The following is a 243,793-nucleotide window of genomic DNA, read 5'->3' on the forward strand; positions in this document are numbered from 1 at the left end:
AAGTCAGTGCGGCTGCTGATGCATAGTGTTGTGACATCTAGTTTAGTGATGATGGCACAATGGGATGTAATTTGTGCAGGTGTTGTAGGGGTAGTGGTGAGTGGGGGAAGATCTGGGAGTGGAAGATAAGGAAGTGAAAATGTGACGAGTGGTGAAGATGTCACCAGGGAGGGGAGGGTAGGTGGCTTATGTGACTGTGGATGGGGAAGAAAGTGTGGGAAGGTTGGGTGGGAAGGGGGATGCACTATGGTGGTGGGCCAGAAGAAGCACTCCATGTAGTGATAGTGGGAGCAGGAGATAGGGTGATGAAATGATGGGAGTGGTTGGGGTGTCCATAGTGGATTGACATGTCGGGTATATGGGTTGATGTGTATCGGCGATGGTGTGACACTGAGATAGAAGAGGATGGCCACTACGATGCCTGAGATGATGCAATGACGTCAGATGAGGAGTGATGGTGATGGAGATGAAAACGAATCTTGTGAGGCAGTGCGGTCTCAGTCTCTGACTCTGCACCTAGCTTAATGTAAGGCAACGAGCAGCAAGCTAGGACGTATGCAGAAGGGATGTAGACTGAGACTAGTGTTCCGCTCACCCCAAGATAAGAGTTATGCTGCTCCCTGTTAAAGACACCATTGCGCTTGGTGTGCTCCATGTGTGTCGAGTCCCTTGCGAATTTCACGGTCTTTGCCAGTTACGTCTTCCAGCTTGATAACAGATACACCGTCTGTCTCAAAATTATCCTTACCACTCTCGGATGAAAGTCGCAGAAGAAGCACAAAGCCAGATTGTCGTCAACAAGCCCGGCGAGCCCCTGAATAGCTCACACCAGTTACGGTAGATAGGTAACGCAATCATTTTTTTCAAACAACTACTTACACATTTAGGGCAAGGCGTTGTATGCAATAAAATGACAACTCTGAAACTTCAAACTTCCCTCTATGCAGTGATAATGAATTTCATTTATTTATGGTCAGTTTTGATTATCATACAGCTTAAGAAAATATCTAATAATTTAATGGCTCTGCATTTGGATGCTGAAATTACATTGAAATAAACATGTTGATTATGTAATCAAATTAATGATAAGACACAGTACATCCTGTTTTCTTTCATTTATTATTTAGTGTGAGGTGATTATTCTAGAGAGTATGTTGTCTGATTATATTCGAATTGGAATATAATAGCTAATTTAATTTAATGCAGTGATTGTTTCAATTCAACGTTGTTAATTTAATACACTGTAATTCATCATCATCAGTTTTCTGCTATATTAGCAATTCCTTTGCACCTCCATTTCCTGGGATCCATTGCTTCGTTCTAAATGTTGCTGTAGGTGCTGCCGTTCACCACGTCATCTACCATGTAAAACCTTGTCCTCCCTCACCTCCTCTTTCCTCCTGGGTATTCTTCAAAGACTTATATACATATATATATATGCCCACACCGGCATGATGGCCAACACAAAAGGTCTACTGCCATCTCTGCATAAGGGTTAGTATTCACTAAAGTGAGGTGTCGCAGGATGTGGGTACTGCGATGTTTGCGTACGTCTGGTTAGAGTTAACCATTAATACGCGCTCATCTGGAGACAGATTGGTCGAAATCGAACAAAGGTTAGCGGTTTGAAGGGCAGAGGGGAAAAAGTGCCAAGGCAAGAGCCAAGGGAAAAAAACCTCTGCGATAGTTAGGTCGGGTGGTAAGAGCAGTAGCGGTTGTCTTGCTGCCTGCGATAGGTCGTGCAAGGATAGGCTTTTTTAGTAGTGGGGTATCATGCATGTCGATACCTTGACGTTGTGCGTTTGTGCTGCTCGGCGGCTGGCGCTGGGTGCTGGTACAGAATCCTCGTTCAGCGTCAACAACCTGCAACAGTTAGGTTTATTATCGATCTTGTGTCCGATAGGTCATATACCGGAAGCACAGTGTGAGGGAATGTTGGCAGATTGTTTGTGCGTCTGTGGGCAAGCTCGTCGGTGTCCCTGCTGTGGCTTGTTGGTCGGCTCTAATAGCAGTTGGTAGTTACCAGTCAGTGTTGCTGATATGCAGGGGCTTGCCGACGTTTGTCGCTTGTTTGCGTATGTTAGTTTACCATAGATGGCTATGCCCTAGCTAGCAGTGTCTTTGCCCGCTTGTGTTTCCAGCTGTGGTTGTGATCGTAGTTTCCCAGAGTTTTTCCTAAGCCCCTCCTTTCTTAATGTATGCTCACTCCAGTTTCGTTTTCTCCTTTCTGTTGCATCTAGTCATTGCCTTTGCTCTCCCATTCTTCTCAGCACCTCTTCACTTGGATCCTATCCATCATATGTATTATTTTCATTCTTCACCATGTCCACATTTCGAAAGGCTGCAGCTTTGCTCTATCTTTCTTCCTCAGTGTCCACGTTTCAGCACCATACAAGAGGAGACTCCATACAAAACATTTTACTAGCCTGTTCTTCAAATCTTTATTCACATCGCTGCAGATAATTCTCTGTTTCTTATAAATTGCCTCCTTTGCCGTTCTGCTTTTAATTTCTGTGCTACTCTTCCAATCAGCTTCTGTCCTGCTTCCGAGGTATTTAAAGCTTTGCACATATAATTCTCCTGTCAGCATTACCTTTAACTTTTTATTTCCTCCTAGTGCTATTACTTTTGGTTTCTTTGTAGTAATTTTCTTTTCATATATCTTTCATATAGTTTCAATGGTATCCACCATACCCTGTAATTCTTTTTCGCCTGTTACTAGGAGGACCATGTCGTCCTCAAACCTCAAACAACATATTCTTCCTCCTCCATTGTTAATCCCATGTCATCTAATGGGCAGTGGTCAATCATATTTTCTAAGTGTCAATTGAAAAGGAGACAGACAGCAGCTTCATGATATTTCTTTTCCTAGATCTATCCAGTTGGTACTTTGCCCTCTCAACTTCACTGACGCTTTTTGATTTAACTATAGTGAGTTTATAAAACCTTAGGTTTTCCAATCCATTCTATTTCCCTCGTTATAGGTGCAAGCTTATCCCAAGCCACATTATCAAAGGCCTTTTCCAGGTCTATAAAACCCATACATAGGACCCTTCCCTTTCCAACAAACCTCTTTCTCAAAATTCTCAAGACCTCTACTGCATCTTTTGTGTGTGCATTCCATCTAAAACCAAATTGCTCCTCGTCCAGATTCTCGTCAGTTACCTTTTCCAGTCTCCTTAACATAACTTTGGCTGGGTGAGAATTTAGGCTACCGTAATAATACGTTTTTTTATTTAGGTCTATAGCAACATTTTACGCTTTGTTGCTCTGCACACCAATGGACTTGGAGCATCACAAAGAAACAGAAAGGAAAATTGAGAAGAAAAATTGATAATAAAGATATTGGAGCCGTCAAGGTAAAGAATTTTTGGAGTGTATGTAAGGTATAAAACGTAATGCAAGCAGACACGTTGGACGTAACTTATAGTAGGCGACTGTCAATTGCGTAGGCCAGATAGCAGAAGTGTACGCGAAGGGAGAAAACCAGGGGAATAACAGAAACGATACCAGGTGGTTAAGCTTTGTCAATCGATAAAGACTATGCATGTTAACTGAAACAGAATAAGATTGGAGACCGTGACGTGGAGCGAAGCAGCATAACACAGAATAACAAAAGCTGCTGGTAGAGAGCTCGAAGCGTGATCGGCAAGGAGTCTGCAGTCAGAAAGTGAGAGAGCGCGTCTTTTAATAATATCTCATTTATTCAAGCCAGGAATGCCATCACGCTGAAGTACACTGTCATGAAGTAGTTGTCTGGTTCACAGAGACTTGTTTCTCTTCTCGCAATAATGAACTGGCAATGTGGTATAAATAGTGTTTAATACTGCATAGTCGCTTGGGGTGCTTTTCTAGCACCAATTGAGAACAATTTCTTGATCGAAGTGTACTTCTGATGGCCCAATATATTCGCCGTTCGTGGCCGTTGCCATCAAATTTGGTGACATGGTGGTCCTCGTCACGTATGGAGTCGGCTTGAATCTTTCGTTAAAGACGAAGCGCTGCAGAGCTACGCGACTGCAGCCATTGCTGTAGTGGTAAATATACACCTATGCTTTTGTTTTAATATAATCTGTCTTACCACTTTCATGTCCACGTGAAGCGATGCCACCCATGTGCATCGTCTATGCAGGTTGAGTAAATCGGCTTTTGTGTATGTGTATACATCAGAATAATACCTTTGCAACAGCTGTTTACTAGTCGCATGCCCAGAGTAAATGTTGTATGACTATAACGCGTGTGATGTGATGTGTGCGATAAGACGTGAAACTTATGTAGTTCTTAAAATTATGACGTACTCTCGTACTAATGGAGTTTCTATTTTTATGACAGATACGACATCTGTCCTCATACGCATAATTACGAAGGACCGTATTTCAATACATACAGTAGCAGAGACTTGTGTGGCATAATGTGTCATCAATGAATTTTATTTATAATGTGAATTACATTTTTCCTAGCATATCTTCAGAAATGACCTTGAGTGACTGCTACTACATTGAACGTATGATGATTCCGTTTTATAGATAGTTGATAATGGTCTCAGACCGAAATTGTACGATCGTACAGCCAATAAAGCAAAAGTAACCGCTGCAGGATGCACTAAATCATTTAAACAATTAATTGCAGCTGCGGATTCAGTCTTACTGAAGATCATTGAATCTTTGAGCCATAATTTCTTGTATCTTATCTTTGTGGACCTTACGCGGGATGTATGTTGGCAGAAGTGTGAATCGTTCGGCAGTCAGCTTCAATTTTCTCAATAGTGATTCTCGAAAAGAATGTCGCTTTCCCTTCAGGAATTCTCATTTGAGTTCCCGAAGCATCTCCGTATCACTTACGTGTTGCTTGAACCTCGCCTCTGAAGTGCCTCCGATGTCTTCCTTCAATCCGACCTGGTTCGGATCCCAAACATTCGAACTGTACTCAAGAACAGGTCCCACCAACGTCCTATATGCGGTCTCCTTTACGGGTGAACAACTCTTTCCTAAAATTCTCCCAATAAACTGAAGTCGACCATTCGCCTTCCCTACCATAGTTCTCACATGCTCGTTCCACCTCTTATACCAGTAATGCTGTGTCCGAACGTTATAGGTTCAATCTTTCTACTCATCCAAATTAACTTACATTTTTCCTTTTAGGGGAATTGCTCCGTTCCCGCATTACAATGGCTGCACTGTTTCCCGTATCCCCCTGGCACGTTTTATATACTCCTCCACTGCTAGTGCTGCCGCCCGTCTTCTGTGAGTGGTTGTTGTACTCTGACGTCGAACGTAGGCGATGGTCACATGAATGTGACTGTAACATGTATACCAAATACAGGGTGGTCCATTGATCGTGACCGGGTCAAATATTTCACGAAATAAGCGTCAAACGAAAAAACTCCAAAGAACGAAACTTGTCTACCTTGAAGGTGGAAACCATATGGCGCTATGGTTGGCCGCTAGATGGCGCTGCCATAGGTCAAATGGAAATCAACAGCATTTTTTAAAAATAGGAACCCCCAGTTTTTATTACATATTCCTGTAGTACGTAAAGAAATATGAATGTTTTAGTTGGACCACTTTTTTCGCTTTGTGACAGATGGCGCTGTAATAGTCACAAACATATGGTTCAAATGGCTCTGAGCACTATGGGACTTAACTTCTGAGGTTATCAGTCCCCTATAACTTAGAACTACTTAAACCTAACTAACCTAAGGACATCACAAACATCCATGCCCGAGGCAGGATTCGAACCTGCGACCGTAGCGGTCGCGCGGTTCCAGACTGTAGCGCCTAGAACCGCTCGGCCACCCCGGCCGGTCACAAACATATGGCTCACAATTTTAGACGAACAGTTGGTAACAGGTAGGTTCTTTAAATTAAAATACAGAACGTAGGTACGTTTGAACATTTTATTTCGGTTGTTCCAATGTGATACACGTACCTTTGTGAACTTATCATTTCTGAGAACGAATGCTGTTACAGCGTGATTACCTGTAAATACCACATTAATGCAATAAATGCTCAAAATGATATCCGTCAATCTCAATGCATTTGGTAATAATTGTAACGACATTCCTCTCAACAGCGAGTAGTTCTTCTGTAATGTTCGCACATGCATTGACAATGCGCTGACGCATATTGTCAGGCGTTGTCGGTGGATCACGATAGCAAATATCCTTCAAATTTCCCCACAGAAAGAAATACGGGGACGTCAGATCCGGTGAACGTGCGGGCCATGGAACGGTGCTTCGACGACCAATCCAACTGTCATTAAATATGCTATTCAATTCCGCTTCAACGGCACGCGAACTCTGTGCCGGACATCTATCATGTTGGAAGTACGTCTGTCATGCAGTGAAACATCTTGTAGTAACATTGGTAGAACATTACGTAGGAAATCAGCATACGTTGCACCATTTAGATTGCCATCGATAAAAAGGGGCCAGTTATCCTTCCTCCCATAATGCCGCACCATACATTAACCCGCCAAGGTCGCTGATGCTCCACTTGTCGCAGCCATCGTGGATTTTCCGTTGCCCAATAGTGCATATTACGCCGGTTTACGTTACCGCTGTTGGTGAATGACGCTTCGTCGCTAAATAGAACGCGTGCAAAAAATCTTTCATGGTCCCGTAATTTCTCTTGTGCCCAGTGGCAGAACTGTACACGACGTTCAAAGTCGTCGCCATGCAATTCCTGGTGCATAGAAATATGGTACGGATGCAGTCGATGTTGATGTAGGATTCTCAACACCGACGTTTTTGAGATTCCCGATTCTCGCGCAATTTGTCTGCTACTGATGTGCGGATTAGCCGCGACAGCAGCTAAAACACCGCCGGCCGCGGTGGTCTAGCGGTTCTACGCGACTGCTACGGTCGCAGGTTCGAATCCTGCCTCGGGCATGGATGTGTGTGATGTCCTTAGGTTAGTTAGGTTTAAGTAGTTCTAAGTTCTAGGGGACTGATGACCACAGATGTTAAGTCCCATAGTGCTTAGAGCCATTTTTTTGAGCTAAAACACCTACTTGGGCATCATCATTTGTTGCAGGTCGTGGTTGACGTTTCACATGTGGTTGAACACTTCCTGTTTCCTTAAATAACGTAACTATCCGGCGAACGGTCCGGACACTTGGATGATGTCGTCCAGGATACCGAGCAGCATACATAGCACACACCCGTTGGGCATTTTGATCACAATAGCCATACATCAACACGATATCGACCTTTTCCGCAATTGGTGAACGGTCCATTTTAAAACGGGTGATGTATCACGAAGCAAATACCGTCCGCACTGGCGGAATGTTACGTGATACCACGTACTTATACGTTTGTGACTATTAGAGCGCCATCTATCACAAAGCGAAAAAAGTGGTCGAACTAAAACATTCATATTTCTTTACGTACTGCACTAATATGTAATAGAAATGGGGGTTCCTATTTTAAAAAGAACGCAGCTGATATCCGTTTGACCTATGGCAGTGCCATCTAGAGGGCCAACCATAGCGCCACCTGGTTTCCCCCTTCAATCTAGACGAGTTTTGTTCTTTGAAGTTTTTTCGTTTGATGCTTATTTCGTGAGATATTTGCCCGGTCACTATCAATGGACCACCCTGCATATTGCTGGACTTTGCAGGAATTGCTAGTAAAGTCGGCGCTGACGCGGGCAGAGCGTGTTTGCCGCCCCTGTGGAGGTGGTCGTACTATCTGTGCTGACTGCGGTGTGCCACTCCGTGCGCCAGGAGGGCTTAAGCGGCTTAAGCAGCGGCTATGAGAGTTGGCTCTTGCAAACTTGGCCACTCTCCACCCTGGCCTGTCACCGCGCCATTTCCTTTCCTCCTTCCCCCGCCTCCCCCTCGTCTTTCTTCTTAGCGGATATGAGGACAGTTTTCCCACTTGATTCAACTTCGACGGTTTTTCCGTCCCCTTCAAATATTCAGTAGTAAAGTATCTGGAACGTAAGCCAGCAGTACCGCACTGCATCGCTCAAAGTTCGTAGTCAAGCTTACGAATGCAAGCAATTTGCTTTTAGTTGTGAACTGCTTACAAATAACAACTGAATTTCACTAAGCTGAACAAAGTAGATGTGGCCACTATGCGAGCTTCAGCGAGTGATTAATTTTAGGCAGGCGCAAACACGACAGATGTACGAGGCTTGTGGGAACCAGGCCAAGAGTGATTCACTGATTCGTAGACGAGACGATTCTTCAATTGATAGGGGAAATTTCTTAATGAAAAGCGAAGCGAACGATAGTCAAACGTGACTAAGAATCAGTGAAAAGAGTTATTGCAGCGATTACAGAGAAGAGACATTTAATGAGGAGACAATATTACGGAATCAGTCTGTGATCTATCTGGTAAAACTAGCTATTTTTCTTCTTAAGGTTGCTCATTTTATGTGATAAAATTTTACTGCTTGTTGAGCAGATGCGTCACTGTGAGTTATATGACCTCGAGAAATACAGCAACCAATCACTTTTGGATGTTCTTTTATTTATATCAATACGAATTTCAGGTTTTTGTCCCTCTTCAATTAGCGTAACACACATTTCAATTTCAAACTGCCACATCGTTAAAAACATCGACTGCAATTTGGATGCTGTAGTTGCCCTGTGCAAAATAACATTTTTTGCCTAATTTATTTCTTTAGTTGTATTTTGCAACATTACTACTTACGAGATGCACTTGCTTCCTATTCTGTTCCTTTTTTTTTCGCTCCATTTTCCGCATTTATAGGCGTGCCACAAACAATTTTTCTTTGTATGCTGGACGAGAACAGCGCAACATCACTTTTTGTGCCCTTGTTTGATTTCAAACAAATATGTTTTGGAAACGGGTTCTGTCTTTAGTAAACACAATTTTCTTTTCACCCAATCATGTTTGAGTGATGTTTCACCTTAGATCAGAGGGTTTCTTTTAGTTTCTTAATAGCATATACTGTTATTCATGTAGCAGTCTGTCGTCTCCAGTACAGTCTCCCATTTGCAATTTTTTAGTTTCTACATTGCCATCACTCTGTGGAACTATTCGTAGACAGACGTTGTATTGAATGTTTTGCAAACAGTGATACAATGTGTGTTTGTGTGTACAATTTCATAGCGCCACGAAAACGTGGAAATTGCAGGAGGAAAACTGCACCAAACTATCAGCTGTACTGTAGACAGCAGACAGCTATACGATCAGCTGTAGATGCTGTTACGAAAGTGAAGGTAAACTGATGATTATGGTGAAAATTTACTGAGTCCTGTATGGGCGAAAAGAGAAGAAAATTGTTTGCTCAAGGCAGAATCCTTTCCCAAAAGGTACTCATTACTTATTAACACATTTTTATTAGGTCACTTTCTTGTCTCTATGTTCGGTAAAAATTTTGCAATTGATTTTAAACTAACTTCTCAAGGAACTAGAGATGTGAAATTTTAAAGGTAGCTCGGAACTGGGTGGCAATGCAGTATTAAGTCTCTTCTTTTGTCAGTCTATTCAGTAGGGCTGGGGTTAAGAAGGTTGGTAATACCTAATATCTAGGCCACTCTGCATGACTGTGTTCTTGTGCAGCTAGTACTGGAATGTGATTTAGGGGTTATACTTACAGGTGGGCTCAGCTGAGCAGAGAGAGGAGGAGGATGAGATAAACAGAGACAGGGGATGGAGGAGGTGGACAGGTATGAGGGGGAGATGGTCAGAGAGAGAGGGGAGGACATGATGGACAGAGAGTAGGGGAGAAGCAGATGGACAGAGAGCAGGGAAAAGGAGATGCACAGAGAGAGGGGGGTTGAGGAGATGGACAGAAAGAGAGGAAGAATGAGATGTGTCCAGTGTATGTCACTTACTGGTACAGGGGCGAAATCATGAATATAAAGCTATTACTGCAATAAAATCATATAAAAACATGTAAAATTAATTTTGCTAGCTTATTTATTATATTTTTGGTATATTAATAATTCAATGATGATATATTATTAGTCGATAGGTATAACACTATACTAGTCAGATATGACCAAGTGGAAAGACAACGAAATTAACCTGAAATTTCACACATCTCTCTTATAATCTCATCAAAATGTTTAAAATGCGTTCAATAATTTCACACATACAACCCAAAGAAATAGGGAATAATTATTTAAATAAAAAAAAATTTTTGGTATAACATGTCTGTAAATTGGACTGAAACGTATAAAATAATTTCTCCTATCTGCATAAATGTTCCTAACGTCATACAGATGATTCTGAAAATGTGTGGTTGCTACTTTTTTAATAGTTTTGAAAATATGTGTAAGATTTGTAATGAAAAACATGGTTACATGCAATACATAATATTGCAGAAATTCAGTTTACAAATTTTCAGAACGAACTGTATGGGCTTAGATATCGGTAGGGGCGAGGGGAAAAATTATTTTATACTTTTTAGTTCATTTAAAAAAAACGTTTGCATAAAAATTTATTTATTTATTTTAAATAGTTATTTTAAGTCTCATTTCAGTGCTCTATGATGGGTTCTATTTAGAGATACTGTATGTACAAAGTTGTCTTTCTCGAACTGCATAGCTTCGGGCAAAAGGCGATAAGGTGGTCATATCAGGACAGCAAGAGCAAGTAGGCTGGCTTTTGTGACCTATATCAGATAGTACATGACTGCAGTAAGTCTTTACTATTTATGGTGACAGCCCATAAAGAAGAGAATCTATAGATGTTCCATTTGTTGTCGTTCTACTGGAGTTATCCAATTTAAAAAGAAGGAATGTGTGCCCTTGGTACATATCATAAAAGTCATACGAGGCCGACTTTGTATGATTGTATGATTGATGAAACGTAACCTCAGGTCTCAGTGTGGATGTCATGAAAGTGTCACTTCCTCTTTTTATTTTACAAATAGCACTTAATGAAGCAATTTTTATGGAGTTTGGTTAGTTGTGTTGAGATGTATTTACGTGGTGTTAGGAATATAAGTGCAGATATTTTTATTGATGATGACAGTATGCAGAACATTACATCAGTTCAAAAATGGCTGTGAGTACTATGCGACTTAACATCTGAGGTCATCAGTCCCCTAGAACTTAGAACTACTTAAACCTAACTAACCTAAGGACATCACACACATCCATGCCCGAGGCTTGCCGGCTGGTGTGGCCGAGCGGTTCTAGGCGCTTGAGTCTGGAACCGCGCGACCGCTACGGTCGCAGGTTCGAATCCTGTTTCGGGCATAGATGTTTGTGATGTCCTTAGGTTAGTTAGGTTTAAGTAGTTCTAAGTTCTAGGGGACTGATGACCTCAGATGTTGAGTCCCATAGTGCTCAGAGCCATTTGAACCATTTGAACCATGCCCGAGGCAGGATTAGAACCCACGACCGTAGCAGACACGCAGTTTCGGACTAAAGCGCCTAGAACCGCTCGGCCACCGAGGCCAGCCATTACATCAGTATTTACTTCTTTTGCAGACTAATAATTGTAGATATAACTAGTAGTACGTTTTTAGGCAGGTTAATACCTTCAAGTAAGTATGCACAAGTTAGCCATTAATGTTCATTTTTCCTATGTTTACTTTCCCTTAGCCACTATGTCAGATACTGAAGTGTTGACACGTGGATACAAAATTGTCAGTCTATTCTGATAGGCGTATTCCGCTTTGCGGCACGGTTACGACTGTGCAGAACAAATTGTATGGTGTGTTTGCAGGAAGTTTGTTAGACGCAGAGAGAAAACAACTGATACAGCGAAGTGGATATATATTAAGATACGAATGACCACAATATGTGTAACTATACCCCTAAAACCATGTCCATGTGTGTTTATGAAACCAGGACGTCTCAATGAACGTCAAATAAAAGCCAGTTATTAATACAACTGCAGCACACTCTCTCTATCTCCACAGAAAAAGTGTTCCCGTCATACGAAGGGAAGGAGACTCAATAGAGCATGGCGCTGATTGAAGTAAATTCTTAAGAGATGTACAGGTGCCTAAATCCGATCGTCATTTACGCATTTGCACAGCAGCAACTTCGAATCGTAATCATGCCGTGGAATAGACAGCTGTTCAGACGGGAGACTGCTGGTCTTTGTCAGACGTAGCCAACATCTACGACGCAGCTATATGAATATTGGGCTCAAACTAAGTTTAGTGCGTCAACAATTAAAAAAAAATGTTGTGGAAGCTACATCCAGTAAAATATCCGAGGAACACGATATAGACATCATTTTGGTTGCTTTTGTTTGTCTTAAAAATTTTAGTCCGAGAGTGCTTTGCTAAAAATGCACATATTTCGAAATTGAAGGACGTGCGACAGTGGTTAACATTAACTCGCGTTCGAGGTGAGGAGAATTCAAATTTCATTGCCGCCATCGTATTGTAGGTTTTCCCTTGCTTGCGATATCCCTTATAGGGAATGCTGGGATGGTTTCCTTGAAAAGGGCGCAGCCGATTTCCATACCCATGCTTCTCCAAACCGATCTTGTGCTTCGTCTTTTAGGACCACGTCATCAGGAGGATCTATAGCTGTATCTATACTCTGCGAACTACCATGAAGTGCGTGGCAGAGGGTATATGCTTTGTACTAGTTATTAGCGTTGCTTCCCGTTCCAATTTACGTACGGAGCGTGGGAATAATGATTATTTGAATGCCTGTGTGTTCTCACGACTCCTATATGACCGATAAGTAGAGGGCTGTTGTACATGCCTGGGGTCAACGTTAACGCCGGTTCTGGAAATTTTTAGCAGACTTTCTCGGGATTGCTTACACCTTCAGAGGCTGCCAGTTCAGTTTCTTCAGCATCACTGGAACACTCTCCCACGCGTCAGTCAATCATGTGACCATTCGTGTTGCCCTCCTCTTATACGTTCTATATCCCTTGTCAGCCGTATGTGCGGGTCCCACACACTTAAGCAATATTCTAAAACCAGACGCACGAGTGATTTGTAAGCAGTCTCTGTTGCGGACTTACCGCACATCCCCAGTATTGTCCAATAAACCGAAGGCTAGCACTTGCTTTAGCCACGACTCAGCCTAAGTGATCACTGCATTTCATATCTCTACAAAGTGTTTCCCCATAGGTATTTGTATGAGTTGCTCGATTCCAGCTGTGACTCATTGATCTTATAGTCATAGGATACTACCTTTTTTCCGTTTTTGAAGTGCATAGTTTTACATTTCTGAACATTTAAAGCAAGTTGCCAAACTTTGCACCGCTTTGATATCATATCAAGATCTGACTGAACATTTACGCAGCTTCTTTCAAATAGTATTTCATTATAGATAACTGCATCATCTGCAAAAAGTCTGAGAATACAGTGTGATTCAAAAAGAATACCACAACTTTAAAAATGTGTATTTAATGAAAGAAACATAATATAACCTTCTGTTATACATCATTACAAAGAGTATTTAAAAAGGTTTTTTTTTCACTCAAAAACAAGTTCAGAGATGTTCAATATGGCCCCCTCCAGACACTCGAGCAATATCAACCCGATACTCCAACTCGTTCCACACTCTCTGTAGCATATCAGGCGTAACAGTTTGGATAGCTGCTGTTATTTCTCGTTTCAAATCATCAATGGTGGCTGGGAGAGGTGGCCGAAACACCATATCCTTAACATACCCCCATAAGAAAAAATCGCAGGGGGTAAGATCAGGGCTTCTTGGAGGCCAGTGATGAAGTGCTCTGTCACGGGCTGCCTGGCGGCCGATCCATCGCCTCGGGTAGTTGACGTTCAGGTAGTTACGGACAGATAAGTGCCAATGTGGTGGCGCTCCATCCTGCTGAAATATGAATTGTTGTGCTTCTTGTTCGAGCTGAGGGAACAGCGAATTCTCTAACATCTCCAGATACTGTAGTCCAGCGGTCGCCATCTTAGCATCAACTGACGCTGACGCCTAATCAACAGCGCCTCGAGCGAACAAATGTACAACTAAATGAAACTTTATAGCTCCCTTAATTTGCCGACAGATAGTGCTTAGCTCTGCCTTTTGTCGTTGCAGAGTTTTAAATTCCTAAAGTTGTGGTATTCTTTTTGAATCACCCTGTACAATTAATATTGTCTGCAAGGCTATTATTATACAACATGAACAGCAAGGGTCCCAACACACTTCCCTGGGGTGCTACAGAAGTTACTTCTACATCCGAAGATAACTGTCCGTCCAAGATAACATGATGCGCCCTCGCTACCAAAACGTCGTCATTACAGGCACAAATTTCATTTAACACCCCAAACGATCGTACTTTCTACAATAAGCTTAGATGTGGTACTGAGTCAAATGCTTTTCGCAAATCAAGAAATACTGCATCTACCTGACTGCCTTGATCCAAATCTTTCAGTATGTTATGTGAGAAAATAGCAAGTTGGGTTTTTCATGATGGATGTTTTTGGAATCCTTGCTGGTTGGCATGAGGGAGCCCTTCTGTTCAAGACACCTCATTATGTTTGAGCTCAGAATATGTCCTTATATTCTACAACTAATCGATATCAAGGGTATTTGAAGGTAGTTTTGTGCGTCATTTCTACTGCCCTTCTTGTAGACTGGTGTGACCTGTGCTTTTTTCCGAGAAGTGGGTGCGGTTTTTTGGTTGAGGGATCTACGACAGATTATAGTTAGAAGAAGGGCTAACTCAGCCGCAGATTCAGTACAGAGCCTGACAGGAATTCCATCGGACCCTGAGCTTTCTTAAGTTTTAATGATTTCAGCTGTTTCTCAACACCACTGACGCCAGTACTTATTACATTAATCTTCTTAGTGGTACGAAGATAAAACTAGGGCAATTATCCTGGGTTTTCATTTGTAAAGCAACATTTGGAAACGAAGCCAAACATTTCAGCTATTGCTTTGCTACTCTCAATTTCAGTTCCTGTCTCATTCGCTAGGGACGGACACTAACTTTGGTGCCTTCACATACGACCAAAATTTCTTTGTGTTTTGCGAAGTATCAGTTGATAATATTCTGCTACGGTCGTCATTCAAGGCATCATGCACTACTCACTTGACAGCCAAACGCGTTTCATTCAGCATCTCTGTATCTACAGCCCTACGCTTCGTTTTGCACCTATAATGCAGTAATCTCTGTTTCTTTAGAATTTTCTTTACAGTGGCTGTATGTTATGGACGTTTCCTCCCATTACGATCTGTTGTACTGCGTATGTATCTGTCCAGTGCATAGTCAAGTATTCTTTTAAACTGGAGCCAGAGTTCCTCCACATGCTCCTGCCTTGTGCTGAAAGTTTCAAGTTCCTTTTCGAACTGCTTTCAACAAACTGATGGTATTGCAGCACGCTATACTAATACATTACGTCTTATTATTGCACTTCCCTTCAATAGTCAAGAAAACAGCAAAGGAGAAACTGACCTTTGAAGTGAATATAGCGCAACAGACTACTTCTAAGCTGTGACTGATAGCAGAGAACGGCGTAAAGTGTTTGAATTATCGCTTTGTTTGATTTTATGGGTATTTTTACAGCTTTTGACTCACGAGCGCTAGAGAAACAAGGCACTGATTCAACCTGTTAGTATACAGAGGAACACAACCTCAGTGCAACAGCTTTTATTGGACTTCATCAGGACTTTATTCGCAACTAAAAGATGAACGAGGGAGTGAAATGACACTCATAAACTGGATGATCGATTTTCAGTAAAACACCTGAACACTCTTTATTCACTATACTTTGTACACCTAGTTGTTCTCATAATTAAATGCAATGAACTTAGAATTATGAAATTCCCTAAGAGTAGACTTCAAAAAATAAATGTCTCTACAATAGAAGACTCAAAACGAGACTGAATACAATTTTACAATCATAAATCATGTTCAACAGATTCTTCATATTATGACGTAACAATAACCGCAGCGGTGTCACTTTGGCTTCTTCATACGCATTCGGGAGGACCACGGTTCAAATCCGCGTCCGACCATGTCAGATTTAGATTTTCCATGATTTCCCTAAATCGCTGCAGCCAGATGGTTCCTTTGAATGGGCACGGCCGATTTGCTTCCACATGCTTTGGTAGTCCGAGCTTGAGCTCCGTTTCTAATTACTGCGATGTTAAAGGGACTTTAAACTCTGATCTTCCTTCCGTTTTCTTTCCGTCATTACTGTCGAAGAGCTATCATTTGTATCCACATAGTTTAGCTATCCGCTCTCCTCAGATCTCCACCAGCATATGTGAAATAAGGGACACAAGCAAATGACACGACTACATTTATTGGCGATACGCCTGAGGCCCCATATCATTTACACAGTGAGTATTACATCACCTACGCTTTAAAAATGAATGTCCATTGTTATCCATATGTGTTTCTATGAGTGACTTAGTGACACAGTTATGTGTGTAACAGTTGATATGTTCAGAAATTCGGGAGTAGAAGGCTACGTGGTAGTGATAAGTTCTGTGGGACCAAACTGCTGAGGTCATCGGTCCCTAAGCTTACACATTACTTAATCTAACTTAAACTAACTTACCCTAGGGACAACACACACACCCATGCCCGAGGAAGGACCGTGACAAGGCGCCTCAAACCGCGCGGCTACCCCGCGCGGCTAGAAGGCTACGTCTGTCTGCCTGTGTAGTAATTAGAACAAGGTTTATATGTAACTACCTGACAAATCCGACATTGCCCGCGTATTCATTCTAACAAGTGTCTGTTAGAAACGAAAACCAAAAATGAACTATGTTTGCAGCGTAAACCGAAAATTTCATTTCCATGTATTCGTGAAAACACCTCTGAAATTATGAAACACTCGCACAAAGAAATGTGCATAATGTCCAGATATATAAGTATAGTCTCCAAATTAAGAAAGATAGTACGCAAAATACAAATTCAATGTTTATTTAAGTCAGAACCTGATTATAAACAATATCATATCCAGGAGCTACGATGAATAAATTCTTTGGTGAGCCCATCCTTGAACAAGTGACGTAAAGTTGTCCATGAGAAAAATGAGGAGATGTCAAATCCACTCAACGGTATATAATAGACTGACCCCGTGGCTCGTTAATGTAATGACAAATGCAAATCTCATCCGTCGGAATAAGGGGTATCTCTTCCACTATGTGTCGTACGATTGTATATTTGCGTGGGTTCATTCAGCGGCCTATGTGGATACTGTCTGCAAAATATATTTCGAATAGACTTACTAACAAGGAAGAAATAAGTTTAAACGTTATGCACAATGTGGCAGTTTTTCACGCATCTCATTGTTTATGGTATATTTTCTACACTATGGTTGTTAGGTGTTTCTTACCCCCTCCCCCCCCCCCCCCCCCACACACACACACACACACAGCGACTGTAACTTGACGGTAAGGAATATGTGTACCAGGTTTGGTTGAAATCGGTGCAATGGTTCAGGAAGAGAGGTGGAACATACACACATGCTTAGATACATTTTTATAATATCCATGAATGACATGTAATTTCCTGGCAGATTAAAACTCAAGGTTCACAGAAGAGCTTCTGTGAAGTTTAGAAGGTAGGAGACGAGGTACTGGCAAAATTGAAGGTGTGAGGACGAGTCGTGAGTTGTGCGTGGGTAGCTGAGTCGGTAGAGCACTAGCCCGCGAAGGGCAAACGTCCCGAGTTCGAGTCTCGGTCCGGCACACAGTTTTAACCTGCAAGGAAGTTTCATATCAGCGTACGCTCCGCTCATTACGAATCACATGTATTGCTGAATCCAAGAATGGATATGACTTTTTTCATAAATTATGAGTCAGTTTATAATGAAGTTTTTTGTTTGTAAGGAATGTTAGTTTTCCTCCATCATTCATGATGAAGTTTGGTATGGGTAGAAAAAATGGAATCAACAAATACGTTTCTGGTTTTACATATGTATGTGACAACACATTGAGGTACGCTCCTAAGAGCAAATCAAACATAATGTCAGCTTCTTGATCAATGTGAAATGACTGAACTGTCTGTGATCCATCTGGGTATCAACGAAGTATACATGTGAAGTCTCACCTATTTTTGGACGACGTATCAATCTGAGATAATAGACCCTGGTCCGGAAACGATCGAGTCGAAAGTTATAAGCAAGAATCCTTATTATTTTCCTCATTTTAGCAGCAAGTAGTATGAACAGAAGAAAAAAAATTTGTCAAGACAACATTCACTCCAAAATGCAAACATGAAAGCTGTGAGCAATTGTTCATCTTCGCTGATGTGAAAGACAGTTCTTCTACTGAACAAGTGCTCGTAGCTCTTAAGGTATGCATTTTACAGCGTATGTTTACTACACATTTTTTTCTTGTTTTGGTCCATACTACCTCTTCCTAAAATATGGAAAGGAAAGAGCTTTTAGTAGAAGAGGTCAATTGTCAGAGGTATCAGAACGATTTTCGCTTATAACTTTCGACTCGGTTCTTTACGGATTAGAGTCCCTTACCTCAAATTAATACATTTACTCTTCTCTATCATCCCTGAAAGGCTGTGTTATCATCATGGAATCACCCTGTATATAGCTCAGATGTGAGGAGTAGCCCTCTGGGAGGAACTTAGTGAGAACAAAGCTTGTGGAACGCAGACAAGAAGCTCTCCTTTAAACGCCTCTAGCCTGTTTAGGCGATATGCGATAAAATCTTGGCATTTTACAAGAATGCACGCTTGCTTCATCTCACATGTTACAGGAGGCGGCGAGTCTTGTGGCCGAAGGCCGACTACTCAGACAATTCCTTCTGGGATGCTTACAATTCGACAATAAGTAAGAAACTAACGTTGAATGTAGAGAAAACAAACAGCATGAGTTTCAGTTTGAGGAAGGAAAATAACACTGCCACGTAAAGTGAAGGTCATAATTCCATAGGCTGCTTAAAAAAACACAGAACTTTTTGTGGCCGAAGCGTGAAGCGAAGTTTAAACGTAATGAGCACAAAATGATAGTAGCTGAGAGAATTCCATTAGCGTATAATGTTACCAGTTAGTGATAGCAAGTGCCTCGCAGCTGCGTACTGTTGTTACGCACACTTGCAGCTATGGTTTCATTGTAATGTACGAAATATGACCACAATATTTAAACTTCACGAAAGGATCTTAAGAATAATAACTGAAACAAAAATCGGTTTGATTTTAAAAATATATTTAAAGTGTTGGAGACCCTAACTACGCCATCTGAATATGTCTATCAATCCATTGTGACCATTATGTAAAACTTTAGTACTTAGTACACTGACAGTTCTATTCATGATAGCGGAACAAAAGCCAGACTTATGTGTACTGAGAAAGTTAAATAAAAAAACTTAAAACAGTTTTTTTTTCACGGAATCAAAATGCACAATAAATTTACTAAGGACATGAAAGGGAGAAATAAAGGCAGCATATTTAAAGATGCAGTTAAAGGATTCGTCTTAAGTATCACATATTATAAGGTGAAGTATTATGTAAATAACAGAAAATAGGAGCTGGCAATAAGCTATTCGAGTTTATAAAAGTAATAAAAAGCAGATTTTGCCATTCCACAGTATACATTGAGATTGATGGACAAACTGGAAAATGGACGAATTTTGGTATTGCTCATGATATTTTCACGTTCATGGGGAGCATTCTGAACCTCAAACACTGCTGTCGAAGGAGAGGACGTGGTCGACCACGTCAACTACAGCAGCAGATGACAGCTACAGTGTGCAACAGGTAAGAAGGGACCCACTTCAAACAGCGGGTGCAGTTGTAACCGTAATTAACAAAACCGCAAGGCGCGAAATGTCACGCTCCACAGTGACACGGCTACTGCTTGGGGGTGGTCCCTTTGACCGACGACCAGTACGTTGTGTTCCGTTTACAGCTGAATATCGGCGGAACCGTTTGCGCTGATACCAAGAGCATAGCCATTGGATCAGCGATGAGGGAGTCGCGTGCTTTCATGGGATGAGAGAAGGTCCAGTCTGAGTCGTGATTCTGGACGTGACCTCATTGGCTGTAAGGCTAGCAGGGGCTGTGTGGCGTGGACTGGGCGATTTTTTAGATTAAAGGGCCTCGGGAAAACACAAAAAGGGCATCAGCCACAAAGGGTGCAGGCCGAACACAGGAAGAACGTAGATACAGAAACTATCGGTATAACAGTTGCAAATTGTCGTAGCTGTGTTGGGAAAGTACGAGAGCTCCAAGCGATAATAGAAAGCACTAATGCTCAAATCGTTATAGACACTGACAGCTGGATAAAACCGGAGATAAGTTCAGCCGAAATGTTTGAGAAGAACGTAACCTTGTTCCGAAGGGATAGGCTAAACACGATTGGCGGTGGCGTGATTGTTGCTGTCAGAAGTAGTTTATCTTGTCGCGAAATTGAAATAGACAGTTCGTGTGAGTTAGTATGGCTAGTGGCATTGTTGGAAACCGGAATAAAATCACAATTGCATCCTTTTACCGACTTCCCAATTCAGATCATACAGTTGCTGAAAGGTTGAAATAAAACTTGACTTTGATTTCAAACACGTGCCTGACTCATACGATAATAGTTGGTAGTGATTTTAATTTACCCTCGATATGTTGTCGAAAATATATGTTTAACTCCGGAGGTACGCATAAAATATCATCTGAAATTGTGCTAAACGTATTCTATGAAAATTATTTCAAGTAGTTAATTCGTGAGCCCACGCGAATAGTAAACGGTTGTGAAAACACACTTGACCTCTTAGCAACAAATAATCCTGAGTTAATAACGAGCATCAAAACCGGTACAGAGATTAGTGAACACAGGGTTGTCGTAGCGAGATTAAATATTGTAAACCCCAAATCCTAGAAAAATAAGCAAAAAATATGCTTATTCAAAAAAGCTGATAAAAATTCACTTGACGCCTTCCTGAGAGACAATCTCCACTCAAAAAAATGTTCAAATGTGTGTGAAATCTTATGGGACTTAGCTGCTAAGGTCATTAGTCCCTAAGCTTACACATTACTTAACCTAAATTATCCTAAGGACAAACACACACACCCATGCCCAAGGGAGGACTCGAACTTCCGCTGGGACCAGCCGCACAGAATCTCCACTCATTCCAAATTAATAATATAAGTGTAGACCAGATGTGGCTTAAATTCAAAGAAATAGTATCGGCAGCAATTGAGAGAGTTATACCAACTAATTTAACAAACGACGGAGCTGATCCTCCTTGATATACAAAACGGGTCAGAACACTGTTGCAGAAACAACGAAACAAACGTGCTGAATTTAAACTGACGCAAAATCCCCAAGGTTGGCGATCTTTTACAGAAGCTCGAAATGTAGCACGGAGTTCAATGCGAGATGCTTATAATAGTTTCCACAACGAAACTTTGTCTGGAAACCTGTCAGAAAATCCAAAGAGATTCTGGTCGTATGTGAAGTATGCTAGCGGCAAGACAGAATCAATGCCTTCTCTGGGCGACAGCAAGGGAGACACTATCGAAAACAGTGCTGCCAAAGCAGAGTTATTAAACATAGCCTTTCGAAATGCATTCACAAAAGAAGACGAAATAAATATTCCAGAATTCGAATCAAGAACAGCTGCCAACATGAGTTACGTAGAAGTAAATATTCTCAGAGTGATGGTGCAACTTAAATCACTTAATAAAAGCAAGTCTTCTGGTCCAGACTGTATACTTATTAGGTACCTTTCAGAGTTTGCTGATGCAATAGCTGCATACGTAACAGTCATATCACGAATCCAGTCACATAACTGAGACGATATTCCATAAGCACGCAATTTCACTACAAGTCGCTTGTGTGGTACAGTGTCAAAAGCCTTCCGGAAACCCAGAAATACGGAATCAATCTGATATCCTTTGTCAGTAGCACTCAACACTTCATGCCAGTAAAGAGCTAGTTGTGTTTCACAAGAACGATGTTTTCTAGATCCATATTGACTCTGTGTCAATAAACAGTTTCCTTCGAGGTAATTCATAATGTTCGAACACTATATATGTTCCAGAATCCTGCTGCATATCGACGTTAGTGATATAGGCCTGTAATTTAATGGATTACTCCTACTAAATTTCTTGGATACTGGTGTGACCTGTGCAACTTTCCAATCTCTAGCTACGGATCTTTAGTCAAGCGAACGGTTGCGTGCTTGTGGAATATCGTTTCAGTTATGTGACTCGATTTGTGATTTTTCTGTCAGAGAGGTCGCAGCGTAGTAACAAACAGAAAGTCATTGAGCAAAACAGAAGTGATTTCTGGCGTTCCCCAAGGTACTGTTGTAAGCCCTTTGCTGTTCCTTATCTATATAAACGATTTGGGAGACAATCTAAGCAGCCGTCTTCTGTAGTTTGCAGATGACTGTCGTTTATCGACTAATAAAGTCATCAGAAGATCGAAACAAATTGCAAAACGATTTAGAAAAGATATTTGTATGGTTCGAAAATTGGCAATTGACCCTAAATAACGAAAAATGTGAGGTCATTCACATGAGTGCTAAAAGGAATCCGGTAAAATTCGGTTACACAATAAATCAGTCAAATCTAAAGGCCGCAAATTCAGCTAAATACCTAGGAATTACAATTACGAACAACTTAAATTGGAAGGTTCAAATGGCTCTGAGCACTATGGGACTTAACTTCTGAGGTCATCAGTCCCCTAGAACTTAGAACTACTTAAACCTAACTAACCTAAGGACGTCACACACATCCATGCCCGAGGCAGGATTCGAACCTGCGACCGTAGCGGTCGCGCGGTTCCAGACTGTAGCGCCTAAATTGGTAGGAACTCATAGAAAATGTTGTCGGGAAGGCTAAGCAAACACTGCGTTTGCGTTTTATTGGCAGGACACTACGCTTGTCCGTTCTCTTCTAGAATACTGCTGTGCGGTGTGGGATCCTTACCAGGTAGGATTGACGGAGTTCATCGAAAAAGTTCAAAGAAGGACAGCACGTTTTGTATTATCGCGAAATGGGGGAGAGAGTGTCACAGAAATGATACAGGATTTGGGCTGGAAATCATTAAAAGAAACGAGTTTTTCGTTGCGACGGAATCTTCTCACGAAATTCCAATCACCGACTTTCACCTCGGAATGCGAAAATATTTTGTTGGCACCGACCTACATAGGGGGAAACGATCACCATGATAAAATAGGGGAAATCAGAGCTCGTACGGAAAGATGTAGGTGTTCGTTCTTTCCGTGCGCTATTCGAGATTGGAATAATAGAGAATTATTGTGATGGTGGTTCGATGAACCCTCTGCCAGGCACTTAAATGTGATTTGCAGAGTATCCATGTAGATTTAGGTATGGCGAGAGGTGGGAACACGTAGTACACCCAAGAACATTGTTGAACATTGATCGTTACGATGGTCCGTGTGTTATGGTGAGGGGAGGCATGATGTTTCATGGGCTTACTGATCTCCAATTCTTTGAACATGGAAGACTCAGTAGTCAATGTTTTGTGACACTTTTCAGTGGTGCATTCGGTCCTGCCTTCGTTTTTATGGATGCCGCCCGGATAGCCACGCGGGTTAGCACGCCTATTCCGGGATTCGGGGAAACGAGCCGGTTCCGGATGGAATCCGCCCGTCAGATTAACGACGAGGGCCTGGATGTGATTTTAGGCGGTTTTCTACATCCTACTTAGTTAAAATATAGCTGGTTCCCACGTCTCGCCTCAGTTATACGATTCGCCAACATGTAGAAAACGCACGCGCGCTCTCACACGGGATGAAACTAGACGCACACTGCTGGGGTTAATTCCGTCTCGAGAAGAAGACTGAAGGAGATGGAGGGTTGACAGGAAGGGAATCCGGCCACCAGCTATCACTAACATTGCCAAGCCTAATAAATAACGCGCTGACGCCGTGAAAATAAGGGATAAAGGACAGCAAAATGAAAGGACGGGGCTCCAACAATAAAAGAAAAGGCCATAAACGTGACAGAACTACTGTTGACTAATGAAGTTGGCTAGATCACAAAGCGCCCATGGCGTTCACGCCACAAAAGAAGTGTCGCTAACGCGTAGTACGCGAAGTTTAAGAAAATATATTGTCTAAGCCTCAAAGATAAAAGTATTCGCATTAAACACTGTCTGAAACTTCTCACTGCCACAATTGTCGCCATGTTGAAGTCTGCGGAGAACTTTTCTTAATAAAGTAACAGCTATACAGAATAACAAAAACTGAATGTATAGCTCATTTCGTGTGTTTATGGAGGTTCACATTTTTTTCAACTTATTTTTTGAAAGAAGAAAAGACATCTGCTATAGACTCACAGGTCCTAACTAGTTAAGAAGAAACCGAAGTGGCGGTGGCTACTTTCACCTGGTATTTATTACTGTCAGTGCGCCAAGCACTTGAAACAGTGGCTGTAGGAATGGTAAACGGGATAGAACTTCTATTGGACTGCCGTATACTTTTCTCAAAAACTGTGGTCTGTCACGTATGCTTTATTTTGTGAAGACGTTTACAGCAGCGTATTGAAGCAAATATTTCTTTTCCTTCACTAAGTTTTTAAAAATTAGTAGAGACGATCTTAAATTTTTACCATTTTCAAAATTGGAAATGTATGTTAAACAACAGGTGTATACCATTCAACATGTGCACCGTTAAATATTAACACTGATTCAGATGAGATGGGTAATATATTTTCCGTCCCTCTCCATTCCCGAGCGCGTTGAAAGTGGTTTACTGGTCTCTTTAATTTTCTTAATTTTGAGACGAAATTAGTTAACGTTCAGCAAGCACATTAGAGGAACCTCTTTTTTTCTGTGAAAAAATTATTGCCTGCTACTGCTTGTCATTTTGTTACGGTGCACTAACATGTCATTTTGTGCCGGCCGAAGTGGCCGTGCGGCTAAAGGCGCTGCAGTCTGGAACCGCAAGGCCGCTACGGTCGCAGGTTCGAATCCTGCCTCGGGCATGGATGTTTGTGATGTCCTTAGGTTAGTTAGGTTTAACTAGTTCTAAGTTCTAGGGGACTAATGACCTCAGCAGCTGAGTCCCATAGTGCTCAGAGCCATTTGAACCATTTGTCATTTTGTACGCGTTATGAGCATGTGTACATACGAATGTCTCAGAAAGCACAGGTTATTATCCTGGGTTCATATTTTACTTCTACGGCAAGATGAAAAGTTGGCGGGGTGGCACAAAGATAGCTTTGATTCACTGATTTTTTAAACAATTTATACGGTTTGATCAATAACGTATGTCAAGCAGCAACTAGTTCTGCTAAATAATTTTATTTGTACAGCTTCTTGAAGTAAATGAACTGAGTATGTTTCATTCGAAATGCAGAAACTGTAATGCCATGTCGTTATGAACCATTCTGGATGAATTATATTTGGGGGTGCGCATCATCCAAAACAATGTTTCGCTATGTTTATATGGGGTGTTGCTGCTGCTTCTGCTGTTGTCGTTGTTGTTGTGGTGTTCAGTCCGAAGACTGGTTTAAAGCAGCTCTCAATGTTAGTCTATCCTGTGCAAGGCTGTTTATCTCTGCTTAACTACCACAATCTACGTCCATTCCACCCTGCTTACTGCATTCATCCATTGGTCTCCCTCTACAATTTTCAGCACCGACACTCCGCTGCATTAGCAAACTGACGATACCTTGAAGTCTCAGGATTTGCCCTATCAACCAGTCTCTCCTTTTAGTCAAGTTGTGCCATAATTTTCTTTCCCGATTCGATTCCTTATCTCCTAATTAGTTACTCGATCTATCTATTTATTATGTTGCACCAACTTTCAAAAGATATCCTCTTCCTGTCTGAATTGCTTACCGCACGTTTCTCATCCATACAAGGCTACACTCCAGACAAATACCTTCAGGAAAGACTAACACCTTAAGTTATATTGTGTATTAACAAGTTCCTCCTTCTCAGAAATGCTTTCCTCGCTATAGCTAGTCTTCATTTTACGCCGTGTCATCTTCGGCCATCATCAAATATTTTGCTCTCAAATAGCAAAACTCATGTTTTAGTGACACTTTACCTAATTTCCCTGATTTTATTCGACTGCATTACTCTTGCTTTCCTTTCGATGATGTTCGTCTCATATGGAGTGCGCTTCTAAATTTCCAAGAACTTTTTACCTCGTCGTGGTATATGACGCTTCTGATTCCACTGTTCAGTTTTCTAAACTAATGTATCGTTTGTTATTTCGATAATTTGCTAGGTTCAAATGGTTCAAATGGCTCTGAGCACTATGGGACTTAACATCTGTGGTCATCAGTCCCCTAGAACTTAGAACTAATTAAACTTAACTAACCTAAGGACATCACACACATCCATGCCCGAGGCAGGATTCGAACCTGCGACCGTGGCAGTCGCGCGGCTCCGAACTGAGCGCCTAGAACCGCGAGACCACCGCGGCCGGCTAATTTGCTAGGCTTCGTACATTTGTTGACCAAACATGTGTACAGAGTAACGCTCAGTAGAAACGACCAATGTCCCCACGGCCTGGATGTGGCAGTTGGCACTGGAATCATCTAACCAACGGGGATCGTTTCAGCCGGGACGAAGCTCGCTGAATCTCGCGTGCACTAACATTTGACCAACTGTATACAGCACGGAGCACTACCCGAAATTGAGGGCCAAAATTACTTTTCTTTCTACTTGATTACTTTTTGTGTGTAAATGTAGGATAACATGTACTCACATGACAGTCGTTGAATACTGTGCATTGTGTTTAATAAATGTTTCGTAATACCTTGTACAACAATTATCAGACAAAGAGATATTACACCGGCATATGCCAAGTCTGGCCAAATGTGGTACGATGTGTCAACTGTATGTTTTTTTTTTTTTTTTTTTTTTGCACTGAAGTCAATCAAGCCAAGCGTCTCAAAGAAGCCTTTCCTCCGTGAAGGTATGGTTCCTGTGAGGACAGTAATTCATTGAAAAAATAGAAGAAGGGATAAGATTATAGGACATGCAATCAGACATCACGGTTTAGCTTCCATCGCCCTAGAGGGACCATAGAGGGTAAAAACCGTGGGGGAAGACAAAGATTAGACTATATAAAACAAACAACAGAGCCTCTTGGCATAGGTGGCACCCTTAGTGAAGAGACTGGAACAAGAATGGGAGGAAATAGAAGAGGAAACCGTTCGTGTCCTTTTCAAAAGAACTCTCGTGTATTTCCCTTAAGCCATTTGAATAACCCACGGCAAACCTCAGTCTGAGCGACCGGACGGGGATTTGAACGAATGGAGTCCATTGCGCCATCTCGCTTGGTAGCACAATTGTTGAACTGGAGGCCTGGTAACTTTGTTAAACAACAGTGTCAGGTTGCTTTTATGATTGCGTCGATTTATAAGTACAATGACTGAATGACGAAACGACAGTACATACGTCATTAAGATGTAAATTTGACTTGAAGACTGTCGAGAAAGCACGCTGAGTCAAACAAGAGTTTACTTGGTTACTGTATAGTTTAGTCTCCAAGTACAACTTCCTACTGTCATCTGTGTTACCGTGTTGTTGTTGGTTTCTAGTGAAGCATAGTCCGCAGCCGTTAGTTTGCACTGAGCGGATCGTGTCGCGATTCGTGTTGGTGGTTGCTTTTCTTCGACTTCCTCATTCCTCTATCTAATTGTTATTTCCCTTCCCTCCTGGTCAGCTGTCATGCAAGTTCCAGCCGAACTTGTCAGTTAGATACATCAGCTATCGGCTCGTTACACATCTGTCTTTCCTATTTTTGAGTTTCTCCTTTTATTGTTCACTTTCGATGAAGCCATTTCATTCTTCTAATGGTGCTCTGTCCGCAGTTCGTGGTCCAGTGGCTAGCGTCGCTGCCTCTGCATCACGGTGTCCCGGGCTCGATTCCCGAGCGGGTTGGGGATTTTCTCTACGCGGAGACTGGGTGTTTGTGTTGTCCTCATCATTTCATTATCATTCGTGAACGTGGCGAGATCGGACTGTGTAAAGATTGTGACTTTGTACAGGGGCTGATAACCGCGCAGTTGAGCGCCCCACAAACCGAACATCATCATCATCTAATGGTGTTATTTTTTGTATTACACAATAGGACGTGATGGAGTCAGCATTCTCTAGTGTTCCATTTCCGTTTTCCATTACTAGCAACCGTTAACTGGGTGAGCAATAAAGCTTCTCAAACGTCCTTCATGTCGGCTGGCCAACACTGACTGACGATTTGCGGGTCTCATCAGTGTCCTTTCTGTGAAGACGTAATAAACAGGCCACACATTATCTGCCATCCAGTGGTCGCTTGTGCTCTCGTGAAGTATGGAATCCACTTGAGCGATCCCCAATACCGCAGTTTCCGAGGAAAACATTTTACTTGTCAAAACTTGTGGTAACTTTCTTTTCAAAGAATAAAATATTAAAAAAAAACAAATTCTGCTTGAATATATAAACAGCAATATGAACTTAAATGTACGAACATGACGCATTCATCAAGAAAAATAAGTTGTGCTTACTATTATAGGTAACTGTAGTTGTTCAAAACGAATATATTGTGGCCAGGTGAAACTACTTTCGTATGTCCACAACGGTGGGTTCTTTTATTGCTCTGGGCGAAGGTTCATCACTCTAGAACACATGAAATATTAGTTCACTTTATTACACAAATGAATAAAAGAAATTACTTAACTTTGACTCAGATCTTTGCCACATGATTGCTTGATAAGTTACAACTGTTATTGACTGTTAAAGCGTCACTTGATACCCAGAGTAACGAACTTTTCTCTTGCAGTACAGTGTTCCACATTTGAATCAACAGGTCCATCAGAAACTGTATCTATTACGTTCTTCCTATACTATGATGTTGACTCCTTCAGATGAGGTCGTGAACTGGGCAGAGCTCTTGCTGGCTCGACACTATATTGACCTCAGCGTGAGGGCGCTGCTGTGCAAACATGGGGAGTGTGATCTTCAGGAGCGCCTCCCATACATCATTGCGGACAGCACCGAGCCCTTGATAATATCTGTGGTACTGATTTGGGTTGCCAACTTTGGCGTGGCAACGCGATCTTCTTACGATATACCAGAAATAGTTCAGTGTTTTAAATCAACCACAAATGTAGTAGTTGGGCATTCATTTATTTAAAACAGGTGGGTTCAATTACCACACAGTTTAACTTTGATCGTACGAAATTGAAACATCCTTATCTGGCCAGGTGCAGTTTTTTTTTCCTTTTCACCAAGGTGGACATACGAATCTCGCTGTCATCGGGTTGCACAATCTACCCAGTGTCCTGACGGACATGGCACTTCATCAAAAAAAAAGTCATTTAACAAATTCACGGTGATCAGGAGGGCCGTGAAATTGTGTGATGTATGTTGTTTCGTCTTGTTCGATGTGACCTGTTGTTATAGCTATGCCAAGTGACCTTACATCCAATTATGCCAACTAGCCCCAAACGGATGCCAACACCAAAAAGGATACCATACAGTTTCAAACATCAGGAGGAAAATATTATGATGCATACATGCAACCACAGTAAACCACTCTTTCGAAAACATCCATCATCAACGCCTCAAGTCGATCTACAGATTCACTAGACAAAAGAATTTACGATCAAAAAATGTACTCACCAGTCAGAAAAACGATGAAACAGTGGTCCTTCCTTCGGGACGTTTCCAAGCAGATTGATGTTAAGATGAATGATACACTTTCAAATTCTCTCCCTCCATCGTGGCAGGGATTAGAAGCTTTGTGCCAACTGGCTCCTTACACCAACTAACACCGGTCTCTCATATTAATTATTCCTAGTCCTCGAAAAAGTACTTTTTATGAATGAAACAGTTTTGAAGAATATTATGTGGAGGACCAGCAGCCTCTGGGTGCCAAAAGCCGTTAATGATAAATATCGGTCGAGAATCTGTTGAACTACGTTTGTATCTTGACCTCTGATGCACTAACCATGTATTTTGCAATGTATCATCGTTAACTTCCATCTTTGTTCTTCGTTGTTCACAGGCATAACAAAATTAAGTTTCCCATTGTAAATGACGTATAAACTGATTACATTAATTCTTGACAATGGAAACTATCAATTACTTTACTGAATAAAGCATTATACAACAAAAGAATATGGGTTATTTTGATAGATAACCAACTAACGATTTACGTTAAGAGCTAAAATGGAATAATGGAGATTGTCAAAGAATGACAACTAGTGCTGCGATAAGCACATCAAAGGGAATTACCACTGATGACAAAGAAAAACTTATTGTTCTGATGCTAGATGTATATCTACTACAACTGTTAAGTGATAGCGCATAGAAAATTGGTTAAATAATTTTCAGAAGCTGATAAATCTTAAAAATGGTCGCGTCTTAAGCACAACTGGACAAACTATTATTCACCACATTAAAAGAGCGCATTAGTAGCTATGGAATGCTGTAGATGGAGTAGAATAGGGACGAGGCGGTTATGTGACCCTCCAAACTGACTTAAGATATGAGGCTAAAGTGATAAGTATGCGCCAATCACTTGTGTGGAATCAACACAGTAAGGTGGATCGACGTGGAAACGTGACACTACGCTAGAAACGATATATAACATTGCGACATAACCATTAGCACTCCTTAAATGAAGTTACACAATTTGTTTGGATATAAACGCCCAACGTCCAACGGTTGTCCGAAGGATGGTGTACCACACGCAGCAATGTAAAACGCTGTAAGATCAGTGATCATAAAAAGATCCTAACCAACAGGGACTGGAGACAAGTGTCATGCCTTGTCAAAAATCAGTTCCAAACCATACAGGAATTACTGCTGTCAGTGAATACAAGTCCATATGACCAATTTCCGAGAGGACATTGCGAAGGGAACTGCGTGCAATGGAAATCTGGAGTCGGGATCTTTGCAAAAGATCATTGCTCACAGCGGCAAGTGTATCGACAGCGCAGCAGGAGGGCAATGGGCCTTCTGAGCAGAAAATTGCTGATGCTGTCACTTTTCAGGTTGTAACGCGCCGACTGGCGGTACCCAAGATCGAACTTACAACGACAGTGGATCGTTCTGTACCAATGTCGCTATGCCGTTAATGTATGGCTTTCTGCCGCCCAAAATACACTCCTGGAAATGGAAAAAAGAACACATTGACACCGGTGTGTCAGACCCACCATACTTGCTCCGGACACTGCGAGAGGGCTGTACAAGCAATGATCACACGCACGGCACAGCGGACACACCAGGAACCGCGGTGTTGGCCGTCGAATGGCGCTAGCTGCGCAGCATTTGTGCACCGCCGCCGTCAGTGTCAGCCAGTTTGCCGTGGCATACGGAGCTCCATCGCAGTCGTTAACACTGGTAGCATGCCGCGACAGCGTGGACGTGAACCGTATGTGCAGTTGACGGACTTTGAGCGAGGGCGTATAGTGGGCATGCGGGAGGCCGGGTGGACGTACCGCCGAATTTCTCAACACGTGGGGCGTGAGGTCTCCACAGTACATCGATGTTGTCGCCAGTGGTCGGCGGAAGGTGCACGTGCCCGTCGACCTGGGACCGGACCGCAGCGACGCACGGATGCACGCCAAGACCGTAGGATCCTACGCAGTGCCGTAGGGGACCGCACCGCCACTTCCCAGCAAATTAGGGACACTGTTGCTCCTGGGGTATCGGCGAGGACCATTCGCAACCGTCTCCATGAAACTGGGCTACGGTCCCGCACACCGTTAGGCCGTCTTCCGCTCACGCCCCAACATCGTGCAGCCCGCCTCCAGTGGTGTCGCGACAGGCGTGAATGGAGGGACGAATGGAGACGTGTCGTCTTCAGCGATGAGAGTCGCTTCTGCCTTGGTGCCAATGATGGTCGTATGCGTGTTTGGCGCCGTGCAGGTGAGCGCCACAATCAGGACTGCATACGACCGAGGCACACAGGGCCAACACCCGGCATCATGGTGTGGGGAGCGATCTCCTACACTGGCCGTACACCACTGGTGATCGTCGAGGGGACACTGAATAGTGCACGGTACATCCAAACCGTCATCGAACCCATCGTTCTACCATTCCTAGACCGGCAAGGGAACTTGCTGTTCCAACAGGACAATGCACGTCCGCATGTATCCCGTGCCACCCAACGTGCTCTAGAAGGTGTAAGTCAACTACCCTGGCCAGCAAGATCTCCGGATCTGTCCCCCATTGAGCATGTTTGGGACTGGATGAAGCGTCGTCTCACGCGGTCTGCACGTCCGGCACGAACGCTGGTCCAACTGAGGCGCCAGGTGGAAATGTCATGGCAAGCCGTTCCACAGGACTACATCCAGCATCTCTACGATCGTCTCCATGGGAGAATAGCAGCCTGCATTGCTGCGAAAGGTGGATATACACTGTACTAGTGCCGACATTGTGCATGCTCTGTTGCCTGTGTCTATGTGCCTGTGGTTCTGTCAGTGTGATCATGTGATGTATCTGACCCCAGGAATGTGTCAATAAAGTTTCCTCTTCCTGGGACAATGAATTCACGGTGTTCTTATTTCAATTTCCAGGAGTGCACTTGGGCGAACCAATCGACCTTAACAGCTTAAATTAGGTATAGTTTTTAATTTCGCAGTCGATGTTATGACTGCGGATAACTATCTGATTTTAGAAGATTCCAGTCGTAGTGGAGCGCCTGGCGACTACTCGAAGTGTAGCTCGTACCGTAATCGTACTCTCTAGGGACAAATTGAAGACAGATCACCCTTAATATAATTACTACTGCGGCAACCACTGACTATGCAAAAATGCTTCAAATGGCTCTGAGCACTACGGGACTTAACTTCTGAGGTCATCAGTACCCTAGAACTTGGAACTACTTAAACCTAATCAACCTAAGGACATGGCATACATCCATGCCCGAGGCAGGATTCGAACCTGCGACCGTAGCGGTCGCGCGGCTCCAGCCTGTAGCGCCGAGAACCACTCGGCCACCCCGGCCGGAACTGACTATGCAGCCGGCTCGAATATCGAATAATGAAAGACAGCACCCTTACTAAACACAACGTCGAGACTGAACAATGACACGGTTGCACTACGAATAGACACATCCAAACATTGTAATGATAATGATCACCGATATCAAGCAGTAATTACGAGATAGGCCAATTTAGATAACAACTCTCGTTATTTAAGCTACTGGTGGAATCCAAGCATCAGTTCTCTTTAAATACAGTACCTGTTTATATTATGTCGAGATAAATGCCCCATCTAGCATGCAATTGTTCTCCCACACAACGAAATTCTCACAACGCAGTACATTATCTCGAGAAAAGACTCGTAAGTTTTTAATTACTTACAAAATTCCTATTCCGTATACCGTCGTGTTATGATCAGTTTGTATTAAGACGCTTCCACCAATATCGATAAGAACTGAAATAATTTATGCTAACACTAAATCTCACGAACTTCACAGATTTACTAATCATTGTCCTTGGTGTAATCGTTGACCTTTCCGTAATAAATTACGACAACTTCAATTCTACTTGCATTTACTTAGACTCTCTTACCATTAATGAAATCGTTTTAACTTTTTAGAATATCTACCCTCTGTAGGTTTATCGTGGTTCCACTTAATCAATGAACTTTTGATTAGGAAAAATTACAGATACGAGCGTATACTTGTGTCCTGCAACGCGGTATTAAGATCTCTGGAATTCACCCTTTTCTTTTCTCGTAAAATATATATACACACACCAGATACTAATTAAATACACGTAAGGTTTATGTTAACCCAAGAAAACTTGAATTTATTTTCTTTAGGTATTTCAATACAATTTCATTCACGTAATTGAGTGAGTGCCATCAAAGACTACAGCCCACAACACGGAAATCCAGTAATAAAAAAAAAAAAAATTAAACAAAAACCCTAAGTGCCACCGCCACTTTAAATCTAACCTTAAGTGACAATTTAAAACAATTCTGAACCTCACCTGGCGTTGACAATAAGCGACCCGCTAAGTTCCCTACTTGAATTCGGCCACTTGTCATTTTGACTAATCAAGTTTTTGTTTAGCTGCTTGCTGGACCCAGCGAAAGCGAGTTGTTGCATCGCTGAAGTCGCGCGCGCTCACCACACGTTTTTTCGTCGACGTTCGCGGCTCATCTACAACATATTTTTTTTCTTAATATATCGTACACGTGTATTTACAGTAACCACCAGGTGTTATTATTTAGTTATCGTGTAGGATGCTCAGTAAGGGCGAACGTAACCCGTGCGTTTTGACACAGCACAAGGTGTCAGCGTTCCAGGAACCGCAATTCTGGTGTCAGACTGCAGTTTAACCAGTTGTTCTTATCATGTTCAAGATCACTGACCTCCATTACTCTCCCATCCTCTTTCCCTCCTCTTCACTCCACCTCTCCTTCCCCGCCCATCCCTCCTCCGTTTTCCTCGCAGTTGACAACACAATACACTCAACCAATCGCCAGTGGGGACCTACTGATCTCAGGCAGGAGGCAATCACAACATAGCCCCATCTGCGCTGTACTCAAAAGTATCTGAACAGTCCAAATTATTTATCAACCAATAGCTACAAAACCCCAATGCTCTTGGGCAATTCGCTCTCCATACTAGTTCTCCACTCTGTTGTGATAGGATCAGGGTGTATGTATTTTTATAAATAATAATAATAAATTAATTTTATTATTACTCCAACTATGAAAGCTTTGTCTTTCGAAGTCTGTACACTGAAGTTAAAAGAGAATCAGTAGCAGAGTTTTCTGACTTAAAAGAAAAAAATCTGCAAATATTATCATAATTTGTGAGACAAGGTGCTTTGATATTACAGAGGGTATAAATTAATGATATCATACCATATTCTGCAAAATGGCGGTAAATATTAATGTAAGTTACTTTGGCAACACAGTGTGTGTATAATTTATTGATGTCTGCTTCAAGTCTTGCATCTTAATTAACACATTTAGCAGCCACGTATTGCGCATTTTCTGTCATGCACTATAACTAAAGCTGATTTTTTTTTTACACAAATACTCACTCTAAGTACGAGACTGTGCAACACGTCCCTCGAAATCTTACACTGCCTCTGCTCATCCCTCTGTGCACATTTACGTTAAATATTCAGTTAACGGCCACCAGGACACAGGTATTCACCAACGCATATAATCTGGCTGCCACTGGATGAAAAGTGTTAGCGTAGAGAACAGTAGCTTTAATGTAGTAATAGAAGAGAGGCCAACAAATATATCTCAGAGAAATATCACCAGGCCAAGTAGCCGATGATGTGAAGGCATTGACGTTCGTGCTGCGAGTGCCACCATTAATGCCACCTGCTTGGTGGTGCGTGATGTAAATATCGTTGTGGTTTCAAGCTAGTTTATTGCAAGGGTAGTGGAAGTGCAGTTTTGTCAGTTATTTACATCTGACTCAATATGGACATGTTGACAATCAGACTGATATCCACATAAAGTAATCAATTTTTATAATAAGTGGACACATCTGCATTGTACTCATGGAAGAAATGTGTGTTAAATATGATCACACTTAATGTCAGATATACGAATACACTTAGCACTAATCTGCACCTGAGCTGGTAGCATTAGTGGTGGCAGTGGCAGGGGGAGCATCTGTGCCCACACATATTGGCTGTCTGGCCCAGTGATATCACTCTAAGGTATGTATGACTCTGGCTATGACTTCTCCTGTTTATCTTTTCTACTCAGCTCACAGCGTATCTCCCGTGTGTGTGTGTGTGTGTGTGTGTGTGTGTGTGTGTGTGTGTGTGTGTGTGTTCCAAGTCTCCTCTTAACCACTGGTCTGATTTCAACTAAACTTTGTACACACATCAGTTACCGTCTGTAAAGAATCACTGGGGCTGGGGGAGTGGTAAGAACCCCACTAACCAAAGGGGTACGGATGCCAGTGAAAAGGTGGTATAGCCCATACACACAATTGCCCATACTTAAGTCATTTGAGAGTGAGAGTACTTAGAGACTAGCAGCAAACCTTACACATTATTTCAAATCTTTGCAAAACTATTTCTCGCTAACGACCCCCACAAAGCAATGAAAGGAAGAAAGTTTATCGCTTACTACATTCTTGCTGTTCATGCAGTAAAACTACTTCATGAAGCATGGCTTCTTAATTTACTACTTCTTTTCTATTAATTATATTCGCAACAAATTTTGTAGAGAATATTCACATATAGAACTGAGTGTACCACAAAAACAGCATCATTGTACGATACATAGTTCAGGAGGTATGACGTCAAATACTGACATGAGTGAAAAACTGTGGCATCATGTATGGCGTTTCAGTTTATTACTTCTGTACTACTACCTCTACTCACAACATATTTCGCAGACAATAGCCACATGTAACACTGGATGGGTATGCGAATCTAAATCCCCTATTCAGTCACTCGTTGACCACGATGGCACCGAAACAGAGGACGACCGAAGAAAGGCAGAAATACTGAATTCAGTGTTCCGAAACTGTTTCACTGCGGAAAATCGTAACACGGTCCCTGACTTCAGCCGTCGCACGGACGCCAAAATGGAAAATATTGAAATAAACGATATCGGAATTGAAAAACAACTGCTATCACTTAGTAGCGGAAAAGCATCTGGACCAGACGAGATACCCTTAAGATTCTACAGTGATTATGCTAAAGAACTTGCCCCCTTTCTATCAGCAATTTATCGTAGATCGCTGGAAGAACGTAAAGTACCTAGCGACTGGAAGAAAGCGCAGGTCGTTCCCATTTTCAAGAAGGGTCATAAATCAGATGCGAATAATTATAGGCCTATTTCGCTTACGTCAATCTGTTGTAGAATAATGGAACATGTTTTGTGTTCTCGTATTATGACGTTCTTAGATAATACAAATCTCCTTCATCATAACCAACATGGATTCCGCAAACAGAGATCATGTGAAACTCAGCTCGCCCTATTTGCCCAAGAAATTCACAGTGCCGTAGACACTGGCGAGCAGATTGATGCCGTATTCCTGGACTTCAGGAAGGCATTTGATACGGTTCCGCACTTACGTTTAGTGAAAAAAATACGAGCTTACGGAATATCGGACCAGGTTTGTGATTGGATTCAGGATTTCCTAGAAGAAAGAACACAACATGTCATTCTTAACGGTTCAAAATCTGCAGATGTAGAGGTAATTTCGGGAGTACCGCAAGGAAGCGCGATAGGACCTTTATTGTTTACAATATACATAAATGACTTAGTTGACAACATCGGTAGCTCCGTGAGGCTATTTGCAGATGACACGGTTGTCTACAAGAAAGTAGCAACATCAGAAGACTCGTACGTACTCCAGGAAGACCTGCAGAGGATTAATGCATGGTGCGACAGCTGGCAGCTTTCCCTAAACGTAGATAAATGTAATATAATGCGCATACATAGGGGCAGAAATCCATTCCAGTACGATTATGCCATAGGTGGTAAATCATTGGAAGCGGTAACGACCGTAAAATACTTAGGAGTTAGTATCCGGAGCGATCTGAAGTGGAATGATCACATAAAACAAATAGTGGGAAAAGCAGGCGCCAGGTTGAGATTCATAGGAAGAATTCTAAGAAAATGTGACTCATCGACGAAAGAAGTAGCTTACAAAACGCTTGTTCGTCCGATTCTTGAGTATTGCTCATCAGTATGGGACCCTTACCAGGTTGGATTAATAGAAGAGATAGACATGATCCAGCGAAAGGCAGCGCGATTCGTCATGGGGACATTTAGTCAGCGCGAGAGCGTTACGGAGATGCTGGACAAGCTCCAGTGGCGGACACTTCAAGAAAGGCGTTACGCAATACGGAGAGGTTTATTATCGAAATTACGAGAGAGCACATTCCGGGAAGAGATGGGCAACATATTACTACCGCCCACATATATCTCGCGTAATGATCACAACGAAAAGATCCGAGAAATTAGAGCAAATACGGAGACTTACAAGCAGTCGTTCTTCCCACGCACAATTCGTGAATGGAACAGGGAAGGGGGGATCAGATAGTGGTACAATAAGTACCCTCCGCCACACACCGTAAGGTGGCTCGCGGAGTATAGATGTAGATGTAGATGTATATCATTGTGCAAAACATAGTTCAGGAGATATGAAGTCGTAAACAGTGAGCTGCATGAAAATGAAATTGCAGGGCGAAATCCGGAGACATACGGGTGAAGTACATGTACAAATACGCATAAGATATGTGAAATATTTGTGAAATATATTTCACATTTGCGTCTGCATGCAAAGCCACGTGTAAAACGCTCATCCTAAACCTGTCAAACGATTTCAGTCAAATTTGGTATAGTTATAGTAAATAGTATATTAGTTACAATCTCTTTTCCTTTTCAGAAGGTGGAGGAGTCTTGTAATGAGCTGCAACCTGGAACTTTTAGCTGGCTAACGAAAGCTAAGACTAATGAGGGAGTCGCATGGGCCGTAAAAACGTTTCTGTTGAGAGCCAATAACATGAAGAGAGAAGTGAGGAGGAGGTGGACAGGCAGCAAGACGGAAGGAGGAGACAGGCACAGACTGAAAAATGGTTAAAATGGCTCTGAGCACTATGGGACTTAACATCTGAGGTCATCAGTCCCCTACACTTAGAACTACTTAAACCTAACTAACCTAAGGACATCACACACATCCATGCACGGGGCAGGATTCGAACCTGCGACCGTAGCGGTCGCGCGGATCCAGACTGTAGCGCCTAGAACCGCTCAGCACAGCGGCCGGCCACAGATTGAAGGAGGATGAGATGGACAGAGAGAGGGGTTGGGGAAACTGACAAAAAGAGAGGAAAGGAGGAGATGGACAGTGAAAGGAAAAATTAGGAGATGCCAGAAACAGGGGGAGGAAGAGACCAACAAACATTGGGCGGAGAAGGAGATGAACAGACAGAGAGGAGGAAGTGGACACAGGAAGGAAAGGCGAGGAGAGGAGATGGACATGGAGAAGAAGATTGACAAAGCGAGTGGCGAGGAGATAGAATTAAAGGGATAAGGAGGAGATGGAGAGAGGGGGAAGGAGTAACGGGTAGAGGGGGTAGGAGCAGATTGATAGATGGATGGGTAGATTGATTGAGAAATGGGGAGGAACAGACTGACAGTGAGAGGGAGTGGAGTAGATGGACAGAAGGAAGGGTGGAGGAAATGGGCACAGAGGAGATAAGGAGGAGATGGACAGTGAAAGGGGGAAGGAGGATATGGATCAATAGAAGAATGGAATAAATACATGCCCAGGCAACATCAGGTACTTAGCAAGTAGTTAAATAAAATCATGAAAGATAAGAATGTGGGCTAAATCAGATTGTTCTCAAGTAGATTTAGATATTTCTTTCATATATGCACAACATATGTGAACTGTGGCCTCACACACTTGAAACTGATGGATAATTGAGCGATATCTGAATCAGCAGTGGAAAATTTACAATCACTTCATTCAGGAAGCGCATTTACAAACAACAGCTTGCACTAAATAGATAGACATACTTGCTCATTAATTCTCAAAAACCTTAACAATTTCTTAACGTTCAACAGCATGAATTCTCACTATTATTCATAGCAAATCTAAATTTCATAACTATCAACGCTGTTCCGACTAATTTTGTCCAAGTCCATCACACAATTCAAATCACTTAAACAGCGAATCCTTACAAGTTCACCACTACAAAAATGAACAAAAAGCAAGTAATGTTCATACATACAAAATCTAGACATTCACTGAAATGACTCGGTGAATTCTAACTCCTGACGGAAAACAGAGTCTAGGAATTTACAAGTTATCACCTGCGACCTTGAAATAATTCTACTATGTCCCATGCTCACAGAACAAAACATGTGGCATCTTACCACATTGTAGAATACTGATGAAGGACCTCGCCAGAAGACTGAAGATGAAAGACTCTGTATTCTTCTGTGCATGCTTATTTGAAGACTGTCTCATGACAACTTCTTGACTCAATGTAGTCACTTTCATCATGGCCGCCATTCAGAATTTATACAGTAATTTCACATAAATACGTATAATAAAACATTCAATAAATCTTTGCAGTCAGTTTACAATATGTTAATGAAACACTTACACCTGATTTAAATGATTTCAAATCTCTCTTAAGCACGTATTTCGCCACACCTAGCGCTCTAGTCAAAACACGTATTTTATAAACATTATAATCCTTGAATATGAACAAAATGTACATCGGAAATTGTCGGAATATGAAAATGTTGATGACATCACTTGTATATATGTGGCGGATTTTGTAGTTACGCCACCATTTACGTAAAATTGACTAAATTGCTTGCAACGTTTTGTATATTGGTTTAATTAGAAAAGTGATATATTCATATGACTGCTGGCATCATCGCTTTCATTTGGTGTATAAAAAGTTTAAATTGTGTAGTAGTTTCAGTTGTTACAGTTTTATAAATAATAATACTAGTAAAGATTAATAACATTTTACCCATTGAAGTTACAAAGATGGTTTAATTTTCGATGAGCTTGTCGCACTGCTCCTGTTCCAAAGTTGTCGTTAGTTTATTCCTAGCTTGTCTGTAAGACGTTTTACATATTTTCAGCAATACTAAACTTACGGTCAATATTTAAAATAACATGCCTCATCCATCTCAGTTTTCCTACAACCACAGAAGCTCACATACACCTCTCTGCACCTGGGAAAAACCCTGATAACCACTGCTTCTCATTGCATGCCTATGATCCCTATACCTGCACGTGGCCTTCCGTGAGTCTCGGCTTAATTGTTTGCAGTCCGCAGAACAGCTGGCCGCCCTAGGAAACATTCACGTCGGTCCACAGTCATCTTGTCAGATTCAGACTGCCCTACGGCAAACAAGTCAACTGCTTGTAATCTCGCAAGCCTCTCTTCTGTTACTACAGCAAAGTTGCCGTCGGGTGTTAGGCCCACATCACACTCTTATTTCCACTAGCAGCCATATTCCATGTACAGGTGAATAGCAGGTTCTCAAGTCTAAAGCTAGGCAAGAGTATAGGCCGTGATAACTTACCAGCAGAAATCATCAAACTTGACTGCGTTTTGTCTATATTGTATCCAATCCTACCGAAGTGCTGGGAAGAAGGCACAGTTCCTCAAGACATGCGAGATGCAAATATAGTAACAATCTATAAGGGGAAAGGCGACAGAGGTAATTGTAACAACTATAGAGGAATATCTCTCTTGAGCGTTGCTGGAAAGGCGTATGCAAGGATAATCGTGAAGAGACTGGAAACCTTGGCTGCTCGGATCTACCCTGAGTCACAGTGTGGATTTCGAACTGGCAGATCCACAAGTGACATGATATTCACCTTGCGCCAACTACAAGAGAAGTGCCGCGAACACATAGTGCCATTATATGTGGCTTTTGTTGACCTCAACAAAGCCTTTGACACCGTCAGTTGGGAGGGACTCTACAGCATATTGGAAAAAATTGAATGTCCCCCAACTTTGCTGTCTTTAATAAGATCTTTTCACGACAATATGCGTAGTTCTGTAATCTTCTATGGCAGTTCATCTGAACCATTCAGTATGAACTGTGACGTAGGACAAGGCTGTGTGTTGGCACCTACACTTTTTGGAATTTTCCTCTCGGGTCTGCTCCAAGTGGCTTTTGAGAATTGCGATGTTGGAGTACATCTGCATACTAGGAAAGATGGAAGGCTTTTCAATGTCAGGTTTCTGAAGAGTAAGACAAAGCGCTACGAAATAGTCGCTCGTGAACTCCTGTATGCTGATGATGCTGCAATTGTTGCGAACTCCGCAGAAGAGCTGCAAGAGATCAAGATGCCACCTATTCTCGATGAGTGTAAACAGCAGTAAGACCGTAATTATGGTTCAGCGTGCTAACACAAAGCCGAATATCACATTCGATGGCACTACTCTGCAAGTCGTAGATAACTCTTGCTATCTTGGATCTACTATAGAATCAAACATGTCTGTTGACAAGGAAATTGATGCTCGCATTGGAAGAGCTGCGACAACTTTTGGCAAACTCTCTACACGTGTTTGGAAAAACAACAAACTCTCTTTGACCACCAAAATTCTTGTATATCAAACTTGCGTCCTCAGCATCCTTTTGTATGCATCGGAAACATGGACTACTTACGCCAAACAAGAACGTCGCCTTAATGCTTTTCACGTGCTGTGCCTGAGATCCATCTTCGGAGTAACGTGGAAGGACCGAGTGACCAACGAAGCAGTGCTATCTAAAACTAACTGCAACAGTATTTCAGCAGTCTTGAAGCAGAGACGACTCCGCTGGCTGGGACACGTCCACCGTATGGGTCCTGACAGATTACCACGTGAGGTGATGCTTGGAGAGATCTCTATAGCCAAAAGACCTGTAGGACGTCCTGTATTGATGTTCAAGGACTCCTGTAAACGAGATATGGAGAGCTTTGGAATCGACACAAACAGATGAGAGGCACGGGCTAGCATGAGACCAGGGAGGCGTGATGATATATCATCTAGAATGTCGAAGCATGATGAAGGCTTGTTAGACAGAGTAAGGCAGAAAAAGCTTCGCAATGCTACCACTGCTCCTGCCTCAGCAGCCAGATACACTTGTGACAACTGCGGCAAGGGATGCCGTGCTGTCATTGGCTTGACAAGTCATATGAAAAAATGCAACCCATAAAGACACCGACACTGCAACAATCATCTACCAAGATGTCGTGGCCAATATATATACATGGCACTTAAGTAAAATTCAGAGTGCAATGGCATTGACGTTCACATCATTTATTGGTTTACCCCTGGCATCCGATTTCACCATTAGATGGCTCTCATATTAATGTCCACCTAAAATTTCATATTTCACTGTCTCCACAAGTCCTGACAAGTTGGGGCTTGTAAAACTACTTTGCAGTGAGTCAATACTTTTGCAATCTCCCACATATCACTGTCTCTGCAGAAAAGGATGTGTGCTTTTCTCAGGACAGGCTGTGGCTTGCAAAGACGTTTAGTCTGCAATTTCAGGCTTCCTGTTACCAAATGGACATGTGTGTCATGTTACGCCTAACAAATACTGTGCAATGTTATAGTATGAACATCTAATGTATGGTCACCAGTGTTTCAGTCTATCTGTAACAGTCACTAATTTATAGTACAGGTCACGTATATTCCCAGCACTAGAATATTTAATGTAAATGTGCATAAAAGAATGAGCAGAGATATTGTAAGAGACATGGGATGCCTTTCCTCATAGCAATGCACAGTCTCATACTTCGAGTTGATATTTGTATTAAAAAAATCAGATAGAGTTACAAATCATTACAGAAAATGTCCAGTACTTGGCTGTTAACTGTGTTGATTAAGATATAGAACTTGAAAGTAGCCATTTTCGACCATTAATTATGGTAATATAAGCTAGCATTCTTAGATGGGATAGCACACTGTCCCACACATAATTCAAGTACCGGAGTGGTGGATGGAGTAATATTGTTTCCATAATTTTGCTGAATTTACCAAGAGGTCATTACACTAAGCACATGGATTAATATTTACTGCAGTTTTGCAGAATGTTATATGGTGTCATTAATTACAAGATCCAGTCACATTAAAATGACCACCTGTGAAAAGTCTGAATAACCACCTTTTGCAAGACAGACCACTGCGAGACATGGAGGAAGAGAGTCAATGAAGTTCTGAAAGGTACTGACAGGGATGTTTAGCCCTGCTGACTCCAGTGCTGTGGACAGCTGTACTATGTTTCTCTGTTGAGATCGATGGAGCAAGCAGCTCAATGAAGGTGGCCCTAAAGATTCTCGATTGTGTTTAAATCCGGCTAGTTTGGTGACCAGCTCTTCGAACTGTGTGATACATTGTATTTTCCAGCTGGTAGGTCACTGAGAAGAGCCCCTTGGTTCACATGGGCAGTCAGTTGCTCAACTGTTGCATGTCTATTTGCCCATACACCTCTGTGCAGCCCTCACTCACCCCTTTCAGTGGCCTGTTGTGCAACAGTCCTGCTTCAGCGCCTGTTCACAGTATACTTGTGGAAGCATGTGAACAGCTTACAAACTTTGCCATTTCGAAAATTCTTCTACTCTTGGCATGAAATCCAATAATCATGCTCTTTTGGATGTTGGATAAACAGCTGTGTTTCTGCATTGCTATAATGACTCCACTGTCTTCCACATTCCCTGATACGCTTTTGTACCCTCCACTGCTAGTACGCCACCTGCCGTTTGTGGGTGGTTATTGCACATTGACATAGAACATAAGCGGTGTTTGCATTAATGTGACTGGACCGTGTATACACATTGAAATGTCAAAGTACCTTACCTCATAAGTAATGGTAATATTTGCAGACTTTTCTTAAGTCAGAAAACACTGCGCTGCTGATCTTGTCACTACAGTATACAGACCTCGAATGACAAAACTCATACAGTTGGAATAACAATAAAATTAATTTATTAATGTTATTTATAAAAAAATACCTACACCCTGATTCACTCACTACTGGGTGCAGAACTAGAATGGAGAGCAAACTGCCAAGGAGCATTGGGGTTTCGTGGCTATTGTGTGACAATGAGAGCAAAAGCACATGATTGATAATAATTCAGAATGTACAGATACTATTGAGCATAGTCCAGACGGGGCTACATTGTGATTGGCTCCTGCCCAAGAGCAGTGGTTCCCCACCAGAGATTGGCTAAGAGCGTCATGATGTCAGGTGAGAACAGAATGGGGAAGGGGTTGGACAGAGGAGGAGGAATGGAATGTAGGGGAGGGAAGTTGGAGTACAGTGAGGGGTACTTGCTGTCAGTGATCTTGAATATCACAAGAACAACTGGTTCATCTGTAACCCGACACCTGAAGTGCAGTTCCTGGAATTCTGATACCAGAAAAAGTGCTGACATCACCGATTTTTCGCCCAGAATACCCAGTGCTCTTCTACTCAGCACAAGGAAGCGTTTCACTCATAGTATATGGGGGTTGTAGTTCAGAGATGGTTCCAGGAAGGTTTCCGTGTCATAACTCGGGCCCATCTATTCAGGTTACCATGAACCTGAACGTTTATTTCAATAGCCTCGGTGACTTAAGTGTTGCCATTTCTTCTGGATCTTTATGATAAATATGCTGTGGACATTTTTGTCTTTCATGATGACGACAGATACGTTTTCACAGCTGCACTTATTTGTCCTTGGTTTTCTGAACACTCCCATACTGTACCGCATCTCAACTGGCTCTCTAAATAAGGCGGTCTTAATTCCATAGAAAAAGTATGGAACTACTTAGAACAATACAATACATGGTGAGGTATGCCTTACTCAAGAGACATCACCTATACAGAAAATAAGATACCTACCAGCAGTCTATCTTGGTAGAATCTTCAACAGAGTTAATGCACTGTCTAAAGCCGAAAATATTCAACTAGCCTTTCTAACCAATAAAATTAGGTTCCGCCATCACTAGAACTTCGAAATATCATAACCCAGGCATATATATAGTAACATGTGGCAGCTCTAATAGCTTTTACATTGGCTAAACAGGAAGAAATTTTAACGTCAGATATAAGGAACGCATTAGAGAGAGCGAAAATAATCAGTCGAGCTTCTTTCTACATTTGAAAAATCAAAACCACACTTCTTGTATGATCGAACATTCACTCCAGATTCTGCACAGCATGCTAAAAAGTTTTGCAGTGAACATTCTTGAATTGGAAATCTATATACACGCGAGAAAATACCCACAAGAAATATTAAACGAGCATACAGAAGTCCGACACGAGTACTACCTCAAAAACTTCATTGAACTTTTAGAAAACGAAAATGGATAAATTGGAAGTAACATTTGCAATAACCAAAGATAATCGCAACAAATTGTAGTTAATAAAATAATATCGTCGTTTATGTGCGTAATCTTTGTAAACATATAATGTCATAAGATTGGAACTGTCAAGCTACTGTCACACGCTAATTAACGTTTTATTTTATTTCATTTATCACGATTTATGTCATTTATCGTCTTATTAAAACAGTGACAGTTATAAGACAGTTCACTTGCGACGTAACATGGACATCTCATCGTTCTAGACGTGAGTACAATACAGTCAATATAAATGATACTGACATTGTAAGGGTTATCACCGAAACTGTATTCGCAGGTACTTGACAATGGCGATAAATGCCGAAACAGTCTACCGTGAATAAAGATTAGTTATTGTAAGCAGCTATTTTGGTTCATCTTGCTAATAATCATGTCGTTATCAAACATATATTATGCTGCTGGCCCTAAAGAAGAAAATAAAGTGCCAGTATTACTTACGTTACTGTAGCCGCACTGTCTACATGTGAACATATCTCGATGTGAAATACAGTTCCTCATTCTGTCAGCAGTCATCTCTTGAAGTTTGTCCACTCGTTTGACATTCACTCTGCATAGACAAGCAAATGAATAAGCAAAAAGCGAATACAGACGTCTCAAAAATGAAACTGATGGGAAGTGCAAAATGACTAAGGAGGAACAGCTAGAGCAGAATTGCAAGGCCCTGGAAGCATTCATAATTACAGGAAAGATAGATGCCGGGTATAATAAAATTACAGAAACATTTGGAGACAAGAGAAACAGCCATATAAATATGAAGAGGTTAGGTGGAAAGCCAGTACTAACCAAAGAAGAGAAAGCTGAAAGATGGAGGTAATATACAAAAGCGCTACAAGAGGGAAGTTAACTTGCAGACAGTATTATAGACAGAGAAGAGGAAGTAAATGAAGATGAGATGGGAGATATGGTATTACCGGAAGAATTTGACTGAGCACTGAAAGACCTACGTGGACACAACGCCCAAGGAGTAGAATACATTCCCTCAAAATTATGGAGATCCTTGAAAGAGGCAACCATAAAAAAAAACTTTTGTACCTGGTGTGCAAGATGTATGAGACAGGCGAAAGCCCTCAGATTTCTAGAAGAATGTAACAATTCCGATCCTAACAAAGGCAAGTGCTTACAGTAATGAATATTACCGAACTGTCAGCTTAATAAATCATTCATGAACCGAACTCAGATAACATCAGTTTGGGTTATCGAGAAATGTCGGGGCATGGGAGGCAATACCGACGCTTCAACTTATCTTAAACGTAGGTTAAAGGAAATGCAGTAGCTGAACGAGGCAGGGTTGCAAACTATCCCCGGCATTATTCAATCCGTACGGGCAGCACGATGTGAAGGAAACCTAGGAGAAATTTGAAATGTGATTCAAAGTTCAGGAAGAAGAAATTAAAAGTTTGAGGTTTGCTGATGACATCGTATTTCTGTCAGACACAGCAAGTGGCTTGGAAAAGCAGTTGAACGGTATGGACAGGGTCTTGAAAGGAGAACATAAGATGAACATCAATAAAAGGTAGTCGACTTAAATCAGTCGTTGATGAAAGAATTAGATTAGGAAAGGAGATATTAAAAGTAGAAATAAGTTTTGCCATTTGGACAGGAAAATAATTAATGATGGTCGTAGCAGAGAGGATATAAAAATGCAGACTGGCAATAGCAAGAGAATCTTTTCCGAAAACATCCAATACAGTTTTCTACGAGGCTTTGTGTCTGCTGTTTAGCCTTGTACGGAAGTCATATGTGGACGAAAAACAATTCAGACAAGAAGAGATTAGAACCTTTAGAAATGTTGTGCTATAGAGGAGTGCCGAAGGTTATATGAGTAAGGCGGATAATTAATGAGGAGGTACTGACTTGAATCGAGAAAAAATAAGTTTATGACCCAACCTGACTAAACGAAGCGATCGGCTGATGGGACATTTTCTGATACGTCAAGGGATCACCAATTCGCTGTCGGAGAGAAGTGTGGGGGGTAAAAATTGCAGAGGGAGACCAAGAGATGAATACAGTAAGCACATTCAGAAGGATGTAGGTTGCAACAGTTATTCAGAGATGAAGAGGCTTGCACGAGATAGAGTAGTATGGAGAGCTGCATCAAGCCAGCCTTCGTACTGGAAACCATAACAACAACAACTAAAACAAAGCTATCCACATGTTGAGTTGAGACTGGACGCATTACAGAGTATTAATTTCTTCTATGTTGCAAAAGTTGTTGAAATTGGCCGCTATGAGCTGCACGCTTATCATCACGGATTCCCTCACTTTTCGATTGTTCTGTGCTGTAGCGACTCGCGCTAAAGGTGCCGCAGACACGCTGTTCAAGGGTCTGCACATTAGTAACTGGTCCCGCATATAGAATCCTTCCCTGATTTCCGGACAAGTAAAAATAAAAGGGATTTGAATACTTTAATCGAGGGTGCCAGGGCCAAGGGCCTCATCGTCTTCTACATCTCCAGGGGAAGATGATTTTTGATTTGTTGACAGAAGTGAGCTGGTAGTTCTTCAAGCATGTCACATTGCCTGTCGTACTGCTCTCCATTTATCACCGGTTCTGCAAGAATTTACATGCGTGCGCCCATTAAGTCATCGTGGCAAACAAAATTATCAAAGTAGGCGTTCGCCAATAAACTCTGCCAGACGCTGAAGCCAAACAGTTTTTGATACGATAGTTCAACCATGCCCCGACGATTTCGTGTAGATTACAGATGGTAATTCTGTAAGCTTATGATGTCACCTGTACCAAGGGCCGCTTCATCAGTGAACAAGTCGCATTATCATGGCGGTCCATTGCAACAGTCAGAGATAAATCCTTGCTTGCAGAGGAAGATACGCCGCCGGTAATTCCTGCAGACATTGCAGGTGGTAGGTATAGAATGCATGGAGCTCGGTGTTCTCAGTACTGTGTAGAACCTATTGTTCCAGAGCTGGTGTACGAAGATCCTGCGATCTCCCAGATTTTTCATCTCTGTGTAAGGACCCACGGTTAGAGAAACGCCGAAAAAATGACTGCAATGATTTTTGTGTTGCGTGGTGATGTCTGTGGCGCCCTCTAACTTTGTGTGGCCGCTCGACCATTCTCACGTGCTTGACCATTATGCTTCGGCTTAGTTCAATTCATACAGCCAGTAACAAAGAGGATAACGTTGTTCATCAGTCCTATCTACGTTGTCAAATATCAGTTAATTAAATAATAAATTAATGTAACGTAATGGGCATCACATTCGTAAAATGGAAGCGGGATATTAACTACCCAAAAGTGTCCACAAGAAGAAATCAACATCAACTAATGCCAAGATACAATATTACAGTCCCAGTAATACGACCATAGACACTATCTGCCGTAGCATGCCTTGCTATGAATAGAGGAGGTCTGGCTGATAGATTAGAAATTACAGACAGATATCAGGAAAATTAAAGAAAATGGTGAATTATGGGAACGATACAAATGTGACTTCCATACACAATACACAAGCAGAAATGATCACAGACGCCATTCCAAGGAGGGGGATTGTTTCTATGGCCACATTACCCTTATGTGTCTTACAAAGTTGAGTAGTCGGATCATCCGTTAATTTTTCACAAGAAAACTAAGGATGCATGGTTTACCGAGGTAGAGAACGACCTGCAAGAAGTGCAGATAACACTGGAGGAGATCCACAAACGTATTTCGATCAAGGAGAAGCTCCAGAGGCGCCTTGGTTTCCACGAAAACTTAAAACTAAAAAGTGGCAAAACGTGGACTGAAGCGAGGAAGGAACAGCATAGGAAATGAATGCGGTGATTCGTTCAAGCCGAATAGCCAAAATATCATGTCGTCACGAATTCCTATTATTTCGGAATGTCTATTGCCAACAGCACTACGTCTAAACTTGGTGTAAGTTTGTATGGCATCTGTATCTCTCTTTTCGACAGTCAAGAAATAGGAGCAGTGTGATTTCATACGTGTAACACGTCTCTTCAAAGTGATTCCAGGGAAGAACATCTCAGATCTGCAGCAGTTGATGAAAACAACGGAAAAGTGCAAAACACGGAACTGATCGATCGGTGGTTTGAGTATTATGCTACAGTCGACATCAGAAGTTTTAGATGAAACAGCTATGAGGAAGTTTTGCACAAGATAAGTGGTACATTTGTTAAATGCTGACCAAAAGAAAACTCTAAAACTAATTTCTCAGCAGTATAAGGAACACATTGAAAATTTTGAAACTGCCTTTCATACTGCGTGGGGGGAGATGATTCCGGCACTTCACGAGTTAGAAATGAAACAATCACAAAACCTTCGCTGCAAGCTGATGGACCAGCTCCAAAAATGCAATACTGCATTTATTCTGCCAGAAAGGTTGCGCCCCGTGTGCTGGGACACAGAAGAGGTTTTCTGAGAAATCACCTTTTAATTATTAAAATATTACCTCTGGAGTACTGCAACATCCTTTCTCTGTCCCTAGACGTTCGTGAGACGAGGCATAAATTGCCAACGTAGAGAATAATCTTCCTCCAAGTAAAAGCATCTGCCGTCGGAGGAGAATTGGCAGTGACAAAATTGAAGAATCTGAAGTAATAACCGTTAGATCATCTACCTTATTCGTTAGATTTGGTACCTTCAGACTTCCATCTATTTCGACACCTATGTAATATTGTGACAGGAAAAATCCAGTGAAAAGGGTTCGTCAACCGAAGACGGGTGCTTCGCACACTAACCAGGATGGTACTTCAGGAATGGAATACGCTCAACAGAAAAGTTTCAAACGCAACCCATTTACCTAAAAGGAACTGCGTCCAAATGTAAATTGATTTTGTACGTAGAAGACAAAGTACAGAAATTTCAATATTGTTCTCGCATCCTACATACATCATTATGAGTTATATTTTGTGTACATAATTAAAATCTGTCCTTGTGTTCGTCACATTACAGTTAATATTATATCCTAAGTCTAGTGTATACCACTAAGCGTGTGTTGAAAGCGGAAGCGTTTTAGCGTGCAGCAGTGGCTATACAAATAATAACAAATGATTACAGTGTTGGTGTTACTGTGTACCCAGCATAAATAAACATGACTCAGACGTAGAAACACAGGAGCTTAAAATTATCTCTGAATCCAGCAAAATCAACTGTTTGTTTTATGTTAAGTAATATAACAGCCAGGCAGTTTCTTATTTATTTTTGTGTATGCCAACATGTGTTCCGGACTTTCATGCATCTACAAATGGCGTAATAAATATTTAATCTTTAGGAAGCACATCGTTATAAATTTCGACTGCAATATGGATGCTGAAGTTGCCTTTCCATCCTGCTTATTGTTTTCCCAATTTCCGCATTTATAATCGAATTCGTAGCGGGTCGAATCAAACCAGTCAGAAGAGCGATGACACAAAAATAAACCGAACATTTTCTAAACACTTAACAATAATTTACTGTTAAAAGCAAACACTATACACTACTGGCCATTAAAATAGCTACACCACGACGATGACGTGCTAAGAAGCGAAATTTATCCGACAGGAAGAAGATGGTGTGATATGCAAATGATTAGCTTTTCAGAGCATTCACACAAGGTTGGCGCCGGTGGAGACACCTACAACTTGCTGACATTAGGAAAGTTTCCAACCGATTTCTCATACACAAACAGCAGTTGACCGGCGTTGCCTGCTGAAACGTTGTTGTGATGCCTCGTGTAAGGAGGAGAAATGCGTACCATCACGTTTCCGACTTTGATAAAGGTCGGATTATAGCCTACCGCGATTGCGGTTTATCGTACCGCGACATTGCTGCTCGCGTTGGTCGAGATCCAATGACTGTTAGCAGAACATGGAATCGGTGGGTTCAGGAGGGTAATACGGAACACCGTGCTGGATCCCAACGGCCTCGTATCCCTAGCAGTCGAGATTACAGGCATCCTATCAGCATGGCTGTAACGGATAGTGCAGCCGCGTCTCTATCCCTGAGTCAACAGATGGGGACGTTTGCAAAACAACAACCATCTGCACGAACAGTTCGATGACATTTGCAGCAGCATGGTCTATCAGCTCGGAGACCATGGCTGCAGCTACCCTTGACGCTGCATCACAGACAGGAGCGCCTGCGATGGTGTACTCAACGACGAACCTGGGTGCACGAATGGCAGAACGTCATTTTTTCGGATGAATCCAGGTTCTGTTTACAGCATCATGATGGTCGCATCCACGTTTGGCGACATCGCGGTGAACGCACAATGGAAGCGTGTATTCGTCATCGCCATACTGGCGTATCACCCAGCGTGATGGTACGGGGTGCCATAGGTTGCACGTCTCGGTCACCTCTTGTTCGCATTGACGGCACTTTGAACAGTGGACGTTGCATTTCAGATGTGTGGCTCTACCCTTCATTCGATTCCTGCGAAACCCTACATTTCAGCAGGATAATGCACGACCGCATGTTGCAGGTCCTGTACGGGCATTTCTGGATACTGAAAATGTTAGACTGCTGCCCTGGTCAGCACATTCTCCAGATCTCTCACCAATTGAAAACGTCTGGTCAATGGTGGCCGAGCAACTGGCTCGTCACAATACGCCAGTCACTACTCTTGATGAACTGTGGTATCGTGTTGAAGCTGCATGGGCAGCTGTACCTGTACACGCCATCCAAGCTCTGTTTGACTCAATGCCCAGGCGTATCAAGGCCGTTTTTACGGCCAGAGGTGGTTGTTCTGGGTACTGATTTCTCAGCATCTATGCACCCCAATTGCGTGAAAATGTAATCACATGTCAGTTCTAGTATAATATATTTGTCCAATGAATACCCGTTTATCATCTGCTTTTCTTCTTGATGTAGCAATTTTAATGGCCAGTAGTGTATTTGCTCTTAACTGTTTTCCATCTTACGTGTTCGTCATTAGATAAAGAGGAAAGGATCATCACACACTGACGAAAAAGAATCTTAACTTAAAATAAACAATGCAGAGTAATGAAATTTTGGGAATAAATTTTTCTAGGTGATATATTTAAGTGGTTAATACTGGAAGATCAATGGTTAATGTAAACATGGGATAAGGTATTGCAAATGTGAATTGCTGTTACATTAATAACCGGTATAACCGCCAGAATGTTGAATGCAAGCGTGCAAACGTGGAGGCATCGTGTTTTACAGGTGCCGGATATCAGTTTGTGGGATGGTTCTCCAAGCCTGTTGCGCTTGGTCGGTCGATACAGGGACAGTTAATGCTATTTGTGGATGAGGCTGGAGTTATCCTTTATGATGTCCTGTATGCGCTTGATAGGAGACAGATCTGGTGATCGAGCAGGACAAAGCAACATGTCAACACTCTTTAGAACATGTTCGCTTATAACAGCGGTATGTGGACGAGGGTTATCGTGTTGGAAAACACCCTCCTGAAATGCTGTCAATGAATGGCAGAACGACAGGTCAATTGACGTACATGTTTGCAGTCACGGTGGATGGGATGAGCACGCGAGTGCTCCTGCTGCCATACGAAACCACACCGCAGACCAGAACCTGAGCTGTAGGGCCAGCGTGTCTGTCAAGCAAGCCGGTCGATTGCAGGACCTCAACTGGCCTCATTCTAATCAACACACAGCTGTCACCGCCACCGAGGAAAACCAACTTCCATCAGAAAACACGATAGACCTCCACCCTGCCCTCCAGTGGGCTCTCTCTTGTCACCACTGAAGTCGCAAATGGCGGTAGTTTGGAGGTCAGTGGGATGCACACTACGTGGCGTCTGGCTTGGTTCAAAATGGCTGAGCACTATAAGACTTAACATCTGAGGTTGGTTGGTTGGTTGGTGGTTGGTTGGTTGTTTGTTTGGGGAAGGAGACCAGACAGCGTGGTCATCGGTTTCATCGGATTAGGGAAGGATGGGGAAGGAAGTCGGCCGTGCCCTTTCAGAGGAACCATCCCGGCATTTGCCTGGAGTGATTTAGGGAAATCACGGAAAACCTAAATCAGGATGGCCGGACGCGGGATTGAACCGTCGTCCTCCCGAATGCGAGTCCAGTGTCTAAACATCTGAGGTCATCAGTTCAAATGGCCCTGAGAACTATGGGGCTTAACTTCTGAGGTCATCAGTCCCCTAGAACTCAGAACTACTTAAACCTAACTAGCCTAAGGATATCACACACATCCATGCCCGAGGCAGGATTCGAACCTGCGACCGTAGCAGGCTCGCGGTTCGGGACTCAAGCGCTTAGAACCGCTCAGCTACCGCGGTCGGACGTCTGGCTTGAAGCTGTCCTTCAAGTAACCAGTTTGTAACAGATGTGTCACTGTGGTGGGAACGGGTGCTCAAATTGCTGATACAGATGTGCTTCGATGCGCGAGAACCATTCGCCGAACACGATGGTCTTTCCTCTCTGTAATGCCACGTGGCCGTCCGGAGCCCGGTCTTCTTGCGACCGTACATTCTCGTGCCTGCCGCTCCTAACAGTCATGTACAGCGGCTACATTCCTGCCAAGTCTTTCTGCAGTTTCGCAGAAGGAACACCTGGCTTCTCGTACCCATATTACATGATCTCGTTGAAACTCAGTGAGGTGTTGATAATGGTGTCTTTGTCACATTAAAGGCATTCTTGCCTAACATCAACACACCACACCTAATCTCAAAGGCGACCAACACTCACGACCGTTATAACGTTTATTTAAAGCAAACCTGATCTGCATCCTCATAGTAGGACTATTAGCGCGACTGACGCGAAACTGGAATAGATGTCTTCTTTCAGATGTAGAAACACGCATACCAACTTTCGATTATGTCGCACAGCTCGTTCTTGGTTTTGTAGTTTTTTCCGTCGGTGAAATTAGGCACAAATTTCACCCTAGACCTACCTTTACGAGAAAAAAATTATATATATACCACACCATAACACACACACACACAGCACAAAAAAATTATATCACACCAAAACACACACACACACACAAATGAATACACGAACAGATCACAGATACTCCAATAATTACACTCGAAAGTTTGGCAATTACATTCGATCTTTGGCAAAAACATTTGACAGTCCGCAACATTGCATTGAAACAAGCGTTCAGTTCATAGTGCTGTGGAATGTGGGGAAAAACCCGCAAATTGGCATTCATAAGAAGAAGAACAATACCAAAAGTGCAACAGGAGCGTAATATGTTAGAAATTGTCCACCCAACCTGTAAGTACAGTTCAAAACATTACTACTTGATAGGAAATACCAACAACTAGAACTGTTTATAACTTGTAGGTACAGTGACAAAATGGTTCAAATGGCTCTGAGCACTATGGGACTTAACTTCTATGGTCATCAGTCCCCTAGAACTCAGAACTACTTAAACCTAACTAACCTAAGGACGTCACACACATCCATGCCCGAGGCAGGATTCGAACCTGTGACCGTAGCAGCAGTGCTGTTCCAGACTGTAGCGCCTTTAACCGCTGGGTCACTCCGGCCGGCGGTACAGTGACAAAAATGTAAATTAAATAGCAAACATATGTACATTTTCCAGGCCACTGATGATGCCTTGCAGAAATAGAGGCGAAACGCGTATGGCACTAAAATTGTGTTTTATTCAGTTGCTGTCAGACGGTCCATAAGTAAAAATTATCAATATGCCGTAAAATGCAGTACTCCTTCAGCACTTTATATTTTACAGATTATTGTAGATTTGTATCTGTTAAACGAGGCGTTCAGTTTGTCATCCTTACATAGATTGAGGTACTGACAGAGGCACACAGTTACTCTTGTTTCCTTTACAAATGAGCTTAACAGGATATTATCGACCGCCGTACACTCTACAGCACTCCCATAGTTATGACAGAGGAAATAGGAGACTTACAGCAGTCTGTGAATGACCAAAAAACGGTTCTCTTTCTCTACCGGCTTGAGTGAGTTTATAGGGGTGCATAGTATCAAAGTCCGCTGCGCATGGCCCGGCATTCGCTTCGTGAGAGAGGGGATACAGGTGCGGAGGCACGGGGCGAGGCCGATAGTGCGGGCGCGCATCTGCGTCACGGGAAACAAGGGGCGGCAGCGGCACACCGCCAGCGCGTATTGATTCAGGACTCCTGCTTCCGGGCGCCATCTTGCTGAAACCCGCCTAGTTTGCATGTTGCGTCGCCATACTGCACTCAATGTGCCCATCTGCGTCACGAACATAGCGACAGTACATAAAGAAGGCGTTTGCGGTTCCACGGGGCAATCATAAAGCTTTCAGACCACGCAGAAACAAACGTAACGTGCGACGCGCTACGCGTCTATTAAGGCCCCGCATTCTTTCTTTCCTTTACTGTAACTTCCAACAATTACACCACGTTTCAGAACGTTGTTTCGAATATGCCTGCCCTTTCCGTAAAATGACTTACTCAGTTTCTCCAGATTTCTATACTGTTTGCAAAACAACCAACAGTCTATCATTAATACTGTAGACGGAGGCTGCGCTACCTAAGGAAGATGCTGAGATACAAGCTACGTCAAGCAGCTTTGTATTGTATTGTTACATTACCCAGGTGAAGCCGTGCCTCCTGTTTGAGGTACATAGTTTGCGCCTGATACCTTACTTTCTCGGAACTATTTCTCCTCTAAGGTAAACCACATCAGAATCAGACCAGCACAACCCAAAGAGGTGCACTTTAATTCTAACAGTTGGTTGATACTAAAAAGAGCGCAGTTCAGATCCCTGTCAAGTAATCCTGAAGTAGCTTTTAGGTCATTTATTAGAATCATTTAAGCTGGCCGAATACTTTCACGGTCGTTGTGAACTATCAGTGTGTCTCTGGGTCACTGCACTATCATAAAAAAATAATAGGTAATTTGCAACCCAGACACACTTACAGCACGAATGTCAATATTTTATTCAATGTACAAAAGTTAAAGAAAGCTTTGCCTTTGTGTAGAAATGTAAGGAGAATGGGGAAAACATACATTTGAGAAATATCTGATCTGATGAATCAGATTTTTTTGTTGAACGAGATTCAGTGTCTCAGTACTTAATTTTTAAAATTTTAGTTACTAGAACGCACCTCTTCAACCATACAACCACAGCCCCTCCCCTCCCCCAGTCATAAAAGTCACAACTTTCTATTTCTGAAATCTTGAGATAAAAATTACAATTATAAATTATTTCTTACAAAATACTGTCCTGAAATTCAGGTTTTTATAACATAATTCGTTCAAAACAACAAAACCACAAGATTTAATACAAACAACAGGTGTTATTGTCTGTGCCCGTACCAGTGTCACTAGTACTTCACGGTACGTATGGGCACAAGTTTGTAGTATTCGTGACTATGAGGCCATGTTTCAAACTGCTACCAGCGGCCACGTTCAAACAATTGCATTGTAGCAGATCGGTGAACGTGTGTCCAGTATTAATTAATAAAGCATTTAGTGACGAATGGCGATGAAGATATTCCTGGCCCATCGGAATTACAGACAATTTCGAGTTCCTGAAGAGTTGGGAAAAACAAATCACGATTTGACATGAGACTTGGAGTCAAATGTTTAATAAATGCTTCGAAAGTCGTTTGTCTTCTGCTCGTGAGTTGTATTTCAAATGGTCTGAATTAAGTTCATATTTATTACTACAAGTTCAAATGGCTCTGCACACTATGGGACTTAACTTCTGAGTTCATCAGTCCCCTAGAACGTACAACTACTTAAACCTAGCTAACCTAAGGACATCACACACATCCATGCCCGAGGCAGGATTCGAACCTGCGACCGTAGCGGTCACGCGGTTCCAGACTGTAGCGCCTAGAACCGCATGGCCACCCCGACCGGCTTACTACAAGTAAGCAACACTTGTGAACACGAATATCAGTATAAAACGTATTCACGAAACGTTAATTCCGTGTCCCACGTGTACCAGAGCAGGTGATCGGTGCGTGGCGCTCGAGTTGCCACCAATGCAAGATGAAGAGAAAAACTTTCCCCTTTCTCCCCTCCTCACCCCTCTTCTCCTGTCGGCCTCGTGTGACACTTCTATGCGCACAGAGTGTACGTAATTTTCTTCAGTCAGATTTTGTCGTTTGTAACTTTCACAGTAGCGAGTTACGTTGCGATTTGATACACGTGTACTATTTTAGATCACCCATGCCGGCTTGTTCCAGTGAGATCAAAATAATTCCCTGGTAGGTGCCGGAACACCGTTCTGGCGCGTTCCGGCCGAAATTAAGCCCTGCAGTACCCAGAAATAGAAGCCAGTAATTACTTTAGGAACAACTGGATCACAGGCATGCTCTAGCAGGGATGTGACGTGGGTAGTATCGACGAGTATAGCGAGGGCGGATTGTCGACAAGGAGCAGGCTGCGCGGCGTGACTGCTTGCGTCCGATTTTGAAATTCGCTTTCTTATTTGTGGTTGATGTACTCTCGTTGGCGTGAATCACGTGATGTCGTCGATTTCCGTAATAGCCTGTCTTGCAGTTTAAACGCAATATAGCTATTAGACAGAACCATCTCTACGGATTACAAGCAGCTTCAAACAGTTTGAAGCATAAGTCTCCTTGCATGTAGCGAGTGCATAAAGCGACGCCGCTTCGGAAAATAAATCTTAAATACTGAACAGCGAAAAACGAAATTTTTCTCAGTCCTTATAGTCCATGATTTATGCACTATTTTTGTTACCACTATACACTACAAGTTTGAGTAGCCCTTCCGGAGCGAGGTGCTTCGAGGTATTTCTTGATCTTCGCTGATGGTCGCGCTGAGGTAGTCTCATACGCTTGCTCTTCATTGCTTGCCAATTCTTCTCAGTTTGGCATGATTTTCCAAGCGATATGGGGAGAGGAGGCGACTGAAGGTAAAACGTGAAGAAGGGAGGCGAGTGGGCTTCGTAGCAAGTTAATACAACTATGTTCCCATAATAACGGACCATACGTACTCTTCATCTCAAAATCTTGAAAAGCAGTGTAGTAACAGAGCTGAGTAGTAAATTGATTCAAACAAACGATTTCTTTTGGATAATTTTCCGCTGTTGATTTTGCAGTTATAGTGTCTGGAAGCAATCCAATAGTATGACTTACTGCAAGAGGATAGTGCTATGAGACATCGAACCAGCCATATGAGGAACACTTGCGCCTATCGAGCAACGTAGCGCAGTGGTTAGCACACTCGACTCGCCATCGAGAGGACGACGCTTCAGAGCTGTGTCCGGCCATCTTGATTTAGGTTTCCCGTGATTTCCCTAAATCGCTTCAGGTAAATGCTGGGATGGTTCCATTGAAAGGGCACGGCCGACATCCATCCATATACTTCCCTAATCCGATGGGACTGATCACCTCGCTGTTTGCCCCCACTCCACCAAACCAAGCAACCACCTGTGTACGTGATGGTCAAGACACGAGATCTTAGAACATTTATTCATGGCCAGAGTGTTTAAAGATGGAGAGGCACTGCGATTTTCTTTATTTCAAATAAGGATTCCTGTTGGACGTAATTTTTTAACTGGTACTATGACCAAGCCGTCTACGCTGCTATGCTCAAGCTTCAGATGTTTCCCACTCTACGATGTGTCTGCTGTGTCAGGTGACATAGTGGACGGTTACAGGCGCCTTTTCTTGGCGGGAGTATAGGTCGAGATGCATTCTGGTGGTTCCTGTGTTGCACGACACGTACTGAAAACTGAATATTTTACTCGCACATTAAGGTCCATGTAGGCGCATTTCCTCATGAGAGTGCTTGAGAAACCTCATAACAATAAAAAATAATTAAAATATTTAATTATCGTCATTAGATAATTATTATTTTAAAACATGAGAAACTATAGGTGTTACGATGTTGCTTGAAGTTGCAAGATTTCTAACGATAGCAGCAGTAGGGCTGACAAGTTGTATTATTTAGTTCGTCTACTGTCGGAAATGAATTTTCGGCTTCAGCCACCATCTCTCATCGTAAGTAAGACTAATGGGGAGAGTTTTTGTTAAATTCGGGGTAAAGTGCAAATACATTACTGGCCATTAAAATTGCTACACCAAGAAGAAATGCAGATGATAAATGGATATTCACTGGAAAAATGTATTATACTAGAACTGACATGTGATTACATTTTCACGCAATTTGGGTGCATAGATCCTGAGAAATCAGTACCCAGAACAACCACCTCTGGCCGTAATAACGGCCTTGATACGCCTGGGCATTGGGTCAAACAGAGCTGGGATGGCGTGTACAGGTACAGCTGCCCATACAGCTTCAACACGATACCACAGTTCATCAAGAGTAGTGACTGGCGTATTGCGACGAGCCAGTTGCTCGGCCACCATTGACCAGACATTTTCAATTGGTGAGAGATCTGGAAAACGTGCTGGCCAGGGCAGCAGTCGAACATTTTCTGTATCCAGAAAGGCTCGTACAGGACCTGCAACATGCAGTCGTGCATTATCCTACTGAAAGGTAGGGTTTCCCAAGGATCTAATGAAGGGTAGAGCCACGAGTCTAACATATCTGAAATATAACGTCCACTGTTCAAAGTGCCGTCAGTGCGAACAAGAGGTGTCCGAGACGTGTAACCAATTGCACCCCGTACCATCACGCCGGATGATTCGCCAGTATGGCGATGACGAATACACGCTTCCAATGTGCGTTCACCGCGATGTCGCCAAACACATGCTCTAAACAGAACCTGGATTCATCCGAAAAAATGGCGTTTTCCATTCGTGCACACAGGTTCGTCGTTGAGTACACCATCGCTGGCGCTCCTGTCTGTGATCAAGCGTCAAGTGTAACCACAGCCATCGTCTCCGAGCGGATATGCTGCTGCAAACGTCGTCGAACTGTTCGTGCAGATGGTTGTTGTCTTGCAAACGTCCCCATCAGTTGACTCAGGGATCGAGACATGGCTGCACGATCCGTTACAGCCATGCGGATAAGATGCCTGTCATCTCGACTGCTAGTGACACGAGGGCGTTGGGATCCAGCACGGCGTTCCGTATTACCCTTCTGAACCCACCGATTCCATATTCTGCTAACAGTCATTGGATCTCGGCCAACGAGAGCAGCAATGTCGCGATACGATAAACTGCAATCGCGGTAGGCTACAATCCGACCTTTATCAAAGTCATCAAAGTCGGAAACGTGATGGTACGCACTTCTCCTCCTTACACGAGGCGTCACAACAACGTTTCACCAGGCAACGCCGGCCAACTGCTGTTTGTGTATGAGAAATCGGTCGGAAACTTTCGTCATGTCAGCACGTTGTAGGTGTCGCCACCGGCGCCAACCTTGTGTGAATGCTCTGAAAAGCTAATCATTTGCATATCACAGCATCTTCTTCCTGTCAGTTAAATTTCGCGTCTGCAGCACGTCATCTTCGTGGTGTAGCAGTTTTAATGGCCAGTAGTCTATTAGGTGGCTATCCCTGTCCGGGAAACTAATTTTTGTTTTAAACATTTTTGGAAGGTGACTGTCAGCAGCCGTTAAGTAGTGTACAAAATGCATATTTGAACCATCAGCTGCTTTTATTTTAAACCCAATTATCAATCTGTTTCACTCTTGGATCGTCTTCACGGATAAGGTATAAAATGGTTTAAGCCACCATAAGTCATTACTTAAAATGTGCAGTGCATGCCATGAATGTCAATATACGACTGAGGACTTTTCGAAGGAAACATACGTGTTCTAAGTGTACGCAGACCAGTACTGAAGATATCAGTCACAGGACTTCTACAAGCAAATATACGTATACTAAATGTACACAGAGCAATGCTGAAGAGATCAGTCTTGATCTTCTCTTAAGTGCTGCCCTGTGTACATTTAGTATTCGTATGTTTTCTTCTAAAAATACTGTGTCGTATATTGATATTCATGGCGTGCACTGCACAGTTTAGGTAATGACTAATGCACTATGGTGGCTTAAACGATTTCAACCCTTATCCGTGATGATGGTCCAATAATGAAATCGGTTGATATTTGGGTCTAAAATAAAAGCAGCTGATGGTTCAAATATGTGTTTTATAGATAATATTTTTTCGTACAGAAGTCTTCCTGTTTCATCCTGGCACTACAGTATTACGAGAGTGTGATCACCGAGCGGTGTGTCGAAGCGGCTCAGTAGGTGGCCGCTGTTGGTAACCGCGAAAGATGCGTAAGTCACTATTCATTGTAGCGGTATCACTGTAAATCCTTGACCAATACGTAGTGGCCGTTAAATTGGCGTAGAGAGTCCACCTTGGTAGCTGCATGGTCATCGCGGTAAACTGCTAACCAAAGAGGCCAGGGTTTGATTGCCGGCCGTGTCGGAGATTTGCTCCTCTCGGGAAAGGGGTGTTATGTTGTCCTTACGTTCGTATCGTGATAACTAACATTACATTATTTAGATGGCTGTATGGACACGTCCCGAAGGCAATAAATTAAAATGATAAAAAATAAAAAAAATGTAGAGATTCGGGAAACGAATGGAAAACCAAATTGGTAACTAAGATGAGGCCAAAATCGCCATGAGCCGAAATTTGTAATACTACTTCACAAGCGCAGGAGAGTAAATGAAAACAGGAAGAGAGCTTCAGGTCGTTGTAAGGGTGCTAGGATGTCGCGTTACTGGAGGCTTCATTCCGTACACTACAGTGAGTGTCGATGAACCGCACTTGTTGATTTATCGGCTATTTGTGAGAGGGTGTAACCGTCTAGCTCGCCCAGCGTGCCTCGCGCGGACGTGATTCAAAGGCGGTGACTCTCATAGCGCTAATATCTCCACCTCGCCGTTTCAGTCGACGACGGAGTCGCACGATAGTAAATCCCTCGTCCTGTAATCGGCACATAAGACTGGAAGTGGCCTCGGCGGTGGCAGAATCGGTCGGATGGGAGCAGGAAAAATGTCGTCCTCTTAGTCGTTGCCTCCATTTCGTAATCGGACCCAGCCGTTTGTTGTGAAACTGAACGTCACGGGACTGGTTGGACTATGTGTTACGAGTCGCTGCCAGGGCACACTTTCGCTGAGTTGGGTGTTGGACGTGGGTCCGAACGGGTTCTGTTTCCATTGACACGCACGTCTTCTCTGCGACGATCTTTCATCGTCGATGTTGCTCAGGCGGAGTCGCAGATCGTAGGGCAGACCTGGGGTAGGCCTGATCCACCTGGCAGGATTCAGTATCCTCTGGTCGCCGGTGTGTCCTGCTTGGCTGGGAGCGCATCTGAGCTGGCTGACGTGGCTGAAGTTGGTTTTATCAGCAAATCAGCTGATTCTGTCCAGACACGACTTCACTCTTGTGACCGGCCAAGAGGCGCACCGGAGTCCCGGCCGCAGCCACGACGTAACAATATTTGCACATATAGGGGCGCTGGGCTAACTGTATTAGGCACAGAATGTCAAGCAATGTACGGGGTCATGTCCTTGAATGACTTTGGTTGCTCTAGATTAATGAAAGTGTAGCAGTACGTATAGATGGAGATTCCGTTTCCTCGGATGAAGTCAACATCTTAGTTATCTGCATTTGGACTATATATGTCCTAATCTACCGATCCTCTTCGGAATTAAATGCAGTGCGGAATTGGCCAGCTGTAATGTGTTGCCTGTCGTTACGTTAACAGAGCATTTTAACTGCAGAAGTGACAAATTGAAGTCTGTTATCGGTCACAGTAGTGTGAAGAATAACATCAGTTGCGAAAAATTAAAGTGTAAGGGCACATCCGCCACTAATAGCCACATATATCCGTGGCATGGACCTTCAAAATCAGTGTGCACCCGCTCCCAAGGATGCTCTGGTTTTGCTAGAGAAAAAAAAAATACTGTGTCGTAGTTAATACATTTTGAATGCAGAAGCCGTTACGGCCAGAAAATGCATTTGATCACTAAGTCGACTACTTAAATGTGACGAAACTTTTCATTATGCCGGGTGATCAAAAAGTCAGTATAAATTTGAAAACTCAATAAATCACGGAATAATGTAGATAGAGAGGTACAAATTGACACACATGCTTGGAATGACATGGGGTTTTATTACAACAACAAAAAAATACAAAAGTTCAAAAAATGTCCAACAGATGGCGCTTCATCTGATCAGAATAGCAATAATTAGCATAACAAAGTAAGACAAAGCAAAGATGATTATCTTTACAGGAAATGCTCAATATGTCCACAATCATTCCTCAACAATAGCTGTAGTCGAGGACTAATGTTGTGAACAGCACTGTATAGCATGTCCGGAGTTATGGTGAGGCATTGGCGTCGTTTGTTGTCTTTCAGCATCCCTAGAGATATCGGTCGATTACGATACACTTGAGACTTCAGGAAACCCCAAAGCCAATAATCGCACGGACTGAGGTCTGGGGACCTGGAACGCCAAGCATGACGAATGTGGTGGCTGAGCACACGATCACCACCAAAAGACGCGCGCAAGACATCTTTCACGCGTCTAGCAATACTTTGTTTTATTTTTGGTTCTAATAAAACCCCATGTCATTCCGAGCATGTGTGTCAATTTTTACCTCTCTATCTACATTATTCCGTGGTTTATTAAGTTTTCAAATTTATACTGACTTTTTGATCACCCGGTATTACGTGAGTCATATTTCACAGTTCCCGCTGAGAAGAGTTTTAGGAATGCAGAAAAAGTTCAAATAAATACGTTTATTTTTATGCTTTATATAAGCGGTACTGTCAAATATATTGTAATTTCACATTACAGTTAAGAATATCTGTGAAGGAGCTCTTAAACCAAGAAGGACATAACAATATTTAATCCCTTTTACAGTCCAATCTCTCTTCCGCAAAAAACCTAACCCCTCTCTTGGGGTTCCGAGCCCTGCCTATGCAGTCAGAATGACTGTAACGGCTGGAAGTACTGAGTTGTGATGGACAATGCGAGCCTACCGCAGCATATTCTAGCAGTGAATGCAGGTTTCCACTACAAATGTCCTGATGGCTGCCTTCCGAGTAAAATATTGCAAAGGTAAAATAGTTCTCCTTCCCGATCTCCAGTCAAGGACTACTCCAGAGGAGGAGCTACCTAACAAAAAGGGAATGCTAAGTAGGTTGTGCAATTGAAGCTGTTAGAAAAGGGATATATAGAATGAACATACGAAGAAATGGAGCACATAAGCAACAGACGTTGCACTCATGCTGTATATGTGCCAACCACTAATGGTGATGATAATGAAACTGAAGACTTATACAATAACGGCAATGAAAATACGTCAAAGGGAAATACACTTTAAGACTGGAATATAGTCCTTGGTGAAGGCGGGGAGCAAAAAAATATGAGTTTCGTCTCGGCACTCAAAATGAGACAGGAGACAGATTAGTGAAAGTGGTAGAAAAGAATTGGAAAGGTTAAAGAGGGAGAAGGGTGACGAGAATTGGGAAGTGATAGCTGGGAACAGGGGTCACAGAAAGACAACGGTATCAGACAGCTTTTTCACTGGCATAGAAAACAATTTTGTCCTGCTACCTTATTTTAGATAAGGAAGAGTCTTCAGTAGATTTAGGCGTAACTAAGGACAAGCAGTCTTTCAACAGGAAATCAGTGGTTTCAAAAAATTTAGGATAAAGAAGGGTAGTCCTGCTGTTAGATTATAGTCTTGGAAGAGGTGGAGGCCAGTTGCTACAGGAAGAAACAGTAAATTAAAAAAATCAAGAAAAGTGAAAATAAAAGAATAAGAAATAAATAAATAAAAAAGTTTCTAGCGAAGTACATGTCTTAGGCAACTGAGACAGAGTATGGGTTCTTTGTGAAATATTTTGTAAAGGAGGATCTTGGTGTAACAATGAGTGCAGCAGGAAACTGTACACACGGGTACCATGGCTGCAATATCAAGAGCGCCATTGGGCAGCCTCAGGTCGTACACGTAATGAGTTTGCTCGCATTTTGAGGCACTATGGTAGGTCCCAGTTGAACATCTCGGTGAGTCAGGTCAACATGGAGCTATAACATCGGCTTCTGTCAGGTGCTGGGTTTTGGTCGATGTTACAGACATGTTTGGTTACACAAGGCACGACCTACTTCTCAACAGGAACAGGGATGGAAATTGGCTGGTTTGATAGCAGAATCTTGAAGGGGGACATTGACACTTAGGGGCGTATCCCTGTGGCAGCTGGTGTGATGGCTGCACTTTTTTAAGGTCAGATTTCAGGCTATCAATATGAAAAGAAGTGAACATAACTGAAAACTTTGAGCCCAGAATGCGTCAGCATAAAAGGAGGTTCAAATAAACATATTGGGTCAAAATATTAGAGGATTACAAAATAAAGTCAATGAACTTCTGATTTCTTTACATGAATTGCAGCTTGCAAATCATGTAAATATAATGTCCGTTTCTGAACACCATTTGAAAACAGACATAGAAATGCCGAATGTGGATGGGTATATCTTAACATATAGACATTTCAGGGCTGGTGTGGAGAAACGACGAGTTGCCACGTTCATTAGGAAGCTATCATAAACATTGATACTCATAGATTTTGCAGTGATCAGCATTTGAAGCTTGTACTGCAGAAGCTGAAGTTTATTAAAAGTCGCCGGCCGGAGTGGCCGAGCGGTTCTAGGCGCTATAGTCTGTAACCGCGCAACCGCCACAGTCGCAGGTTCGAATCCTGCCTCGGGCATGGATGTGTGTGATATCCTTAGGTTAGTTAGGTTTAAGTAGTTGTAAGTTATAGGGGACTGATGACCTCAAAAGTTATGTCCCATAGTGCTCAGAGCCATTTGAACAATTTTTTTATTAAAAGTCAACAATAGTAGTCACAATATGCAGGTCTTCATGTGGAAATTTTGTATTATTTATGAATCAACTGGATGCATTATTAAACATCCTAACTTCCAAGTAGAATGAGGTAATATTAATTGGGGATTTTAATTTAAATGTTTTGTAGCATACCTATTCTAGCGTTATACGTGTGTCTTTTACCGTTTCATACAATCTAGCACCCTTCATACAAATTTGCAACAAGAGTTATGGGAACTGCTGCTGGCAACATTTTTGCAGATGCATCGAGACTGCGAAGCCATGACGTAATTCCCATAGCTAATGGCCTTTAAGACTATGATGGTCAACTGCTTACGTTCAGTATCGTGGTGCACAATATAAATAAACGTAGTTGTAAAACCATAACGGTAATAAATGAGAAAGGCATTGAGGACTTCATCAAGAATTTGCGAAATATAGATTGGAAAAATGTACACAGCATCCTTGGTGTAAATGAAAAATATAATTTATTCCTTAACATACTTATAAGCTATATCGACAGCTGTTTCATAAGAAGTTAACTGATTGAAGCAGCTGAAATGCACCTACACACTGGATTACAAATAAGATCAGAAAATCATGCTGAAATAAAAGAAGACCATTTGACATCATGGGACACAGAGTATGGCAGGTTTACACTACAGACAGTACTTTAAATTCTAAGCAGAGTCAAATGGTTCAAATGGCTCTGAACACTATGGGACTTAACTTCTAAGGTCATCAGGCCCCTAGAACTTAGAACTACTTAAACCAAACTAACCTAAGGACATCACAAACATCCATGCCCGAGGCAGGATTCGAACATGCGACCGTAGCGGTCGCGCGGTTCCAGACTGTAGCGCCTAGAACCGCTAGGCCACCCAGGCCGGCTAAGCAGAGTCATCAGAGCACCAAAGTGTGTATAGTTTCAAGAAAAGATAACTTCCTCCAGCAACGAGATGAAATCTGTTTAGAACACATTAAAAAAGTAAAATAGGTAAGAAAATTAAGGAAATGAAATTTCTTTTAAGCGTAGATAACGAACTGATCAAAGATAAACCTAAAATGTTAGTAACTTACATTAATTTTTTCTCTCTGACGCACATAATTTAGGTCTCAATTCTTCCATCCATAACAAATTTGACAAAATTCAACCACACACAACATCCCCAAAAAAAGTTTTCAGTGCTATCACATCTCTTAAAAATAAATGTTCAAGTGGTTATAATAAAATAAGTAATAACACAATGATATTTTTTAGCTGAACTAAGTAATATATTTAATTACTTTTGTAATTAATCTTTCTTAGCAGTATTTTCTCAGAGAGACTTAAACATGCTTTAGTCAAGTCACTTCACAAAAAAAAGGAGACAGATGTTAATAAAGAATAACTGATATATCTTACTATAATTGTTAGTATTTTCTAGAAAATAATGTACAGTACACTTTATACACACTCAGTACAAAAAACACTCTCAGTAACGAATATTTATATTTAGAAAGAGCTGTCAAGTGAACAGGTAAATTTTAGTTTGGCAGATGATATACCAAAAAAAGTAAATCAGAAATGACAATCACTGGAAATATTTTGTGTCTTGCCAAAGTAAGCATAGCAGGTTCATGGATTGTATCTTACCTGAATGACAAAGTAAAGTGTATCAGTTCCATGTTAATCGCAGATTCAAAGCAATCAAATATGGTGTGTCACAAGACTTGATTTTGAGTCCTCTGTTGTTTCTGATATACGTAAATTATCTTCCACTTATAGTTTCAGAGCACACGAATTTTTATGCCTTTTTCATATTATACAGGTATCATAGAACTAAACTAGCTAAAAATTGTTTCTTAATCAATGAAATACAAGACGTAGTAAGCGTTAAGTCTCTGAGACTACTGATAGAACTCAACCCCACTGCCTAGAATTTATAAAGCACCCTGGGCTCAGATATGTTTGCAGTATACATGATTATTGCTATAGGCAATTTAAAAAATGAAGAAACTTGTTATTTCTGCATATTTCCATTAACTAAACAACTATGAAATTATTTTCTGAGGAATTAAATTTACATGAATAGTATTTTGAGAATACATAGGCATGTTACAAGAATTTTATCTACAGAAACCTCTTCAAAAAATTGGGTATTTTGACAAATACTTCACAAATATATTCGTTAATGTACTTGACAAGCATGAATATAGCACTAGGACCGAAAATAAGCTCTACAAAGACTTCAGGGAGTTCAGATTAGTAGAGAAAGAAGTACGATGCATGGGTGCACATGTATTCAACAACCTACTACAGTACGTTAGCCGGCCAGAGTGGCCAAGCGGTTCTAGGCGCTACAATCTGGAACCGAGCGACCGCTACGGTCGCAGGTTCGAATCCTACCTCGGGCATGGATGTGTGTGATGTCCTTAGGTTAGTTAGGTTTAAATAGTTCTAAGTTCTAGGGGACTGATGACCTCAGAAGTTAAGTCCCATAGTGCTCAGAGCCATTTTTACGTTAAATGTCACGTACATAATGTAGCAGAGTTTAAGACTGGATTGAAGAACTCTCCATTGGGCAACTCCTCTTACTCCACTGCAGAGCGACTTCATAGAAACACTTAAATTTAACGTTTCAGATTAATTTATAATTTGAGTTAGCACTGTAGTACATTAATGGAATTCATTTCATTGTATTGCAATTAAATCAAATTAAATGAACGTCTTTGACTTGTTTCTACTTGCCAGAATACGACCACTCCGTGGGATACGACTAATGTGACACAAATGTAATGCAGTAAAATGCTGTGCTAGGCACTAGTTAGTCATTTCGAAAGATTTTTCGTAATTTTCCTAAATAATTTACGACAAATACCATAATAATTCTTTTGTAAGGAACTTGTCCAACTACCATCCCTAAAGCAAACTTCCGTCCTAATGACCTCGTTGTCAAAGAGACACGAAATCCTAATTTTCTGTGTATATAGAGTGAAGCGGCGAGTGGAAATTTGTACCAATGCCGGGAATCGAACACGTGTCTCCTGCTTATTAGGCAGGTGCGCTAGCCACTAAGCCAGCTTCGCACAGCGGCTCATACAACCACACGAATTACTCTGGCACGCCCCCCTCCCCAGTCCAAATACTCACTCCCGCCACAATCTACTTTAAATTCCCCCTTACACACGAACAGAATTTTCACTCACCACTTCAGACTGTCTGCTAAAAATCATATATGAATGAGCCCAATAAAGTCTCTGAAACTGTGTCATTTCGTTTCTATAAGGAAAACTCGAAAATCTGACAAGGGAAATGCAAAGGCTCAATCTGGATATGCACTACTGGCCATTAAAATTACTTCACCACGAAGATGACGTGCTACAGACGCGAAATTTAACCAACAGGAAGAAGATGCTGTGATATGCAAATGATTAGCTTTTCAGAGCATTCACACAAGGTTGGCGCCGGTGGCGACACCTACAAGGTGCTGACATGAGGAAAGTTTCCGACCGATTTCTCATACACAAATAGCAGTTGACCGGCGTTGCCTGGTGAAATATTGTTGTGATGCCTCGTGTAAGGAGGAGAAATGCGTAACATCACGTTTCCGACTTTAATAAAGGTCGGGTTGTAACCTATTGCCATTGCGGTTTATCGTATCGAGACATTGCTCCTCGCGTTGGTCGATATCCAATGACTGTTAGCAGAATATGGAATCGGTGGGTTCAGGAGGATAATACAGAACGCCGTACTCGATCCCAACGGCCTCGTATCACTAGCAGTCGAGATGACAGGCATCTCATCCGCATGGCTGTAACGGATCGTGCAGCCACGTCTCGATCCCTGAGTCAACAGATGGGGACGTTTGCAAGAAAACAACCATCTACACGAACAGTTCGACGACATTTGCAGCAGCATGCACTATCAGCTCGGAGATCATGGCTGCGGTTACCCTTGACGCTGCATCACAGACTGGAGCGCCTGCGATGGTGTACTCAACAACGAACCTGGGTGCACGAATGGCAAAACTTCATTTTTTCGGATGAAGCCAGATTTTGTTTACAGCATCGTGATGGTCGCATCCGTGTTTGGCGACATCGCAGTGAACCAATGACGGACGGAGCAAGGAGGACATCAAAAGCAGACTAGCACTGGCAAAAGCGGTATTCCTGGCCAAGAGAAGTCTACTAGTATCATTAATTAAATATGAGTCAACCTTTAACAAGTTAAAGAGAAAAAAGAAGAATTGTTTGTACCTGGACGAGTTGAAGGAATCAAAAACACAGGATGTCTTGGAAAAACATTTGGCAAAAGAAAAAACAACTCGATGAATTACGAATATGAAAAATCTATGTTAAACAAAGTGTAAAAGTCATCACTGATGGAATGGTACCAAATTTTTGCTCAGTGCAGTCAATAATATTTAATTTGTGTATTGAAGAGGCAACGAAGAGAATAAAAGTCTGTCACAGCGTGGGAGTTATTTGTCACGGACAGAAAACTTGCGTTACATAGATCGCTGACGACATAGCGTTCGTCATCGAAAGTGAACAGGAACTGAGTCGATTCGTTGATGAAATAGATCATGTGGCAGCTGATGATTACATCTTCTATATTAATAACAAAGGAAACTCAGGTACTTGCGTGCGCAGAAAGCTGCCCTGCTCGACGGTTGAATTTTTAATTTGGGCGAGAGACTCTTGAAGAGCTGGAACGAATTTTGTTATTTCGTACGCTGAATATTCAGAAAAAGGGAAGATGTAAGCAAGACACAGTAAGCACGAGAGCGTTGCTGAGACGCTCAGCAAACGCCAGCGGCAGGCACAAGAAGAGTGAAGTTATGTACCACAGAGAGGTTTACTGTTGAAATTTCGAGGGCGCATATTCGAAGATGAGTTGGACAACATACTATTTCTTTTCAAATACATTAGCGAAATGACCACGACTAGGAAATCAGATAGGTTAGTGCTCGTCCAAAGGTTTATCAACAGACGTTATTCCCACGCACTATTCGCAAATGGAACACGGAAAAGGAGGTGGGTAGGGGGGGGGGGAGGGTAGCGTGAAATGATAGTGGTACTTGAAGTGCCCTATGTCACACACTATAAGGTGGTGTGAGGAATATACACGTGGATGTAGAACTGCATAAAACATGAGTGTTTCTCTAAAAATTATTGTTATTTAATTCAATGTATCATCATTAATTTAATCATTAATTTATCATCATTCCCATAGTGAGTGTTCTTTCTTTACACTCGAACATTTGATATGTATTTCAAGGTCCTCTGCATGTGGTGCACTGACAATACTCGATTGAGGTGTTAACATTCCTTGGTTGAGCATATTTGGTGATGTATTACGTGGAATACAGGAATTATGAAGGATTGTTGGAAAGTGCCCATTGCTATGTTCGGGTTTGTGTAGTTAGTACAACAACAACAACAACTGATTATAGATACCTGACGGTTTCAGTTAAACTGGTGGTGTTCTGACTGCTCCAGTGTGGGCTGCATACGTTGCAGGACGCTGACACATTGTACGTATGTTCGTTAACCGGTGTGCTCGCAGTGCTGAAAAATAATAGTTCCACTTTCTGCCACCAGGTGAAAATACGGCGCTGTAAACAGTCAGAACGTGGTATGGGTACAGGAAAAAAGGAGGAACGGTCTAACACACGATAACTGTGGTTCTGGCACGTTTATTAGGATACGGTCAGAAGTTACAACATGAGCTTAATACAGTCTCCCAACTGAGCAACACGCTGTGTCCATAACATGGAATGGTCGAGAGTGGCTAGCAGCATCAGAGTGATCTGTAATCGTATGCTATCCTTTAGATCAGGAAGAGTGTGTATGCATCCCTGATAGATATTACACAACCAGAACTCACTTAGATATAAGTCGGGGGATCTAGAGAGCCACCCATCTTGAAATTACCTAGCAATGATGCGGTCGTTACCGAAGGTTTCTCGGGGTATATCTTTCACCTGGCAAGTGACATGTGGTGTCACCCCAACTTGCATGAAAATGGTGGTGTGGACACAGTTGTGTTCTTGCGAAGCTGGAATGACGTGTAGCAAAAGGAGGTCTTTACAACCTGCAGATGTCACTGTGAAACTAACAGATCTGCGATGTGTCGTCTCCTTGAAGAAAAACGGACCGAGAATGAAGGAGCTTGTGAGACCACACCACACAGTCAAGTAAGCTGTTCTACACAACATGTGGCGGAGAAGAGCCCCATATACGACAGTTCTGTGCATCCACATCACCGTGCAGAGTAAAACGTGTCTCGTCGGTCCAAAGAATATTTCCCGGCCACTTGCCATCCATTTCCATGCGTACCAAAAAAACGAAGGGCAAAGTCAGTGTGTTGTAACCTATCTTGGCGCTTAATCTGGTGCACATTCTGGATCCTGTAGCGATACCAGTGTAAAATGCGCCGCAAAATCGTATGAACTGTTGACCAGGGTAGAGGCACTTCCCGTGACACGGCTGGAACACTGGCTGCAGAACGTGAGGCATGCCGCACGGCCGGCTATAGCTACAGCAACTTCATCAACTGCCGTGGGATTGGGCCGCCTCCTTCTCCCTGCTGCACCACCTAATTTAATTGTTTTTTCAGATTTCTTGATCATATTCTTTAGCCCATTTATTGACATGGAGCCTCTTCGCAGCTGTTTCAGTCGACTATATTTCCGCTATGCAGCGCTGCTATTGTTGCCGTTCTGATAAGGCAAATGTGCCAGCAGTGCACGGTCTTTCTTCTCAACAGCCATTGTGTTTCGTACGGAAAATTTCAAACTTCTTAACCCTTTACACGAACAGTCACATCACAAAACTAATCGACACACATTACCAAGTAACAAACAGGATACTGACGTCAAAACAGGAAACATTTCACATTTTGACTGGTTACAACGCGATATTTTCTCCTGGTGGCAGAAAGTGGAACTATTGTTTTTTCAGCGTATTCCGCGAGCGCACCGATTGATGAACATACCTGCACTGTTTCAGAGTCCTGCGTGTGTACAGCGTGCTGTGTAGCACTCGGAAAACCGTTAGTTTCATTATAACCACCCACTATATTAGAGCCATGAAAAATTTTTATGCAATTCTGACAAATCCATTTTGTCGTTGTGACATTTAAATAGCTTTCTTTGATCTAGTTCGCGAACTACAACACCTTCTAAACTTTTATGCTAATCAGTGCCATAAATGCATGGTGCTTTCCGAATGCACTTCTTACCAAAAAGTGATTCTGGTAGCTGGAGTCAGAGGTTTATTTTAATCCTGTCTTTGATTTCTTGTGATGATATTTCCATATAAACTTTCATCCCCTAACACATATTTTTTTTGTTTCTAACCGAGAAGTCAAATACAATTTTTCATAAATTTAGCTTTAAAAAGTTTTAATATAACGATATATTTCCAAGAAACGTTTCATCTCCAATTTCACCTCCTTAGGGACGAAATTACGAAAAAGCCCTTCCATTTCGATGCCTACAGTATAAGACCAACACCGTTTCTAAATTTCAAGTTTTCATCCTTACCGGTTTGGGCAATCGTCAGTCAGCGAATCAGGACATTTCCTTTTATACACTACTGGCCATTAAAATTGCTACACCACGAAGATGACGTGCTACAGACGCGAAATTTAAGCGACAGGAAGAAGATGCTGTGATATGCAAATGATTAGCTTTTCAGAGCATTCACACAAGGTTGGCGCCGGTGGCGACACCTACAAGGTGCTGACATGAGGAAAGTTTCCAACCAATTTCTCATACACAAACAGCAGTTGACCGGCGTTGCCTGGTGAAACGTTGTTGTGATGCCCGTGTAAGGAGGAGAAATGCGTACCATCACGTTTCCGACTTTGATAAAGGTCGGATTGTAGCCATCGCGATTGCGGTTTATCGTATCGCGACATTGCTGCTCGCGTTAGTCGAGATCCTATGACTGTTAGCAGAACATGGAATCGGTGGGTTCAGGAGGGTAATACGGAACGCCGTGCTGGATCCCAACACCCTCATATCACTAGCAGTCGAGATGACAGGCATCTTATTCGCATGGCTGTAATGGATCGTGCAGCCACGGCTCGATCCCTGAATCAACAGATGGGAACGTTTGCAAGACAACAACCATCTGCACGAACAGTTCGATGACGTTTGCAGCCCATGGCTGCGGCTACCCTTGACGCTGCATCACAGACAGGAGCGCCTGCGATGGTGTACTCAACGACGAACCTGGGTGCACGAATGGCAAAACGTCATTTTTTCGGATGAATCCAGGTTCTGTTTACAGCATCATGATGGTCGCATCCGTGTTTGGCGACATCGCGGTGAACGCACATTGGAAGCGTGTATTCGTTCGTCGCCATACTGGCGTATCACCCAGCGTGATGGCATGGGGTGCTATTGGTTACACGTCTCGGTCACCTCTTGTTCGCATTGACGGCACTTTGAACTGTGGACGTTACATTTAAGATGTGTTTCGACCCGTGGCTCTATCCTTCATTCGATCCCTGCGAAACCCTACATTTCAGCAGGATAATGCACGACTGCATGTTGCAGGTCCTGTACGAGCCTTTCTGGATACAGAAAATGTTCTACTGCTCCCCTGGCCAGCACATTCTCCAGACCTCTCACCAACTGAAAACGTCTGGTCAATCGTGGCCGAGCAACTGGCTCGTCACAATACGCCAGTCACTACTCTTGATGAACTGTGGTATCGTGTTAAAGCTGTATGGGCAGCTGTACCTGTACACGCCATCCTAGCTCTGTTTGACTCAATGCTCAGGCGTATCAAGGCCGTTATTACGGCCAGAGGTGGTTGTTGTGGGTACTGATTTCTCAGGATATATGCACCCAAATTGCGTGAAAATGTAATCACATGTCAGTTCTAGTATAATATATTTGTCCAATGAATACCCATTTATCATCTGCATTTCTTCTTGGTGTAGCAATTTTAATGGCCAGTAGTGTATAAGATCAACACCATGCGCAAAATTCAGGTTTCTGTCTGTAGCGTTTTGGGCTTGGCGATACCGAATACGTCAGTCAGGACATTTCCTATTACGGGTATGGTGATTAATCATGTAATATCAAACTTAACATTTCTTTTACTTGTTTTAACAGATTTGAAGACCTTGAAGATTTGAACGAAACTGGCAATCGTTATGAAGGCAAATGCTATAATAGATGGTAGTAAAAAATATTAGAATTATAAATCAGTTGCTCGAGTGTATCTTCACTTAACATCACGTCAAGCTTTCATAAACCATAAGTTTCGTTTGATGCAATTCTCCATTCCAGTCGCCTGTCATACGCAAAAAGGAATAAACTTATTCACGCAGTTTAGCGTTGACATTTGAAACAAAAGAGGGAGGTATCGTCAGTAATGATGTCGTTGCCCGCAGGATGTCAGATCCTAACAAAAAGCTACTCTGAAATGCTATCCTTTCTTTGAAAGGCGAGGCAGTGCCTGAATCTTTACTTCAATGATCTCAGTTACACGTAAATGAAGAGAAACATGAAATAGCATCAGATGCCAGAAGCTGGCCGTGCCGGCAACAGGAAAGCCTCGACTCCCGGCCGCAGCGCGGCGCTGGCAGCCGCCTTTAATTTGGCGCCGGAAGCTCGTTTCTGGCCTCCCCTGTGCCGCTGCTTTGGCGCCCGCTGTGACGTCACTTCGCTAATGACGCCCCACTTGTGTCGTCGCGGCCTCTCGCCTTTTGGCCGTTGCTCCACTTCCGACTCTCTTGTACCCGTCTGATGTTTGAGTCACAGACGATTTTCCATTCTACCCCGCAAGCATTACTTATTCTCGTCAGATCATTTGTTTCTAGTTTGCTCAATTACTGTTGCCGGTGAATTTTGTTAAAAGTAGTTTTTTTATTTACTTTGTTTGTAATAAAGACTAGTAGCTGCTATATCAAACCGCAGCGAGTGAAACATTTCAAACAAAGTGCCTCTCGAGGAATGGAGAGAGAGTTCAGTGCAGTTAAGTCCTTGTTATTTTTGCTTTTTAATTAGAGTTCCGTGTCCCGTCCACGGTGAGTTCATTAGAGATTAAGCTCAAATTCACTTTTTACGGGCTCAGAGAAAATAATTTGCCGCTCTTTGTTAAAGACTGTGCCTGTGATTCCAGCGCTGTAGCGCAGCGCCAGCTTGCGTTACGCTTCAGACTAGGAATATTAGCCATGCAAATCTCTAATTAAAAGCAAACAGCGAGGTAGACCCACAACATACCTACTAGTTCTTGCAAAATAAGATAGCATACTGTGTACCTCACAATAAACATGGTTACATTTATTAGAAAAAACAGAAAAATATAAAAACATTGTTGAAACGGAAAAACTAGCTACTTAACACGGAAGTTGGGTAAATTTTTACTGCAGTAGTGTTACACAAAACCCTTGTAAGGAAACCAGTCTTGCAAACTATCTGGATCATCTACACACACACACCAGACAACTTCATGCTGACAGTAGGGTGGTAATTGACTATGTGACATAAGGCAACTGGAAACATAATCCTGTCTGATGGAGTCTAGTATCATTTACCAGTCAAGTCCTCCCTTGGGTAAAAATTTGCCGGCACGGTAGCTCAGCGTGTTCGGTCAGAGGGTTAGCTGCCCTCTGTAACAAAAAAACTGAGTGAATGTATCAACAAAGAACCTAAACGGGTGTCATCGGACATCCGCCCCGAACAAATTCAACGAACAATATAGAACAAAATGAGAGAAAAAAAAAAAACCAGACGACCTGTGTTGGATTACAGTTGGCAGACTGGAGATTGTTAGAACTGGAAAAGTAACGATTAGATGGCTAAATGCCGTTTCTTCTGCTATTAATAAAACATGGTAATAATACTTAAGTACACTAGTAGCCATTAAAATTGCAACATCAGAAAGTCTCAGTGCAATAAACGTAAAATTGGCGTAATGTCTACTATGTGCTTTGATATGCAAATTGTTAGCTTTTCAGCACACTCGCAGGAACATTGTACATTGTATGCTGTTTATTTTTGGAACAGAACCAACGACCAGCTTAGAGACAGAAGTGATGACACTTTCTGCAGGCTCCGACCATCATTTTGCAACACAATGCTTGAGCACGTACAGTGCAGGCTGTTACTGATTTGTTTGACTGATGGGGCTGGTAAGTACTAAATGGTTCAAATGGCTCTGAGCACATCTGAGGTCATCAGTCCCCTAGAACTTAGAACTACTTAAACCTAAATAACCTAAGGACATCACACACATCCATGCCCGAGGCAGGATTCGAACCTGCGACCGTAGCGGTCACGCGGTTCCAGACTGTAGCGCCTAGAACCGCTCGGCCACACAGGCCGGCCAACTGACACCAACAATGTATTGAGGACACTGCACAGGACCCGTTCGTTGTCAAATACAAACGCGCAATTTGCAGGCTTAGCTAGAATCTGCGTTTGTATTTAAGTTTGCGCTTCTTGCGGTGTTACCATATTTCGTCCAACCGCTGTATGTGTAAATGATCTGGTGCATAAACACTGGAGGTGGCATTAGGCTGTTCTACGATGTCTCTTTGGTAAATAGGAAAGTCAGCGGACTGTAGAGAAGTGAATTCTTGTAGAGAATCCACGCTTGGTGCAGATGCTGGCAGTTGACTGTCCATAGGTGGAAGATCGTTGACTGTTCGATTACACTATTGACGATGAATCACTAGAAACACTAACAGCTATTATGATGATGATGATGTCCCATACTCCGAGGAGGGTAGGGAACGATGGTTTGCCATTGCCTTCCTCCGACTGTAATGGGAATCAATGATGATGATGAAGACGACGCAACAACACCCAGTCATCTCGAGGCAGGGAAAATCCCTGACCCCGCCGGGAATCGAACCTGGGACCCCGTGCGCGGGAAGCGAGAACGCTACCGCAAGACCACGAGCTGCGTACAACAGCTATTAAATACACAAAAAATTAAGCGGCTTGGCGTTGCGTCTCCCCAGGGAGCACTATCGGCCAATTTTATGAATTGAATGCATGTACGTTTGCCACGTCACAAACAGTATCCGTACTGAGCACCAGTCCACTGATAAGTGTCTGTTTTCTGTATCTCTTGTAGTTTTTGCGCAGTCCTCTTATGAATGAGCATGTACTACTAGGTCTCAAATTCGTCTCACGAAACGACCATGTTAGAAAAATGGAAGCAATTGATGCTCACAGAGTCTTACCGACGGTTGTTCTATCTGCATACTATTCGCGAATGCAACAGGGAAGGTGGGGGATGATAGCGATATCTGGAATACCCTCCGTCAAACTCTGGAAGATGATTTACGAAGTGTAGATATAAATGTTCTGATTTTTGTGGAGGACAGAACCTGTTACCATTTGTCTTACTTGTGTAATTGGACTGCCTCCGAATGAGCCCTACAGAGATGATATCTTTGATACGTGACTAAGTTGGTGTGCAGGTACAAGCGAACAAAACGGATCGCATATCCTCTGCGATTATCTTTGACAACAAAAAACAGTTGCTCTTGGACAGGTATCAGTCAGATGCTGTCTGGAAGCGTGGTTCTACTTGCAGCCATCCTCCTTTGCCATTTTGCAAGAAGTATCGTTATCATTTTCTATGGTATCACTAGATGTCTTCATGAAAAGGATCGCGGCCGTATGCTATGCTTTCCTGCATTGCTGTTACAAGACCTGTACCAGACTAACACAAATCATTTTGTTCATCTTAGATAAGCAGCCCGGAAAAATTATCCATCCCCAGGAGACAGTACACTAATACCGCGCAACATCGCATCTAGCCTTGATAACAGCCTCCATTCGGCGAGGAGAAGAGTCCACTAGTTTCTCCATGTATGCTATATCGAGTTGAAGTCAGTCATTAATGATTCGACCCCAGATACCTGCCAAATTGGGAGTGTATTGATTACTACCTTTCACCTGCTCGTGCAAATAGTCGAAGACACTTTCTGTGGGATTAAGATCGGTTGGTTTAGCGGAACAGTCGATGTGCGATAGGGTGCTTGAGTTTCGCCAGTCCATGAATGTTTGCTTGCAGCCCAGTCAACATGGCCGCTGGCAGCGTGGAAGATGGAAGAGTCCACAACGTACTCATCATGAAGATACAGAAAAAAGGGCGACACTAGGTCACCGATAATGTTCGAATAAACATCCTTATTCATGTTCACGGTAAAGTGAATCACTGGACCCAAGTCGTGGTACGAACACCCCAAAAACGTCACAGAACCTCCTCCGGCCTAAACTATACCCTACATATGGTGCGGGTTAGAAGCCTCATTGGGCCGTCGGTTCACTCGGCGACTTGTAGCCTGTGGGAAGAGACAAAATCGTAATCGCGACCATTTGAAAAGAGACCATGTCGCACCTTGTCGGACCATCCTACACGCCAAAAGCTAGCTGTTGTCCAATTTCTGTGTTGTTTGGACAACTGACGATGCGCAATTTTAAGTACCACTGTGAGAAATGGCCTCTTGCGAATCAACCAATTCCAAATACCCATTGCGAGCACATCCCTGTCGAGTTTGACACCGACTGTCGTCGACAAAGAGTGACACTCGTCTCTGAGCCCTGTCGGTTAGCGTCATCTTACGACCACCGTGGTCACGGCGTATTGCACTGCTGTGACGGTACGCGATTCCTTGTAGATAATTTGGACACTCTGCATTCATACCCGTAAACCAAAAAAAAATCCGGTAACTTCATTCACGGTATGGTCATTGGCACGTCCAAACACAATATCTCCATTCTATCATTCTGTGACATTTCAACGCCACTTGCTGTACTGACCACGTACAACCGACTAGCACAAACACACCTGTGCAAAGAGTTGTCACCTGTGGAGGTTCGCATGATCGTCTGATGCCACTTCTACACAAGCGCTCTAAAGCGATCAGTGTGCTGTTTGAAGAATGTATCTAATGTTTTTTTCCGGGAGTATATGTAATAAAGTCGAACATACATTTACCTTACGGAACTATTGTTCTGTTACATTTTTATTTGTCCTAAACTGTTTTCATGACTTTTATTGATAACGGAAGGCAGAATACTTCAGACTTACTATTTTTCCTTTAAAAGATACATCTAAATCCAGTAAACTGCCTCTCCGCCTTTGAATTTAAATAAATTTTGTCGTTCCTGCGTCTTTTCTATATACATAAGACGAAGTGTCCCAGAGCACTGACTAAGGCATCGAAGTCGCATACGGAAGGATAGGTGTTCAAATTCTGGAGTTTTTCCTTCGAAATGCGGATTTCCTTCCTCTTCTTTGTAGTATCCGAGCTTTAGTGACCTTGCTTTCCCCCTTTATCATTCATTTGTGTGACTCGGTGGCAGCCAACGAATGCTTATTTCACCTCTGGCAGTAAATTATTAATGCGAAAAATGCCAACGTGCATCGGTTATCTTATGTATTTACCGAAGAAAGTGTATTTCAGAGCATACTAAGTTCATTTCTTGGATTCGTCTCTTCCTTAACGCATCAGTCACATGGTAGCAGACCGACTGAGGCACATTCCGTCCGCGCGTTAGGCGCCTTATTGATTGATACACACATGTTCATCTGAGAGAAGCACACCATCACGTGTACTTCCCCAGCAGAAACATTTATTTTCTGCTGTGCATGACTAGACGATGCAGATACCTTCTATTTTTCGTTAGCTCGTTTAGTGGAATTATTTCAGATTTGTAAAACATACGTCGTGGTTTTCTCACATGACGCCTTGAAAGTTATAAGTCAAGAAAACCCCCTAGATGCAGTATTTCTTCATTTGCAAAGCATTTGACTTAGTGCCATACCAACACTATTATCTAAAGCCTACAAAGGAGATTGGTTACAGAAATACTTGTGCGTTGAACCCATCCTCGGATATTGTTCAAGTGCGTGGGACCCATGCCAAATACGATTAACTAGGAACACTGAAGGCAAAAAAAAGATGGGCAGCACGAATGGTCACAAGTTTGATTTAACCCAGGGACATTTTCATGAAAATGCTGAAAAAATTGAACTGTCAAACGCTTGAAGACTGACACGAACTATCCCACCAACTTCCAAGAAAAAGTTTTTAGTGGTAGATCCAGGAATACACTACAGCCCAAATGCACAGATCCCGTAGAGACCACGACGACAAAATTAGACTAATTACATGGTGCACAGGGCCGATTAAACAGTTGTTCTAACCGCCCTCTACAAGCGACTGTAACGAGAAGAAACCCTAATATGTATTACAATGGTATGTACCCTCTGCCATACATTTTACAGTAGTTTGTGGCAGATTTCTAAGGCATCAGTACGGATGACGATACTGATAAAACTAGAAACTATAACTGCAACAATTTCAGAAAGTAATTTTTTATATTTATTTTGCTGTCAAGAGTTTCACATCTTTTAGTGTGTCTGTAAAAGTTTTAATTGTAACCAAGTACCAAGCACCAATCGCCAACGGTGTCGTCACTATCTGCACTCATCTTGCCTGTTTACGTTCCTAAAAGTTCGAGCTGTATATCGATGTGGATCGGAACAATTCTCTTTCGTAAATGAAGTTTCCCACAATTAGACAAATAAATAGTGTTCTATCAAATTTCAGAAAAACTGCCGAATGTCTGCAGCTTCCTGGTTCGGTATTTCGGCTTAGAGTCTTCAGGCCAACACTGACGAGCAATGCACTAAGTTCCCCTATTTAAGATCACGCTGTAATAGGCGTGGTGTTCCGTGTTACCAATGCGCATGCGATGCTTGAGCGTATACGCTTTTGCTATGAGTCTGTGTTCTGTGTGACCTCAGTGGTGAAAGCTCGCCTCTTCGATACCAAAACAATTGTCTTCGCACGGTAAGATCGCTGGTTGACTCCGGTTACGCACAGTACGAAGCTTTTCTGTAATTGGGTCTCATGCAGAATTTAGCTGGAAACCGCCGTCTCGCTTCATAAGGGATTCAGGCAGTCGTATTTCCTCTGATTCATTGATAAGTGAGCTCCAGAAGTTTGTGATGTGGGCCACAATTTTTGTTTTGTTATATTTCATCGAATGTTCAGTGGATGGCTCTGAGCACTATGGGACTTAACATCTGAGGTCATCAGTCCCCTAGAACTTAGAACTACTTAAACCTAACTGACCTAAGGACAGCACACACATCCATGCCCGAGGCAGGATTCGAACCTGCGACCGTAGCAGTCGCGCGGTTCCGAACTGAAGCGCCTAGAACCGCTTGGCCACCTCGGCCGGCGTCCAGTGGAAATACAGGGCTCAGTGATAGCAGACTTATTTGCCAGGAGAAGGGGAACTTCCTGTATTGCTAGTCAGTATTCACCTGAAGATGGCCACAAGACTCTGCGCCAAAATGTCGTACCAACAAGTTATAGACATCCGGCAGAGAGCCAGAAATTTTACAGAATGATTTGTCAAATGTTTTTTATTCCAGTCTTTGATCACAATATCAATTCTTTTGACGATGACCGGTTTCAGTCAGTAATAACCATCCTCAGATCTTTTCTACACCTTGTCCTAAAGTGATAAGGCCGTAATGGCATCGTCAAAACATATAAATATACTCAGCGCAGCATCGTCACGTAGATCTAAAATAAGGTGTAGAATAGGCCACATCGTCCACACAGTCATTTTTGCAACTGGCTAGCCCCTTATTGCCTTTTGCTGTATTTGGAATGTGTTCCTATTTTCCTTGAACACGGCTTTTTCATCTGAAAAATGTTACGCTCTGCAGGTCTGTTACTTCTTGAAAATGCTTTGCTTTTGTAAGACCCGTACTGAATTTTATGCCTGAGCTTTCAGTTCCCACTATCGCTTTTATGTTTCAGGAAGCAATCCATCGTTGCTGTTCCAAATCATCATTGACATCAAATTTAATGTTCTTTAGTAATGAGCGGTTGACATGATTTTGTTCACCTAATCTTGAACACTTTTAGGCGATTCCGAAGTGATGGATAATAAGGTCCTTGAGTAATGCCACTCGTTTAGTTAAACCACCGTCATAGAAAACTTGCTCCAGTTTCTCCCAGACCTCGTTAGTTGCAGCTGCATCTTGTATGTGCACATAATTGTCTGGATCAGATAATAAAATAAGCTTCGGTCTTACGTTGACTTCTTTCTTTGGAATGGTATTGGTACAGCACTCACAGTGTCAAAGGTCATCATATTCTAAATAAGCTTGTGCTGAGAACTTCCAACTCGCACAGGTATCACGGCCGGTGAGTTTCTCAACATGGAATTAATTTTGATTGCAATTTGGCAGCTTTTTGTGTTAAATGCGGGGAAAAACAGAGAGTACTGGTCCGCTTATACGATAGCTGAAGTAACGTTGTTTGCGTTAACTTAGAAAACAACACATCAGAGGCTTTTCACTGAGGTTTTAATTACTTATTGTAAAGGTAGTATCAAAACACTCGCAACCACACCTAAAGTGAAGGAATTTTCTTTAACCTAGAAACGCACGACAGAAATAATGTAACTTTACTTACTCCAGAGATTATACATAGCACAGAACGCAATCTGGCATTCAGTGAATATTTATACACTCTCGGGAAAAAATTAGTACATCCTTTTATAGGTTTCGCTTCGCTCACGATAAAAATGAAATGAGCTTATGGCTTCGTTGGTCGGGAGGCCCCTATTCGGGGAAGTTCGGCCGCCAATTACAAGTCTTAATTCATTCGACGCACATTGGGCGACTTGCGCGCCGGTGATGAGGACAACACAACACCCAGTACCCGAGCGGATAGAATCTCCAACCCGGCCGGGAATCGAACCCGGGCCCGCTTGCATGGGAGGCGAGCACGTTACCACCCAGCTAAGCAGGCGGACTTCACTCACGATTTATTGTTGCAACGGTGCATACAAAGTACATGAAATGATTACATTAACAGATAAATAGCACAAGCGGTTCTGAAGTACCAAGTATCAGCTTATGCTGAAACACGCATATTAGTTGATGCTGAAGCCTCCACAGACAGCAATGGAGGCACTGTCTCTGGCATCGAGTCGATCGTATAGATGGGGAATGCTGTCCTGGGATGTGCTATACCACGCCTGCTCCTCTTTACATCGGTCTGTAAAAGTTGTTGGTTGACGAATCAGATTAGTCAGTACTCGCCCCATCATATCCCACACATGCTCGACTAGTGACAAGCCGGGAGATATGGTCGCTAAAGAAGTTGCTGCATTTCTTGCAGAGCACATCGAGTTTCATGGATAGTGTGTGGGCGAGCATTATCCTGTTGGAACAACACAGTACCCTCCTGTTACAAGAACGGCAAATGAACATATTTGACAACAGTCGCCACGTACTGAGCACCGCTTGGTGTCCCCTCCAGAAGCACCAAGGGTGAGCGAAAGTAAAAAGTATCATACCGCACCCAGACCATAAGGCCTGGATTGGGCCATTGTGTCTTGGACGAATATACTCTACGTCACAGCCCTCACCACGCCTACATTGTATGCGCAAACGACGATCACTTGCTTACAGGCAGAATCTGCCTTAATCGCTGAAGACCATGGCACACCATTCCATCTTCCAAGTGCACCAGTCGCGTTGTGCTCGTCCGTGCTGTGGCGCGAATGGAAGGTGGGCTAGTGGTGTGCCCCTAGTCCCACTGCTGTTACCCTATTCGCAACAGTTCGTGTTAACACGTTTGGGCTCACAAGTGCTTGTGGTAGCTGTACGATCTGCCACTTCCGCCCTTAGAATACGACGATCTTGGTGTGCGTCTGTGCTGCGTGGACGTCCAAAATGGAAGTGGAAATGAGCGTACGGCGTCAGTGGCCGGGAGTTCCCAGACGGGAAGTTCGGCCGCCAAATGCAGGCCTTATTGAGTGCGACGCCACATTGGGCGACCTGTGCGTCGACAATGGGGATGAAATAATGATGAGGACAGCACAACACCCAGTCCCTGAAACCTCCCGCCCCAGCCGGGAATCGAACCCGGGCCCCCATGCATGGCAACCCAACGTGCTGACGATTCAGCTAATGGGGCGGTGGACGTCCAGAACCTCATCTACCGGAGTGAGAATGTACACGTGACGACTGATATCAGCCTCGTTGCACAGTGGACGCAGCACATCCAACTTAAATGGTTCAAATGGCTCTGAGCACTATGGGACTCAACTGCTGTGGTCATAAGTCCCCTAGAACTTAGAACTAATTAAACCTAACTAACCTAAGGACATCACACACATCCATGCCCGAGGCAGGATTCGAACCTGCGACCGTAGCGGTCGTGCGGTTCCAGACTGTAGCGCCTTTAACCGCTCGGCCACTCCGGCCGGCTCATCCAACTTACGTAGCAATTCTCGGAAAGTCGCACGGTTGGCTGTAGGAATCACGAGTGCTTCTCCTAGACATGATTACCTCCTTGCTTCACACGTTTGCACCACACTGAGCATTCTTGCTGTGAGAATTCTCTATTAAAGGACAGACACAGATGGCAGTCTGGCAGCTATGACACTACGCCATCTGTTGACTGACGACGCTGAAACCATTATCAGTACACCTACTATCCTCCAGGTGGCATGTGCCCTCATCGGATCAAAATCGAAATCGTCTTTCCAGGTGTTCTAATTCTTTTCCGGCAGTTTATATAGTCCGTAATTCTGAAAGACTGTGTGAGTATATATTGAGTTGAATTTTAATATCTTCCATGCAGAAATCACATTCAACCATAGTAAGTAACGCTGCCTTCGACCAGAAAGTGACCACCAGATTGCTTTGCTAGTACCGTTGGAGGTGGTCTGACCTGTAGTCGAGGTCGCTAACGCATGACTGTCTGGCGGCGCTCGACCCAGAAGGTCACTGATTCGAATCCTAGTTCACGGAAAATGGAACAGAAGTGGTGGTGTAAAATACCTTTATCACCAGATTTTATGAAAATGACCTTTAATAGATACCAAAATATTCATAGTGTCTCAAGAGCTAAGGGAACGTGACACAGTAGACGGTGATCCGAGCACTGAAAGGGAACGTTAAGCCCTGTGATCTCCTTCGTGCCATTCGAGACGAGTGGGCAGTCTGCCGCCACCAGATTTCACCCTCTCGCTTGTGTCATCATCATAAAATAAAATATGACACCACACTATATATATACACCAATTACAATCATCTACACTCAACAGATACAGTTACGACCTAACACTTACATACCACGGGAAAAATGACTCTTCCGGCTAGACGACTGAATAATCCCTCTGTGCCTCCCAGACTACAATTCACACATATCCTTCTTTCCTTTATTGGAAATGGTATGCGTTTCTTTTCCTCCGACCTTTGCACTGCCCTATGCAGCCAGTTATAGGGAGACTAGCAGTTTAATTCCGAATACAGAGCAGCATGCCATTTTTCACATTAACCATCGTATCCAGAAGAGTAAAAAACGTAGTGTGATAGAAAAAAATCCTATGAACGAGCTGGAATCAAGTCCCAGGCCTGCGAAATTATAGGCACTTTGAGACTGCAACCACCGAGCTCCCATTTTAACTATTTTGTTGTTAAATAGGTTTTCCTGGTTTGTTACCCCATTTTTTTTAAATGTATCTTCGCTTTCAGAACTTTTCGTTTATAAATTTTTGATGTTACTGCATATCAAATGAATTGTGTTTCAGTTCTGCCTTCTTCAGTTGCTCTTTCAACATGCTACTGAGGAAACATACATGCTTTACTTTCGGTCACTATGATAATGTAAACGAGTATTGGTTTGAAACGTAGGCAGGTTCCGGATGGGCTGACGGAGGTAAACCTAAAGCCAGCACATTACATTCTGTACCATTTTAAAATCCGAAGAGTACAAAAAAACTACGAAAAACCGAAAATTCGGTGCCGTAACGAGAATAAAAAGATAATTCATAGTTATATCATCTTATGTTTAACGTACTTATTTGGTGCAAAGTTATATATGAGCATATCATTCGCTCTGATGACGTGCTTAATATTTCATAAATCTTTAAGTAGCCATTTCTTGTCTTAAGCCTATTAAAAATTCCGTAATCATTGTACACTAAGTGAGTACACGTCAGTATCAATTTCATGATGCAGAAAAGAACAGTAAGCCTTTTCTCATGCACTAAAATATTACAGATTTGCACCGAAAAACTCTATTGCAGTTCTTTACAGTACGTTTTTCGGCAGTCATGTGAATGCATATCGTAGTTTAATTCTCCGGCTACTGCGAGTTCATTACGGAGAGTGCCTGACCCTAATTGTTTTTTGGATGTGTTACAAGCTGATTCCATCGATGCCTATTAGCAGAATTGCTTATAATTTGTACATATTTTAAGAGAACGGTTCAAAAATGAATTCTCATTCGCCAGTGCGGGGGCAGAACTCATTTTCAACAGATGCCTTCGATGACATCAGATTTCATATTATCTGTAGCACAACGCTGGAAGGTAAGCACTTCTTAATAAGGAATAAGCACTATTTACTTTTAAACGAAGGCTCGAGGCGTGCAGTATGGTGACTATATTTTGTGTCTGATTAACTGCATCTTCACTTCCATCACTATGAGAGCTTGAAACTAGCTGACAATGTATAAAATATTGCTTAAAAAGCTGTTTCATTTCTATCAACTGTTTCCAAGATACTTTGCAAAATGATGATCGAATACTTCATAACTATGATTTATTTAATTTTTATATTTTAGTTTGAAAATGGTTTAAAATGTACTTTTTTGTTAGTTTTCATAAAGAAAATGGATAACAGTAAAATCTATGGTCATATTTGGCCATTTGAATGACAATAAGAGTAGTGTTGCAGCGGAGGTTCTACAAGGCCTTGACCTTGAGATAAGATCATCCTGCCCCCACCATGACACATTGTGAATTCACTGAACACCGTGCAGGTAGAAAGTGACTGTGATCTTCCAGAAACCCCATCCCCTCCCCATGCCTGACATTTGACAAGGTCACTGCACCACTGTAGCAATATGAGACAAGATAATGAGGTCACCTCTTGGGCCTATAGTAATCTAGTTCTACTTCCCCTCCCCCCTCTTAATACAAATCCAATTGTATGAGTTTCTTCATTCGAAGTCTGTACTCCATAGTGAAACAATCACCATGAAACGCTTGCAGCAGCAGAGATCAGGTAATAATAAGAAGAGTAAGTAATTAGCCAACCATTGTGTTGTGTATTTAAACCGGGGACCTAGAAACGACAGAGAGGCTTTGTCCTGCCACAGCCCTCAGTGGTTCACAAACCCACAACAGGTCACAGCAGTCCACCCACCCCACCACTGCCTCACACCGAACCCAGGGTTATTGTGCAGCCCACATTCGCCGAGGTAGATGGAAAACCCCATTAAAAACCATCCACAGGCTGGCCGGCACACCAGACCCCGACATTAATCTGCCGGGTGGATCTGTGCTGGTGACTGGCACGCCTTCCCACTGGGGAATCCAACCATTACTCTATATGATTTTAAAGTAATATTCCATGCGTTTAGTTCTTTATGCTGTTTCCCCCAACAGCGACTTACTAATGTCTGCACCATCATAGGTGACCTTCTGGATTTATCTGAGGATCCTACACTGACACAGCAACCCACCAAGCTTCAATTAAACGGTTCTAGAATACACTGAGGTGACAAGAGTCATGGGATACCTCCCAATATCGTATCAGACCTCCTTTTGCCTGGCATAATGCAGCATCTTGACGTGGCATCGAATCAAGAAGTTGTAAAAAATCCCCTGCAGAAATAATGAGCCATGTTGTCTCTGTAGCAGTTCATAATTGCGGAAGTGTTCCTGGTGCAGGACTTTGTGTTGGAACTGACTGTCGATTAAGTCCCATAAATGTTCAATGGAGTTCATGTCAATGATATGGGTACACATATCATTTCCACGTGCTGGCCAGAATGTCCTTTAAACCAGTCGCAAACAGTTGTGGTCTGGTGACATGTTTGGGAACATGAAGTCCATGAAGGGCTGCAAATGGTCTCTAACCAGCTGAACAGAACCATTTCCAGTTAGAGATTGGTTCATTTGAACCAGAATACCCAGTTCATTCCATGTAGATGCAGTCCACACCGTTGTGGAATGACTACCAGCTTGCACAGTCCTTTGTTGAAAACTCAGGTTCATGCCTTTTTGGGGTCTGCACTGTACACAAACCCTACCAACAGCTCTTACCAACTGAAACTGGGACTCATCTGTACAGGCCACTGTCCACTGTCTTCCAGCCATATTGGGTCAGACTGATGTGGTCATAAGCCAAAGAGAGCCACTACAGGTCATGTCTGAGTAGTAGGGCAAAGTGTGCATGACACCACTTTGCATTGTTACCTACTTTATTCAAGATGGTCGATCCAAGCTGGTGGCTATAGATGTGGCAACATTGCAGTGTCAGCATGGCGGAATTTCAAAGTTTGGTGGAAAAATAGGTCAAGTGGGCTACCTACACTAACCTAACCCCCTCCCCTCCACCCTCTCATCCACCACTCCTCTCCCCATCTGCAAATGGCAGGAAAAGGGCTCAGTCTGTGCCGGGCTGCTGGATAGGATGGACGAAAGTCTTTATTTTGTATGAATTGCTCCCCTGCCTTCCTCATCCCCCCACCAGTTAATTGGTGGAAAAAGACTCAGTCAGTGCTGGGCTGCCAGATAGGATGGACGCAAGTCTTTATTTTGTGTGCATTGTTTATTTAAACAATTTGAGTTGTCATAGACAGTAGCTCCATCCAATGCATTCACCATGAGGTCCAGAGCCCAACTGACCTATTTCAAACACCGCTGCCAGATGGCGCAGCTGGTCCTCCCCCTCTCCCCTCCCATGACATAATCCAAGATGGCGGTCTGGGTAAAAAATGGCGGGTAAAGAACTCAGTCTGTGTCCAGCTGCTGGACTGGCAGGATGGACATAATTGTTTAACGTGTTCAGTGGATGGATGTCTGTGTTACAGGAGGAGGAGTTTGATGGATACATTAGCTGTAACCATTCATCTGGGGACTGTATCGACAGCAATGTTATTTGTTGAAGACAAATACACGTTATCAAATAATGAAGATGAAGCAGGGTGGGCCTAAGTTACAGATCACAACTCATGCTGATAAATGCTTGTGCTATAATGATAGTTCAGTCAGTCTTCCAAAGTGTAAGAGATAAGACGTTCACCCACTCCAGTGCAAGCATTCATATGTTCAATTGAGGAAATGCTGGTAATGAACAGGAATGAATTTAATAATAGTACTACATGTAAGCGCACAGCTGAGGACTGTATACATAGCCTCCTACACAATGAATGGAAAGAAAAGATAATGGATGAGTATGTGGTGAAAACATTTCGAAAAATAACAGCAATGCAGTGGGGTGGCGTGAAGATGCCTTTCAGTACGCACGCAGATAGATGCTTGTACTGGAACTGCCTAACACCCAACGTCAACTTAGCCCTTTTCCACAATGAACCATTGAGGTTTGGAGACCAACTATCCTAGTTCACAACACCACCATAGTAGGTGCACTCAGCCCTGCCCCATACCCTCCCATGACGTTTTCCACGAAGGTGGTCGAGAAAAAAAGGGCGGGAACCAATAGGAACCCTGAAACCGGTCACATGATAGGCTTTGGCGAATAAGATGGTATTATCTGATGACGTCTTAGGAGGGGATATAGAGCAGGATGAAAAACTCCATGGCCTCAGTCAGCCATGGCAGCAGCACCAGAAGAAGAAGAACCATGAAGCATCAGCAGCAGTCGAGATCCAGCACAACCCTGCAGAACAGGAAGAAATGGAAAAGTAAATATCTCATATCACATATTTATCTGTAGTTCGCATTGTTATTATTATTATTATTATTATTATTATTATTGGTCGTTTTCATGCCTTGGTCTGTATGTAATGTTTCCTCCTCCTCTTTGTTCAGCAATAGCCTTCAACATCTAGAAGCCTGCAGGGATGAGCACCAGCATGTCTACCTTGGCAGCAACTGGACCTGCAACCACCTCAGCTGCCTTCTGGTCGAGACCTGCATCAACCTCTGGCCCTGTGGCAACAACAACGTGTCCAAACCTGTCGCAACCATGTGGGATCTTGTAGCGCACATAGCCTACTTGCTGGAGATGGACAAGAAGCTGTTATTGTCTATCCCACTCATCGATTTGGGTGATCAGGATGCCCAGTCTGTTCCTAACGATCTGGATGCTGCTGGTGGTCCTAAACAATAGCAAGATGGAAGTTAGTACTGCTGACTGACATATGACCCATACCATCAGAACATCTCTGTGGTAATGCAGTAAAAGAGTGCAGATGCTGTGGATAGGAAGGTTCCACACATTGCCCACTTGCTGGAGCAGGACACAGAGCTCTTCCTGTCAGTTCTACTCAATGATTTGTGTGATGATGACGCATGCTCTGCTGCCAACACCTCGAATGCTGATGGTGGTCCCAAACATCAGAAATATGGAGTCTAGTACTGGTCACTGACGTACGACCCATCCTGGCAAAACATTTATGTGCTAGTGCAGGGACAGATGCAGATGCAGATGCTTTGGCTAAGAAGGTATCAAGTGTGCCAAAGTTTTTCAGTTCTACATGCAATTTAACTCCTTGTGGGACGATACGTGTAAATGTGAGTATAGAAGAACATCATGACTGGGGCTTGCATGTGAGGATAGAAATTTAAAATGCATTGAATGGCGTTAAAATGCCTATTTCTGAATTCGACTGGGATGAAGTATGTTGTGCAGAGCGCCGCATCAATCAGCAGATGACCATAGAGTAATATCCAACTCATACCCCGCAGGACATTCACCTTAATGGTGTGACTCCATCTATTACAACAGTGTACGATGACTACGTGTGAAATCAGGTGACAAGTGTGTTTATTTATGGCACGCCTCAGTTACAAAGTTTTACTATAGCTCCATCACTTAACCAACTGAGCTATATTGGCTACACCTACTATCACCATCCTTACAAGTGTATCTTTCTATATATGTGCACTACTTGTCAATACCTGACATAGTATCAGCGGGGAATGGATGAAGCATCCTCGCTGCAAGGACTTTGTTGATGGTGGCTGGTCCTGTGAAAATGCAAAAGAAGATGAGAAGAGGAAGAAGAAGAATGGAATACTCCTTCTTGATAATATACGAGCAATTATTGTGGGTCAATACAATTGTGGCAAGACTAATGTCCTCGTGACGCTGCTAAAACATGTAAATGGAGTCCGATTTGAACATGTTTGTTATTTTCAAAAACACAGTTACAGCCCAAGTATCAGCTATTAAAGGAGATATTGTGCGGTGTAAATGGTGTTAGATGCACGACATTCAGTGAAAGTAGTGATATCCCCCCCCCCACCTACCTGAAAAGTAAACCCAAAAACTGTGTTCATATTTTACGATGTTGCCGTGGAAAACTAAGACCAAATCTGAAAATATTTCTGTTTTGTTAGTCATATGGGTGTTGATGTTTTTTTATCTAAGCCAAAGATATTCCAGAATCCCGAAACAGTCGGTTAGGGATATTGCAAACCTCATTATAGCTTTCACAGAAGACAATCTGAATTTAAAACACATTTACCAAGCATGTGTAGGAAGTGACATGTCGTTCAATGATTTTGTAAAGGTATGTGCCGATTGATGGAATGATTCACAGTATGGGTTTCTCGTTATTGATAAAACAAGAAAACTGAATGAGGTACAGGCGAAACTTACAAGAGAGGTGAATGCATTCGTATACGCTGCACCAGGAGCAAATTCGGGGGCATGTGGCAGTTAGGACAATGTAAAAATGCCTATATTCATTCAGTGCCAAAGTCTTCAACAGATGGCCCCGTAAGTAGAGCAGTTGTAGAAAAAGAATTGACAGATGGAATAGGCTTGTATGTTGTGGCTCCTACAGGATTTAAAATCTTTCAGGCTGAATTTAAGGCCATAGAAACCAATTATTTGGAAAATATTGCAGGAGATAATGACCGAAAAAGAACTGCAACAATGTATATCCTATGTAAATGGAAGAATTGTAACTAATGATTGCTGCAGCATCCAGTACTCCACCTGCAGAGCAGGTGGAGCACACACAATGAGATTCATGCTTATGCTTAGCTGGATAAAATTTTACAATCCATTAATTTAAAAGATGATGATAATGTGAGGTTCGAATGAGCCACTCACACTAATGTGGATGTTGGTGCAGAGCTGAAAAGCATATTAAAATCCAATACTTTGTTCAGTGGGGATGATGACGAATAGCTCAAATCTCTATGGGGCTACACCAACAAGAATGGTTTTTCTCATGTTTTAAGAATTCTTATTATTACTCTTGACATCTCCATATGTCTCTTCCATACATACGTAACACTTATAATTGTCACTTCTTCCGTATGCAGTAGTACAGGAACCTTCTAGCTTGCAGCAACAATGTCGATTATACGGTCATCACCATCACTGAGTGTGAGACTGTCGATGATTTATTCACCATGCCCATCAATGCCTCAGCCCAGTACATCGATTCCGTGCCATCAACATCTCAGCTTGGTCTCCCATCATCCCGCTATGGATAGGCAACACTAGCATGTATCCCATGCCAGCATAAGTGAACCATTCAACAGCATCATTCAGATGTGCAATGACAACACTGGAATTTTTGGCAGTGTCTGGGCCTTCGCAGCCACTCTCCCAATGGCCTTGACCATCTCGCCGTTGTCACCCTGGACCTAGCAGCAGACCACTAGCCAGCCCTGTTGATGATAACTAGCTAAACATGCGCCCAGACTGGAGTGTTACTTGCCTCAATACACGCCCATTTGCGTTAGGAAGTGAGCTCTCCAGAATCGTCAACGACTCACGTTCTCCAGCGTTTAAAATCGGGGAAAAACTAATATGATATCGTGGCCCTGACTCAACTGCATATTGGTTTGGAACTTCTACCGAGAATGTCATACTCTGTCACTTTCCCAAAATGCAAGAAAGGGGATCCTGTAAGGCAGGTACAAGGAGACCACACACCAACTGGATTTTAGAACTTTTTTAACATTTAAGGTGCATGAAGGTCCGAACACAAATATCAGTCTCTCAAGTGAGACAATGCAAGTCTCACAAATCCTTGAGAAAATCTACTTTGAGGTTTTCCAAGTGCCTTTAATACCCATAATCAAGATTGTTTACAGGAGGGCGATGTGGTAAAATGCTTGCCTGCTATGTCAGTGACACTGGTTCGATATCTGGCTGTGGTAAATTTTTAAACAAAGCTACATGTTGTAAGGACATTTCCGGGAAGCATAAAATACGTAAATAAGAAAAAAATATTTTTATAATTTTTGTTAAATTCAACGATTTTTATTAACAGTCTTGTATAAAAGATCTGTTATTAAGAATTTATATTTGCAATACCCCCACTCCCCCCATGAACCATGGACCTTGCCGTTGGTGGGGAGGCTTGCGTACCTCAGTGATACAAATAGCTGTACCGTAGGTGCAACCACAACGGTGGGGTATCTGTTGAGAGGCCAGACAAACGTGTGGTTCCTGAAGAGGGGCAGCGGCCTTTTCAGTAGTTGCAGGAGCAACAGTCTGGATGATTGACTGATGTGGCCTTGTAACACTAACCAAATCGACCTTGCTGTGCTGGTACTGCGAATGGCTGAAAGCAAGGGGAAACTAGAGCCGTAATTTTTCCCGAGGGCATGCAGCTTCACAGTATGGTTAAATGATGATGGCGTCCTCTTGGGTAAAATATTCCGGAGGTAAAATAGTCCCCTATTCCGATCTCCGGGAGGGGACTACTCAGGAGAACGTTGTTATCAAGATAAAGAAAACTGGCGTTCTACGGATCGGAGCGTGGAATGTCAGATCCCTTAATCGGGCAGGTAGGTTAGAAATTTAAAAAGTGAAATGGATAGGTTAAAACTAGATACAGTTGGAATCAGTGAAGTTCAGTGCCAGGAGGAACAAGACTTCTGGTCAGGTGAATACAAGGCTAGAAGTACAAAATCAAATAGGGCAATGCAGGAGTAGGTTTAATAATGAATAAAAAAATAGGAATGCGGGTAAGGTACTACAAACAGCATAGTGAACGCATTATTGTGGCCAAGATAGATACGAAGCCCACGGCAACCACAGTAGTACAAGTTTATATGCCACTACCTCCGCAGATGACGAAGAGATTGATGAAATGTACGATGAGATCAAAGAAATTATTCAGATAGTGAAGGGAGACGAAAATTTAATAGTCATGGGTGACTGGAATTCTATAGTAGGAAAAGGAAGAGAAGAAAACGTAGTAGGTGAATATGGAATGGGAGTAAGGTAGAATTTTGCACAGAGTATAACTTAATCATAGGTGACACTTGGTTCAAAAATCGTAAAAGCGGGTTGTATACATGGAAGAAGCCTGGAGAAACTGTTAGGTCTCAGATAGATTATATACTGTTAAGACAGAGATTCAGGAACCAGGTTTTAAATTGTAAGACATTTCCAGGGGCAGATGTGGACACTGACCACAATCTATTAGATATGAACAGTAGATAAAAACTGAAGAAACCGCAAAAATGTGGGAATTTGTGGAGATGGGACCTGGATAAATTGAAAGAACCAGAGGTTGTAGTGAGCTTCAGGGAGAGCATTAGGGAACGATTGACAAGAATGGGGGAATGAAATACAGTAGAAGAAGAATGGGTAGCTTTGAGAGATGAAATAGTGGAGGTAGCAGAGGATCAAGTAGGTAAAAAGACGAGGGCTAGTAAAAATCCTTGGGTAACAGAAGAGATATTGAATTTAACTGATTAAAGGAGAAAATATAAAAATGCAGTAAATGAAGCAGGCAAAAAGGAATACAGACGTCTCAAAAATGAGATCGACGGGAAGTGCAAAACTGCTAAGTAGGGGTAGCTAGAGGACAAATGTAAGGATGTAGAGGCGCATATCACTAGGGGTAAGATAGATACTGCCTACAGGAAAATTGAAGAGACCTTTGCAGAAAAGAGAACCACTTGTATGAATATCAAGAGCTCAGATGGAAACCCAGATCTAGGCAAAGAAGGGAAAACAGAAAGGTGAAAGGAGTATATAGAAGGTCTATACAAGGGCAATGTTCTTGAGGACAATATTATGGAAATGGAAGAGGATGTAGATGAAGATAAAATAGGAGATGTGATACTGCGTGAAGAGTTTGACAGAGCACTGAAAGACCTAAGTCGAAACAAAGCCCCGGGATTAGACAACATTCGATTAGAACTACTAACAGCCTTGAGAGAGCCAGGCCTAACAGTCGGCCGAGGTGGCCGAGCGGTTCTAGGCGCTCAGTCTGGAACCGCGCGACCGCTACGGTCGCAGGTTCGACTCCTGCCTCGGGCATGGATGTGTGTTATGTCCTTAGGTTAGTTAGGCTTAAGTAGTTCTAAGTTCTTGGGGACTGATGACCTCAGATGTTAAGTCCTATAGTGCTCAGAGCCAATTGAACCAGTCCTAAAAAAACTCTACCATCTAGTGAGCAAGATGTATGAGACAGGCGAAATCCCCTCAAACTTCAAGAAGAATATAATAGTTCCAATCCCAAAGAAAGCAGGTGTTGACAGATGTGAAAATTACCGAACTATCAGTGTAATAAGTCACGGCTGCAAAATACTAACACAAATTCTTTACAGACGAATGGAAAAACTGGTAGAAGCCGACCTCGGGGATGATTAATTTGGATTCCGTAGAAATGTTGGAACGCGTGAGGCAATACTGACCCTACGATTTATCTTAGAAGAAAGGTTAAGAAAAGGCAAACCTACGTTTCAAGCGTTTGTAGACTTAGAGAAAGTTTGACAATGTTGACTGGAATACTCTTTCAAATTCTGAAGGAGGCAGGGGTAAAATACAGGGAGCGAAAGGCTATTTACAATTTGTACAGAAACCAGATGGCAGTTATAAGAGTCGAGGGACATGAAATGGAAGCAGTGGTTGGGAAGGGAGTGAGACAGGGTTGTAGCCTCTCCCCTATGTTATTAAATCTGTATATTGAGCAAGCAGTAAAGGAAACAAAAGAAAAATTGGGAGTAGGAATTAAAATCCGTGGAGAAGTAATAAAGACTTCGAGGTTCGCCGATGACATTGTAATTCTGTCAGAGACAGCAAAGGACCTAGAAGAGCAACTGAACGGAATGGACAATTTCTTGAAAGGAGGATATAAGATGAACATCCAGAAAAGCAAAACGAGGATAATGGAATGTAGTGGAGTTAATCGGGTGATGCTGAGGGAATTAGATTAAGAAATGAGACGCTTGAAGTAGTAAATGAGGTTTTCTATTTGGAGAGTAAAATAACTGATGATGATCAAAGTAGAGATGATGTAAAATGTAGACTGGCAATGGCAAGGAAAGCGTTTCTGAAGAAGAGAAATTTGTTAACATCGATTACAAATTTAAGTGTCAGGAAGTCGTTTCTGAAAGTATTTGTGTGGAGTGTAGCCATGTATGGAAGTGAAACGTGTACGATAAATAGTTTACGCAAGAAGAGACTAGAAGCTTTCGAAATGTGGTGCTACTGACTACAAAAGAATGCTGAAGTTTAGATGGATAGATCACATAAATAATGAAGAGGTATTGAATAGAATTGGAGAGAAGAGAAATTTGTGGCACAATTTGAATAGAAGAAGGGATCGATTGGTAGGGCATAATCTGAGGCATCAAGGGATCACCAATTTAGTATTGGAGGGCAGAGTGGAGGGTAAAAATCGTAGAAGGAGACCAAGAGATGGATACACTAAACAGATTCGGAAGGTTGTAAGTTTCCGTAGCAATTCGGAGATGAAGAAGCTTGCACAGGATAGAGTAGCAAACCAGTCTCTGGACTGAAGACCACAACAATAACAACATTTGCAATAATATCCGGATTTTTGTGTGGAATATGCGTTTCGAAATAAGAAGACACGCTTTTTTCATAAAAGTGACAGATATGTGTCAGTTAACATATATGTGATGAATTTTCATATTTAAATAATGCAAGTGTTTAAAATGAAAGGAAACGATGAGAATAATAGTGACCAAAATGAGACTCGAACAGTGATATAGTGATTGCTGTTCTCGAGCGCTACCGATTTTCGTCCATCTTAATGTATTTTACACTTCACGGAAATGCTCGCAGAACAAGTACCTTCGTTTAAAAAGATGCATCGATCAGGAATCTAAGGCTACCCACCGACTTGACAGGAAAGCATTCTACCACTGGGCCACGCGACTCAGCGAAAAAAGGAGCTTCGTTTAGGATATTAAAATCGCTCGAAAAACTTCAAAGTTGATTTTTTCGATATGTCGGAAGTGTTGCATCAAACTGCTTTGAATTACTGATTTTTGGGGTGTGAACTTCACATGTCACGATTAAAAAAAATAACAAAAATCAGACTGGCCTGTGGTCTCCGTGTCAGTCTTGTACATTACCTCGATGTTTACTCGCATGTCTTCGTCCCGTAATTGGGAGATCGAGTTTTACCCCTCTTGAAAAAGTTGCTGCCGTTAAAAAAGCATGTATTAATGTCTAAAATACTGAGAAGTGGAACGAATTTTGCTTTGCATGGACGTTTCTTGTGATAAGATATCACAAGAATAATGCAGCGCTTACGGGTATGTGCAAAAATCTAATGTCAGCGAGCGTTAGAACTTCACTGGCATCTCATTCCCTGTTCAATTCCAGGACCTACCAAAATGTGAGGGGCAGAATTTGGATTGTTCGGTTCATGTTTATGGCCTGCTCATAGATAAAAAGAGCAAGTCAGAAGAAGACAAAGAGCATACTGTGCAGTACATGTGAGATGTAAAACAAAAAGTAGTTGGAACCCCTCCCCCCTCCTTTTTCAAAAGAAGCCATTCAACGCCCCAATCACGTTGATTAGTTGCTATTCTCAGAAGATGAGATCAAAAACGTTTTCCACACAAATCTGTGCAAAAAAAAGTGTAAGACATGTTTGTCATAGATGTCTAAACTCGTTCACTAAGAGCGACTATCTGGAAACGCATGTAACTGATTGCTCTAACCGGAAACTGGTACATGTGGAAATGCCTACTGAGGTAGACAAGTTCTTTCAGTTTAAGAATATTGAAGAACAAGAGTACTGCCCCTTGTTTTTCATTTATGTCGATTTCGACTGCATGCTAGCTTCCGTGGAGGACTGTGAAGGTGACCCCCCCCCCTTTCTTCTCACACTATCTTCACGGAACGGCACATATCTTATGCGACAGTGTATCAAGCAGTATGGTCATACGATTTTATACGATTTTAGTCTTAACAAATATGAATCCTACACCGAGGATAATCCTGAAAGGTGATTGCTAGCTGATTTCGAAAAATTTGCAAGGTATGGTGATGAAATATATCGCAATAAAATCCCCATGACCAAGTTGTGGGAGAATGATGTCTTGTACAAGCAGGCAGTTGATTGCCGTATTTGAGGGCTGCCGTTGTATAGAAAATCAGAAACACCCTGTAGGTACCATTGTTATCAGATGGGGACATTCATCGGCACAGCACACAGTGCAAAAAACTTAAAATACCAACTGCCACGACACGTAACCGTTTTCTTTCACAACTTGTAGAGCACCTGAATGATTACGGTTTCGAGAGATGATAAGGTTTGTGTCATGCCTTATACCTCAAAAAATACATTCCATTCTCCAAATGAATCACACCCAAAATAACGCTTCGTTTCCTGGATACCCTGCGTTTTATGCATCCCTCTCTTCAGAATCTTGCTGAGACAATGCATTAGGAGGAGATGCACATACCTATAGCTGCACATTCCAATGATGCAATGTTTCAACTTGTTATAAAAAAAGGGGGGGTGCGCTTTCTTCACCAACACGTGTATTAAAGGGAACAACTCAACGAAACTACATTGCCCAGCTTATCTGCATTCACCTGTAAACGTAACGGATGTGGAGTAAGGGAATGAGGTGCAAATACATACATTGATAAGGAGTATAATGTCACAATACTCAACAGTGAGTGTGCCAAACAAGGTAGGTACGCCCATGCAACTTTATCATGCTCGACAGTACTGTACGTACTCTCATATGGCGAGAGGTTGGAACAGGCAAGGCATCCAGGAACATTGGCCCGTTCACGATTGCAGACACCGCGCGTTTTAGTGAGCTGCACTGAGAATGCAGATTTGTTTTTACCTATATTACTCAGGCTGCGGTACGTAGCAATTTCTTGTGGTCAAAAGAGGACTCAGGAAGACGTTTCCAATTATTAAAAAAATGCAACTGTGCTAGTTATCAAAATGGTGTAAAACCTTTTTTTTGGTCAATAACTCGAAAATAGCTTCAAACGAAATCGTAGTTAATATGAAAGGCAGGGTACCGCTGACAAAATCATGCCAAGTCAGGGTTCGATCTTACTACAACTGTGACAAACCTTCATGCTGACAGAATAACAGCTCAGCTTATATTTATCATTCTCGAAATTTTTGTGCATCTAATTTCGTGGAAGAGCGATATAGTTAAATTTAGTCTACCGTGAACTATTTCCTGACTGCATGCGAAACAGACAGTAAAACTCCCGCATCCATCCGTTACCAGGAATGCTTTACGTGCAGCTACAGTTTCTTTCTTCGTAGCGGCCTTATGTAAACCTCTGTTCCTAGAAACAATGGTACTTCGACGCCTGACAAACAAGCACACGGATCTCGCATTCAGGTGGAGCGGGGTTCAAATCACTGTCCGTCACCCTAAATCAGGGTTCCGTGGCTTCCCTGAATACATCAAGTCGAGTACACAGATGATTCCTTCGGAAAGGGCGTTACTAATCTCCTTTCTCATTCTGGCCCTCACCGAAGTTGTGCTCCATCTCTAATGACCTCGTCACCGACGAAACATTAAAATGTGATCTTCCTTCCCTCCCTCCTTACAAATGACCTTTGCTAGTAGCATCTAGCGAATCTTCACCAGGTGAAGCTTTTCCTCGTGTGTCTTTGTCGCTGTCGAATATGTACTGCTTTGTACCACTGACGGCTTTATGGTGCTTTTTTACATTGACTTTGCTTCTAATGTAAAATTTCATCCCACGCAAAAATTCACTGAATAAACTATGTGATCAAAAGTACCCGACCACCCCCAAAAACATACGTTTTTTTTATTAGGTGCATTGTGCTGCCACCTACTGCCAGGTTCTCCATATCAGCGACCTCAATAGTCATTAGCAACGTGTGAGGGCAGAATGGGGCGCTCCGTGGAATTCACCGACTTCGAATGTGGTCAGCTGATTGGATGTCACTTGTGTCATACGTCTGTATGCGAGATTTCCACACTCCTAATCATCCCTAGCTCCACTGTTTCCAATGTGATAGTGAAGTGGAAACGTGAAGAGACACGTACAGCACAAAAGCGCACTGGCCGACCTCGTCTGTTGACTGACAGAGACCGCCGACTGTTGAAGAGGGTCGTTATGTGTAATAGGCAGACATATATACAGATTATCAGACAGGAATTCCAGACTGCATCAGTATCCACTGCAAGTACTATGACAGTTACGTGGGAGGTGAGAAAACTTGGATGTCATGCTCGAGCGGCTGCTCATATGCCACACATCTCGCCGGTAAATGCCAAACGACGCCTCGCTTGGTGTAAGGAGTGTAAACATTGGACGATTGAACAGTGGAAAAACGTTGTGTGGAGTGACAAATCACGGTGCACAATGTGACGATACGACGGCACGGTGTCGGTATGGCGAATGCCCGGTGAACGTCATCTGCGTGCGTGTGTAGTGCCAACAATAAAATTTGGAGGGGGAGGTGTTATGGTGTGGTCGTGCTTTTCATGGAAGGGGCTTGCAACCCTTGTTGTTTTGCTTGGCACTATCACAGTACAGGCAAGAATTGACGTTTTAAGCACTTTCTTGCTTCCCACTGTTGAAGAACAAGTTGGGGATGGCGACTGCAACTTTCAACTCGATCGAGCACCTGTTCATAATGCACGGCCTGTGGCAGAGTGGTTACACCACAATACCATTCCTGTAATGGACTGGCCCGCACAGAGACGTGACCTGAACCCTATAGAACACCTTTGGGATGTTTTGGAACGACTTCGTACCAGGCCTCTCCGACCGACATCGATACCTCTCCTCAGTGCAACACTCCTTGAAGAATGGATTGCCATTTCCCAAGAAGCCTTCGAGCTCCTGATTAAACGTATGCTGCGAGAGTGGAAGCTGTCATCAAGGCTAACGGTGGGCCAACACCATATTGAATTCCAGCATTACCGATGGAGAACGCCACGAACTTGTGAGTCATTTTCAGCCAGGTGTCCGGATACTTTTGATCACATAGTGTATATGTCATTGTTTCCATGATGCAATTGTCCAGAGGATGACACGTTAGTTTAGAGATCCATTTTCTGTTTTGGCCCAATTATTCAATGAAATAAAATAAGTGGAAAACCTACGAGCCATGACCTAGATGAAGGAACAATACTGGTAGTCATTCGATGGGGTGTAGCGGATCCACGGGAACCTTAAATTGGAGTGGACATGTGAGAGACATATGGAGTAGCACAGAACGCGAGAACTGGCTGAGCTCACATTCGTGAGAAGCGGAGCTCTAGTACATTTCCGACCATCCACTTCATTCTGCAGTGCAGACGAATCCGAAAGGCTACGGTTTAGGTTAGCTGAGACCGCTTATGCACTGCTTCCTGGACTTGGGTAGGCGCGCTGGCCCTGGATTGAATGCATGCGGCGTACTGCCGACGAGGGCCGGTGTGCCGGACAGCCTGGAAGTGGTTTTTAGGCGGTTTTCCACATCCCACTAGGTGAATACTGAGCTGGTCCCATGTCCCGTCTCAGACATTTGAAAACGTTTGCACTCTTTCATGGCTTACACTAGATGCAGACAGATGGGGTACCCTCTGACACTAACATCGCCAAATCCAAAGTAATAAGGCGACGCCGCGTTGAAGTGGGACAAAGGCCCTAGGAAATGATGATGAATAAGGCTACAGTTGATTTCCTTGTAGAGCATCGACAATTTCACTTAGTGTTCTCTCTTTCTAAAGATCTTGATGTAGTTGGTACGATAAATTTCAACTTTCCTGCTTGTGTGCTGGAACTGTGACAGAACTCTACAGAAAACTGAGTTCATTGTCTTGATTACTACATTCCTTCTTTCCATAACGATTGAATTACACCACCTCTTCGGTCAGGACACATACATATCTTCTCCATTTAATGGTATTAGGAAATCTTATTCCGAGATATCTGAGGGAGAGAAAACATCATACTTGTTATTTGATGAAAAGGAAAAGGCTCCGTGCTTACATTAACCGCAAGACTTCAAATGATAAGACAATTTCTTTCAGAAGCAGTTTCATCTCGGAAGAAATTTTGAATATACTAAGCAACACCATCAACCATTGAACATCTGAAACTATTGCCCGAAGCGCTTTTCAGGAGGAGTCGGACAACATATTACTTCCTACACATACATTTCGCTTATTGACCACGAGGAGAAAATTCGAGAAATTAGAGCCAATATAGAGGCTTAAAGACAATCATTCTACCCACGCACTATTCGCGAGTGGAACAGGGTTGGAGGGATCAGATAGTGGCACCGAAAGTACCCTCTGCCATACACCATTAGGAGGCTTGCGGAGTATGATGTAGATGCAGATGAAGTGAACTGAACGGTCTTCAAGAACAGTGGCCTGTAGGTAAATATACTTCAGGGATTCTTCAAAAAATGGCTCTGATCAGTATCGGACTTAATTTCTAAGGTCATCAGTCCCCTAGAACTTAGAACTACTTAAGCCTAACTAACCTAAGGACATCACACACAGCCGCGCGGGATTAGGCGAGCGGTCCAGGGCGCTGCAGTCATGGTCTGTGCGGGTGATCCCGGCGGAGGTTCGAGTCCTCCCTCGGGCATGGGTGTGTGTGTTTGTCCTTAGGATAATTTAGGTTAAGTAGTGTGTAAGCTTAGGGACTGATGTCCTTAGCAGTTAAATCCCATAAGATTTCACACACATTTGAACATTTGACATGACACACATCCATGCCTGAGGCAGGATTCGAACCTGCGACCGTAGCGGTCGCGCGGTTCCAGACTGTAGCGCCTAGAACCGCTCGGCCACCGATGGTCGGACCACGGATTCTTCGCTTGGTAGGATGAAGGTAATACTTTAAAATATAGTAGTAGGAATTGGCAGTTAACTGATTTCATTTTGCACCTGTGACTGTAGCCGAAACTGACTGTTAGTCTTGTGTCAACATGCCCACTAATATCAGTCCTGGAAGACATCCCATGTTCAGTACGGCGCCAATATGAAACTTGTGTTAGTTCCGCGTTCAAGATCTTCAACAGTCTTAACCGCAGTGCGATTTTGTCTCTATTATACTGTCTATTTGCTGATGGTAGATAGAGACGAGTAGACGACAACAATCCTTATAAATACGAGGGCAGTTCAATAAGTAATGCAACACATTTTTTTTCTGAAACAGGGGTTGTTTTATTCAGCATTGAAATACACCAGGTTATTCCCCAATCTTTTAGCTACACAACACTATTTTTCAGCGTAATCTCCATTCAATGCTACGGCCTTACGCCACCTTGAAATTAGGGCCTGTATGCCTGCACGGTACCATTCCACTGGTCGATGTCGGAGCCAACGTCGTACTGCATCAATAACTTCTTCATCATCCGCGTAGTGCCTCCCACGGATTGCGTCCTTCATTGGGCCAAACATGGAAATCCGACGATGTGAGATCGGGGCTGTAGGGTGCATGAGGAAGAACAGTCCACTGAAGTTTTGTGAGCTCCTCTCGGGTGCGAAGACTTGTGTGAGGTCTTGCGTTGTCATGAAGAAGGAGGAGTTCGTTCAGATTTTTGTGCCTACGAACACGCTGAAGTCGTTTCTTCAATTTCTGAAGAGTAGCACAATACACTTCAGAGTTGATCGTTTGACCATGGGGAAGGACATCGAACAGAATAACCCCTTCAGCGTCCCAGAAGACTGTAACCATGACTTTACCGGCTGAGGGTATGGCTTTAAACTTTTTCTTGGTAGGGGAGTGGGTGTGGCGCCACTCCATTGATTGCCGTTTTGTTTCAGGTTCGAAGTGATGAACCCATGTTTCATCGCCTGTAACAATCTTTGACAAGAAATTGTCACCCTCAGCCACATGACGAGCAAGCAGTTCCGCACAGATGTTCTCCTTTGCTCTTTATGGTGTTCGGTTAGACAACGAGGGACCCAGCGGGAACAAACCTTTGAATATCCCAACTGGTGAACAATTGTGACAGCACTACCAACAGAGATGTCAAGTTGAGCACTGAGTTGTTTGATGGTGATCCGTCGATCATCTTGAACGAGTGTGTTCGCAAGCTCCGCCATTGCAGGAGTCACAGCTGTGCACGGCCGGCCCGCACGCGGGAGATCAGACAGTCTTGCTTGACCTTGTGGCGATGATGACACACGCTTTGCCCAACGACTCACCGTGCTTTTGTCCACTGCCAGATCACCGTAGACATTCTGCAAGCGCCTATGAATATCTGAGATGCCCTGGTTTTCCGCCAAAAGGAACTCGATCACTGGCCGTTGTTTGCAACGCACATCCGTTACAGACGCCATTTTAACAGCTCCGTACAGCGCTGCCATCCTGTTGGAAGTCAATGAAACTATACGAGACGAAACGGGAATGTTTGAAAATATTCCACAAGAAATTTCCGGTTTTTTCAACCAAAATTGGCCGAGAAAAAAAATGTGTTGCATTACTTATTGAACTGCCCTCGTATATGTCCGGGAACCTATGGTTTCCCGCATACGGCGTAAGTAGAAGAACAGGCATGCTAATGTTTCAACGCTATTAATGTCAAAGTCTACGTTTATTTCGAAACACCAGAAAGGAGGCGTGAATTACAGAAGCGATAAACTGCTCTCTGAATCTGTTGGATTTTTTTTTTTTTTTTTTTTTTGCGAGAATTATTTAAAAGCTTTTCTGTATTCCAGCCTTGTTTGATAGTATCGATGAACTGCAGGATCGCATTGTGGGTGGTTGCCGGTGCATTCGGAATAGCTTGGCAGTTTTTAACTTAAAAACGGGCATCTATGAGAAGTGCTGAAGCCTCCCTTCACATGAGTGGTGGCCATATGGGGCGCTTATTGTATTGTGTTTGTCGTCAAGTGCACATCTGCAATTTGTAGCCTCAGGGACTCTGTCGTTCAGCTACAGTCTGTTCGTGTACTCGGACGTAATACTGCTCGCCCCTGTAATGGGATGGAGGTTATAATCAACGCCCTACGTATAGCAATTGCAGAATACAGCGAACAGGGACTGATTATATGTATTCTATTTTCATTCATATTTGTTGCTATCAACTGATTTAACACAACTGGAATATTACGTGAATTTTGCATTACCATTTTATTCTCCCCGTCGCGAACCGCGCAATCAAAAGTCTGCAATGCGCATTTCGGGCAGCGCTACTTGGCCACTACCATCATTACAGAACCGCGTCAGGTTTTTCTTTCGTTTGTCAGATGTGGGCTAGTGTAAAGAGCGTTACGTTTGATCGACGGTGAGCTCATTATCGGCGGATTACCTCAGCCGTAGCTAACGAACACAAGTATTAGCCGTTTCCATCAGATAGTAAAACACATGGGTTTGTTCAGCTACAGTCTGTTTTGTTAGTGGATGCTCCGTTAGCAGTAACGTGTTTTCTCATTGCAAGTAGCTCGCGGATTTATGGTCTGCATTTATTTGGACGTGTACACCGAATTCCCAATCCACTTCATTGGAAGATAGTGACAGTGATGAGGAAAGGTGACCTCGGAATTTGTGTGCTGAAAAGGAATGCCTCCGAATTTTTTACGTGAGAACTGTTAAGCTTTTTAAATAAACCAAACTTTATTAACATTCTGTGTCTTTATTCTCCATGTCTACATATTTATTTCTCAACATAGTCACCCTGGTGACGAACACCTTTCTCCAAACGAGAGACCAGTTTGTTGACACCGTCAGTGTAGAATGTTTGACTTTGTTGACGGAACCACAACCTCACCTCTCCTTGCAGCGCTTCATTGCCGTCCAAGTGAATTCCTCCAAGAAGTTCTTTAAGTTTTAGAAACAGATGAAAATCGGGTAAGGCCAAGTCGGTACTGTATGAACCCAAGACGTCGGACTGTTGCAGATGTCGCAACGCTTGTGTGTGGTTGGCCAATGTCGTGCTGAAGGAGAGGGTGCTCCATTTGTGGAAGAACTCTTCGAATTTGTGCTATCAGTTTTCTGATTGCCTCGCTGTACCTTGCAGGGTTTACGGTGGTGACTTTAGGCACGGTGTTAGGCATGATTTTTGGCGTCGATGATCCTTTGTGGCGGAACTCCACTGAATTACTCTTGTTATCGGGGTCAAAATTGTGCTCACCGTTCACCAAGTGTCACACTGTTGTTAAGAAACCTGTCACTCTCACACTCCATACGCGAAAGAAATTGACAGATTTCCAGTATTCTCTGTTTCTGTCAGGACTGAGCAATCGAGGCACCCACAGTGGACACAGCTTTCTGTATCGCAGTTCTGCAATGACGGCCTGCACAAGCTCCCGTGATATGCCACACTTACCTAAGAGCTGTGTCTGTATTATTCGAAGATTTCCCCTGATGAGTTCATCAACCCGAATCCGACGAGTCTCGTCGGTTGCTCTACGCGGTCGTCCACTCCGAGCTCTGTCACTCAAGTTGAGGTCAGCACCACCTCTTCCTTCCTTACGAGCACGAATAAAGCAACGTCGCACATTACTGATGTCAATACAATCATCACCGTACATAGCTTTTATTCCCCTGTGGATTTCAATTAGAGGCACTTTTTCTGCGGCTAGAAACTCGATTACAGAGCGTAGTTTTTCACGCAACCGACATAGTTACATTACACACCGCAATGTTACACGCCTCAATTCAGAGCCCTCTAGCAGCAGATGGTTGAAACAGCGAAGCGGGGAAGTCGACCGAGTAATCTGCGTTGCTTTTAATATCTCAACCGATATAGAGAACGAAATAAAAAATTTGGGAGCATCACTTTTTCATAGTATGAATTTGAGCCTCACTACCCTAGCAGAAGTAATGTCCATCATAAAATCTTTAAAATCAAAAACATCTAGTGGGTATGATGAAATATCAACAAAATTAAAGAATGTAATTCTGAGTTAAGTAACATATTAAGCTAACTGTGTAACCAGTCATTTATCAGTGGAATATTTCCTGAATGGTTGAAATATGCTGAAGTTAAGCCACTGTTTAAGAAGGGAGATACAGAAATAGCATCAAATTTTCGTCCAATTTCACTTTTTCCAGCATCCTCAAAAATTTTAGAAAAGGTAATGGACAATCGGCTTTATAACTATCTAATCACAAATAACATACTGTCGAAGTCGCAGTTCGGATTTCTAAAGGGTTCTGATATTGAGAAGGCTATCTACACTTACAGTGAAAATGTACTTAATTCATTAGATAAACAATTGCAGGCAACTGGTATATTTTGTGATCTGTCAAAGGTATTTGACTGTGTAAATCACAATATCCTTTTAAGTAAATTAGAATATTATGATGTAACAGGAAATGCTGCAAAATGGTTCAAATCTTATATCTCTGGAAGGAAACAAAGGGTGTTATTAGGAAAGAGACATGTATTAAGCTATCAGGCATCATCCAACTGAGAACTAATTACATGTGGGGTCCCACAAGGTTGCATCTTAGGGCCCTTACTTTTTCTTGGGTATATCAATGATCTTTCATCAGTAACATTATCAGATGCCAAATTTGTTTTGTTTGCCGATGATACAAACATTGAAATAAATAGCAAATCAAGTGTAGCCTTAGACAAATCGGCTAATAAAATATTTGTGGCCATTAATCACTGGTTCCTAGCAAATTCTTTGCCACTAAACTTTGAACAAACACACTACATGCAGTTCAGAACTTGCAAGGGGTGTCTGACGAGTATATATTTAACATACGATGACAAGCAGATATTGGTGGCCAACTCCTACGCCATTGATGAATTTCTCAGTAGAACCAACTGAGTTGTATATATACAAATACAATCTAACTTCTGCATCATTTCAGTGCAGTAATGTGTTCATTGTAAATAAGTATTGTAGTAGTTCTATTGTATGTTTATTACCTTATAAATAAAAAACTTTTTTTAAATTTTAAATTCAGTGCATTAATGTGATCTCAGTAAATGGGTGTTTGTAAATTGATTCTTTCATACGATTTTCATTTAAAAAAAATGACGATCATTCCACTTGGAACCTGTGGAAAGTACATAAGCTTATTTGTTTCAGTTGTAGATATTTGTCATGTATTATTGTTTTTCTGACATGTTCTACATCCTGGAGGAGCTCATCACTACAGATCAATTGGAATGAAAGTAAATCTAATCTAATCCAATCTGTGCCCTCGTACATCCTGTTTGCAACGAGCAACAAGCTGTCATGGGCCGAATGCACCTTCCAGTAAACCTCAGTCTCGACGAAATCGTGAAATGCTTTGAAAAACGATCGGCTTCAATTTTACAGTCATGTTTGGAAATCTTTCTTCAACGTCAGTTTAGATTTTAAAATTTACGTAATAATTTTTAACTCTTGCTGTATTGTTTATGTTCATTGGGGAACAGGAAGAAACAGGCACTTCGAAATACAAAAAGTCAAGGGAGGTGACGCAGAGTCACAGGACTCATTTGGCAGGAACGGAATGTAAAACGCTCTGATTTTTGTCTTCCTTTGTCTCCCTTTACTGCTGGAGCAAATACTGGGATAATTCCTAAAGCAAAGCCACATCAGTTATTCTTTTCCACCCACACCCCCTTCGAACTTATGTTTATTAATAACACTGCGAATGTTATGTCTTTCGTGCAATGACCAGCCTTTTCCCCCCACTGTAAAAAGAAATACTTGGTCTCAGCTGTACTGTGAATTGCCAATCTGAATCTAATTGCTTCTCGTCCGTTTCTTATTGGCAAATCCAGTGATAAACAGTCGAAGCTAAGACAGCATATACTGGCTTCGTAGCAGATCAGTGTTTTATCAATTTATAGACCAAAATGTCAAAGAAAATATGTTAAGCATCTTCCCATGTCAAAGACGCCAAGGTAGATCAATAATATGTCTGTTTTTTTTTCTCTTGTTGCTATTTGATATTAACGTGAAAACGTTGATTTTATGTCGTTTTACCAATGAAAACTCGAGTAAATAATTCCGTTTAGTGCAGTAATTTATTTACTAGTGTAGTTATTTAGAACTTGCAATTTCCAACTTAAGCAAATACTGGTAGGAGCCCTTCAAAAGTCTCCGGCAGATTTTTCCTACCCTGGTCCAGCACAAATATGTATTAACGACCGCGATATCAAGTGGACGTTAAAGTCGACCTTCCCATACTTAACAATAATTAATTCCAATTAATGGCGTTTAAAATCTTCAAACAATTACGATCCTTAATAATTTCAAGTAAAAGAAAAGGTGAAGCCTTATCACAGTTTTTACTTGCAACAGATTACCATACGAGACTGGCGAGCGCGTGGTACAATTTTTTTTTTTTTTATCGCAGATGCCAGAATGCAATAATTCCAGTTTCCAAAAGGGCAGTCATAAGTTATGTTCGGAAAATACTAATTATTTATAGAAATGTAAAAACTGGTAGAAACCGACCTCGGGGAAGATTAGTTTGGGTTCTGGAGAAAAGAAGTAACATGCGAAGTAATACTGGCCCTATCATTCGTACATTTAGACAAAGCTTTTGACAATATTGACTGAAAGACACTCTTTGAAACCCTGAAAATACCAGGGATAAAATATAGCGAGCGAAGGATTATCTGTCGCTTGTACTGAAAGGGGACTGCAGTTATAAGATTTAAAGGATGTGAAAGAGAGGCATTAATTGAAAAGGCAATGAGACAATTTTGTAGCCTACACCCGATACTATTCAATCTGTGCTTTAAACAAACTGTGAAGGAATTCGTGGAAAAATTTAGAAAGGGAATTAAGGTTGAAGGAAAATAATATTGCTAATGAGACAGTAATTCTGTAAGAGAAGGTAAAGAATTTGGAAAAGCAAGAATGTGGTCGGATTAAACCAGGAGATTCTGAGGGAATTTGGTTAGGAATTGAGACACTAAGGTCTGTAGAAGAGTTTACCTGGTTGGACAGGAAAGTAACTGGTGATGGCAGAAATAAAGAACATAAAAAGCGCACACTGGTAATGGCAAGAAAAGAATTCTGAAAATGAGAAATTTGTCAACAGCAAATATGAACTTAAAAGTTTAGAAGCCCTTTTGGAAGGTAATTGCGCTCAGTGTAGCCTTGGACGGAAGTGAAAAGTGGACGATAAGCAGGACAGACAAGAAAGCAAAAACTTTTGAAATGTGGTACTACAGGAGGATGCTGAAGATTGGACGGATAAATGGTTCAAATCGCTCTGAGCAGTATGGAACTTAACTTCTGAGGTCATCAGTCCCCTAGAACTTAGAACTACTTAAACCTAACTAACCTAAAGACATCACACACACCCATGCCCGAGGCAGGTTCAAATGGCTCTGAGCACTATGCGACTTAACTTCTCAGGTCATCAGTCGCCTAGAACTTAGAACTAATTAAACCAACTAACCTACGGACATCACACACATCCATGCCCGAGGCAGGATTCGAACCTGCGACCGCAGCGGTCGCTCGGTTCCAGACTGTAGCGCCCAGAACCGCACGGCCACTCCGGCCGGCTGCCCTAGGCAGGATTCCAACCTGCGACCGTAGCGGTCGCGCGGTTCCAGACTGTAGCGCCTAGAACCGCTCGGCCACCCCGGCCGGCTGGACGGATAAATAGAATAAATAATGAAGAGGTACTGAATGGTATTGGAGAAAACTATGCCTTAACTTGACTAAAAAATAATCGGTTGACAGGGCACGGCAATACGCATGAAGGAATCATCAATTTGGTAGTTGATTGAAGCGTGGGAAGTAAAACTTGTAGAAGGAGACCAAGGCTTTAGTGCAGTAATCAGGTTCAAATGGATATGGTCTGCACTAGTTATGCAGAGACGAAGAGGTTGCGAAGGAAAGCCTGGCGTGAAGTAGTGTCCCAAAGTCTTCGAATTTAAGATAACTAAAGGAGAGATGGTGAAACTTTGCACGTCTGTGGTGCACTGTCAAAGCAACGGGCAATTTTAACAGTTCCGATCACTGTATCGCAAGCCCCCTCCCCTCACATGAGATTAGGGAGTCTGAGATTGAATCCACAGCTTTGGCACACTGTTTGATGAAGGAATCTGGAAGCTGCCTCCTTCATCTCCCTCAGTTCTCAATTTCCTAAGATGAGTATTTTGTTTTACCGCCAGGATTGTAATTGCTCACAGCAGGATCAAGCGTAATCACTTGACCGCGTTTTACCAATCTCAGCCACAACAACGGAACTTTTCAGATTAGCTTTCATGTTTCCTCAACAGTATGTCTTGTCGGTGGCAGCTGCGAGCGACTTTAAAACGAAGTTTAAAACTTTGATGTAGTTCTCGGTCAAACTGGATAAACCTACATCATTGCTAACAACATTTTCTAAACTTTTTGCGAAGTTCAAGAGCGCATTTCTACTTGGATGGTAAAAATATACTTACTAAAACATAACTTCAATTCAAAATAACTTCTCTACTTATTTTGTTCATGCCCTCTTTCAGTAAATTTTAAAAGCATTTAGTATCAAAATAGAATTATTTGATATATTTTGTGACGGTTTAAAACATAACATTTTACTAGAAAATTGAAGTTCTTGGAAGTTAACGGTCTAGCTAACAAATAGTTCACGTCATACAAGATTTCAGGATGGATGCTGCGTAATATAGATATGGGAGTTACTATGGCTGGGAAGAAATGTTAGTCGTTCACGGCAGGGTTCAGTAACTGTATTTATAAAGTTAACAGAGAAATTGGAAATAATTACAGTTACAATGTAGCCAGCTCTGAAAATCTGCTGCAGTAATAATACATGGACACTACTTAACAACAACGCAGGCACTTCAAAATCTTTCAATCATGATACAAAACGTCTGACTGAAGAAATACAGCAACCATCCGAGATGTGTATAACCAAGACGCGTTTCGGACTTTTATCCATCTTCCTTTGCCATAATACTTTTATACCTCGTTTGTATGATGTTTTTATAGAGACATAAGTAAAGTGATGTAACTCACGTACCGAGTTTATTTATTTTTCTCATTTCTTTAACTATCATGGTTGCCCAAAAGCCCAGCTATTTAATTACTCACTGTTCGAAGGAACTAGAAGCAGCTGCAAAGAAAAATCTGAAAGACTGATTTGTCACATTTTTCATACAAATTACCCTTGGTTTCCAAGAATTGAATACAGATACCAAACCAAATGCAACGCAAGTACTTGACTGACAAATGAAGGTCACTATATGTTGTCGCGGAAATTATATTCATACACAGTGCAGCTAATAGAGCAACAAAATGTAGACACACCATAAAAATTGTAGCTGCTATGGACTATCGGAACAGGAGGTATCAGTTACGATGAGAATACTGTAAGTATCAATCATTTTTCACACAAATGGATTGTTTGAGACAAATAGACAATAATATGACATGAAGCACTCTATAACAGAGTCTAGTTACTTGATTACACTATCGGAGACAAAAAAATGCAACACACCAACTACAACACAAACAGTTCTCGCATTGTACACATTTGATGAAAGTAGATCGGTCGTAGTTCTCACCGAAACACGTCTTCCGTCAATCCTTCTTCGAAGCAGTACTCCAGGGGTGTCTGAAATACACTAGGAAAGTTTTTGATGTAGCCGCAGTAAAAAATGCAAATTTGATTATGTTAGAGAATCGTGTCGCCGAGAACTGGAAGTATACAAACGACTGAAGGCATGAAAAGTGGTCTCTCCGCTATATGTTAATGTCATTATCAGAAGATATCATAATTGTATCAGTGATAAATTTTCGAAAATTTTGTGTGGACGGAAGAAGAAGAAAACGTCGGCAGGTTGCGTGATGCCAAAGCACTTTGCTGGAATCAGCTTCTTGATGAATTCAACGCCTTCAGGAACGCAGAGTTGTGTAGTTCGTCAGCTCTACAGGCTGTCCAGGAGTCAGTCGAAAGAAAGGCTTTAGTTTTTTCTTGTATATCTAGCCACATTACTTGTTCTAGGAAGATTTTCCAATCCATCTTCGTCATATTAGCAGATTTTCTAGCAAACACCTTGATGTTCGGTAAATTTATATTCATATCTACAGGAAAATGGCCGTTGGGCTCCGATACAAGGATACACAAGTGGGATCCACACCAAAGATATGCTTGCTTCCCTTCATTGTGAGAGCGCATCCAGATAGTAATTATCAAATCTTGATTGGTCGGCGTTAATTATTTGATACGGTGATAGACGTTTTTCCTCAATGAGAGATATGATTTCTCTCGCGAATTGACAAGCTTCTTGTTGAACATCGACATCTCCTTCAATCAAACGCTTGCTAACTTCGTGGGCTATTTTGCGACAGTTATTTTCAACTAAGCAGCTGATGGAGAGAAGGAAGTGAAACTTGATGACGGCTTAAAATATTTTGCTCGATCGGGACTCTTAAATTGATGCTTTGAGATCGACTGTGATGTGTGCTGAGATGGTTCAGTTGGTATCAAGGATACGCGCCAAACACAAAGTTCCGTCTTCGAATCATGTGTTTGGCTCAGATTTTTGTCCTGCGAGGCGGTTACATTACAGCTAGTACTCCGCTGCAGAGTGGAATCACTCTAATGAAACTGTCATAGTTGCATACGAACGAGGAGGACGATGCCATATTGAGCAAATATTGAAGTTTTTTGTGCTGTTCCTTGTCCACTTTTTCTTCAGTGTGTTTTGTGTTACTTTGTCGTCTCTAAATATAAATTATTGTCTGAACAAATTGTATTAAAAATTATTTTGAGAGGGATGTACACCATTTTACTTACTTTGTGCAACTATAATTAATTTTAGTTTGCCTGCTTACTGGGATTTAGATGTAAAGAGTTTCACACTCTCCTCTTCGCGTAAAAGCGAGACTTTTTTCGAACACTCCTAAGTTGTAAGATTTTATTTTTATATTTTTGACACAATCACTTTTTTACGATGCAATCATACCCGGTTTCGGCCTTCAAAGGCCATCTTCAGATGCTACGAGCGGCATTTGATGAGTAAGTGTTCATGCTTTGTCAACTCGCATGCATGAACACCTGTTCATCAAATGCCGCCGATAGCATCTGAAGATGGCCTGTGAAGACACAGTTTACATGGTATTAAATTAATTCGTGTTTTATTATGGAACATACAGATCGTTACAGATGAGTTTATTTAATTATTAAAAATTTTGGGTTTAAGAGTAAGATTAAATATGCAATTCTCTTGCCCTACACTGTATACGTACTACTAAATAAAAATTCATCTTCAGAAATCATGACGTTGTTTACAAGAAAGTTATTCAACTTAAAATTAATTTGCCTATGTCGATGGTGGTTACAGTCCGTAGCTGTTGACAGCCAGCCATTTTGCGTTTATTTTTATTCATTCGGATATTAAGTAGCACAGTTAAAGTCGACACAGTATTTTTCATTTTGATCATTTGTGGTATGAATCAGAGCTATGTACTTTAATATCCCGGACCATCACTCAAAACAATCATTGAAACCCTTTATCTTGTCTTACGAGTGACTGGATGTTAATTGTTCTACGGAATTGATGGCAACAGAAAATTCTCCAAAATTCATTTAATAACTTAATAGTATCTGAATAAAATATATTACACACCAAAATGATTTATTCTTCCTCCTGGGACTCGTATATACTTGAATTATACATACAGAAATGACGGATTTTGCAAATTGGGCTTACATCCTTCAGCGTTACGTCCACGCTGTTTCTCAGTTAGAACTGAAATAAATCATTTCTTGTTTCTCCGCATTTTCGCCTTCCATGATATTTTACGGCCTGTGATACGAATTAGCTTCCCAGATAAAACTCAACAGATCGTATTGTTGTTGTTGTTGTTGTTGTTGTTGTTGTTGTTGTGGTCTTCATCTCGAAAACTGGTTTGACGAAAGTCTCCACGCTTTCCTGGACAAACCTCTTCATCGGTGCATAACAGCTGCAAAATACAACTATTTGGACCTGTTTAGTATTTTCATTCCTTGTTCTCTCCCTAATCTTTTCACCACCTCCCACTTGTGTCCTACCAACCGCTGCCTTCATTTAGTCAAATTGTGCCATAACTCCCCCCCACCTCCCCCCTCCTCTCCGAATCCGATTACTGCCTCCTCACTAGGCACTCGAGTTAACTATCTAATCTTCAGGATTCTTCTGTAGCACCACGTTTCTAAAGCTTCTATTCTCATCCTGTCTGAACTGTTTATCGCCCAAGTCTCGCTTCCATACAAGGCTAACTCCAAGCTAGTAACTTTAGAAAAGACTTCCTAATACTAAAACCTATGTTAGATGTCAACAAAGTACTCTTTTTCAGAATCGCTTTTCTTGCTATAGCCAGTCTGTATTTATATCCTCTCCACCCCCGCCATTATCTGTTTTGTGGCTCAAACAGCGAAACTCATCTAGTAGGCCTACTTAATAGCGTCTCACTTCCTAATCTAATTCCCTCGATATCACCTGATTTCATTTGGCATTTCCTTCGTTTTACGTTTGTTGACGTTCATTTTACAAACTTTTCTCAAGACACCATCCATTCCGTTCGGCTGCTCCTCCAAGTCCTTTGGCGTCTCTGAATTACAATGTTATAGGCAAGCGTAAAAGCATTTATTTCCTCTCCGTGATCACCAGTTCCCTTTCCAAATCTCTCATTGGTTTCCTCTCATGCTTGCTCCGTGTGCAGACTGAAAAACAGTGTGGTAGACTACAGTCCTGTGTCACTCCCTTCTTAACAATATCTTCCATTTCATTCCGTTGAGGTCTGACAACTGCTTTCTGTACAAGTTGCCAACAACCTTTCGCTCCTTGTATTTTACCTAATCTAAAGTGCAAAATTTCACAGAGTGAATTGCAGTTGATGTTGTCGAAAGATTTATATAAATCTACAAATGTTATGAACATGGGTTTATCCTTCTTCAACCTATTTTCTAAGGCAAGTCGTAGAATCAGTTTGGACTTTCATATCCCTATATTTCTCCGGTATCCAAACTGGCGTCCACCGAGGGCGACTTATACCAACATTTCCATTTTTCTGTAAATAATTCGTGTCAGTATTTTGCAGCCGTGACTTATTAATCTGCTAGTTTAAATATCAGAGAAGTGCCCATCCGTTATTGACGCGAAGCATACTGACTGGGCTACGTCCCATGAGGGATGGTGAGGTCACACTACTACGACGAATTTCGTCAGGTCTGTGCAGTCGCCTTCTGCTACAGAGTGAGGACATACTACCGCTTCCCATCATTCGGCAGCACGTTCCTTCGCAGAATTCGTTTATTCTGGCAGGCTACGCAGTTTATTTTTGCAGAAGAGGTAAGTGAAACAATGAGCTAGTTCTTTTCAGAGAAAACACGGCTTTTCGAACATTAAAAAAGAAAAAAAGATTCCTGAGAGATCACTCGACACTGCGTTAAAGAGGCAGCGTGATTCCTGGGACGCCAGCAGGTACACACGAGACCTGCGCGACGACAGACGGAGAACAAGGCAAGCAGCCGGCAGGACGCGGTAGCTCGCGGCCAGCCGTCGTTAACGTGTCCGCAGGCTTTGCCGCGAGAGCTTCCGGAGTGGTCGCCTAACAACGTTTGAAGCCACTATGCTGATAGCTAACAGGCGAGGCGCTAAATATAGAGTCCGACGCTCCCAACGGAACTCACTAAAATGTGCACATCGCATCCATTCTAGAGCTAACATCGTAAATATTTGCCACGCTCCCTGAAGTGGCCTCTTCTTTTTTATGAGAGGGCCCTTCTCTCTGTTTCAGATTAACGACTGGACGCCGGAGTGCTACAACAAGGCCAGTAAACTCCCTGCGGAAATGCCGGACCACCTTAAGGAATATATAGCCAATGAAGCAGACTCTAAGGTAAGAAGTTCTGTGAGGTTGTCTGCCGATGACGCTCTTGTAACATTGAACTCATAACGCCTGAAAAAGTATATCGGAATACTGATGGATCTGTAGAAGATCGACTCTTCGCACGGAGCCTTGGAGTTGGTCCTCAATGCAAATAAGCTTGTAACGTATCATATTTCTGGGCACGCATGTGTGCTAGATCTGTTCGCTATTGTAGTCGTCTCAGCTAGTTTCCGGTTCGTCCTGAAAATATCGGGCCTGTCTTTCCCCAATCCTTCTAAATGCCTGGCGGTCGTAGCCGATTAAGCTGATTTTAAGAGCGAGTAATGTCCTCATGATGACCCATCTGTTTAAACATCCGTGGCAGAGGAACTCCTGCCAGGAAGTAGCACCTAACAGAAGCTTTATGAGTGAGAGCAGGGATTGGTCAATGAAAATTTCTCCATTCTGCACCTGATTCTGATTGGCTGGACGCCTAAATGTGAAATAATAGGTTCCTTCAAGCTACGACAAGAGAATATCCGATAAAATTTGCGAACTGACTTTGTTGCGATGAAGAGTTTCCAACTAGTGATTGTTCTTTCATTGCTCGAACGCATATCCTCTATGTTTCTTTGTTTGATCACCTGTAACGCTAGCTGCGAACGCAAAACTTCCTTCAAGTCCTTCGTTCCGAAGCTAAAGTTTCGTGTTTGACAGTATATGTATTGTAATTTGTATACTAATAAAATGCTGTGCTTAATGCCCTGATGCATAAATGGTCTATCAAAATCACGTTGTTTTTGGTGCAACATGACGTAGTAAAAGTCGCGAAATATCACGTCAATATATAAATGTATTACCTTCAATCTGCCTATGTTTATGGTTTCAAATTAACCTACTTTTAAAGTTTTAAGGTACCAATCCTATACGTACACGTATATAATAGTCATATACAATAGTTATTTATAGAAAGCACATAGAACTAGATGACAATTTAAAAGGTCGCGACAAGGTTCAGAAAAGTATTTTCTCCTTGTTGATATTTCTCATTTGGTTCTTCCATTCATTTTCCGAAAATGTATGCACATCTTGTTTTACACAATAAGTCCATTATGGCATGACACATTGCATCACAAATGAGAATGACTTAGTGTGATAAAAATTCATATATACATTAATAAACAAGACCTGAAATAACTGCGTAAAGAGCAACAATTAGTTATTGCAATTTCACATTCCCTCTCTCTTCCCGCCTCCCCCCCCCCCCCTTTCCCCCACAAGAATAGCAAATGAAATCGTTAGCACCGTTAGAGATCATGTACACAAAAAATATTAAGTCTTGCATGATTGTTTATCTCTTTTATGCTGGAATTTTTCTAATGACATATTTTTTGATTCGATGTGCAATGGAAAAATACATTTTGAAAACAGTTATCAAGGAATAAGCTGTCAACATTCTCACTGAACAAGGAAAAAATAATTTCTTTTATTTAGGCTGACAAGTTCGACATCTGAATTCATAGCTGAAAAAGGCTGTTTTTATAAAAGTAAAGATTTCTGGTATATGAACATAGAGATTAATTTTATACTTTTTTATTATATGCATTCAATTTACTGGTAGATTTCCAACAGGCTTAGATGTTCTCAATATGTAAACACTGCCAAGTGCCAAATGTGTGAATTCTGGAAGAGAGGTCTCCTACATGTATCTATTGCTTTGTACTAATTATGTCTCTCATGGTTTGTTTCTAAGTGAGAACTATGTCTTAACAAGATGGGGAGATTAACCAGAACATGTATTACACTACTACGAAAGAGATAGAACAGTGTGAACAAACTCTGAGATTGTTATGCTTTAATGTGTCACATTCCAAGTTGCAATTTAATAATGTGTTTTTGTCGTATTATATTAATTTGAATCCGTAAGTCTAAACAGCTAGTTTCCAACACTAGATGTATATCAGAATTACTAGTTTTCGAGTAACTCTCATTTCTTTCTTGTTTTTTAGATATTTAAATTCAGGAAGATGGTAATCCAGTTCAAATTATTATGCTACGTCATTAAATTATCGAGATTCATGTAGGATGTCAGTTAATTTTGTAGTGCAGGAACTGTAGCAAAAAACTCTTAGAATGTGTGATCTGATGTTTTTGCGTTCTTTAATCAATGCGTATTAATGAAAACAAGCTAAACGTGGACTGGATAATGGTTATTAACAACTGCTTTCAAAATATACTCACAAATTATGCTACCAGTCTTCAATTTACCAGAGAAGCATATTCTGTAAATTTAAGACGAAACGACTCTAATTAAAAAAATAACGTACCTAGAGAAGGTAACACACAGGTGCTGAAGTATGTCTTGTGCGCGATATGTTTTACTTCGCACTACTAACCAGTTTCAACTGGTCAGTGACCTTCAGGTACACGTGTACTAATGTTCATACACATAGCAGTACAGTATGTCATACAGGAAACAAAACACGAGAGAATACAGCAAGAACGTCGGATTTTCGTAAACCACATCACAAAACATACTGGTACTCCAGCTTGGTGTGCGGATACACTGCCGAAGTTCGTGATGAAGCAGACCTATCTCGTATTACTTTGATTGTGGCGTTTTTGGTTGCTAATTCTGCCGGAGTATTCCCTCATGATTCGTTATTTATTGTGGAATCGTATATAAATTGTTAATGAAGTGTTTCCGATGAATTGACAGCCTCAGAGAAAAATATTGGCCATTTCAGTTGATCAGTGAATCCTAACATGGGGTAAAAAATCAGACGCGTGAAAGCAAAATTTATTTAGTAAACCGACAAAAATAACTTTAATATTCTGCTAGGCGACTAATGCTTGCTTTGCTGATAATGTCAAAATCAAATCAGAGAATTAAAACAACTCACTAAAACAAATAACATTACTTTAGCCTAACATGATGTAGAAATATTTAAATTCACCTGCCAGTTCCCAGTTATATAAGTCTGAATTTTGTTTCATTTGACGGGAGTGCTTCCTCACTGTATACATTTAGCTTTGTGGCCTTTGCACTTTGGAGATGCCGGAAGAACTTCCTCTGACAGGTTCTAAGAGTTGGAAATCGCCATTGGCCGTAACTGGTACAGCTTTAGGCCATTCAGAATCGACTGGAACCGACAAAATTCTCTGCGGGAACGCAGCTTCACCTCTGCGCATGTTCGTGACTAGTCTCACCACTGCTCGGACTGATCTAATTTCGTGGAGCACTTTGGAAGGTCGCGAAATCTGGGAGTCGATCAGTAGCTCTCCGGCATGTTGGATTGTATACTCTCTGGAACGGAGATACTGATTCGAGAGGAGTACTTATTTCTGTGGTGTTTGGAGACTTAGTCATCCTCGAAGTATTTCTACCACATGAGAGACATAGCAAGAGTTTTACCTGTGCGTGAGTGTGAAGTGGTATTCTCAGCGATTCGGAAGGTAACACATCGCAAATGTTGCAAAACAATTGACAAAAGAAAATAAGAACTCTGAAAGAATAATTACCAAAAATGATCCTATTAAAACGCCTCGCAAATGTACTGACCAAAAATAGACTAAGTGAAATTCCGAATATTGAATGACACACACGCGAACATGTAGCACAGCACTGTAAGAGTAAGAATGTCTGACAAAAGAAATGATATCTGAACGAAACTTTAACTGAACTGACTTTCATGATAATTTGTAACGCAATGGTTGACTGTAGATAATCTTACTGTGTTCTAACAGTGATGTTAAACTGGTCCTAACAAACTTTCGTGTCTTATCTTGCGGCAGTGGAAACTCGGTACTGCTCGGAAGTGGTGAATGTTAGAATGCAGCGCAGCAGAAAACCAGCTAAAGAAAACCTTGCCCAAGTGCAATGAAAGCAAAAACAGCTCTGCTAAGCATATCATACTTTAAGCTTTAAGTAACTATTGGTCCGCTAAGTGCAATGTGAATGCGGTGTCACACAGTTACAAAATAAAACTTTAGTAATGTGACGGTGAAAGAAACTGAACTTAGTGAATGATATGGAAGTGACTAGCACCTAAAAACTGTATAATGAATCTGGTTTTTTAACGACTACAATAATCTTTACAAAATTCACTTTCTATCAAAAAAAGTAACTCTGCTACGTAACTCGTTAATAAACTGCTAAACGAGTGATGAATCTATGACTGTGAGCCGAAGCCATGTGAGCAGGTAATTGTATTTAATGTAGTCTCAACAGTCATACTAAATGTTCCGAATCAACAAAGAGAAATCAAAGGAAAAGGTTGTCTTTCTCAAACTCGTCGTAAATTACGCACGTGCAAGTTATGCATCTCCAACATTACCTCAATATCTTCACACTTCTAAAATCAGTCTTTATGAAACCATATTTCCACAAAACCAGCATCGTCTGCATCTACATCTCTGTGTTCTGTTACGTATTTTCCCCAACCGGTCAGCAGCATGACTGACACTAGATTGCCACTTAACACACGCGAAAGCTACTCTAGCAATGACAAACTACTGACAGGCAAACATCACATTGCTTGTACTCAGAACCTGCGTGGCGTCACATAGCGACAATTAAAGACAATTGTCAGAAAATATACAGTGTACAAGGATGACGTACGTCTCATCGAATAAAAAGAGGACTCATATCACTTTCATCGACAACCAAAAATAAGCTGGAGACCTTCCATCACCTTACAAATAATTATGGTATTGCTTGTGTTGTTAAGAAGAACGACGCACTGCAGCGACTACAGTCGTGAAAGAAATGCAATGTATTCGCAGCTGCGAATGGGAACAACTATCAGTTGTATGATGGAATGATGAGGAGGTAAATTTGTGCTGTATAGGGGTTGAACCCGGATTTCCCGCTTTACGTGAGCGGTCGCCTTTACCACTTTGGCTACCCCCTGGCAACTGACGACCGGACCCAAACTTCCATATGTCTTCGTTCCTGCATCACAGTCTGTACTCGCACACCCATTATGTAATTCACGTACAGGGGGAGAACATTTTAATTCTAAATCGCAGCCTGGTGTCGGCGGATCAATACGATATTGTAGTGCCTGTTTTGTTAAGAAGAACGGTGCAAGGTTTCTTCGGACATAGATACACGATCGTTGTTCGTATTCGCAACTGCGAATACACTTCATGTGACTGTTAAGGAAGTTCTCTTAAAGCGCGATCTGTCGTTTGATATTAGAAAAAGGAAGCTGCGAGTAAAGTAAGGACATAATGTCAACAGAGAAATTAAGAAGTAGCCGCTGGAAATGAGTTCGGAAAGTATACATGTAGGGGAAGTATACGACAGCGTTGTCTACGCTAGCCTGTTTTGTCTTATTCAAAGCTCTTTTATGAAGCAAACATCTGTTGCATTAAAGCACCGATACGTAACAATATGTTATAGCTCTAATTGCACTTTGTCAGTAGACAGCGGGAGCGGTGTTCCTGAAACAAAGAGCTGGCTCTCAGTGCGCGGGGTTCTGGCGATCGATAAGCTGATTGGACAGGTGCGGCATGTGCTAAATCTGCCCAAGCCGTGGGAATAGACACAAGTAGTGTGGTGGAATGAGTCCCTGCTCTTTCTTCAAGGCCCGATACGTTGCCAGACATCTGCAGCCTACTCGATAGTGATGTCTTTGTACATCGCCATTCGGAAATGGTCTTTTGTTGAAACATGAAACCAACACCTGAAAATTACAGTGCGAGACATTATTGCCTCTGGCGACCCTTTGCACTTTGAAGTTTAAGGTATAGGAACACGTACTTTCCAGGGTGTCTCGTCCTGTGGCCGAGACACGGTAAATTTCTTTCTTGGTATTGTTTGCGAATTCTAGGACTTTTCCCATCCTCCACCATATTTAGAAGTTCGGTCAGTCCTGTAGGCCCACATTTCACTGATTAGGTGACGCCTATTTAGAACGGAACTGAGATGTATAAACTATCTGAGTACAACTTTTAAATTCAGTTGAACTGCCCCAGTCTTAAATGAAGGTGATATTCATGTATACTGTCTTGTCAATACTCAGACTTTCAACTCTGGTAATACGTTAGCCCATATCGCTATTCTTCTTGCTTACAACTATAAATTTTGTGTTTCTCGCGTTGAGGCACGAACCTCAATATTTTCCATCTTGTGTTACTCTGTTCAACAGATCTCGAACCTCATCTAACCGACCAACAAATGCAAGAGTGTCGTTAGCATTCCTGAAGTTGTTTTGACATTCATCGCTGAAAAGAGCCTCGTCATCAGTGTATCTGATAGCTTCTCGGAGAGATTAATACACAAGTGCCTGAAGAGTCAAGAGAACAATAGAGTGTTAGACGAGTTTGCTGCTTATCTGATACTTAACAGAAATATGTACTGTGTATGAGATCAGCAGTAAAGTATGTACCTTCTCGCAACAGATGAAAGAACTCTTCACATTGCGACCTTCATTTCATAATGATAGAGCACACCACATTGAGTAAACGAAACAAAGCAGATTTTGAACCACTATGAAATAGTACCCAATCAATCGTTCAGTCACGATGACACTCGCTTTCCGGAGAGTATCTACAAGAATACACTACAGTGTGTCTTTGTTCGTCGATTAATTTGTTGGCACTTAGGTGTTGGACGTGAAAATCTTCCTTCCTTCTTAAAAACCTTTCAACTTTTTACATCAGTATGGATTTTTTTACGCTATCCATTTCCTCCTGCCCCCTCCCCCCCCCCCCTCTCTTTTCATCGCTTGATAGCTTTGGTATTGTACTTCTACTGTTTTCTGGTCCCCCGTTACTACTTTCAGCCAGTATTGACCTCAGGAAATGTTTTTATATGCCTCACTATACGTTCAACGACCTTTATTTTTCATTTTTCTGCTTTCTCGAAGAACTTTCTTTCTTCTGTTCTTTCCTGCAGGGCATCTGTTTTTCCTCTGAGGCTATTTCATTTTGAAAACTCCCCTAAACATGCTCATATTCATCGCTAATACTTGTTCTTTACATTCCGCACTCTTTGTACAGCTCTTCCTTCCAAAGAGCAGCACACTCCAAGCAAAAGAATTAACAAAACCATTCCTCATTTTGATGATTATTGATTTTCTTGTTTAGAGGCTTTTCTTGTCCTTGAACTAACTTTAGTAAGCACTACCCGCTTTTCAGTAACATATATGCAACTATTTTCTTGAAAAATGATGCTTCATCAATAGCAAAATTTTTTACGTTTTCTGTTTTATATGTTCCGAGTGTCAAGTTTATTGTGATTTGTTGGACACTCTTGTCTACTACTACCGCTTTTATTTCGTTACTGATCGCCCTTTATTTATACACTTTAAGCGTGGCTGCAATTACATTCATTCTACTCATATCCTTTCCTGAATCCATACCTAAAATATTGTAATCAATAAATCATGTGCAAGTGATTGCTTCCCTTTTGCTCTCGTTGATATTTTAACTGCTTCTTCAATAAACATGTTGAACAAGTACACTAGTGTCCAGAAGTTAAGCATTATCACGAAAACACGAAAATGAAAAGACAGTCTCCATAAATGTTTATCTGAACCGCACTTGTTCGCTTTGTAGAGGAAACGAATACTCCATGCTGTGAATATCGGCATAATCAAAAGGTACTCTAAAACACTGCATGGGACCGCTCACGTCTCAGTCTTGCGTGCTCGTTCATTGTGAGTAAGCTATAGTATCTTTGTGAAATTGACAACGTAATGCCACAAAGACGTCATCTGGATCCGCTTTGCAGGGCGGAATAATCGGTTGCCTGGAAGAAGACCAAACACGGACCGAAGTCACAGTATCCTTGGATGTGCCACAAACTAACTATGAGGCGTTGTAATGATTTCGAGACACAAGAGATGTCCTCCCCACAGCAGGACCAATTTATGGCCGCAACTTTGCGACGAAATCGGAGTACGCTGCAAGACAATTGGCTGCAGAGCTTGCAACTTCCTCAGGAGTTTCTGTTTCCCGACAAACTGTGTAACGGAGGGTCAGAATAGCAGGGCTGTCTGACTCCGTCAGTGTGCATCCCGCTCACTCCTGCGCAGAGACGGACCCGTGTGTTGTGGAGTCCGAATTAGACCATAAACGGTGGAATGTGCTCTTTACAGATGAATCTCGCTTCACTTTGCAAAATGATTCTAATCACACATTACTCTGGCGAGGAACTGGTAGCGGATACAACCCAGGAAGATCGTGGAAAGAGACCGGTTTGGTGGTGATGGCGTCATGGTGTGGGGAGGCATCGCATTGGGTGGCCATACGAAGCCGCACATCTTCCTTGGTTGTCGGACAAGTGCTGTAAACGCTCAGAGGTACAGAGATGAGGTACTGCTGCAACACATTCGCCTTTTTAGAGGTGCAGTTGGGTCAGACTTCCTCCTTGTAGACGATAACATCCGCCCCCATTGTGCAGCTCTGGTGGATGAATTTCAAGAAGGTGAACATATCAGTCACATGGACTGGCCAGCGAGGTCCCCGGGTGTGAATCCTATAACAAATGCCTGGATGCAGTAGGGAGGCGCATTACTTCCTGTCAGCCTCCATCGAGGACCTTCAAATCTCCTCATTGTTCTTACTGAAAAACGGCAACCACTGCCAAGAGAGCTCTTGAAACATCTCGTAGAGAGCGTACCATGTCGCTGTGCAGCATGTGTAGCTGTTAGGGGTAACCATATCCCCTATTAACAGCTTCTTTTGTTGTTGTAGAGATTTCCCAGTTGTGTTATTTCCGTACAAATGAGTATCTTAGCTATCAGAATTTTTCTAGCGTTATGTTTCGGGCACTGTTGTATGCCAAATGTCTTGTGATTGAGCTGCAGCTTGTCCAGTAATTCTTCCGATTTGATGATAAGGCAATCTGACCTCTTTTCGTGATTATGCTTAACTGTTAGACACTAGTGTATGACGGTGCACTTCTCACTGCGAGTCTTCTGTCAAGTATCACACACACTCTTAAAATGGCTTTCTTCGGTCATCTTACAGGTATGAAACTGAAATGATCTTCCTCTCTGTATGTTCTTTCGTCTACAATGTCAAACAAAAATAAATAAATAAGTAAATAAATGAAATAAAATAAAGAAAAAAAACCGGAATGACCCAGTGAGGAAGAAGAAAACGAAATGGAACTTCAAGAGTCTCATGTTACTTCAGTGATTTCAAAATAGAGTAAAATTTAGAAAGAACTTGACAGTAAGAAGGCCATTTATAAACATGACGTTGCACCCCCTCTGGCTAGCATGAATTCACTAAGTGATTTGGGAAGGGGGTCATAAAACCTAAGGCAGACTGGTTCACAACTGTTGTAACTGGTTCTAGATATCCTGAATTTTGGCACTGAGACGTATTTGACGTCCATGTTGGCACAATGTATGCTGTATCGAGAGCGGATCTGGGAATCTTGACGGCCACCAAAGAACCTAATCAAGCAGACAGTTCATAGAGAAACGTGCCATAAGAAAAAGAAGCATTGTCCTGTTGAAAAATGACACCATGATACTGTCGCATAGGAGGTAAACTTGAGGACGCAGAATGTCCGAGACGTGCCGTTGTGCCTTCAAAGCTCCCTCAGTCACCAGAAATTATAGCCCACGGCTCCCCGCTCTATGACGTCAGAAGTAACACTGCTGTGCCTCTCCAAAACAGTGGAAGGATCGGACGTCTCCCTGGGTCGCCACTATACTCGCCGATGATGGTCATCCGTCGTAGTGCAGAAGTGCGATTCATCGCTGAAGACAGTACGACGCCATTCGTCGACAGTTCATGCTTTCTGGTCACCGCATCAGTTCAAATGCATCTGTTTGTGTTGTGATAATAAAAGCAATTTACGCACGGCATAGTAACTCCCTAGTCCAGCTGCTACTAGTCCCGACCAATAGTGTGAAATGACGCATATCGTTGCAGGGAAAGGAATCCATTACTTGTTTCAGGATGGTAGTCGCAGATGTGAAAGGTTACCGTTTACTTGACGCACAGTACGGCGATCGTCCTCTATGGTGGCTGACGTGGTTGACCAGGGCCTTGGCGACGACTCTGGCTGCCCTCACGTGCCTATCCAGTCCATCACCACGCCACTATCACATCCGAATGTTCCAGAAACGTAGACACTGCACGATTCGACCAGCCGGCCAAATAGTGTTCTTCAATGAGGCCTGTCTGGTGCTGATAACACTGTCTGACACGAGTGCGCAACAGCTTAGTGTTCTTCAGTCATAATTCAACATCTCGCGCTGTTCTGGCACCTTGTATACCCTACCAGTCCTGGAACAACAACCGCAAGCAGTATGCACGTACTCTGGTAACCGTCACGGAGATATTCAACTCTGATCATTTATATATCCACCGATGTCCTGCATGAAGTTTCACTGACATCCAACCATGTCTTCTGGGTACTTCCCTTTCTGTCAGGTAGTGTATCTTCGTTGCCCTGTAGTACTAATACATGATACTTGTTTTGTATTTTCCGCAAACATTACTGCAATGACGGGATTTTTGAGCTGACGTACTAGTTACACGTAAAAGGTACAGCATATACGGACAGTTGTCACTCGGAGACTTTATGTTGAAACGTTGTACAGTGATTACACGAGGAGTCAAACGCGACATGACTCTTATATCCATCATCAAAATACAGGGTTATTAGAAACAATCTGGAAAGCTTCTAAGGGTGCTGCAGGTTAGATTATACTGAGCAATAATTGGCAAGAAAAAATTCGAAACGTTGCGCCGTTTCCGAGTTAATTAACATTGAAGCTAGCCTATCAGGCCATTGCGCGCGCAAATTCAAGCTGCCCGCCATAGACGGTGTGGCCTAAAGCCGAGCAAGACAGCGATAAGCCGGCCGGAGTGGCCGAGCGGTTCTAGGCGCTTCAGTCTGGAACCACGCAACCGCTACGGTCGCAGGTTCGAATCCTGCCTCGGGCATGGATGTGTGTGATGTCCTTAGGTTAGTTAGGTTTAAGTAGTTCTAAGTTCTAGGGAACTGATGACCTTAGAAGTTAAGTCCCATAGTGCTCAGAGCCATTTGAACCATTTGACAGCGATACAAATACAAAAGCGGACATGGGATCGAAGAATCGAACCCGAGTCAAAGGCTATGCTGTCTCGTGCGCTATCATCTAAGCTGTGAGAACAACTGACACTCGTATCTGTCGGGTCGCTTCAATTTGCGCTCGCAGCGGCTTGATTGGCTAACTTCAATGCTCATTAACTCGGAAACGGCACAACGTATCGATTTCTTTTCTTAGCAATTACTTCTCAGCACAACCTACGCTGCAGCATCCTAACAAGCTTTTCGGACTGTACCTGAGCACCCTGCACAATAGTCGTATTAAGCTAACATCACTTAACGAAGTTTATACGGTTTGATATTACTCCGTTTTTTCTTTTTTTTATCTGCAGCATTCGACTACTACATCTCTGTTTCACTCGTAATATGTGTCAACCGATGTCTGATGTCGCAAGCAAACGCTGTTGCACGTTTGTCCTACAGTTACTCTCTGTGCTACATTTTCATGTTCAAACTCCATGTTGAAACACACTAAACCGAGCAAGGTGGGGTATTGCTTAAGATGCTGGATTTGTTTTTCGGAGGAAAGTGATTCAAATCCTCATCCGGCCATCAAAATGAAGTTTTTAGTTGTTTTCCCTAAAGGCCGGTGTGGTTAATTTGGAATGGAGAAAATTCATTTCCTTCCCCATCCTCATATTATCCGAACTTGTGATCTAACTATAATGATCTCGTCATCGACGGGACGTATAATCCTAATCTTTCTTCCTTGAAATATATTTTGAGATGCCGTATTTCGTTCTTGATGCACGAATGTTCCCTGATTTTACCTTTTAACTGAAAATTTCAGTGACTGTCCCACTATAATCAGCTAAGACCATAGGGGTTCATACATATATATGAATCCTCCAACAAATTTGGAGCACGTTCATGATACATACATTTACTACGAATACATATTACCTTCAGTACCACTTCTAATGTCTGTCATTGTTTTCTATTACTGCGGCCGGCCTTTGTGAGCGAGCGGTTCTAGGCGCTTCATTCTGGAACCGCATGACCGCTACGGTCGCAGGTTCGAATCCTACCTCGGGCATGGATGTGTGTGATGCCCTTAGGTTAGTTAGGTTTAAGTAGTTCTAAGTTCTAAGTTCTAGGGGACTGATGACCACAGATGTTAAGTCCCATAGTGCTCAGAGCCATTTGAACCATTTTTCTATTACTGCAAAGCGCCATGTAACAGGTTATCAGGAGTGCCTCACTGAAATATACTGCACTCTCATGAAGGATTGCCTCCAATTTAAAAATAGTTTGTTTTTTTTTTTACTGTAAGGTTCAAATGGTTCAAATGGCTCTAAGCACTATGGGACTTACATCTGAGGTCATCAGCCCCTAGACTTAGAATTACTTAAGCCTAACTAACCTAAGGACATCACACGCATCCATGCCCCAGACAGGATTCTAACCTGCGACCGTAGTAGCAGCGCGGTTCCGGACTGAAGCGCCTAGAACCGCTCGGCCACAGCGGCCGGCTCACTTTAAGGCATCAGCAGTGGAATCTATAATGTCACCGTTATGACATACTTTTGTTTTGATATGTATTATTCATGGAATATAAAACACACGCACACGCACATATAAACATAATAGAAAGGTATAGACGTTAGTTTTCAGCATATACTTCGTTAGGTTGGAAACATGTACGTGTACGTAAACAAACCAAACCGGATGAGATACACAATGAACGCAAAGCAGTTATTTCTATATCAGTGTTATGTTTGCATTAGTGAAAGAAGACTGACAGTGCATCAAAACAACAAGTGCAAACAAAATGAAAAGTGGGAAGAAAAAGGTTCGAAACACAAAAAATATGGTTATGTTTCGTAAATAGAGCGGTAGTTCGACCTCCATGTGACGAGATGAGAGAACACACCGATGCCAACTAAAAACAGGAAGAATCGTAAGTAATGCTATACAAATTAATATATATAAGCTAAAATTGCGTTCAATGTTATGTAATGATATACATTTATTTTCTCGACTGATTTCGGTTGAAAAATTGCGGAATTTGTTGTGGGACCACTGCAGCCCCTACAGTTTAATGAAGTTCCGGTAGTTGGTGTATATACATATATATAGCTAATGTTCGTCCGAACGTTTATTAGATCACCATGTAAATATCTGAAGTAAGTCGGTCAATAACTTTTCGAGATTTTCGATAACAACGTAAAAAACAACGGCTTATCTTTGTACGGTAGTAAATACACAAGGAGCGTCCAATATGCATTTATTTTCTCGGCCGATTTCGGTTGAAAAATCGCAGAACTTGTTTCGGGACATCATGGAATGTCTCCACTTCAGCCCCTACAGTTTGACCAAGTTCCGATAGGTGGTGGTGCTATACGTATCCTCCAAAATGGCATCTTTAACGGAGATGGTCTCCAAACAGAGAGCTGACATTAAATTTCTTTTGGCGGAAAACCAGAACATCACAGATATTTGCAGGCACTTGCGTAATGTCTGCGGAGACCTGACGGTGAACAAAAGCACGGTGAGTCGTTGGGCGAGGCGTCTGTAATCATCGCAACGAGGTCGCGCAGACCTGTCGTAACTCCCGCGTGCCGGCCGGTCGCACGCAGCTGTGATCACTGCAATGTTGGAACGTGCGCACACTTTCACTCGAGCTGACTGACGGATCACAATCAAACACCACGCTGTTCAACTGGACGTGTCTGCTGATTGTGCTGACACACTCGTCCACCAGTTGGGGAACTCAAACATTTGCGCCCACTGGGTTCCTTCGCTACCTACTGTAATAGAAGACTATGAAGAGCAACGAAGGACCATCTGTACGGAATTGCTGGTGCATTATGGGGCTGATCGTGATAATTTTTCGTCGAACATAATCACAAGCGATGAAACGTGGATTCACCACTGGAAAAGAAAACGGCAGTCCGTGGAGTGACACCACAAAACCTCTCCCCCCGAAAAAAAGTTCAAAGCTGCGACCTCAGTCGGTAAAGCCATGGCGACAGTCTCTTGACTCTGAAGAGATTATTGTGTTGTCCTCCCTTATGGTGTAACGATCATCTCTGAAAAGCATTGTGCTACCCTCAGAAACCGGAAGAAGAAACGACTTCATCATGTTCATTGTCACAAAAATGCAAACGAACTTCTCCTTCTCCATGACAATGCAAGGCCTAACTCAAGTCTGTGTACCCGAGAGGAGCCCACAAAATTTGATTGGGCTGTTCATCCTCATTCACACTACAGTCCGATCTCGCACCTTTCAGCTTCCTTCTCTTTCGCCCAGTGAAGGATGCACCGCAGGACGCAGTACGTGGATGAAGGTGAGGTTATTGATGCAGCAAGACGTATCATGCAGACATACCGGCCTTCTCAATAAGACGACGCAAGGCCGTCGCATTAAACGGAGACTGTTTATAAAAATGGGCTCTGTAGCCAAAAGAGTGAGGAACATAAGATGTACTGGAAACATAAATAAAACCAACTTGTTTTTAGAAAAAAAAGAGTGTTGCAGTACTTATGGAACGCCTGTCGTACATTCTCTCTTGGTAATTTGCCGGTGATACGTTTCGAAACAATAACGATATCTCATGTGTAATGTTTAAGGGCAGTGTTTTAGAGAGCTGTCCAAAATTTTGCACGCCGATTCAATTCGAAGTATGATATTGTTATTTAGACATCCAGTCTGAAGACTGGTTTGACATATTTCCCCACGCTAGTCTATCATTTGTAGGTGTCTCTATCTTTGCATAACTACTGCAAGCTGCCTGCTTTTGAACATACTTACTGCAGTCAAGTCAATGTCTTCCTCTAACTGTTTTGCCTCTCACTATTCCGCATATTCCAAACTGACGATTCGATAATGCCTCATGATGTATCCTACCAATCGATCAGTTCTTTTAGGTGATGTATGCCATACATTTCATTTTTCCCCTGTTCTATTCAGTATGTCCTAATTAGTTGTCCGATTTATCCATCTAGTCTTCACAATTCTCCTGTAGCACCACATTTCTTCTTGAATGAACAATTTATTTCCCACGTTTCACCTTGGTACATGGTCACACTCCAGACAAATACCTTCAAAGAAGTCATCCTAATACTTAAATTTTTATTCAACTTAACAAATCTCTCTTTTTCGGGGAATGTTTTTCCTGAAATTTCCATTCTTCATTTTACGTTCTGTATTTCTGCCATCAGCAGCTATATTGCTGCACAAATAGCGAACTCACCGACCACTTTCACTGTCTCATGTCTTGATTTAATTCCCTCAGCATCGCCTGGTTTAATTAGGCTACGTTCCATTACCATTATTTTACTTTTGTTGATATTCATCATAGAACGTCACTCTAAGGCACTCTCCAATGCCATCAATTTATTGACCAAGTCCTTTGCTGACGGAATTACAACGTCATAACCAAACTTTAAAGTTTTTGTGTCTTCTCCCTGAACTTTGATTTGCTTTCCAAATTTTTCACTGGTTTTTGTTACTCCTTACTCAACATACAGACTGAATAACTTCGGGGCTAAGCTGTAGCCGGCCGTAGTGGCCGAGCGGGTCTAGGCGCTACAGTCTGGAACCGCGCGATCGCTACGGTCGCAGGTTCGAATCCTGCCTCGGGCATGGATGTGTGTGTTGTCCTTAGGTTAGTTAGGTTTAACTAGTTCTAAGTTCTACGAGACTGATGACCTCAGCAGTTAAGTCCCATAGTGCTCAGAGCCATTTGAACCATTTTTGTTAAGCTATATATCAGTTTCACTCCTATCTCAACTATTGATTCTATTTCACATCCTTTGACTCTTATAACTACACTCTCGTTTCTGCACATGTTGCTAATAAACTTCCGCTCACTGTATTTTATCTCTGCTACATTTAGTATTTCAAGGGCAGTAACATTTTTACGGACAGATTTGGTGATGAGAGTGTTCTTCCTCTCAGGTGCTCACTGGGGAAGTGGTTTCGATACGGTCAGTTATGTTTGTGTGGGGCTGAAATATTTGACCAGATGTTACTGGAAAACTCTGGAATAGAGCAGAATCATCCAGTTATCGTGTCGATAGGACGAGGGCGGCTAGCCCGACGCTCGTACGGCGTCGTTCGATCTGCACGCAACACACACAAGATACAGTACACATCGTCGCTTGTTCCTGTAATTTGTAGGTTATACGTTGCCAAACACTAGTGATGTCTCGTGTGTACTATTAAAGGAGCAGTGGTTTCAGGAGCTATCCAAAATTTTGCATGCCGATTCAATTCGAAAATTAAAACACATTGTTTTTAGTACCATGTTATATCTGAGGAAATCAAGGACAGCATTATTGCAATTTTCTTATCAAAAATACAGTAGTACTCGTTCTCGGACATCCTCGTTCTGACAAGGAATGGAATGAAACTCATATCTAACCATACGTTTACCAGTTCCACTAAACGCTAGAAATCAGGCTGATGTAAGCTATGTATGCTTTATTTTGCTTTGTCCATAACTGCTTGAAGCTATAAAATGGCGTTAATAACCGTTTAGTGACCTGCTAGGGTAGCGTAACACGCTAGCTCTCGATACGGAGTATTCGACTGGTACCAGCCTGAGTGTCGTTTTCCGCGCTTCTTTAAACAAGTGGGGAGCTGATCCTCAATTTCTGCTTCAGAAAACAAAATACGCAAACTGTTAGAACACGACGCCACACACATCAAAGTTTACACGATTCACAGACAGATGGCGTACACTATTTTCCCTCCTCATTATTTTCCCTGCTTTGTTAAGTGACGACTGTGCGACGGGAAGGTCGTCCGAACACAAACTTAAATAAAACAATTACACAGGGATCACGAAAATAGCGGACCCCGTAGACTGGATTTGCTGATGACGTTGTAATCCTGTCGGGGACGGCAAAGGAAATGGAAGAGCACTTTAAAGGAATGGGAAGCGTTTTAAATGGAGGATATAAGATGAACACTAACAAAAGCAGAAGATGGATCATGGAAAGGAGTCAAATTAAATTAGGTGATACCGAGATAATTAGATTGGGAAATAAGTGATTAAAAGTTGTGGATGAATTTAGCTATTTGATCAGTAAAATAACTGATGATGGCCGAAGTAGAGAGTGTATAAAATATAGACTGGCAATGCGAAGAAAAGCGTTTCCGAAGAAGAGAAATTTGTTAACATCAAAAATGGATTTAAATGTTAGGAAAACTTCTTTGAAGGTCTTGTTTGGAATGTAGTTGTGCATGGAAGTGAAACATGGACGATAACCAATTTACAGAAGAAGAGAATAGAAACTTTTGAAATGTAGTGCTATAGAAGAATACCGAAGATTGGAGGGTAGATCGCGTAACTAATTAGGAGGTACAGAATAGGACTGGAGAGACGAGAAATTTGTAGCACAACTTGACTGAAACATGGGATCTGTTGATAAGACACATAGTAAGACATTAAGGCATCATCAGTTTAGTATCGGAGGGAAATATCTCTCTCTCTCTCTCTCTCTCTCTCTGTCTGTCTGTCTGTCTGTCTGTGTGTGTGTGTGTGTGTGTGTGTGTGTGGCCGAGGTGGGGGGATTGTCGAGGAAGACCGAGAGATGAGTACAATAATCAGGTTCAAATTGATGTAAGGTGCAGTAGTTATGCTGAGATGAAGGGAATTGCACAGGATGGCGTGAAGCTGTACCAAACCAGACTGAAGACATGACAACACACATGAACGTACATTACGTTACGTACTGTTAAACACTTTTCTCATAATTTTTTATCGAGAGCATTCTCGAGTAGTATGTGTAGCCCTCTAAGACAGGAATTTTCTCAGTATTTTGTTCAAAATTGAAATTGTAAACAGCCTCGTATTTACCCAGCAACGTGAGCGAAATGCTGCTTACGGATCTCAGAAAACTGAAGAAACGCAGAAAATCTGGTAGTGTTCAGACTTCTCACTTACTTACGAGTATTTATATCCAAAAGAAGTAGCTATATAACCTATTTCATTAAATAATGATTGAGGAACTAGCGTAAATAAATGCATCTGAAAGTAACATGAACTGTGTCCAGCTCTCTAATGTGACCAGAGAGAAAATACGGTGGTGGTAACCCTTACCTCACGACGACACTTTAGCGCCTGTGCAAATCTTTTCTTCCGCGCGAGAGGACCTCTCTTGCGTCATACTGCCAGTTGCTAGCTCAGTGCAAAACGGAAAGATAAATAAAGGGCCAGTCATCCGCCTGTCGTGGAGTTACGTTGTGAGTGACGCAAGTGTATGTCGGGAAATGACGCTTGCTCCTGGTTGCTGCATTGTACACAGTGTTCATAAATCATGGATATTACAGCAACTAAGAGTTGTGGACGTCGGTAGAGGGAACGATTTTACGGGTAATCTTACCTGTTTGCTTTCTTTCCATGGTGATACTTCTCTTAATTAAATAGGAAGCCTTTCGCTTTATTAATTGTAGCAGTCTCATATGAGATACCTGTCACCAGAATAACCGTGTTCTTGAGAGGAAAATAATAAAAGACTGGGAAGAAAAAAAGGAAAAATCTATGCAATAGCAGTACCTAAGGTAAGTAGATAGTATGATGATTTCCTGTGTGTGACAACGTTTAACTACTCGAAAGCAACAGGTAATTGGTGCATTCAGTAATGTTATTCTGGAAATATCGTAAGAAAATGGCTGACACTCTGAGTGGCCTAAAAGACGGTGACTGTTTCGTAAGCTGAAACTGTAGCTACCGATAAACGTGACCGTGATGTTTTTGGAAACATCCATCTGTTTCACGAAGGCTGCTGTATACGCTGATTATTCTTGACAGTTACTGTGATTCCCTTTACATTTAATAGTGAATCGTCCGTGTCGTGTACTTCATCTCCTCGGACAGTCTCACCTTTCCACATTTCTCGTTTTCTCATCTATTCAGATATCACTATCTAGAAAAAGTATTTTGTTTGTCAGTTTAGAAAAATTATGTTTGTTACTTTACGTCCGCCTACGAATGCAGTGCTACTAATCTCTCCGTAAGACACGAGTGAATTTCGCGAGAAATTACTCTGTGTCACCCGTACTGCACATTCCATTTTGTGTGCTTCAGATTACACCTAAACAGCTCTGTTGGCAGTGTAATATAGAAGAAGACGATGAGACATTCCAAGCATAGCCCAGGTTATTTATGTGACTGCAGCGTGCTGCATATTACGTCCGTTGGAATTTTCATTTTTTCGCGAGCTTTGCCTTAAGCTGTTGAGCATTCTTCAGTATTATGCTTGCAAGAAGCACAGAGAACGTTGCGATACGTTCGTAAATTACTTCGCTATGGTAGATAACGTTTTGTGCATAACTTCTGGTGGAGTGTCTCGTCAAATTATGATCTGAATAAATTGGAATGTAAACGTAGATTGCCTCTGTGAATCCTAAATGCCTGAAAATATGCTTGAACCACTAATACAGTATGGAAATATCTGAGAGACAAAGAACAGTTTGCACCTCCAACTGGATGTGAACGAAGCTGTTTGGTAATAAAGAACGTGTCAAAACTTCCGGCAGTGCTGTCCCCACAAGGTAAGCGGGAGAACGTCTGTAAAATTTGGAAGGTAGGAGACGAGGTATCGACTTAAGTAAAGGCGAAGGTCGCAGGTTCGAGTTCCGGTCCGATACAAAGATTTAATTCACCAGGAAATTTTAAATCAGCGCACACTCTGGTGCAGAGTCAAGGTACAACGTGGGGAAAAAAGGACATGTAGATGAGGAACACGGCTATAAGATCAAATAAGGAACTTCTGTACTAGCTACTAGCAGCTGCACTGATGTAATGTTTAAGCAAATTTATTGTGTTGCAACTACCTGTTGCTAACTGTGGTAATTGATTTAAGTACCCTACCGTTTGTGGAAATTGTAACACCAAGAAGGAAACGCGTAAATTCATTTAATTTAATACCACAGGTACATGGCAAGTAACAAATGATTACTTTTTCAATTCTGTACATGTCCTTTGAGCCCTACTACTCAATATGTCGTGTGGCCACCACGCGCTGCAATTAGAGCTGCTATAAGCCGTGGCATTGAATCAGTAAGGTTCTGAATGCGTTCCTGAGGGATTTCCCTCCACGCAGTTTGTATCCGAGCCCAAATCCGTGACACCAGTTATTGGAGGACCGTGACGCACTAGGTGCCGACCAAGCATATCCCAGACATGTTCAATGGGCGATTTGTCTGGCGAACGTGCAGACCAGGGAAGAAGTTGTACCCGTCGCTCATCGAAGGCGGCCTGTGCATTCCTCGCAATATGTGGCCGGGCGTTGTCCTGCTGAAATGTGGCCTGTGGAGATGCCTGAAGGAGGGAGAGTACCTCAGGCTCCACAACCTCCGTTAGGTACCGGTTGCTGTTCAAAGTGCCCCCAATACGTACGAGACGAGATCGGTTGTTGTAACCAGTGGCGCCCCAAACAATCACAGCTCGTGTTTGTCCGCTATTCCCCTCCACAATTTAGGCCTCCAAGTTGCGCTCACCCCGTTACCGCCGGACACGTATGCGGCGATCACTGTAGGACACGTTGAAGCGGGACTCATCCGAAAAGATTACATGTTGCCACTCAGCATCCCAGTGACGGTGGTTTCTGGACAATGGAAGCCGACGTAATGGCGTGAGTGCAACCAGTCCAACCTGCAGCAGACGGCGACGAACCGTCGATGCAGACATGACGGTTATCCTTTGCTGTGGTCATGTTCCGTGGTCCAGTTCCCGCTCGTCGCTGCGTACGACTTTCCTCTATCCACTGCTTCCACACACGCATCACTGTCGTAGCAGCATGCCCTGTGCGAGCCGAAATGTCACGGTATGACAACCACGTTTCCCGGAGATCGATCATTCTGCCCCGTTCTAACTTGTTCATATGCCGATATGGCTCCCTTTGACTTCGACGAGGCATACTGGCACGCACTGTATTGTTTCCACCTTGTGTGACAGCTCTGCACCGACTACACTAGGCGCAACACCGACCCTGTCGGACCGATACAGGAGGGCCTTGCTCGGCCTACGTGTACCCCATCTCACTGCAAAACGTATCACGTATTGCTTGCACACCCGTCGCCACTTCCACCAAGTGTGGCGCTATTCGGTTAATTCCTTCTCGTTGTTGCACTTTTCAAAAACGGCAGTGTATGTCTACAGTATATACGTAACAACACTGAAATCAAATAATCAAGTAGATCAAGCCAACAGTGCATTTCCTGCAGCATTCTTCATGTTAGGAGCATCTGAAAGGTTCTTCCAGGCCGAGATTCGAAGCAATATCTCACACTTATCAGGAGTTTATGTTTCCCTCGTATCTCTCCATAACAGTATTACCAGAGTTTCTCTGAATGGGTATGTGGAAGCAGCAAAGCTATGTGAACGTATTTGATGGAGACACTGGGCTGTATCACAGTTACTAATATTCGCGGAAGCAGTGAATATAAATAAACCGGAAAAATCAAATAGCTAACACGGTCACTGGCTGTAATCCCGAGAAGAAGTGGGAAGGAATATTCGTGTTTAGCATGCCGACTCCAATGCGGTGAATAGACACGGAGCACGAGGTCTGATTAAAGAAGCCTGGAAAATCTATGGAAACAACGGGAAACCTGAATTTTTGTGTCTGGACGTGGATTTGGACCACCATACTCCCGAATGCAAGTCCACGTTAACTTAGACAACTGCACTACTTCGCACGGTACGAAACTCTCGGATGACTGACTTCGTAGCCATAAAATAAGATCGCAAATAACGATCCGCTCCGCACATTTGATTCTAGAGGTTCAGTTTTTGGGCGCAATTACTTTAACTCCAGCTGCATAGACTCTTCATATCACGGATATCTGCTTATCTAGTTTCCGCAAGATGAACAACGTGCAGTAGAGCTATATCTCGAGGGTGATGAACCAATCACTGCTTTATAACTCAGCCCAGCTGTTGGTTGTCTGTGTAACAGAGTCACAGGTACACCGAGTAGCTGAAGGCGTTAGATCGTTCTGCTGAGTCGATTAACACGACCACTCGGCCGCCGTGAAACATAACCCAGCCGCCAAGGTGAGGCGGCTTACGGGCTGCCCGCGGAGGCTGTAGGGTTTGCAGCCGGCCGAGAAGTCCATTTTATGAGGAGCGTATGTACATGTACACGGATACTCTACAAATCACATTTAAGTTCCTGTCAGAGGGTTCTTCGAACCACCTTCACAATTCTCTATTATTCTAATCTCTTATAGCGCGTGGAAAGAAAAAACACCTATATCTTTCGTACGAGCTCTGATTTCCCTTATTTTAGGTAGGGCGGTGTCAACAAACTATTTTCGCCGACCAGGGTGGCCGAGCGGTTCTAGGTGCTACAGTCTAGAACCGCGCGACCGCTGCGGTCGCAGGTTCGAATCCTGCCTCGGGCATGGATATGTGTGATGTCCTTAGGTTAGTTAGGTTTAAGTAGTTCTAAGTTCTAGGGGACTGATGACTTCGGAAGTTAAGTCCCATAGTGCTCAGAGCCATTTGAACCATTTTGAACAAAATATTTTCGCATTCGGAGGAGAAAGTTGGGATTGGAATTTCGTGAGAAGATTCCGTAGCAACGAAAAACACCTTTCTTTTGATGATGTCCAGCCTAAATCCTGTATCATTTCAGTGACACTATCTCCCATATTTCACGATAATACAAAACGTGCTGCCCTTCTTTGAACGTTTTCGATGTACTCCGTTTATCTGCTAAGGATCCCACACTGCGCAGCAGTATTCTAAAAGGGGACGGACAAGGCTAGTCTAGCAGTCTCCTTAGCACATCTGTTACATTTTCTAAGTGACCTGCCAATAAAGCGCAGCCTTTGGTTAGCCTTCTCCACAACATTTTCTGTGTGTTCCTTCCAATTTAAGTTGTTCGTAATTGTAATACCTAGGTATTTAGTTGAATTTACGGCTTTTAGATTAGACTGATTTATCGTGTAACCGAAGTTTAACGGATTCATTTTAGCACTCAAGTGGATAACCTCACACTTTTCGTTATTTAGGGTCAACTGCCACTTTTCGCACCATTCAGATATATTTTTAAATCGTTTTGCAGTTTGTTTTGATCTTCTGATGACTTTATTAGTCGATAAACGACAGCGTCATCTGCAAAAAACCTAAGACGGCTGCTCAGGTTGTCTCTCAAATCGTTTACATAGATAAGGAACAGCAAAGGGCCTATAACACTGTCTTGGGGAACGCCAGAAATCACTTCTGCTTTACTCGATGACTTTCCGTCAATTACTACGAACTGTGACCTCTCTGACAGGAAATCACGAATCCAATCACATAACTGAGACGGTATTCCATAAGCAGGCAACTTCACAACAAGCCGCTTGTGTGGTACAGTGTCAAAAGCCTTCCGGAAATCCAGATATACGGAATCAATCTGAAATCCCTTGTCAATAGCACTCAGCACTTCATGTGAGTAAAGAGCTAGTTGTGTTTCACAAGAACGATGTTTCCTAAATCCAAGTTAACTCTGTGTCAATAGACCGTTATCTTTGAGGTAATTCAAAATGTTCGAACAAGGAGTGTCCAGTATTCAGCTGGCAACTGAATCTGGGAGAAGCGTAGAAGAAAGTAAGATGTAACATCGCTTTCAAGTACTGTAGCTTATTATGCAGAGTAAAACATTTGCAGACATCATATCCAACACTAATATAGACATAAGCTCCATAGCACTTGTAAAGGGAAAGCCACTACCCCTACATATTAAAAAAATCGATAGCATAGTGACTGAGTACCCAAGTGCAAGCAGAAATGACCGAAAGAAACATTTACACCATCACACAGCCATAGTCTGCAGACCAGTGTTAACGATTGTAGTGCTATGTGAATTACGTAATGGTGAATGCACACTGCAATTTTGTATTGAGTAGATTTGGATATTGTAAAAGTTGTCAAGATTTGTTGCTATTACAATTCTTAAATCAATTACATGACACATTTATTTTACACATGTGTGTATTACAGGCGACCAGGAGGGAAGTGATCGTGATCCGTGATGAATAATTTGCGTAGTCTTCAATTTGCTGAACTGGTCGGAGGTGAAAGGAATTGTAATGCAGAGAAAAATAGAAACCAGTTCCTTCATTTATTAATCCATTTTATGCGTTTCGGCGTTAGCTATCATCTGAATCTGTATATAAAAAATGGAGACATATGTAATACAAATGTATGGAGGCACCTAGGGCTAGCATATAGCGTACAGAAGGTACGTCGAATAATTACACATGAGAAACATGTTGCAAAATGGATCCATATTGTATATGAAGACTAAAAACATTCGTTTATTTTTCGAAAGAATACCTACCCTGGTTCAGATAAAAAAAGAGATTACACAGTTACATGCTTGACTTGCAGCGAACATGAGAACATTGATAAAATTCACATTGTGAGTACAGAGCGATACAACGGCATGGTCACTAGGTGGTATCTCAGTACATTCTTGCTGCAACCAGCGCCACCCAAGTAGAACAAGAGCAACACAATTAACTAATACAACAATAAAATAAATCGTCAACGACACTGGATAATCTGTATAGATAATAAATTATTTTAATATATGGTACATAGTTGCCCAACATCTAAAACAATTGTACGAAGAGAAACACAGAGACTTCTTTATTACTACACGGCACATGCACAGTGAATAATCTAGAAACGTCAACTGTCAAATTACGACAACGTTACTCATTAAAGGGAGAAAAGGATAAATATAATAAAGAGCATATTAAGAGAAACATAGGTACTTCATATACAACCGTATGTAAAAACTGCCCTCCTCCTCGGGCATTTCCAAACAAGTGATCAGTGCGCTCATGTATATTTCACATTTTGCCGTTATGTTGTTACCTCTCACTTTGTTGTTATTTTTTTTTACTATTTCATTATACATTTGTAATTTAAATGGCATTATTAGTTTTTACATCTGGTTGTAGATAAAGTACCTATGTTTTTCGTAATATGCCCTCTATTACATTTATCCTTTCACTTCCTTCATAATTATTATCGTTATCATAATTGACAATTGACATTTCTATGGCTATTCACTGTTTTAATCTGAATCAGGGTAGGTATCCTTTTGTAAAATTATGGGTATTTCTAGGGTTCGTGTACAGTGTCTTACGTGTAATTATCTATCATTCTGTTTGCTCTATGTTAGTCATAGGTGCCTCCATTCGTTTGTATTACATATGCGTCCATGTTTTATACTCAGATTCTGATGATGGCTAACGCCGAAATGCGTAAAAATGGATTAATACTCGTAAATGAAGGAATGCTGGCTTCTCTTTTTCTCTGCATTACGCTTCCTTGATCTGTGACCAATTCAGCAAATTGCAGACTATGCAAAATATTTATTTTTCAAATTTTCGGACGAATGCGTTTCAAATGCTGTAGTCTCTTAATTGCAATTTCTTTAAAGTTATGCGAAAATAATTTACTAAGCACTGACATTATGTTTAAAACAATTGCAGGGCACATATACTTCTCAAATATGTGAACGAATGTTTTTCGATGCTATATTTCACTGGATTGCAATTACTTGGAAGTTATGTTAAACCAATATGCTAAGCACTGTTTTAAACAGATTCACGCCTGTTTTCCTTGCGTGCATGAACCCTGGAAAACTTAATGAGCAGAGCAGTTCCACTGCCAGACGGACAAGTGTGTTCTGGGAAAGCGTCATAAGGGAAACAATATTCAGTAAAAGTTCACTAATTATAACTAAATGTGGCCAGTCTTAGTACGGTTTAATGGAAATCTGAATTATAGAAATATTTTCTAAAACAGTTTTCTGAAGCTATAGTTAGAAGTATGTCACACCGTGTATGTAGTGATTAACCAAAAATAGATGAAGTATGAAATTATGTAAAATTCTGTACTATAATTTAAAAGCAACTAATGTAATGATGTCACAGTAACGAACAAAGCGATAAAATAAATTAAAGTCTTAGTACATATTAAAGAATTACATTACACACTTGACATAAATTACTATAACCATTCAAAAATGAAAGTATGCACTGTACTGCAAATTTGTGTGTTCAATTTATTGTGCAATGGTACGTACTTTACAGGTATTTACAGTTGTCATCAGGATCTATAATGAAACAGTCCACAACAACCAAAGAGACGCTATTACCTGATACTTTTGCGATAACGATTCCATAATAGTTTAAAGAAAGAACGTATTTGTGGTTGACAGTCTTTTGTGCGCTGTTTCTATTATCACTGCATCTCTTTTAGTATAATATAATACCTTTAGCAATCCGTATTAATCTGAATAAAATCGTTTACGTGTCCGAAGACAAATTTCACTCTTCCAGAATAGTGTTCAATTCTTTACGAAATACGTCTCCACGTAAACTTTCCCCACATATTTTTCTGTTAGAGATGTCGTGCCGATCACTGAACAGCCATCCAGTATTAGCTCCGAAACCTGTTTGGCCTAATTAATCAGAAAATATTTTCGCTGCAGCCTGTAGATAGACTCCTTGTAACAGGAACTGCAACAGAGCGTTGTTGTTTGTGCTCGGCGTACGCAGCATCAGCAATGGTGGTCAGTTTTGGTCCAGTTGGTTGTTTACGTTTTTCAGTTAGTTCTCCTCGTCTTAGCACGAAATATTAAGTTTTATTACAATTTACCTTAATTTCGTAAAAAGTTGACTTAGCAAAGTCAAACTTTAGCATAAGACTCAGAGCTGAAGCACCGGCTTTGATTTTATCAAGCACACTCATTTTTAGCATTTAAACTTAAGAATTTGTATTCACTTCTAACTCTTTATTATTGCAGTGGACTGTACACTTAAAGCCGGCCGCTGTGGACGAGCGGTTCTAGGCAGTCCGGAACCGCACTGCTGCTACAGTCGCAGGTTCGAATCCTGCCTCGGGCATGGGTGCGTGTGATGTCCTTAGGTTAGTTAGGTTTAGGTAGTTTCTAATTCTAGGGAACTGACGACCTCAGATGTTAAGTTCCATAGTGTTTAGAGCCATTTGAACCATTTTGTACACTTTAATAGAAGTTTATGCGATCACAAAGACAGGATTTAACACATCTAGTCGTGTGGGCTTCAGTAAGTGAACTGAGCGGGCTTTGACTCTGTTGTCTACATCTACATCTACATGGATACCCTGCAAACCACATTTAAGTGCCTGGCAGAGAGTTCATCGAACCACCTTCGCAATTCTCTATTATTCCAATTTCGTATAGCGCGCGGAAAGAACGAACACCCACATCTTTCCGTACGAGCTCTGATTTCGCTTGTTTTATCGTTGTGATCGTTTCTCCCTACGTAAGTCGGTGACAACAAAATATTTTCGCATTCGGAGGAGTAAGTTGGTGATTGGAATTCTTGAAGATTCCGTCGCAACGAAAAACTCCTTTCTTTTAATGATGCCCACCCCAAATTCTGTATCATATCAGTGACACTCTCTCCCATATGTCGCGATAATACAAAACGTGCTGCTGTTGTGTTCTCATGAACCTGATATGTGACAGTCTATTGTTGAACTGACACGTCCCATGTTTCATTTCCATATTTTATGTAAATTCATTTGGTTTGAGACTGATCGTAGTAAGTTAATGAACGCTCATATTTATAGGTACTCAGAGATTACGCAGATTAGGGACGTCTCTCCACATATACTGGTGGAAGTTGCATGAATTCCTTCCATAATTTTCTTGGAGTTGGTGAACCACAGACGGGAACTCTGCCTGTGAACAACGAGGCCGAAATCCCGTTAGGACCGCGGGGTGAACACCCTCTTATAATGGGAGCCAGGAGGTGCGGCTAAGCCAGGTTAGCCGTGGCACTGTCTGAACCTAGCGCCCATTCTGCTGGGGCCGCATAGCGGTTCACTATGTACACTTCACGCTGTGTGTGGTCCACTCGCCTTCTTGAGAAAATCAGATAACACAGCAGGCGAGCACTTGAACCTGGGCCGAAGCTGGGATAGCCGACCGTAACTGTTGACAAAAGAACTTTGTTTTCGCAACGAATGGTCTTTCCAGAAGAGAGTGGAGTGGGACCTTGCGCTGCCATGGAAACGAGGAAGCCCTGTTCCTCCACCGGGGTGCAACCAGGTCACTTGTTGAAGATTTGCAACAGAAGTACTTATGGATTAACAGAAGGCAGGAGCCGAACACTGGTCTTCCGAAAATCCAAACGTGGAGCTCTGCACATTCGCTGGTGACAATACTCACATGCAGAGAAGGGACTTCAGACAGAGTTGTTAACAAATGCGTCCTTCTGTAGGTTAATACTACAAATCTGTAGCTAACTCGGCAAATTGTTTGTTTATTTACTACTGTACCATTGGTCAAAATATTGTAAAGTAGTGTCATTGGCGTACTGAATGTAGTGAAGGATAGGAAGCTCACTTAGAGTAGCCTGGAGAGCTAACCGAAATCACTTCTTCTTCTTCTTCTTCTTCTTCTTCGGCGATGGCCAGCGAGTAGAGACATCTCCGTCATTGGGCAATTAGTAAAGACTTCTTGTTCTCCGGCGGGCAGCGCGGATGGACTTTCTCTCCGGCAGCAGAAATCAGTGACAGTCATGGCACACGCAGTCTTCTGCTTGAAAACTTACAGAATTTTGTGAAATTATGCCAGCTCAAGCAAACGGGTGACGAGACTTGTGGGCGTGATGATAGGAGTGAGTAACTGTTGCACATCTTGTAATTTCAGGAATAGTTTGAGAGCTCATTCACAATTTATCGTTTAGCGTAATATGCATGTTTTAGTTAACCATTCAGTCAGTGTAATAACGCAATCACTGAGAGGGCACTGCGAATTTGAACTTACGCGGCTGATTTATTAGATGACAATCTAACATATTCCCATTACCTTCCGAACATTGCCAAGACTTTGTGTTACCAGCATATCTGAAGTTCAGTTAGATCTGGTAACTGAATTTTTATTCACTTATTTAAGCAGCAGAACTACTGCAATAAATTGGTTTGACTTAGAATTCTATTTCATTTCGCAGTGAGATGATACCCTGTTTCAGTTATATGTTGCTATGTGGTTGACCCATGACACATGTTTTATAAGGGCCATCACTTTGTAATTAATTTAATCCTTTGCGCACAGTTTTAATTAAAGTACCTCAGCTTATGGAAGTAAACAAATGTTTAACTCATTACAGGCCTGTGGGTGATCAATAAGCTTGGTGCGAATGACGTTCGGTACAATAAAACGCCGTTTCATTTCGCATTGAAGCAGCCAGCCAGCATTATTTCAAATAGCAGCATCAGTTAGGACTGTTGGTTTCAGCTGAGTACAGTGTGAAACCCAGACATAGTGAGGTTGAAACCTGCACAGCAGGTCGAAGGCTGCACAGCAAATACAGATGAAACAGTCTATTACATTAGAACAGCACCTGTGACGTTACGACCAGGAGTACGTACTTACACGGAAATTATGCTCATACAGCCGAGAGTGCACCGTGCTAGATTGTGGGATATGTGCAGTAGGTGAGCCAGTCCCAGTTCGAAAACCGCCTGGCGGATTACCGACAGTCGGCCTGTTGCCCGGCCAGGCTTGAGTATAGGTTTTAGGTGGTTTCCTACACTCGTTTAGACAAATGCTGGACACTGATCGCCAGTCTCCACCTCAGAAATAACGATACGCAAACACTTAAAATATGATAAAACGCAGAACAGAACAAAGTTCAGGCGATTCACAGATGGTGGGCGCACACGACTCTCCCCTGTAGATTAACTGGTCATTCTGGTGAGAGGAAGGCTATACGGCCACAAAGTTGAAGCGAAAATAAAATTGTCAAAACATGAAAAACAGTGGGGCCTGTACGACGGGATGAACGAGACACGAGAGAAGCTCTCAATTGCACGAGGTCTGCTCCCCCCCCCCCCCCCCCCCCCAGTTTGTCACTTCCCTGTCCCTGAACATTACGAATCTCCGCCTTCTATTTGGCATCAGACTACCCCCTCTCACACTCCTCCGCTCGTCCTTAAATTCCTACAAAAATGAAACTTGTGTTCGTCACATAATGATACAAATTTCATTCGATAATGGCCATGAGTGTGAGACTACGAGGGAACTTCAAAAACTAAATTACTCATTATTATGAACAGAATTTGGCATAAAATGACAATCTGAAGAGCGATCGTGATGTACATAATTTTTATTAAATTGCCTCGACCGCCAAGTTTTTTGAACAGAATTACCGATTTCAGCTTTGCAGTAGACATCTTCAGAATCTACAGTGTCAGTAAAAGAACGTACATTACTAACTCCTTCATTAAGAGATTAAAGAAATGACAGAACTTATAACAAAAGCACCATATACCTCCCATTCTCCGGCACTACAACAAATCATAACTTGTAAAAATAAAACGAATCAGAACTGCCATGCACATTTTAGACAGCCTGCAAAGCTATCCTAGAGGTCACTGTAGCATGGATAACGTACACATACTCATAAAAAGTAATTAAATGGAAATTCATTTACAAGCACAGTTCTTTAAAATATCCTCAGTTGTATATAAGAAAGAAAGATTTCTAAAAGTATTAAACCGTATGAAAAATGTATTTGTCTTCTGACAGTATAAAGTTGGTCAGAATTTAACAAAATATTCAGAAAATAAATACTAATTACAGAAATCGTTTAAAAATTGAACACACAGAGATGCCTCTAAAATTAGTCTTATAAAGGACAAAGAATACCCACAGTTTATATTTCGATTAGAACAGTAAATAATAAATACCTATACGTTGCACACGTGTCAACAACCTCTAGGATAGCTTTGCTTCATATGCTTCACATACACTGAAGAGCCAAAGAAACTGGTACACATGCCTAATATCGGATGGGACCCTCCCCTCCCCTCCCCCGCCCCATCGAGCACGTAGAACTGCCGCAACAGAACGTGGCATGCACTCGACTAATGTCTGATATACTGCTGAAGAGAACTGACAACATAAATCCTGCAAGGTTATCCATAAATGGGTAAGATTTGGAGTTGAGATCTCTTCTGAACAGCACGTTCCAAGGCATCCCATATACGCTCAATAGTGTTCATGTCTGGAGAATTTGGTGGCCATCGGAAGTGTTTAAACTCAGAAGAGTGTTGTTGGAGCTACTCAGTAGTAATTCTGGACGTGTGGAGTGAGGCATTGCCCTGCTGGAATGGCCAGAATGCACAATGGACATGAATGGATGCAGGTGATCAGATAGAATGCTTACCAACGTATCACCTGTCAGAGTCGTATCTAGAATCAGGGGTCCCAATCACTCCAGCTGCACACGCCCCAAAAAGAAATGACTGTCGGAAGGACAGACTCAAAATACAGGAAAGTCAAAACAACCATCGGTGACATTAAAAGCAATGGTGATAACATTCAGAGTGCAACGGGAATTCCACTGTTAAATGCAGAGCAGAGAGCGGATAGGTGGAAAGAATGCATTGAAATCCTCTAAGAGGGGGAAGATTTGTCTGATGTGATGGAAGACGAAACAGAAGTCGATTTAGAAGAGATAGTGGCTCCAGTATTAGAATCAGAATTTAAGAGAGCTTTGGAGGACTTAATACCAAATAAGGCAGAAAGGATTGATAACATTCCATCAGAATTTCCAAAATCGTTGGGGGAAGTGGCAACAAAACGACTATTCACGATGTGTGTAGAATGTTGAGTCTGGTGAGATACCATCTGACTTTTGGAAAAGCATCATCCACACAATTCTGAGGACGGAAAGAGCTGACAAGTGCGAGAATTAATCGCTAAATCAGCTTAACAGCTCATGCATCCAAGTTGCTGACAAGAATAATATACAGAAGAATTGAAAAGAAAATTGAGGATGTGTTAGGTGACGATCAGTTTGGCTTTAGGAACTGCAAAGGCACGAAGAGGCGATTCTGACGTTGCAGTTAATAATAGAAGCAAGGCTAAAGATAAATCAAGGCACATTCATAGGATTTGTCGACCTAGAAAAAGCGTTCAACAATGTAAAATGGAGCAAAATGTTCGAAATTCTGAGAAAAGTAGGGGTAAGTTATAGGGAGAGACGGGTCATACACAATATGTACAACAGCCAAGAGGGAATAATAAGAGCGGACGACCAAGAACGAAGTTCTCGGATTAAAAAGGGTATAAGAGAGGGATGCATTCTTTCGCCCCTACTGTTCAATCTGTACATCGAAGAAGCAATAATGGAAATAAAAGAAGGTTCAGGAGTGGAATTAAAATTCAAGGTGAAAGGACATCAATGATACGATTTGCTGATGACATTGCTGTCCTGAGCGAAACTGAAGAAGAATTACATGTTCTGCTGAACGGAATGAACAGTCTAATGAGTACAAAGTATGGACTGAGAGTAAATCGAAGAAATACGAAGATAATGATAAGTAGTAGAAATGAGAACAGCGAGAAACTTAACGTCAGGATTGACGGTCGCGAAGCAGATGAAGTTAAGGGATTCTACTAACTAGGCAGCAAAATAACCAGTGGCGGACGAAGGATGCAGGACATAAAAAGCAGACTAGCGCTGGTTAAAAGAGCATTCCTGGCCGAGAGAAGTCTACTAGTATCAATCATAGGCCTTAATTTGAGGAAGAAATTTATGAAAATGTACGTTTGGAGCACAGCATAGTATGGTAGTGAAACGTGCAATGTGGGGAAATTTGAACAGAAGAGAATCGAAGCATTTGAGATGTGGTGCTATAGACGAATGTTGAAAATTAGGTGGACTGATAAGGTAAGGAATGAGGAGGTTCTGCACAGAATCGGAGAGGAAAGGAATATGTGGAAGACGCTGATAAGGAGAAGGGACAGGCTGATAAGACATCTGTTAAGACATGAGGTACTAGAGGGAGCTGTAGAGGGCAAGGAAGATCGAGATTGGAATACATCCAGCAAATAAGTGAGGATGTAGGTTGCTAGTGCTACTCTGAGATGAAGAGGTTGGCACAGGAGAGGAATTTGTGAGGGTCTCATCAAACCAGTCAGAAGACTGATAAAAAAAAAATAAAAGAAAAGAAAGATTTCTCATTCCAAGTGCAGTTGTCGCAGCTGAGCACTGCTGGACCTCTTGACAAGCTCACCTCTACTGGCTCATCTCTGAGCTGAAGAACGACCGTTCAGCCTATAATGATTGAAATGATTTTCAGACACGTACCATTCACCTGCCAGCTTGAACCCTGCAGCACATTTCGTAATACGGTCTGTTCGTCCAACTGCATCGCAGGATCTTGGATATGTTGCATTTTGCTGGTGAGCTCCATATTGCACCTATGACGTCTGGGCTGTGTGCTTAAACAATCTGACCTTCAACAGGGGCGCCGATTTATAAAAACTATTGGGGGAGGGGCATACTGGGGGTCTTACCCGGGAAATTTTCTAAATTTTAGATGAAAAATAGTGAGTTTTAAAGTTTTTTAAGCATTTTAGAGTCCTATGATCAACATTAGAACCCCGAAAACTGGACTCTCGATAACTCAACACTCCAGGAAAAGATACAAAACATAAACATTCACGGTATTTTCGTAAAAAGCTAATTTAATTTACAGTAATAATCATGTTTATAGACTATTACAGAGTAGAGAATATATAGCTCTGAAAAGACTGAAATTATATTTAAATAAATTCTAAACTACCATTAAAAGAATAAAACATAAAATATTGCTGTCACACAGTAATAGCACTTTGATTAATAAGTGAAACAGCTAATTTAAGCTTACTTTGAATAAGGCTCAGTGTTCATTAAATAAAAACAATATCTCAAAGTTAATGCTTTAATACAGTTAATGCCTAATATTTCCGTCAAAAAGTATGTAAATAGCGGTTTTTAATTGGGTCTTACACCCTAAAAATATTTAAGGATTTGAAAATAACTAATACTGTACTATAGTAATATAATAATTCAGTACTAAACTAGCACTAATATTTCGAAACTGAAAATTTAACATTATGTATGCATTTAATTCTCTATTTTATAAAGATTTTAAATATCGGTCTAAATGCCATTACTAGGGCTAGAGTGTCTTTAGAAAGGTGCAAATGTCGACCGTCTGACTGGATTACTGAATATGAAGTCGTTGATGACTAGCCGGATATCCAATCCATCCAAAACATCACGGTGGGCATGAAGAACAGCCAATTTGTTCAATCGCCTCTGTCCCATTGTTGATCGGAGATATGCCGTCAGACGACTAAGGGCGCTAAATGACCGTTCTGCTGTTGCTGGCGTGATTGGAACTACTTGGAGAAGCTTAATGCACTTCACTACTTCACATAACATTTCTCCAACTGCAGGCTCTTGTGTTATGTACTTTTTACATCACGCATTTTTTTAAGACCAGTTGTTTTTTATTAGTGATTTCGGGTACCATATTCAAGTGTAAGTGCAGTCTCTCACTGTCTAGCTCATTTTTGAAGAACTCAGTTGATTTTTCCAAATTTGTTTCACCTCTGTTTACTAAATGCTAGCACTCTTGTTCAACTGCAATGGCCTGTATGAGTCAAGTTGAAGCAAACCGCTCAGCATTGCAAGATTGCACCATTTTACAAACTTCAATGTAAATAGCTTTGTAGTATTCCTTTGGGGTTTGAACATGTTCGGTGAGCTGGCTCCGTTGTTTTCATACTTCTTTGGTATACTTTGATTCCGAGGAATCGAAGGATCATCAATTTGTGAAGGTTTTTCTTTTGAACACAATTCCCAAAAGTGTTCAAAACTATCACGCCTTCCATTCAGTATACAAATCAAGCCCTCATATATTTTTTCCAGATCAGCAACACTTAGATGAGGGAACTGAATTTTTTTCATTGACATCCTCTACTGGATTCAGTGCATGGCAATAAAGACGTAAAAAGAAATAATTCAAGAATTGTAACATTAACTCAAGGTAGCTTGCTCATTTGTAACCTGCCTCTGTTTTGTCCTCTGCAGAAAATGTTCCAAAAAACTCCAGAAGTTCTTCAAAGTGTTTCAATATTTTCAAGATACTGGAAGTTCGCATAGTCCATCGAGTCGGCACTCTCACAGCGTATGTTTCTGAAAAGTCCCATCCTTTTGTTGGATTCGCTTATGGTGTTTACTAAGTCCTTGGCTAAAGCCATAATATCCCTCAGAGATGTAAGATGGTGGAGACTGTCTACAACTGTCAAGTCTAAACTGTGAGCAGTGCAGTGCATATAACGTGCTTTTGGTTGTATATCCAAAACTAACTTTTTTAGTCCTTTGAACTTACCTCTCTTATTCGAGGCAACATCAAAGCACTGTCCTCTTAAGTTATCCATTGACAAATCAAGACGATGAAACACGTCTTTTAAAATACTAAACAGAGTTTGTGAGTCAGTGTGGGAGGTCTCGTATAAGCCAATAAAGTCTTCGTTGGTAATTAAGGAATCATCGACAGTACGAATACACCATGACGTTTGTTCATGAATCGAAGAATCACTTGTTTTCGTCAACCATAATTGAAAAATTTTCAGTCTTCTTGATTGAAGCCAATACCTTTCTCAGCACAGACTTTCCTAGTACATCAATGATCTCGTTTTGAATATCGTGGGACGTCCACTTATACCCCAAGCGCCCTAACCAACCTCTAAACTCAGGAATGTCATTCTTTCGGAGTTCCAACAATTGAAAAAAAAGAGTTTACATCTTCGTGCCGTCTAATTGCTAGTCCTTGTCAGCATAGAAATTGCACGGTAGTGAAAATAGTCTCAAGAGCTAAATGGCCTTTCTTCACATCACTATCTAACTGTTCATTCAATTGGGAGGCCACACTTTGGTTAGTGATAGAATTTAGTTACAGAACACCTTCTTTATGCGTAAACGTATTTTCATGAAGATGGTATTTTTCCAAAGCCTTTTTCCAGTTAATAGACCCTACAGAAGTAAATGCATCTTCTTTTTTTTTTTAAGAAAATGGTAATAGGTTTTTAGCATCTGCCTCTTTGCAGGTTTTGCAAAAAACCTTTTCGGTAGATGCTTCATATTCTAGCCATGTATATTTGATCAACCAAGACTTCTGAAATGATCTTCCCTTACCGGCTTGTCCAGGTTTTGGCTGTGAATGGTTCTCGCCTGAAGACGACAAAGCAATTGACGACACAATAATTGTTGTAGGTTTACTTGCAGTATCAACTTAAAAGCGCGCCTTTTTGATAGCAAATTTATCCATTGCAAACTTAATTCACAATACACTAGGTGACTAAAGTAAACGCATAAAATATGGTCATATAAAATAGGCCACTACACACTAAAGTTCGAACACGAAATACGTCTGCAGGATGCACTGAATGAAACTATCCGTACTGAATGACTGCGACAGCAGGGTGACACTTATGTTGGCGCGGCGTCACAATGTCTCGAAGCGTCAAGGCGACGCGAGGCCTTTTGATGTACGCGAGGCCTTTTGATGTGGCCGCGCCGCAGCGCTGGCCCGCCGGCACCGAAGGTTCGCGCACCGGGACAAATTCTAAGTGTACCCGTAGTACACTATCATGATTCACACCATTCGTTTCCAGTCAACCTGCTTACTACCGTAATAATTATTTGTTTTAACTCATTACTGAATGTATTTTAAAAAATAGCTATCGTCAAACAAAGAAAACAAAAAATTCCAATATAATTTTGTGATTTTATAAAGCATAATATAACTAATAATTTTCTTAAATTATTGGGGGGCCAACCCCTCCAAACGAATTTTTGAGGGGGCTCGGGACCCCTCAGGCCCCATGGAGTCTGCGCCTGTGGCCTTCAACAAATACGTGTTTACATTCTCGTTAACAAAAATGGTTCAAATGGCTCTGAGCATTATGGGACTTAACATCTCAGGTCATCAGTCCCCTAGAACTTAGAACTACTTAAACCTAACTAACCTAAGGACATCACACACATCCGTGCCCGAGGCAGGATTCGAACCTGCGACCGTAGCGGTTGCGCGGTTCCAGACTGAAGCGCCTAGAACCGCTCGGCCACCAACGGTCGGCGTTAACACCACCCAGAAACAGACCTTCAGTAAATATGCGTGACAAAATAAAACAAAACGTCTTGTCGACGATGAGAAGCGTTCCGACATTTGCTTTAATCATGATGAAGTGATGAGTGATGTATTGACGGAGCAAAATCTCGAATTAGGGAAGGACAGGAAAAGAAATCGACCATGTTCTTTTAAAAGGAAGCGTTCCGACAATTGATTGAATCATTTTACGGAAATCATGGAGATGTGAACTGCAGTGCTACAGTGTGCCACTCACTGAGCCACTCCCCTGGAATCTATCTGTGTGAAATAGAAGACGACGTCGAAAGTAGGACTACGAAAGAAACTTAGTTTGATATTTTTACTAGCGTCTTTAAGCTCAATAATTATTACCAAGTTAAAGCTAAAAAGTTCATTTTATCTGTCCTTTTCGGTCTTAATTTCTGTTTTAACTGAGCCTCGGCGATGTTAACAGTGTTTATAGCCACACAAATGAGATGGATTGACAAAGGTTTTAAAAATGATTATGGTTCAAATGTACTCATGCTCATCTACTGCTGAATGCTAAAGACTGGGCCACAGAGTGCGATGTGTAATATTATTTCTAAGCCACTGTAAGCGACGCTGCTTGATCACTAATTAAAACTGTGTGCTGGGCGGGCTGACAGAAGTGGACGTTTCGTCTTGCTATACAGAGTTGAACTGACAGAGCACGCGTAATGGGAGCGATTACTAAGTTCGATATCGCTTTTAATAATTGGAAACTGTGAAATTTCGGTCAAGTTCCGTAAAAACGTCACACTTCGGTTTCGATGTTGTCCGCACAGCTTTCAGCCCAGGGATCTGCATAAAGTTGGACAGTCTAAGGCTAATTAAAGTTTGATGGATATTACCATCCGTTAACCTGAAGATATTCTGGAACGCTACATTGTACATTGCTCACCGGTATTTCATGCGTACGCCCTTCTGACAAGCAGCGACTGAAGCGATCGCCTCTCGCCCGAACAGGCCTTGGAAGAGTCAACGGTACCGAACAACTGCCGTATCATCCTCCGCCGATAGGCCTCGCAGGATTCGGATGTGGTCAGCACACCACCCTCTTGGGCGTTCTTTCTTGACCGGACGCTACTTCTCAATCAAGTAGCTTCACAACTGGCCTCACATGAGCTGAGTGCACTCCGCTTGCCAACAGCGCTCGGCAACCCGGACAGTGACATCCAAGTGCTAGCCAAGCCCAACAGCGCTTAACTTAAGTGATGTGACGGGCGCCGGTGTTACCACTGCGGCAAGGCCGTTGGCGTACTGAAGCGATCACCATGATACAGGGTGTTTCAAAAATGACCGGTATATCTGAAACGGCAATAAAAAATAAACGAGCAGCGATAGAAATACACCGTTTGTTGCAATATGCTTGGGACAACAGTACATTTTCAGGCGGACAAGCTTTCGAAATTACAGTAGTTACCATTTTCAACAACAGATGGCAGTGATGTGAAAGATATAGAAGACAACGCAGTCTGTGGGTGCGCCATTCTGTACGTCGTCTTTCTGCTGTAAGCGTGTGCTGTTCACAACGTGCAAGTGTGCTGTAGACAACATGGTTTATTCCTTAGAACAGAGGATTTTTCTGGTGTTGGAATTCCACCGCCTAGAACACAGTGTTGTTGCAACAAGACGAAGTTTTCAACGGAGGTTTAATGTAACCAAAGGACCGAAAAGCGATACAATAAAGGATCTGTTTGCAAAATTTCAATGGACTGGGAACGTGACGGATGAACGTGCTGAAAAGGTAGGGCGACCACGTACGGCAACCACAGAGGGCAACGCGCAGCTAGTGCAGCAGGTGATCCGACAGCGGCCTCGGGTTTCCGTTCGTCGTGTTGCAGCAGCGCTCCAAATGACGCCAACGTCCACGTATCGTCGCATGCGCCAGAGTTTACACCTCTATCCATACAAAATTCAAACGCGGCAAACCCCTCAGCGTCGCTACCATTGCTGCACGAAAGACATTCGCTAACGATATAGTGCACAGGATTGATGACGGCGATATGCATGTGGGCAGCATTTGGTATACTGACGAAGCTTATTTTTACCTGGACGGCTTCGTCAATAAACAGAACTGGCGCATATGGGGAACCGAAAAGCCCCATGTTGCAGTCCCATCGTCCCTGCATCCTCAAAAAGTACTGGTCTGGGCCGCCATTTCTTCCAAAGGAATCATTGGCCCATTTTTCAGATCCGAAACGATTACTGCATCACGCTATCTGGACATTCTTCGTGAATTTGTGGCGGTACAAACTGCCTTAGACGACACTGCGAACACCTCGTGGTTTATGCAAGATGGTGCCCGGCCACCTCGCACGGCCGACGTCTTTAATTTCCTGAATGAATATTTCGATGATCGTGTGATTGCTTTGGGCTATCCGAAACATACAGGAGGCGGCGTGGATTGGCCTTCCTATTCGCCAGACATGAACCCCTGTGACTTCTTTCTGTGGGGACACTTGAAAGACCAGGTGTACCGCCAGAATCCAGAAACAATTGAACAGCTGAAGCAGTACATCTCATCTGCATGTGAAGCCATTCCGCCAGACACGTTGTCAAAGGTTTCGGGTAATTTCATTCAGAGACTACGCCATATTATTGCTACGCATGGTGGATATGTGGAAAATATCGTACTATAGTGTTTCCCAGACCGCAGCGCCATCTGTTGTTGAAAATTGTAACTACTGTAATTTCGAAAGTTTGTCTGCCTGAAAATGTACTGTTGTCCCAAGCATATTGCAACAAACGGTGTATTTCTATCGCTGCTCGTTTAGTTTTTATTGCCGTTTCAAATATACCGGTCATTTTTGAAACACCCTGTATAAACTGGTTAGAAACAGTCTGAAAACTTTGCAAGCATGTCCCAGAGAAGGTTGTGCTGAGAAATAATTATTGAGAAGAAAACTCGATACGTTGCGCGGTTTCCGAGTTAATTAGAGCTAAAATTAGTCAATAAGGTGGTTACAGAAAAAACGTGCAACCTTAGGCAGCCCGCCAGATACAATTAGTGTCAGTTGTTCTCATAGCATATATGATAGCGCAAGAGACTGCTGAGCCTGTTGCTCTGATTCGATCGTTACTACCATCCCATGTATAATTTTTGTTCGGTTTTAGGGAAACCAAACGAAGAACACGTTCGGAGACACAGTCTCCGGCGGGCCACTTGAATTTGCGGGCCCAACGGCGTGATTGGTTAACTTCAATGTTAGTTAACTCGGAAACGGCTCAACGTATCGAACTTTTTTCTTAACAATTATTTCTCAGAACAACCTGTTCTGCAACACCATTACAAGCCTTTGAGCCTGTTCCTGGGCAGCCTCCATATAAAAATAATTTGTGTGCGTGGTGCACCACGTAAGAGCAACACATCTAAAAATGGACAGTATCCTAAGGTTACTCCGTTGCATACGTGCATTTTACCCCCGACAACGATGACGCAAAAAGTTTTCTCTCTTAATACCACGACTGGAGTGGTGGCATGTAGTGTGCTAGTTGGTTGATTGTGATTCACTTCGAAGACTGGAACAGCTCTCTACACTGGTCTGTACTGTGCAAACTCACTCACCTCTGCGAAACTACTGCAACCTCCATCCATCTGTATCTGCTAACTGTATTCATCCCTTCCTCTTCCTTTATAATTTTTACCGTCCACTTTTTCCTCCATTTCCGAGCTGATGGTTCCTTGAAGTGTCAGGATGTGAAGTTGTGCCATAAATTTCTTTCCCTCAGTTCATTTCAGTACCTCCTCTATAGATATCCGGTCTACTTATCTAATATTCATAAATTTGCAGCAGCACCGCATTTCAGAAGCTTCTGTTCTCTTCTTGTCCGAACTGTTTATCATCCAAATTTCACTTCCGTGCAAGGCCACATTCCAGAAGAATATCTTCAGAAAAGACTTCTAAACGCTTAATTTATATCTGGTATTAACAAATTTCTCTTTTTCTGAAACATTACCATTGCCATTGCGAGTACGTATTTTATATCCTCTCTACTTCGGCTATTGTTAGTTATGTTGCTGCCGAAATAGCAGCATTCTTCGTGTACTTGCATTGTCTCATTTTATACTTTAGTTTTCTCAGCATAATCCGAGTTAGCTGTGCTACGCTGTATTGCCGTTATTTCAAATTCGTTGGAGTTCATTTTTAACCTCTTTCCAATTCACTGTCCATTACGTTCAGCTGCTCTTCCAAGTCATTTGCGGACTCTGACAGAATTACTCTGTCATCAGCAAACATCAAAGGTTTTATTTCCTCTTTCTTTCAAATCCCTCTCTAGTTTCCCTTGCTGCTTGCCCAATATACAAAATGAGTGACATCGAGGATAGGCTCCATACCTGTCTCACCCCCTTCCGAACCATTTCATCCCTCTCACATCATTTGACTCTTATTACTTCAGTCTGGTTTCTGTAAAAATCGTAGATCACAGTTCACTTCCAGTGCTTTATCCCTACTACCTCCAGAATTTCAAAAAATGGAGTCAACATTGTAAATAGCTTTCTCTAAATCTACACTTGTACAAACCTAGGATTGCTTTTCTTTAACGTATCTGCTAAAGTAAATCGTATCATCGATATTCCTACATATCTCTCCAACCAAAACTCATCTTCCCTGCGGTCAGCTTCTACCAGTTTTTCTATTCTTCTGTAAAGAATTCGTGTCAGTGTTTTGCAACCATGACTCATTAAGCTGATAGTTCAGTAATATTGCCACCTGCCAGCGCCTGATTTCTGTGGAACAGGAATTATTGCATTCTTCTTGACGTGTGAGGCTATTTCGCCTGCCTCATACATCTCGCACATGAAAGGGAAAGTTTGGTCACTGTTGGCTCTCCCAAGGCAATCAGTAGTTCTGACGGAATCTCGTCTACTACAGGGGCTTTGTTTCGACTTAGGTCCTTCAGTGTTCTGTCAAATTATTCTCGCTGTATCATATTTTCCATTTCATCTTCATCTACGTACCCTTCCTTTTCTGTAAGGTTCTTTTCAAGTTCATTTCTCTTTCATAGCTCTTGTATTCATTCCTCACACTTTTCAACTTTCGCTTGTTTGGCTAGTACTGGGTTTCCATCTGATCTGTTGATGTTGATACAGCTGCTTCTCGTTTCTCTCGACATTTCTTTTATTTTCCTACAGTCACCACTTACCTTTTTCCTAGTCATGCGTGCATATGGACACTTATATTTGTTCTTTAGTCATCCCTGCTTAGCCGTTACCTATACCCTGTCGGTTTCAATTTTTAGACGTCTCTCATTCCTTTTGCATGCTTCATTTGCAGCATTTTAACATTTTCTCCTTTCGTGAGTTGAATTCAGTATCTCTTGTATGATCCAAGGATTTATATTAAGTCTTGTATTTTTGCCTACCTGAAGCTCTGCTGCTTTCACTATTTCATCTCTTAAACCTACCCATTCAACTTCTGTTGTATTAATTTCCCCTGTTTCGGTCGTTGTCTAGTACTCCCTTTGAAAGTTTCAGCAATTGCTGCTTCTTCGTATTTATCAATGTCCCTTCTCTTTAACTTCCTACTTTTCTGCAGTTACTTCATTTTTAATTTGCAGCTCATAAGCAATATAATAAATTGGATTTGATTGACGGATCCTACAAGTTTTTTAGAAATCTGGTTTGGAAATCACTGCCTTACCGTTATATTATCTGCCTGAAAACTTCCGGCGCCAAATTTCTACCAGGCGATTTCCCCTTTCATTTCTTTCACGGAGTCTGTATTTTCCTGCTATTTTTCCGTTTCTTCCTTTTTCTACTATCTATTTCAATTCTCCATAATAATTTTAAGTTTCCTGGCGATAAACAGTTCAATAGAAACTGATAGTAACTAATGGACTGATTTACTAACAGCTCTTGATGTTATTAAAAAATGTCTTGATTTACATCTGTTAGCTTTGTGGACATTCTGAAAAAAGCTGTTGCTCTTTGCCCCAGATAAGTAACTTAAATCTCTTTATCATTTAGAATGAACACTTAGGTTATTTTGTGGTGCCCAAATAAAATAAAGAGTGTCTGAGAAAATGCGAAGAATGTGCTAATGTAAATGGGCTGTAATTTTTCTTCGTAAATGGAAAGGTATTGTTCGGTCTACATAAGACAATAATTAAAACAACATTTCATTTGTTCATCTTACATGATTAACCACATTTTGATAAACTTTGACAGGACTGCTTTAATGAGCTCACATCAGTCTCAGAAGTCATCCGGGGTGACCGAGCGGTTCTAGGCGCTACAGTCTGAAACCGCGCGACCGCTACGGTCACAGGTTCGAATCCTGCCTCGGGCATGGATGTGTGTGATGTCCTTAGGTTAGTTAGGCTTAAGTAGCTCAAAGTTCTAGGGGACTGATGACCTCAGAAGTTAACTCCCATAGTGCTCAGAGCCATTTAAACCATTCAGTCTCAGAAGTGTAGCTCTGGGAAATCGACAATAGGACTATATCCTTCATCTGCAGCATCGCCTTCAGTAATTCAGTTGTTTCCGAAAGTGCAACCTAATCGCCGTTGATGGGCAGAAGTGGAACCACAAGGAACCTTTGGTATCTGCAGAGAGGCTGCAGTAACAATAATGATGATCATGATAATAATAATAATAATAATAATAATAATAATAATAATAATAGAGCATGAGTCAATGGCCTGGTGCACGTCTTTCAATTAGACGCCGCTTCGACCCAGTTATCCAACCGGGGAAAGAGGACCTACAGTGTAACGTGGAATTCGTACCACGTGTCGGTCTTGGTGCATTTTACATCGCTGAGAGGAAAGGCGAAGGCTACTTTAATACAGAATAAAATATATCATGGTTCGACTGGAACTTCATTCCGCGCCCTTTCGGTTTCGAGCCGCTGTGATTCAGCAAAGAAGAGTCGTATGACATTATTTCCCAGGACACCACGAGGGATAGAAGAGAGCTACTGCTACCTCCGAGTGAAGAATCCTATACGTTACTACATCAGCAATCTTGTTCACGGCGGCGGGAATGGATTCAGTTTTTTTTATGAACTTGGTAGTTGCTCCAGTTATTTTTGGTTTTCCTTGTGTCGAGCTACTTTCCGCAGATTCTGCAAAAATGTCGTAATTTTAGCACAGTTGAAGAGATACAAATATATCGACTGAAACTTAAGAGGATCGATAAACCGTCGCTGGAGGAATGCCTGGAAACTGCCTGCGATATCCCAAGAGAGATTTCGGCAAAGTGGACAGCTAGTGGACGGGCACGGAGGCCTGGTCGATGTCGTACCGCGTCGCCCGGCCCAAGAGGCTCCGTGGCCGCGCGAGTCCTGCCGCTTTCAGTCGTCAGGAACAACCGCGCCTCTACATGTCTCAGCGGTGTTGCTCGACGCAGCCATCAGGAAATTCCAGTGCCCTGCGGGCACCACCGGTATGTTGCCGTGTCCATCACGACATAAATTTTATGAGCAGAACGTTTTATTTTATTTAACTGTAATTTCTGGTGTCAGTGCCGTAAGGCCATCTTCAGATCTAAAACTCAAATACAGGACAGTTGCTACCACTGGCGTCAGCTGTTTCGCGTCTTTCAGCTGAGCAGTTAGCATGCATACAGTGTGAACGGGTCAACAGAAACATCCGATCTCACGCGTCGGCTTTGACCCGTGACGTAAGGGTGTTGTGGTGTGTGACGTCATTACGGCGCGGAGTTTGGTTTGTGAGTGTGGCGTGTTTGTAGATGTTGCCTCGTTGACGTTACCTTAGTAGGAGTTTTAGGGCCCGTAATATACAGTTTACCTTTTTACTGTACTTTTTGTTTTAACGTCGTCTATGAGGCTTTTATCAGTTTGCCATTAGATTGTTCAATCTTTATGGTCAATATGTTTTGTCGCTACTCGTTATGTCTAATGAATCAATATTGTTTTTTTCTTTTTTTTTCTTTTTTTTCTTTTTTTTATATTTTGATTGACCTACACATTGATCTGAATACGAGGTTAGGTTGGGAGTTTTTTTTTTTTTTGGCGGGGGGGGGGGAGCGGTCAGGGGGGGCGCAGCCCCCCCCTGCCTGGCCTTGAGTGCCACTTGTTTATTATTATCATCTTTGTTTGCTATCAATGTTAGCAGATTGTTCTTGTGAAACCTTTGTGTGTGTTGTTTTTCTATGTGTTTTCGTCTTTGTGATACGTATGCAACGTTTTTATATCCGCCATATTGGAATTGTCGTTTATGGTCGTTTCCGCCATATTTGTGACGTCATGGGTCAAAGCCGACGGGTTGGATCGGACGCTTCCGTATTTCCGTGTGAACTATTTAGTTTCAAAACGACAATCTGCAACAAAAATATTTGAATGGTTGTGTCTCAATCTGCTCAGAATGACGTTTGGCCTACAGATTACCCGGAGACTTGCATTGATGATCCAAAACATTATTAATTTATGCGTTTGTCGTATAGCTTTTCAAGTACACACTATACTACTAATAATACTGTACAACGTCGTGAACACGGTAATCTCCAAAACTACTATACGAATTTTCATGGGGTTATTGGGTAACTTGAGCCTACCTTGGGGCTACATATAGGCTTTATTTAATCAAAATCGGAACATGGATAAAAGAGAGATCATAATTTAAAGTTTTATCTAAAATCGTTAACTCAGCTTACTAGTCCTAATGTTTACCCCATTGGCACCTATATCACGACGTAGTACACCGAAAAGCCAATAAATGGGACTGTTAGTTTCTTAAGTCAAATGGCAGATCTATTTTTGGAAGTTAAAGCCAATGATAGAATTTAAGCCCACTGCAACTGTGGAACGGAACGAAACCTAAAGTTACTTCTCTCCAACGTACTATCATAGAAGGGGAAACTTCGGGAAGTGGCGCAGGGGAGCGAGTTTTTAGCAACTGCAACAAAAGTCTTATTAAGAGCAGGCGCGTTTTCGCTTTATTCCAAAGCCTCTTCAGAGGTCACAGTAACAATGTTTTTTTGTCTTACAATTTTATTTTTATCATTTAACAGTTCGCATGCTTTACTTATTACTATAAACAGTTTTTATTCTTTTCGTTACTCCCGATTTTGTTGTTGTTTATTCCGTTCTTCTTCGTCTTCCACGTGTGTGTGATGAGTGTTTACACTTTCACTGCATTTAACGTATTTATACTTCTGTGCACCGCCCTCTCGCCATTTTGCGTTGTGTTTTTTTTTTTTTTTTTTTTTTTTTTTCTTGCTGTTTCGGTGTGCGTTGCTGTTTTGTTTGGTTTGATAGTGGTGAAGGCGTCTGCTATCGCTCTGATTGTATTTATTTTTTCTGAGTAGGAAGAATAAGAGTGTGTGTGTGTGTGTGTGTGTGTGTGTGTGTGTGTGAGAGACAGACAGAGAGAGAGAGAGAGACAGACATATCTTTCTCTGTGAAGTACTTTTTTCCCCTTTCTGTAAGGTTTTGTTATTTTTATTTTACTTTATATTTTATTATTTTTTTATAATTGGGGTAATTATCTTTGTGTGTGTGCGTGAATGTGAATGTGAATGTGTGTGTGTGTGTGTGTGTGTGTGTGTGTGTGTGTGTGTGTGTGTGTATGTGAACGGAGCTAACATGTCCTGGCTACTGTGTGAGTAAATTATTGCTTTGTTATGGTACAGTGGTCGATGATTTAGTTTAGGGATATTGCCTAGTTTGTGGTATTATTTTGTGCAGTCTGTGGGGGTTGTTCTTCCTCAACAATATGCTTTATTAGTTTAAATAGCGTCTGGTTGATGAGTTTGTCTGGTTATTTATTGTGTTCTTCTCTATTATTTTTTTTTAATTTTGAAGTTTTTTTGTAGGCTTAGATGTCTCTTGTTGCTGAATCTGACTACTTTCATGTCCTTTACTATTGCGGTAGGGTGGTGGTTTTCTTGACAGTGGTGTTCTGCAAATGATGAATGGCTGCTGCCATATTTCCATCCTCTTGTGTGTTCCTTATACCTGTTCTGCCTGTCTGTTCTAGGTATAGTGCTTCACAGCTGTTACACTGGACTTGGTAAATTACGGATTTTTCTTATGTGTCTTATTTGATCTTCCTTTTTTAAACTTCTCTGTACAGAGATGTTATTTTGGTATGCTATTTTTTATTCCTTGTTTCTTGAGGATTTTCCCAGTCCTGTTTGTCACTTTATTTCCGTATGTGTGTACCAGCTTCTCTGTTGAGTTTCTATGTTGTTCTCCTGTGTAGTGGTGATGACGCTGATGTGTGCGTTTGTGCTCGATAGTGTGAGTCTTTGGATTTGTGTGGTGTTTTTATTTTTATGTGTTTCTGGATATTTTGTGCAGTTTTGTTACTAGGGATTCTTGGTATCTATTATTTTTTGCTATTTGAATAACTATGTCCAACTCCTTGTTATAGTTATGTTTGTGAAGTGGTACTGTGTTTAATGAGTGGATCATCTGTCTGAGGGTGGACTCTTTTTGGGCCTGTGGGTGGTTAGATGATTGAAGTAATATTGTCTGTTGTGGTGTTTTTCCCATGAAGGCTGACTGGGTATTGGCTATTTTTCTTTGTGATGGATATATGTAGGAAATTTATTTGGCCTCTTTGTTCTGTCTCTGAGGTGAAATTTATGTTTTTGTATATTGTGTTTATCTCTGCATGTAGTGGTCCTATTTTATCTTCTGATTCATCTAGCAAGCAGAGGATGACATCCATGAATCTCCACCAATACAGTATATTTAATTTTCTTGATACCATTTTCTGGAAGATTCTTTCTTTTGTTTTGTTCATGAAGATATTTTCCAACTTTCCTGAAATTGGGCAACCCGTTGGCAATTCTTCTTCTTGTAGGTATAAATCTTTGTTGAATTCAAAGCAATTTTGACCAGTAAAGAGTTGTTCTTGTGGTAACTGATTGTAGGTATCTAGTCCTTGTTCTATTATCTTGATTGTTTCCTTGACTGGGATAGTGGAGTACATGTTTTCTACATCAAATCACATCAACTGTCTGGGATATATAAATCTTTTCTGTCATTTATTAGTTCTTCTGTGTTCTTCATCGTTCTGTCTGTGTTTTATACTGTTGTGTAAGAATCTTAAGCGTATGTCTGGCGAGGTCATATGTGGGTGCTTTTCTATAGTTCATAGTTCACGATCGGCCTCACAGGGGTATTTTCTTTATGAAGCTTTGGTTGGCTCCAGAGTTTTGGGGCATAGGTTCAATATGTGTCATATGAGCTTTTTTCTGTAATCTATTGTGTGTTCGACTGTCATTAGTGTATTTTTCATTTTTGTATGGAACCTGTTTGTTGGGTCTTACATTAGTTTTGTGAATGACTTCTTGTATCTTACTACTGTATGACTTTCTATCCACAGTGACAACTGTAATTCCTATGTTGACCTTAGTTATCATTCTTATGTCTCTGTGTAGTTTTTCTCTGAGAGTTTTCAATATTTTAGCTTCTGTGGTTATCTCCCTTATTTTATTGTCTTCATGTCTTGTATGTAGATGTTTTAATTTCTTTGCCTATTAATTCTCTTGTTAGATTTTGTTCATGATACTCGTGTCTTTCATCTGTTCTTGAGACAGTTTGTTCTCAGATTCTATGATCAGATTTTCTATGAAATGTTCATTAACTTTTGCGCTTATATTGTGTTTTAAACCTTTCTGTAGTAGCTGTGTTTCTTAATCTTTTAACTTTGTTGTCTGTGAGGTTTATGAGGCGTGGGTAGAATTGGTGTGTGGGTGTGTGTGTGTGTGTGTGTGTGTGTGTGTGTGTGTCTGTCTGTCTGTCTGTCTGTTGGAGACTGTATTTGTTTGTCCGTAAGTGTATTTAGTTTCTTATTCTGTTTTTGCTTTAGCTGTTCTATGGCGTGTTCCTATTCAGTATATATATATATATATATATATATATATATATATATATATATATATATATATATATCCTAAGTCCCTCCTATTCCTAACGCTTTACCATTTCGCCTTGAACGTGTACTATTCCCGGTGTGCCTATGTTTTGCCACGACCGTAAACAAAACACAAGGCCAGACATAGTGTGTTTCGGGCATGGCCTTAAGTGTCAGTTGTTTCTGCGCACGGCCAGCTCTCTTTGGCTCTCTCCCGTGTTAATGAAGCAAACAAGCTTTTCATTTGTGTCCCTAATCAAACTACTTCAAACGCCGTATACAAAGAAGCATTGTAAGTCTCCTGCACAGTTATTAATAAATACCTGGAAAATGACGAGTTTCTCAGCTGCTATTAAATAACATACAAACTGTGACACATTTAGTTTACAAACAGACATTGAAATGTTTAATATAATTAGTTACGTCATTCGTTGCTATCAGGAAATTGTCGAAAGTTCCACGATATGAACTCTGGGGCATTCCCCTATGACAACGTAGCAAACGGTTTGCCTGGCTGCGCTACGGCTGCATTTTGGAGATGGTGCCTTGCCACATCTATAAAGACAGTTTGCGGTTCTGCCATGATCGGTGGGTATTTTGTTAATCACTGTCCATGTTCTGGGCGATTGGTCGAAGGCATGGGGTTTGTTTCATATGCGGGGCAAATTCTGGCAAAGTGGAGGCCAAGCCTCTGTCCAATCTCGGTCTCGTGAGTCGGTCGGTCAAGTTTAACTGAGACCTGTACGGTTCCTTAGCCGTTTTCGTGGATGATTTCCTTGCTATAAGTCGATTTCTTTCTAGTATAACCGCGTCTTGATGGACGGGGAGTTGCGGGTTGCCTTGTATGTGTTTAAACTCGCAGAGGAAAACTGATTTTCGAAGACCAGTGGGCGGTAGGTGGCTCAGTATGTGCAGCCATTCGATGGGGATTCGTGTCAGTGTATCACTGATAATTCTCACAGTGTTTTTCAGATGTGCGTCGAGCATTTGTATGTCACGGTACTGAGCCATACAGGAGTGCCATCTCTTGCAATAGAGTAGACTAGTCCAAAGTTCGAAGTGTGCAGGATTTCTTCAACGGAATCCCAGATTGTAGCGCACAGCTTATGAGGGTTGTTGTTCCTAATTCGATTTTCGCTGTGGTGTTTTCCAGATGCCTTTTATAGGATAGTGTCATGTCCAATGTATTTCCTAAATATTTTTGTTGCTGATTTTGGTATAGTAGTCTGACACCAAAATTTACCTGGTGGTGTCTATTCGCCGCTCTATTGCACAAATGAAAGAAAGCCGTCTCTGCCTTTGCGGGATTTGGTCTCAGTCTCTTCCCCTCCGAAAGTATGTTCCCATTATCGCCAGATCAGATGTTAAAAATGGCTTTCGTGTCTTCAAAATTTCGGTGTCCCACTACCAGCACCCGGTTATCGGCATATCCAAATTAACGAAATCTAGTTTTAGGCATATCGGTGATGAACAGATTTAATAGCAGTGGAGGCAAGGACAGATCCCTTAGGTAGTTCATTGTTTAGCGCCTTTGAAGACTTTATCTTGTTTCTCAGTGTGACTAGAAATGACCTCTGCTAGCCATTTTTTGGTTTGTTTACCACAGTTGCGGAGGAATTTTGGATGAATTCCATCAGCCCCTGGTACCTTTCTCTGTTTAACATCTTCGAATCCATTGTTACGATTTCCTTGACACTTAAGTGCCCGGCAAAATGAAATCTGGTCGGGGCTAGATATATCCAAAGCCGTGATTCATGTCTGATATTGTTGGTGTTTGCTTTGTCCCGCGGGGTTCTTGAAATAGTCTCGACGTGATTCGCTGTCGTGCCTGGGTGTAGGGCCGTTTCACCTCCTGCATTGTTAACACTTCCGCCTGATTTGCTTAGAAGTGACCTGGCTTCTCTGCTAGACTTTTTGGAGTCCAGTTTCGCAACTATTTCTGTCCATTTGTTACGTCTTGCCACGTGCAGTGTACGTAGCAGATCGTCAGCTACCTCTTTGCCCCCTCCTTTGAGGAACTTTTTGTATAACTTTTCACATTCAGTATTCCATTCTGGTATGTATGCCTTACGGAATCCTCTATGAACAGACTTCTTTGCTGTTTCACTGATGCCCTTGTAAACCTTTGGTAGCTTTCGACGATAGTTGGATTTCAGTCTAGGCAATTGTCAAGGTGGTTGGAGAGATAGTTACAATCTGCATTCCTTAATTTCCATCTAGGAATTACACCACCTTAACAGCGCTTTGGTTCACTTTTGGATCGCAAAGTAGGTTTGCAGAAAAGGTATGTGGAACCAGATGCCTACACACAATTAAGTCAGTTCTCGTAAATTATAGGCTGGTGACCTGTGGCCGACGAGCTGTCGTAGGATAACGTCCCAGATCCATTCCATTAGATGCAGATCACGCGAATTTCGTGATCAAGACATCAACGTGAGTGCACTGTCATGCTCCTCAAACCAGGATTCTGGCCATGTAACACAGTCATTTACCTTGCTGGTAGATTCCATGCCCGCTGCAGTTGTTATCGATGATGTCGTTGGATCAACGTGGGAACACGTAGCGGTTGTCTGTTGCAGAAATCTATGTTCAACAATGTCCGCTGAACGGTTTACTCCGAAGCGCTTGTGTCTTCACTGGCACTGCGCTCTGTCATTAGGCCTGCCACAGATGGCCGCTATTATGCTTTACAGAGTTGGCAAGCCTCTGACCCCCACATTCTGTAATGATGTCGTCTACTCGTAGTTTCACCGTTTTTCAAGCACCTCCCGTCGGTTTCACAACAGTAGAATGCGTACAGCCTGTCAGTTTCGCCGTTTCCAAGATGCACGTTCGCAGGTGCCGCGCCATAATAATGCGTCCTTTGTCAAAGGCAATTATGTCAGTGTACTTCCGCACTTGTAGCTCGTATTATTGATAAGGATGATCCCTCCTTTGCTTCTACTCTGTTTATATACACTACTGACCATTAAAATTGCTACACAAAGGAGAAATGCAGATGATAAACGGGTATTCATTGGACAAATATATTATACTAGAACTGACATTTATTTACATTTTCACGCAATTTGGGTGCATATATCCTGAGAAATCATTACCCAGAACAACCACCTCTGGCCGTAATAAAGGGCTTCATACGCCTGGACATTGAGTCAAACAGAGCTTGGATGGCGTGTACAGGTACAGCTGCCCATGCAGCTTCAACACGATACCACAGTTCATCAAGAGTAGTGACTGGCATATTGTTACGAGCCAGCTGCTCGGCCACCATTAACCAGACGTTTTCAATTGGTGAGAGATCTGGAGAATGTGCTGGCCAGGGCAGCAGTCGTACATTTTCTGTATCCAGAAAGGCCCGTACAGGACCTGCAACATGCGGTCGTGCATTATCCTGCTGAAAAGTTGGGTTTCGCAGGGATCGAATGAATGGTAGAGCCACGGGTCTTAACACATCTGAAATGTAACGTCCGCTGTTCAAAGTACCGTCAATGCGAAGAAGTGGTGACCGAGACGTGTAACCAATGGCACCCCATACCATCACGCCGGATGATACGCCAGTATGGCGATGACGAATACACGCTTCCAATGAGCCTTCACCGCGATGTCGCCAAACAGGGATACGACCGTCATGATGCTAGCTGGATTCATCCGAAAAAATGACGTTTTGCTATTCGTGGACGCAGCTTCATCGTTCAGTACACCATCGCAGGTGCTCCTGTCTGTGATGCAGCGTCAAGGGTAACCGCAGCCATGGTTTCCGAGCTGATAGTGCATGCTGCTGCAAACGTCGTCGAACTGTTCGTGCAGATGGTTGTTGTCTTGCAAACGTCCCCATCTGTTGACTCAGGAATCGAGACGTGACTGTACGATCCGTTACAGCCATGCGGATAAGATGCCCGTCATCTCGACTGCTAGGGATACGAGGCCGTTGGGATCCAGCACGGCGTTCCGTATTACCCTCCTGAACCCACTGATTCCATATTCCGCTAACAGTCATTGGATCACGACCAACGCGAGCAGCAATGTCGCGATACGATAAACCGCAATCGCGATAGGGTACAATCCGACCTTTATCAAAGTCGGAAACGTGATGGTACGCATTTCTCCTCCTTACACGAGGCATCACAACAACGTTCCACCAGGCAACGCCGGTCAACTGCTGTTTGTGTATGAGAAATCGGTTGGAAACTTTCTTTATGTCAGCACGTTGTAGGTGTCACCACCGGCGCCAACCTTGTGTGAGTGCTCTGAAAAGCTAATCATTTGCATATCACAGCACCTTCTTCCTGTTGGTTAAATTTCGCGTCTGTAGCACGTCATCTTCGTGGTGTAGCAATTTTAAAGGTCAGTAGTGAACTTCCCGTACCCAGTCACCTGACTGCAACGCCACCAGGCGGCGTTCGGAATCGCGGTGGGCAGCAGTGACGATGTTTCGCTAATCAGTGCACCTGTCAATTTTTAAAACCCATGGAGTAAAATGTTTTCGCAAACTTCCAAGGGGTAATATTCATAACTTGTCAGAAGAATTCAGTGCATATCTAAACGTTCGTACTTACATTTTCCTTGCAACATAAAAATGCCATAATACGCCACCAGAGTAAGACTTCAAAGTAGGTGCCTACGCTATAATCAGATTAATTCCTGGCGTAACAGGTCTCTGTTGTCGGTTAGCGAACAGTGACAACTACGCTGTAGAGAGTGGCTGACAGTGAAATTATTAATCTAGGAGATATAAAACAATGATGACGCTACTTAGAAAAATAACTTTCACGTTCGGCTTCAAAGCAATTTCGGAAAATATTGACATATCATCCCCTGAAATCGCAGAATAGTCCAACAAACTCAGAAGATTGAAGCATCTGGTTTCTTCTAACGGGGCGCCAGGTTGTAGCGTTTCGTACTTTAGTCTAAAGTGTACCATACTGTGTTTGGAGATATTGGGAGTATAGCTGTACAGCGCGAAGCGGGTGCCGTGTTGTGCTTACGAGGGAAACAGATGACCACCTTGTTTAAGCATTGCAAATTAAAAATGAAGATCTACATATACTGTTCAGCCACATTAAAGTGACCGCGTGTAAGAATCCTGGGTAGCCACATTTTATAGCGCTGACCGCCGCCAGACGTTGAAAGGTGGCTACACTGAGCCACAGCGCCAGAAATCGCGCCAGAGAGTATTGTTCCGCCGCCTCCACTGGCAGTGATTATTGAGACGTAGCGGCAAGCAGTTCTTGCCGAGAAGTTGTGGTGGACACTGCTTGTGGCTGAAGTCAGAGTGAGATGCGGTAGTGGAGAGTGTTGTTCCATGTTCATGCAGTTATTTGATGGGAGAGATAGCAGATGTTGTTCCAATGGAGATATTGTAATGATCTGAGTGCTTTTCGTCAATATAAATTAAGGTAACTACCTACTGTTCTTTATTTTCTTATTATTTGTGTGTCCTGAATAATGCTTCATTACAGGTTCAATCAACAAAGCATCTGGCGTGTGTTCTTGTATTAGAGTGTAATTCTGGGTTTCTTGCACAATTATAGTATTTCTAATTTTCTTTTATCACGTCAGTATAAATGGTATTTAAAATTTCGTGTCTTGTTGAAGAAGAACCGTGCCAGATGTGCGTTGAGTCACACTACCACACACAGAACAGCTACACTTGTGCTTTGTTGGCTTCGTAGGTTTTATAGTTGCTGGGGACTTAATTAATTAACTGTGTTAACGAAAATTTTCTTACATTCTTTGTTGTCATTCTAAGCAGTCAGATTGCGTAATAATACTAGTCAGGGCCAGCCGTTTACGAGACTTGCGTAATCGGACATACAGCTACTAAAAAATATTAGCATTCTATATAAATTAAGCCCCCATGCAACGTGCAGGAAGAGATTTTCTGGAAGTACCAGCAGGGATGTGGAGCAATGCTGACTCCACTGCTGTGGCCAGCTGCACTAGGAATCTCTGTTGAGCATTCGTGACGCGAACAGCCCGACTGAAGTAATCCCACAGATTCTCGATTGGGTTTAATGGGGAATGTAACGGAAAATGTAAACATTTATTTACAAAATCATTACAGCCATATTTATTAATGTACAAATCTAAAATTCTGCGTGTGTAAAGCAGAAGAGCTCTGTTTTAACGGAAAAATATAATAAAATATACAGGATTAATATTATTAAACTTCCTGACAGGAAAAAACTGTGTGCTCTACCACACTTGCCAGCGAAAGGCGAAGGTCCCGATTTCGAGTCTCGGTCCGGCACACAGTTTTTAATCAGTCAGGAAGTTTCATATCAGCGCACACTCCGCTGCAGAGTGTAAATCTCATTCTGGATTAATATTTTGCCAGAAATTTGAATTTTTAATTTTTTATTCCTTTTTTTATAAAAACCTATAACTCAAATTCTTATCATGCAATTAATCTGAAAATTTTATTGTAGTGTCCTGAAAATATTGTAAGGCCACTGAACTACAGTTATTAATTTATTGTACAAATTGTATGATTAATAAAGTTTTTAATTTTGCACATCCAAAATTAACTGTTTTTTCTACATACAATCATCAAAAAAATCAATGTAATTATAGGAACTCGTATTTTTTATTTTCAGGGAGACAGCAACACGTTGCGAACAGTTCCTGAAATTTCATAACATTAGCGCTTATAGTTTTTGCGAAAATGCTTCTAATAACGTAAAAAATGTAAAATAGAGAAAATGAGGTTCAAAGATTTTCTTCTCATATTTCTAAATGTAATAAGCTTACCTCAATTTTAAAATCCTCCATACTGATACTCCTCATCCTCCAGGTTGCTCTTCTCTCCTCTTCGAATCTACCTGGCCCGTATTTGCAGGTGAGACACTGATCTGTTAGCTTTCTTGACCCCGCTCTCGTCGATGGTGTAAAAAATGTTTTTCTACATGATTACTCCGCAATTCACATTTAAGTGCTTGGCAGAGGGTTCATCGAACCACAATCATACTATCTCTCTACCATTCCACTCCCGAACAGCGCGCGGGAAAAACGAACACCTAAACCTTTCTGTTCGAGCTCTGATTTCTCTTATTTTATTTTGATGATCATTCCTACCTACGTAGGTTGGGCTCAACAAGATATTTTCACATTCGGAAGAGAAAGTTGGCGACTGAAATTTCGTAAATAGATTTCGCCGCGACGGAAAACGTCTTTGCTTTAATGACTTCCATTCCAACTCGCGTATCATATCTGCCACACTCTCTCCCCTATTACGTCATAATACAAAACGAGCTGCCCTTTTTTGCACCCTTTCGATGTCCTCCGTCAATCCCACCTGGTAAGGATCCGACACCGCGCAGCAATATTCTAACAGAGGACGAACGAGTATAGTGTAAGCTGTCTCTTTAGTGGACTTGTTGCATCTTCTAAGTGTCCTGCAAATGAAACGCAACCTTTGGCTCGCCTTCCCCACAATATTATCTATGTGGTCTTTCCAACTGAAGTTGTTCGTAATTTTAACACCCAGGTACTTAGTGGAATTGACAGCCTTGAGAATTTTACTATTTATCGGGTGATCGAATTCCAACGGATTTCTTTTGGAACTCATGTGGATCACCTCACACTTTTCGTTATTTAGCGTCAACTGCCACCTGCCACACCATACAGCAATCTTTTCTAAATCGCTTTGCATCTGATACTGGTCTTCGGATGACCTTACTAGACGGTAAATTACAGCATCATCTGCGAACAACCTAAGAGAACTGCTCAGATTGTCACCCAGGTCATTTATATAGATCAGGAACAGCAGAGGTCCCAGGACGCTTCCCTGGGGAACACATATCACTTCAGTTTTGCTCGATGATTTGCCGTCTATTACTACGAACTGCGACCTTCCTGACAGGAAATCACGAATCCAGTCGCACAACTGAGACGATACGCCATAGGCCCGCAGCTTGATTAGAAGTCGCTTGTGAGGAACGGTGTCAAAAGCTTTCCGGAAATCCAGAAATACGGAATCAACCTGAGATTCCCTGTCGATAGCGGCCATTACTTCGTGCGAATAAAGAGTTAGCTGCGTTGCACAAGAACGATGTTTTCTGTAACCATGCTGATTATCAATAGATCGTTCCCTTCGAGGTGATTCATAATGTTTGAATACAGTATATGCTCCAAAACCGTACTGCAAACCGACGTCAATGATATAGGTCTGTAGTTCTATAGATTACTCCTACTACCCTTCTTAAACACTGGTGCGACCTGCGCAATTTTCCAATCTGTAAGTACAGATCTATCGGTGAGCGAGCGGTTGTATATGATTGCTAAGTAGGGAGCTATTGTATCAGCGTAATCTGAAAGGAACCTAATCGGTATACAATCTGGACTTGAAGACTTGCCCGTATCAAGCGATTTGAGTTGCTTGGCAACCCCTAAGGTATCTACTTCTAAGAAACTCATACTAGCAGCTGTTCGTGTTTCAAATTCTGGAATATTCCATTCGTCTTCCCTGGTGAAGGAATTTCGGAAAACTGCGTTCAATAACTCCGCTTTAGCGGCACAGTTGTCGGTAACAGTACCATCGGCACAGCGCAGCGAAGGTATTGACTGCGTCTTGCCGCTTGTGTACTTTACATACGACCAGAATTTCTTCGGATTTTCTACCAAATTTCGAGACAATGTTTCGTTATGGAACCTATTAAAGGCATCTCGCATTGAAGTCCGTGCCAAATTTCGCGCGTCTGTAAATTTTAACCAATCTTCGGGATTTCGCGTTCTTCTGAACTTCGCATGCTTTTTCCGTTGCCTTTGCAACAGCGTTCGAACCTGTTTTGTGTACCATGGGGGATCAGTTCCATCTCTTACCAGTTTATGAGGTATGAATCTCTCAATTGCTGTTGCTACTATACTTTGAATTTGAGCCACATCTCGTCTACGTTTGCATAGTGCATAGTCAGTTCGGAAGGAATGGAGATTGTCTCTTAGGAAGGCTTCTAGTGACACTTTATCCGCTTTTTTAAATAAAATTATTTTGCGTTTGTTTCTGGTGGATTTGGAAGAAACGGTATTGAGCCTAGCTACAACGACCTTGTGATCACTAATCCCTGTATCAGTCATGATGCTCTCTATTAGCTCTGGATTGTTTGTGGCTAAGAGGTCAAGTGTGTTTTCGCAACCATTTACAATTCGCGTGGGTTCGTGGACTAACTGCTCGAAATAATTTTCGGAGAAAGCATTTAGGACAATCTCGGAAGATGTTTTCTGCCTACCACCGGTTTTGAGCAAGTATTTTTGCCAACATATCGAGGGAAGGTTGAAGTCCCCACGAACTATAACCGCATGAGTGGGGTATTTATTTGTTACGAGACTCAAATTTTCTCTGAACTGTTCAGCAACTATATCATCGGAGTCTGGGGGTCGGTAGAAGGAGCCAATTATTAATTTAGTTCGGCTGTTAAGTATAACCTCTACCCATACTAATTCGCACGGAGTATCTATTTCGGCTTCACTAAAAGATAAACCACTACTGACAGACACAAACACTCCACCACCAATTCTGCCTAATCTATCTTTCCTGAACACCGTCTGAGACTTCGTAAAAATTTCTGCAGAACTTATTTCAGGCTTTAGCCAGCTTTCTGTACCTATAACGATTTCAGCTTATGTGCTTTCTATTAGCGCTTGAAGCTCAGGGGCTTTCCCAGCACAACTACAAGAAGTCCTGTATTTGCCATGCACCCTTTGAGATTTCAGCCCACCCCCTACTTTCCCGAGGCCTTCTAACCTAAAAAACCGCCCAGTCCACGCCACACAGCCTCCGCTACCCGTGTAGCCGCCAGCTGTAAACACACCAGGATCTATACCAACTCTCTTCACCACTTCAATTCGGCCGTTATTTCCGTTATTGTAACATAAAATTGCATTATAGACACCTATTTTGAGTACTTAAAGTCCACAGAATGGCCCTTTTGAGCATCTAATCCAAATTCCTCAATAAATCAGGGCTTAATTGCATTCATAACAGGTTCTCGTAATGAGTGTTTATGTGAATACGTCTCACTTATATTCTTGAGCTTACATTAATCGTCTTTCGGACACAGATTGTGCATCAGTGTTCGGTCAGTGGATAGTTTGTGGAAAAAAATTTCCCATGCAGCACGCCTCATTGCCTCTAAATTATGTGTGGTTTTCCTGATAGCTCTCCCATAAAATAACTGAAGAGAATCAATTTCTTTCAGAGTAAGCCTGCTTTTTCTTCCTAGTGGTTTTCCATTCTCAAGTACTTCACTTTTCTTCTTTCAGCAGGCGACGAAGCCTACCATCACGCCACTTTTGGATGTGGCCAACACATTCCAGCTTTTCTATTGTTGTATTGTACTAGTACGGATTTTTATCTGTTACAGCTTTGAACGAAGAGGAGTCTCCATCACCAAGGTATTTAGTATATCTAATACCATACTGGTCCTCAGATCTGGAGAACATCCTCACAACTGCAGCAGCCTCCATGTCCGCACTTGAGCCACTGTAATTTTTAGAACATGCTACTGTATGCTTTTCTTGCTCAGTTTCTCACTGTCTTCATTGTTGGACATTTTCCTTGTTGCACAGTGGTGGCAGTATTTAGACATAATTCCTACATCTAAAACTTTACCTGAGTCAATACCAGTAACAGATGCAACTCCATACAGAGATGTGTGACCCCTTTTCATCCAGGTCCCATCTACAGACACACAGGTCAGTAACATTTATAGGAGATTCACTGTCATGAATATCTACCCCAGAATCTATTTCTTTTTGGTTTATGTCCACCAATCCCTCCTCTACTTTCTTCATAGAAACTTTGGCAGTATCGCATACAGCATCAGACATTTCTTTATTTATTTTTTTCTAACCGTACACAAGGTGGAGGCATGATCAGAAAACCACACAATAAATTACCACCTTCCCTGCCCTGTCCAAAGCATCTCAGAGGATATGCTGACCTAAAATTGCTTTCATAGGTACCAGTGCCATCTTTTTGGAGGAGGAAAATGAAAATTCGCAGCCACATGAATTACAAATTAATTTAACATCACAAGCTATTACCATTCTTCTTTCTTCAACAACAATAAGCATTTCGAAATTTTAAAGCTAACACACAACATAAAAACTTTATAGCCTGGCAGAGAAGCTCTGAAACCAGTGGGATCCATATCATCATCATTCACGGACCTGTACAATTCTCTTGTCCCAAGTTTCGATGCTGAAGCTGAGAGCTTATGTTCTTCATTTCGAGCTGCTTCCTCTTTTTTGTTTCCGTGAAACCTCCGTTTCCTAAACAGTTTTTCCACCACCCATTATGCATAAATCTTGACTTCCACGTAAAGGTTTGCGAATTCAACCTTCCACCTACTAATACATCGTCAAAACGTAAATAAACCACATGCAAGAAAGTTTTCAGGCAAAGATATAGAGGTCAGCCAGAGGTATAGATGTCAGCCAAAGAAAATAGCCTTCACAGTGACAAAAACTCCGCTGAAGCAAGCAGTTTTCCAAGTGTCGGAAAAGGTGGGAGTAGTCGCCAGTCCAGGGTTAAATCAGTTTAACAATTTAATGGCATTTCTACAGCTGCTATTACGATAAAATTCACACACAACATAGCTGTGTGGATCAAGAAAATATTTTTGAAAAATCGATTTTTTGGACCATAATCCATTACATCCCCCCTTAAATCCGAGGGTTTTGGTAGGCAGGGCAGTACCGTAAACTTATACTGTGCTCTTTGAATCACGCAAGTAGAACACGAGCTGTGTCACACGTTGCATAGTCCTGCTGGTAGATGCCGTCGTGCCAAGGAAAAACAAACTGCATGTAGTATATGAATATGGTATCTGTTCTTTCGCACATTTGGTAGCGCTGACCGCTGCCAGACGTGCAGGAAGAGATTTTCTGGAAGTACGTTCACGCACCTGTACAATTCTCTGTCCCAAGTTTCGATGCTGAAGCTGAGAGCTTATGTTCTTCATTTCGAGCTGCTTCCTCTTTCTTGTTGGTAAACCGTGTTCATGAAACCTATCAACGCCTGTCGACAGCTTAGGTTTGATGTCATTTTCATTACATTTCAAGAGAGATGCATGATCACTGATGGTATCTGTTCTTTCGGACGTGTCTTCATATAGTTCAGGCTAACCGGCCGTTGACCTTCTGTGCTGGGTGCACATGCCTTGCCCGACCTCTTATGGGACTCGGTAAGATTGTCTGCTGCGAGTAATGAGTGTAATGGGTAGGGGCACTACGAATGTAGTGTGTGGACATTAAACTGGGAATGTGGGTCTCACGGGGAGCATGCAAGGGATAAATCCCTGTAGTCGCACGGTCCTTTGTGCCCTTGGTGGCTCAGACGGATAGAGCGTCTGTCACGTAAGCAGGAGATCCCGGGTTGGAGTACCGTTCGGAGCATACATTTTCAACTGTCCCCGTTGATGTATATCAACGCCTGTCGACATCTTAGGGTCTTGATTTCATTATCATTTTAACTGCATGTAGGGATGGACATGGTCCCCAGGAACAGAGGAATACTTATGTTGATCCATTGAGCCTTCCAGAATGACGAGATCACCCAGGGAATGCCACAAACACATTCCCCAAACCATAACGCTCCCTCCTCCAGTCTCGACCCTTCCGACGATTGTTGCAGTGTGCTTGCTTTCAGACGTTTCACACCGATGGATCATAAAACGTGGTTCATCTGTAAAGGCCACCTGTCTCCACTCAGTGGATGTCTAGTTACGGTAAGGGGTGCAAATTCCAACATTCATCGGCAATGAACAGCAGACAGCATGGGTGCATGAACCAGGCGCCTGTTGTGGAGGCCCATATGCAGCAACGTCCGCTGACCGATCGTTGGGGAGACACTGTTGCTGGTTCCTTGGTTCATTCGGGCGATCAGCTGCTCAACAGTCACACGGCTTTTCGTCCGTACCCTTGCCCTCAGCCATCGTTCACCCCTGTCATCTATGCCCGTGGTGTACCACAGTTGCCTCTGCTCCGGTTTCGGATAGAGCCATTTTTTCATGCACAGTATACTTTAACCCAAGGCGCCACGCGAACAATTTACAGACGTAGCCATTTCGGAAATGTTTCCAATCTCGTCTCGAAAGCCAATGACTATGCCTTTTTGGACGACAGATAAGTTTCTCCGTTTCCTCATTGCGACAGCGACTGCACAAGGTTTCCGCGTTCCCCATACACACTTTATACGTACCTCCACTGCTAGTGCTGCCACCTGTCATCTGTCAGTGGTTATTGTACGTTGACGTCTAACACTGACAGTGGCCACATTAACGTGACTGGACAATGTAAAACATTTTAAATTGCATTCCATTTTCCTAACTCAAAAACAGATGTAAGTCAACATCGATACTCTGCAAACTACTATAAAGCGGATGGCAGAGGGTTCTTCGCATTGTTCCCGTTCCATTCACGTACAGAGCGCGGGAAGAATTACTGCTTAAATGATCCTATACGCTCTGTAAGTTGTCTAACGTTCACTATCCGGTCGCTATGGGAGCGACATAAAGGGGGCTGTAAGATATAGCTAGATTTCTCACGTATTACTAGTTGTTGACACTTTGGAAGTAGAGTTTAGCTGGATAGTTGGGATTTAGCTTTAAACATCTCCCGTTGGTCATGCAAACCTGTTAACATTCGTGCAGCATTTCTTTGTTTACATGCAGTATCCCGTGTGTGTCGAATTTGGAATAGTCCCCGACATGCTTGAGCAATACTCTAGGATTTGTTGCACAGTTTTTTGTAAGAAATATACATTTACAGGCAGAGTAAATAAATCCCGGAGTCCTACCAATGATACTCTTGATTAAGCCGACGTGATCATGCCATTTTAAACCTCCACAAACTTCTACATCCACATATTTGTGTTTGTTGACTGTTACCATTTGTGGCTAACTGATATTCTGCTCATAGAAAGATCTTTTTTTTTCATTTTGTGAAGTGCACGATTTTAGATTTTTCAACATTTAAAGCAAGTTGCCAGTCTCTGCACAACTTTGAAATCTTATCATACTTGTGCAACGTTTTTCAGACAGCACTACACTGTACAACAAGGAGCAGAGACAACCTACAGATACAGGACGTAAAGTAGTACATAAATCCTCTATTTTCCTTGCAGACACACTGTTCAGTTGGTTAGGCAGGACAGTTAAAATCCGCAGACGTTCAGAATATTGCAGCAATTCGTGGTCGTCCCTTACTCTTCACGCTAACGGTGGACAGCACAATCTATTGCTTGCGTGATCAGTACGATCGCCTGACCTAAAGCCACTACGTTTATCCTTATCGAATCATGTGGAACGCAGAAAACAGCTTGTTATCAGAAAGAGAGGAACGGCGAAACTCAGCTAGAAGTGCGAGACAAAAATAGCGATAGGTGTCCACTTAGTATTGATACTATTTACCCGGTATAAACACTAACTGTTCTTAATTGTGTAAATAATACATTTATAAAACAAAACCTCTAGTAACATTACAGCTGAGGATGCATTTAAAGTAAAGCGAAAAGCTCCTTTGGTAAGAATTACTTAACACATTGCATAAAAAGAACACATTGTCTTTCGAATAGATTACTGGGAGATCATGATGTTCAACGTTTTGGTTGGAGTGAATCCTGATATTTGCTCACTAATAGTGCATTCTCTGGCTAAGCTGTTCCATTCTTTCGTGTAATCAGAGAATGCTTGTTTTCTTACAAGACGTTTTGTCCTGGACTCTTCTGTCTTAGACGTTCCTAAAGGTTTACCAGTCTTAATCACTTTTTGTTACGCCAGGTTCTGTTTTTAGTAGCAATTGTTAGGCACTATGTTTAGATACACCGCTTACTCCAGACACCAATCATTTCACTGTCTGGTACAGTCCTCCTCTTCCAGCAGCAGTCTATCGTGGGTCGCTATTAGAGATGGGGGATCCGCTCTTGAATTGATTCATAGAGTTGAATCTTTCAAAGGAGTGAACAATCAGTGATTCAGAAAAAAGAACGGTAGCTCCAAACGTTTCCCACGGCAGAGAGAGAGAGAGAGAGAGAGAGAGAGAGAGAGAGACGGAGCATATCAGCAGCGCCTCTGCTGGTCACAGCACAGTGCACGCCACACAACACAGCCAGCGCCGGCCTCTGCCCTGCTTCTACCTTGGCTTCCTGCATTGTGCAGTGCCCCATTGGATTTTGTGTTTCACATATGCCGTGCCGTCTCTGTTCGTCGTCTGCCGCGTGCAGTGTCTGGCGCAGCTTAACTTCGCATCGCACTCTGTCGGCGATCGTTTCAGTCGCACGTCCTGCCCTCTGGGCAGTTGATGCGAGCAACAGGACAGAGGTCAAATTTATATTTTTCTTTCTTATTCTGGTACGGATTTTGCGATTTTAGGCGTCTTCGGAAGGAAACGTTCACTTTAAAAATATATGGCTTGCGATGTATTTGTATGAGGTTAATGAAATTTTAATACATTATAGCCAAATATATTGTTAATGTAAATCTCAAGTTACAACATTTTCCGATCACCCAAAAAACCACGATAGTGCAAAATAAATCAATAATCAAAAACTTTGTCATATCGTGGAAATTTCAATAAACAATACAAAATTCTTACTCATTATCTGTGTTACTTCAAAATAGGATCAAATAAGATCAAAATACAGGTATAGTACTGGAATAAACCAAGTTTAAAGGGCAATGTGCCTTCCATTTATTTTCTATTGTAAATGAGTGGTGAGTCATGAAAAAGAGCTAATTCATTTCAGGGAGTGAACAGTTCTGATCCGATCTCTGAAAAGAACAGTTTTGCCCATCTCTAGTCGCTATAGGAACGAAGCGTTCAAAGTGATTCGAATAATAGCAGGTCATTCGAGCCAGAAACCTCGTCTAGTGGAATCAACATGGATCGGTTCCGCGAACAACGCTAGTATGAAGTTAAGCTCCTCTATTCGTCAACGAGACCTACAGGACAGTAGAAATCGGCGGTCAAGTTGATGGCGTGCTCCTTGCTGCTTAACGAACAAAATAGGATCATACGAAATACCAGACCAGCTTGGTGATTGTATTACGGAGCTCCTATACTCTGTTCGTCATAAGAATAAACCTGATGTAAGCAAACACAAACGCGATGATTGATCAGAAGCCGTAGTAAACGTTCATTGGTGTTGTTACACTCTTGGAAGCAGATATGTATTAGATATCTTATCATTAAGTTACGTTAGTGAAACTTTGAGATATTCTAATGAATTAAGTCACCACGCTTTAGCTATGTAGTTTTTATTTAAAAAATCGTGGACAGTCACAGTCACTGTTGTGCTCCGATTCTTGCGCCGGTAACACACAGTACGAAAATGGCTGCGACTGTTTCCTGCTCCGCAGTGAAACGTGCGTGTGGAGCACGGTTAAAAAGTGCCAAGAAATAGGTTGTTCGTAATGTTCTCATAAATGTAAAGAAGGAACCGGCTTTGAAGTTTTCCAAAGGATTGTGTTTGATACAGCTGAGATACTAACACACATTGGATGTTTAGAGGAATCGGTGGCGTGGTAGATTGATAACGTAATACAGTTCTTGGATCGCTGCTACAAGTCTCGCCTTATTCTATTTTTCGTTAAATTTGAAATACCTACACCTCTTAATTGTACAATTCATCACCATTTTTTATGAAAAATGCACGCCTTCTTATTTCTAATTACATAATGGACGCGGGATTCCTGTTTTTATTTCAAATATTAATTCTTAACTAACGATATTTAATGAAAGATTTTTAGTAAAGGCTGCTTACATTAACGAAACACAACAGTTTAATTTTTGGATAAAAATGAAAAACCAAATACTTTTTATTTGGACTACGTCCATTATTTTCTACTAAAGATGTAGTCTCACACGAACCAGTGTTGTAGAAACATCAAAAACAATCATTTTCACAGCATCGAGCATGCCATACAAATTCTGAATTTTTACATTTTACATATTACTATTACAAAATGAACCAAACAGAACTGATCTGGAGCCAAATTAAGGGATTTAGTCCTAGAAGTAAGAACATTCTAAAGCTGACAGATGTACTGGAACAACCCACGCAGCTTTGTTACATATCACTGCCGAACGCTAGGGGGGGATAGAACGGCACGTCATAAAAGAAGAGAAAATGCGACGCCTGGGTGTCTTCGTGGATTCTGTTCTTGATCGACTCGTTATCACACTTCCAGAACTGAAATGTATTCATTGGATTCGGATACAGAAGGAGGTAAGAGATTACCAGACGACTGATTGCAATTAATACCTTCAATGGCTTCAGTATTCAACTGTACGGCGAAATCCGTGTAGTATGCTTTTGCATCACACATAACTCGCTCAGAAAAATTACCCTGTGTTTAAGTAGGCATTTTCATCACTCTTGTTTGTTATTAGAATTCTATGTTAGTTGAGGACGAGAGCATTCTATGCTTTCCATCTGGTCACCTAAGAAGCGTGCGGTAGTGCTGGAGTTTTGCCGAATGTTATTTCATTCTCTGTAAAAATTAAATGACATTCGAAGCTATATTGTCTCTTTGCTTCTCTATTTTTACGTCTGAACTGCAGCTGCTCACCTCATTACAGGCTAATTGGACCAGCTAGCTGGCCATTGCTGTCAAAGTTTAATCCGCCGGTAAAGCTGTCCGGCTTTATCGCTCAGTCTACGTGCGTGTAACACAGCATAAAACGTATCCTTAGGATCTTGCTTGACTGCACTGGTCACAGCTTTGCTTCCGCTCCACGTGAAACGAAATCCGATGAGATTCAAGCAAACACATGGCGTAATGTTTACTTCAGGTTAATCCTATAATGAACAGAGCATAGCAAACAGAGCACAGCACATTATATTTAGCGTAGAGAAAGGGACTGTTGTAGTACCATTATAGTCACAGTATATATACACTATCTGATCCAAAATATCAAGACACGCCTATGTAATGCGGTATTCTCCACATGTACAAAAGGAAGCGGAGAGCATTGTTGTCAGTAGGGAAGCAGTAACTGTTAAATGAGGTCGTAGTACAGGTCAGTGACTTCGTACGTGGACTAATCATTGGATGTCACATGAGTAACAAATCCATAAGGGGTAATTTAACCCTTCTAAAGTTGCCCAAGTTCTGACGTGATTCTGAAGTGGAAAATGCGAAGCAATAATTGCAGCTATACTAAGACCAGGCGGATCTCTTGCACTGTCGGGCACCGACCGTCGAGCACTGCAGAAGGTGATTGTACAAAGTCGCATGATATCAGCGGAAGGAGTCACTCGAGAGTTTCGGTTTCGGCTCTTGAGGAAGAATGGACTGCCATTCCTCCGTGCACATTCAGACTTCTGCATAGTTCACGTCGTAAAGGCTAAGGATGGACACAGTCATATTAAAGTTCACTGATGGGAGTCTGGGCACGTTTGATCGGATAGTGTAAACGACCTAGCGGATAGCGAGGGAAGCCCTATAAGGCTATTCGGGTCTAATGCCGTTGTGTGTAAAGTCGCAACGCATGAAAATTGCAGCGAAGTGAAGGAAAATCTGCAGAGGCTCGAAACTTGGTGCAGGGATTGGCAGTTGACCGTCAACATAAAGAAGCGGAAGTCCTTGTTACTGTATGATTACACAATCGCTGAACAATAATTTGGAAGCAATTACATCGATTAAATACCTAGCTGTATGCGTAGGGAACGATTTGAAGTGAAAATACCACATCAGATTAATGGCATGAAAGCCTGATGCCAGGCTGAGATTATTGGAAGAACCTTCAGAAAGTGTAGTCCACCTTCAAATGAGGTAGCTTACAGCACCATTACGTGATTGTGGTTCGTCAGTCTGGGATCCTTACTGCTTAGGGTTGATAGATCAAATAGATGTGATCCAAGGGAGGTCAGCACGTTACGTCGCTGGATCGTCTAGCGAACATGGAAGCATGGTGGACATGCTCATCCGGCTCCAGAGGCAGGCGCTACAAGAGAGGCGTTTTACATCATAGTGTGGTTCACTAAGCTTCCGAGAGTGTACATTCCTGGAAGACTCAAACAATATGTTGCTTCCTCCTACAAGTGTCTCGTGAAAACACCATAGAGGTTAAAGCAAGAGAAATTCGAGCTTAATGGAGGCCTACTAACAATGATTCCTTCTGCGAACCATTCGCGACAGGAACACGAAGGAGGGGAAGTGAAGTGGTATCCATAGTACCCTCCGCCACATACTGTAAGATGGCTTCTGGAGTATAGATATAGATGTAGTAGATAGAGGTTTAGTAGGTGTAGGTTTCTTTGATGTAGTAGATGTAAATGTAGATATAGCAGATGTAAACGTACATGTATAGATTTGCATAAAAGGTCAAACATCTGTCCCCGATTCAGTTAATTCTTTAGTGTATCTTTAGAGCTCCTACGACGTCGCTGCTACATTCTACTTGTTGTTTTATGGCACTCAAGACCTTTCCACGTATATTCCTCTCTTACACATAGTTGTTTGTAACTTCTTTACAGAAGCGTGAAGGCAGCTGGCAGTGTTCAACTCCAGTCATTCTTATTGACGCAGTTCTTCGTCAACTGTTGCTCCTCTTACTCACTGGAACCTTGCGTGAAAGATTCGGCTCCAGCAATACTGGAATCTGTTGGTTTTTCGCAAATTTTTGCTGTTTCAGCTGTAGTTCTATGGACGTTTCAGTGATAACAATGAGGTATTTGGTCTTTTCTGCTGATACCAACAGTCCTATCAGATCCCTGTATTAAAAAAAAATCGCTTAAGAACGAATCATGTTCCAACATTGTCTAGTTGCGGTTATATACTAGGCCTACTGATTGGATGTAACTGTATCCTAAAGTATTCTTCGTAGTAAGAGGCTCAGAGTTGTGAAATGCGAGTGTTGCCCAGAAAGTAATGCACTGCATCGTTTTCCTCAGCCGAAAACAATGCTACGAATGCGAAACGTCACTTATGTGTTGCAGTCACCTGAGTGACCACTCCAAGTTTCCGTCACTTCCGACACAGACCGTAGCTGCAGGGCAGTTTCAAAACGGCGTCTGTAGGTGATGTACGTTACAAACAACGTGCCGTCATTGAACTTCTCACTGCAGAGAAAGAAACTTCAGGTTTAGGTGCAAAGTCTGTGGAGCATGTGGTGTCGACAGAAATACTACAGTTAGCCGCTGGGCACGGAGGGTGAGGTCATCAGAAGGTTGTTCAGTGGAGCTCCACGATTTGCAGCGGTTGGGGAGACCATCCACGGCTGTCAGACCTCACACATTGCAGCGAGTTCACGATGTCATTTGCGAAGACAGACGCATTACGACTTGACTGTTGGCACCGCATCAGTCTATCAGTAAAGGAAGTTCACACAGTGAAGCACTAGCTCCGCCACCAGCACAAGGATTGGTACCGGCAGGACATACACGCCCTTATTTCGGGCTGGAGGAAGGACATAGAACAGGATGGAGATAACGTGGCGAAACAGCGTCTGCAGATAAAACACCATTCTTTCGTGTGTGTTATTCTCATTATGTTCGATAAAGAATTGTTGAAGAAAAAAATGCGGTGCATTACCTGCTGTACAACCGTCGTAAATCTAAAGAGTATCTACGACAAGCGAACCATCAGATATTATCCACGGTGGTCAAAAACAGTCTGAAAAGCTTGTAAGAGTGTTGGGTGTTGTAGGGTTGGTTGTGCAAAAAAATAATTGGTAAGAAAAAAATTAGATACGTTGCCGTTTACGAGTTAATTAGCATTCAAGTTAGCCAATCACGCCGTTGCAGGTGCAAATTGAAGCTGCCAGAATGAGACGATGACGCCAAATGTGTTCGTTTGCTTTTCTAATACCAAACAAGACAGCGATGCATGGGACGACAGTAAGGATCGAACCCGATCTAAAGGCTGAAAAGCCTAGTGAGCTATCATTTGCGCTATGAGAACAACTGACGCTAATTGTATCTGGCGGGCCGCTTGAATTTGCTCGCGCAACTGCGTGATTGGCTATCTTCCGTGCTAATTTACTTAGGTTGGTGCAACGTATCGAGTTTTCTCCCTAACAATTATTTCTGAGCACAACCTTCCCCGCAACACGCTTACAAGTTTTTCAGACTGTTTGTCACCACCCTGTATACATCAGCGAGGTGGAACCTATCGAGCCGGCCGGTGTGGCCGAGCGGTTCTAGGCGCTTCAGTCTGGAACCGCGCGACCGCTACGGTCGCAGGTTCGAATTCTGCTCCGGGCATGGATGTGTGTGATGTCCTTAGGTTAGTTAGGTTTGAGTAGTTCTAAGTTCTAAGGGACTGATGACCTCAGATGTTAAGTCCTATAGTGCTCAGAGCCATTTTAGCCATATGAACCTATCGAAACACAGTAGCTACTTCTCCGCTTCAGTCAAATAATTGTAGTCTCTTTTATTATTTAGAAAGAGCGCATATCTCATTTCATAACAACTAGTTAAATATAGGGTGCTGAAAATTATGAAAATGCATGAGAGCTGCTAATATAATCAGCAGTAAGTCTTCTACGTAAAGCGAGAGGTACTTTCATTCTACATCATCCAATAATTGTGAAATGACGTCTTTATATTCCTTTTCACGTTGCGGCACTGATTTGCTGCATTCGCACAAATGATATCGCTCGACAGAAGGCAATGGTATTACTTTAATGAGCTCACATCAGTCTGAGAAATTTATCTCTACAAAGTGGACGTTGGAACAATCTCATTTGTCGCAATGCCTTGAATCAAGTTACTCGACAAAAAATATTCATTTTCTGTGACTTGTCTTTGACTGAATTTGTCATCGAAGTCATGATCCAAGTGGTATAGTGAAGACAAGCTAGACATTGTTATTAATTTTCTACATTCGTTCACATAAATGCTTCTCCACTTGAGAAACTCAACAAAGAACAACTTATTAAAGACAAAAAGAGCGGGAAGTTTACATGAGTGGAACTGCACGTTCCTATAATGTAAGCGGCGATAAAAAAAGTTTACTTTCGAAGGGCGCCCAGTCCAGAAACGGTATGCCAGTGAGGCAAAATCGCTGTGAGCATTGAGGCAATCATCCCACCGCCGCACCAAGTTGAAGATACCCATTTGGTAAAGCTTCACGTTCTCGTTCATCAGGAATCGTCGACCCTTGGAGGCCTTTTATAAGAGACCAAAGGCGTGATAGCCGCATGGGGAGGGATTAGTATCACTTAAAGCTGGCGCAGCTTTTGCGTTACGATCGACAGGCGTCTTGTGTCGAATCACAAGCAGCACGGAACCTGGCACACCATTCCGCAAAGGTGGTTTTCGACAGACATGCTGCTCCATACACATTCTTCGTTCTCTGCTCGGTGTTTGTCCTTCGGTAGCTAACAAGGGAACCTCCCCATCGCACCCCTTCAGATTTAGTTATAAGTTGGCACAGTGGATAGGCCTTGAAAAACTGAACACATATCAATCGAGAAAACAGGAAGAAGTTGTGTGGAACTATTAAAAATAAGCAAAATATGAAAACTGAGTAGTCTATGCGCAAGATAAGCAACATCAATGAGAGTGTTAGCTCAGGAGCGTCGTGGTCCCGTGGTTAGCGTGAGCAACTGCGGAACGAGAGGTCCTTGGTTCAAGTCTTCCCTCAAGAGAAAAGATAATTTTTTTTATTTTCAGACAATTATTATCTGTCCGTCCGTCCATCCGTCCGATGCAAGGTAACTGCGCCGTAGTATGGGGACGCTACACCTAAACAAACATCGAAACACACGACGTCAGTTGACTACAGCACACGGAAGAGAGAGTATTCCTGCTAACGATGCTCCCTGGCTGGCAGTTGACTGTTCGCTACTTTGGACGAGAGTGCATTAAATACGTGAGATGTATTCCGTGGGCAATATGAATCCAGCAAAACACAGACACTAAACTTATTACAGTGAACAGAGACGTCAATGAACGAACGGACAGATCATAACTTTGCGAAAATAAAGTAAAATTTTCACTCGAGGAAAGACTTGAACCAAGGACCTCTCATTCCGCAGCTGCTGAAGCTAATCACGGGACCACGGCGCTCCTGAGCGTACATTATCCTTGATGTTGCTTATCTTGAGCCTAGACTACTCAGTTTGTATATTTTGCTTATTTTTTTCATAGTTCCACACAACTTCTTCCTGTTTTTTCGATTGATCTGTGTTCAGTTTTTCAAGGCCTATCCACTGTGCCAACTTATAACTAAATCTGAGGGGGGTGCGATGGGGAGGTTCCCACGTAAGAAAACAATAACAGCACATCGGTCCTGTTTGGATGCATTTGGTAATAACGTCGCCATAGTTCATGTTTCTCCGTTTTCCGCAGACATGTCGGAAATACACGAATGCCACACTAATCCGTTGCCTAGATGTTGATGCTTATACACCCGCGTGGGAGTCGCGCTGCATTACATATACAGTGCAGCAATGCCCCCAAACTGAAACTTTCTGATTGCCCCTTAAAACTTAGAGTAACTGACGGCTTCACCAGCAGGAGCAGCTAACGCTCTCAGAATAAAAAAGTAAAAGTATGATATCGCCCTAGTGAGTCAGACAGCAGCCCCGTGACTCTGTAGGCACAGTCAAACTTCTAACACAGTGGTTCCCAACTCTTCTGAAACTGTTACCCCTGAATGCGATCAGATACTAGCTAGTACCACTCCGCTCCCCACCCTCATCGTGTACAACATTCGCATCTAACTTAACTTTAGAAAGAAAAATAATTTTCTTCGAATAACGCTGTTTTTAAAAAGACGAAAAATAAATGATAGTTCGTCTTTTAGATACTTTATTAAATCACGAACTAATGAGCCAGTAAGACAGTTGGTACTGCTTATTTCCAACAATCTTTTTCGTAGAACGATGAGCAGTTTTCGAATCATCGCGAGTGCTACCTACAACTACTTTTCAGAAAGGAAAGCTGTCTACAATGAGAGTAGACACTTGTTACAAAACATTCCTCCTCTGCACCACTACTTTTCCTAGCGACGCCCTCATCTAAAATTAACCAAGGTAAAATGTGTACAATATACTTAGCTTTCTAAAGCACTTTTTTCACAATTTTCATATGTTTGCACTTCACTCATACACGAATATTTTTGTACTATAGTTACCTCTTCTTCAAAAGACGGCTCTGCTGACACATTCTGGCGTTTGTAGTATGATGTAGCAACAACTGCAGAACTGGTGTCTTTTGAAACTGGAAAGTTTTATTGCCTTCGATGTTATATCTCGTCTGTGTAATACTTTTCTCTTCGGCCCCAGATGTGATTAGCTTATGTGGTGTGTTAAATTTTGTAAATACTGCATTACATACAACTTTCCTATTTCACTCATTCATAAACTGGTTCGGTTCGAAATGTAGTAAACAAAGCTTCATATTATTCTGTAGATCTACGACTTATCTCTGCAGCAGGTCATGTCTTCCGCTGTTTACGTCAATTGCTTCCTCTTAAGCAGAAAAGTTATTCTTCAGTAAATGTCCAGTTGTTACCGAGAACCGTAACTAAAAAATTCTGTGTGTGCTGTTTCATACTTCTCATCGTCCTTACGATGCAAGTGTGGCGTCTTCTTTTCCTTACTGTTGCAATTTATTGCGCAACGTACGCACCCTTTTGTGCAAACCATGGTACTAATCAATATAAAAAGTCATCAATGATAAAATCCGCTACGGTTGTAAGAATTATTTACTTCTAAAAAGGAAAGCACTAATCAGTTTCAGGAGATATGTCCCATCTTCAGGTGCACATTAAAACATGAGTCCACAAAGGATGCATAACTAAGCTTAAAGTAGTTTAAAACACATTAAAATAGTGCATCCCTGATACATAATGTGCAAGATTATATCTGGACCTAGGACTGACGAGGATATGCTCTTACACACCATGCTCCAGGGATGCACTATTTTAACATATTTTAATCTTAGTTATATATGCTTTGTTGACTCATTTCTTAATGTGCAACTAAAGATGGAAACCGGGGAGTGCCTTCTTTTTTAGAAATAAATATTTTTTTACAACAGCAGCGGATTGTAACAGCGATGATGAATAACAGTTGTAGTTATCTCGTCAGGAGACAAAAATAAAACAAAAAGTACTATTCGCATTCGTAAGATATTGTATTGAAGAGGGTAGCTTATTGTCCTCTTGGCGTGCTGCTATCACAATGTATGACAAAAATAAGCTGCAGTGTCGCTATCGTATTTCTTAGACTGTGGAGTAGGTCCGGCTGCTCTTCCTCCACTAATTCATAGCAGTGGCCCGTGCTTCGCAGAAGCGTGCAGATCTGCAGGATTGCCATCTATTTCGGCGCGGCAGCTGCTTCGCGAGCGCGCGGCCTGGCAGCACTTGCAGCCGGATGTTGTGTCACGACACGGGGGCAGATTTAGTGGCGCGAGTAGCCGCCCGCCGCCCACCTGTCAGCCAGTGCGTGGGCGGCCTGTCACACGCCACTGCCAGCGCCGACGGACTTATCAGCTTCCCGGCACAGCGCGCAGCCACACGCCGGCTGCTCGCGCTTAATCAGCACAGGGGTGCGAAAATGCCGCCCCGGGAGCCTCTTCGCTCTGTTCCGTTATGACTGCAGTATTCCAGACTACTGCCAAAAAGCAGGTGTCCGAAGAGTGGGGAAGGGGGGAGGGGTGTGCGAATAACTAAAAAATAGTGTTTTCGTTCAGTAGATGAAACTGGAGAGAAAATAACACCCATTCGGCATCAACTTCAGTAGAAGGGAAACACAAAGAAGATTTGGGATTCACGTCCCGTTAAAGACAACATCATTAAAGACGGAGAACACAGTCGGATTAGATACGGATAAGGAAGGAAATTGGTCGTGTCTCTTCCAAAGGAACGTCCAGGCATTATCCTTAGACGATTTTGGGGAAACACGGAAAATCCAAATATATATGGTCAAACGGATATTTGAACCACCGTGCTCCAACCGCGAGGCCCTTGTCTTACCACTGCGCCACATACACAAAACAAAGTTATCACACTGGCAAGGAAGAAAACCATGTATCGACGACGACCTTGCTTAAGATACAATATTGTGTCTGTGTGTCTTTACTGAAGCTAGTAGACCGTATCACTATCTGTTTCTCTATTCCTGATTTTTCACCTTGCTATGCGTAACCATCTCGTCCATCTTACTTATGCTCTAAAATATCTTCGACTAACCCTAGACTAACGTACAGTCCCAGCCTACAAACTATCCAACAAAAGCCCCACAAAAGACGAAAATGACTAAAACTATTAACAGGTCGTTCATTGGAATTACAGCCTTCCACTAGTCTCTACATCTACGAGTAAAATAGCCGTATTCGATCCATCTCCACTGTCACCAACGTACCTTCGATCTCCACGCTCCCCCAAATTTTTACCTCATTTTAAAAGTCCTATTGCCCATGCACTCTATCTCGCGTTCCATATCCGTATTCCATCACTTACACACATCCCCTATCAGCTGGAAACATCACCCTTTTCCTGAAACTACTCTAACATCTCCGCAAGTGCTATACATACAATAAACTCGAAAATCAGAATCCGATTGCCTCCTCAGACCTCTACAATCTCTATCCACTAAAGTGCCTATAACAACATGCGTCCTCTTGCCTTCTGACAACAGTAACCATCCATCTATCCATCCATCTGTATTGCCTCTGATTCCTTGATCCTTCTTTCCCAGCCTCCCGTTACTTACTGTGTGCTGACTTCCACTCCAAGGACTCGCCAGTATCAGCATCATCATACACATTTCAGTACCAGCCTTTGGGAGGGGAAGGGGTAGCGGATATTTTTTAAATTATGGAAGATAAATTATATTTAGTTTTTGTAGGTGTTTTAATAAACCACGAAATCATGAGTCAATGAGAGAACTGATGCTGCTTATTTGTAAGAACTCTCAGTGCATGACAGTTCCTCCTCAGAAAAGGAACTTAACTTTCCACGTTGATGAAAGACATTTGCTACAAAACATGGTTCCTCTGTACCACTCCTCTCCTAGTGACACTTGCTTCACCCATACCCTGCACTCCCATTTAAAATGAACGAAGTTGAAATGCGAGCATTGTGTTTACTTATAGTAAATTGGTTGATTCTAAAATGACAGAAACTGGAAGACTTAATGCGATCATTGCTTTGTGTTTGTCCACTCCTACTATAATAATAATAGTAGTAGTAGTAATAATAACACAGTGCAGCCCGCACTGCAGTGTAGTAATCATTACACAGGTACTGTTGTATTGTGCTGTCAATGAGATTGTGTAGTGTTGCGAAGTCAATGATAAAGTAATATCTGCCCTTTTTTCGGGAACTAATTACAACTTGGAGAAGGCATTTGCATGAGGTATTTAAGAACATGTGACACACAGTATATGTCTCAATTTTACTAGCATACATTGTGCAAATTATGTATTCAGTGGGCTGACTATGTGAGGAAGATGTTTCACAAGCTACAACCTCCACTACACTTGTCACGCGTAAAGTCTAGTATCTGAATAAAAGAATGTAATTTTTGCTAACTTATGTAATCAGTGTTAGAGTCTTAAAAATAGTGATGATAATAATGATATATTAAATAGAATTTGGTGTCATGACCGAAACACAAATGAAATATTTTGTTTTTACCCCTCGACAAAATTTCAGTTTACCTCTCATGGGATAACTACGCCTAGGCCGGGAATCACTGGCGTAGTGTCTTGTGAGATACTTAAGTGTGACGAGAACATAACCCCATATGCTTGAGAGACTGCTCCAAGATGGAGTCAGTGGCCCCTCCCGTTCCTCCGGTTGTGCAGATGACAAGAATTGACGAGGCACGGGAAACTTGACTTGTCTTCTTCACTTTATGCTTTATTATGACGCAAGTAATGTACTGAGATGACAAAAGTCTTGGGATACCTCCTGATATCATGCCGGACCTCCCCTTGACCAGCGTAGTGCAGCAACACAACGAGTTGTTGATGTCCCCTGCAGAAGTACTGAGCCATGCTCCCTCTACAGCCGCCCGTAATTGAGGAAGTGTTGCAGGTGCAGGATGTTGTGGATGAACTGATCTCTCTGTTATGTTCTATAATGAATTCATGTCAGGCGATATGGGTGGCCAAGTCAAGTCATTTGCTGGAAATGGCCAGACTGTTTAACGAACCAATGCCTAACAATTTTGTCCCGGTGACATGACATCGTTGTTTGGTAACATGAAGTCCATGAATGGTGCAACTGGTCTCCAAGTAGCCGAACAGAACCATTTCCAGTCAATGGTCGGTTCATTTGGATCAGAGGACCCAGTCCATTCGATGCAGACGCAGCCCACACCATTATGGATCAACTACTAGCTTTCACAGTGTCCTGTTGACAACTTGGGTCCATGACTTCCTGGGGTCTGCGCCACACTCGAACCCTAGCATCACCTCTTACCAACTGAAATTGGGACTGATCTGACCAGTCCACGGTTTACCAGTCTTCTAGGATCGAACCAATGCGTTCACGAAAACAGGAGAGGCACTGCTGGCGATGTCGTGCTGTTGGTATAGGCAATCGCGTCAGTCGTCTGCTTCCACAGCCTTCTGACACTAAATTTCGCCTCAGTGTCCTAAAGGATACATTCGTCGTACGTCCCACATTGGTCTCTGCGGTTATTCCACTCACCATTGCTTGTCTTTCAGCACTGACAACTCAACGTAAGCGCCACTGTTCTCGATCGTTAAGTGAAAGCCGTCGGCCACCGCGTTGTCCACGGTGAGAGATAAGGCTTAAGTGTGGTATTTTCGGTACGCTCTTGACACTTTGGCACTCGAAATTTTGAATTCCCTAACGATTTCCGAAATGGAATGTCCCATGCGCCTAGCTCCAACTACCATTCCGCGTTCAGAGTCTGTTAATTCCCATCTTGCGGAAATAATGACGTCGGAAACCTTCTCACATGAATCACCTGAGTGCAAAAGGCAGCTCCGCCAATCCACTGCTTTTTTATACCTTGTGTACTCTATACTACCGCCATTTGTATATGTACATATAGCTATCCAATGACTTTGTCACCTCAGCGTATTACTGAACTAATTCGACAAGGAACCATTTCGCTCCATTCAAGTAGTGCTCCCAACAAAACCCCTATTTGTAGAGGGTAACAGTTTTTAACAGTTTTCTCATTTTTGCGGCTTGTTGCCCAAATACTTTGTACATCAAACGGACGAACTAGTGCTAGATTTATATGTGCCCGGAAAGTGTCATTTTATTTCTAAAAATGTCGAAGTTTCCTAAGCGAACTTGCTTATCAACTACGTCATTGGCCAGTTAGATGCATACCGTATAGTATGGGCGAAGTCATTAGGTATTTGCGACCCCGGGTGAGACTACGATGTCGGCCGCGGTGGCCGAGGGTTCTAGGCGCTTCAGTCCGGAACCGCACGACTGCTACGGTCGCAGGTTCGAATCCTGCCTCGGGCATGGATGTGTGTGATGTCCTTAGGTTCGTTATGTTTAAGTAGTTCTAAGTTCTAGGGGACTGATGACCTCAGATGTTAAGCCCCATAGTGCTCAGAGCCATTTTTGAGACTACGATGTAAAATGTTCTCGAGACGGCAGCGTGAGTGCAAAATCTTTTGAGACGATGTGCTTCTCATGAAGAGCCAGCGTTGCGATCTTCTGTCATCTGATGAAAGCAGTCGTCTTCGTGATCATCATCATCATCATCATCATGACCTTCATCATTAGACACACCGTCGTGCTCTTGCAAGGCGGCGAGCGTCGTACGGTAGCAAGCAAAATAGTTAGTGGAAGAAACAAAACCTGAATTCAAGCACTGCTTTGTGAAACCACACAGACCCTGGACTTGGTTGTGCGTGGATCGCACTTTCTTTTGATGTTTTACTTCCCCTCTCGCTCAAATATAATTTACTGTAATGTTGAAGGTGCCTCTACGCGTGAAGGTGGCCTCATCTGTGAATTGGATGGATGGCACAAATCCTGGAATCGTGGTTGCCTGACGAAGAAACCAGTGACAAAACTGCTCCCGATGAGGAAAGTCTGTCGCTAGTAAGCCCTGCACACGCTGTAAATAATAAGAGCAGTAACAATTGTCATGGAGAATGTTCCACACGGTCCTCTGGCTTATCATGTACTAGCGGGCCTACTGCCTGGTACTGACACGGCGGTCGCCTTCCACAGTGTTAAATTACACTTTCCTCCAAGTCTAGTGTTGGAAAATTTCGGGTACGTCCTTCGTAATTTCCTGCTTCCTGAAACGACTCTATCTCAAACAGCGAAACACTGTTGCAAATATTGAATGCCATGGTTGTTGTCTCCTGGCATAGGTCTCCTGATATAACCATGCTGCCCGCCGCCCGTTGCCATTTGCTATCTGTTAGTAAACACCATGACGGCAAGCTCTCGCTTCGAATACGGAACCATTGTGTACAACGCTGTATCACATCCACTGCAAGGTAAATGGAAATGAGCGTTTGGTGTCATTGGCCGGGAGGCCCCTTATGGTGCACGTCTTATTACATTCGACGCCACATTGAGCGTATCCTCTCATCTGCGCACCGGATGGGGATGAAATGATGATGAAGACCACACAACACCCAGTCCCTGAGCGGAGAAACTCCCCGACCCAGCCGGGAATCGAACCAGGGCCCCTTAGGACGGCAGTCCGTCACGCTGACCATTCAGCTATCTGGGTGGACCACTGCAGGGTGATTCAGCAAGAGAAGTGAACGGGACACAATATTACCAATAAATATGGCAGGAGAGAGCGCTGGGGCATGACGTACGAGGGATAGTACCACCCTTTAGAAGGGAACCATGCATACTGTAACGGTGGTTGCATGGTACAGCGTGTTTTAGATCGCAGTTTCTATAACAAATGGTCTCTAGCATGGAAACTATGCATTTTCTGACATAAGTTCATGAGAGCTATTTTGTTCCGTATCCTCTCATCAATCAATCCCTAGACTTTTTACACGGTAGAAAAAAATCACCCTGTAGATTGCAAAGCCAATTTTTATAGTTATTTTAAGATGTTTTACCTCATATGACCCAAATCGCAAAACCTCACTTCAATAAATATGTCTCAATACAAATACGCATATAGTCGTCGTATCTTCCTTAATGTTTTTAGAATAAGAAAATGGAAGAATGTAGATTACATTAAACACTTTGGTTACAGACATATATTTATATGCCGAGTGATAAAGAATGTGCAATTAGCAAAGTGAAACACAGAATTACGTTTGTGAACAAATGATATGCAAAATTAATGAAATATTTATTTCCACCGCTAAAGAGTTGTTAGTTCAGAGATTCACTCTCATACTTATCATACAAATATGAGTAGTTTCATTTTGAAATAGGTCACTTAGAGTTTCTAGTACAAGAAACATAAACTGAAAATGCTGCAGAGGTTAAGATTTGACTTCATCCGCAGCCCTTATCCTACAGTGTAAAATGCTTTTATTACTGGATTGGGGTCAGTAAAAGAGGATGGACGACACATGTTTTAATATCAAAGTGCATTCATTTTTTATTCGTACCTGGTTTAAGTCGCCGCTTCTGTCGTTTCATGAGATGAGAAATGTGACGCCATTGATAATTCTCCAAACACAAGACTGTGCGACAAGGGGAGACGTTCCTTCCGGTATTAAGACTCGTTAATGGGGCGTATGATAACATTCGAGTATTCCTCATTATTTGTACTTTAGATGATCATCTATGCTGACACAATCAGAACTATGCAGTTTATAGATGCAGATAACAAAACCACCTCTGTGGGAGACTGGCCTTGAAAGCATTGGGAATTACGCTACACACCGTGTCAATAGATTGGCTGGCCCGCATGAATGTAACACTTTTTTTAGAGTAGTATATACACTCAACGTCTTCAATTATTTTTTGGATATGTGCCTTTCTCTGACTTCCCACACAGTTTTACTCCTTACAGCTCCCTCTAGTCCTACGACAATTATCCCCTGGTTTCCTAACACACGTCCTACTATTTTATCCTTTTCCTAGTTAATATTTCTCGTATATTCCTACCTTAACAAATTCTCCACGGACTCATCTCATTTCTTATCTTATCAGTCCACCTAATCTTAAACACCTCAGACTCTTCGATTCTCGTCTTTTCTCGTTTTCCCACATTCAGTGTTTCACTTCCATAGAATTCTGTGCTCAAAAGGTACATTCTTAGCAATTTCTTCCTGAAATTAGGGACTGCATTTTATACTAGCGGAAAAATTCTCTCATCGGAACACAAAACAGGCGAACATGTTCCTATTTTTAAAGGCTGAATGAAAGTGGGGTGTGGTACGAGTTGCCTCACTCTACCTTCCTGAGCACTTTTAAAAATTTTCCCAAAAGTTTTGGCATACGAACAGATTCGCTCTCTTTTTAACATGCAACTCATCATTCTCACAAGCTCCCCTAAATGTAACTATCTCACAACCACTAGTCCATCGCTGCAAGCCGCTCATACTAATCCACTCCCACTTGTTTATTCTTACTCACTTATTCAGCCCAACTCATTGCCATTATCTCTTTGTCTCTCTAACTGTCGCTGTCTGCTGTCTCCCAGCCACCATCTCCTTCGTTCTGCGCTATTACTATTGTCTCTTCTCACTGTCACTGTACCTTCCTTGCCCTCTCTTATTGGTGCCACCTCATTCATTCCTTCCCTCTACCATTGTATCTTCTCACTATCATTATATCTCCCTCTTCTTCATTGTCATTGTCATAGACTCTGTCACTTCCACTGTGTCCTTCTCTTTATTCCAGTCCCACTGGCACTGTCTCCGTCACTCTTTTTCTAGCGCTGCTCCGTCACTGTCAACTATCTTCCCTCTCTGAGTCTCACGCTGACATTGTCTACATCGCTCTTTATGTACCACAACCACTATCTACTACCTCCCGTAATTCTTACTTTCCCATCTCCTTCCCACTGTCACTGTCTCCACCTCTCTCAGCATAAAAAGTGCGAATATGTTGGCATACCAAATTTTTCGGGAAATTTTTTAAAAGTTCTGAGGAAGGTAGAGTGAGGCAGCTGGAATCCCTCTTTTCAGTCAGAATCTCTTACATTTAAAGAGGAGCATATCCGGTTTTTTTGTGCTTCAATAGGAGAATTTTTCCGCTGGTTGCCTTTTTTTCCTGCTACAACAGGGCATGTTACTCATATGGAAAGAACTTTATGGGTCAGTAGAATTTCGATAGTTTACTTACGTGAAACTGAAATGGCGCGAAACTAATTTTACACCTCAGACCGGTTCTCACATGCACAAAAATTTTGCATAAGCTTCAGTACTGCAAATTTGATTCCCAGAAACCTTCTTATGATGGAGACACTTTAAAGTATATTTCTCTTTTTTACGTCACTGCACACACTGCGTTTTCGCCTCCCTCCGGATTTTATGTCCGTATTTTACGTGTACAAGTAGGGTAACTTTGCCCCTCTGTATCTGGAAAACGGACAAACAAATCAAGAAAATTTTCAAGGTCATTCGAGATTGGCTTCTTAGGAATATGTCGTAGAAGTTACAGCCGTTTTCTGTCCATAGCCATCTAGGAATCTACTGTTCAGCTTTGTTACCCAAAAACCATGTTTTTGGGATGTTTCTCAATAACGGACAAAGATTTTTTAAAACGGGAAGATGGCACTTCTAAATAAATGTCTAGAGAATATACTATAAAAATTTGAGCGATTTGCTACGGATATTTATTATTTAGATTTCGCCTCACACCGGATTTTACTTGCGTATTTTACGTGTACATGTAAGGTAACCGTGAACTTTTATATTCCGGAAGCGAATAAAGACCTCTTATTTTCTGGGAGAGATGAAAAGGGTGTGTGTTTGAGGGGGAGGGGGGAAGAGGTTGCATAACGATAGGCGGAGCCCGGGATAGGGTATGATAAGAAGAGTGAGATAGGTGATGCTATGAAAAAACTTCCACAAATAATTTCAGCTTGATACTAACAAAGTAGTGGCTGTCTTATATGACAATCAGTAGAGTTTTTTTTTTAGGAAGATAAGGCTACTTATAACATATTTGTAGTATTCCGTCAATTGCACGATGCTAATGCTTTTGTAATGTGTAACGTGTGAATAAAATAAAGCTGTTGCATGATTTATATTACTTTTGCACTTATTCTGCACATACTGTTCACGTACAATAATTATGTAGTAAATAAACATGGAAAAGTAAACACGCATGACAAAGAGAGCAAAAATGGCCGCTGCTTTACTATTCACTGGACTTGCTGTAAACAATTGAGAATGACAGCTCGTGGCAATTAAGAAGTTTCTTAATATCTTTTTTTGCTCGTATTGTTATCGTTACTGTAAATCTTCTGTCGTATTTTGGCTGCATGCTGTGCCTTTCTTTCTTCAGCTTCCTCTTTAATTTCTCTCTCTACGAAATGGCCTCTGTCTTAGTCTTTCATAGAGAATTCACTTAAATTCTCAACAGGATTGAAATTTGAAAATTTTGTAAAAGTGTTAATATCTTTAAGGCAGTTATAAAGTAGCTACAGTCGCACTATGTGCGTCTCAAGTTTGGTTCGTTATTTTGGTAGAATCTGCACATCGACAAACATCCTTTTACCAGTACTTAAGCGTAAACATATGTTAAAAGCTAGTTACTTTTCTTTAATCATAGTATCTTTGACAAGATTCAGTTCACAGCTCCAGCAGAAGATACACACTGGCATATCCCTGCACTACATTTGCTGTGCTTATTATGGCACGAAGATTTATTTCTGTAATCGTTCCTTTGTCTTGTGTCATATGCATCTTACTACCTGATCCCCACGTATATTCACAAAAGCATAATCACCTCAAAACTTACTGTCGCTACCAACGTACATCATTTAATCAAAAATATATGTATACTTATTAGTGGACATTAATATCCGGTGTGTACACCCTTTGCCTCTTGGACGGCTTGAACTTTGCTGCGCAAATTTTCAATGAGGTATCTGAATGTAAGGCGAGGAATGGGGACCATTCTTCCTCAAGAGTCGAAACCGGAGAAGGTAGTTATGTTGGATGCTGCGGTCTGAAGTGAAGCTGACGTTCTAAGTCGTCCTGGTTTTCCACTGAGTAGGGACTCTTGGCAGGCCAGTCCATTGCAGGAATGTTACAGTCCACAAAACATTGCTTCACAGTGCTACTTTATGGCAGGCTGTATTGTCAATCTGACATAATCAGTCGTCGTCTCTGAACAGTTCCTCTACTGCATGCTGTGGTGTCCTGCCCACCCATCTCTGATAGGGTGCGTAAAGATTGTTGCTTTCTCTGATAGCTAAACAACAATTCAAGCAAATCACATTAATGGCTTGTATTAAAATTAAGTAGATTGACAATTCTTAATTTTGGGTCGCAAGCAAATGACGACATGCAAATAATCAATGTCCTTCGCTATATACAATGTCCATACAAGTAATTCATACAAGTTCACATGGAGCACTAATCACGACACTTCTAGTGCGTGGATTCTAGTCCGGGTCTGCTAGCGCCGGTCTACTACTGTCCGACTGGGGCTGGCAGGAGTGGCGCTTATATTCTCTTCGGATAGAGGCCGCTCCTGTCGTGGTGCACACAGCTTTCTCTGCTCTTGTGATCTTCACCTTCGTGCCGGCGCTTTGTCGTTACGCCGGAACACATGCAGTACTCGATGCTGTAAAATTTTTTCATATCATTCATTTAGCCTTTTTTTAAGCACTATAAAAAGGATCATAGACTGACCATGAAAACAAGTCATACCTTAAAAACACCTCATCCACATTTCACTGTTGGCGATACATATGTTATCAGGTAACGTTCTCCAGGCATGCGGCAAACACAAACCTTTCCATAAGATTCGACAGGGTATAGCGCGATTCACCACTCCAGATTACTGGTTTCCAGTCATCCATTGTCCAGTGGCGTTGCTGTTTACACCATCGCAAGCGTAAACTTTGACCATTGTTCCCTATTCTTTTTGTGCTAGCTAAACTGATGGTAACAGTTTGAAGCTCGCGAGTGATCCATTCTGCTAATTTCAAGCGATTTTTGCAACCACTCTCCGCAATACTCTACGATCCCTGCCCGTCAGTACATGACATCTGTCTGATCTTGGTTTAGCTGTTGTTCCTTCACGTTTAGACTTCACGGTCACATCACCAACAGTCGACTTGGGCAGCTTTAGAAGGGTTGAAGTGCCCTTGATGGGCTTGTTACTCAGGTGACATCCGAAGACTACTTCACGTTAGATGTCGCTGAACTCTCCTCACCGAAATATTCTATAGTTACTGCTTCTCTGCTGACAACACAATATTGCCTGTCTCCTTATATATTGACCAGATAGCTTCTCTTGACATTTAGTGACCGATTCCGCATTGCATGGGTGTGTCTTGGCACTTTTGATGAGTTAATGTATATGTTTACAAAGCCCAAGACTGTACTGGGTTATCAAGCTAATATAGGGACTTTTTATAATTACTGCCCCGTTACACAGGGTGGTCCATTGATAGTGACTGGGCCAAATATCTCACGAAATAAGCGTCAAACGAAAAAACTACAAAGAACGAAACTCGTCTAGCTTGAAGGGGGACACCAGATGGTGCTATGGTTGGCCCGCTAGATGGCACTGCCATAGGTCAAACGGATATCAGCTGCGTTTTTTAAAAACAGGAACCCCCATTTTTTATTACATATTCGTGTAGTACGTAAATAAATATGAATGTTTTAGTTGGACCACTTTTTTCGCTTTGTGATAGATGGCGTTGTAACAGCCACAAACGTTTAAGTACGTGATATCACGTAACATTCCGCCAGTGTGGACGGTATTTGCTTTGTGATACATTACCCGTGTTAAAATGGACTGTTTACCAATTGGGAAAACGTCAGTGTTGAAAATGCTACATCAACATCGATTGCACCCGTACCATATTTCTATGCACCAGGAATTGCATGGCGACGACTTTGAACATCGTGTCGTGTACAGTTCTGCCACTGGGCACAAGAGACGATGTCAGATTTTTTGCATGCGTTCTATTTGGCGACGAAGAGTCATACTCCAACAGCGGTAACGTAAACCGGTATAACATGCACTATTGTGCAACGGAAAATCCACGATGGCTGCGACCTTGGCGAGTTAATGTATGGTGCGGCACTATGAGAGGAAGGATAATTGGTCCCAATTTTATCGATGGCAATCTAAATGGTGCAATGCATGCTGATTTCCTACGTAAAGTTCTACCGATGTTACTACAAGTTGTTTCACTGCATTACAGAATGGCGATGTACTTCCAACAAGATGGATGTCCGGCACATAACTCGCGTGCGGTTGAAGCGGTATTGAATAGCATATTTCATTACATGGGGATTGGTCGTCGAAGCACCATACCATGGCCCGCACGTTCACCGGACCTGACGTCCCCGGATTTCTTTCTATGGGGAAAGTTGAAGGATATTCGCTATCGTGATCCACCGACAACGCCTGAAACTTGCGTCAGCGCACTGTCAATGCATGTGCGAACATTACGGAAGGCGAACTACTCGCTGTTGAGAGGAATGTCGTTACACGTATTGCCAAATGCAATGAGGTTGACGGACATCATTTTGAGCATTTATTGCATTAATGTGGTATTTACAGGTAATCACGCTGAAACAGCATGCGTTCTCAGAAATGAAAAGTTCAGAAAGGTACATGTAGCACATTGGAACAACCGAAATAAAATGTTCAAACGTACCTACGTTCTGCATTTTAATTTAAAAAGCTACCTGTTACCAACTGTTCGTTTAAAATTGGGAGCCATATGTTTGTGACTATTACAGCGCCACTTATCACAAAGCGAAAAAAGTGGTCCAAATAAAACATTCATATTTCTTTACGTACTACAGGAATGTGTAATAAAAAATGGGGTTTCCTATTTTAAAAAACGCAGTTGATATTCGTTTGACCTATGGCAGCGTCATCTAGCACGCCAACCATAGCGCCATCTGGTTTTCCCCTTCAAGCTAGACAAGTTTCGTTCTTTGTAGTTTTTTCCTTTAACGTTTATTTCGTGAGATATTTGGCCCGGTCACGATCAATGGACCATCCTGCAGAGTTGGCGACGCATCAACCCTTCTTCCCTCTGTTAATTTTATTTCAGCTCTCCTCAAAGAGATAGATGACCTTTAAGCGCTCTGTAATACGCCTTTCTGTCTCACAAAAGTCCGTGGGCTGAACAATACGTGTCAGGAATTCGATTCCACCTTTATTTCTGTACGGGTTTATGGTAATGTCTGCGACAGAGATGGATGCACAGAAAACAAATTCCTTGTAGAATCGCACTTTCTATCATATCAACAGTCGAAGAAGATGTTGGGGCCTTTCCGCATCTTTTCACGTCCGGTATACCCCCCATGAACCATGGACCTTGCCGTTGGTGGGGAGGCTTGCGTGCCTCAGCGATACAGATGGCCGTACCGTAGGTGTAACCACAACGGTGGGGTATCTGTTGAGAGGCCAGACAAACGTGTGGTTCCTGAAGAGGGGCAGCAGCCTTTTCAGTAGTTGCAGGGGCAACAGTCTGGATGATTGACTGATCTGGCCTTGTAACACTAACCAAAACGGCCTTCCTGTGCTGTTACTGCGAACGGCTGAAAGCAAGGGGAAACTACAGCCGTAATTTTTCCCGAGGGCATGCAGCTTTACTGTATGGTTAAATGATGATGGCGTCCTCTTGGGTAAAATACTCCGGAGGTAAAATAGTCCCCCATTCGGATCTCCGGGCGGGGACTACTCAGGAGGACGTCGTTATCAGGAGAAAGAAAACTAGCGTTCTACGGATCGGAGCGTGGAATGTCAGATCCCTTAATCGGGCAGGTAGGTTAGAAAATTTAAAAAGGGAAATGGATAGGTTAAAGTTAGATATAGTGGGAATTAGTGAAGTTCGGTGACAGGAGTAACAAGACTTTTGGGCAGATGAATACAGGGTTATAAATACAAAATCGAATAGAGGTAATGCAGGAGTAGGTTTGATAATGAATAAAAAAATAGGAGTGCGGGTAAGCTACTACAAACAGCATAGTGAACGCATTATTGTGGCTAAGATAGACACGAAGCCGATGCCTACCACAGTAGCACAAGTTTATATGCCAACTAGCTCTGCAGATGAAGAAGAAATTAAAGAAATGTATGATGAAATAAAAGAAATTATTCAGTAGTGAAGGGAGGCGAAAAATTAATAGTCATTGGTGACTGGAATTCGAGAGTAGGAAAAGGGAGAGAAGAAAAAAAAATAGGTGAATATGGATTGGGGTTAAGAAATGAAAGGGGAAGCCGTCTGGTAGAATTTTGCACAGAGCATAACTTAATCATAGCTCACACTTGGTTCAAGAATCATAAAAGAAGGTTGTATACATGGAAGAATCCTGGAGATACTAGTAGGTATCAGATAGATTATAGAATGGTAAGACAGAGATTTAGGAACCAGGTTTTAAATTGTAAGACATTTCCAGGGGCAGATGTGGACTCTGATCACAATCTATTGGTTGTGAACTGTAGATTCAAACTGTAGAAACTGCAAAAAGGTGGGAATTTAAGGAGATGGGACCTGGATAAACTGACTAAACCAGAGGTTGTACAGAGTTTCAGGGAGAGCATAAGGGAGCAATTGACAGGAATGGGGGAAACAAATACAGTACAAGAAGAATGGGTAGCTCTGAGGGATGAAATAGTGAAGGTAGCAGAGGATCAAGTAGGTAAAAAGACGAGGGCTAGTAGAAATCCTTGGGTAACAGAAGAAATATTGAATTTAATTGATGAAAGGAGAAAATGTAAAAATGCAGTAAATGAAGCAGGCAAAAAGGAATACAAACGTCTCAAAAATGAGATCGACAGGAAGTGCAAAATGGCTAAGCAGGGATGGCTAGAGGACAAATGTAAGGATGTAGAGGCTTATCTTACTAGGGGCAAGATAGTTACTGCCTACAGGAAAATTAAAGAGACCTTTGGAGAAAAGAGAGCCACTTGTATGAATATCAAGAGCTCAGGTGGAAACCCAGTTCTAAGCAAAGAACGGAAAGCAGAAAGGTGGAAGGAGTATGTAGGGGGTCTATACAAGGGCGATGTACTTGAGGACAATATTATGAAAATAGAAGAGGATGTAGATGAAGATGAAATGGGAGTTGCGATAATGCGTGAAGAGTTTGACAGAGCACTGAAAGACCTGAGTCGAAACAAGGCCCCGGGAGTAGACAACATTCCATTAGAACTACTGACGGCCTTGGGAGAGCCAGTCCTGACAAAACTCTACCATCTGGTGAGGAAGACGTATGAGACATGCGAAATACCCTCAGACTTCAAGAAGAATATAATAATTCTAATTCCAAAGAAAGCAGGTGTTGACAGGTGTGAAAATTACCGAACTATCAGTTTAATAAGTCACAGCTGCAAAATACTAACGAGGATTCTTTACAGACGAATGGAAAAACTGGTAGAAGCCGACATCGGGGATGATTAATTTGGATTCCGTAGAAATGTTGGAACACGTGAGGCAATACTGACCCTACGACTTATTTTAGAAGCTAGATTAAGAAAAGGTAAACCTACATTTCTAGCATTTGTAGACTTAGAGAAAGCTTTTTGACAATGTTGACTGGAATAATCTCTTTCAAATTCTGAAGGTGGCAGGGGTAAAATACAGGGAGCGAAAGGCTATTTACAATTTGTACAAAAACCAGATGGCAGTTATAAGTGTCAAGGGACATGAAAGGGAAGCAGTGGTTGGGAAGGGAGTGAGACAGGGTTGTAGCCTCTCCCCGATGTTATTCAATCTGTATATTGAGCAAGCATTAAAGGAAACAAAAGAAAAGTTCGGAGTAGGTATTAAAATCCATGGAGAAGAAATAAAAACTCTGAGGTTCGCCAATCACATTGTAATTCTGTCAGAGACAGCAAAGGACCTGGAAGAGGAGTTGAATGGGATGGACAGTGTCTTGAAAGGAGGATATAAGATGAACATCAACAAAAGCAAAACGAGGATAATGGAATGTAGTCGAATTAAATCGGGTGATGCTGAGGGAATTCGATTAGGAAATGAGACACTTAAAGTAGTAAAGGGGTTTTGCTATTTGGGGAGCAAAATAACTGATGATGGTCGAAGTAGAGAGGATATAAAATGTGGACTGGCAATGGCAAGGAAAGCGTTTCTCAAGAAGAGGAATTTGTTAACATCGAGTATAGATTTAAGTGTCAGGAAGTCGTTTCTGAAAGTATTTGTATGGAGTGTAGCCATGTATGGGAGTGAAACATGGACGATAAATAGTTTGGACAAGAAGAGAATAGAAGCTTTCGAAATGTGGTGCTACAGAAGAATGCTGAAGATTAGATGGGTAGATCACGTAACTAATGAGGTGTTGAATAGAATTGGGGAGAAGAGGGGTTTGTGGCATAACATGACTAGAAGAAGGGATCGGTTGGTAGAGCATATTCAGGGGATCACAAATTTAGCATTGGAGGGCAGTGTGGAGGGTAAAAATCGAAGAGGGAGACCAAGAGATGAATACACTAAGCAGATTCAGAAGGATGTAGGTTGCAGTAAGTACTGGGAGATGAAGAAGCTTGCACAGGATAGAGTAGCATGGAGAGTTGCATCAAACCAGTCTCAGGACTGAAGACCACATGAACAACATAACTGTTGTGATGAAATGTTAACTGTTGGACCATAGGTCCAGAACTGAGTTGTATACGTGATATTTCTTGCTACTTCATGGAAGGGAAAGAATACTTAGACCCGGTGGAACATAAAAGTGGGGTAACTAGGCACTATCGAAACGAAAACACCTGAAGTATTGCTTTCAGTTGTAAGACAGGAATTTGAAAAAGTGAAATTATCACTTAGGAAAGGTACTTTTCTGCTGTTGTCTATCGCTTGCAATTTTTTTTGTTTTTTTTAAGAAGATCTAAGGAAACGCTGACATAATAGGGGTCAATAATTTTAAAGTGGGACGTTTTAGTTGCAGTCGATGAGTCGTTAAACCTTAATATTTCTTCTTTTTCGAGACAGGTAGTGTCAACTGCTGCTGTTAGACGACGTCGTGCGTTTCGTAACGTCGGTGTCGGATTTGTGAGAGGTTTAGGATAACCGTGACCTGTTTATCGTGCGGCGGAGCAGCTGTTGTGGTTTCCAGAAGTGTGTCAGCGGCACACATCTGCGGCGCCTTATCAGGAGCGTCAGCAGCGGCAACGCTCTGGCGTGCCGACGGTAATCCACGTCCTCTCCTCTTCTTTCATGTCTCTTCCACCATTTAGCCATTAAAGCTGCAACACCAGGAAACATAGCACACAAAGAAATTTTACTTATTGTGTGAATACAATATAGTAGAAAGAATGCATAATTAAATTTGTGGGTATGAAGTTCAGCACACAGAGCCACCATCTCTGGCAGCAGTAACTTTAAACATCTGCATCCACACCGTAATCCGCAAGCCATCAAATGATTTGTGGCGGATTGTAGTTCTGGTACCGCTAACTGATTCCTCCACCCCTGCTCCATTCGCGAACGGCGCATGGGGAGAATGATTGTCAGTAATTTCTCGAATTTTCTCGTCGTAGTCGTTTCGTGAGATGTATCCGGGGTGAAAGAATATGTTGTGCAATTCTTCCCGGAAAGTGCTCACACGAGATGGCAATAGCAAATCTCTTGGTGATGCACAACGCCTTATCGTGTCTACTACTGGAGTTCTTTGAGCATCTCTGCAATGTTCTCGTGCCGATAAAAATTACTTTGACGAAACGTGCCGCTCTTCGCTGTATCTTCTCTATCTGTTCGATCAGTCCTACCTGGTAAGGAGCCTAGACTGATGAGCAATACTCAAGAATCGGTCGAAGAAGTGCCAAGTAAGTCACTTCCTTCGCCGATGAGTTACAATTCCTTAAGTTTCTTCGTATGAAACTCAATCTGGCATCTGCTGTTCCTACTGTTTGTTTTATGTGCTCATTTCACTTAAGGTCGCTCTGGTGAACGGGGTACGACATTCCACGCTATTTCAACTCTGTGCCAGAGGTCATCGGCAGTAGTGGCTGACAAATGGTGCACCGCTAGTCGCTCGGTAACTTGTAACCACACGAAACTTCCTGGCAGATTAGAACTGTGTGCCGGACCGAGACTCGAACTTGGGACCTTTGCCTTTCGCGGCCAATTGCTCTACCGACTGAGTTACCCAAGCACGACTCATGCCTTGTACTCACAGCTTTACTTCCTCCAGTATCTCATCTCTTACCTTCCGAACTTCACAGAAGCTCACCTGCGAACCTTGCAATACTAGCACTCTGTCCGACACACAGTTTTAGTCTGCCAGAAAGTTTCATATCAGCACAGACTCCGCAGCAGAGTGAAAATGTCGTTCTGGAAATAATCCCCCAAGCTGTGGCTAAGCCATATCTACGCAGTATCTTTCTTGCAGGAGTGTTAATCTTGCAGAAATCGCAGGAGAGCTTCTATGAAGACTGGAAGGTAGGAATGAGGTACTGGCAGAAGTAAAGCTGTGAGTACAGGGCTCAGTTGGTAGAGCAGTTAGCCGCAAAAGGCAAAGGTCCCGAGTTCGAGTCTCGGTCCGGCACACAGGAATCTGTCAGGAAGTTTCATATCAGCGCGCACTCCACTGCAGAGGGAAAATTAAATCTGGATATGGCCATATGTTTTCGATTGCTGAGAGATCTGGGGAATGTGCTGGCAAACAGTAGTTGAAAACCAATGATGGTAGTCGGGAAAGCAAGGGCAATGTACTGTTTTACGTTATCTCATTGAAAGGAAGCCTCACGGACATTAATAGATTATCGATGCTTGGTGCAGGGATCGAAAATTGACACTCAATACAAATATGGAGTTTATTGTGCATAAATAGGTGAAATTCCCCGTTACTGTATGTCTACACAATTGCCAAACGCTCACTGGAAGCAGTCTCGTCCACTAAATACGAGAGAAAGCGCACGGAACGATTTAAACTGGAACGACCACATAAAACTTATCGTAAGAAACGCAGATGCCAAACTGGATTTCATTGAAAAAACCACTAGCAAGAAGCTGCCTTTCGCGGGCAACTGCTCTACCAACTGAGCTACCCAAGCAAGAAGGAAGTATTTTACAAACCCTTGGTTCAGTCGTCACGTCAACAGTATTTATCTTCAGTGTTAGATCCTTACGAAGTAGCATTGATAAAGTAAGTAGAGAATATCCAACGAAGACCACCGCGTTTCATTTGAGAGCCGTAAGTTCTTAGAAGAGTCTTTTTACGTACCCGGTCCAATCAAAAAGTTTACGTTTGAGGGCGTACCTGCAACGTATATGCAACGTGGCACGATTCCGACACAGGTATATAGCAACCAACATCTAGGCAAGGAATTAGTGTGGCAGTCGTGTTTCTCCGACGTGCATGCCGTAAATTCGGAAACGTGAACTATGGCGACGTTATTACGACTTGCGTCCAAACGGGCTGTTATTGTTTTCTTAGCTGCCGAAGGACTAACACCGGTAGGCATCCATCGGAGAATGAATAATTTGTATGGGGCAGTACGTCAGTCGTAAACTACCAATGTGAAATCGTGCGCCAAGTTCCATACTGCCGCTTCGTGATAAAGCACGTACCCATATCACTAAAATCGTAAAATAGAGGTTACGCCAAGACAAATGCTCATCATAGTTAAGAGGATATAAAAACACTGCCAGAACGCTAGAATCGACCAGTGCCACCATACGACAATTGACAAAATCTAGGTCCAATAATAATTTTTGACTACAGGGATCAATGCTGCTGATTAACGTGCTTTGGGTCGCCTATTCAAACCCGACCATCACCACTTATTTGTTATTTAGTAGTTATCGTTTCTGGAATGTTTTTGAAATGTCTTATGTTTGTACACTATTGTTCAGAAAACACAGAATACCTTTAACGACTAAAGGTAGCATGTTCATATTCACAGGTCACGTACACTACTGGCCATTAAAACTGCTACACCACGAAGATGACGTGCTACAGACGCGAAATTTAACCATTCAGGAAGAAGATGCTGCGATACGCAAATGATTAGTTTCTCAGAGCATTCACACAAGGTTGGCGCCGGTGGCGACACCTACAACGTGCTGACATGAGAAAAGTTTCCAACCGATTTCTCATACGCAAACAGCAGTTGACCGGCGTTGCCTGGTGAAACGTTGTTGTGATGCCTCGTGTAAGGAGGAGAAATGCGTACCATCACACTTCCGACTTTGATAAAGGTCGGATTGTAGGCAATCGCGATCGCGGTTTATCGTATCGCGACATTGTTGCTCGCGTTGGTCGAGATCCAATGACTGTTAGCGGAATATGGAATCGGTGCGTTTAGGAGGGTAATACGGAACGCCGTGCTGCATCCCAATGGCCTAGTATCACTAGCAGTCGAGATGACAGGCATCTTACCTGCATGGCTGTAACGGATCGTGCAGCCACGTCTCGATCCCTGAGTCAACAGATGGGGACGTTTCCAAGACAAGAACCATCTACACGAACAGTTCGACGAGGTTTGCAGCAGCATGGACTATCAGCTCGGAGACCATGGCTGCGGTTACCCTTGTCGCTGCATCACACACAGGAGCGCCTGCGATGGTGTATTCAACGACGAACCTGGGTGCACGAATGGCAAAACGTCATTTTTTCGGATGAATCCAGGTTCTGTTTACAGCATCCTGATGGTCGCATCCGTGTTTGGCGAAATCGCTGTGATGGCACATTGGAAGCGTGTATTCGTCATCGCCATACTGGCGTATCACCCGGCGTGATGGTATGGGTTGCCATTGGTTACAATGCACGACCGCGTGTTGCAGGTCCTGTACGGGCCTTTCTGGATACAGAAAATGTTAGACTGCTGCCCTGGGCAGCACATTCTCCAGACCTCTCACCAATTGAAAACGTCTGGTCAATAGTGGCCGAGCAACTGGTTCGTCACAGTACGCCAGTCACTACTCTTGATGAACTGTGGTATCGTGTTGAAGCTGCATGGGCAGCTGTACCTGTACACACCATCCAAGCTCTGTTTGACTCAATGCCCAGGCGTATGAAGGCCGTTATTACGACCAGAGGTGGTTGTTCTGGGTACTGATTTCTCAGGATCTATGCACCCAAATTGCGTGAAAATGTAATCACATATCAGTTCTAGTATAATATATTTGTCCGATGAATACCCGTTTATGATCTGCATTTCTTCTTGGTGTAGCAATTTTAATGGCGAGTAGTGTACTTCAGTATGTTCTGCAGAAATGATTAGTATCTCAGTCACCCTGGCTCATTACATGTCCTGTTGCCTTGCAGGCATAGGGTCCGCCATGGCCCCTGATAACTAGTTCCATGCGTGATGCCATCGACGCGCATAAGGCGCGATTGACGCCATGTGACATAGCCATCCATGGTGCATTCACCTGGTTCCAAAGTTCGTCTGTGGTGGTTGCATTGGGTCACAACGCTGCACCCGTCGTTTCACCATATCCCACACATTTTCGATTGTCGAGAAGTTTGGTGACCTGGCGGGCCAGGCAAGAGGCTGATCTCCTGTTCGTTCAACATGTGGTCGTGCATTGTCTTACTAAAAATGGCGTCTGGGGTGTTTTGCAGAAAGGGTATGGCTACGGGTCGCAAGATGTCCTTCACGTAGACCACACTAGTCACAGTGCCCTGGACACGCACAAACTGTGTTGTGTGGCTACACCAACTAGCACCCCACACCATAAGGCCTTGATTTCGGTGTGTATGTCTTGTACGAAGTCAGTCACTGCGACAGCAGTCACCTGTCTGCGTCGAACGAAAATGCTGCCATCGTTTTTAAACAAACAGAACCTGGATTCGTCCGAAAACGTTGTTTGATGCCATTGCTGTCCACAGTGACATCGTTCCACACACCTTTGCCATCTATTATGTTTCTGCACTTTCTTCAAATGTAGGCGGAGAAGCTCTAATAAACGACGACGGACTGTCACTCCTGATAGTGAAAGATGTATTACATTGGTCCACTGTTGCGACAGAGTCGAGGAGGACGCATATCTGTCCTGCAATGTCATTTGGATGAGGTGTCGATCTTCTCGGGGGATGGTCTGGGTGGTGCGGCCTGACCCATTTCGTCGTGTTCTACGGCCTTCCGTGAACCATTCTGTAGACACCCGTTGCACTTTGCACTGCCGAAATACTTCGTTCCATACTAGCAGAATTTTTTCGGATAGATGCATCACATTCTGTCATGCCAACAATGTGCCCTCTTTCATACTTGCTGATGTGCCGGTACGGTTCGCGCATACTTCTGCGAGGCATCCTGTACGTCTGCGCAAGCCGCACTGATCTATTACCTTCAAAAAACGAGAGCCACAGTCACATTTCACCTGTAGGTGGTCTTGCGCCGCGATTTCGATTTTGACCTTGAACCCGCGGGCCTACCTGCTTCAAATGGTAATCATACTAAACTACATATCCTGTGAATATGAACGTCATATGTCTAGTCGTTGGAGATGCTCTGTTTTTTTCTGAACATGAATGTATATATTCTGGAATAATCGACGTTTGTATAAATTGCTGTATTCTCCGTCCAGGAAAGCATTTCTATTCTGGATGCATGTTGATGGCAGCAATAAATGTGCTTTCACTGCTAAGTGTTTGACTGTATTGACAACCATGCCTTTATATTTGGATGTGATTGTGATTTAGACGTAACAACATCAATTATATAGAAGACGTACTTTGCATATAATACTGGAGTTATAATTACCATTAACACAGGTATTAAAGCTATCTTCTATAAAAACACTGTGTGGACAGCCGACAGCCGTTCGGGGATGCAGTAAGTTTCATGTACTTCCTGTCAAATTTAGTTCTTAACGGCACGATACGTTCCTAAACTAGTCGAATCTATTAGAGTGGCAGCTGGAGGGTTCACCATACAACGTTTATGCCTGGACCTGCAACTTCACCGCTGAGAAAGATCAACCACATTAAGTAACGAAAATGGCAACCTAAACAGTCATGTGTAGTTACCAATCCTTCAAAGTTGGCTGTAGGTGAAGGACCTGGTGCTGATGCTGCTCCAAACGGGGTAGTACGACAGACCCGGGACCAGCGACCTACACCCAACGTCGGCGCTCACTTTCTATGCATCTTCTAATGTTTATCTTTCCCTACAATGTTTGGTCTCTACTGCTTGTTCTAGCGCCCTCGAAGTTATTCCCAGATGCCTTAACAGGTGACATACAATCCTGTTCCTTTTTATAGTTAATACTTCGCATATATATAGACAAGAAACGTAATGCTCATATACAGGTTTGAATAATCCTAGAGACCAACGAGCAATAGCTGAATACAAGGCCTGCAAAGCAGATCTGCAACGAGTTTCTCGCCATTGCGCAAATAGATATTGGACCAACCTTTGCAGAACTATTCAGATCCGCTGAGACAAAGGAGATTATAGTGGCACGTATCAAGGCATCAAAAAGGCCATTGGACGAACAAGTAGGACGTTCGCTGCAATAAATGATCTAAATGGAGACTCAATCAACAATAAAAACCAGCAGCTAGATAGATGGGTGCAGCACTATGCTAAACTATACTCAGAAGAAGTCAACATTTCTTCAGAAGCTACGGGTACTTTACCAACTTACCCTGTTATGTCTGAGCTTGACGATCCTCCTACTGTTGACGAATTAAAACTCGCACTTAAAAGTCTAAAGCTAGGCAAGAGTACAGGCCGTGATAACTTACCAGCAGAAATCATCAAACTTGACTGCGTTTTGCCGATATTGTATCAAATCCTACTGCAGTGCTGGGAAGAAGGCACAGTACCTCAAGACATGCGAGATGCAAATATAGTAACAATCTATAAGGGAAAAGGCGACAGAGGTAATTGTAACAACTATAGAGGAATATCTTTCTTGAGCATTGCTGGAAAGGCCTATGCAAGGATAATCCTGAAGAGACTGGAAACCTCGGCTGCTCCGATCTACCCTGAGTCACAGTGTGGATTTCGAACTGGCAGATCCACAAGTGACATGATATTCACCTTGCGCCAACTACAAGAGAAGTGCCGCGAACACAGAGTGCCATTATATGTGGCTTTTGTTGACCTCAACAAAGCCTTTGACACCGTCAGTTGGGAGGGACTCTACAGCATATTGGAAAAAATTGAATGTCCCCCCAACTTTGCTGTCTTTAATAAGATCTTTTCACGACAACATGCGTGGTTCTGTAATCTTCGATGGCAGTACATCTAAACCATTCAGTATGAACTGAACTGTGACGTAAGACAAGGCTGTGTGTTGGCACCTACACTTTTTGGAATTTTCCTCTCGGGTCTGCTCCAAGTGGCTTTTGAGAATTGCGATGTTGGAGTACATCTGCATACTAGGAAAGATGGAAGGCTTTTCAATGTCAGTCTTCTGAAGAGTAAGACAAAGCGCTACGAGATAGTCGCTCGTGAACTCCTGTATGCTGATTATTCTGCAATTGTTGCGAACTCCGCAGAAGAGCTGCAAAAGCTAGTATCAAGATGCCACCTATTCTCGATGAGTGTAAACAGCAGTAAGACCGTAATTATGGTTCAGGGTGCTAACACAAAGCCGAATATCACACTAGATGGCACTACTGTGCAAGTCGTAGACAACTTCTGCTATCTTGGATCAGCTATAGAATCAAACATGTCTGTTGACAAGGAAATTGATGCTCGCGTTGGAAGACCTGCAACAACTTTTGGCAAACTCTGTACACGTGTTTGGAAAAACAACAAACTCTCTTTGACCACCAAAATTCTTGTATATCAAACTTGCGTCCTCAGCATCCTTTTGTATGCATCGGAAACATGGACTACCTATGCCAAACAAGAACGTCGCCTTAATGCTTTCCACATGCGGTGCCTGAGATCCATCCTCGGAGTAACGTGGAAGGACCGAGTGACCAATGAAGCAGTGTTATCTAAAACTAACTGCATCACTGTTTCAGCTATCTTGAAGCAGAGACGACTCCGCTGGCTGGGACACGTCCACTGTATGGATCCTGACAGATTACCACGTGAGGTGATGCTTGGAGAGATCTCTATAGCCAAAAGACCTGTAGGACGTCCTGTATTGAGGTTCAAGGACTCTTGTAAAAGGGATATGGAGAGCTTTGGAATCGACACACTGCTCCTGCCTCAGCAGCCAGATACACTTGTGGCAATTGCGGCAAGAGATGCCGTGCTGCCATTGGCTTGACAATTCATATGAAAAAAATGCAACCCATTAACACACACACTGCAGCAATCATCTACCAAGATGTCGTGGCCAATATATATGTTCCTATCATAACCGATTCTTCAGAGAACCACCTCATTTTTTACCTTAGCAGTCCCCTAATTTACAACGTCTCATACGCCATGATTCTCTTCTTTTCCGATTTTCCTACAAACCGTGATTCACTTCCATACAGTGCTATGCTACAGACTTACATTCTCAGGAACTTCTTCTTCAAATTAAGGCCTAAGTTTATACTAGGAGATGCACTACTACTTCAAACCAGAATCAAATCCAAGGTGGATTTACTATATCGACTGACAGCTGTGTTATATGTCTGCCCATGGTGTCGTTTATAAATGGAAAGAGTCGGTCGAGGCTAATAAACGAATATACATAACTTTTTTTCCGTCCATCTAAGTGGTCTGGTGTGGCCCGCCACGACTTCCTGTCCTGTATCAACCTCTTCATCTCCGAGAAGCAGTTTCAACCTACGTCCTCAGTCATCTGCTGGATCTGTTTCAATCTTTGTCTTCCCCTACAGATGTTTGGTGCTACGGTTTTCTCTAGCACAATTGAAGCTATTCCCTGACGTCTTAACCCACGTTCTCTCATCTTGTTCCTATGTCTTAACAATGTTTTCCACATAAGCCTTTCCTCGCAGATAACCTCTTCATTTCTTATCAAGAGTGTCTAATTTTCAACATCATTCTGGAACACCACATTTCAAACGCTTCGATTTTCTTTTTTCGTGAAGTTCCCGCAGATCATGTTTCACTTCTGTTTAGTTCTGTACTCCAGACATATATTCTTTTGGCTAGGAATGTTCTCATTGCCCGTACTTGTCTCTTTCTTATATTCTCCTTTCTTCGACCGTCATTTTGCATGACTTTGCCTCCTAAATAGAATGTCTTCACTATTTCTACTATGAGATCCCCATGTACATTGCAAAATTAGTTTCTGCTGCTCCTTAATACGTCCATTATTCTCAAACTAATTTCTATCCTCAGCAGAGTGTTGAACACATTCAGCAGGTCCTGCAACTCTTCCTCACTTTCGTAGCGGACATCTATGTCATGAAGGAATCTCGTCATTGATACCTTATCTCTCTGCCCTTTAATCCTACTTCTAAATCTTTCTTTTGTTTACATCACTATTGCTTCCATTGACTGGTTAAACAATAGAGGAGAAAGACCACATGTCTGCCTTACGCCATTTTTAATTGGAGCACTTTCCTCTTGACGTTTAGTTCTTATTGTTCGTTGTCGGTTATGGTAGGTAATGGATATTACTCACCTTTTTTCTTAGTGTAAAGTTATCTAGGTTTGACACAGCTTTGATCAGAACTAAGAAAGCCACTACGGACTCTTGTACCACTTTCATTAAATAAAAATGGAGATTCTCGCAACACAAATCTTCGTGGTAATATGAAGGTAGTATTTTGTAGAGCAGCAAAATATTGCTGGAATGCAGATGGACGTCTGAAAATGCTTTCCTCAGTCGCAATATGGCAGCAAGAGAGGAATGCTCAAGACACAGACGCACAAGTACAGTAATATCAGGTATGCTAGAGGGAACGAAGATCACTTTCTTTCATGCTATTTGCTGGCCATTGAAATTGCATCACTGGGAAGGGCATCTAAACACTCATCGTGTGTATGTGAAAAGAACACATAATTAAATCTGCAGGTGAGTGTATAAACCTAGAGAGGCGAAGTTTAGTACACGAAACTTGGATGACACACTCTCTCAGACAAAAAACGACGCACCACGAAGGAATTATCTCAAAGGAACGGAAATAGGTAGACGTACACGTACAGAAAAATGAATACAATGTCAGAAAAATTAGATGTTATACGAGGGTGGTTTGAGAAGTTCTCGGAACAGAATGGAAAAAAAGTACTTACATCACTGAATTTTTTTTTTTTTTCAATATAGCATCCTTGTAGAGTAATGCACTTGGTCCAACGATATTCCAGTACCTTGATTGAAAATGTGTTTCCTCCAGGCCTGCAAAATATTTGTCAACTCCAGCTATCAATTCTCCGTTTGAAGTGAATCTTCGTCTACCAAGAAAAATTTTCAGTTTTGGAAAGAGATGGAAGTCTGACGGAACCATATCAAGTGAATTAGGAGGGTGTGGCAACAATTCAAACTTTAGTTAGAGTAATTTTGCCATGGCGACGGCACATGTGTGCGGGCGCGCAATGTCTTGATGGAAGATGACTTTCTTCCTTTTAAAACCTGGCCTTTTTGGCGTATCATTTGTTGCCATTTGTCCAGGAGGTTTGCGTAGCATTCTCCAGTAATTGTTTGCCTAGTGGGAAGATAATCTACAAACAGAATCCTCTTCGCATCCCAGAACACTGATGCCATGATCTTTCCCGCCGAAGGAATTGTCTTTGCTTTCTTTGGTGGCGAAGAATCAGCATGTTTCCACTGCTTTGACTGTTGTTTTGCCTCTGGAGTATAGTAATGCACCCAAGTTTCATCTGTGGTCACAAACCGGCGCAAAAATTCTTGTTCGGCACTCTTAAAAGGAAAGGCAAACCTACGTTTCTAGCATTTCTAGAATTAGAGAAAGCTTTTGACAATGTTGACTGGAATACTCTCTTTCAAATTCTGAAGGTGGCAGGGGTAAAATACAGGGAGCGAAAGGCTATTTACAATTTGTACAGAGACAAGATGGCAGTTATAAGAGTCGAGGGGCATGAAAGGGAAGCAGTGGTTGGGAAGGGAGTGAGACAGGGTTGTAGCCTATCCCCGATGTTATTCAATCTGTATATTGAGCAAGCAGTAAAGGAAACAAAAGAAAAATTCGGATTAGGAATTAAAATCCATGGAGAAGAAATAAAAACTCTGAGGTTCGCCGATGACATTGTAATTCTGTCAGAAACAGCAAAGGACCTGGAAGAGCAGCTGAATGGAGTGGGCAGTGTCTTGAAAGGAGGATATAAGATGAACATCAACAGAAGCAAAACGAGGATAATGGAATGTAGTCGAATTAAATCGGGTGATGCTGCGGGAATTAGATTAGGAAATGAGAGGCTTAAAGTAGTAAATGAGTTTTACTATTTGGGGAACAAAATAACTGATGATGATCAAAGTAGAGAGGATATAAAATGTAGACTGGCAATGGTAAGGAAAGCGTTTCTGAAGAAGAGAAATTTGTTAACATCGAGTATAGTTAAGTGTCAGGAAGTCGTTTCTGAAAGTATTTGTATGTTGTGTAGCCATGTATGGAAGTGAAACGTGGACGACAAATAGTTTGGACAAGAGGAGAATAGCTTTCGAAATATGGTGCTACAGAAGAATGCTGAAGATTAGATGGGTAGATCACATATGATGTGTTGGCAGAAGAGCCAACACCGTGTTGCTAGAGGAGGCCGAAATGCACGCGTTAAAGCTCACGCAGGCTGGCGTGAGGTCTGGAACTGTTAAGGGAATTATAGTAGCAAATAAAGTACGTAGTTGATGTAATACTTAACTTTAATCCATAATTGGAGAACATCGCTCTTGATGATACATTAAGTACAATCTCAATATAAACTGGTAATGGCGCCTTGCTAGGTCGTAGCAAATGACGTAGCTGAAGGCTATGCTAACTATCGTCTCGGCAAATGAGAGCGTATTTGTCAGTGTAGCTTCGCTAGCAAAGTCGGCTGTATACAACTGGGGCGAGTGCTAGGAAGTGTCTGTAGACTTGCCGTGTGGCGGCGCTCGGTCTGCAATCACTGACAGTGGCGACACGCGGGTCTGTCGTATACTAGCGGACCGCGGCCGATTTAAAGGCTACCGCCTAGCAAGTGTGGTGTCTGGCGGTGACACCACAACATAACTAATGAGGAGGTATTGAATAGAATTGGAGAGAAGAGAAATTTGTGGCACAACATGACTAGAAGAAGGGATCGGTTGGTAGAGCATATTCTGAGGCATCAAGGGATCACCAATTTAGTATTAGAGGGCAGTGTGAAGGGTAAAAATCGTAGAGGGAGACCAAGAGATGAATACACTAAAAAGATTCAGAAGTATGTAGGTTGCAGTAGGTACTGGGAGATGAAGAAGCTTGCGCAGGATAGAGTAGCACTGAGAGCTGCATCAGACCAGTCTCTGGACTGAAGACCACAACAACAACTACTCCTAAAACGGGCCAAACATTTTTCCGATATGTCCATTCTCGTGTGTTTTTGATCCAGCGTCAATAGTCGCGGCACCCATCTTGCAGACAATATTTTCATTTCTATTCCTTCAGTTAAAATGTTATATACCATTTCAGATGTCGTCTGGCAAGCGTGAGCAATTTCATGCACTTTCAATTGGCGATCCTCCATGACCATTTTGTGCACTTTTGCAATGATTTCTGGAGCAGTGACACATCTTGACCGACCACTGCGCGGATCATCATCGTAGCTCTCCCGACCAAATTTAAATTCATTTGTCTACTGGGCAACAGTTGAATATGAAGGAGCAGAGTCACCCAGTGTACTCTGGAAATCGGCATGAACGTCCTTTGCTTTCATACCTTTCTTAACGAAGTACTTAATCACTGCTCGAATCTCGATTTTTTTCATCCTCGCAAATCACTACGCGGGAACAATAACACAGCCACATCACCTCTACAGATCTCTTCCAAGAGCACTGACGTGGCACGTGTTTACAGGCAACAGTCCAATGAATGACTACCACGTGATGAACTCGTTGCACTAGCACTGACCTCTCGTGGTGATTCCGAGAACTTTTCAAACCACCCTGGTATTCGAGAGAGAGAGAGAGAGAGAGAGAGAGAGAGAGAGAGAGCAGCTGTTCGGCTTCATCACATCTGCCGAGTTCTGTCCCATTCGGATAATTCCTTTTTGCCGGGTCTTTTTTTTATGTAGGTCTATATGCTTACGTAATTCCATGCTGCTCCAACTTAAACTATGCCAGAGTGTTAACACCAACATTTAATATCACTCGTCATTTTTATTTGCTTGTATATCATGTTTTGTCTGTATTTTATGCGTACTTTGTTTATATATTCTGAGCGACCTCTTTTCCCAACCGAGATTTCTTTTGCAATAACAATAACCAAGGCTCGAGGTCAGAGGGAGGAGGAAGAGGAGATGGACAGAGAGGGGGGGGAGGGGGCAGGAGATGGACAGAGAGAGGGAGAAGGAAGAGGAGATGGGCAGAGAGACGAGGGAGATATGGACAGAGTGAGTAGAAGGAGACTACGACGTATACCCGATTCCGACACATATTTAGAAATTACGAAGCACTGCCGGGTGTGCTAGTGTGATATAATTACAAAATAAATATTTTAGGATTTTCTTCCTTTACTTCTACAGTGCAACATTGTTCCTTGCCAAATTTCACGATTCTAGGACAACGGTAAGCATTCTTTAGGTTCAACGGTAAGCGCTCTATAGGTTTTGATGATGGAGTTTGCGAGTGTCAAAATATGTGACATGAATAGCCGTATCTTTTGATTACACTGACTTATAAGCTTAAATGTTTTACACCGCCAAGGAAGAGTAGACCTTAGTATTTGACATAAATTTCCATTTGATACTTCTACCCGTTGCTGAGAAAAAGGGGCGTTAACAAACGAGCAGACAGACAGATGGACAACAAACTGTTCTTATGAAGGTTTCGTTTTTACTGACTGAAGTACGGAATCCTAAAAATAAGTGACATTATGACTGAAATCCATGAGACCAGACACAGCAGAATGTTATGGATCTAGAAATCAACGAGTTTTTGCGTTTTACTTATTACGTGAACAAAGAGTTTAGCGTCTAGAATCAGATAGAAGTAGCACCAGATCTGTAGGCCACTCTTAAAATTAGTAAAGAAATTGTCCATACTTTCGCAATTGATTGTTTACTTCTATATCTCGTTAAACTACACCGGACACTCTTAACTTAAACACTAAATGAACTCTGGAATAAGAAAATCCTTGCGCATGTACTTGCATACAGAAGGCAAAGTTGTATTTTTCGATCTCTCAGCTATGTTTTGATGCCTAAAAATAGCTGCTGGGAGACAAAAACACCGACATTAAGTGCAACTTACAGTTAAAAAATCTGCAAAATTATAAGAGATTATGTTCAACGATTATGTTTCAAAAGAATTACCATGGTAGTTATATTTGAATAACCCTCAGTGTGTGCCATTTGCAACGGCATGGTCGATTTCCTCGACACCTGAGATTCTTTTCGAGTGACTGTGAGAGAGCGGATGACGTGAGCATGTGATGGACGCGAGCGCCGTCGTGACCGAACTAGGAACAGACATGAACGGGATAGTCCGTCTTCTGGAGCAATTGGAGCTAGCAACATCTTCTGAGTCCAGCGCCGTCGCCACGCTGGGAGCGGCACATTTGGCGCAGAGGCCGAGGTGTCAGCAGCGGCGGGCTGGGCCTGACATTGTTGGAATGGTCAGTCGCTGGAGTGACACGAAGACGTCAGTTCTGGGCGGAGCCAATCTGAGGTACTCGAGAATGTGGGGTGCGCGACAGTTACCAGACGAGACGACTGTCAGCACAGGCGGGGATCCCAGCCTGGTCGAGCGTTTACAGTCTTTCTCTGTCGGACGCACAACATTCCAGTGAAGCTGAAGGAACTGGTTCTATGTGTAATAAGGAGCACTACCTGAGTGCTTTCGCAGCTGACGGTGGTATGCTGGTGGTGGCATTGTGACTGAGGCGATGCACATCGTCACATGCAAACCGTACACTGAGTGTAGCCTTTTGTAAACAGCTTCCTGCATTGAATTCTGTGTGTGCTGTATAACTAGAGTTTCATAAAATAAACTGGAAATGTCCAAGAAACAGCAACCTTTCAGCGAATCACCTTCTTACAATGCACTTACCAAAGACTTCATGGTCATTTCAAAGTATTTCGGAAATGATTAAGAAATTTTGAGTCGGACTGCCGAAGAAAACCATCAGAACACGTTCATGATTAAATCTAAATAAGGGCACACGTCGTACAGTGTTGTGAGATGGTGTTAAAAGTTCATCAGTCGTAATGGCTGTCGAATGGAGGTGCGCCACTGTCTAGGCAAATCACGTCCAGATGTTTTCAATGGAGGATAGTATGAAGAATTTCCTTATCTAGATGACACTGGAAAATCTTTTCAATCGAAGTAGGTCGAGGAAAAAACACAGGCAACACGCGGTCTCGTATTATCTTGTTGATAGATAAAGTCATGGAGACCTCGAAGACAGCGCGCAGCCATCGACCTTACCACGTCAGAAATGTAAGGCTTGCTATGCAAATTGCTAGCTATACGAACCAGAGGCGATCGTCTAGTGTACAGAATGGCAATCCTTACCGGGACGTCAGGTGCTGGTGCTGTATGACGATTACAAATTCTCCTGGAAGCCTCCATACGTGGGTGTCCCTTTCTAGATGCTATACCCGAGCTGGGACTCATGTGGGAAAACGATGTGGTGCGATTCTTGTTTCCAGTGAAGCCTCTGGACGCATCACTGTTGCCGTACCTCCACCTTCTACCCTGTCGAGGGAAGTGGCAATAGTGGTCGACATTCTAACAGCTTGGGCTGCTGCTGACTTCACAGCACTGTCCCTGGGGATACCTATCTTTCTGAAAACAACCCCATTACCTGACGTGAAGTCGCTGTCGCTGTACAAGCGTGCACAGTTGAGCGAACACTATGCCTCTCCCTATGGGCATTATAGAGCGGGGCGTCAGAGAGGTAAGACACCGGACATTCATTTCCGGCCATCCATTTTTTGTATTGTTCCTGACTTTTCCTAAATTTCTTAAGGGAAATACAAGGCGATTCCTTTTTAAGTGCTCGGCCGATTTCCTCCACTATCCTTCAATAAACTGAGTATGTACTCCTTCTCTAATGACGTCATCGTCAATTGAACCTTAAACTCTAAGCTACCTTCCTTCCCCTCGGTCACTAGTCGCGTGGGGCCCTCGTGAATCCATCGTTCCTTATTCATTCGACATTCGTTGGATCCCGACCGACACGAGGCTCATCATTACTGAATGATAAACTATACTCTTGATGGGCCACTATCCTTCCGCTGTTGAATTCCGACGTTACTAATAAACGTTTTTCATTCTTACAAAAGGCATAAAACTGTTACTGTCTTTCAAAGTAGTCACCAGCGTTGTATAGAACCCGTTGCCAGCGATGTGGGAGGCGTAGTATACCGTTAGCAGAGCCTGATCTGTTGATGGTGTGAATGGAGCGGTCTACTGCCTGTCGAATCTCTGGAACAGTGGTTCCTCCATCTTCGGAATCAAATTAAAGTCACAAGACTTACGTCCGGGGAGTATGGTGGATAGTACAGTACTTCCCAGTCCCATCGACCGAACAGAGCAGCCACAGCTTGGGCTGTATGCGCCCGCGCATTGTCGTGCAAAATGATGGGTGGGTTGCGCAGAAAGTGTCGCCACTTCTTTCGCAAAGCTGGTCGCAGGTGATGCTCCAATAACGAACAATAATACTGTGCACTGACGATCTGCCGTGGAGGAACGTTATGCGTTAGGATAACAACATCGCAGTCATACACGAGAATCACCATAACTTTCACCATACTGGGGCTCCGACTTTTGCGGCGACCCATAATGACGCCATTCGTTGGATTGGCGTTTCAGTTTTGGCTCGTACGATGTGGCCCATGTCTCATCCAGTGTTACGACACGGCGTAAGAAAGCCTCTCTTCAGCGCTCATAGCGCTCCAAGTGCGCCTGAGCAGCGTCGTAACGCATCCATTTCTGCATTTCCGTCAAGTCATGCGGAACACACTGTGATGCAATTCTTCGTATGCCCAGGCATTCCTTCAGGATTCGAAGCACAGTCGTATGCGCTAATCTGGTTTCGTGGGCGAGCTCACGAATCGTATGGCGTCGATCACTGTCCACTAACGTGGCAACATCATGCACTACTTCTTCAGAGCCGCTAGGACGACAGGCCCGGTGCCTGTCTGCCACATTTTGCCGACCTCCGTTGAAGGCTTTTACCCAACGCGCGACTGTTCTGTACGGCAATACCGTTTCCCTGTACGCCTCTTGAAGACCTTATGACACTGTAGTGCTGTACGATCTCTGGCACATTCAATCTTGATCCAACTCCGTTGTTCCTGTTTCGAAAACATACTCACACCGTTACGTTAGACCACTCGTTCACAAGTGACTGTGTTTCCCTCGATTGTGCGCGAGCCGGTGACGTGGGACGGACGAGTCCATTTGCTCGGAGCTAAGGTAGGTATGTCAACAACGTGTACTATCAGCGACAATAGTAGATTCCATTACATAGTGTCTCCAAAGCAGTGTTGCCACTATTTAAGTTCCAACCTACGCATAAATACTGTAGGTGGCGTTTCCCTACTTTGTGCTGAAACACTAATTATTTGCATACCCAAGCACGCAGTACACTATCAATAAAATTCTTCTGGGCTGTTGACCGCATGTCAGTATATAAAATTGTACGACGTTTCGGCCACTGTTGCAAGTGGCTTTCCTCAGAGTTGTGCTGTGTCCGAAACGTCGGACAATTTTATATAATGACAGTGCGGCCAACAGCCCATAAGAATTCTATTGAGAGTCACAACGGCCACGGAAGCCTACGCTTACATGTGGTACACTACTTGGCAGTTTGACGTTTGCTGCATTCGACCGTCATGGCGCTAAATTTAAAGACAATCAGTCTATTTTTCCCACAGCGATGCGTGCTTCTACGCCTTTACATTTTTCTGTTTTGTCATTTTGTACTTCCTGTCAGTTTAAATTTTTAGCTGTCTTCATTCCCTTTTTTCTGCTTCATATGCTCTCCTGTTACCAATTTAATCCAATGTCCTGTGTGTTATCAGTGGATTACTACTAGGTCCAGTCTTATTGCAATCTTTCATCGTTTACTACTTTCACTATTTCATCTTTCCAAGCAACTCATTCTTCTGTTGCATTCCTTTCTCCTGAATCTGTCAACTGTGGCCTAATACTCCCTTTGACCCTTTGACAACCTTCTCATTGAATGGTTCTTTCCTCTTATCCAGGACCAATCTCCTTGATTTTGTATCTTTCTGCCATTTCTCCAGTTTTAATCTGCAGTTCATAGCCAATATAATTAAATTATATGGAGGCGTGCTGAAAAGTAAAGCCTTCAATTTTTTTTATTTTGTTCTCAATATCAGTTTAGGTACTACGTGTCGTGCATATTACTTGTTCGATTTTCCGCTTCGCGAAAGAAGTAGCAACTCTCTGCCGCTAGACGGCTCAGACTTTTAGCGTGCAACATGGCGATGTGTAACGTTTAAGTGTGTCGATGCGTGAACATATCGTGATGTAATCGAATTTTTAACGGCAGAAGAGTTCGTTCACACGTGAAACAACCGTCTCCTTCAGCACGACAAAGCCAGACTGCATGCGAGAGCTACGACACATGCAACAATCCGATGCCTTGGGTTCACTGTCATTGATCATCCTCCATTCAGTTTCGACTTGGCCTCATCCAATTTTTATCTTTCTCCAAAAAACCTTAGAGAACACCTTTGAGGACTTCCTGTGATAGTGAAGAAATGGTGCAAGCAAAGGTGAGGGTGTGGCTCCATCAAAAAAGGTATCAACAGACTGGTCCCTCTTCTACTGCCCGAGTCTACTAGTGCAGCTGAGCCCATTTTTATTTCTTTATTGTACTTCAATGCTCCTTATGGGGTGGGCTGGCAGCAGCATAGGCGCTGCTCTTCAGCCGAGAGACAGACAGTAAGTACAGAACGTGGAGACATTTAAAACAGCATAAAGGAGTAAATACAGGGAGACAAACATATGAAAGGGGAAACATTATGGAAGATCCCTTAAAAAAGGGTGGACTGTAAAAATGGGGATAAAAATCTAAAAACTGTACACAAAAAACCACACTCTGTGACGATTAAAAGAAACAGAAGGTGAAGTACGGCCAGAGCATAAAAGTAGCGATGGGCGGTGTAGCACATAACAATCACTGGCAGCAACACTATGTATAAGTCCAGCACATGATTAATATCACAGCTCTTGATGTCACAGGAGAACAGCACCAAACACAACACTGACATAGCACGCCAACAATGACGAACAAACTGAGAGGACCCGCCAGGTGGATGGAGACGAGGGAGAAGGAAAGAAAGAGGGGAGGGGTAGCGCTAGAAAGGGGAAGGGGGGAGACGGTCGGAGGGCGTGCCGCAGGGGGCCAGGTAGGGAAGGACGTGGGAGGGAAACAGTTGAAGAGGGGGTGCAGAGACTCATGGAGGGAAGGAGGAAAATCTGCTCTGGGAGAAGGAGAGGAGAGGAAAAAGGGGGCCCTGGGGAGGGGAGAGAAACAAGGCCAGGCTACAGTTGGTAGGAAGGGTACATGTCACAGCGAAGTTCAACATCTGGGAGGGGGAGGTGCTAGAAATTGCCCAGATGAAGGAGATGGAGGGTGTGGGGGTGGAGAGAGGGAGGGATACAGCAATAGAGGTGCGGCAATGGGCAGGGGGAGGAGAAGGAGGAAACCAGGGGGTGGGGGACAGAGTAAAAGATGTGGATATGTTGGAGGAAAAGGAGGAGATGGGGGAAGGGGATGAGATCATACAGGGGTTGTGTGGGGGGAGGAAGGCAGATACAGAAGGTAAGGCGGAGTGAGTGGAATTCTAGGATTTGGAAGGGCTTATAGAAGTGTGTGTGTGTGGGGGGGGGGAGGGGGGTATAAAAAAGGATAGGACAGTTGGGGGATTTGTAGGTGTGGAGGATGGTGGAAGGATGCAATCCCCATGTCCAGCCAGACAGGAGTTTCAGGAGGTGGAGACAGGAATGGGCTTTCTGCTGGATGGTCAGGAGATGAGGGGTACAGCTGAGGTGATGGTCGAGGGTGAGGCTAAGGTATCTCAGGGTGGGGGTGAGCTGGATGGGACTACCATAAATGGTTAGGTAGAAATCATGGTCGGAAGGAGCGGGTGGTGCGGCCTATGATGATTGCCTGTGTTTTGGAGGGGTTGATATGAAGGAACATTAAAGGGTAGGATAGACAGCCAGAAATGTAGTGTCATTAGCATATTGGAGGAGGTGGACAGGTGGGGGTGGCTTGGGCATGTCTTCAACAGTGTACAAGAGGTAGAGGTGAGGAGAGAGGATGGAGCCCTGGGGGAAGCCACCAGTGGGATAAAAGATCAGGAGTTAGTGTCATGGAGGGTGACATAGGAAGAACGGTGTGAGAGAAATGAAGCGACCAGGCAGACAAAACTGATGGCAGGGCATAGGTTTGGAGTTTAAAGAGGAGACCGGGATGTCATACATGATCGTAGGCATTTTGGATGTCTAGGGAAACAAAAATGGCAGAGCAATGGGAGTTAAGTTGGAGGGCGAGAAGATGGACAAGGTTATGGAGTTGGTCTTCGGTGGAGAAAGAGGATTACAAGCCACGCTGGATACGGGGGAGGAGATGGTGTTAACGAGGGTGGTGATGGATACGACAAGAGAGGATGAATTTGAAGACCTTACTGAAGATGGAGGTGAGGCAGATGGGACGACAGGAAGAGGCGATGGAAGGGGGTTTGTTGGCTTTGAGTGATAAGAAAATGCAGAAAGTCTTCCACAGGTCAAGGTAGAAGCCGGTAGAGAGGATGATGTATAAATTGGCAAGGACACTCAGGAAGGAGAACGGGCATTCTCTGAGGTGGCGGTAGGTGACACAGTCATGACCAGGGGTTGTGTTGCATTTTGACCAGAGGATAAGTTTAATGTCCTGTGCTGTGACTGGAGTGTTTATGTTGGAGGGGGGGAAACTGCCCCAACTACTGGAGACTGGGAGCAGGTGGTGCTACCGAGGTATCGGTGCATTCCATGATGGTGGGGAAAAGGGAATAATCAAAGTGGGGATCATCAGGGATGGAGAAGTTCTCAGAAAGGTGGGAAGCAAAGTGGTTGGCCTTACTGAGGTTGTCAGGAAGGGAGTGGTCATTATGGAGAAGGGAATAATGGGGTGCGGAATGGAAACCAGTTAGGCAATGGAAGGCTGCCAGTACTTGAAGGAGTTTATAGGGAGGGTGGCATTGAGTCATGCTCATATCTGGCACCAGTCCCGGCATTTCTTTGCTGTAATGAGGTGACCGAATGTATCGCTGTACTTGCCAGTGGTGTTGGAGTATATCCCTGTCACGAGTGCAGCAGAGGTCAGGCGGCCTGTCGCATTTATTCTCTTCGTACAAGTGCCATTCCTGTCGGTGAAGTCCTAGTCAGCTTGCCATTGGCTGACATCATCTCACAGCCCTCTCTGCTGTACCATTCTTGATCTTCGTTCCAGCACTTGTCCTTATGCTGGAACAACTTCTTTACCAGGAAGTAAAACCATTGCTCTCATTGCAACCTCTTCTTTTTTGTTAACAGGATGACACACTCTGGGTGTCCTGCGAGGGATACCACCCTTCTGATGTGGAGCATGTTGGTAACATTTCATACTATCCGCAACCTGGCTTCAAGGCAGTCTACTTTCCATACAAAGAAAGTTCGAACTATTTGTCGCCCATAGTCGCAGTTAAGTTCAGCGAGCCAATGAGTAAGTAATTCTATTTAATGACCTTAGTTTTCTGAATATGCTCTACATATAATAGCCAGAAACGACACTCATTAAATTGACAGTACAGTTTTCCTACAAAAAAAGAAGACAAGCAGTTCACATAGGTTGTTTATGGAGCTGATACACAGGTTAAATCCCGAAATGGTAAGTGATGGAGCGCCAGCTCATTTCAATGCCATTGAAGCAAGGGATATGTGATGTTTACACCACCCTCACTGGAAACATGCATCCTACAGACAAATGATAGACGAAACTTTCTGGCAGATTAAAAATGTGTGGCAGACCGAGATTTAAACTCAGGATGTTTGCCGTTTACTGAGCTACCCAAGCACAACTCATGACCTCTCCTCACGGCTGTACTTCCGCCAATACCATGTCTCCTACCTCCCAAACTTCACAGAAGCTACCCTGCGAACCTTGCAAGACTAGCACTCCTGGAAGAAAGGTTATTGTGAAGACATGGCTTGTCCACAGCCTGGGGGATGTTTCCAGAATGAAATTTTCATTCTGCACTGATATGAAACTTCTCGTCAGATAAAAACTGTGTGCCAAACCGAGGCTCAAACTCAAACTCGTGTAAAGCTGTGAGGATGGCTCGTGCATTGTGCGTGGTAGCTCAGCGTGTTCAGTCACAGAGTTAGTGACCCTCTGCAATAAAAAAACTGAGTTAATAGATCAATGATGAAGTTAAACAAGTGTCATAGGACATCCGCCCCGAGCAAACACAATGATCAATTATGAGCAAAAGTGAGATAAAAAAATTGTCTCTAGAGCACTTGCCCACAAAAGGCAAAGGTCCTGAGTTAGTCTCCATCCAGCCTACAATTTTAATCTGCCAGGAATTTTCATACCAGCACACATTCTTCTGCGCAGTGAAATTTTAATTCTGGAAATATCCCCCAGACTGTGGCTAAGCCATGTCTCCACAATACCCTTTCTTCGAGGAGTACTAGTCTTGCATGTTTCGCAGCAGGGCTTCTGTGAAGTTTGGGAGGTAGGAGATGAGATACTGGTGGAAGTAAAGCTCTGAGGACAGGTTGTGAATCGTGCTTGGGAGCTCAGTCAGCAGAGCACTTGTTTGCTAAAGGCAAAAGTATCGAGTTCGAGTCTTGGTCTTGCACACGGTTTTAATCTGCCAGGGAGTTTCATGTCAGCGCACATTCTGCTGCAGAGTGAACATTTCATTCTGGAAGTGGTAGGTGATCTGTCAATAATTAAGACTGGATGAATTTAGCATTTTTATATTCTGTTTGATAAAACAAAGTTAGAACCTTCATAAAGCATGACTTTATGCCCAAAGTCAGCAGCCCAAGATTCTGTGGAGAGTGTCATAAACCTCCAGGCAACCAGTTAAATGACCATAGCAGCAGAACAAGAATCCCCATATTCAGTATACTCACATTTTAACTGTGCAATATCTCATCAGACCTAAAAAAAAAAAGATTTATAATGCTGCATTTGTCTTATATAGTCTGTTATTCTGGCACAAAAATAACATAGTCCTTAAAATATGTTGGTGGCTCTATCTCGATGGATAAAGAAGTTGAAACAAATGTCGGTCCTTGTTTCTTGAGCCTTTATTTACTATTCCTCCAGGAGAAAAGGGATTACAAATATGTTTATCGTGTCAAATTTTTGTCAGCTGAAACTGTTGAGTGTATCTCCCTGTATTGCCCGGCCAACTGAATAGTCATTCCTAAATCTGTGACTCTGTGTAGAGTTTTCGCCAAAGAAATAGGCTATTCCTCTACTGTGCCTGACACTTGTTATTGGTGCCACTGTCAGCAATGGCATTATCAAGGAGGAACTTCAGGGACATACTTAGACTAATATTCTTCTGATACTCCTTCAAAATCAGTTGATAAGGTCCACTGCACCTAATAAATACTGTTTGAGCCATAGTCAGACATCCTTCTCAGCTATTGCAATGACTTCTGCTGCAGTGCAGCTGTGAACATCAGTATCAGAATGATCTATTGACAAGCTGCCTGATCAGAAGAACAAATGAGCAAAATTATTGATAATGGTGGGTACAAAATGATCATTTGTCTGTGGAATAGTGAATGATTTTTGTTATGTCCTGGTGGTGTGATGGGCACCTTAATTGTGGCGCGATTATCAAGAGAACTATAAAGCAGGAGCAGCGCTTTTTGCCTAAAATGCCTGCATGAACTGGAGAACTTACCTATAATACCAGATGATTCAGAGAGAAAAAACAGATTTCAGTTGTTTGTTACAGACCAACTATGCAAGACGGGCAGACCAGAAAGATCAAGTTTCTCAAACAACAGTGTGGCATGTTCTTGTAAAGTTTCAGTTACTGCAGCAATCACATCCAGGAACCATAACAAAAGGTAAGAATTTTGCGTTTCATTTCTCCAGCATATGGCAGAGAACACTTTCCTCAACAACTCATCTTTTCAGATGAATCGATGTTGCCTCTGTTCGGTAAAGTAAATTGTCATATTTATGAATTTGGGGGTCACAAAATCCAGGCATCATCAACAAAAATGAAAGACACTCGCCGAAACTGAATATATTTTGTGTTGTTTCTGTACCTAGAGTTTATGGAGCTTTCTTTTTTGTGGGGGAAACTGCGACAGGTATGTCATACCTGGTCACACTGCAAAACTGGTTGATTCCTCAACTTCATGAAGATTCTGATTTCATTTTTATGCATGACAGTGCCATGTCTTACTTTCACCTTGAAGTGCGGCATTATCTTAACATCATCCCACAATGCTAGATTGGCAGAGGTGGGCAACAAGACCATGTTCATTGTTTTTGACCACCCATGTCACCAGATCTCACACCTTGTGATTTCCTCTGTGGGGGTATGTAAAAGACAGTCTTTGTCCAACCTATTGCAGCTAGCCTTCAAGTGGCGAGAAGTCGAATTGTTGAAGCTGTCGAATCAATAAACAGAGACTTATTGATTCGTGTGTGGAATGAAATGGACTACTGTTTCGATATTTCTCGAGCAACGCATGGTGCACATGTTGAGTGAGTGTATAGTATAGTATCTGTTGTTGTTGTTGTTGTTGTATTCGGATCCCGTTCCATCTACTGCCGGGTCTAGGTGCTGACAAGTCCTCTCCATTTGGCTCGGTTGTCGCACCACTTTTCTGCCTCCACTTGCTGCTAGGTCACACCTCTCCTTTATACAGATATTCTCACTCCCGTTTTCCACTGAGTTCTTGGGTACCCTCTAGGTCTCTTTCCATCCATCTTTAGTTCTTCCATAATTTTGGGAAGTCTCTGCCCATGCATCCTCTTAACTTGCCCATACCATCTTAATCTTTTTTTTAAAAATTTCTTCTCTCATACTACATTCCTTACTCTGTCCATTCTTGTTTTTCCTTAACTGCTCTGAGAAATTTCCTTTTCCCTGCTTGCAGTCTGCTCCAATCCCTTTCTGTCATTGTCCATGTTTCTCCTCCATATGTGACAATAGGGAAGTAATAACTCTTCTACATAAGGAGTTTCACTTTTTCTGAAACTTCCTTATTCCAAATCAGGTGTTTTATTGTTTGGTAGAAATTGCCTCCCTTCTGTAACCTCCTACTAATTTTGTTAGTTATTCTTCCATCACTAGATATTTCACTCCCTAAATAAGTGAAACTGTTTACCACTTTGAGAGATTCTCCATTCAGAATAATATTCCTGTTGATTCCTTTGTCTCTTCCAAATACCATTACTTCAGTCTTATCCTTATTTATTTTTAATCCATACCTTTTCATTATTTCCTTCCACACATAAAGTTCGTAACTGTACATCTACCTCTTTGTCGCCCCATATTACAATATAATCTGACTGTCTCCAAAGTAAGAAAGCTCTGTTGTTGATATTTAGGAGGGTTTCTAGCAACAGACAGTCGGAAGAGGACGGTATCAGGCACTTCAGGTACACAAGACTTTTCTGAGTAAGACCATGTCTTGAATAACAAGTAAGTATTATTTTCTGCCACAAGATATCACACAATTTTTAAAACTCTTTCTTGATGATAATCTTGAAAGTGCTAAAATTTGTGATGTAGATTAAATGCAAAATGCAGTTCATTATTATGGTTTCTAATCCAGTTTTTAATTTGTGTTGCACATATGTTACGCTAGGCAGAACAGTTGTGGATATTACATATAGTAGTGATGTAGGCTACACTAGCAATAGTCAACCACATATGATAAGTCTTTCCCTGTTAACTGTGTCGTATGCCCTTTCTATGTCTATAAAAACCATTATCACCCTTTTGTTATACTTCCAACATTTTTTCCATCAGTTGATGGATAGAAAATATCAGGTCGATCATGCTTCTTCCTTTCCTAAACCCAGGCTCTTCTTCACTCAGCTTCTTTTCTATCTTTTCACTTATTCGATTTAGTAAAATTCTTTCAGAACTCATGGCTGTATGACTCAATCATAAGAGTTATTGCTCTGTAGTTTTTACAGAGTCTTTTATTGCCTTTTTTAAGATAAGAACAATGTCTCCTCTTCTCCAATCATCAGGTATTTTACTATTTCTCCACACACTTGACAGTACGCTATAAAGCCACTGCATTCCCACTGGACCTGCTGCTCTTATGTCCACTGACACTTCATCAGGTCCTGGGGCTTTCCCCCATTCATCTTCTTCACAGTTATTTCCATTTCTTCCCATGTAGTTTGTCCTAATTCTGCTTCTCAGCTTCTCTCAATTTATCCATTATTTGTTGTTTTCTTGTGTACCTGCTCCTCAGTGTTTAACAGTAACTTAAAATGTTCTCTCCAGAGATCTTTTATATTCCCTGGATCTTCAATCACAGTACCATCCTCTATTTCCATATTTACTGGTACTTCGGAAGCCTTCCTTTTATTTTTCATCATTTTGTAGAACATTTTCTTATTGCTCTTTACGTCTTTTTCAAGTTTTTTTGTAAACTCTTCCCATACCATTTTCTTTGCTATTTCCACTGTTTCTTTGCACTTCTTTTTTTCCTCTGTATATCTTTTATGGTCCTTGTCATTTTTAGTCTTCCACCTCTTTCACCATGCTCCATTTTTTTCTTCTAACTACTTGGATTGTGGTATCATCCCACCAACTTGTCTGTCTTACTTTTTCCTTTTTGTGCTGCTTCGACTAAAGTGTCTTTGAATAAACTCCATTCTTTTTCTACATTGCAGGAAACTTCTTTTGGAAATTTTTGTGGGATTCATTCTCTATACTTCTTAGCACTTTCACTCCCCTTCAGTTTCCAATCCCATATCCTCATCACTTTCTTCTGTTTTCTATTTTTCGCACAGTGATTCATTTTCCATTGTCTCACCAATAATCTATGGTCTCCATTTGCGCTCACACTTGGAATTACCTTCACATTTGTTACTTTCTCTCCCCATTCCCTGTCTACTAGAATATTAGGGGAATGTATAGTATCTGTGTGAATATAAAATTTTGAACCTTCCTCTATCAAGTGACATGCTCAATGTGTTTCTATCTATCGTAGTTTGTAATAAACAACTGAAATATGTTCTTTCTTTTTGAATTGCCCTGTACTTAGTTGGAGCATGCTTATGACATGTGAGTCACTAGAAAATGGCCAAACAGCAAAAACTAGTTGTGGAGTAAAAGGTTTACATATATCAATAAAGTGCAGTCTCAGTAGGGTCCAAATGGACCCAGAAGACGCTTGGCAAAGGGTATTGACCTGAGAGTTATGTGTGTGTGGCTAAAGACGATGTAGTTGGTTAATGGTCTGGGGCCATTTTTCATGATCTGGAATTGAACCATAAATTTTGACCCAAGGTAAATTAAAGAAGGTGCTCAGCTTAATATATTGGGCAGTAGCATACTTCTGCTACAGTGGAAGTACGAGGAATACTTATAAAAATAAAATTTCATAATCAACACATTTTTCCCTAGCATAACTTATATGTCACATACCATTCTGCCATTTTTTCTCTTGTTGGCAACAGCACAAGCTTTTGGAACGCTTTTTGTTGCAACACATGCAAACAAAGTTGATACTCAGCACTTTTGTTGATGGGAGTGACTGTAAGGGCATTTCCCATTTACAATCACTCCCATTAGCCACCACACCAAATGTCAATTTTGTTTACGTGTCTGTCTCCAAAGTAAGAAAGCTCTGTTGTTGATATTTAGGAGGGTCTCTAGCAACAGACAGTCTGAAGAGGACGGTATCAGGCACTTCAGGTACACAAGACTTTTCTGAGTAAGACCATGTCTTGAATAACAAGTAAGTATTATTTTCTGCCACAAGATATCACCCAATTTTTAAAACTCTTTCTTGATGATAATCTTGAAAGTGCTAAAATTTGTGATATAGATTAAATGCAAAATGCAGTTCATTATTATGGTTTCTAATCCAGTTTTTAATTTGTGTTGCACATATGTTACGCTAGGCAGAACAGTTGTGGATATTACATATAGTAGTGATGTAGGCTACACTAGCAATAGTCAACCACATAATGATTTAAGTAGATTATTCAATATGAGAACACAATACGAACATCACTTCACTAAGCACAGTGCGAAACACAAAGGAAGAGAGACAAGTCAAAGATGTCAGCATAGAGGACAATACAAAAACAAGCGATTATGCTTTACCACTGTCAACACTCACCACACAGTCAATATAATGTTTCCTTCTTTCTGAGAAGCCATTCAATGCATGGAACCCTGGTAATTCTTGAGAAGAGAAAGAAGCTGCAACATACTATATTTATTGAGCCTCCTGAAGCTAATATAGAGTTGAATGAAGATTCTGGTGAAGAAGATGGGGGTGAAAGAGACATAATCTTTGATCAAGGCAACTTCATATTTTGGAATGACTGGGGATGGTGGAGAGTTGGTGTAGGAAGTGGTTAGTGTCTTAAACATGTGAGACTAGCTGTCGGGCAGCTAGTTGTAGGTATCAGTCAACAAGAATGGAAATTCTTTCAGTGGGCACACATGTGCAGGGATCCTATCCCAGTGGGGGAACAAGATGCAACACTTGCTCAGCCCACCCACACAGCATTTCCTACTCCAATACGTCACAGGATTATCCTTCCCCATCAGAGACCATACCTGTAAAAGCAGCTCCGTTACATACGAACTCTTTTGCAGACACTGCACAGCTTTTTATGCCAGTATGACTACCAACCAGTGTTCCACCAGGATGACTACTCTGTGACACAACACTTAGGTGAGCACAATCTGCTCAATTTAAGTGGCTGCTTCACAACCTGGGCCATCTGGATCCTTCCCTCCAACCTACCTCCTCTGAACTACACAGCTGGAAATTATCCTTACAACAAATGCTTCACTCATGTGCTGTGTACAGTTTAATTTATTTGTCATTTAATTTATAACAGTCACAAGCTAATCTAAAAATCTATTGCTGTTATTAATATGCAAACCCATCTTATTGGTGGCCTGTAAGATGTTCATTAATCTGACTGATTTATGATTTCCGTAGCATTTCCTTCATTCCTATCTACCACAATTAAGTGCTATATCTGGAAAGATGTTACAACTATTTTCTTCTGAAGAAACTTAATTTTGTTAAGTGCTGAAGAACCAACCATTTTATGATTGGTCATAAAATTGTAGGCAACTTGACCCGGAGTTTTCTCATTAACTTTACAAATGTAAAGTTACAGGCATGAAAATTTGTCCTACACACAATCCTTCACAGCCCCTGCCAGGTGGTATCCTACCATTAACCCAATTTATGAAATATCTTCATCCAACTTTATGCCGTACCTGCTTCCAAACACTTGCCACATGAGCCATGCCCCTGTAGAAAACCATAGTGCAAAACACAACACAACAAATTTAAATCTTGTTACAGACATATTTTATTCCATCTGGTGCAGGGCCACCTATGAAAGCTGTCATGTTATGTACCCACGCAGAAGTAACTTTTACACAGGTTTTTATGTGAGCATGACCACCAGTCAGCTGTCCTCCCAAATGACCTGGGCTACCCATTGGTGGAATACTCTGCAATGCCAATACAATTTAATTGTCTGGGAAAATGAAGGTGTACAAATGTGTATCTTTGGTCTTGTTTACGTATCTATCAACCACTCAATCCCTCAGCTATATGTTGAATTACTATGTTTCCTTCTTGCATTGTTTATGTTCTGCCCAGGACTTTTCATTATCATAGGTATGAAAATACTTAAACCAATGCATTCTGATTCAAAAATTAAAGTAAATGTTTATTGTTACATCAGTTTGTAAAGTTTTGCATTCTGAGGACTGAGAGCACATGGAAGGTTGGAATCAAAGAATATAAATAATTTTGTATACCACTGTATCTATTTTAGTAAAAAAGATTAACTGTATTCACGATGAATTGTTATATTTTGTGTGCAGTCTCAGTTATATTAGATCCGTCCATTACCTGTCCTATACAATTTATAAGTAAACATACGAAAAACAGTTTAAAATTAAGTACTAAACTTGTTATTGTACTAGCAACAGAAGTGAAATATATGTTATTAAAAAGAGAAATTATAGTTCAGATACGTGAATTTACAAACCTGAATTTACTATTTCTCATTTTTTTTTTCCTTAGAAGATCTTCTGATAACAGTGAAGTGCCGTGCTTGGGCAAAGAACATTGGAACATTCACTACAGAAACTGGACGTACAGATTTTCAACTGATGATTGGGCAGATGCCACGTCCCAAACAATGAATGAAATTATTTTGTGGAAATTTAGTCAGAGGGCTGGTAATAGCTTTTTAACTCATTTGAGTAGCTGTCAGCAGCCTGTTTTAGTAAACCACTAGATTACTCTACTTCTCATTTAAGAAACTAATTATTTTATTTATTTTCCAATGTGCACTATTACAATAGTATTCCATTTTTTTATCTAGTAGTGTGGTTATAAATTCACTTTATTTTCAAGTAAAAATTTAAGAAAGATCCATATTCTTGTACCTGAGAGATAAACAAATGTATACCCTTGTATGTTCTTTATCCTAGGTTTGCAGGAGCAACAAAAAATTGGTATGTCACATTAGTCTGAATAGTTCAGGGTAAACTTTTTTAGGACAACCATTATTTTGAATTATTGTAATGAGGAGGTGTTTAGAAACCTAACGTTTTGCAGAGACATACTATTGATTATTGTCATGTGGACAAACTATAAAAATAGGACATATGCCTTTCCTCCATGCAGCTATACGGGGAATCCTTCTATGATAGTAGCACATTTAATAAATTTTTTACTAACTCAGACTGCATTCATTTAGGAATGCAATACATGATTCATATGACTTACCAAATAAAATACATTAACAACCCTTCCTCAAGCAGAGTAATGTTTATTCTTGCACTAGACCGCACATTCGAACTCTATAGGTCCATCACATACACACACTCAGAATAATCGTCTGCATCTTTGTAAGGTACAGCTTGGTAAAATTTCGAATTGTTTTGGAGCATCTACTAGATCAAGGTCTATAAGCCTGCATTCTTAATGGAATATGTGAGCTTCTCTCCAGGAAGTATGTCAAGAAGGACAGTGAACTACTGACAAATTATGTCATCATCTAATGTCAATTTCTTGGAAACTGTCATCTGATAAATGTACTTTGCAAGACATACATCATTAACACATTTTAAATAAGAAACATTTCATCATTATAAGAAACTTTTATGATGGAAAAGAAGGGAAAATATGTATTGTTCATCCTCTGATTTCACCTCATACACCACCAAAAGTTTTTACTTCACATATTTGTCTAAATTGGCTCAATCACATGCATCAGGGATATCCATATTGGAGAAATGAAACATCTTTTGCATTACAGAATGATTAACAGGTGTACATGATTGCAGTTTTGGTGTTCTTTTTTTGACAGTAAAATTATCAGACCAGATAGTTAGAATCCTTCTTTTGCGTATGAGATTAATTTCAGTCCATTTTAATTTCAATACCATGTAATGGCAAATCATGTATTGCGAGTAGTTGATTTAAATGTCCAGACCTCAGAAAATAAAATGACAGGGAGTTGGTATGACATGGTGACAAAAGTCATTTAGGAGGTCCACCTTAGTGTGACTTCTTTTTGCCTCCATTTTGCCAGCTTTATTCTGGGACTGGGCAGCTTTTTCCTGGTGATATTTTGTTTCCAGTTGCACCACCTCCATCTCTTCTTCTACATCTACATCCATGCCCTGCAAACCATTATGAACTGCATGGCAAAGGATATGTTCCTCTGTACCAGTGATTTGGGCCTTTTCCCATTCCATTCACATATGGAGCATGGGGAGAATGATTGCTTCAGTACCTCTGTGCAAGCTGTATTCAAAATATAGCACTGGACTTAGCCTGACAGCAGATGCCAAAAAAGTATGTGACACTGTGACCAATTAACTAAAGAAGATTTAAAAACTCTTATGTAGTTAGCAGCTTTCAAATTATTGAACAAAAAAGTTTACTTCATTCAGAAAACATTTCCCACCCACTTAACAAAATACATTTTCGTTAAGGTACAGTTACTTCATTTGCCACAATAGATTGAACAATGAACTGTCAGTGAGTTATCACAATGACAGTTTTAAAGGCTTTACATTGGTCTGTCATCTGTTTACTTCCCTCGTGGAACATTTCCTTGAAGAGACATTCACTGAAGTACACAAAACTTTGCAAATTGCATTAACTACATTTGTTTCAACAATAGAAGTTGAGTAAAGTTTCAACACTTTAAAAAATTAAAACCTTCCTCTGAAATAGTGTGACTCAAGAAGGGCTAAACTCAAGGGCTCTTTGTTCCATTCACAAGGAGTAAATCAGTGAAATTCCAAACTTGAACAACAGAGTGACTGACGTGTTTTATTCTGACAGTTAGAAGAATAGGTGTGCCCAGCTCTTGTATATGTAACCTGCAGAACAGAGACCTCATTAGGTAATAGTTTAGTTATTTAAAATACATATTAAACTGTTCCTAGCAAATATTTTTCCCAGAGTTTGTTCCCTTGGCCATAAAGCAAAAGCCAGGAGGGTGACCATATTTGCTCTCTGGTGCATTCCCTATGGGGAAGAAGTCACGTACTCCCTTCCACAGTTACACCTTTTCTGCTTTCACACCACAAGCCCATCACAGAAACACATCTAGATTAAGTATGAACATCAGCAGGAGGAGAGCTGCTGAACTTTGATCTGAACCCAAATAGTTCCAAACCCCTAAAGTTATTCCATAAAATGTATCAGCACAGCTTAACCTCACGCAGCTATAGAAGTACATGGAAAACTAGTTTAGGAGCTCGATACCTACAATATCACTCACATGGAGAAAAAAGGAAGAAGAAAAGAAAACTGTGAGCTCACTTCTGTATGTACTTCATCATACTTTTTACAATATTTCATGGATTATAGTTATAGCTGTAAGATTACCATATTTAAGCAATACAGCATAAATGAAGTTTATATAACAAACACTTGAGAACAATTCTGGTATAAAATATATTGACATTTTTATCTCAGTTGCAACAATGAAAGTGAGCACGAGTCACCACTGGTTACACTCAAGTATGTTGGATGAGTTTAATGATTCCATTGTGACTCACTGACGTCATACTCATAGGATTCTACATTTTTTTAAAATTTTGTGAAGTGCACAGTTTCTTTAACCACTTAGAAATCTTACCTAGACTTGACTGAAAATTTGTGCGTTTTCTTTCAGACTATACTTCATTACACATAACTGCATCATCTGCAAAACATTACATTACTATTAATGTTGTCCATAAAGTCATTAATATATAATGTGAATAGCAAGAGGACAATACACTTCTCTGGGGTCACCTGGGTTATCCTTACTGTTGCTGTCTCTCCCTCCATGATAACTTGGTGCACCCTCCCTATCAAAAAATTGCTCAGTTCAGTCATTAACATTGCATGATACCCGATATGATCATACTTTCGACAATAAGCATAGATATGGTAGTGAATTATGCTTTTCAGAAATCAAGAAGTACCGCTTATACCTGACTGCCTTGATCTATGTCTTTCAGCAAGTGCAAGTTGGGTTTCACATAATAGATTTTTTCAAAATCTGTGCTGGTTGTGTAATGTACTTACTCTGGGATACCTGAAGGATTGTAATTTTCTTTTTAATTGTCTATTTCTCTCTCTCTCATGATGTATAGGAAGATAAAACCTGCCAATAGTACAAAGCAAATGGCACAGAATCACTGTTATCTCAGTAATTTCAGTTTTTTAAATGGTCATTTGGTGACAGTTTTTTCTTATTAATCATGTCTCTTGTTTTGGACACATGTAGTGGTTTTAAGGAGATTTTATGAATAAAAAAGTGTAAACTTTTATCAAAAAGTATTCAGTATAGTATTTATTGCAAGTTTGGAGTGGAGTTTTATTTAGTCTACTGGACTCCTGGTACAAAAATTTTATATCACAAAGATGATGCCATATTGATGTGACATGGTCAGAAGAAATTTGTTTGTGTAGCAAGAAAAAAGTTGCAAAAGAAGATTTTGGAGCTGCTACTATTAAGAATAAGAAAGGTAGAGCAATAACTTCCACTAGCATTACTTTACAGGACATTAATGGGAATTAATAGTGCTACAAGTGAATGCAGCAATAGCAGTGATTTGTTCTGCTGTCCTCCCCACATATCTTCAAAGACTTTCCATCATTTATACAAAAATAAATAAATAAATAAAAAATTTAAAAAATTAATCACATCGTCCTCACTTCAACTTGCTATCAATGACAGAAATCTGATAAAACATCAAATCTCTTACATCGCTGCAGCCAGAAAAAGATCCTGCAAGAATGGCAGCAATGATGACTAAAGAGAATCATTAAATGTGACACAAGTGCAACCCTTCTGCAAATTGCTGCAGATTTCAATGCTGGGCCATCAACAAGTGTCAGCATGCAAACCATCCAACAAAACATAATTGATACGAGCTTTCTAAGCAGAAGAGCCACTCGTGTACCCTTG

At 42.1% G+C, this 243,793-nt stretch overlaps 1 protein-coding gene across 1 annotated transcript; it reads left to right on the forward strand.

Moving 5' to 3' along the window:
• Positions 1 to 117,536: 117,536 nt before the first annotated feature.
• LOC126156662 (sodium/potassium-transporting ATPase subunit beta-2-like) lies at positions 117,537 to 239,513 on the forward strand. Its single transcript, XM_049916325.1, has 4 exons — positions 117,537 to 117,695; positions 118,144 to 118,245; positions 230,644 to 230,812; positions 239,392 to 239,513. Exons 1-4 carry the CDS (start codon positions 117,537 to 117,539, stop codon positions 239,511 to 239,513), a joined length of 552 nt encoding a protein of 183 aa, XP_049772282.1.
• The last annotated feature ends 4,280 nt before the right edge of the window (positions 239,514 to 243,793 follow it).

This window comes from Schistocerca cancellata, chromosome 2 (genome assembly GCF_023864275.1).
Source record: "Schistocerca cancellata isolate TAMUIC-IGC-003103 chromosome 2, iqSchCanc2.1, whole genome shotgun sequence".
In the NCBI taxonomy this organism is placed as follows: domain Eukaryota; kingdom Metazoa; phylum Arthropoda; class Insecta; order Orthoptera; family Acrididae; genus Schistocerca; species Schistocerca cancellata.

Bases quoted from the DNA above. Each gene is read 5' to 3' on its own strand.
- LOC126156662 (XM_049916325.1), top strand. From the start codon at position 117,537: ATGGTGAGGTCACACTACTACGACGAATTTCGTCAGGTCTGTGCAGTC. The intron at 117,696-118,143 runs GTAAGTGAAACA...TCTCTGTTTCAG, and splicing joins AGTTTATTTTTGCAGAAGAG to ATTAACGACTGGACGCCGGA. The intron at 118,246-230,643 runs GTAAGAAGTTCT...TTTTGTTAACAG, and splicing joins CCAATGAAGCAGACTCTAAG to GATGACACACTCTGGGTGTC.